General features: G+C 31.7%; 9 protein-coding genes and 4 long non-coding RNA genes across 16 annotated transcripts; 9 read left to right on the top strand and 4 right to left on the bottom strand.

The window, feature by feature from the left end:
* Window positions 1–5,537: 5,537 nt before the first annotated feature.
* LOC139514323 (uncharacterized) lies at window positions 5,538–15,370 on the bottom strand. The gene is made up of 4 exons (XR_011662595.1): window positions 15,263–15,370; window positions 14,408–14,442; window positions 9,303–9,398; window positions 5,538–8,472 (listed from the first exon to the last, which is right to left on the bottom strand). It is a non-coding gene; the product is annotated as an uncharacterized lncRNA (long non-coding RNA).
* Window positions 15,371–22,956: 7,586 nt separating this feature from the next.
* Window positions 22,957–35,383, bottom strand: LOC139514317 (uncharacterized). The gene is made up of 18 exons (XM_071303410.1): window positions 35,282–35,383; window positions 34,425–34,568; window positions 33,711–33,806; window positions 33,008–33,208; window positions 32,514–32,720; window positions 31,389–31,526; window positions 30,983–31,051; window positions 30,494–30,607; window positions 29,903–30,013; window positions 29,112–29,234; window positions 28,704–28,799; window positions 27,943–28,056; window positions 27,533–27,652; window positions 26,883–27,005; window positions 26,002–26,031; window positions 25,276–25,293; window positions 24,542–24,568; window positions 22,957–24,214 (listed from the first exon to the last, which is right to left on the bottom strand). The coding sequence occupies exons 1-18, from the start codon at window positions 35,325–35,327 to the stop codon at window positions 23,112–23,114; spliced, it is 2,880 nt and encodes a 959-aa protein (XP_071159511.1). The 5' UTR covers window positions 35,328–35,383; the 3' UTR covers window positions 22,957–23,111.
* Window positions 35,384–40,658: 5,275 nt separating this feature from the next.
* LOC139515293 (uncharacterized) lies at window positions 40,659–141,821 on the bottom strand. The gene is made up of 9 exons (XM_071304861.1): window positions 141,721–141,821; window positions 140,864–141,007; window positions 140,150–140,245; window positions 139,446–139,646; window positions 138,952–139,158; window positions 42,156–42,293; window positions 41,750–41,818; window positions 41,261–41,374; window positions 40,659–40,780 (listed from the first exon to the last, which is right to left on the bottom strand). Exons 1-9 carry the CDS (start codon window positions 141,764–141,766, stop codon window positions 40,659–40,661), a joined length of 1,137 nt encoding a protein of 378 aa, XP_071160962.1. The 5' UTR covers window positions 141,767–141,821.
* On the top strand, window positions 67,127–83,316 carry LOC139518164 (uncharacterized). The gene is made up of 17 exons (XM_071309857.1): window positions 67,127–67,136; window positions 67,503–67,628; window positions 67,946–68,065; window positions 68,468–68,593; window positions 69,106–69,234; window positions 71,313–71,435; window positions 72,510–72,638; window positions 73,477–73,602; window positions 74,057–74,179; window positions 74,995–75,120; window positions 76,638–76,766; window positions 79,095–79,220; window positions 80,736–80,864; window positions 81,452–81,577; window positions 82,037–82,159; window positions 82,747–82,872; window positions 83,155–83,316. The coding sequence occupies exons 1-17, from the start codon at window positions 67,127–67,129 to the stop codon at window positions 83,193–83,195; spliced, it is 1,938 nt and encodes a 645-aa protein (XP_071165958.1). The 3' UTR covers window positions 83,196–83,316.
* Window positions 86,713–89,127, top strand: LOC139514325 (uncharacterized). The gene is made up of 3 exons (XR_011662598.1): window positions 86,713–86,851; window positions 87,894–88,462; window positions 89,014–89,127. It is a non-coding gene; the product is annotated as an uncharacterized lncRNA (long non-coding RNA).
* LOC139514322 (E3 ubiquitin-protein ligase RNF13-like) lies at window positions 93,743–103,745 on the top strand. 3 transcript variants are annotated; one of them, XM_071303418.1, is made up of 8 exons: window positions 93,743–93,876; window positions 96,769–96,892; window positions 98,281–98,361; window positions 98,682–98,810; window positions 99,796–99,889; window positions 100,243–100,336; window positions 102,450–102,608; window positions 103,612–103,745. In XM_071303418.1, exons 2-7 carry the CDS (start codon window positions 96,824–96,826, stop codon window positions 102,601–102,603), a joined length of 621 nt encoding a protein of 206 aa, XP_071159519.1. In that variant the 5' UTR covers window positions 93,743–93,876; window positions 96,769–96,823; the 3' UTR covers window positions 102,604–102,608; window positions 103,612–103,745. The 3 variants fall into 3 exon arrangements, with proteins under 3 accessions (XP_071159519.1, XP_071159517.1, XP_071159520.1); XM_071303416.1 differs by having other exon boundaries at window positions 103,606–103,742; XM_071303419.1 differs by lacking the exon at window positions 98,682–98,810 and having other exon boundaries at window positions 103,606–103,742.
* Window positions 128,761–138,528, bottom strand: LOC139518163 (uncharacterized). The gene is made up of 15 exons (XM_071309856.1): window positions 138,516–138,528; window positions 138,304–138,369; window positions 137,815–137,928; window positions 137,224–137,334; window positions 136,433–136,555; window positions 136,025–136,120; window positions 135,263–135,376; window positions 134,856–134,972; window positions 134,203–134,328; window positions 133,318–133,347; window positions 132,592–132,609; window positions 131,857–131,874; window positions 131,119–131,148; window positions 130,385–130,411; window positions 128,761–130,057 (listed from the first exon to the last, which is right to left on the bottom strand). Exons 1-15 carry the CDS (start codon window positions 138,526–138,528, stop codon window positions 128,916–128,918), a joined length of 2,145 nt encoding a protein of 714 aa, XP_071165957.1. The 3' UTR covers window positions 128,761–128,915.
* A 21,312-nt stretch (window positions 141,822–163,133) lies between the features above and the next one.
* On the top strand, window positions 163,134–165,018 carry LOC139514327 (uncharacterized). Its single transcript, XR_011662600.1, has 3 exons — window positions 163,134–163,191; window positions 164,295–164,396; window positions 164,892–165,018. It is a non-coding gene; the product is annotated as an uncharacterized lncRNA (long non-coding RNA).
* A 3,197-nt stretch (window positions 165,019–168,215) lies between these two features.
* Window positions 168,216–169,431, top strand: LOC139514326 (uncharacterized). The gene is made up of 3 exons (XR_011662599.1): window positions 168,216–168,486; window positions 168,930–169,055; window positions 169,373–169,431. It is a non-coding gene; the product is annotated as an uncharacterized lncRNA (long non-coding RNA).
* A 456-nt stretch (window positions 169,432–169,887) lies between these two features.
* On the top strand, window positions 169,888–173,450 carry LOC139515292 (uncharacterized). The gene is made up of 5 exons (XM_071304860.1): window positions 169,888–170,020; window positions 170,531–170,659; window positions 171,229–171,354; window positions 172,584–172,712; window positions 173,324–173,450. Exons 1-5 carry the CDS (start codon window positions 169,888–169,890, stop codon window positions 173,338–173,340), a joined length of 534 nt encoding a protein of 177 aa, XP_071160961.1. The 3' UTR covers window positions 173,341–173,450.
* A 528-nt stretch (window positions 173,451–173,978) lies between these two features.
* Window positions 173,979–179,072, top strand: LOC139515291 (uncharacterized). The gene is made up of 6 exons (XM_071304859.1): window positions 173,979–174,096; window positions 174,934–175,059; window positions 175,514–175,642; window positions 176,458–176,583; window positions 177,787–177,915; window positions 178,503–179,072. The coding sequence occupies exons 1-6, from the start codon at window positions 173,979–173,981 to the stop codon at window positions 178,685–178,687; spliced, it is 813 nt and encodes a 270-aa protein (XP_071160960.1). The 3' UTR covers window positions 178,688–179,072.
* Window positions 179,073–182,633: 3,561 nt separating this feature from the next.
* On the top strand, window positions 182,634–185,118 carry LOC139514321 (collagen alpha-1(XII) chain-like). Its single transcript, XM_071303415.1, has 3 exons — window positions 182,634–182,751; window positions 183,802–184,371; window positions 185,000–185,118. Exons 1-3 carry the CDS (start codon window positions 182,691–182,693, stop codon window positions 185,035–185,037), a joined length of 669 nt encoding a protein of 222 aa, XP_071159516.1. The 5' UTR covers window positions 182,634–182,690; the 3' UTR covers window positions 185,038–185,118.
* A 7,027-nt stretch (window positions 185,119–192,145) lies between these two features.
* Window positions 192,146–207,305, top strand: LOC139514319 (E3 ubiquitin-protein ligase RNF13-like). 2 transcript variants are annotated; one of them, XM_071303413.1, is made up of 10 exons: window positions 192,146–192,228; window positions 194,317–194,440; window positions 195,826–195,906; window positions 198,572–198,700; window positions 199,679–199,772; window positions 200,126–200,219; window positions 202,930–203,086; window positions 204,077–204,212; window positions 204,622–204,702; window positions 206,863–207,305. In XM_071303413.1, exons 2-10 carry the CDS (start codon window positions 194,372–194,374, stop codon window positions 206,952–206,954), a joined length of 933 nt encoding a protein of 310 aa, XP_071159514.1. In that variant the 5' UTR covers window positions 192,146–192,228; window positions 194,317–194,371; the 3' UTR covers window positions 206,955–207,305. The 2 variants fall into 2 exon arrangements, with proteins under 2 accessions (XP_071159514.1, XP_071159515.1); XM_071303414.1 differs by lacking the exon at window positions 195,826–195,906.
* The last annotated feature ends 5,317 nt before the right edge of the window (window positions 207,306–212,622 follow it).

Below are 212,622 nucleotides of genomic sequence, written 5' to 3'. Positions count from 1 at the left end.
ACATTGTCGATGAAGGAAACTTCTTACCCATGGTACAAATCTAACACGACTAAAATTGTTAACCTGCTTCTTATGCGAGTTTTCCCTCCTGTGTAATGATTTATTTTTACCTATTTTCAATTCAGTTCGGTAATTTTGAATTTTTATAACGTGTGTCTTACAAAGGAATCATTTACACCCAAAAATGTAGTCATATTTGATTCCATTCTGTTGTTGTAAGTAACCCATCAATTATGAAATAATAAAGATTTACAGAAACAATATAAAATAAACCGATCCTTGAAAAAATACATATGATCGAACACTTGAAAGACTCTTCCAATTTTCTGTTGATCAGACGTTTATTTTTTTTCATTTACATTCTTTTTCAGTTTAAAATATATATATTTGAACGGTTAACAAATTGTGCTTGAAAGTCTAATGTTTTTTCTGATGTCTGTTTCGTTATGCTATACCCCCGTTTACATGTACTAGTAAGCAATGCGCACATGAATACTATCTTAGGCTCTGTGAAACATGAAATACGGTTTATTCGATCTGGATTTTCATTCATACGGAATCATTTTTTTCAAAAGGTGCATACGTATGGTTGTATGTCGACAAATATTTTAAATCTGATTGTTGAGGGGAAGAGAAAAAACCTTTAAACCCCGTTTTATCATTTGACTTTATTGAAACCAACTTATATGTATCAAAAGCTAAATTATGATATGCACCATTTGCTACTGTGGATAGTAATTTTTCTAGGAATTCAAACCGGAACAAAAAATATAAGGAAGATTTGTTAATAACAGAATAAAGATCAATGATAAGGAAATGTACCCAGTTTACACCATAGTTTTAACTTTCATAACTTTCACACTATTATTTTGATCAGATCTTATTAGAAAAATGAACAATAGAATGAAAGGTAAGTTGCTTCAAAATATGTTATTCATATTAATAAAGAAATATACGTTTATGTATACCATCGAAATATCACATGCATACAAAATGCTTAACACACCAGATGGAATATTTTAATTTAAACGTATAAGAAGAACATTTTTAGCCAAATTTATTCACTCTCTTATTCTCAATTTTCAAAAGATGTTCTTTGTTACTTCACGACATCCCCCCCCCCCCCCCCCCCCGAGTGAAACATAAACAAGTCAAATAGTCTCTTCTATCTTTTTGTAAGAAACGGATACGCTAATTGGGATATCAGAGTGCCAAACTAGACACATATTCTACTCGCGCCTACCGGTCAGTTATTTATTTTTATTTGTTAACCCTTATGCTAGAACTCCGGCGCATAAATCATATCCGTTCCGTTCAATATTTCATAACACTACACTTGATATGACATTCATTTGATTAAGAAATAATTGAAGCAAGCTACTCTTTATTGTAGTTTTAACATGGGTAGGCATTATATTCGTGATTGTTTTTGCCTGAGCAATAGTGAGGGCTAAAATAACACGAATATAATACCTACCCATGTTTAAACTACAATAAAGTATAGCTTGCATCAATTATTTCGATTCTGATTAGGACAATTAAGGTAATTTCTATGTCCGATGTGTATAAAGGTAAAGCGATTGTGAAGGCTCTTCCATGAACTCCCCCCCTTTTTGTTTTGTGAAAAAGCAAGCAGCTGGCACTGTGATTTTTCAGAGGAAGGATTTTTTTAACAGCCAGCATGAACGGTTGTTGTATCTTAGTCAAATATGTCAATTTCGGAATGCAACACATGACAGTCATAATAAATGAATTTGTAACAACATGTGCATCATTTAAGAGTTTGAAAGTGTTTTAACTTAATGAAATATATTAAATGCATGCCAATTTGATAAAATGCATTATTCTGTAGTAGTCAATATACGCATGTGCAAAACAAATTATTGGATTTAGAGCATTGGTTTATTTATAAAGCGAAAGAAGCAAGTCATATTAGAATAAACAATAAAACCAAAGCACGTGGAAAGCATGACAGATAAATGGATTGAAATAGCCATGATATTTTATTTTCATATTTTCTATATGTTCCCATTTATTATTCAAACTATTCATTAACGATTGTTAAATGATTTGTTGTATTTAATTTGTTTTTAAATGAATCTTAGTATACTTATATTTTTATTTACCTTCAAGAGTATGTGTGTTTATATTCTTTCATCACGGTTTCTCCCTTGCACTTTCACTATGAGGTGGCATAAGTTATAACGAGATGTCTTGTAATTATAGGGTCACTGCTTTCGGAGAAAAGTGGGCGAAATAGTGTCTGGCAAGCCAATAATTCAATATCGGTTCATTTATGAAAATTTTGATAATAAAATAGACTTTCTTATAAAAAAGTTCTTCACTAAGCCATTCAAGAATTCAAAACATATCCAGCTTACTAAACGTTTCACTTGACTTTAAAATTAGAAACTTGTAATAAACCTTAATTGTTAAAATAAAAAAAAAAAAAAAAATACTGAAAATTCAAAAAAGAAAGTCCCTATTCAAATGACAAAACCAAAAGCTCAAACATATCAAACGAATGGATAATAACTGTCATATTTCTGACTTTTTACAGGCATTTTCTTATGTAGAAAATGGTGGATTGAATCTGGTTGTATAGCTAGCTTAACCTCTTGCTTGAATGACAGTCGCATCAATTCCATTAAATTGACAACGATGATTGAACAAAACAAACAGACAAAATAGATAAAAAGGTCTGAATAGGAGTACAGCAGTCAACATAGAATTATCATCGTAATCACTTTAAAAACAAACCAATGTAACTAAGAAGCACAAAAAGGCATACATCAAATTAAACAACCTCATTTTGATTTTTTATTATACGATTTTACTTATATGTAAAGTCAACCCATAAAGGTTGAACAATTTTCAATACTGGGTCCAAATCCTTACCCTGGTATACACTTGTTTCATTGTTTACAGTTTACAATTAAAATACAACCTTTTTAGAAACATATTTTGTTTCCAACTTGATTTTTACACTGGTCTAAAGGTTTGTCGATAAATTTGTATTCGATATAGATTGGCAGTGTTTTTTTTATTTCAAAATAAAAAGTAAAATTGGACATGGATTGAACATTTATGTAGATAGACATAGACAAAACTTTGTTTTTCTAGTTATATTTGTTACTCTCTAAATCATACAGCAACAAAACAAAAAGACACAATTAAAAAAAAATCGTCTGAATCATCGAAAGGTCAACAAGCAGTGTCCTATACCATATATAAAGCTCTACTATATTGTATTTTATTCCCCAGGTGGTGACTTTTTACAATCAGAATGAATAAAGCAAAATACTGGTGTAAAGCGATATTAGTTCTTCCTCTGACAGCTGGGAACTGCAATAGGAAAAGACACCAGAATAACATTTCCCATGATGGCAGTATTGCGGGACTGATTATGCTAACCAGTTTAGTAGTCATGTTAGCAGAAATAATATATATTTGCAATTCGTTTCAGCATACAAACAAAACGGCACCTGATATCTCTCGTCCACTTCTTATTGTACTGAAATGCATAGGAATTTTGTCCTGTATCTCAGTTGGAATTCGAGAACAAACAAGAAAGAGATATATTTTAGACACTAAATCTCATGATAAAAGTAAATCCCTCAAATTAAAATATGTTTGTTTTGTCTGGGATGTGTATTATATCGTATCGTGAAGATCACTGTTCATGTTAAATGCAAGGTATAAGTAAGTACTAGTAAGTAAATTATTTATTATAGTGACATGTTTTTTTTCTTCACAAAATATTATATAATACAGTGAGATATAAAAACAATAATGAGAACACCCGACCCTTTGGGTCTATAAGTCACTTTATACATATATGTATATGTCCGTATCAACGATAGTCTTGGAACAATCATTTTATATGATACTTCGTGTGTTTCATTTTATCTGGTGCAGACATGCTTTATCTTTTATTTCGTTAGTTCTTTGTTTACCTTTTATGGTTTGATAATAATTGTATTGATAAATATGTCCCGTGGACGTACGATGCTACTGAAGAGTTCGATTTTTCGAGAACATGGAGAAGGTCTAATTAAAACACCTCAGATTAGTTTATGACGAGTAACTGGTCTTTTCCCGTAATCTACCAAATGTATTGTAATACACGACTAAAACTCGATACTTTGCCTTGTGTTACTTTTATGCTCAAAAATCTATATCGAAGGCGCCCATACAAAGGTACAAAATAACGTCATAAACATAAGACGTAAATACAGAACCCATGCTCGCAGAGAACCCACTCCTGTGTTATATATTTTTGTCTGGAAAATGGCCATGGACATTGAATAAACCTTGCAATAAGGAAGATGATAGCAATGAATCGTATGAAGCGTCATAAATGACACATTGTTACAATGCTAACATAGCTTATCGAGTAGAGCTGTAACTGTTCCACTAAAACCGATTGGTGAACCGATTGGAACACCTCGGCTGTTTTCTGCTCTTTGACCAGTTGATAAAATTGAGAATGGAAATGGGGAATGTGTCAAAAAACTAAATAACAGCAGAAGGTCACCAACAGGTCTTCAATGTGGCGAGAAATTCCCGCACCCGGACGCGTCCTTCAGCTGACCCCTTAACAAATATATACTAGTTCAGTGATAATAAACGCCATACTAATTTCAAAATTGTACACAAGAAACTAAAATTAAAAAAATACAAGACTAATAAAGGCCAGAGGCTCCTGACTTGGGACAGGCGCAAAAATGCGGCGGGGTTAAACATGTTTTTCTAAGCTTCATATTTGTTTTCTGTTTGTGAATTATATTCGAATGATGTCTCTTTGATATACTCCACATTTCCGTTCTCAATTTTATTGGTACATTGGTAATAAGGTGGGAGAATTTGATAATTTCCAAATTGAAATGGATTCGTTTGTCATGATTTCTGGTAGTGAGATGACCTCTCGATGTATAAGTATAAACGATGATGCTGAAGAAGCCGGTGTTTCGTAAATCTTTCGTTCTGGAGGATATATTAATAAGAAATGTTTTGGTTGTAAATGGAAAAAACATCATTAATATACCTGCATGTGAAATAAATGAAATTTGAACAGGTTTGTTCGAGTCTGATTTATTTTCAACTATTATTTTCAATCCCTTTACATTTCGATATTTTACCATAACATTAATATCTTAAGTTTTTCAATTGCCTATCAGAATCCCTCTTTCTTGGAATTTGTCCATGGTGCATTTATTCAACTTACGGATTTTCCGTCTTGGACTTTTGAGAGACTGGTATTTTTGTTATTTAACTTTTTACCGAATTATATATATTAACGGGTTTGTACTTACACGAGCAAAATGTCGGTTTGCATATATAATTCAGAATATGTCTACCGTCCATGAGCACCAGATATCTCCCACATAATGTTCCTGTTGTTCACTTGGTCTGTCTTTTTTCTATTTGGTGTTTTCTTTTCTGTATTTTGTATTTTGATGTTTGTTTTACATAACTGCAAAGACAATGCCAGTTTGTTTTTGACTTGTGAATTTGAATACCCGTAGCTTACAGTATTTTTTTTTTATAATGAACTTTCTTTATTGTAACAAATACACTAGCACAACATGTATGAAAAAAGGTATACAGAATGGCATTTTCACACAAAAGAAGTATTAAATAATAAAACAACAATTTGGTGCAATAATAGGTTGAAAATAAATAAATATCTTATAACATTGAAATCGTATGTGTTCTTGCAATATACATAAGTGGTGTTTCAATCAAATCAAATTTTAACATTTACTATTTATTCTATGATAGGGGCCCAGGGTCTCCAGTATTTGTTATATTCCTCTACAGAGAGGTGTTTAAGTGAAATGTATTTTTCTAAGTTCAAGTGTTCCTTTAAATAGTTTTTAAAGCATTTAAATTTGGCAAAACTTCTTGTAGTTTTGTTCGGTAAATGTAGTATTTTGAAAGTAGAATAATCTTATTTTTAACAAAATTCAATTTAACATTTTCGTAGATACCAAATAAAATAATCATAATATTCAAAGGCAGTTTAATATTTGTCATTTCAAAAATCCAGATGTTTAGTGCATACCAGAGACTGACGATCATCGGACAGCTCCAAAATAAATGTTCTATGTCTCTGGTCCTTCTTTACAAAATGTACATATGTTGTTACTATTTATTTTCATCTTGTAAAGTAGTGAATTAGTTCCCAAAATTCTATGGATAATTCTATATTGGAACCAGCAAAGCTTAGTGCTTTTACTCTATTTTGTACACGAAGTGTGTATTTTTTTCCAGTTAATAACAGTCATATAAAGATGGTTCTCCCATTTTTCCTTTGCAGCAAATGTAACATATTTTTCATTCAATATTTTGTACATTTCCTTTGAACCTTTTTTTGATTTAAAAAAGATTCTTATGTTAAAAGGTAGTATTGCATGATTTTTTTTCTCCTTTACTTCAATATTGATCGTTTTTAACCACTCATTAAGCGACTGTGCTATTCCATAATAATATAAAATTATTGTCTATACATTTTAAGTTCTGTTTTTTTCTGATCAATCTCTTCCAGATTTTCTTCTGTTAGAGCATTTTCTTCTAATTGTTTTAATTTTGAAATAATTTCATTTTCAATTTTTATACACGCCTTTTTTTTATAAGAGGCATATGAAATAGTTTTACCGTGTATTTCTGTGAATAGAGTTTCGAAAACTAACTGGTCATCAACAGTAAATTCAATTTCAGAGTTGTCAATTATTTGTAAATTTTCATCTGTATATATCTTGACGGCATTTTGTTCTTTTACTCTACTTATGAGGTTATTTTTTTTTTTATCTTTTTAACATAGTCAGTATTATGAAGAATGGAATTATTAAACTTCCTAAGGCCTCTGCCTTTTATAAATTCATTAATCTTGAAAGAAAAGACCACAGGTGAATGATCAGACCTGTAACTATTATCAATTTTAACATCACTAACAAAGTGAAAAATATTATCAGAAATCAGAAAAAAATCTATATAAACGAGATTGTTTAAAGGTTTTTTTTCCCTCCAAGTAAATCTTTTCAGATTGGGGTATAATTCTCTGAATGGATCAACTAGATCAAAGTCTTCCATTAGCTGTAATACTTTTTCTCTAGACTTTGGGTTGTTGGTATTAACATAATTATGGGTGTCAAGATTAAAACTTTGAATGAGGTTAAAATCACCACAAAGAATACAAGATTGGTTATCAAATTCCTCAATAATTTCTACCACCTTTTGATAAAAGCAAGGAGTGTCTACATTTGGCCAATACATATTTACTAATGTAATTCTTTGTTCTTCAATTGTAATGTCCAATCCAAGAAGATTTCCACCCTCATCTTTTTTAACTTTGTGAATTTGAAGATCAAAGTTTTCATTTAAAAAGATGGCTACACCTCTCTGATTGGATGTAAATGAATTGAAAAGGCATTCTCCCTTCCACTGATTTTTAATGTTTAATTCATCTTGTTCTGTAAAATGTGTGTCCTGAAGACAGTATATATTAAAATTCTTTGACTTTAAATAGTTCAAATCAATTCTCCGTTTCTCTTTTGTATACAGACCTTGACAATTATAAGAAATTATTTTAAGAATATCACCCTTCATGCATGCGTTTAGCTTTATCAATATCTATGATGAGCGAATAAACATGAATATACCATGAAATTTGTGAAATCAAGGGACTTTTAGAATTCTTTTCCTTTAAAACTGTATAGTTTTTCCAGATCTGTGAAACCTTAAGACATATTTGTAAGTTACAATAAATACATATATAAGAAAACATAAAATACAATAGTAAGACAGAGTCCAACATTAAAATCAAATACTAAATTTGCACTCTGAGACATTCACTGTTGTTGTATAGGATATTCACTCTAAATGGTCTAAGGGAGATAACTCAGAAGAAATTTCAATAAATACATTGGATTCAGATGGAAATTTAATTTGAGCAAACCCAACAGTGAATATCTGTATAGTTCATGTTATGTACATATTTTGAAAGATTATTTCATTCCTATAATTTCATATTACATTTAATTTCCTTACTGTTATTCTTTCCAACACACAAAGAAACTTTTCCATTATATGTGGTTATGGCAAAAGAGAAAAGATCACACAAGAAGCACAAGTATACAAATGTCCATTGTACAGTATTTTTAAGTAGACCTTCATGGACGAATGAATCATATAATTCATCTCACGTGATATATTGGTTAACACCTCCTTATATTGATTTGATGATATAACTCCAAAGCAGCCTGGTAGTACGAATTAACTTTAATTTAGACTTTCTTTTAAAAACAATTTATCAGACATTCGCAAAGTAGTTCAAAGCGTGGAAAAACAAGTGAAAATCCTGGAACGTTACTACATCCAATTTGGGGGTCTCAGTGGATGATTATACATCCAGATTCTCCCATTTGCAATTTCCATTATTCGTTCCTGAGGAGGCGGATACCTAAATTCCTAAAAAAAATAAACAAAAGTAGTTTCTTTAATGTAAACAAAAAATCAGAACTAAACTATACTTCGCAGTCAGATTTTGCTTTGACGAAACGCCATTGACAAGGTCTTAACAACATCTTTAGTTGTCAGATGAGAGAATTAAACTAATTTATTTCGCATGTGAAATTGTCGGATTTTATTTCACTGGAAATTAACGTTAAAAATGTGTGACAAATGTAATAATACATTTTTATCATTTAACCATGATCATGATTATGACTGCGCGCATCCAATGTCATATGGTCCATTTCAGACAAACGTATGCACCTTAACCCTCTTGCTGCCAAAGGGACATCTATGGCTTCTACACAAAAATCTTATTGATTCAAAGGTCTATGGTAACGTCACAATACTCAAGGGCACTGAAAACGTCAAAAGATGATATCGAAAGGACGATTTTGGCTGGAATTAAGCGAACTGAACAAAATACATGTTTTTTTATACTACAAATGTAAGTAAACAAATGAAAAAAGATCTTATGCTTAATATAATTTAAACTTATTTTACGTGTTTACTAATTATTTAGTGCGTCTTATTCATGTAAAATGTTGCAAAGTTTCGAGAAATTTTAAACAAAATAAACATATCCCGTTCGTGGCGGGATACTTATACTTCCTAACAAAAATAAAGACGTCAAGTAATGATATGAGAATACTAGTAGTTACTAACAGTTCATTACAGGAAACGAATAGTTTTATTGATGATTTGTATATTGATTTCTATTTTTTATTCATTTTTTTCTGCTTTCAGGAGTACTTCATTTATTATAACCAACTTAAAATGCAACTCACCGGCCTTGCAACATTTTCCCTCAAGACATAAGGGATGTCCATTGGTGGCTGGTATCCAAAACGCCTTATTCTTCTTCCAGGTACCACTGCTGGAACCTGAAATAAAACTTGTTAATATGAAGTATGTTCTACCTGTTGAGCTTTCCAAGGTTATTGATGTGCATTCATTTAACGTTTAATCATAATTATCGGTAATCCGATAAATTTTATGGCAAATTACAATGCTTTTCAGATACAAAGGAGTAGATCCGGTAAGGGCCGATTTTGGCCTCAAATTTCAGGTTCATCTAACTAAAGATTTGGGACACTTTTTAAACACTTAAGTGTCTGTTTTAGTTGATTCAGTTAGTTATTATGTGGAAGATTTTAACTGATTTAGTCATTAAAATCGCTCCGATTCAAGCTGAAATATGAAAAATCTATCAAAAATGACAAAAATGTCACTTTTCCGATGGTTTTTGTCAAATATGTGGCCTCATCCGTGTTCATTCTCAACCTTTATATATGGTATGTATTATCATCAAATACAACTTACATTTCAATATTAAGAATGAACACGAATGTGGCCAGTTTCATTTAAGACGGAAACCGTTTAAAATTTAAGTAAAATGCTAAAATTGTGAAGATTTCAGTATTTAGCATGACTTACTGTTGCTAGTATCCGATAAAAGTGCAGTGTATTGTAAATAATCAGCCCATATTTATGTAGCAGAAGCATTCTACTTTCTAATAAATAATTAAAAGTTTACATTTTTAAAATTTTGTAAAACTGCTATATTTTGGGGCCAAAAGGGGTCTTACTGGACCTACTCCTTTGATGGATTCATATGCCTTTATAATGTTTTATATAAAACCCACAATAAAAGACTTTAAAAAATTTAAAACATGAAAAATTAAATATTCCGAGTAACAATTGTTTTTTATATTAAAAAAATGTTTTGTTATCATTTGACTTCTAAACTTCCTTAACAAAATAAAAATCTTATCATCCTAAAACTTCTAATACTTTATTAGTCTGGACATAGCTGCCATCGTGTTCTGATGTCATTACATCAAGTGACGACATGCATAGGTCATCTTTCAAGAAAACATAGATCAGATATGTGCATGCGTAACATTGTTTCACATTTTCGAATTTGCTTACTTTTCCGGAGCACCCGAATCAACTCCTGATTTTCGTTTCAGCTGTTTTAGTTGCTTATTACAGTCATCGCATTTCTGTTTTCTACTCCAACTTGTGTTTGAGGAGGGAATGGTGGTACGGGAAGGTAATATTGCTTCTACTTTAAGATTGGTTATTGAAGCTGCTGCTGTTTTTGAAGGACAGGTAAATAAACTCATCATAGAAACCAGGATTGCAATTTTGTATTTGCTCTTTATCTTCTGGCCTTCTTAAACGTCTTGTTTGTTACGTTGAACATGTAGTAAAATCATGTTTTGATATATCTGTTTCCAAACATTGGCTTATAACTTGTTTCAATAACAGGAAGAGCGTGTGCTGTCATTACCATATGAAACGAGGTTTGACATGTTTGTTGTTGTTCCAAACTACTAGCGTTATTTGTCGAGATGGACCAACCTTCTCCTAATACTTTAAGTAACTCAAGGCTAATCCAGATAATTTTTCGAGATGCCCCAAGTTGCACCTCATATATATATATATATTAATATCTATAATACTAAAATAACGAGGTTCAATTTGTCAGCCGTCATCGGGTAAAAACGACAATTCAAAGAATTCAATTTTATATATAGCCAATATAGGATAATGATGTTGATTAATAATTACACCACTCCAGACCCTTTAGTTTTCCACATAATTAATAGTGGCAATAATTAGCGAGTTCCGAGTCGAATCCGATACCGATACCAATAGTATATTCACCTGTTACCTATTACATTATCTGTACGTTCCGCATCTGACAGGCGCACCACCAAACAGTGTATTTCGTATTTTGTATATACACGGGTCATAATTACAGGGTTGCAGTACTAATTCAATCATTTCCAAATTGTTCCCTATTGTAGTATTTAATCAGTAAGACTTTCTAAGATGACAATACGAATACTAATATTCTGGACTTAAAATAAGGCGTATAAGCAGTTTTCAATTTGTTAGCGGGCATGACGTAAAACAGCTAATCAAAGGATTCAACTTTATCTATAACTAATATAGGGCAATGCTGTTGATAAACAAATACTCTCTTTCAGGACCTTTTGTTTTCCAAATAATTAATATTACCAATAATTGAAAAGTTCCAGGTCGACGGGTTCAACTCATAGTTATATACTTTATTAATTCAATCACGGACCCGCGATATCACGGGTGTGTTCTACTTCTAGTATATATATATAAAATGACTGGATTCATCTATTTTCGTGGGTACCAAAGTTCGTGGTTTGAGTAGAATTTACATATTCGTGGATATTTAATTTCGTGGTTTTGGCAAGGTCTGTATACATTCCTTCAGAAAATTGGCAATTCGTTGAATATTTAAATTCGTGGTTCCCCTGTACCTATGAAATCCACTAAAACTGGTATCCAACGAATATTATTGAATCCACAGTATTCAAACTGAGACGCTATCAAAATCTTGAAATTTATACAATTTAAGAGAACATCACAGACGCTGGTACAATTTTAAAAGTTCCAAAACACGGCGCAATGACTACAAAATTATGCCAAAATAAAAAGAGTTATTTGCGATGTGAACTGACTCAACTCCAAACTTCCAAAGGTGGTGGCAGTTGATATGTGACAACTACTGCATGGATAGCAGTCCTTAAATAAAAAACCCAAAAATACCTTTACTGATCCAAGTTTGTATAATATTTCATATTTAACAACGGTATGGCAATTGCAACAGAAACTACATATTTAAGCCTCCCAAACGAATAGCAGTTTAATAATGTGGCAAAATAAAGTTAAACTTTATTTATTAAGGTAAAATAATTGAATGTGGCTACGTACTTATACACCCGTCCCAAATGGATGGAAACCTGTAATTTAAACTGGTATGATTTTTAAAATTTAAACTGTAAATCCAGTGCGGAAGCCGGAGTTACTGGAAACAAGTGATTGTAGGTAAACAATTTTTGAAAAAAAAGTGATGACAGGAAAATAAAATAAAATAAAGCTTTGGTGAGAAAGGTACTGATGTTTATCTGTAGGTTTACAGTAGAGGTCTGTTGATATGACACCGTCCTTTATAGATGTAGTGGTGTCTAAGAAAGACATTTTAGAGTCGGAAATTTCATAAGTAAATTTAATTGACTGATGGGCGTTGTTTGCATGTCTGATAAAATCATCCAGTTTATGTTGGGATTCAGTCCATTTCATGTCAACATCATCAACGAAAGACAGAGGTTTGGATAAAGATGTTGAAATAATTTGTTTTTCTGATTTGCCAATGCAAATATTGGCGTAAGACGGTGCCATTTTCGTCCCCATCGCTGTCCCATTTATTTGGAGGTAATGATCACCATTAAAGGTGAAATTGTTGCATTTAAGGACCAGAGGTGGAAAAAAAATGCGTTACTATAGTATGTCTTTCTTCTGTTCGTATTATTTGTCATCACGTATGAATAGAACACTTGTTCTTTGATTGATGACGTCAAATATCACGTCATTTCCGGTTTGATGACATCAAAGCCTATACCAGTTAAGTGAAGATTTGTCATCTTTGACGCGTAACGGTTAATAAAACGCACTTTATTAAACTCATATGAAACGAGTTTCTTGAGTTTTTAATATTATCAAAATTAGTGAACCAATGTATGCTTACATACTGCACAAAGTTTTGCATGCACGTTTTTGTCTAATGTATTGTACATCTATAACGTATAATTGACAGTATTATTGATCATTCAGTGGTTGTGAATTGCAACTTTTACTTGACTTTTACAAACAATAGAAAACAGAGTGCGTGGAAAGTGTGACAGATAAGAGAATTGAAAGAGCCATGCCATTTGTTTTTTTCTTCATATTTTCAATGTGTTCTCATTTGTTAATCAAACTATTCCCTAGTAGTTTCAAAACATTTGTATTGATTTCAAGAATCTGTTATTTCAATTGCCTTCAAGAGCATGTATAGAATGTGTACGCTTCTCAAGTCAGGAATAGGACAGTTTTTATCCGTTCGATTAACGTGTTTTCCCTTCAAGCGTACACAGTCTGGGTAGGTGCCGAAATTATAACGTGAGGTCTTGTAGTTAAGGTCATTGCATTCGGGAAAAAATATCTGCGAATTTGTGTCTGGGAAGTTAATAATTATATATCGATACATTAAGAAGATTTTTAAAATATAAAGGGTTTTCTTTTTTCAAAAAATTCACGGTCACTTCTTTTAAAGTAAAACATTCAAGTATATAAAAAGTGTAACCTTACTTTTTTATTTCAAATAATCACGCTAATATCATTATACTTGGGATTGGCCTTTCGCTGATTAAATTGGGGAATCAAAGTCCAATTATATGGACAAACCGAACTTTTTGTCTTCTGATTTATATATATGAAATTCAAAACGGAAAGTTCTTAATCATACAGCAAAATCAAAAGCTGAAACACATCAAACGAATGGATAACAACTGCCATATTTCTGACTTGATACAGACATTTTCTTATTTAGAAAATGGTGGATTGAACCTAAATATTGTAGTTAGCTATTATCACTTGTATGAATTCAAACTGGAACTGGAAAGATAAGTGTCCCTTCGACTGTAAATATTACCCTCCGATTCGGGTCGGGAGATATTTGTGCCTCGGGGACAACACAATTGTTAGTGTCGTTATCGCCAGTGTATACTATAGTAAAATATCCGAAAATCAAACGTAATCGTGAAAACTTAATCATGAAATGAAGGCAACTGCACGCGATTATTGTGTGACTTTTTTTTTTTGCAATGAATAAGTTTACATACCAATAAATCTGTCATGCTATTCGTAATAGCTTAAAAAGTCGTTTAAAACATTAATATATAATAGTTTAATTATCAAGGTAACTTATTTTCGTTATATATAGCTTTATACGAATAGTTTATGCTGTTATGCCATACATAGCTCTTTGTCTAGAATTTAGCAGAAGAGAAAGCAAAAAAACACTTACACGGTAACCATTGTTCATGCTTGATGTGAAAAGTTCTGAAAAAAAATTACATTTATTTATTAAATATCTATTTTCTTGTGAACGTCATCATACATTGTCATTTGGTTTATTAGAATACAAATATATCATCTCAGACATAACTCGCGCTTGTAAAACATATCAACCGTTAAAAGAAACTTTTTTTTTTTTTTTTTATGTAAGTCTGATTTCAATTTGCCTATAACCTGTTTATACTAATACAGATACATTAATGCCCGATTGATATATAGTAAGGTCAATAGAGGTCCTTTGAAAAGCTATGAGTTAAGCAATAATGAGTAATTAAATTGAGAATAGAAATGGGGATTATGTCTATGAGACAACAACTCGACCGAAGGCAGCAATAAGAAAGAAAATTGATAAAACGAAAAATAGAAAAATGCAACATTAATATTGTCGACTTACCTGTTATTACTTCTGAACTGAGACATTTAGACGTTTCGTGTACGTTCGCTATATATTACAGAAAAATGACACGTGAGCTATATTTGCTTTAGCGATTTTCCATGAAAGCGAGGAGGGTAAAATAGACGATTTATTGTTGATAGATATTTAAAGTAATACAATTGTATAATGAGCTGTAAATAAAATCAATACCTCAATGAAATTTTCCTTCCAAATGAAGCGAATGCATTAATTTTATCAAATTAAAATAGTGTTTTGAAAACTGTTTTCTTTTTGTAGTTTTAATTCACAATCCGTCCCTCTGGTATCTTTCGTACCTCTCTTACATAACATTTGTTGGCATACAGCTTAGCAACCCGACGTCTTTTCAATTTAAAAAAAAACAAAACAATGTTAAGGTTTCAGTCTTACCTGCTACTTCTGGTTTCAATTGAAGAGTGTAACGCTGACTGCCAAATATCAAGTCTTTTTATCTCTAACTAACTGTTAACTGAAAAAAAGTTCAAATTATCAGTCAAATGCACACAGAAAAATAAAGCAAACAAAACATTTTTTTCCATATGGCGTCTTGCGATCATGTAAATGATTCGGTCAAAGTTTGATAATATCATATAAAGATTTACCAAATATACTGACGTTCAAAAATATGTACTATATAATTTAACTGCATAACTGTACACCTGATATTCGATAACTTAAAATAATACGATAAATATAGACAATGTAAATAGTATGCTAAGGTCAATTATCGGCCTATTTTCATTTTTATCTTTTTTTTACAAAATCTCAAATTAGTTTTAAAGAACAAATCCGCTCACTATGAAGGCAGAACATAACTTATATAAGTTTGAAAGATTACTTGAACTGCTAATTACAGAGTGTTTTACATTTGAATCGCATAAACAGATATTAGTTGCTAAATTTATTTTATTCATGTGACTGTATTTTCTTAAAATGCAAAAAAAAAAAAAAAAAATGAAATTTTTAGCACTTTCGTAAAATTATAATCATGCATGTATTTATATTCAACTTCAAGTTATAATTCCTGACACATGATGCATCGAATAAACCCTACAATCTACAACAAAAGCAATTAAACTGAACGCATTATGTCTATTGAATGGGATGATCAGGCTAATTTAGGATATTAATGTATATTTAATGATAGTAACAAAGGAATGGTTAAGCAACCAATTAGAATACACAAATAAAACTCAACTTAAAAGAGGTGTCATATGCTTTAGATTACCTCGTCCAATATTTTCTTTCAATGATTGTGTCTGTCTATTTGCTGTTGTACTTTCAATGTGGTACATGCAGAAAAATAGTATTATTAGCAACAAATTGTTGATATGATATAGATATGCGAATCCATCTAGGATATGCCTACTGACAGATGTAACGTTCTGTCACACGTTATCAGTTTATGTTGTGATTTTTAGAATATTGCCTGTAGAGTTGTTCGTAGATCTAACACTCATCACCACTAGCAGCCGGTTTAATATTGAAAATCGAATTATGAATAATGAACTTGTCAATAACTTCACGTACATCATGCAGATTGGGTATATTCAAGGATTTTCTTTCATTTCTTCAGCTCTCCTAATTATACCTTCCTTAGTTACGAGATACAATGTACTTCAAATTGAACACAAAAGTTGAATAAGTTTTATATCCTTGATTGGCTATGTTTTACGGTAAAGCTAGCGCACATAAACTTTCTTTTAAAAGTAAATATTTGCTTTGATTAAAACCAGATGCTCCGCAGGGCACAGCTTTATACGACCGCAGATGTTGAAACCTGAACAATTGGGGCAAGTATGGAAACAACATTCAAGCTGGATTCAGCTCTAAATTTGGATTGTGATTAAATAGTTGACACAGCATAGGTTTCTGACACAGAATGAATGTGGTCTAATGAACTTAAATTTTTTTTTTGCCTTTGGGCAATTCACTATTCTGTTGAATATTAATCCTCTCAAAAAATGTTTGAAGAATTTTTTTTTCACATCCCCCTTTTCCTTATTCCAAAACTGATCTCAATTCAAATTTTTAATGGAGTTTGAAACAATAACTACTCATTTAAATACATCATAAAATATTAAAATGTAAAATAAAGTGCTTGTTATCACTGAATGGTAAAGATTGTTTTAATTTATCAGTTGGTAGTTAAAGTGAATATACATCGTATATTGTATAAAACAATGATTTAAGTTGATTCAACTACTATTCTGGACAAAGAAAGATAACTCCAATTGAAAATTTCTTGCTATTGCACAATATTGTGCATTTAGATATTTCTTGCTAATGCACAATACTGTTGCTATTGAAAATATTTGCTATTGCACAATACTGTGCAATTGAAGATTTTTTGCTATTGCGCAATACTGTGCAATTGAAAATTTCTTGCTATTGCACAAAACTGTGCAATTGAAGATTTCTTGCTGTTGCTGAAAACTGTGCAATTGAAAATTTCATGCTATAGCATAATACTTAATATAAAAATTTTGGATCCTGATTTGAACCAACTTGAAAACTGGGCCCATAATCAAAGATCTAAGTACATGTTTAGATTCAGCATATCAAAAAAGCCCAAGAATTCAATTTTTGTTAAAATCAAACTAAGTTTAATTTTGGACCCTTTGGACCTTAATGTAGACCAATTTGAAAACGGGACCAAAAATTAAGAATCTACCTACACAGTTAGATTTGGCATATCAAAGAACCCCAATTATTCAATTTTTGATGAAATCAAACAAAGTTCAATTTTGGACCCTATGGGCCCCTTATTCCTAAACTGTTGGGACCAAAATTCCCAAAATCAAACCCAAACTTCCTTTTATGGTCATAAACCTTGTATTTAAATTTCATAGATTTCTATTTACTTAAACTAAAGTTATGGTGCGAAAACAAAGAATAATGCTTATTTGGGCCCCTTTTTGGCCCCTAATTCCTAAACTGTTGGGACCTCAACTCCCAAAATCAATCCCAACCTTTTTTTTGTGGTCATAAACCTTGTGTCAAAATTTCACAGATTTCTATTTACTTATAGAGAACAATAATGAGGGTCTCATAGGGTATGACGATAACGCTTTTGTAGCGGAGCAACAGGCGCATCTTTTGCGCAAGGTTTCTAGTGGTGCTATGTTAAAAAAATCAGAAAGAAGGGGCGAAAATTGAAACAAAAAAGAAACTGTAGGGGGTTGGCTTATTCTATGGCTTCTAGAAAAAAAATTATGAGGAGTGTCATGGGGTATTACTATAAAGGTCGAAATCTAGATCTGGTGTACAAAAAAAATATTGACACCTTATGTTTGTGGCATAACATCTCGGCCACAAGTTTATTGTTTTCTGTTTAGTATTAAATTTATATTAAGATCCTTTTTGTTACATCTCTTGATCAATTTTATTTGGCAATCGCCAATGGCACCGGCAGGGATAAAGAACATCAGTTGTTCAACCTGTTAGTCAAATGTGTTTTGTTTAAATATACTCACTTTTTTGGTCTTTTGGAAAATGTTGTTTATGCTGTATTTAGACCCTTGTACAACGAAATTTGTTTTACATGCACACTTTTAAAAATTGCGGTTTTTATCCAACGCAATCATAGGTTTGAACGTAGTTTTCAATTTAGACTTGTTTATATATATAGATTGCCTAACAATGTAATTTTAACACACTATTTAGTATGTAAATATATGAATGTTTAAAATATTTACAAAATAATGAAAATAAACGCAATATTTCCGTAGACCAACTAGCTTTATCAAGCGTGCATCTATCCAGGTGAAATCGGATGTAGATGATAAGAAACTTTTGCACCTCAATGTATATGTTGCACTTAGCTGCCTGGAAAATAAGAAACATTTGCAGCTCAATGTCTATGTTGCACTTGAATTTAGCTGCCTTGAAAATAAGAAAAAATCAATTTGGACACGGAAAAGTAGCGTTCCATGAGGGAGATACGTTCCTAAATGTCAATAACATCTAAATTTTATAATTGCAAATTACAATAATTCATATGTATATTAATGCTATTACAGAGACAGTGGTCTGATGGACTGATAATCATATCAGTACTTATAGTCCACCAGGGAATGCATGACACTCAGTAGCCTTCAACTATACAACAATAAATTTTACTTAATATACAACTTCAGACCAACTATAGTCGATCAAACTCCATTTACAATTTCTAGTCTATCATCTATATCTGATAAGAGTTCATTGTATATCAATGATGCATCTAGATACGATATTTTGGTAACCAATATACTAGTGACAAGATACTTCAGTTGTATGGAGATAATCAAATTCATGTATTAACCGTTTAACCAAACGCAGTTAAAACTACATAAGATAGAAGGCGAAATTCACAATGTTTGCGAATAACGCAAATTATGCGAATAAAAAAAAAAATGTTGTTGTGCTTTATTTTTGAATTTTGTTATCAATAACAGTTGCTAAAATGTAAGTTCTGGTATAATTTATATACATGTATCTCCCGTCCAATACGTTTGATATTAAAAGAATTTTTATTAAGTTCTCATTTAGTATATTTTAAATAGGTTTGTTGTGCGTTAGTTGATCGATGCGAATGCTCGCCAGTTCTCATGTTTTGATTTTCAATTATGTACATATATGTTGACTTCAAATTAGCTTTACTTATTCACTCACTTACAAAATGTTTCTATTTTGTATGTAAAAAGTAAAATCACAAAAATACTGAATTTCAAGAAAAATTCAAAACGTGAAGTCCCTAATCAAATGGCAAAATCAAATGATAAAACACATTAAACGAATAGACAACAACTGTCGTATTCCTGACTTGGTACAGGCATTGTCAACTGCAGAAAGTGGTGGACTGAACCTGGTTTTAAAGCGCTAAACCTCTTACTTGTACGACAGTCGCATCAAAATTCCTTATATTGACAACGATGCGTGAACAAAATGTCACAAATAGGAGAACAACAACAACACAACCCCAACAAAACTGGGGGTGATTTCAGGTGCTCCGGAATGGTAAGCAGATCCTGTTTCACATGCGGCACATGTCGTGTTGCTCATGCTATTACAAAACTAGTAAATAGACTAATTCAGTTGGTCACATCTGAATGGGTCTATCAATGCCCATGCTACGTCAATCTTTAAAGACCCAAATGTTGCAAAACACCTATCCTACCTCCATGACAAATATGTTGTTGTCCCCGCAGATAAAGCCCCAAACAACATCGTTTTTGTATGTAAAACTCATTACATTAACTGCTTGATAAACGAATTAGGTATTGACAATTCACTTGGAAACTCAACATATACACTCACGACACTTACCAAAGAGGAAATCCTGGATAATCATAGGTCTGTTCTGTGTTCCTTTGGAATTTCAACCAAAGATGAAGAACTGGATCTGCCATCACTGTATTGGATACCTAAACTACATAAGTGTCCTTACAAACAACGGTATATTGCTGGGTCTTCCAAGTGCTCCACGAAACCTCTTTCTAAATTATTAACATCTATTTTATCAGCAATCAAAGACGGGCTTCAAAGTTATTGTGAAACTGTCTATTCTAGAGGGGGCGTGAATCAGATGTGGATACTTTAAAATTCCAAAGATCTTTTAGAGTACATACAATCTAACTTTCTTTCATCTTGTAACAGTATTAAAACATTTGACTTTTCTACTCTGTACACTAGTATTCCACATTCCAAACTAAAAGACAAATTGAAAGAGTTGGTATTGCTTTGCTTCGTAAAAAAGAATGGCCAACGTAGATACAAGTATCTTGTCTTAGGGAGGGATAAATCCTACTTTGTAAAGGATCACTCTGATTCCAACAAAAAATTCTCTGAAAATGATATTATCAAGAGGCTTGATTTCTTGATTGACAACATATTTGTTACGTTCGGAGGACGTGTTTTTCAACAGACTGTCGGCATTCCAATGGGAACAAACTGTGCCCCTCTACTTGCCGACTTGTTTCTTTATTATTATGAGGCTGACTTCATGCAGGAACTTCTTAGGAAGAAAGAGAAGAAGTTAGCACTATCCTTTAACTCTACGTTTCGCTATATAGATGATGTTCTTTCACTAAATAATTCAAAATTTGGTGACTATGTGGAACGCATCTATCCAATCGAGCTAGAGTTAAAGGATACTACAGATACAGTTAAGTCGGCCTCATATCTTGACTAACATCTAGAAATTGACAATGAGGGTCGGTTGAAAACAAAACTTTACGACAAAAGAGATGATTTCAGCTTTCCAATTGTGAACTTTCCATTTCTAAGTAGCAACATTCCAGCAGCACCTGCATACGGGGTATATATCTCTCAATTGATACGATATTCCCGTGCTTGCATTTCCTATCATGATTTTCTTGATAGAGGGTTGCTGCTCACAAGGAAGCTATTAAACCAAGAGTTCCAAATGGTGAAGTTGAAATCATCCCTTCGTAAATTTTACGGACGCCATCACGAGTTGGTTGACCGTTATGGAATAACCGTATCACAAATGATATCGGATATGTTCCTTACGTCGTAACTACAATCACCTTCCCTTTCCTGAATGTGACCTACCGAATTAGACTATTTACCGGATTTGTTATCACATAAGCAACACGACGGGTGCCGCATGTGGAGCAGGATCTGCTTACCCTTCCGGAGCACCTGAGATCACCCCTAGTTTTTGGTGAGGTTCGTGTTGTTTATTCTTTAGTTTTCTATGTTGTGTCATGTGTACTATTGTTTTTCTGTTTGTCTTTTTCATTTTTAGCCATGGCGTTGTCAGTTTGTTTTAGATTTATGAGTTTGACTGTCCCTTTGGTACCTTTCGTCCCCCTTTGTGAAAAGGGAAGGGGAGGGTATTTACGACATAATGAATATAACCGATATCATCTGTATTTATAACGAATATTTTATAATGGTCGACCAACTAGTGATGGCGTTCGTAAAATTAACGAAATGATGACTTCAACTTCACAATTTGAAACTCTTGATTTAAAAATAAAATGGTCCTAATTGGGAAGCTGAAATCATCTGTTTTGTCGTAAAGTTTTGTTTTCAACCGACCCTCATAGTCAGTTTCTAGATGTAAGTCCTAATCAAATGGCAAAATCAAAAGCTCAAACAAATCAAACGAATGGATAACAGATGTCAATTCCTGACTTGGTACAGACATTTTCTTAATATGTAGAAAATGGTGGATTGAACCTGGTTTTATAGCGCTAAACCTCTCATTTGTATGACAGTCGCATCAAATTCAATTATATTTATAGCGATGCTTGAACAAAACAGACATATTAGGTAAAATTGTCAAAATAGGGATACTGCCATCATCACCTAGTCACATCTCAATATGGATTCTATAGATTTACATATATTTTTTAAGTCAATCAAATTTGTGTTTTATAAACTTTTTTACTATACTTCATTTATTCTTCAAACTAAGAAAGAAACCACGGTCCCGAATAAAAACGACGAAATTACAAAACAAATCAAAACACAACATAGAAAGCGAAATATCGCGCTACACGAAAACCAAAAAAAAACAGGATGAACATAAGTGCTATTGAAGGGTAAGCAGTTTGCGGTCCACACTTAAAACCGTCTTGTAGCTTATACTGTTAATCAACTTTGTTGATATTTTCATTAGTTTGCTAAATGTATGGTTTTGTAGTAGAATGATTGTACATAAGCATATTAGCATTTAACATTATAACAACTCCATGAAGGAAGTGACGCAAACTTCTACTGCGATCGAAAACCTTTGACAATGAATTATTTTGAACAATATTTGTAAAACAAGAGCGATGATACATTCAGACTTTAAAAATAAACAATTTGATTCTTTGTTGAAAGTAGAATTATTACGTAGTTTACTTAGAGGTAAAGTTTGACTTTCAAAAGTGACATCTGATAACTTACTTTTTTTCGTGAGATTACAACTTGATTGACAATATAAAGACAATTAGCACATTCATTGTAAACTCGCTTATTTTTGTATTGGTTTTTTACTCATTTTGAAGCTATATCCAAATAATGGGTATTTCATCCTACACAAAATCATCATGTTCGGTAAAAGAAAAAAAATGAATATTCAAAAGTTTGTTCAGACATTTATTGACAACTTTTAAAAAAAAGTATGAATGTCCATTATGTCAGATTTTCTTCAATTTCGACGTGGATTAACGTAGATAGGCTTAGTATATCTTCACTTTCTAGCCTCCGTATCTTCTACCCCAACGTCTGAATCCAAATCTCATGGTCGTATATATACTGGTCGTCGATATACTGGTCGTCGATATACTGGTCGTTGATATACTGGTCGTCGATATACTGGTCGTCGATATACTGGTCGTCGATAAACTGGTCGTCGATATACTGGTCGTGTATATACTGGTTTGTGTACATATACTGGTTTGTGTACATATACGGGTTTGTGTACATATACTGGTTTGTGTACATATGCTGGTTTGTGTACATATACTGGTTTGTGTACATATACTGGTTTGTGTACATATGCTGGTTTGTGTACATATACTGGTTTGTGTACATGTACTGGTTTGTGTACATATGCTGGTTTGTGTACATATACTGGTTTGGTGTTGACATATGCTGGTTTGTGTACATATACTGGTTTGTGTACATATACTGGTTTGTGTACATATACTGGTTTGTGTACATATGCTGGTTTGTGTACATATACTGGTTTGTGTACATATACTGGTTTGTGTACATATACTGGTTTGGTGTTGACATATACTGGTTTGTGTACATATACTGGTTTGTGTACATATGCTGGTTTGTGTACATATACTGGTTTGTGTACATGTACTGGTTTGTGTACATATGCTGGTTTGTGTACATATACTGGTTTGTGTACATATACTGGTTTGTGTACATATGCTGGTTTGTGTACATATACTGGTTTGTGTACATGTACTGGTTTGTGTACATATGCTGGTTTGTGTACATATACTGGTTTGGTGTTGACATATGCTGGTTTGTGTACATATACTGGTTTGTGTACATATACTGGTTTGTGTACATATACTGGTTTGTGTACATATGCTGGTTTGTGTACATATACTGGTTTGTGTACATATACTGGTTTGTGTACATATACTGGTTTGGTGTTGACATATACTGGTTTGTGTACATATACTGGTTTGTGTACATATGCTGGTTTGTGTACATATACTGGTTTGTGTACATGTACTGGTTTGTGTACATATGCTGGTTTGTGTACATATACTGGTTTGTGTACATATGCTGGTTTGTGTACATGTACTGGTTTGTGTACATATGCTGGTTTGTGTACATATACTGGTTTGGTGTTGACATAAGTTTTTGGATGAGGTGCTTAAAAACAAATTCAAAGAAACATTTTTAAAGGATACTTAACTGGTCAAATGGATGATTGAATAGCAGTACATTTATTAGGATTTTTATAATGAAAAGTGTTTTCTTATACGTGTAAATTCTATTTAGCCATTCTAATATATAAATCATATTGAATTTGAAGTTGAATGTCACGTTAATAGTGATAGCTTTTTAATATTTAAATGAATGAGATTTCACTATTCCGTTGTGTAACATGTTAATAGGTTTTCTTGCGAATATAGAAAAATATTAAAATAATATTTAAGTTTGAATTTATGTACAAAAATAACTGATAACAATATTTACCTGTAGTAGTAGTAGAAGTAGGAGTTGCTAAAAACAAAATCAAAGACATAAATAAAGGCAACAGTAGTATACCGCTGTTGGAAACTCATAAATCGATAGAGAAAAAACAAATCCAGTTTACAAACTAAAACTGAGGGAAACGTATCAAATATGAGAGAACTACGATACAACAGAAACACATCACCAAAATGTAACACACACAGGTAAGCAGTTTGCAGTCCACACTATAAACCGTCTTGTAGCTTATACTGTTAATAAACTTTGTTGATATTTTCATTATTTTGCTAAATGTATGGTTTTGTAGTAGAATGATTGTACATAAGCATATTAGCATTTAACATTTTAACAAATCCATGAAGGAAGTGACGAAAACTTCTACTGCGATCGAAAACCTTTGACAATACATTATTTTGAACAATATCTGTAAAACAAGAGCGATGATACATTCAGACTTTAAAAATAAACAATTTGATTCTTTGTTGAAAGTAGAATTATTACGTAGTTTACTTAGAGGTAAAGTTTGACTTTCAAAAGTGACATCTGATAACTTACTTTTTTTCGTGAGATTACAACTTGATTGACAATATAAAGACCATTAGCACATTCATTGTAAACTCGCTTATTTTTGTATTGGTTTTTTCCTCATTTTGAAGTTATATCCAAATAATGTTTAATTATTAAAATAATATTTAAGTTTGAATTTATGTAAAAAAATAACTGATGACAATATTTACCTGTAGTAGTAGGAGGTTCTAAAAAACAAAATCAAAGACATAAATAAAGGCAACAGTAGTATACCGCTGTTCGAAACTCATAAATCGATAGAGAAAAAACAAATCCAGTTTACAAACTAAAACTGAGGGAAACGTATCAAATATGAGAGAACTACGACACAACAGAAACACATAACCAAAATGTAACACACACAGGTAAGCAGTTTGCGGTCCACACTTAAAACCGTCTTGTAGCTTATACTGTTAATCAACTTTGTTGATATTTTCATTATTTTGCTAAATGTATGGTTTGTAGTAGAATGATTGTACATAAGTATATTAGCATTTAACATTATAACAACTCCATGAAGGAAGTGACGAAAACTTCTACTGCGATCGAAAACCTTTGACAATACATTATTTTGAACAATATTTGTAAAACAAGAGCGATGATACATTCAGACTTTAAAAATAAACAATTTGATTCTTTGTTGAAAGTAGAATTATTACGTAGTTTACTTAGAGGTAAAGTTTGACTTTCAAAAGTGACATCTGATAACTTACTTTTTTTCGTGAGATTACAACTTGATTGACAATATAAAGACCATTAGCACATTCATTGTAAACTCGCTTATTTTTGTATTGGTTTTTTCCTCATTTTGAAGTTATATCCAAATAATGTTTAATTATTAAAATAATATTTAAATTTGAATTTATGTAAAAAAAATAACTGATGACAATATTTACCTGTAGTAATAGTAGTAGTATTAGGAGTTGCTAAAAAACAAAATCAAAGACATAAATAAAGGCAACAGTAGTATATCGCTGTTCGAAACTCATAAATCGATAGAGAAAAAACAAATCCAGTTTACAAACTAAAACTGAGGGAAACGTATCAAATATGAGAGAACTGCGACACAACAGAAACACATCACCGAAATGTAACACACACAGAAACGAACTATAATGTACCAATGGCCGTTTTTCTGACTTGGTACAGGGCATTTTATGAAAAAGTATATAAAAAAACTACCAATATAAACTGTACATAATAATATAATATATTATAGATGACAACAATATAGCAACACATAAGATAAAATCAGAATGTATACAATACCGAAAACTCCTTACAGTACTTTGTATATACACCCCATAATAAGCTGAATGGTAGTGGTATGTTACTTTGTGTATACAATACCTAACTAGCTTACTGGTACATAAAGATGAAGCATGCAAATGGGACAAAATGATTTCATTTACAAGTGTTATCCATGGTGTTGTCTGTTTATTTTCAACTTAAGAGTTTTAATGTCCCTTTGGTATCTTTAAAAAGATAAACAATATATTTTCAAATCTTGTTTATATTTCATACAACTACGAGATTTCTTTTTAACAAAATTGTAACAAAAACGTTGTTTGATGTATCTAAAGTAAATCCAAATTAAGAATTTCAAAGAAGAAAAATAGCAATATGCTTTATTTTTTGAAATTACTATGGCATCCATGGCATTTAATTCTAAACTGATTTCAAAAATGTAGGAATTAAATTATTGCAATAATATCTTCGTCGAATTACCACTTGCTAAATTATATTATTTACAGATAAAACCGTCATCTTTACTTACCTAGGGCAACAAAAAGATGGTCGTTTAACAATCGTCCGTAACATACATCTACACTATGATAAGTGCCGTAACATGATCTCCAAGCTTTGTAAAAACGTGTTGTGCTACAACTGAGCTTGTAAGCTGAAAAGCATATGATGAAATGTGATAACTATCAATGTATAGGTAAATGTATTTATATATCAATAGATATAGGAAGATGTGGTGTGAGTGCCAATGAGACAACTCTCCATCCAAATAAAATTTAAAAAAGTAAACCATTATAGGTCAATGTGCGGTCTTCAACACGGAGCCTTGGATCACACCGAGCAACAAGCTATAAAAGGCCCCAACATAACTAGTGTAAAACCATTCAAACGGGAGAACCAACGGTCTAATCTATATTAAAAAAAAACGAGAAACGAGAAACACGAGAAATTAAGCGAGATACTCCAAATTCAAACATACGAAAATCACAAACTAATAAATTATTAACAAATACTAATTTGTATATATGAAAAATTATTGATTTCTCAAAGGTATATTTGTTTTCTCTTGAATCGCTATAAACATGAAACCAATCTATCATTTTTTACTCAAAAGCGATGGATTTATCCAACAATTTTGTGATTTGGTAATACATTGAAATATGATAAAAGAACGAAACTTACCTGCTCCGTTGTAGGAAAATCCTCCGTTTACAATACTGAATCCGTGATGAGCCTTATAATATCCAAAGTCGTCAACGTAGTCACCACCATGCACAATGGAAGATGCGCCATGGTAGTAGCCTATAAAGATTTAAAAAGAAAACATATTTCAAAAGGAAATGATGTAAAGCTTTGTACTATATTAGTGACTGAATTTCAAGGATTAATTAAAGATAATATACAAAACTGGTCTCACAATATGCATTTTATACATTCGTATTATATGAACGATTTGGCTGAAATAATAGTTCAAAAATAAGACGGCTAGTAGGAATTATAATGAAATTATTATTTATTCATTGAATAAGTTTACTTTTATTTTTAAATATTTCAATAAAATAAAATGTGTCATTCCACTGATATTTATTTACCAAAGAAGTGTTGTTTATAGATTTTGTTGAAGCACAGACTTCTACTGTGGTAATGGTTATAACAGTCGTCCCACAAACCATAAAAACGTCTTGTACTACATTTCAGTCTGTATGCTGAAAAGAGAAGTCATTGCAAAAATAAAATATGCAACTTTTCTGCTGAAGATTGAAAAGCCATTTAGTTACATTTTTGTAAAGCGACAGGACAACCTATATTTTCGAAATCATAAATTATACAGGTAAAAAGCACAAGAAACATTTGTAACACACAATCAGTTTGAATTTGACACAAAAAAAAATATAGAACTACCCCTTGCTTCAGACATGATTTGTCGAATACGTTTATAGAATAGTTCAATCTTACAGTATTTAATCACTTTATTGGATTTAACCACTAACTAGAACGACGTGAATCGTATGCGAAAAAGGATGTGCTGTGATTTGTGTTAAACATATATTATTATTAGTTGATTCGTAAAAATAAAATATCTAGTGTTGTTCCTTTTTCTTTAGACTCTTCATACTCAGAGCAAATGGTACCAACTATTAATTCGTGTTGCATAATAACTGCAACAATATACTGTACCAAGTCAGGAATACGACAGCAATTTTCTATTCGTTTGATGTGTTTGAGCTTTTGACTTTTCCATTTGAAAGGGGAACTTCCCGATATGAATGATTGTCTTTTCAATTTTCAATCATTACACATTATCAAAATAAAACTGCTTATAAATGTTGGGAAAAGGTCATGTCATTTTTACCTTTTCCGTGATATGTAAATCTTCTATGATTTACCCTAAATCCAAGATATTTGTATCCATGGTAATTGGTGTGAACAGTATGAACATCTCCATGATCTTAAAAATATAATAAGTTTATTTGAAAGTTGATTACGAAATATACAAACATGACAAATATGAATTAAAGACATAATTTTTAACAATCATTAAACATAAATCTAAAAAACAATTTAGATTTTTAAAAATCCAAATGAAATACAGAAATATGCTTCTTAGTCTTACATGTTTGTGTTAATTGCCGTTCATGTCTCCAATTTTTAGAATCACTAAAATTTCAAATATAGAAGTAATCATTTCATATTGCATATATGAATGCTGTTTTTAAGCTTAATGAACTGAAGAGAAATTTCGAAAATCAAACCAAATTACCTAGAGACACAAACAGATGGCTTTTGTACAATCGTCCAAAACATACATCTACACTGTGGTATGAGTCGTAGCAATCGTGCCATGATCTGTAGAAACGGTCCGTATTGCAGCTCAATTTGTAAGCTAAAAGAAGAAAACTGTCATTACTAATCTCTCCGAATTTCTTAAACATCAGAAGAAAAACATTTCAGAAGTTTTATACATTATTAGCTTCGCCTTGCCTGAACCCTATTTGCTTATGACAACTTTACTATGGACTCTTTTTGGGGTTACTGTCAGCTTTTAATGCATTTATTGGTTGAATAAACAGAGAGCACATGCGTCGCACAAAATAATGTTATGTCAGGGAGTTGAAACACTAATATTTAAATATCTTACAGATTCTACATAATTTCTAATTTTGAAGAATTTACGTTAATTTTTTACTGTTAAACTCATATATTTATATTTTAACCCCAAAGCAACTTTATTTTATTATAGAAAGAACAACCATCAACGATTAAGTGTAAAATAGTTTGAACTATATTTTAATGCAGATACAATTTGGGTCAAGATCGTATTTGTGTTTAAGGGTTAAATGCTTTTTCTGTAACCTATTATGTTTTAAAGGGTTGGACGAATGACCTTTTCACACTAAAAAAGTGAGCACAATCAACGCTTTTTATAAGCCTATGAAATCAAAAAGAACATCCAAATGTTATAATTATATTTACACGTTAAACATATGACATCCATCACTTAATTTCATGGTAGTACTGTTAATATACAAATTCTAAAAAATCAGTCATTACCAATATCCCTGTAAGTGAATCCTCCATGAACTAATGGAAATCCGTGATGACTGTTGTAATAACCAAGGTAATCGATATTACCATGGGCATAGTCACTGTCTATATTGTAACCTTTAACAAATAAATTAGTATTAAGTATATACTATCAAATAATCCTTTTTCTTAAGACTTTTTATATATCTATAAAAACACAGCTGAAATTGACCAGGACAGATCTACATGATCATGTATTAGTTGTGGTTGTCCTCTTCGAATATGTCTTTGGTTATATAACTGAAATTTATACATATTTCAGGAAAAATACATTTGAGAGTAGTTTTAATGGTTGGATACTTACATTCGTGTATTTTTTGTAAATATGTCTCTCTATTATTGAAGACGATACGCTTACTTCTTGGTGTGTTTTTACATTTTTGTATCGTTGGGTTGCTGTTCATTTAAGTATAACCCCATACTATCTTCATTTATTGATATGATTTTGTTATTGAAATGCTTTTGGCAAAATTAAAACCACAACTGTTGCATTGGAATAACTTTACTGATCAATTTTATTTTCAAGTGCATAATTAAAGAAGTAAAAAATATATTTACCGAAGAGACCCTGTTTAAATAGTCTGTCAAAGCACAAACTGCCTTTGTGGTAATGTCCGTAACAATCATCCCATACTTTATAAAATCTGCTCTCACTACATTTCAGTGTGTAAGCTGAAAATTTAAAAAAAATATAGTTATTTCTATCTAATAAAAACAGATTCCTTAATCATAATAGTTATCACAAAGACACAAACTTCACATGGATAATGAACTATTGACATATGGTATGCCATTCTTAATTAATTTTAGATTTTAGAAGAGATGAATGTTAGTAACGAATTACACATAGAAACAAGCTTTTAATATTTCAGTCAAATCGTAAATCATATGCAAAAGAAATTTTCCATGTGATGAATTATTGAAAGCCTCCAAGTATCCCCCAACTTAGTCTTTATTTTCGAAGCCAATAGAGTAGCGATTTAAAAGTGTTGCAACTTAATACGCTTTTCAACAGAGATTTTGTTGATAAATATTTTACAATTTTACCTTTTCCGTGATATGAGAATCCTCCATGAACAATTTTGAATCCAAGTTGATCATATCCATGGTAGCCTACTTTGAAACAAAACAAATAAAATATAAGTATTTCATAAAAAAAATTAAAAAACATTATTTTACAATTATATGCGTTTTACATCAATAAACCTTTGTCGCCTTTTTAAAAGTCCCTTTTACTGAAATTGGCGTTAAACACTTACAACAGTCATTCATAAATAGCTTAATGTTATGAATGTTTACAATATTTGGTTTATTTAAACGGTTAATGAGCAAAATTATTTTGGTATATGATATCACATTTGATTTTTTTTAAATACACAATAATTATAGGTAGGTGATCATTTGAATAAAATAATAGTTTTATATTTTGAAAAGAACAAACAGAAATGATTACCTATTGAGGTGGAGGAATATGAAACAAACAGATGTTTCTGTTGTAGATAGCCGAAGCACCGACCCACACTGTGATAGTGGTTGTAACATTTATTCCACACACTGTAAAAACGAGTTGTACTGCAGCTCAACTTGTACGCTGAAACATAAGTAAATACACTAGGTTCTTCTTCTTATGTAGTGTTGTTATACCACTGTTCAAGGGTTGGAGAGCAATTATCATTTAAAAAATCATTTTTACCCCACTACATATTTTATTTGCAGGTCTCAAGACGACAGTCGATCGTTGTCTTTCATTAAATTTTTATATCATTTATTGTTTGAAACACAAAAAAAAGCCGTTGGTTTCTCGTGTTAAACTTGGTAGTATCGGACCGTTAGTTTAATGCAACGCAGATAGGGTTTCTCGTTTTTGAAGACATCTTTATTCGCAATCATTGATCGTTCGTGAATAGTTTTCTCATAGGCAATCACTTCTCCATATTTTTATATTCATAGCTTTATTATTGATAATTATCAAATAAATGAGAAATAAATTTCACAGAATATATTTAAAGCATTGTTTGCCTCTTTGAATATCTATTTCTAATGGCTAGTGAACACAGATCTAATGTATTCTTTTCCTTCTATTTGTTTAATTTCCACACACAGAAAAATACATAAAGATCAACACAGTAGTACGATATTAATACAAAAATTGATCTGAAGACAACGCATTTCCCTGTTTGGGAATCAAATGTATCACTATATATAAAGTTTGTTAGTTGACGTTATTTCAGTTTCAGTTATTTCCCTTTGTCGTCATTTTTGGCGGAGAAAATGTTTGACTTTATTATTAGAATAACAAAAGTGAGACTTGTGGTACAGAAAGTCAAAATAATTCAGAGATCATAAGGACTGTAGAAATGAACTAATCAAGGCTTAAAGAAAATAAAATTGTTCCGAAAACAGGTTTTATAAAGTACAGCGGTCAATATAACAAGGGTTGGGTTGATTGGTAAGGGAATTTATTCATAAATACATCTTACATGGCGACAAAGGAGAAATAACAATTTCTGAATTTGGATCAATCGAATGCTATCACATTAAACAATTTTATATCATAACATTTTATCTATATTATTACCATGTCCATGGTAGCTGAAACGACCATGTACTATTTTAAAGCCATGGTAACCAGTAGAACGTCCTACATAACCAGTTAAAGGATGGGGTGCTCCGATCAAACCTTGCTTTTGTAGTTTTGGCACACAAATGCTTGCATGATGGAATGAATTATAACAAGATGTCATTGTCCATATAAACTGCAGTGATCTTACATGGTAATGGTAAACTGAAAATTAAACATTAACATTAATGGAAATAGAATTACAAGATATGCTACCAATATTTGTATTAAACAATCCAAGGATAAAAAAAATCGGTTAATGTAAAGGCAGATTTAAGGTACAATAATTATTGATGCACTTTCAGATGATGAAATTACAAGATTATAAATTAAATTTGTCAAATTGTAAAATGAAATATCAGGATGAGGACGACATCTTATTGCAAACACTCAATTCATAAAAACTCCGATACGTATTACATGAATGTTAAAATAATTGTTTTGTTACTGACCGGTTTTATGGTAAATAATGCCTCTTCTCACAAATTTAACCCCGAGTCCATAGCTACGACCATATCTCTGGTAGTGGTGTTGATTTCCAATCAGCCCATCCTTGATAAGACCTGGGAAACAATCTCTTATCCTTCCATATTCATTAAAACATGAACTGAATGCATTGTATAACTTCAGAGGTTCACATTTACGTGCAAAATCTGTGGAAATATTGATTGCAATTAGATTGTTGTGAAAATATAGAGATCTTTATTTTCTTTAGTTTTATAGTCTTGTCTTTTCTAGTTCACATGTTATTCGTATATATCTATTTGTTGGGTGTTTGTGTATTATGTTTTGCGTATAAATTAGATTCCTTGTTCTCTTGTTTATTTATCTACATCTCTTAGTGTGTGATAGAAAAATCAATAATAACATTTTGAATCGGATAACCATATGGGAATTAAATAAATGCATTTCTCATCAGTAGGGTTCGACTTCAAATATAGGTAAAAAAAAATAGGTAAAAAATTATAGGAAGTTATCCAAAAATAAAGTTAGAATTCTTCATTACTTCCTGGCATGATTTTATAGTAAATTAAATTTAGTTCGACATAAAGCAAAATTTTAAATTAGCGTTATATTGAATATTGCATCCACGATAATGTTAATTCCAGTATTCATATTCTGGTAGCCTTATTTAAATACTATATATCTACTTACAGTAGTTTTTGTATCGGAGGCCATTTCCTATCAAATCGATACCGAATTGATGAAAGCGCCTATAGAGACGTCCAACCACTATTTTATGAAAATGTCCTGCAAGAATATAAAGAAATATATATAATAAAATTAAATAAACTAAATAGAAATGTGTTGTCCAACACAAAAGTCTTACATTTAAAGAAAGTATTAATTGAATCCCGAATGAAATAAGCATATTAATATGCAAGTATTGATTAATTGATTTATTAATCTGAATTATATTGGTTAAAGCAAACAAATATTACACGCCTTACTTAAAGTTTGAAGAACTATTGTAGTGAAACTCTTAAGAAAAAGTTTGATGAATCTTGATTTTCTACATTTTCAAAACATCACCTTAAATTCGATATTAATCAAATCAAAGATATTTGTCAACGACTCTGCTAAAGAAGGAATTTCGTTATCTGAGCGTTAATGTATTCTTATATCTACGGATTAATGTTTTTAATGGCTCAAATATACTTATGTCATATTGGCAATCATACCACATCTTCTTTTTTATATTATATGCAAAAATTATATATTTTTATCGGTGACATTAACATCCATATACAGCTACTAGTATCTCATGTATGGTCAAATGTGTAACGCTGTATAAATAGGGGGTCGTTAAAGGATAACTTCTCCGTACATTTTCAGACATTTTATAGAAATTAAGGTTAACATATGTACCGGAGTGGTAAATATGATCTGCAGCGTGATCGTTGCCATATCCAGTTAACAGATCCTTATAACTAGTAAGATGGTTCTTGTATAAACCGGTATGTCCAACATAGCCTCCATGACGATAAGAGCCATAACCTTCAGTGATAGTTGCTGTAATGAAATGTCGACAATGTTATTATTTATGATACACAGCTGATACAATTGGCAGTACAAATTGCGGATTGTATGAACAGACGAAAACGTGTTCACTCCCATCCAGAACAGAGAACAAAGAATGAAAAAATAAATATTTGTATTATACTAGATGAAGACACGACGAGACCCTGCAACCATATTCATTTGTCGTCTTGATAGAATTTACAATTTTATGTTTTGAATGACAGGTCCACATTATGGAATACTAAAAATGGATTATTTTCTCAACTTTAGGGTTCATATCTGGTGTTTCATATGTAAATGCAAACCAAAGCAATTTTTTCCTATCAGTTTTCTTAAATCATTAGATAAATCTGCACTTTTTCGTAGATTTATCGTTTAAGTTACTGTTTCATAAACAAAAACTGCTCAAATAGTTAGATACAGAACAACTGACGTATTTCCCATATATTGGTAAATTCTCCTGCGATAAAACAATTACGAATACATTTGTATGTTTCTTTTTAAAGAGTTATCTTTTTTTGTCAAAAAAGCAGGTTTCCAAGGCTTAGTAAAATATCACGCTATGGAAAACTATTTTGTAGTTAAACCTATGTTATGAAAAGTTGAATTATAAAAAAAAGTACATGTAAAAATACAGACTGAGAAATGTCTAAGAAAAAGAAAATATAACATGAGTATGCATAGCAGTAAGCCAGTAGACTTACCTGTCACACAGACAACCAATAAGAGAGTGAACACTCCTCGAGTCATGTCGATGGTTATGTTGCTTTATCATTATCTAGCTTCTTTATATAGTATTATTTACTACCATGTGTTACATAAAAAGTATCCTGACTTTTGCACATAATCATGTAAAGTGTCTTAGAGGTTATTCCATGCGCAGTATTATCATTTTCATTTCCTCATCAAAGACTTATATTGTTTCCATTTCATTTGAGCTAGATGATCTTTTTCGTATAGCCTTTCTGTTTTTCATCGTTTATTTACAGTTCGTTAAGTTGAAAGGACATATAAAAGTAGCAAGGTCATACTCAAAATTTGTTAGTTTTGCACATTACATACAATTAATGTTACTGTGTAAACGTTTCAGGTTAATCTTTGATGCTGACCTATGCAGCTGAAATTCCTTCGAATAACTTCGCAGAAAACTAAAATAAAAATCGTTAATTGTATGTTTATATACCTTAAATCGACTTATATATTGTCGCTGACAAATCTAATATTGATTTCAATGTACAAGAGTGCAGATGACAAGGAGAAAAAAACAGTACTCATTCAACTCGTTCATATTTCTAAGATTTATTTCAAATCATAAATTCAAAATTCCTCATTAAATTAACTAAATACAACTAAGAGTGTAAAATAATAACTATTATATATTTTTTATGAATTACGACAAAATCTGTGTGATGCCACATATTTATGTGAAAGATCACACCGCTGGACATTTTTTTTAACAACGAAAATCAAATTGATCAGTTATCAGAGATGTACTCGGTGACACGTAAAGTTTAAGTACTGTTAACTTGACACTAGACTTCAAACGTTTCTCAAATGATATATAGAAGTTAGTTTTTTTTTCTGATATGGAAAAAATCCAATTCGTGACTTTAACACCTTAATTTACATAAAATTGAAAATAGACAACAACACGACCAAAGTGCAAAAGCAGATGACTTCTGCACCCGGAGACATGGCCCTTAAACAAAAATGTGTACTATTTCAGTAACGTCATACTTAACTCTAAAATATAAAAGTAAACAAAAACCATACATGACTTAAAAAGCCAGAGGCTCCTGAATTGGAAGATAGAAACAAAAAATGCAGCGGGGTTAAACATTATTTGTGAGATCTCAACCCTCCCCTATACACAAACATCTAGCCAATGCAGAAAATTAACAAACATCGATACGCATAGTAAAACACAGTTTAAAAGAAGCCTGATTCCAATGACAGAATAGTTATCAAATGAGGAAAAACAACATGCTGCATTAATTACCAAGGACTACTAGCAGTTACTGACATGCCAGATCCAGATCTCAATTACACTTTTTAAAGATTATGTTTTCATCATATGCATACCAAGCACAATCCCTCCTGTTAGGGGTTTTGTATCATACCATCATACAATTTATGAGAAGAACATTACCCGTATCATGCCGACAACTGATTTAAGAATAAATGTGTTTATTTCCGATGCAAAGACCCTATAGGTAAATCAATATAATTGTCAAAATATGTCATCTTTAATGACCTCATTACAGTATCGTAACTATATCCCTTCTAATAAATCTTTTCAAAGATTTTGATAGCTTTTGAGGTGAATGCCGACAATTTCATGCTTTGTAAATAAAGGATTTATGGGTAACACGATAATGACACTGCAACATTACAATAGAAAATGAACAAAAGATATCACCTCCATTTGATGTTTAGACATGTTAGACATAATACTGGTATCTCATGTTGCATTGTTAATCTATAAATGAATTAAAGGATATTTGAAGTATACGTAAGTGAAACAGCAACCAATCGGCACAAATAACAGACTACTTCAAGTTAGCATACAAGTTTCAGCAATAGATATGTGAACATACAATAGGTCAAGCTCTTTATTTCCATGTCCTACTTAGCATTAGGAATATATTCAAGGTAGCACAATACAAAGATTTTTTTACTTCAAATCACTAACCTTTAAAATGATGTAACTTTCTTATGAATGCATACAAAATAAAAAAAATAGAGGTATATATAGATTGATAAAAGATTAATCTTTTAAATGGATGCAATATTGTAATTATGCAATAATTATGTAATTAATTATTATGTCTTAGTGGTTAAATCTTGGTCAGTTCACTTGAATGAAATTAGGTCAATCATTTCTTTAACTATACAGAAAATGTTAACGACATCTTGATCAACACATCATGGGCTTCAAAAGGGTGTCTCAAATTGTCCCTATGGTATTCCATTATCTCATTAATCTCTAATTAGTGTAAACATCCTAACCACATAAAAAAAGATAATGTTGAATTAGGTGTAAAATTTGTTCTATGCATTCTATCTGAAATCTGAGACACCTTTTGTAGATAATGGCCATAGGAACAACATATAATAAAATCAACCCTACGGGAATACCGATGTAGAACCTAATTCCAATTGCAAGTAGACCTTTGGTGAAAAATATTTTAGACACAGTTAACATAATAATTGGTTACATAATTGTTGCATAATACTAACATTGCATTAATTTGAAAGAGTAATCTGTTTGCTATCCATAACTACCACTTTTATAAATTTTCAAGCATTATGAAGAAAGTTACAGCTTTTTAAAACTTTGGAGTTTGAGTTATAAAATCTTTGTATTGTGCTACCGTAACAGAAACTATCTGCCATTGACAACAATTTTTCTTCATATAACATACACATGTAAACTATATGACAAAAGAGAACCGATGGCGAATTTATATACTAGTAGGAATACACTTAAATACACAAAACCAAAAAAAATTGGGCGCGAACGTGTAGGGTGCGAAAGTGAAAGGGCGCGAACCTGATTGGATGTGAACGTGAATGGGCGCGAACGGATTCAGATTCTTTATTGACTTGGGACATACCATCGCTGGTTTAAACTTGTTCTTGTAAGCTTATTTGCACCTTGCCTCCTTCAATCGGGGTCAGTTGACTAACATTACAAACCACACAACGTTGTACATAAAACACCTTTGAAGAAAAGAAAAATGTAAACATTTAAATAATGTATAAAATCGTATTAAAGAATTAAAAAAGTTATTGTGAAGGTGTGTCCTGGTGTGGAATTCGGACATAAAGGATTTTAAAAGTCTCTATTTGCTTACCCTTGTACTTTAGTCTGTGTTTCAATATTTTTTTTATATTAATCGAGAAAGAAAGCAAACTGAGGGTGGTATACTCTAAACGGTAAGTACTATCTCCGACAAAAACATTTTTGTTGAGGTTATGGACTGCGCATATGTGGATGAATGGACGTGTGAAATTCTGAGGAGCGCTGAAAGAAAGACTTTTATCCTTTTATATATTGCATTTCGTATTTTTATGGGCTTATTTAATAAACTTTCATGTACATACTCTTGTCTTATCGTTTTAATTGACATATTATTTCTAAATATTGACTTTCTAAGAAATTGCGATTCAAATGTAAAATGTTTTCCCGCCGGTAGCCGCCATCTTAGTAAACCGTGGTCTGTACAACACGAGGTACAATAACAACATAACCATCCAGGTACGACACTATTTGGCTGACAGGTAGAACTGTATATATATTTTTATTTTCCAATCTGTTAATACTCTTGCATTTTCTGATAAATATAACAAAGGAAATTCATGTCATTAAACCGTCTCACAAAATTTCTGGCAAAATACAGGCTGCCTTACGGTAACGTAAAAACCCATACCCCGGAAGTCCTTTCAGATAGCAAGGGGCGCTGGCTGCAGGGTAAGGAAACTCACCAGTCCGAAAGGGAAATTATATGGTGGAGTAAATCTTCTGAAAAAGTCCAGAAACGAGTCCAATATTTGGAAAATATCATTGCAGAAAAAGTTAAAACTCTTGGTAACATTTGGCTCTATGTATGGCTCGGTACTTGTGACCTCACCTCAAAACAAGGAAAATATATTTCAATTACATCAAAAACTGGCGACGAAACCATCGACCACATAATAGAATATTTTAACCAGATAATAAACATCATTAAAAAATATCCTGGTTGTAAAGATGAATGTCGAGTCACTGACTAGAGACTTCTGTTACAAAATACATATCTGCCGATTACAGCTTCTAAAGAACTTAGAAAACAAGTGAAATTCAAATTGAAGTATGTGAATTCTAGGAATGATTAGTATAGACATATAGACATGCAAGCATTTGTGTGCCAAAACTACAAAAGCAAGGTTTGATCGGAGCACCCCATCCTTTAACTGGTTATGTAGGACGTTCTACTGGTTACCATGGCTTTAAAATAGTACATGGTCGTTTCAGCTACCATGGACATGGTAATAATATAGATAAAATGTTATGATATAAAATTGTTTAATGTGATAGCATTCGATTGATCCAAATTCAGAAATTGTTATTTCTCCTAATATGGGTTATGTTATTCTAATATATTTTATGATAGCATAATACTAAATCCTTAACAGGAGGGATTGTACTGTCCATATTAGGACAGCAACTGGTTTAAGAAAAAATATTAGACATATAAAATGTTATTTCTCCTTTGTCGCCATGTAAGATGTATTTTTGCTTTTGTAGTTTTGGCACACAAATGCTTGCATGATGGAATGAATTATAACAAGATGTCATTGTCCATATAAACTGCAGTGATCTTACATGGTAATGGTAAACTGAAAATTAAACATTAACATTAATGGAAATAGAATTACAAGATATGCTACCAATATTTCATTACTAATCTCTCCGAATTTCTTAAACATCAGAAGAAAAACATTTCAGAAGTTTTATACATTATTAGCTTCGCCTTGCCTGAACCCTATTTGCTTATGACAACTTTACTATGGACTCTTTTTGGGGTTACTGTCAGCTTTTAATGCATTTATTGGTTGAATAAACAGAGAGCACATGCGTCGCACAAAATAATGTTATGTCAGGGAGTTGAAACACTAATATTTAAATATCTTACAGATTCTACATAATTTCTAATTTTGAAGAATTTACGTTAATTTTTTTACTGTTAAACTCATATATTTATATTTTAACCCCAAAGCAACTTTATTTTATTATAGAAAGAACAACCATCAACGATTAAGTGTAAAATAGTTTGAACTATATTTTAATGCAGATACAATTTGGGTCAAGATCGTATTTGTGTTTAAGGGTTAAATGCTTTTTCTGTAACCTATTATGTTTTAAAGGGTTGGACGAATGACCTTTTCACACTAAAAAAGTGAGCACAATCAACGCTTTTTATAAGCCTATGAAATCAAAAAGAACATCCAAATGTTATAATTATATTTACACGTTAAACATATGACATCCATCACTTAATTTCATGGTAGTACTGTTAATATACAAATTCTAAAAAATCAGTCATTACCAATATCCCTGTAAGTGAATCCTCCATGAACTAATGGAAATCCGTGATGACTGTTGTAATAACCAAGGTAATCGATATTACCATGGGCATAGTCACTGTCTATATTGTAACCTTTAACAAATAAATTAGTATTAAGTATATACTATCAAATAATCCTTTTTCTTAAGACTTTTTATATATCTATAAAAACACAGCTGAAATTGACCAGGACAGATCTACATGATCATGTATTAGTTGTGGTTGTCCTCTTCGAATATGTCTTTGGTTATATAACTGAAATTTATACATATTTCAGGAAAAATACATTTGAGAGTAGTTTTAATGGTTGGATACTTACATTCGTGTATTTTTTGTAAATATGTCTCTCTATTATTGAAGACGATACGCTTACTTCTTGGTGTGTTTTTACATTTTTGTATCGTTGGGTTGCTGTTCATTTAAGTATAACCCCATACTATCTTCATTTATTGATATGATTTTGTTATTGAAATGCTTTTGGCAAAATTAAAACCACAACTGTTGCATTGGAATAACTTTACTGATCAATTTTATTTTCAAGTGCATAATTAAAGAAGTAAAAAATATATTTACCGAAGAGACCCTGTTTAAATAGTCTGTCAAAGCACAAACTGCCTTTGTGGTAATGTCCGTAACAATCATCCCATACTTTATAAAATCTGCTCTCACTACATTTCAGTGTGTAAGCTGAAAATTTAAAAAAAATATAGTTATTTCTATCTAATAAAAACAGATTCCTTAATCATAATAGTTAACACAAAGACACAAACTTCACATGGATAATGAACTATTGACATATGGTATGCCATTCTTAATTAATTTTAGATTTTAGAAGAGATGAATGTTAGTAACGAATTACACATAGAAACAAGCTTTTAATATTTCAGTCAAATCGTAAATCATATGCAAAAGAAATTTTCCATGTGATGAATTATTGAAAGCCTCCAAGTATCCCCCAACTTAGTCTTTATTTTCGAAGCCAATAGAGTAGCGATTTAAAAGTGTTGCAACTTAATACGCTTTTCAACAGAGATTTTGTTGATAAATATTTTACAATTTTACCTTTTCCGTGATATGAGAATCCTCCATGAACAATTTTGAATCCAAGTTGATCATATCCATGGTAGCCTACTTTGAAACAAAACAAATAAAATATAAGTATTTCATAAAAAAAATTAAAAAACATTATTTTACAATTATATGCGTTTTACATCAATAAACCTTTGTCGCCTTTTTAAAAGTCCCTTTTACTGAAATTGGCGTTAAACACTTACAACAGTCATTCATAAATAGCTTAATGTTATGAATGTTTACAATATTTGGTTTATTTAAACGGTTAATGAGCAAAATTATTTTGGTATATGATATCACATTTGATTTTTTTTAAATACACAATAATTATAGGTAGGTGATCATTTGAATAAAATAATAGTTTTATATTTTGAAAAGAACAAACAGAAATGATTACCTATTGAGGTGGAGGAATATGAAACAAACAGATGTTTCTGTTGTAGATAGCCGAAGCACCGACCCACACTGTGATAGTGGTTGTAACATTTATTCCACACACTGTAAAAACGAGTTGTACTGCAGCTCAACTTGTACGCTGAAACATAAGTAAATACACTAGGTTCTTCTTCTTATGTAGTGTTGTTATACCACTGTTCAAGGGTTGGAGAGCAATTATCATTTAAAAAATCATTTTTACCCCACTACATATTTTATTTGCAGGTCTCAAGACGACAGTCGATCGTTGTCTTTCATTAAATTTTTATATCATTTATTGTTTGAAACACAAAAAAAAGCCGTTGGTTTCTCTTGTTAAACTTGGTAGTATCGGACCGTTAGTTTAATGCAACGCAGATAGGGTTTCTCGTTTTTGAAGACATCTTTATTCGCAATCATTGATCGTTCGTGAATAGTTTTCTCATAGGCAATCACTTCTCCATATTTTTATATTCATAGCTTTATTATTGATAATTATCAAATAAATGAGAAATAAATTTCACAGAATATATTTAAAGCATTGTTTGCCTCTTTGAATATCTATTTCTAATGGCTAGTGAACACAGATCTAATGTATTCTTTTCCTTCTATTTGTTTAATTTCCACACACAGAAAAATACATAAAGATCAACACAGTAGTACGATATTAATACAAAAATTGATCTGAAGACAACGCATTTCCCTGTTTGGGAATCAAATGTATCACTATATATAAAGTTTGTTAGTTGACGTTATTTCAGTTTCAGTTATTTCCCTTTGTCGTCATTTTTGGCGGAAGAAAATGTTTGACTTTATTATTAGAATAACAAAAGTGAGACTTGTGGTACAGAAAGTCAAAATAATTCAGAGATCATAAGGACTGTAGAAATGAACTAATCAAGGCTTAAAGAAAATAAAATTGTTCCGAAAACAGGTTTTATAAAGTACAGCGGTCAATATAACAAGGGTTGGGTTGATTGGTAAGGGAATTTATTCATAAATACATCTTACATGGCGACAAAGGAGAAATAACAATTTCTGAATTTGGATCAATCGAATGCTATCACATTAAACAATTTTATATCATAACATTTTATCTAGTACTTGATATTCGTATAATGCATAATCTTTCAATCAGTTTATTCGAGGCCTAGAGCTGGCATGTCAGTAACTGCTAGTAGTCCTTTGTTCATTTATGTATTATTGTCATCTAGTTTAGTTTCTTTTGTTACTTATTCTGACATTGGACTCATACAGTTTACTGTGCGTTTCGTTGTGTGTTCGTTTTTTCTACAGTGGCTAGAGGTATAGGGGGAGGGTTGAGATCTAAAAAAAAAACCATGTTTAACCCCTCCGCAATGTTGCACCTGTTGCGTTTCAGGAGCCTCTGGCCTTTGTTAGTATGATTTTTAATGTTAGTTGTTAGTGTATATTTCGAAGTTTAGAATGACTTCCATTATCACTAAATTAGTATTATGTTTGTTTAAGGGCTACCTGTACTCATGGCTGTAGCACACTTATGAGTGCATGACATTCTCGCTGCATTGAAGATCCATTGTCAGGTGGCTTTCGGCTGTTGTCTGCTCTTTGGTCGAGGTGTTTTGTCTTTGACACACTCCCCATTTCCATTCTCAATTTGATATTATATTCCCGAATTGTAATGATTAGTAAATGAATGAAAATGAGACTACCACCATTTTGTATATTGAATACAGGAAAACATTTATATATAAGAAGTTACAATAGACGACGAACTGATTGATATGTAACAGACACACATGGTGGTGTTAAAATTTTCTAGTTATTTTCTATCATTTGTCAATTTTCCATTAGAAACATGATTTAAAGTAGTATTATTCAGTCAGAGTCTGCATTTCCTCATGGATAAACAATGACATGTGTAATTCTTTATGATTCGTTAAAAAATAAATGTACTGAAACAAACTGTTGAAGCAATATTGTTGGTTTTGGTATTTTGTCTTATTACTTCCGAGGTTATAGTGCGTATAATCATGCGTAAATAAATCCTGTTGATGTAATATCAGATCCTTTGATATCGTCTGAAATTGCTAGTTCATATTTTTTTTTCATTCACAAAAGTACTTGAAACATGCACTTCTAATTGTTTTTCATAGCAAATTAAATTATCTAAGAAACTCAGGGTATCTCATTTCGTAAAGCATCTTTTTGTTTTCTTATTGTATACCGAACTTATTTATCCGGTGTAGGTGTTTAAGTTAATATTAAATATACTTACAAAAAAACATTTGTCGATGAGCGATACGTCGAGGTTGATGAAAGAGAGCCGAAGAATAGTTGACGCTTCCAATGATGTAAATCTGAACTCCGGCACATTGCTTAACATGATTTTGGAAATAGTTACGGGTATCGACTCTACAATGAGACGAATGGAAACAAGTATGGAGAAGCGCCTTGATGATTTGAAACAAGATTTCTTAACGGTGTCAGCTAGGGTTAGAACATTAGAAAACCAGGCGAGCGATTTCAACAAAAAGCTGTCAGACTGCGAGACTAGCTGCCAAGGTGTTAGCAATCTCTTCGATCAGGTATCTGGACAAGTAAAGACTAACAGACGTAATATAAACAATCATGATACGAGAATTAAGAAACTCGAAGACAACACCATCGTCCGACCGGGTGTTCCACCAGTCATCAATTCAAAGGAAATTGAGTCCTTAAAGGCAGCCATTCTTGACTTGCAATGCAGGTCAATGAAAAACAATCTGATCTTTACGGGATTGCATAGAGTTCCGGGTGAAGATACGGAAGAGCTTTTGCGATCTTTTCTATACGATGAGCTGAGGATCGACTACAGGATCAAATTCGGCAATGTTCATCGATTCCGAACAAAGGGGGACAACAGAAGAGCACCGATAGTTGCAAGATTCCTATATCACCGTGATCTGGAATATGTTTTAGCAAATGCTACCAGACTAAAAGGTAGACCATATGGAATACGGGAACAATTTCCTCATGAAATTGAACAAAAGCGGAAGGAACTTTATCCGGTGTTCAAACAGGCCAAACAGCAAAATAGACAAGCCTCTCTTGTGCGTGATAGGCTATACATAGACAATCAGCTCTACATTCCTGACACGGTACTAGAGGACACTAGAACGGAGCATACTGGCTCTTCATCAACAAACCATGACACGAGCCCAAAAGGGTCTTATTCTAGTGATACCCCTCCTAGCAAAAGACAGAGACAGGGACCGTCTCCTGGCCCACCGCACACAGATGATTCACCAAATTCTGGCAGATAGGGGAATGGTGCAAGAGGACAACCTCAAAAGAAATCGAAAAATTATGAAAGTGTGAATAAGAAATATACAATTAACAATGATAGTTTCAATATTTGTTTCTTAAATGTTTGTGGACTTAAGAAAAGACTATTGTCTCCTGATTTCATTGATATTTTGCTTGAACATGATATCTGTATTTTTGTTGAAAAGATGTTAACTGATTTAGATAATTTAAACTTACCAGACGATTATATTTATGTCACAAAAAATAGAAAAAAAAATAAAAAAGCATCAGGTGGAATAGTTGTTATTTATAAAAAGAGTTTAGAAAAAGAGTTGAATTTCTATAATACTGAGAGTCAATTTGTTTTATGGTTTAAAATTTCGAAATCAATTTTGTCACTTAATTCAGGTGTAATTTTTGGTTGTGTTTATGTACCACCTGAAAATTCTAAGTATTCTACCATAGAAGCTTTTGAAGAATTAGAAAATGAATTAAATATCCTTACAAACACTGAAAATTGTTATGTTGCCCTAATTGGCGATTTTAACTCAAAAACTGGGTCTTTACCCGATTATATTATACCTGATGAGTCAGTTGTTAGTATGTTTGATTTAGATTGTGATGCTGATATATTAGAGTATTTGTATGATTATGAGAATCTGACTCGAAACAAAATCCCCTTACAAAGAGTGTCTCAGTGTACATGTAGACCTAATAAGTATGGTCATAGACTGTTAGAGTTGTGCAGAAAAGATAATTTATATATTGCGAATTCAAAAGTTGGATCAGATAAAGATATTGGGGAGAAAACATGTAACGATTCAAGTGTTGTTGATTATTTAATTATTTCATCAATGCTCTTCCCTTTGATTGTTTATTATGAAATTGCTGACTTTATACCGTTATATTCTGATTGTCATTCTTTTTTGTAAATTTTAGACTTCAGTCCACATTTAGTAAATCAGATTCAATTGTTATCAACAATAGAAATGATAAAACTTTTGTCAGGTGGAAAAGTGAACAGAAATCTGAATACGTTGATCGAATTCACAATGATCCCGAAGGTATTTTGACCACTGTTATGAATAAACTGGACGAATTGTCCGTAAATAATGATGCAACTCAAAATGATATAAACAATATAGTTTTAGATATCAGCAAAAAATATAAAGATGCGGCAGCAGAAACGTTTAGGAAAGTAAATAAACATAAACATTTTTACTAACATGAAAATTCAAAACCATGGTTTAATAGAAAATGCTCGATGAGTAGAAAAAATTTCATAAAGCTCGAAAGAGATATAGTTTTTTGAAAAATGCTGTAAACAGAAGTAAAATGAGACAAGCTAGTAAAGAACATAACATAACATTAAATAAATCTTTTGCAAACTATCAACAGAGAGCTGCTGATGAGTTGCGTAACATTTCTAAAAAGGATACAAAAGCTCTATGGAAAATCCTTAATAATCTAAATGATAGTAAAAAAAAAGATAACTATGACGATATATCTCTAAAAGCATTGTATGATCATTTTAAAATACTAAATGAAACTGTTGAGACAGAAAATGATTTCGAACAAGATTTGGAATTTGATACTCTATCAGACGATGTTGAGTTATTTTTAAACAGTACAGTAACAGAAGATGAAATTAAAAAAGTTGTTTCAAACTTAAAAAATGGCAAAGCTTCAGGTAGTGATGAAATTTTAAATGATAATATAAAGAATACAATTGACGATTTAATGCCAATTTATGTTAAGCTATTCAATTTGATTTTAGATACTGGAATTGTTCCAGACAGTTGGTCTAATGGAATCATGATTACTATATTTAAAAATAAAGGATCAAGATCTGATCCCGAAATGTACAGAGGAATCACTTTGAATTCATGCTTTAGTAAAACTTTTTCTGCTATGTTGAATTACAGGTTAAATAATTATGCAGATCACGTAGACCTGATTTCAAAGTCACAAGCAGGTTTTCGTAGAGGATTCTCTACTGTTGACAATATATTTGTATTGTATTCTTTAATTACTATATATTTTTCATTTGGTAAGAAGCTATTTTGCACTTTTATAGACTTTAAAAGCGCTTTTGACACTGTATGGAGGTCAGGATTGTGGCAAAAAATGCAAAAATCAAACATTAAAGGTAAACTATTTAATGTGATCTATAATATGTATCAAAATATAAAAACATGTGTCAAGAAAGGAAATGAATTTTCCGAATTTTTTATATCTCATACAGGAGTAAAACAAGGTGAAAATCTATCACCTTTTTTATTTTCTTTGTTTCTAAATGATTTAGAAAGTTTTTTTGTGGAAAATAATATAGAAAGTCTAAATAATATTTCAAAGCTGTGCTTGGAATCATTAGAAATGTATGTTAAATTGTTTATTATACTGTACGCAGATGATACTACGCTATTGTCTGAAAGTGCAGAAGGATTACAAAAAACCCTTGTATGTTTTGAAGAATATTGTAAAAAATGGAAGCTTAAGATTAACACAAGCAAAACCAAAGCAGTGATTTTTAGTAAAAGGAAGGGGGAAAAAAATCAGAATTTTATGATATATGGTGAAAAAAATTAAATAGTTGATTCCTACTGCTACCTGGGTGTACTTTTCAATTACAACGGTAGCTTTTGTACAGCACGAAAAAAACTTCTTGTTCAAGCACAGAAGTCTTTGTATGCTCTATACCGAAAAATAAAAAATATATGTATTCCCGTCGATTTGCAGCTAAAACTTTTTGACTCATTGGTTAGTCCTGTTTTATTATATGCTTCAGAGCTATGGGGATTTGAAAATAAAGAAAGCATTGAGAAAATACACCTTCAATTTTGCAAAAACATTTTGAAATTAAGAAGCAGTACACCAAATTATAGGGTGTATGGGGAACTCGGAAGATTCCCTTTGGAAACCATTATTAAACGTAAAATGGTGTTGTTTTGGAATAACTTGTTATCGGAAAATAACAAGTTATCTTCCATTATGTATAAATTAATGCTCAAATTACATTTTCAAAACCCCACAAAATTTAAATGGATTACGTACGTTAAATCCATATTTGACGAAAATGGAATTAGTTTTATTTGGCAAAATCAACTTCCATTTGATAAACTGGGATTAAAGTTTTACCCAAATGCAGTTTTTGGCATATAACTCAAAAACCAAAGCATTTAGAGTAAATCTGACATGGGAAAAAAATGTTCATTAGTTCAACATCTATCGCCCTGAAATTTTCCGATGAATCTGACAACCTGTTGTCGGCTTGCTGCCCCTGCATTGGTAATTTTAAGAAAAGTTTGCCGTTTTTGGTTATTATCTTGAATATTATTATAGATTGAGATAAACTGTAAACAGCAATAATGTTCAGCAGAGTAACATTAACAAATCAGTCGACATGACCGAAATGGTCACTTGACCCCTTTAGGAGTTATTTCCCTTTATAGTCAATTTTTAACCATTTTTCGTAAATCTTAGTAATCTTTTACAAAAATCTTCCCCTCTGAAACAATTTAAAAAATTCGGCCACAATCATTATTGGGGTATCTAGTTAAAAAAATGTGTCCGATGTCCCGGTCAACCAATCAAGATGGCCGCCACAGCTAAAAACAGAACTTAGGGGTAAAATGCCTTTTTTTGGCTCTTAACCCGAAAACCAAAGCATTTAGAGCAAATCTGATAGGGTGTAAAATTGTTCATCAGGTCAAGATCTATCTGCCCTGAATTTTTCAGATAAATCGGACAACCCGTTGTTGGGTTGCTGCCCCTGAACTGGTAATTTTAAGGAAATTTTGCTGTTTTTGGTTATTATCTTGAATATTATTATAGATAGAGATAAACTGTAAAAACAATAAATGTTGGCAAAGTAATTATAAGATCTACAAATAAGTCAACATGACCGAAATGGTCAGTTGACCCCTTTAGGAGTTATTGCCCTTTATAGTCAAGTTTTAACCATTTTTTCGTAAATTATAGTAATCGTTTACAAAAATCTTCTCCTCTGAAACTACTGGGCCAAGTTAATTATAGATAGAGATAATTGTAAGCAGCTGGAATGTTCAATAAATTAAGATGTATAAACGCATCACCATCACCAAAACACAATTTTGTCATGAATCCATCTGCGTCCTTTGTTTAATATTCACATAGAACCAGGTGAGCGACACAGGCTCTTTAGAGACTCTAGTTTATGTTATATAGTCAACCTGTAGCTGTGCTTTATAAAAATGATAGAATATGAAGCGAGATGATGTATCAAATACTCTTGCTATGTACGTTTTCAAGACAAAATATTTATCTCAAACACAACCTAACATAAAAAGGTGCACTTGATTTTCTCTTTTCGATACAATTGTTACCCATTTTTTGATTTTTTTTCTTGAGTCACATAATGGAAGGGCAGACATGGAAATAACAATTACTGAACTTATAGTTTGATATGTTTTTCGTCCGTGGTAAAAAAAAATTAATCGGAGTTTATGCAGGTCAATGTCATAAAAATATTAAATTTAAGTATGATGTATACAGGCTGAAGCCCCGCCTATCTTAATTGCCATGCTTGAGCAAACCTTGATACAAACAAAGCAAGCAAGCCAAACAAAGATTTGTCTTGCTAGCATTAATGTAAAAGCTGTAAACCTTACCGGAAACGATTAATTAGACACGTCCTCTTAGAACCATTGGATTTAAAATAGAATCGGAGGAAACAGCCAGAAGGGAAGCAAAGAGCATTTGATTGATTTGATATACCTGGTTAATAACCATATGGAATTTGAGTGGAAATACAAACCTTTCATTTAATTGTTGCAGCAATATGCATTATTTTACAAACTCAATCCAAATCTCATTTACGTATTGTGTTCGTTATTGATTTTAAACTCATGTCGTTTTGTTTTTGGCATTCGTCTACTGTCGACAAAAAAAGGGGGATTTAGCTTAACTTCCAATTTCAGTAATGGTTCAACTTTATTATTGTAACGTGAAACTGTGTATTTATACAACCGAATAGCCAAACGAACGTAACACTTTAGGAAGGGTATATTGTCAATATAAGAGGTCTAGAGATGTTGATGTTTTTGAACCAAAGAAAATCATTTGGATTTGAAAAAAAGAGATAAAGATATAGTCATTAATGCAACAGCAACCCAAAAGTACACAGATAAATCAAAACATAACAAATGAACATAATCTCAAGTCAAGAGCCTCTGGTTTTTGGTATTCTTGTTTGTTTTCTGTTTGTTTTTGGTTCATTTATACGTTTCTAAGTTTTTTTTTCACTTTTAGTACACATTTTTGTTAAGGGACCAGCATCAAATTCCAGGTAAAGTTTTTTTTGCTGTATTGAAGACTCATTTTTGGCTATGGACTGTTATGGAACAACCCTTTCACAGATAATAATTTTACCTGTTCACGAATGTAAATTAACGAATTAGACTATTTAACGGGTTTGAGCAACACAGGGGTAACACATGTGGAGCAGGATCTGCTTACCCTTCCGAAGCACCTGAGGTATCACCGAGTTTTTAGTGGGGTTCGTGTTGCTTAGTCTTTAGTTTCCTATGTTGTGTCTTGAGTACTATTATTTGTCTGTTTGTCTTTATCTTTGTTAGCCATGGTGTTGTCAGTTAATTTCGATCTATAAGTTTGACTGTCCCTCTGGTACTTTCGCTCTTTTTCAATGTTAGGTAGGGTTGGTGTCTCTCGTTGACACATTCCCTATCTCTATTATCATTTTGTTTGTAATATATAGATGAATAAACAGATAAATAAGCTCAAAACATCCCAATTACTAAACAAATCGGAGTATATTCAAGAACTATTTGTCGGAGATATCACAACAGGCACATATGATTTCATTTTATTTATCGTCACAGGTATCAAAACATGTACAGGAACACGTGTTTCTTTACATTTATCACCTGTCCTATTGTGTGGAAATTAAAGACGTTTTAGCAACTATAAAGTTACTGTAAAATAAATGATGATAATGGATGATGGCCAGTGGCAAATTAAATAAATGCACGCGGAGACGAATTTAAAACGCGTATGTTCACAAATTTGATATATAACTAGCAAAAAGTGATTATTGATAAATATGAGTTATTTGTATCAAAAGGAATTGACAAATTTATAGATAATTTATTTAAAACAGAAATTATATAAAAATATCAACAAACGGCTCATGCTTATAATTTAAAACAAAACAGGTTTTTGGTCGAAAAGGAAAAATACTTCCTTTGGAAAACATAACAGTGGACGAATTCGACACTTTATGCTTTTATAATATACTAGATTATGGAGTGTGTGTCCGAGCGAAAACTGCTCTAGTTCATTACTTTAGGAATATTTATCAAAAAGTAGTATTTCAATATTCAGCCCCATTCTACTATTTAGTCAGCCATCAGTCCTGCCCTGATATACCCTATCTTTTTCGGGTAATAAATACTGATAGCGTTTGACATTTTTAGCCGAACAAATTTATCAATTTTACATAGCTTAAATTATTGTATGCTGGTTCATTGTCTGGACGCCAATCTTTGCTCCTGTATTATATAATTCACTAACAAAACAATTATGAAGCTTATAAATGGAAAAATACTAAATACTAAACTTGTTCAAAGGGGATCTACACGTCTCAATCTTCAAAATCGGTTATCTGAAAATACTACCATCGCTAACATTTTTAACAATAAAAATCGTGGTTACCCTTCAATCGATAAGTGTCATGCCAAAAAAAATGATTTACATGTCCCCGTCTTTCCACCAACAATACGGTAAGGTCCACGTTTAATGGTCGCACATTTTCTTTAAATTTTAAAACTGATATAACTTGAAAAACAAACAGTATTATTTATTTACTCACATGAAACAAACCGGGGTGTGGTATTCAGTACGTAGAAGAAACTGGACGATATTTATCTAAACGCACTCAAGAACATCTGTATCGTTTTAAAAGACCAAATAAATTCAAAAGTATCATTTACCAACACCTTAAGAAGCACAATCATCCTTTTAAATATTTAGCAGTTCAACCTTTAGAAGAAGTAAATAAGCAGCCTGGTGAATCGCATTCAAAGTTTGTACGATCACGGAAAATAATTGAATTATATTGGATTAAAAAATTACAGACAGTTTACCCTCTCGGTCAAAATGATAATATCATGGGAATTGGTAATATATCTAGAACCAATTCCGTTAACATTTTGGATATAGTTTCTAAAACTGTTCGTAAAAACCGTTCTCACGGTCGTAGAACAAATCGCAATAAAAAAAATTTCGGGCCAATCATACCAATATTTCGGACCTAATTTCTATTTCAAAAAACAACGGCAGACATTATCTGTTAACAAAACTCTGTTCGTTATCGGTTAATAAGTTAAATAAAATGTTGGAGGATTGCAACACAATTTCATATAGCAGTCCTAAGTATGAAATTGTTCAAATTATCATGGCATATTGTTATTCTAAATTATTTCCCAAAATTGATCGCCCTGAAGATCATAAAAAACATTTTATTAAAATTAAGTATGTCAATAAAGGCTTTGATTTTGTAAATATTGCCGGTATATTTAACGACCATTCTGTTAAAGAACAAATTCCTGGATATTTTGACAATACTGAGCTACCTCTTATTTTTTATATTTACAAGAAATCTACCCGGTAATTTGTTTTTAATTAAAGTCAATTGTGTAAAGATGTTAATATCAGTGAAAATACACCTACTTCATGTAATTGCAGTAATTCCGAATATATTTATGGACCCATTTCCCATGTTATAACAGGAGATCTTAACATCGTTCAAGACCGAGAGTTAAAATCATTCCTCAGTAAAGGACCAAAGTATCGTCCCCCGTCAATTATTAATTGGAATGGGTGTCGTAATATCATCCACGACTCACTCCACACTTACTGTATGAAATGGATAAAACGGGAAAAAGCTGACAAAAATCTTTGGACTCTTTTTTTAATTCAGTAATGAAGATAGTTGATTTACGTATTCAACATTTTAAAGAACATTTTACTATTAACAATAACCACAATAGACCTATTTCTCGTATCAAACATAAACTAAAAGAACTAGCCAAGGAATTTGTTTTTGCCCCGGCCGATAAAGCTGCTAATAATATTATTATTGTTTGACGTAAATTTTACATTGAGGTTCTGAAAAAGGAGATCACCAATCCAACAAAATTCCAACTGAATTCATTTTCAGAAAACAAACATAAACTTTTAGCTACCGCTTTACAATCAGAGCCAAATACAATGAAAGTCCCAACTATGTATTGGCTTCCGAAGCTACACAAAACCCTTTACAAATATAGATTTATTTCGTCTTCAAGCCATTGTTCAACTACTAAATTGTCTATTCTTCTTACCAGCACACTTGGTACAATTAAAAACCTGATAATAAATTGTTCAAATAAATCCTTCGAAAATAGTGGAATAAATTACTTTTGAAGTGTCAAGAACTCGTTGGAAGTACTTGATAAATTGCATGCTTATATTGGTGATTTTGAATCTGTTCAAAGTTTTGATTTTTCTACCCTGTATACCACACTGCCTCACATTCTCATTAAGAAAATATTCACACACCTAATTATTAAATGGGTATTTAGAAAATCAGAATGTAAATATATATGTTCAAACTCTTTTAGGTCATTTTTTAGTAGCAATAAACAAAAAAACTATGTTAATTGGACATGCTTTGATACTATATATGCCCTTGAATTTTTACTAGATAACTTTTCTGTTCACTTTGGGGATTCCGTATATCGTCAGATTATCGGAATTCCAATGGGGACTAACTGTGCACCACTGATTACGGGCCTGTTTTTATATTGTTATGAGTTACAATTTATGACAAAAATAAGCAAAGACCCATCGAAACAACATCTGATAAACAAATTTAATAATACTTTTTGATATTTGGATGATATTTTGGCTCTCAATAATGACGACTTCAGTATGTATATTAATGAAATTTATCCTGTTGAACTTACTTTAAATAAAGCTAATACTAACAATGACCACTGCCCTTTCTTCGATATTGATATCTATATCACTAACGGAAAGCTGAATACTAAAATTTATGATAAAAGGGATGATTTTTCATTTCCTATCGTTAATAATCCATTTTTAGATGGTGACGTTCCCTTGTCACCATCTTACGGTGTTTATGTATCTCAACTTGTGCGATTCGCTCGTGTATGTAACAATGTTTAAGATTTTAACGAGAGAAATTTATGTATTACTGAAAAATTATTACACCAGGGTTTTCAATATCACAAACTAGTCAAAACATTTACTAAATTTTATCATCGGTATAAGGACATCATTCGTAAATAAAGCTCAACATGCAGACTTCTTATACGTTCAGGTATTTCACATCCAATTTGTTATGGAAATATTCTTTATAAAGCACAACGGTGTCAGTATTCACCTCAGAAACTAACAAAACCTTTGAATAGACTTATCAAGAAGGGATATAATTACGATACTGTTGTCAAGTCATTAAAGATTGCATATTTTGGCGATAATATTGAGTCACTTATAAGGTCTTTGCATCGGAACTAAACACATTTATTCTAAAAACAGTTATTGGCATGACACGGGTTATGTTCTTCTCATATATGTTATGATGGTATAATACTAAACCTCTAACGTGAAGGATTGTGCCTGATGTTCATATGATGAAATCATAATCTTTCAGTCAGTTTAATTGAAGTCTGGAGCTGGCATATCAGTTAACTGCTAGTAGTCTGTTGTTATTTATTTATTATTGTCATTTTGTTTATTGGTTACATCTTCTGACATCAGACTCGGACTTCTCTTGAACTGAATTTTAATGTGCGTATTGTTATGCGTTTACTTTTCTACATTGGTTAGAGGTATAGGGGGAGGGCTTAGATCTCACAAACATGTTTAACCCCGCCACATTTTTGCGCCTGTCCTAAGTCAGGAGCCTCTGGCCTTTTTTAGTCTTGTATTATTTCAATTTTAGTTTCTTGTGTACAATTTGGAAATTAGTATGGCGTTCATTATCACTGAACTAGTATATATTTGTTTAGGGGCCAGCTGAAGGACGCCTCGGGGTGCGGGAATTTTCTCGCTACATTGAAGACCTGTAGGTGACCTTCTGCTGTTGTTTTTGTATTTGGTCGGGTTGTTGTCTCTTTGACACATTCCCAATTTCCATTCTCAATTTTATTTAACTGCTTTATAATGTATATTCCTTTATGTTACTATTACATTTTTGGTATTTAGAAACACGTTTAAATGCATATGGGATTAACATGTCCGAACTCATTTTTGGTATTCAGGAGCTTATAACTGCTACTCAGGTTTTATGAAACATCAACAGAGTCTGAGCAGAAAGTTTATAAACTAGGTTTACGTCAACGTCCTTTTTGTGAAAAAAGAATAAGGTCAGCGGAAACTACCATGACTTTGATGATTTTAAGAGTGTCATAGTGTTATTGTTTTTTTATTGTATATTTTTTACCTTTATTGTTTAGTTCATTGTTTTTGTAATGTCCTTTTGACGTGGCTCGGTATTTATACATCCTGCTATTGTGCTGTAGTAATTATGTTTTTGGGGTATTTTTGTCTTTTTTAGTTTCATTTTTGCAGATGCCATTTGCCCATAGAATGTCAATTGTCAGTTTTGTTTTTCATAATTGACATAGTTGTTTTTAAAGGCATCACTATTATAGCACAATATGAACTGCTGTACCAATAAAGTGTTACCTATTATGTCTGTTTGATTTACTCACACGTTGTTAAAATCGTATACGACTGCCATACAAATCATTGGTTTTTAAAATAAAACAGGGTTGAATCTACGCTTCTTTAAATATTGAAATAAAATTGTGAATGGAAATGGGGAATGTGCCAAAGAGACAACAATCCGACTATAGAGCAGACAACAGCAGAAGGTCACCAACAGGTCTTCAATGCAACGAGAAATTCCGGCACCCGGAGGCGTCCTTCAGCTGGCCCCTAAACAAATATATACTAGTTCAGTGATAATGAAATGATAGTGATATGCAATTGCATGTACCAATTCAAGAATAAGACAGTTGTTTTTCATTCCATGGGTGTGTTTGAGCATTTGATTTAGCATTTAATGGAGGACTTTCCGTTTTCATAGGAGTTCAGTATTTTTCCTACTTGACTTTCTATGCATAATCAAAGGTATTGAGTTTATCGGTATTGAGTGTATCGACTTATCTTGTTGGTTCATATTTTTTGTTCGTTTAAATCATTATACCGCATGAGCATTAGTTGTAGAACATTTTTAAAACTAATGTCTATACAAAAAAGTAAAAATCACAAAAATACTGAACTTAGAGGAAAATCTAATCGGAAAGTCGATAATCACATGGCAAAATCAAATAACAAAACACATAAAAAAACGAATGAACAAGAACTGTTATGACTTGGTACAGGCATTTTCAAATGTAGAAAATGGTGGATTAAACCTGGTTTTATAGCGCTAACTCTCTCACTTTGATGACAGTCTCATCAAATTCCGTTATATTTGGGCGATTTTCAATAAAAGCGTTCCTTTCAGACCTAAACAAAATTGAAAAATCAACTTGTCTACTATTAAATTTCTAGAGGTTTTTTGAATACCTCTAATATAGGCCTGGACGTAAACAAAAAGTGCAATCTAAAATACTCTTTAAAATGATATTATTTTCATAATTTGTGTATTGTTTCGTAGGGGACTTTTAAAAATTTTAAGCAAAGATTTTTTTTTTTTTAGAGAGATTGATAAAAGAACCAAAAATGGCATGTCCCTAGACCGCCTGTTCAACATTCATACTCTAAAATATGGTAAAAAAATGAAAAAATAAATATTATTTGTACCTAATATAAGTTCTTTAATAATTCAAAAGTACTTTTTTCCCCTACGAAACTGCTTCTAAACACACATATTTTTGCAATTTTAAATGTTTTCTATTGACATTCCAGTTTGTTTACCTTATATTTTAGAAAAAAAATATTTTTTTCTTAATTGGAGAACCATTTTTTATCTAAAAAGATAAGACAGTACTTCACATATGAAGGTACAACTCATGTTACGTAGTGGAAATTTTTATGCGTTTCATAGTTGACAAAACCGTGTCCTCTACGAAACGTTTTTCTCCCATACTTGTTTCGAAGGTGACCGTTTCGTAGGGGACATATTCACATGTGTTATTTTTCCCCCAAAACCCCTATATTGCAAAAGTAACATGACTGACTGTATTCATCAAAGCATGTATTAAGCTGTACACTGATATTTTTTTCATAGTTTTAAGACCAGATGGAAGCATCTCCTCTTTTGTAAGACCCTAATGTTTATATCTCTTGCAAACAAAAATTACATTGATTTATTAGCAAATTTTAATGACATCGTAGTGGACATTTTGTCAGGGACACACCTTCTGAAATTAAAAATCCTATGTTAAAAGCTGTTTATTAAAATATGTTGACTCTAAGCATACTTTTGAATTATTAAAGAACTTATATTAAGTAAAAAAGTAATTCATTTTCTTACGATATTTTACAGTATGAATGTTGAACAGGCGGTCTAGGGACATGCCCTTTTGGTTGTTTTGGACCATTCACGAATCAATATTTTATCAATCTGTCTATAAAAACTGTTTCTTTGCTTTAAAATGTTAAATATAACTCAATGTACTGACTGCACAAAAACATTACTTGCAAAAATCAAACTCATTGTTTTAAAAGTGGCTGGGACAAGAAAGTACTTTTTTTTTTATTGAAAAACGCCTATTTACAATGATGCGGGAACTAAACAGACATAATAAATAAAATAGTCAAAATATGGGTACAGCAGTCATCATTGTGTAACAATTTTAAAAGGAACAATTTAACAGGACATACAAACTACAAACACATTCATTGATTCGCGTGTCTGACGTCAGAAAATTTTAAACGTCACATATATTTGTCGTTCAATGTTTATACAAACATTTTTAAAATTTTACATAGGCAATGTTAGCATACAGGGTTAAAAATCAAAAGTATGTAAGAAATAATTTCAGAAATAGACCGAGATTTAAAATAGTCCAAAAGTTATATTCAATTTATGAGAATCCTCAAATAGTTCATTCCACTACGCGATTGAATAATTTTTACGTTTGAAGTTCAACGTATTTTGTAACTCATAAAAGAAATATATCATAATTTAAAAGTAGAGAATCACGTTATGAGAACCAAAGAAATACAAAATGTCGCATATTTAAAACACATCAGCAAAAAATGAAAGACAATACAAACACATTGACGGGATGTTTAAGTACTGAGCCACGTTGAATGGATATCACATAAAACAATCCAACAGTTCTCAACGGAATAACAATAGATAAGATGGTACCTAACACTACAGGGAGATAACTCTGTAAAGTCAGCGAAATGTTTTAATTACGTTGTGTTGTAAAGGGAATATTAAAAGCTTCTCAATGATCAAAATTGGTGTTTGCCAAACTGCTATATAACCAGTGTAATTTTTCTGACAAAACGGTTGGTTCAAAATTTTTGAAATTTTTATAGGGTCAAAGTAATTACATTGTCCAAATTTTATGAAGGTTAAACAAGCCAAATTAATGTTAGTTAAAGTGTTGGGTACCTCCTCAAACAAGTAAAAAATAAGCAATAAGAGCATTACCCAAAACGGGCTGATATTAGGTACTCCGATAGAGTAAGCAGATCCTGCTCCACGTGTGGTACCCGTCGTGTTGCTCGTGTTGGTAAAACCTCGGTAATAAGTGACAATTCGGTAAGGCATATTTATTTACGTCGTTTTATCATAACTTTAGTCAACACGGAGTAAAAGTTTACTATTCAGTGGGGCTTTTGGTTATTATCATATATAAAGGTCATACAATTATCTAACTCAACTTTATTTTTAATTTTGTGAATATTGTCATCATACACAAATATTATTTCACCTTCTTATGTCAATACTGTCAGCAAAATAGATGAAAGAAAAAAAGTATGAGAAAAAAGTATGCATTCTTTAGAATTTATATACCACTACAATCACCTACATATGTTAAAACGATTTTTGACGCAGACAAGAGCATGTAACTTTTTTTTATCCGGTTTGATTTTCATGTTGAATTTACAGAACACGGAAGTTTACTCGTGCAGTTACATATGTTATAACACAATAAGTAGAAATGAACACAAAAACAAAGCATTTTGTGTCAATATTATAATGTAACACATGGCAAAGTTAACACAGTATAAAATAATTAATCTTCTTCTCATAATCGCATTCAACATCATGGCTCACGGGATACGTCTTCTTCTGGCTATTGCACTTGCAGGTAGTTAATTATATTTCTTGAATTTCTATCATAATGACGCACATATAAATTAAAGAATTAGACAACAATTTGGTCGTTCTCAAAAGGTATATTCTTAAATATCGATAATTCATTTAGATATAGAAGACATCATTTGGCCAACCGCTTTTCATATGTAACCATTAATGTTTCGTATGTCATGTAAAGTAATTTCTTCCAATGTATGATGCATCTCGACAATGCATTCTGGCCTATATATTATTCTAGACCCGTTTCAATGTTAGGATCCGACATAATTTTCACATGAAGATTCACAGGATTGACTGTCCCTTTGGTATCTTTCGCCCTTCTTTTACAGTGCAATTTCATGTCCAGTTTATTGACATTTATTTACACAATTATTCATCAATTACAAGATTAGCTTAAAGAAATATTCAAGTAGAGGCGGCTATAAAATGCGAAGAGCTGTTAATTGTTATCAATGGTAACATGCTTATAAAACATCAATGACATGAATAATATCGAATAGTAACGAATGATTAAGGATCCTGCATTGAACCCAAGATGTTTGATTTATAAAACGTTCAGGATAACGCGAATGTCGTGATTAAACTATGATACAACTTACTGTCTTTTAATGAGGTAAACATGTTGAATTTGAAAAACTTAAATTCACGGAGTCGATGGACTGTGGCCTAGGCGAATATACGAGTTTCAAGAGTCTTAACCACATATGTACAGAAACAGAAGATAGCAATTGATTGATTCCATAATCCGAGTATCGTGCCCGAGAAATGTAATTAGTTACAATTATCTACCAAAACCAATTGTGCATTAAACGATTGTATCATACTTTTACACATTAAATCACGCGACGTTAGCGCGCGAAGATAGCACATAACAGCCAGTATCACATTTATAGACATATTATGATTAATTTCGGAAAATATATAAGAAGGATGTCATTAACCTAAACGAAAATCTTCTAGAACATGTGGAAGTAACTATGTATTGCTTTTTGCAAACAAATAGTTACGTTTTGAAACGATTGGCATCCTACGATTTAAACTATAATTTTTGCATTTACATAATCCGGGTTACAAACTAAAACTGAAGGAAACACATCAAATATAGGAGGAGAAGAATGACACAACAGAAACACTTTAATGCAACACACACAGAAACGAACTTTACAATAACAACTGTCATTTCCCTGATTTGGTACAGGACATTTTGAACATGGTTTTGCGGCTAACCAAACCTCGCGCTTTAATGACAATGTTCAATATTACACTAAAAAAAAAAATTAAATGACAGGACAACAGTACAAATAAAAACGTTAAATAGTAAAAATTGGAATGATTCTTTAAATGCTTTTTTAAAAATATTTGATTTCTGTAGGGTTTGTTTAACACTTTTCCGTGTGAGTTTTAAAATATAATCCAATTGTCCGTCGAGATTATCGTCAAACATTCAGTAAGTGACTTGATGCTAATATAGTTATGGATATAACTTCACAGAAAAGCATATGCATTCGTATAACGACAATATTTCCAGTCTGTTTGACCTTATTTCATAGAATAAAAATATGTAAACTGCTTCCCATGGATTTGAATGTTTTCCGTGTTCAAAGTTAGTGCATAAAAGATACCTTAATTGTGTCTTAGTTATCACATACCAGTTAAGATGTTTACTGAAGTCCTAATAAAATCGTATTTAAATGACTTTGTGTTCAATTATTGTAAATTTGACAAGAAAGTCAATAACACACCATTGATGTATTCGTTTTTAGTTGTAATATTGAACCAAAACGGACTGCTCATAGCGAAATAATATTTCACAATTCCTTTTTATAAACGGTTGAATCATATTCAGAGTTACTAAAAAACTTCGTAGCTAAGACATTTTACGTTTCCTATAATAGTATTTGTTTTGTAATCTTAATTGGATTTTTTTTTTCTTCATCTTCAGTGGCGATATGTGAGGTGTCAAGTTATGGTAAGTACATGTAGCACACATCGTCAGCGATAATGTGGTGAGACATAAATCCTGAAAAATTAATGTGTTGTAATAAAACTCTATTTATGTATCGATGTGCTAAAGCCAAAAATGTAAGTTTTTTGTTTCCGTTAACATCACACAGTCAATGATATTGCCCTCTGTAAGTTTTTTTTAAAAATCAACATAAACAGCTGGTATGTATGAGTAAGTGTTATTTATATCATTCGTTCAATTTGTTAGTATCATTCATACCGAAATTTGCCGGTTACTGGTATGAAATTTTAAAATATTTTCAAATCTTCTATAAATTTTATCTGTGTTATGCTCGAATAAAAAAAATGGCAATGTTAGTATCTAGTTATCATAAAAGATATTAGAATTTGTAATTGTGTACACTGCAGTTACTTTTCATAAAACAGATCAGAAGCATTCGTTTGAAAACAACTTGGTGACCAATTAAATTACTTAACTTTGAATCCTTGGCTATTTTGACTTTTAGGATTATAAACTGTTCTGTCGAATTTTAAGTGTTGAAATTTGAAAAATAATTGCATCAATGCAAGTATCAATAAAAATACAATTATCACAGGGTAGGGAGTTAATATGGTCTTATCATATAAATCAATAAATGACTTACATTGTATCAGCTATTAATTGCATGTGATTGTATTTTGTAATTTACCTCTTGTTTCAAATGTCAATGTGATGGAGTGTTTTTGAAATAAAGCACATTGTATTGTATTAAACAAAATTTTCGTCACAAGCAGAAACTGATACACGATACCTTAATAAAGCATGTCGTCCTTGTTCGTAACAAGCCATAACCATATTCAGTAATATTTGTTTTTTTAAGAAATAAATACGAATTATTCTTAACGCTTTCCCTTAATGTTGAAAAGCTAGCATTGGTACTTAACAAAAACCAGTGTTTCAGCATCGGCACATGTTCAATTATATACATTTTAGTCTGATATCTACGGAAGCTTTTATAACTTGATAATCAAGACAAATGCCATTACTTGATATCTTATCCATTTTAATATTGTTACTATATAACAATGTTACATTCAGTCTAATATGTAGTTTATCTTTTCAAAAAGGATCTGTTCACCATGTTCACCACGGACACATCCAAACATTCAGTTGTAGATTTCAAGGAGGATACAGAATCGTCAATAGTAGATTCACTTACCATGGAAATCGTAAGTGACTTAGTAATCAGATTAATGTAAAAGAAAATGAAAAGGGGCAGAAAATCCAATAGCAAAACGTGTATCCATTGTATTTAATTTAACGACAAAGTGACGAAGCCATAGCAAATAGATGAAAGTCGACTAAACCACAACAATCACAACATCTTCTGCAAAAGACAACACAACAAACATATATTGACATTCAAGTGTAGGCAGGAAAAGCCGATAAATGAACAACGACGTAGTCACGTTATATTTCACAAATGAGCTATATTTAAAACTAAACTTTGACATTTATTGGGTTTTTTTCACAGAAATTAATCTTTACCTTTCTGATTGTAATTGATTCTTATAAGAAAAAAATGCATGTACCAAGTCAGGAATACTAAAGTTATCTTCCATTTGTTTGGTCTGCTCGAGATTTTGATTTTGCCATTTACTTAGGAACTTTCTGTTTAGAATTTTCATCAGAGATCGGGTATTATTGTTATCTTTTTTTTTCAGAATTCTTAGTGACATGCAGTAGAAGACGACTCTTCAGTCTTTGGAATAACTGTTTGCATAGACACAATACTGTAATACAATGCTTCAGAGAGATGAGGAAACGAAATGTTTTTAGGCTGGTTGGAGGTAACTTTTGTCTAATACTTAGAAATGAAACACTCACGAGGGACATTCAAACTAATAGATAAAAAATAAACAGACAAAGTCATGGCTAAAAACAAAAAAAGACAAAAAGACAATTAATTAACGCCAGAGCATGGGCTAAGCGAGAAGAAGTTCAACTGGACACTTTGTCAGAATGGGTCAAAACAATCTGGTATCTGATAAAACGTCGCATTCATAAGTTGAAAAAACTGTGTGTATGATCGACCTAAGTCCATTTTCAGTGACAAAGAGGCTGTAAAATGACTATCATCTCTTCAAGATAGGTGTGTTGTTGTTCCTGCGGACAAAGCTTCAAATAATATTGTCTTTGTATGTAAATCGTATTACTACGATTGTCTTATAAAAGATTTACGAATAAATGAGCACTCAGGTAATCCCACATACAAAAACACATCATTTGGCAAGGATGAGATATTGGCGAATCATAAGTCCTTCATGGCCTCTATGAACATTGCATCGAACATCAAATCAGAGGACTTACCTTGTTTGTATTGGATACCTAAATTTCACAAAATTCCGTACAAACAACGGTACATTGCTCATCTGCTTGTTCTACTAAAGAATTGTCTATTAGATTGACTAAAATTCTGTCCGCAGTTAAAGAGGGTCTTCAGATATACTGTGAAACTGTTTACTCACGTTGTGGTATTAACCATATGTGGATTCTGAAAAACTCTAAAGAACTTCTGGATAATCTTAAATCTCGGTCTTTTTCTGAAATTATTCTATTAAAACTTTTGATTTTTCAACCTTGTATACAACCATTCCTCATGTGAAATTGAAAAACCGTCTAAAAGAAATAATCCACAATGATTTTCATCATAAAAATGGTAGCATACGCTATAAATTTATCACTTTGGGATATCATTAGGCATATTTTGTTAATAAGGAACAAAAGGGTAAGACATACTACACAGAGGAACCAGTGATCAGTGTGCTGGAGTTTTTTATTGACAACATATTTGTTGAATTTGGAGGTAGACTTTTTCAACAAATTGTAGGCATTCCTATTGGAACGGAATGTGCGCCTCTCCTTGTCGACCTATTCTTATTTTCATATGAATCGAAGTTCCTTCAGACACTTGTCAAAAACAAGGAGATCAAAGAAGCCCGGTTATTTAATTTCACTTTCAGATATATTGATGATGTTCTTTCCATTAACAATCCGAACTTTTCTGATTGGGTTCCATTTATATACCCACCAGAACTAGAAATTAAAGAGACCACAGACACGGCTTCCTCCGCTTCATTTTTAGACTTATACCTCAAATTTGACATACACAGTCATCTCAGTACCAGAATCTATGACAAACGAGACGATTTTAATTTTGAAATTATCAATTTTCCCCATCTTAGTAGTAATATACCAACTTCACCTGCATATGGAATATACATTTCCATACTTATTAGGTATTCCAGAGCTTGCAGTTCCTATCCAGACTTTGTAAAACGTCACCAGTGTCTGAGCAGAAAGTTGATGAACCAGGGGTATGTCAAAGAACGTCTCATCCTTTTTCTAAAAAAGTTCATCGGAAGATACCCAGAACTTGTTGATAAATATTCCGTATCAACTTCACAAATAATACAAGATGGTCTTGAAGTATATATTTTGCGTACTGACGTTGGGTTATCATCTTAATAACGTGTTAAAGTATTCTTTTATTTGTCTTTATTAATATTACTTGTACTGTTAAGTCAGGTTTTTTTTTATATTCTTTTGAAGTGACTCTGTGGTTATGTAAAACATCATACTTTGAACGTCAAAATTATTTCATTTACTAATAATACTTTTACGTATGGATATTGAATACTATGAATGACAAAACTGTATTATTTAATAATACTACCTTTTCTGTTAAGTCTGTTTTTTATGATATACATTTAACGTGAAACTGTACCTATGTATCCCGTCAAACTTTGAACCACACAATTATCTTATTTATTATTATTACTTTTACTGTTAAATCTGTTTTTGTTATATCTACTTTACGTGACTCTTCATTTATGTATGCCGTCATACTTTGAACAACAAAATTATTTTTATGTCTACCTGTGCGAATTATAAACGCGCAATTTTACACCAGTACTGAAAACCTTCTATCCTTTACGGGTAGACTTTGCATACATAAATTAAGTTGTATAAGAATAACAAAATTAGTATGTTAAATTTGATGTATGCCTTTTTGTGCTTCTTCGTTACATTTGTTGTTTTTACAGTGATATTAAGATGATAACACATTATTGACTGATGTACCCCTATTTTTGACATTTTTACTCTTTGAGTATATTTTTGTTTTGTACATTTATCGTTGAAAATGTAATGGAATTTGATGCGACTGTCATAAAAGTGAGAGGTTTAGCTAGCTATAAAACCAGGTTAATTCAATCCACCATTTTCTACATTAGGAAATGCCTGTACCAAGTCAGGAATATGACAGTTGTTATCCATTAGTTTGATGTGTTTGCACTTTTGATTTTGCCTTTTGATTTCGATTTTCCTTTTTGAATATTCCTCGGAGTTTAGTATTTTTGTGTTTTTACTTTTAATAGTACACAAATTTCAACATTGCAAGCTATCCTCCGGAGGGTAATTAAATCCTGTTCTACCTGTGGCACCCGTCATATTGTTCATGTTAGTACATAGATTGTACGAAGTCTAATTCGGTAGATCACATTGTCTTATACTTAGTTGTATACACAATTCTAGATAGTAATTAGAAATAGATACGTATTCTTTCAAAAATATTTCGATCCAGGAAAATAAGGCAATTGTTATTATACGTATGAGTATTCTGTTCAGGAATATTTGAATAATTGCACCTTCAATGTTGGGTGAGGAATTAATGCAAATGTATTTCTATTTGTTTTGTATGCCTGAAACAGATGATAGAAAAAAAATGTTCTCAAGACATAACTAGCTTCATATGGGACTGAATATAAGATGAGTTATTGTCTTTTTAAATACTTTAAAGCTTATTTTCAAGCATACTATACTGTAATGGATTTTTTTTAACATCGTATGCGGGATTGTTTTCTTACTATTGAAAACTCATATCTCGAAAAAACGGAACGCGTTTGATAACTTATATATTGATGTTATGTGATTAAGATATTATCTAGATAACAAAGTGAGCTATTTTTTCTCTTGTAGAACACAGTTCATGCAGTAAATTGTTAGGTCACACTTCTAGAGGGCATATACTTCACCATGCCCTTATCCATGGACACCATCCCATTATCCATGGACACCATATAAGTCACCATCCTATAATCCATGGCCACCATATAAGTCACCACCCCATTATCCATGGACACCATTTAAGCCACAATTCCAGATTTATCAATGGACACCATCTAAGTTACATCGATTACTACAACCGTTACCATGGATTCAGAATTGTTGATAGTAGATTCCATTACAATGGACTAAGTAAGTCAACTGTTTGTTTATTAGTTTAATGACATTAATGGTATGTTAGGGAAACAGGCCATTAAACATGAATACTTGTAAGATGTGTCATAGAAATGAGAGCTTTCTACAGTAACAGCTATATTTTTTCACAGTTAATTAGGACAAACAAACGTATTGCTTAACCTAATGTTGAAATACACGAATATTTTAAAATGAATTATTATAGTCATATAATTCTTGAGAAAAATGGTAAAGAGCTAATATTTGGGTGCTAATGTGTTGTTGGGATGCTGACTTATTGAAATCTACTGCGGATATGTTTTGCATCATATGAAAAGAAAGAAATCTGTAACTAAACGCATGATTACACTTGTATGAACAAATATTTAGCTTTTATTAACTGGTTATTTGTTAGTTATGTAGATACATTACTAATGTTTTAAACATTTACTTTATTTCAGCATATCAACTGACATGTAGTAGTAGTCAGTTCTACAGTCTTTGGGGAGAATGTTATACAAGATACCATAGTAGAAGTAGATGCTTTGAATATCTAAGGACACAAGCGTTATTTGCACCGTTTGGAGGTAATATTGTCCTTAATAGTACAGTGTCATATATACTGTTATAATCTTAAAACATTTTTTTAGCGAAGATATAAAGCAATATTATTACGTATTACAATTGTTCAAGAATCTAACAAATTACGTTCATTGATACGTGTACGCGAAGTAAAACCCCGTTTATTGTTTTGTATGAATTATAATCCATTAGATAACAAAACGTATTTAACTCATAAATTGTTTCTTTGCCCAGTTAAAGAAATAGTATTCCTTTATATTTTGTGAGAAAAAAAATATAATATGTGAACAAGTTTTTTGTGAAGATTTTTTATTTTGTTTAGGACATGGTATTGGAATCGGTAGAAGATTTATTAATGGACCACAAATAAGTTACAACGACTATTACAACAGATATCATGGATTTAGAATTGTCGATAGTAGATTTTATTACAACGGTTTAGGTAAGTCAACTGTTTTTATTTATTAAATGTAACAAACAATAATAAATCAAGATAAACATTGATGAAACAAACAAATATAGAAGTTGTATAACAGACAAGAGAGCTCTATATAGATAGTTCAAAGTTCACACAATTTCGCAATCAGGATTCTTTAAAAAATATATTTTCAAAAGATTATGGTTAGGACATTACTGCCACTTGTAATAAATTACACCTCATGAATATTTTCAAGAGTGAATATCATATACCCTAACGACCGTTTGTCATACAAACTATGTATGAAGAAGATGTCAATAAGATCGAGACTACATTTAAGCATGCTTATGTAACAGTGTAGCATCCAATAATGAAACTTTTGTCATGCAGTTTATTACTGATTGTTAACCTTAACTTTTATGACAGCGTATCGATTGTCATGTAGTAGTCAACGTTTCTACAGCCTTTGGGGTGACTGTTTTACTAGATACCATAGTAGAAGTAGATGCTTTGGATATCTGAGGACACAGGGTCTTTTTGCACCATTTGGAGGTAATATTGTCTTAAACCAAGTTATTGAATACTCGGAACAGCACAATGAAAGAGCTAATATAATCAATTAAACTATTTCGATCAAATATATATTGCAATATTAATAACTGTGACTAATACATTATATCTATAAACATATGTATATATATATATATATATATTGTGTGCGCGTTTTATGCATCATATTATTGTATTTGTGGTTGGTGTGCATAAAAAGATAAGGGAGGTAAAAAGTTATTATGAAAAAAAAGTTTATTGTAAAACACAATGTCAGGTCCGTTGATAATTTAGTTGATACATTTTAAAAGCTACTGTCGAAACATCATATACTTTGTTTTTCTAAATTCCTGTTTAAAGTTGTATTTGGGATGTTCTTCTTACTTAAAAATGTTTTAAATATCCCTATTCAAGAAAGTTTAATTTGTACTGATATCTTTTCATCAATTGTGTTCTAAGAAAATATATATAATATAAAAATGTTTTTTTAAAGAAATATTTTTCGCTTTATACAGAACAAAGCGGAGGATTTACCAGATTCAATAATAGATTTGCCAGTGGACAACATATTAGTTACAACGATTACTACAATAGATTCCACGGATTTAGAATCGCAGATAGAGGATTCCATTACAATGGTTTAGGTGAGTTAACCTATCTGTTATATATTTGTTTAGTTGAATAAATAAAAAAAAATCAAGTCATGAAACAAAGATATTTAAATGCAATAGACATGAAAGCTCTACATTAACGATTCAAAACTCACCTAGAATTACATTAAGGGTACTTTATAAGAGAACAATCGTGATTGTGACTAAAACAGATATGGGTTAGTCGAAAACTATCAGCTTTGTAAGACTAATCCTAATAAATATTTAATCGAGGGAAGATCATGCATAACGAGCGTTTGCCATACAAAGTACTTATGCAGATGATATAACACCATTTTTATATGTTTTTCTCATTCTAGAAAGAAAATGAAATAAAGGACATATGTGGAATGTATATGCTGATGAGTTGCTTTCGACGTAATGCCCCTTTCATAATTTTTCTATCAAACCAAAAAATCAATTACAAAATTTCATGTCAGTTGACGATTTAAATAACGTCGAGACTAAATTAGACCTCAGTTATGATAACAATAATACATACAATGATGGCATTTTTGTCATGTAGTTTATTACTGATTGTTCACTTTAACTTTCATCACAGCGTACCGATTGTCATGTAGTAGTCAACGTTTCTACAGTCTTTGGGGTGACTGTTATACTAGATACCATAGTAGAAATAGATGCTTTGAATATATGAGAACACAAGGACTATTTGCACCATATGGAGGTAATATTGTCTTGGACCAAGTTATTGTAGTAGTTATCAAAGGCACCACGCTTATAATTCAATACACCAGACGCGTGTTTCGTCTACATAAGACTCATCAGTGATGCCCAGATCAACATAGTAAGAAAGCCAAACATGTACAAAGTTGAAGAGCATTGATGATTGTATTGAATACGTATTATAACGTTTGAAAATTATGCACAAGAACTTACAAATAATATGTATAACTATATCTGATTTAGCGTTTAAGGATTATGGAAATGTATTTGTTTTTCCTATGTTTAAAACAGATCAAAGGAAAAAGGAAGATGTTTAGTCTGTTGTAAAACTGAAACTAAGATCCGTAGGTATTTTGTTGATATATTTGAAAGCTACAATATATAGAATAATACATGGCAAAATCCGTTTCATATGTCGTGTCATCCCTAGACACCAATATCAGCCCGAGGGATGATATTGGTCGAGGGTGATACGGCATGTGATACGGATTTTGCCATCTTTTATACGCTTTATCATATATTTCAACAGGGGAGTTATATTATATGAACTGTTCACTGGATTACCTTCAGTTCTACTTTTGTCTTGTTTTAAAAGCCTTAAAAGAACTGTTCAATTACTTATCCAAAGCACCTGGATTACCTTACAATTTGCGTGTTGTTGTTTTAAAAATAGTTTGTTTATTATTGCATTTTTTCGTGTGTTTTGTATTTTTTTTACACTTGCATTTAGTGTGCCAAAAAATATGAAAACTGGACGTTTTTGACGTCACATGTACATACCAAACAATGACGTCATTCAATAAATTGCGTCACACCCGAATGACCGTACCTAATTTGAGGAAAAATATTTCTTATGCAAAAAAAAAAAAAAAAGAAAAAAGTAGGGGTGTGATAAAGGGTAAAGGTGTGATAAAGGGTATGCGATAAAAGGTAGGGGTGTGATAAAGGGTTAAACAGCAGGCTATTTATCAAATATTCAAAACTACTGTATTTACTACTAAACGAATGATAAAATAGCATTATATACTCTTTTTACATTCCTGGCTGATATTGTGTTTGATATGGTTTTCTGACTGTTAAAAAATTGTCATATTTGTTTTCGAGAAAGATAAATAAGTATTCACATTGTGTTCTAAACAATATATATGATATGAAAATATTTTTGGAAGACTTTTTATTTGTTTCATAAAGGACATGGCATTGGAATTAACAGGTTCAATACCAGATCGATCAGCGGACATCCTATAAGTTACAACGAATACTACAACAGATATCATGGGTTTAGAATCGTAGATAGAGGATTCCGTTACAATGGGTTAGGTCAGTTAACCTATCTGTTATATGTTTGTTTAATTGAATAAATAATAAAATTTCTAAATTTTAAGTCATGAAACACAGATACTCAAACGTAATAGACATTAAAGATCTACATAGACGATTCACAACTCACCTAGAAAAACATCAAGGGTACTTTATTTTAAACAATAGTGTTACTGAAACGGGTATGGGTAAGTCCAAAATTACCACGTTTGTAATATTAATCATAATAAATATTTAACCGATGGAAGATTATGCATAACGAGCGTTTCCCATACAAAGTACAAATCTAGATTATATAACACACTTTTCATATCATTCAAGACACAAAAACATAAAGGACATATGTTGCATGCATGTGTTGATGTGTTGCTTTCGACGCAATGCCGTCTTGATAATTTTTCTATCAAATCAAAAAATAAATTACAAAATTTCATGTCAGTTACCGATATAGATAATAACGTGACTAAACTAAAGCATGATTACGATAAAACTGAATCATTCAATTATATAATTATTGTAGATAATAACTGTGTACTCACCTTTACTTTTATGACAGCGTATCGATTGTCATGTAGTTTATTACTGATTGTTCATCTAAATTTCCATTACAGGGTATCGATTGTCATGAAGTAGTCAACGTTTCTACAGCCTTTGGGGTGACTGTTATACTAGATACCATAGTAGAACTAGATGTTTTGCATATCTGAGGACACAAGGTCTTTTTGCATCATTTGGAGGTAACATTGTCATGAAACAAGTTATCAAATTCTCGCGACAGTAATTTGAAGTAAATACTATAATCTTAGAAACACTTGGATCAAAGATACATTACCATTCTATTACATTTGAAAATTCTACACAAAAACTACCTCATTATAGTTATAACTATATATGTGTGCACGCTTTGTGGATTATTTTATTGTATTTTTTTTTTTGTGTTTTGTATGTTTGAAAAAGATTAAAGGAAGTAACACGATTTTGATGTTATGTAAAAAAAATGTTTCTTGTAAAACTGAAACTAAGATCCGTAATTATTTTTGTCGATACATTAAAAAAAAACACAATTGAAGCATCTTATACTTTGATTTTCTACATTATTGATCATTGTTTTATTTAAGATGTTTTGCTAAATAAAAAATGTTTTAAATATTCATACTCAAGACAGTTAAATTTATTCTGATATTAGTTATTCATATTGTGTTCTAAGAAAATATATGATATGAAAATGTTTTTTATGAAATATTTTTGTTTGTGTCATAAAGGACATGGTATTGGAGTTAGCAGGTTCAATACCAGATCGATCAGTGGACATCCTATAAGTTACAACGATTACTACAACAGATATCATGGATTTAGAATAGCGAATAGTCAATTTTATTACAATGGTTTAGGTTAGTTGATATATTTGTTTAAGGTGGTACCTAACACTACAGGGAGATAACTCTGTAAAATCAGCTAAACGTTTTTATTACGTCGAGTTATTAAGGGAATACTAAGCTTCTCAATGATCAAAATTAGTGTTTGTCAAACTGCTATGTAACCAGTGTATTTTTTCTGATAAATTGGTTGGTTCAAATATTTAGAATTTTTTATATTTTTGTCAAAGGGTCAAAGTAAATACTTTGTCAAAGTTTCATGAAAATTAAACCGAGCCTAATTAATTTTAGTGAAAGTGTTGGGTACCACCTTAATTGAATAAATGATAAAAATTCAGAATTCAAATCATGAAACAAATATATTAGAAGTAATATACATGAGAGCTTTACATAGAGGATTCAAACTTACAAAGGCGGGGCGAAAGATACCAAAGGGACAGTCAAACTCATCGAAAATAAACTGACAGCGCCATGGCTATTTAAGAAAGGCAAACAGTTAAATAACAAGACACAACATAGAGTCACATACAGGGTGGTTTTTAAGAGAAAAAAAAACGTGTTACTAAACGAGTATGGCTTAGTCTGAAACTACCACTTTCGTAAAAATTAAGCATAATTAATATTTCAAACGAGGGAAGATCATGCATGCATGTGTTGCTAGGTTGCTGTCGTTATAATATACTTGGTAATCTTCTACCAGATCTAAAAGAAAATTACAAAATTTCATGTCAGTTAACAATATAAATAAGATCGAGACTAGATTACAGTATCATTATAATAACAGTGTTGCAAACAATAATTGAATTTATGTGATGTAGTTAGTAATTGATTGTTCATATTACCTTCATCACAGCGTACCGATTGGCATGTAATAGTCAACGTTTCTACAGACTTTGGGGTGACTGTTATACTAGATACCATAGTAGAAGTAGATGCTTTGGATATCTGAGGACACTAGGTCTTTTTACACCATTTGGAGGTAAACGTTGTGTTATTCTACGTATATTGAAGAACATGACAATTCTTAAAATCAACTAGATTGAAGAATATGAATCGCAATAGATTTCAATATTTTGCTCCGGAAAAAAAAGTCCTTCATAAATGCGGGTGTGTGTGTATGTGTGCATGACAGGGTTGATATGACTGTATCTGTAAATTAAATTACATAAGTAACAAGTTATCAGACTCATATGTAGTTCATGCAGCTCTGAGATTCGTGTCTTGTCGTCAGTTATTTTGAGAGCAAATGATACCGCATCTTATAATGTTTCCATAGACTCTGCCCTTTATCATAGTAATGTTGCTTGTCTTTTTAATATTCAAATATCAGAAAATGAATTACCATAGATAGCATTTCCTGGATATTTTATGCTCAGAATATTTTCTATATATGAATATGTTTTAGTGATGATATACTTTATAATTTCGTTAAGGACATGGTATTGGAGTCAACAGGTTTAGTACTAGATCGATCAGTGGACATCCTATAAGTTACAACGATTACTACAACAGATATCATGGATTTAGAATCGTAAACAGTCAATTTGCTTACATAGGTAAGTGAACTATATATTTAATGATTATATTGAATAAATAAAAGATACGAGATGGTAAAATTCACGAATAAAACATTGATTGGAATTATATTATAGAAATGAGAGCTCTACATAGACAGTACATTTTTTTTACGAATCGCATACAGACTGTTTCAGTTGACAAAAGTCATTCTTCCAAATACGCAAGACCATCCCTTTTCTTGTCACTTGTGGGACACTTGAACAAATGAACATGTAAACAAGAGTTTCGAGCCGAGTACAAGTGTTTCGTTATTAGTCATTTTCATTAAAATTGTCAAGGTAAGTTTACTATTTATTCAATATTTATCTTTAATAAATGATAGATATTAAAAGACAATAACATTAACGGTACCAACTTTTCTGCACCAGATGCGCATTTCGACAAAAGACTTTAACAAATGAATATTTTAATGAGAGAGAAGGCGACTAACGCGTATTTCTCGTATTCTCGTACAAAGAATGGATGCAAATGATAAGCTCAATATTTTACAAATGCGTTAGTTTACTTTCATATCGATAAAGACAAAAAGAAATAAATATCCATAGTGATGTCAATATGATGTTGTGGCAATAAAATTGAGAATGGAAATGGGGTGTATACTTGACTTTTCCACTTTTTTTCTTTTTTATTCTATAAAAATAAAATAGAAGATATCAACATGTTATACCAATTTAAGATATATGTTAAACTAGTCTAAATTAAGTCATGATTATGAATAACACCTTAGCATCAAATAATGAAATGTATGTGATATAGATAATTGCTAATGTTTCACCTTGTACTTTCATCACAGCTTATCGATTGTCATGTAGTAGTCAACGTTTCTACAGTCTATGGGGTAACTGTTATACTAGATACCATAGTAGAAGTAGATGCTTTAGATATCTGAGGACACAAGGGCTATTTGCACCATATGGAGGTAACAGTTGTGTTATTCTAAGTATATTGAAGAACATGGCATTTCTTAAAATCAACTAGATTGAATAATATGAATCGCAATAGATTTCAATATTTTGCTCCGGAAAAAACAATTCCTTCATAAATGTTGGTGTGTGTGTGTGTGCATGGCAGTGTTGGTATGACTGTATCTGTAAAATAAATTACATAAGTAACAAGTTATCAGACTCATATGGAGTTCATGCAGTACTGAGATTCATGTTTTTTCGTCAGTTATTTTGAGAGCAAATGATACAGCATTTTATAATGTGTTAAAAGGTCATTAAAAATTGCATATTGTGGCGTTTATATTGATTCACTTATAGGGTCTTTGCATCGGAACTAAACACTTTTATTCAAAAACCAGTAATTGGCATGACACGGGTTATGTTGTTCTCATACATGTTATGGTGGTATGATACTAAAACCCTAACGGGAAGGATTGTGCCTGATGTTCATATGATGAAATCATAATCTTTCAGTCAGGTTAATTGAAGTCTGGAGCTGGCATGTCAGTTAACTGCTAGTAGTCTGTTGTTATTTATGTATTGTTGTCATTTTGTTTATTTTCTTTGATTACATCTTCTGACATCAGACTCGGACTTCTCTTGAACTGAATTTTAATGTGCGTATTGTTATGCGTTTACTTTTCTACATTGGCTAGAGGTATATTGTTATGCGTTTACTTTTCTACATTGGTTAGAGGTATAGGGGAGGGTTGAGATCTCACAAACATGTTTAACCCCGCCGCATTTGTGCGCCTGTCCCAAGTCAGGAGCCTCTGGCCTTTTTTAGTCTTGTATTATTTTAATTTTAGTTTCTTGTGTACAATTTGGAAATTAGTATGGCGTTCATGATCACTGGACTAGTATATATTTGTTTAGGGGCCAGCTGAAGGACGCCTCCGGGTGCGGGAATTTCTCGCTACATTGAAGACCTGTTGGTGACCCTCTGCTGTTGTTTTTTATTTGGTCGGGTTGTTGTCTCTTTGACACATTCCCCATTTCCATTCTCAATTTTATAGGGGGACGGTTGAGATCTCACAAACATGTTTAACCCCGCCGCATTTTTGCGCCTGTCCCAAGTCAGGAGCCTCTGGCCTTTGTTAGTCTTGTATTGTTTTAATTTTATTTTCTTGTGTAAAATTTGGAAATTAGAATGGCATTCATTATCACTGAACTAGTATATATTTGTGTAGGGGCCAGCGGAAGGACGCCTCCGGGTGCGGGAATTTCTCGCCACATTGAAGACCTGTTGGTGACCTTCTGCCGTTGTTTTTTCTATGGTCGGGTTGTTGTCTCTTTGGCACATTCCCCATTTCCATTCTCAATTTTATTCCATAGACTCTGCCTTTTATCATAGTAATGTTGCTTGTCTTTTTAATATTCAAATATCAGAAAATGAATTACCATAGATAGCATTTCCTGGATATTTTATGCTCAGAATATTTTCTATAGATGAATATGTTTTAGTGATGATATACTTTATAATTTCGTTAAGGACATGGTATTGGAGTCAACAGGTTTAGTACTAGATCGATCAGTGGACATCCTATAAGTTACAACGATTACTACAACAGATATCATGGATTTAGAATCGCAAACAGTCAATTTGCTTACAACGGCATAGGTAAGTGAACTATATATTTAATGATTATATTGAATAAATGAAAGATATGAGATGGTAAAATTCACAAATAAAACATTGATTGGAATTATATTATAGAAATGAGAGCTCTACATAGACAATACAATTTTTTTACGAATCGCATACAGACTGTTTCAGTAGACAAAAGTCATTCTTCCAAATACGCAAGACCATCCCTTTTCCTGTCACTTGTGGGACACTTGAACAAATGAACATGTAAACAAGAGTTTCGAGCCGAGTACAAGTGTTTCGTTATTAGTCATTTTCATTAAAATTGTCAAGGTAAGTTTACTATTTATTCAATAGTTTTCTTTAATAAATGATAGATATTAAAAGACAATAACATTAACGATACCATTTTTCTGTACCAGATGCGCATTTCGACAATACATGTCTCTTCAGTGATGCTCGTGGACAAAATACTTGAACTCCAAAACTTTTATAAAAGGTGAAGATCTATCATCAAATAGGGTTAAAAAGTAAAGCCAAATCCGTGAAAGGAATTACAGCTTTGCATAAGGGAGATACATTCCTTAATTTTTAATAATTTCTAACATTTTGTAACTGTAAATTTTAACAACACAAAAAATCCGTATTTTCATGCCAACAAAATTCACGGTATACCATTAATAGAAACTAAATTATAAAAATGAGAGCTCTATATAGACAGCTGAAATCTATTACGGAACTCATTCAGACTGTTTCATTTGATAAAAGACATTCTTCAAAAAAGCAAAGACTATCCCCTTAATTTCCACTTGTTGAAGACTTTAACAAATGAATATTTTAATGAGAGAGAAGGCGACTAACGCGTATTTCTCGTATTCTCGTACAAAGAATGGATGCAAATGATAAGCTCAATATTTTACAAATGCGTTAGTTTACTTTCATATCGATAAAGACAAAAATAAATAAATATCCATAGTGATGTCAATATGTTGTTGTGGCAATGTATACTTGACTTTTCCACTTTTTTTTTTTTTATTCTATAAAATAAAATAGAAGATATCAACATGTTATACCAATTTAAGATACAGTGAAACCTGGGTAAACCGAACCCTGATAAAACCGAATTTCAGTTTAAACCGAACAATTTTCAAAGTCCCGAAAAATTTCCCTATCAATTAACGTTAATCTAACCTGACAGAACCGAACCCTGTCAACACCGAATTCCGAACGCTTTTTGAAGTCTAGTTAGTAAATTTGTCTTTAAAAATTACCTGTCAAAATCGATCAATAGCAATCAAAACCAAAAAAGCATTTTTAATTATTTGCATGATTTAATTAAACAAACACAGGAAGACAGAGTATCCCCGAGGGTATTTGAGGTTAATTAACTGGTGAGTTGTTATTACAAACTAATTAGCATGTTTGTGTCCATGTCTAAAGTGATTTTTTTTGTAAAGAAACGTTAAACTGGTCAGCTACCCCCATGGCCGATAATGACAAGGAAGGAACTTTCAGATCAATTAAATGCACGTTACTCAAATAATTACGACCACAAAATCGCAACTGCCATTTTGTAGCTAAACTGTTTAATTAAATAATAGTTTTAAAGCTTTTCACTGGATTAAGAAGTCGTGCAACACAACAAGGTCAATGGCTTTCGATTGTCGGATTCCCGTTAGAGGCCCTATATATTTGATACGGATGCTCCCAAAGACTTCCGTTAGCAATTCAGCAACGATAAACTCCGAGAATAAACTGGACCCCTGCTTTTGTTTCACTCTTATCGTGTGCCGAAGTATCAATCAGCAGGTGATCAGTTTAGTCCGAGAACTCGTGTGTACCGTGTGTACAATGACGTTCCCGATTCAACTACGGAATCGTCATTTGACAGCGACTGCGAACCTGAATTAGTCAGTGAATTATAGATGAGAAAATAATTATCAGTCGAGGCAAAATCTCTCTGTGTCGGACATCTCACAACGACGAGCGTGATTGACGGAGTATTGTTTGATTTATTAACAAAAATGAAGCGAAACGTTGATCATCATCTACTTATATTTTTTACATTTACATCTAAATCAACACAAACATAAATTGTCGTCTATTGTGTCACCTATAATCCCTTGTCAGTAAGTGCCAAAATTATTTTGGTGTCGACTTCCGTTTACCTCTATAATCCGAACACCTGTGAAAACCGAACAAAACGCAAAGTCCCGTGGGTGTTCGGTTTGGACAGGTTTCACTGTATATGTTAAACTAGTCTAAATTAAGTCAGGATTATGAATAGCACCTTAGCATCAAATAATGAAATGTTTGTGATATAGCTAATTGCTAATGTTTCACCTTGTACTTTCATCACAGCTTACCGATTGTCATGTAGTAGTCAACGTTTCTACAGTCTATGGGGTAACTGTTATACTAGATACCATAGTAGAAGTAGATGCTTTAGATATCTGAGGACACAAGGGCTATTTGCACCATATGGAGGTAACAGTTGTGTTATTCTAAGTATATTGAAGAACATGGCATTTCTTAAAATCAACTAGATTGAATAATATGAATCGCAATAGATTTCAATATTTTGCTCCGGAAAAAACAATTCCTTCATAAATGTTGGTGTGTGTGTGTGCATGGCAGTGTTGATATGACTGTATCTGTAAAATAAATTACATAAGTAACAAGTTATCAGACTCATATGGAGTTCATGCAGTGCTGAAATTCATGTTTTTTCGTTAGTTATTTTGAGAGCAAATGATACAGCATCTTATAATGTGTTAAAATGTCATTAAAGATTGCATATTGTGGCGTTAATATTTATTCACTTATAGGGTCTTTGCATTGGAACTAAACACATTTATTCAAAAACCAGTTATTGGCATGACACGGGTTATGTTGTTCTCATACATGTTATGGCGGTATGATACTAAAACCCTAACGGGAAGGATTGTGCCTGATGTTCATATGATGAAATCATAATCTTTCAGTCAGGTTAATTGAAGTCTGGAGCTGGCATGTCAGTTAACTGCTAGTAGTCTGTTGTTATTTATGTATTATTGTCATTTTGTTTATTTTCTTTGGTTACATCTTCTGACATCAGACTCGGACTTCTCTTGAACTGAATTTTAATGTGCGTATTGTTATGCGTTTACTTTTCTACATTGGCTAGAGGTATATTGTTATGCGTTTACTTTTCTACATTGGTTAGAGGTATAGGGGGAGGGTTGATATCTCACAAACATGTTTAACCCCGCCGCATTTGTGCGCCTGTCCCAAGTCAGGAGCCTCTGGCCTTTTTTAGTCTTGTATTATTTTAATTTTAGTTTCTTGTGTACAATTTGGAAATTAGTATGGCGTTCATTATCACTGGACTAGTATATATTTGTTTAGGGGCCAGCTGAAGGACGCCTCCGGGTGCGGGAATTTCTCGCTACATTGAAGACCTGTTGGTGACCTTCTGCTGTTGTTTTTTATTTGGTCGGGTTGTTGTCTCTTTGACACATTCCCCATTTCCATTCTCAATTTTATAGGGGGAGGGTTGAGATCTCATAAACATGTTTAACCCCGCCGCATTTTTGCGCCTGTCCCAAGTCAGGAGCCTCTGGCCTTTGTTAGTCTTGTATTATTTTAATTTTAGTTTCTTGTGTACAATTTGGAAATTAGTATGGCGTTCATTATCACTGAACTAGTATATATTTGTGTAGTGGCCAGCGGAAGGTTGCCTCCGGGTACGGGAATTTCTCGCTACATTGAAGACCTGTTGGTGACCTTCTGCCGTTGTTTTTTCTATGGTCGGGTTGTTGTCTCTTAGGCACATTTCCCATTTCCATTCTCAATTTAATTCCATAGACTCTGCCTTTTATCATAGTAATGTTGCTTGTCTTTTTAATATTCAAATATCAGAAAATGAATTACCATAGATAGCATTTCCTGGATATTTTATGCTCAGAATATTTTTTATATATGAATATGTTTTAGTGATGATATACTTATAATTTCGTTAAGGACATGGTATTGGAGTCAACAGATTGAGTACTAGATCGATCAGTGGACATCCTATAAGTTACAACGATTACTACAACAGATATCATGGATTTAGAATCGCAAACAGTCAATTTGCTTACAACGGCATAGGTAAGTGAACTATATATTTAATGATTATATTGAATAAATGAAAGATATGAGATGATAAAATTCACGAATAAAACATTGATTGAAATTATATTATAGAAATGAGAGCTCTACCTAGACAGTACAAATTTTTTAGGAATCGCTTACAGACTGTTTCAGTAGACAAAAGTTATTCTTCCAAATACGCAAGACTATGCCTTTTTATTGTCACTTGTGGGAGACTTGAACAAATGAACATTAAAACAAGAGAAGAGTGCGATCAACGGGTATTTTTCGTACAAAGAATGTATTTGAATGACAAACTTAATATTTTGCAAATGCTTAAGTTAAGTGGTATCAATAAAGGCAAAAAAGATATGAAAGATATCTTGTGATGTCAGTATGCTGTTGTGACAATGCCTACTTGAAGTTTCCGCTATTTTTACTTGATTCTAATAAAATAAAAGATATGAACATGTCATACCAATTTAATGATATATGTTAAACAAGAGTAATTGTAGTCATGATTATTAACAGCGGCGTCACATATAATAATAAACTGTGTGTCATGTAGGTATTTGCTAATGTCAGACCTTAAACTTTCATTACAGTGTATCGATTGTCATGTAGTAGTCAACGTTTCTACAGTCTTTGGGGTAACTGTTATACTAGATACCATAGTAGAAGTAGATGCTTTGGATATCTGAGGACACAAGGACTATTTGCAGCATTAGGAGGTAAAAGTTGTGTTATTCTTAGTATATTGAAGAACATGACATTTCTTAAAATCAACTAGATTGAAGAATATGAATCCCAATAGATTTCAATATTTTGCTCCGGAAAGAAAACATTTCCTTCAGAAATGTGTGTGTGTGTGTGTGTGTGCATGGCAGGGTTGATATGACTGTATCTGTAAAATTAGTTATACAAGTAACAAAATATCAGACTAATATGTAGTTCATGCAGCGCTGAGATTTATGTTTTTTCGTCAGTTTTTTAAAGGGCAAAAATTACATCCTCTTATGATTTATTTCATAGATTCCGACTTTTATCGTATTTAGGTTGCTGGTCTTTTTAAATTAATATATCAGAAAATCAATTTACGAATCGACAGTATTGTCTGCATATGTCATGCTCAGAACATTTTGTAAATATCAAAATGTTTTAGTGATGATATATTTTATCATGATTTATAGGACATGTCATTGGAGCAATCAATACTGGATTGATCAGTGGACATCCTATAAGTTACAACGATTACTACAAAAGATATCATGGATTTAGAATCGCAAACAGTCAATTTGCTTACAACGGCATAGGTAATTGAACTATATATTTAACTATTATATTGAATAAATGAAAGATATGAGATGATAAAATGCACGAATAAAACATTGATTGAAATTATATTATAGAAATGAGAGCTCTACCTAGACAGTACCATTTTTCTACGAATCGCATACAGACTGTTTCAGTAGACAAAAGTTATTCTTCCAAATACACAAGACTATCCCTTTTATTGTCACTTGTGGGAGACTTGAACAAATGAACATTTAAACAAGAGAAGAGTGTGATCAACGAGTATTTTTCGTACAAAGAATGTATTTAAATGACAAACTCAATATTTTGCAAATGCTTAAGTTAAGTGATATCAATAAAGGAAAACAAATAATATAAAAGATATCTTCTGATGTCAGTTTGCTGTTGTGACAATGCCTACTTGAAGTTTCCGCTATTTTTACTTGATTCTAATAAAATAAAAGATATCAATATGTCATACCAATTTAAGATATATGTTAAACAAGAGTAATTGTAGTCATGAGTATTAATAGCGGCGTCACATATAATAATAAACTGTGTGTCATGTAGGTATTTGCTAATGTCAGACCTTAAACTTTCATTACAGTGTATCGATTGTCATGTAGTAGTCAACGTTTCTACAGTCTTTGGGGTAACTGTTATACTAGATACCATAGTAGAAGTAGATGCTTTGGATATCTGAGGACACAAGGACTATTTGCGGCATTAGGAGGTAAAAGTTGTGTTATTCTTAGTATTTTGAAGAACATGGCATTTCTTAAAATCAACTAGATTGAAGAATATGAATCCCAATAGATTTCAATATTTTGCTCCGGAAAGATTATATTTCCTTCAGAAATGTGGGTGTGTGTGTATGTGCATGGCAGGGTTGATATGAATGTATCAGAGTGCAATTTTAACATACTGCAGCTGTATGCAAAATCTTATCAGAACCATTTACTTTAACTGTACATTAACACAAATAATCACGCATTTCTCATATTCTAAATTTCAGCAATTACGACACCTTCCCTTCAATGGATGATCGGATATTAAGTCAAACCAAACAATGAAGTATACAGAACTAAATGAGTGACTAGAACGATGACAGAACACATAGCTAAAACTATTGATTAGTAGTTATATAATAAATCAAAATATTTATGGCAATTTTGAACGCATCATTCCAATATTTATTTATATCCAGAAATTGACAATGAGGGTCGGTTGATAAAAGTATTTCACGACAAAAGACATGATTCCAGCTACCAAATTGTAACCTTTCGATTTCTATTCATCAGCATTTTGGTAAATGGAAAATACATCTCCCATTTGATACAATATTCTAGAACTTATTAACACTATTTCATATTGTGATTTCTTTGATAGAGAGTTGCTGTTTACAAGAAAGTTATTCAATAAACTCATCATAGATAACAACCAGGCGTTCTAAGAGGTGAAGTTGGACAATTTAACGGACACCAGAACAAGATGGTTGGCCGATATGGAATATCTGTTTCAAAGATGACGACGAATATGTTCTAATTGTCGTAACCACAACCCCGTTGTCTTTTCCCCGAACGAGACATACTGAATTAGACATATTATTGAATTTGTACGTACATGAGGAACACAACGGGTGTCACTTGTGGAGCAATTTCTGCTTACTCTTCCCGATGACAAGAGATCAAACATGGTTTTTTGTTCTGATTCGTGTTGATCGTCTTTTGTGTTCTATGTTGTGTTTTGTGTATTGCTGTTTGTCTTTTCACCGTTAATCGTTTTTTTGCCATCCCATTCTCAGTTTGATATAGATTTTTGAGTTTGATTTTATCCCTAAGGGATCTTTCGCCTCTTACAATATTTTGTTTTGAATCTCAGGTATTGTATATGTTAGTATATTTTTGATCTGAGATTGTCGAGCCACTTGTCTAAGTAAAATTTTTGAGCGCCTTTTTACTGGCACCCCAATTTTAGAGCAAAGTGCTTACTGAATCATGAACGGGCTGCCCTTTTGAAAACAAGTATCCTGTTTCCACAACGGTATATGCATGACATATTTTCTAAGTACTGTATTTTCACTCCTATATGGTGACATATATAGATAGAAAATATTTTTTCTGCACGTGAAGCCATAGAAGTATATATGGATTAATGCAGTAATAGATATTAGAAAATTTTCAGAATAATATTGATACTACGGTAGTCTTTAATTTTTAATGTGTGCAAAGGTTGAGTTACTTAAATTCGGCTTATTACAAACGTAGGTTTCACTCGAAGGATAAAAACTCGTCAACGGAAAAAAAGTAAAATCCAAAAATACTGAACTCCGAGGAAAATTCAAAACGGAAAGTCCCTAATCAAATGGCAAAATGAAAATCTCAAACACATTAAACGAATGGATAACAACTGTCATATTCCTGACTTGGTACAAATTGAATAAATGAATAAATATACATACCCCTTTTCGGACAGGATTTCCTAACCTTACTTTTTAAGGATTTAATTATTATTAAGTAAGATGAATGTTTTAAAGAAGAAAAGTTACTTTGACTATTTGACCGTAGTTAAATCGAGAAATATGAGCCTTAGAAGCAGTTTAATGAACGTTAGGAAAGGATGTCAATTGATAGAGAAAAGACAACTTACAAGAGAAAAGGAATTACTAGTACGAGAAAAATTAAATTAGAGATAACCAAGAACAATAATGGAATCCTGGTTTGAAAATAAAAGGAAAGATCTGGAAGAAGTTTGAGACCGACAAATTATCCTAATCATGGCATGCAAATGACGAGGCATTGACTGCTTCCTTTTCAGGAACATAAGATCATAGGGTATGGATGCATGGAAAGATTTCGAGGTTGATACAGTCAGAGATGGATTAAAAGAATAGGATTGCTTAGTTTTTTGATTAGATAGATAGAGGGTTGCTGCTCACAAGGAGGCAGTTAAACCAAGAGAATGGTTAATTAGAAATCATCCCGTCTTAAATTTTACGGACGCCATCACGAGTTAGTTGACCGTTATGGAATAACCGTTTCACAGATGTTATCGTCGTAACTACAACCCCCTTCCCTTTTCACGAATGTGACCTACCAAATTAGACTATTTACCAGGTATGTAATATCATAAGCAACACGACGGGTGCCACATGTGGAGCAGGATCTGCTTACCCTTCCAGATTACCTGAGACTACCCCAAATTTTGATGGGGTTCGTGTTGCCCAGTCTTTAGTTTTCGATGTTGTTTCTTGTTTACAATTATTTGTCTGTTTATCTTTTTCATTTTAGCCATGGCTTTATCAGTTTATTTTTGATTTATCACTGTTCCTCTTTTAAATTCATAGTTGACAAAAACTGAAACTACAAAAAGTTGTAAAAGGCTCTTTAAGAAATATCAGACAACAGAAGCGGATTCATAACTAAATTGAGAATAGTTAAAACCACAAGATATAAAAATGCCTATTTAGTATCAGCCATGCTGAATTTTGAAAGATGGACCAACTGGATTAAAATAGACTAGCAAAAGATTAACAGATTTCTGCTGTTTAATCGGGTTGTTTGTAGTCTCTTTGACACATTACCCGTTTGCATTCTCAATTCTTTTATGATGACTTAAGTTACATGACTTTTGTGCGGTATTAGGAGACACAATTTGACATGTTTTAGTAAGCAAGAGAACTGATTCTAACCAATAGTGAATGAATTTCAAAGAAACTATAAAATACCTGCCGTTAAATCAAATAATCCCTGGAAGGAAGCATTTGTTTATTTATAAAATCCTATTTTTTGTTAGGATATCTCAGACAGAAAGATGACAACATCTGATAGACAACTTACAATTTTAGATTTAGTAATTCATCACCTGGACGTAAAAAGAGTATGATTGGGAGACTGGAAGTAACTACGATTTAGAAAAGGAAGAAAGTAACCGTTTATCAACCAAAAGAGGACAAAAAAAGCTCTGAAATTATACGTACAGGATGGAGATTAATATCAACATTTAAGAATACATGTGCTATGACAATTGATGAGAGAACGTCACTTCAGCAGTTGAAGGTAAAAGAACGATGAGAATATTGCTTAATGTGGATGAAGCAATTCCAAAAATAGTAGCCTACACTGGTACCTTATTACCAATTAACTAAAAAAGCGTGGTCTTGTGGTGAAGTTAGATATCTACACATCGCATTGTAGGCTATACGGTCGATGTGTAATTCTGAAATTGCCGGCAGTACACTACTGTACCCTTAATGTGATGTATCACACTTTTTCGAGCAAACTACAAAATCCAAAAAGCGGATTAACTCAAAGTCAGTTTCCATTTCGGCCGATGAATTATTTTCTAATGTGATTTTTAACACTAACATCAAAAAGAATTAAAATGAAACGTTTCTTTAAAATATTTTCAGATAAAAATACGATTCGTTTTACCTGGGTATGTAATTTTTTTCTAAAAATTAGATTATGACATTTTGAGTGTTTTTCTGCTTTATAAGACATTTGAAAATTTTGACCACAGTCAGTTTGCACAATCGGATTTTAAGATTGTTTTCTAGTATTTGTAGATTGACTGTTTGACACAAAGGTTAACTTCTAGGTCACATAGATAAGACCCTAGATTGGCGAGATCAATTGTCATATCAATAACTATGAAGTTACTTATTGTTGCTTTCATTTTTTCCACAGTTAATACACTAATTGTAGTTCAAGGTGAGTAGATTAATTTTTATATAAAATTTTTAGAAAAAGTACCTATATGATGGTTGGAGAGATTGATACTAACACAAAAAGTAACAGTCCATAGGAAAACATATTACAATTCTGACTTCAAACTGGTGCGTGCGTGTTTGAGAACCAGAAAAATAAAAATATTAAACTTGTGCGTTAAGAGTGTATTTGTAAGCAAGAACAATGTTTATATTACACCTGTTAGCAGATCTTTTAATTTTTGTTTTTATTTATTTCATTCACATTTGGTTTAGAATCGAGACGATTAAAAGGTTGACTTCTCGTGTACACACCTGTCTGCTATTAAAGACTGAACTCCCACTTAAGATGTTTTCTGTCTATCTATTTTGTTGCATTTCTGTCTCATCATCGTATACAAAAGATCTCCTCTTAATCGAAATAGTTTTGATATCACGATTTCAAACGTAACTGCTAAAAAGATGCAGAAACTATCAAAGAGACATTAGAACCTCAAAAGTAAAAGAAAACAGAACACCATGGCAAAAACAAAAACAAAAACAAAACATGAGAAGACGAACAAATAAGCAGCAAACTACATAGAAAAGCTAAAGATTAAACACCACGAACCTATCACAAAGTGGGTGTAATCTCGGGCATTCTGGAAGGGTTATTAGTTCTTAGCACCCGTTGTATTGGTCATGCAGAAACAAATCCTAAAAAAGTAATATTTTACCAATGGTTAACATGTACGATGCAAATTTCTATATTTAGTAAATTAAACAGTGATACATGATGCCAATAGGATTTTTTTCTCCCTATCGACCAACATGACATTATGGACAGATTTTTTTCGGATCAAGAATTACCAATCAAGGTAACACGTTTGTAAAGTTTGCTCGATTGTTTTTTTTTCTGACACCCATATCACCAGAGCTACCAACTGGTATTTATGATTTTTGATTTTCATATCATTGCGATTTTTCGATTACTTTTTACTTTAATATGCCAAAATCCATACTATACCACATAATCGACAAAATTAAAACTAAAAGAATACTTGTAGCTATAGGATGTGTAGAAAAAGCAGACATTGTTTTTCTCGTTGATGCATCTGGTAGCGTGGGCGCAACAAACTTCAAGAAAGAACTGGAGTTTGTTTCAACAATATTGTCCAACTTTACCATAGATCCAGACCACGTACAAGTAGGAGTTGTAACGTTCGACAGCAAAACGTATCTAAGAATAAAACTAAACCAGTATAATGATACAAAGTCTATACAAAATGCCGTGAAAGGAATACCATACACTGGTCAACTGACAAAAACTGACATAGCCCTTCAGTTCATACTCAGTAAAGTGTTTGTTCCAAGTGCCGGGGATCGATCAGATGCAAAAGATGTATTGGTTATTTTGACAGATGGCGTGTCAGGAAATCCTTTAAATACCGCAAAACAGGCATTATTTATAAAGAAAAGCATATTCAAGTTATAAGCGTTGGCATTGGCAGAGGCGCTAACAAAGAGGAACTCACAAACATGGCATCCGTTCCAGGATATGTTTTTCAAGTCACAGATTTTAGCAAACTTCTAGGCATACAAAAAACCATCCATGCATTGTCCTGCAATAATGACGGTAAATTGTAACGTATTATAAACGAGACGGTTGTATCTATCGCTCCTCTTTTATAAAACATTTGTTGTCGAAACACATTTTACCGTACATTGTTTCGTAGCCAGCGATCAAGGTAAATACTATATAATTCTATTTCAGGTTCACATAAACAAAAAAAGCTTCAATGTGTAAAACCACGTAAAGCGAAATAAAATCTGATCATGTTACGTGTGGAGGATATCATCTTCAGTTTAATAAAATATAAAATGACAATATTCAAACGAGAATTTTCCATCTATATAGTAAAAAAAATGTCTATAATTCCATTTTACCGAATGGAGACTATTTTTTTTTGAAAATTAGGTAAACGATTATATCAATTTGTTTGAGGTTAAATTAGAATTGTTTTTTTTTTACTTCACACTATATTAAAATATATATTCTGAAATTGTTACACTGTATCAAACTTTGAATAACGTCAACGCAATGTGTTGGAAATACCAAAAACTATAAGGAAAAAATACACCTCTGCTATTTTATACTAAAATCATGTATAAAAATCTGAATTGTAGTTATCACAACACCGTCACTGCAGTGGATGTTTGGATGAATAAACCATTAGGACGGTAGCAGTAAATGGAAAAGACTACTGCAAAGTTTTTGTAAATGGTTTAGATTAAATAAAAAAAAACACTTTTAGTTAAGTGTTGTTATAAAACCTGATCAAAAGGATTGAGCAATATATCTGCTGCGTGTATTTAGTCAAAAATAGTGCACAAACATAATATTTAACTTGCATTAGTATCACGACGGGTGTCACAAGCTAGGCAGGAACCTGTTTATTATTTTGGAGCTATAGGTTTACCCCCCAGTTTTGGTGGAATATTTTTCTTTATGACAGGCATTCTTGACTTTTGTTATTATTGTAGAAGAAAAAAGAAAGAGAACTATTTAATTGTGAATAAACAATTTACTTATAATGACTGACTACTGACACCATCATTTGCATTGACCGAGCGATTGTAAAAAAAAAACCAAAAATGAAAAGTTTATAATTTGCTAAACCAGTCGAGCGTTTTGTCTACTCGAGACGTATGAGTGACGCTCGAATCAAAACAGTTAGAAAGGTTAATAAAATATGAAGGAAAAAATAAAATAAATAAATAAATCCGAAAAGTTGTGCAAAATCTACGGTTAATGACATCTATGTTAAGGGTAAAGACAAAACTAAGAGTTTGAATAATTAAAGCAGAAAATCTTCTGAAAGTAACCACATTGTTGATACTTTATACTACCTACTTCGATGGTGGTACCTTCTAAACCAATAGTTGCATCGACCCAGTGATTGTAATCAAACTTCATAATAGACAATCACGCTGATAGTTTGTTATTGTAACACCAGACGCGTGTTTCGGCTAAATAAGGTGCATCAGTTGTTCTCGAATCAAAACAATGAAAAAAACATTGCAAATCGATTAAAAGCATTGAAAGACACAAATAAGTGTAGAAAAATGCGTTCCGAATAATTAAAGAATATATCATATGAACAGAAAATGAACTGAAAATGACCATAGCATTAATATGTTATGTTGACTACAGGGCACATATATTCTGAAAATATGATGTCAGATCTGAAGTACATAACAAAATGAAACATTAGAATATTCTTTATGATAGCCAATAAAATGACAAGCCCAGTTTACGTTTATGTAGGTCATCTTTATAGTTGTTATATATTCTGACTTGATCCCAGAGACTGAGCAAGATATGTGTTTTACTCTGGACAGACACATGCTGTCAAGGTTTGAAAAGAAAGATGCATGATATCAGAGCGCAGTTTACAACTAATTGATATCACTGCAAACACTTATACACAATTTACATTGATTTGAAGAAAACAAGTAGAAACTAACTTCTAATTGGAAAGAAGGAGGAATGCTGCAATCAATTGATTAGTCACTGAAATTTACTGAAAAAAGTAAACTTATTCAATCCTTTCAAAACTATGTCAAATGTATTGATAAACGAACTAACTGCTTATATGTGGACACTTAAGTGCAGAAAAGTACTTTATGATGTCACTTTGACGTCTCAAACATAACGAAATATATGTATCTAACCTAAAATTACTATTTCCTGCATAGTGAAAAAAATAAAAATACATAAGAACAAGTGTTGTATCTAACATATTTTTTCTTTAAATCTTTGTAAAATACTTTTTGTAGCAGTTATTTTTTACAAAGTACGAATCACTTTGTGACTATCTTGATAATCAACGTAGATAAATGACACCCTTATAGTGTTAGACATTTGACCCACAAAAGTGACAACATTTACAATCAATGGGAAAGCGTCTAATCACATTGAATTGAGGAGTGCTCTTCAGCAGGCTACACAATGAGATATCCGATAGAATTTGATAGCTCGTCTCAAGCTATGGCTATATAGGACAGAGACATTGTTATGTATTTAAGAACCATTTTTTCCTGCATAATTATTGTTTCGATGCATTTTTCCAACGCTTTTTTTGAACAATAACAAATAGAACAAATAAGACTACTAGTTATCAGTTCGAATATTTTATCAAATTAGTAAACTTGTTTTCGTGGAAATGATTTAATCAATCGATGTATTCTGGTTTCATTTTGATTATGATGATTTGTAAACAGTTAAATTCATGTGAACTGGTGTACACCGTTTGTTATAAAGATGAACAAGTCATTATGATTTGAATTATATTAACTCAGAAGGAGACGATATCGAACTTATTTTATTAAAAGCTGACTACACAAATAGAAATCTAGATGACGGAAAACTAACCAGATATATCTGGCTTTTGAAAAGGTGTCCCAATCTTTAACTTTAATGTTAAAGATTAAGAATCGCATACACAATTTCTGCCCTTTCCCTTCTGCATTCACAAGAACATATCTATCTGGTCTATTTTTTTAGACAATATTTTGGTAAAGATATGTTATTTTTGTTCCATGAGTCTTTTTATGAATGATTAACTTAACCGATCACCCACAAGTTAAAGTCATAATCATGAAAACAATTTGGCCACGTGTGATGTTCTGATACCCATAAAATCCTTTTTCGGACATTATTGACTAAGAAATGTACAGTTAATTTAAAAAGTAAATTACTTTCATACAAATGGAAAGCTAATGTTGCTGTAAATGATCAGATCATCTTTGATCATTTTTGATCATCGTATCCCAGGCATAGATTACCTTAGCCGTATTTGGCACAACTTTTTGGAATTTTGGATCCTCAATGCTCTTCAATTTTGTACTTGTTTGGCTTTATAAATATTTTGATATGAGCGTCAATGATGAGTCGTATGAAGACGAAACGCGCGTCCTGCGTACTAAATTATAATCCTGGTACCTTTGATAACTATTTACACCACTGGGTCGATGTCACTGCTGGTGGACGTTTCGTCCCGAGGGTATCACCAGCCCAGTAGTCAACACTTCGGTGTTGACATGAATATCAATAATGTGGTCATTTTAATAAATTTCCTGTTACAACACTTTGATTTTTTCGAAAAACTAAGGATTTTCTTATTCCAGGCATAGATTACCTTAGCCGTATTTGGCACAACTTTTTGGAATTTTGGATTCTCAATGCTCTTCAACTTTGTACTTGTTTGGCTTTATAAATATTTTGATATGAGCGTCACTGATGAGTCTTATGAAGACGAAACGCGCGTCTGGCGTACTAAATTATAATCCTGGTATCTTTTGTAACTATTGATTCATAAGTATTATATATCGTCAGTCCTATTACAGATTATCCAGACATCACCATAGTCGTAAGACAATTTTATTAACCAACCATGAGCCCTTGTCGGCAATATACACAAAATGTAATTATACAATAAGGATTATAAAACATGCGAGAATAATAATTTTCAGTAAAAATACACAAACAACTAAAAAAGATAAGAATATGAGAAATATAGGATATAATAATCAACTGTCAAGATGTCTTTAAAAGCAAAACTTAATCGTTACGGTAAATATATTGTTATTTGTAGTTTTAATTAAAACTAGAACACACCCGCGAAATCGCGGGCATTCAGAGCGTAGTTTAAAGTATGTAAAGTGTTGTTGAAAGAATTTTGTAAAATATCGAATGACTGGAGAATTTCAGCAAAAGTATCATAAGTCATATATAGGTTATTTGGGACAGGAAAATGCTTTTTTTTTTTTTTTATCCCTCCTCCTTTATTTCCAAAATTCCCAATTTTTGGTTTTCTATCAATTTCAATATGAACATAGTTTTCATTTAGTATGTTATGAACATTTAAGTAAGGAGCTTGTAATTCAGTGGTTGTCGTTTGTTTATGTGTTACATCATTTGTTTTTCGTTCACTTTTTGTACATAAATAAGGCCGCTAGTTTTTTGGTTTGAATTGTTTTACATTGTCAGTTCGGGGCCTTTTGAAGCTGAGTATCCGGTATGGGCTTTGCTCGTTGTTGAAGGTCGTACGGTGACCTGTAGTTGTTAATTTCTGTGTCATATTGGTCTCTTGTGGAGAGTTGTCTCAACATGGCAATCATACCACATCTTCTTTTTTTTTGTAATCAATGAATTTTGTAAAAGATTTAATGACTGGAGAATTTCAGAAAAGGTATCAAAAGTTCACATGAATATTTTTAGCGCTTATCTGTATATTATGAACATTCATTACTATATAAATATAGTGTATTTACTTTCAATTCTAAGTTTACTAATCGATCCCTGGTGGTCATTGATATAGTATACAGACCCTCTCTATTTCATAAACTCTGTGACCGCCGTGGATAGTAAACTTGAAAATGATAGCAGATAGAATTCTGAAAATACACTTTATTCTTTGTATATGTATGTTCAAAGTATACAGAAAAACGCAAACCGGAAGTCTAATCTGACTTGAAATTTTGTCCAATGACGGGACAATATCCGGATGCCTTTTTTCTCGTTTTTCTGCCAAAATAACTCAATCTGAATAATCATATGAGTGGATGACAAATGCGACTATGCACTGTACCTATAGGACACAGAGGCGTGTTGATTAATTTATTGTAAAAAGGAGAGAAGCGACACCAAAAATGAGGTCTTCTCGTTTAATAGTATAGATGAAAACAATATTTTCATGATTTTAGCGTCTTACATCATTTTTGGTAAATGTAAAATAGATTTCATAATTTTAATATAAAGATAAATGGACCGTGTAAAATATATTATATAGCAATTCAACAACTTATTTCATATAAAGTACAATTTAATATAATTAAAAAAAGGTCCTGAAATATAGGGTGATGATCAGGAAGTAACGACAAACACTTACGCATAAAAGCAATAGAGCATATGATACATGTAAAGAAAACATAAAGGATGTGTATTCATAAGTACTGTGTGTTTGTCTAGAAGAAATACTACACCAGGTAAGTTGCCGTTGATTTAATTTTTTCTTAAAATATTCTGTGCGAAGACAGGATTATGGCATTTGTTATCAAGTATCCAGTTTCAATATATGTTGGCGTTTGTTTTTGTAGCAGTTCAGAGTTTCTGTTGTTCTGTTGGTTGTTTTCCTCTTATAGTTGATGTGTTTCCCTCGATTTTGGTTTGTGACCCGGATTTTTTTTCGCTTAATCGAATTATATCTATTGAACAGCAGTTTACTACTGTTGCTTTACTCAGTCAACAAACGAAAAATCATGAACGGATTTTGCAATTATCAAATTTGACTGAATTCAAAGTCTGATCCTGCTAGCCGTACGTTACTTGCATAACATTATACCTTTAAGTTTAAGATAATTATTTTTGTTCTGCCATCTATATGATCGGATTGATCAATAACTTTTTGTGCAATATTTTTATTTCTCGTTCATCCTTTATTCAGTTGACATCCGGATATATCGTAAATTTTATAATTCCCACAAATGTTAAAAACCGTTCAAACTTATAGCATGTTATTACACTTTTTATAGAAAAAAATATTTGTGCGCGTGTAATTTTTGTTTTAAACATGTTTTTCATGAAATGGTTCGTATATTTCAAATTCAGTAATTATTTAAAGTGTCTATTGATTTAACATTTATAAACCATACAGCTCGTTTGTACGAAGCAGTAAACTAAATTTTCTCAGATTTAAATCAACATGGTGGCTATTACCAGTCAGCAGCAGGAACACTTAATAATTATTTCCATTTAGCAAAAAATAAGATTGATAAAAATTAAGTTATTTATTTTTATCAACGACACTATATTCATTTCGAAACTATCCACAATTTCAATCAATTTATTGTTCTCTTCAGCCACAATTTGTAAATTCTACACACAGAGAAACAAGTGATCAGCATGCTGGAGTTTCTTATCGACAACATATTTGGTGAATTTGGAGGTAGACTTTTGCAACACATAGTCGATATTCATATGGGAACGAACTGTATTTTCATATGAATTGGAGTTCCATCAGACACTTGTCAAAAACAAGAAGATAAAAAAAGCCAGATTATTAAATTTCACTTTCTGATATATTGATGATGTTCTTTCCATTAGAATTGACCCAATGGTTATAATTAAACTCATAAAAACCAGGAGTAAAAATTTGCACGCACTATATAAATAACACATAGCTGAGAGGGTGATAGAGCAGATTGTTACCGGGAGAAAACATCGTCTACCGCAGTGAATCCAATGTTGACAATGTTTTTTTCTAGGGGTACCAATTCATTTATTCATTCAATTTATAATACTGAATATCCTATCATTATTATCTTTGACAGATACATTTTATTCTAAAAGTATTTTCTTGCCGTCACGTACATAACAACGTCACGGGTATTAGATAAAAACAACAAAAGTTAGGCAAGATGTGTTTTTTTTATTTTGACTTTCAAATAATAAAATCTAAGCCAAATCTTAGAACTTATTAATAAGCATTTTAATTTTAAAATTACTTTGATGTAAGCTATTCAAGATTATTATGTACCCTTGTGTTGATTCAATGCTAAGCATATGGAAATTTCATAGAAAATCCACAGCTTTTATCCTTGTACTCTCATATTTGGCAATTTGATGACTGATAGATATAGGATTATTGCATGCAGTGCTAGCATTGCTTTTCTAAGAACAAGTTTATTAATGTAGTTATTGGTGAAAACAAATACAAATATGGACCAAATCAAGTAATGAAACAGAAAATAATAATGTTTTGCATCAAGTTTCCCCTTGGTATATCTACAAAATGGCATATCTCTATTATTCATTATATCTGTAGTTTTGATACAATTGAAGTTTGAAAAGTTCGTACAAAAATGGCTACAGAAGGAATCAAAACCTTAAACCAAGAGTTCAAGTGGTGAAGTTGAAATCACCCCTTCGTAAATTTTACGGACGCCATCACGAGTTGGTTGACCGTCATGGAATAACGTTGTAACTACAATACATATAAGCCAATCAAATATGGCATTTTAATGTGAACATTATTATACCCTACCTCTAAATAGAAAAATGTTAATACTGCAGACGATAATTTTTTTCTATCAGCAACTAAATCAAATATCGAAACCACAATTTAGAATATGATGCCTTATTTGACACAAAAAAAAACCCTCGGTAAACCAGTAAACCTTCTAAGATAACATTTATTGAGTTTAATCAAACCTTGTTGAATACCATCTTTTCTCATTACTCTTCGTTCTTAGTACATTTCAATATGATAAAAACCGTAAAGTGTTACGAAACCCAGAGATTTTTAAAACGTTTTTCAGTTGACCAGTTTCATTCGTCCTGTACTCTTGAAACTAAATTTATTTCCCTTTCAACTATCATACTAACGTCCTGTTACACACTTTAAAATTACAAAAAAACTATGAAGATACTAAGATGAAACCTGAAGGCAAAGAAGAGACGAAATGAGAGATAACATATAAACTAAACCCTAAATCACCTACATTTACTAGCTCATGTTAAACAAGCTGCTATTTATAACACAACGTTGACTGCTGTACAGGTATTTTTGATAACCTAATATGTCTGTTTGCTTGATCACACATCGTTGTCAATATAATGAAAGTTTATACAATTGTCATACAAGTGGGATGTTTAGCTAGCTATAAAACCAGATTTAATCTTCCATTTTATACATAAGAAAATACCTATACCAAGTCAGGAATATGGCAGTTGTTGTCCGTTTCTTCTGATGAGATTGAACTTTTTGCCATTTGATTAGGTACTTTCCGTTTTGAATTTTCCTCGGAGTTCTGTAGTTTGTTATTTCCATTTTAACTGTACTGTGTATTCTGTATAATCAATTAAATTTCCGTTTACAGAGCTTTATATTCATAAAAACCTGTATACTAAGAACAAACAATGCCCGCCTGAAAAATGGTAACAGTACGTCATACCATAATATTCATTGAACTGATAATCAGTGTAATTGCCGAAGTAGATGTAGTGAGTATTATTTATTTAAAATATATTGCATAATTTGGTACTGAACATTAAAATGGGTTTTTTATAACTAGATGTACTTTTGTCAATAAAAATACAACATCCTGTTCGAATTTACGCTTAGATATTCATTAAACTATAGATATTAAAACGATTGTATATATAATTATAAACAAGTCATGTGCTTCCAGCTGAGAACTGTCTACATTGTCTAGTGTAGCATTAGATTTTTTAACTAAGCGTATATATTCAGATCATTTATCCTGTTTTATTTTTGTAAATTCTAAATATCTACAGATTTTTATCAAATTTGTATCTAAGCTTTATATATGAGCAATGCCTCGAAAAGTTAAAAAATCTGTGCCTATCTTTATTTTGTTTTAAAAAGTTATGCCCCTTGAATATATCAACTATATGAAATATAGCATTGTAAACGTGTACCATGCTCGCCTAATTGTTATCGAATTTATTTCAAAGGTTTATTTAAGCAATTTGTCGGGCCGCTTTAAGAATTCAATGCATATCAACTTTTCTCGAAATAGAAATGCCACTTGGAAATATTAATCATATCGAATATCGCATTGTACCTTCTTACATGTACAATGTTTGCCAGATTTTTTTTTATCAAAATTTTATATCAGCAACGTCTCCGACAATTTCAATCACCAATGCCAGTCAACCACTTTCAAAAGAGATACATCTTTTAGAAATATTTATCATATGCTAAATGGCACTGTAAAGTCTCTCATGCTTTCATGTTATAACTTATTAAAAATACATCTTTTTGTTATTGCCAATTAACAGATAAAATATGTTCAACGCGGGGGGATACTGGACTATTATTTAGATTTAGTCATGTGACATTTTAGCACTGGGATACGAAACATACTGATCTTGTAATTTGTTAGCAAACATCAGCATTTCAGCCTTTAAACGGTAAATGAAGGATGCTATAAAGATTTTTTGTATGTTTATTTCTAGTTGATAAATCCTGTCATTTTATTTTATATAAATCTATATTTACTATCTCATTCCATCCTTTTTTTTTTTTTTTATATCTGAACAGCAACCCCGTGATTTGAAAAAAAATAGTTAATAAAGCTTTTATTCTTTGGGAGATATTTACTAAACAGACAAGGAAGACTAAACGAAACCTAAAAGGAAAAAAGTAGCTCTCAAGGGGGCTGTCCAAATGTGTAAATCAAAGGCACATTTAAAATAAAAATAGCACTTTATCTATGTTAAGCGTCCGGCGGATTTTCTAGATTTACTACCTTCATCACGAACGCTCAAAGCAAAATATATAAAAGCCAAGGTTGTAAAAGTATTATATAGAAAGCAAATTTTCAACAGACCATGCAAATGCGTGTAGATGATGTCTAATTTTTCAGATAAAAGGTGAACTAGTTGTTTATTCATTTAAAGACAAAAAGGCAGTATTTGGACCCAGTATACCAAAAAGTGGAATCAAGGTACTCGATTATGCTTTGTTGAAGTCAAAATAAAATAAAATAAAATATGTTCTAATAGTTGTATCATTTTTTGCATTTCTTAAGAAAGATAAAGATAATAAGCAAGACAGTGATTCTGAACAATCACCGGACATACTAATCACCTGAAAATTTAAAATGTCAAGTTAAAATGATAATTGATCAAATTTGATTAAAATGAATTTTATGCACTCATTTGCTTAATTATGAAAACATATAAAGGAACAAAAAAAAAATAACTTGTTATTTTCTTAAACGTTATTAAAAAAAACTTAACATCACAATATTTTATTTCATTTTAGGGGATGCTTGTTTATTTAAAGACAAACAAAACATGCCATGACTATGTACCAAATCGTCCGACAGAGAAGGAAAATGAGACTTTAATTGCTTTGATGGAAACTAATAGTGATTGCACATTTCTTTACATGGTAATCAGCATTACACTCAATACAAAAACAAAACAATCGTCTTTCGTCTGTAGTAATATAAGCTAATTAACAGATTAGCTACAGTTGGTGTTAACAAACAAACAGAATAGAAATAGAAGTTTAAATGTCATAACAAAAGAAAAACAAAACAAAAAAAAGAGTACAGACAACACATAAAAAATCTAAAACTACTTCTAAAGTCAAATCAATTTATAGCAATGTTTTAAAGGAGGTCAAAACGGCACATGTATCGTCAGAAGCGGAACTTATGTTTCAATTTGTATGCAATTAGTAGATATGAGAAGATGTGGTATGAGTACCAATGAAACAACTCTCTAGCGAAGTAACAATGTGGTAAGGTACAGATTCAATGGAGTGAATAAGACATTTAGTATGTGTAGTAATTATCTGAATCTGTACTATTCGTAAAGACATATTGCATTTATTTAGTAGTATGAAAATAAATAATAACACTCTATGGTGTTGTGGGACATTATGTTTTTCTGTTTGTCTGCCCGTCCTGTTTCGGGTTTAAACGGTAGTTTAAGGCTGTCAACGTTGTGGTCAAATTAAACTTACTTAAACTTACAGTTTAGATAGAAATAAAGGCAACAGTATACAGATTTTAAACGTCATAAATTGATTAAGAGAAAAAAATACAGGTAACGATCGAAAACAACAAAAACAAACGCCAACATGCATAACAACAGACTATTTCATAACAACTGCCGTATTCCTGACTTGGTACAGAAATGGTGGATTTAATGGCTGTCCAAAACCTCTTGCTCATATGGCATTGACAAAATATCGTTAAAATGACAACACCTAGTATATACTTACTTCATTCTAATGTGATATTTTAAAAGTATATACCAAATTAAGATTTTGACCCAAATCTAGGTATTCATCGAACATGCAAATGTGATAGTGTAAGCGAGGAATGGTGTCCAATGGAAACATATTTTTTAAAACGCATTTGTTTCAGGTACTTGCTGCACAACGTATGAAATTTGATGCAGTTATCGTGCATAATGATTTTCAAACTGGAGAGGATTTGAGGAGAATGGTTGAACCTGCAGGTAAAATTGTTGATAAATCATACTTCGTGGAGCCAATTATAGTGATATAAATGATAATCATACATAGTAAAAATAATAGTGTATATATTTGAATTTAGTTTATTAATGTCAATCCCATTTTCACTACGAAAAGTGAAGGCGCAATATATATTTTACAAATACACACACTATATTTTATTAACAATTATTAATGTTTATAATCAAAATGATAGATCATACTTCATCTCTGTAGAAACAAAAGTTGGTCACTGATACTGGAATCAAATGAACGAGATTTTCTCAATTAAGAAACTTTTAAATATTTCCAGTGGGTTTGCGTTTTACTTTAATCTGCCTAACCTTTTCAATTGCAGATTCAAAGATGGAAGATGTCATGATCTCATCAGTATTGGTAGGATATCGTGCTGGTAAACTGTTAAGCAACTATGACATCGAATACGAAGCAGCGTACGTATAACCATTTCCAGTCGTTTAAAAAATTGTGATCCACGTATTGGGAAATTTCATGCCTTATTGGTCATTGCTATCTATATGAAAATTATTGTTTATTCTTTCTTTCCTCTGATATTTTGCTTGTAAATTATTGACATACTTAATCTGTTTATTTTTAATTAACTCTTAATGTTTTTTTTATCTCGTATTTGAAATCATTTAAATATATACGTCCCACATTACATTAATGTTGACATTTCATTTTCACTTGTATAAATCAACTCATAAAACTAAAATGTAGAACAGCATAAAGAAGGAAGAAAGAAAAAATATGTGATGTAGCATTAATTTTTGGCTACTTGGCTAGACATAATGAAAGTAAAGAGGAAAACATAATGTTTTACACAGTTACTGAGTTCTGAATTAACTAAACGAGATGTAATGATAATATAAACAAATAATTCAATTTCACGACAATTAGGTCAACTTAAACATTTATCTCCAGTTCGATTGGATAGATTCGTTCAACATAGTCACCAAGTTTTGTATTATTTAGTGAGAGAACATCATCTATATAGCGGAACGTAAAGTTAAAGGATATTGATAACTTCTTATCTTTCTTCTTTAAAAGTTCCTGTGTGAAGTCAGCCTCATAATAATATTGAAACAAGTCGACAAGAAGAGGGGCACAATTGGTTCCCATTAGAATTACGACAGTCTGTCGGAAACACGTCCTCCAAACGTAACGAATATGTTGTCAATCACGAAATCAAGCATTTCAATCCGCCATCATGAGTTTTTTTGACAGTTATTGAATATTTGTGGCACATATATGTTTCTATAGTCGTAAATACAATCCCGCCCTCTTTTCCTTGAATATAAAAATTATTGAATCAAACATATCATATAATTTGTATTAACAAGAATACATCATACCGGGTGTAACAAATTGACCATGATCTGCTCACAGCACCTTAGATTATGCCGTTTGGTGGCGGAGTTCGTGCTGCTCAGCATTTGTTATATTATATAATGTTTTGTAGACTTTCACTGAATTGTATGTTTATGTTGTGATACCGTTTATTTTTTCACATAATTGCAAAAAAAAATCATGTTATATCACTTAAAGTATGTGCATACTGAGGATGTACTTGAATAGGTCAATAATAGTATTCAAATATCCTTTAAGGATATATTTATCAAAAGTACCAATGACTTTATGTGTATCGTATTATAAGCATCTATGCAATATCTAGTTTTTAATAAGAATTATACAAGTATAGCCAAACATTTTTGTGTCTATGAAATAATTTAGTAAACGTTGCACTTCAGTGGTACTGTTGTTAGTTTGTTTTCCTCTTTTAGTTGATGTGTTTCCCTTGGTTTTAGTTTTTGTAAACCTGATATGTTTTCTTCCAAACGATTTATGAATTTTAAATACTTGTTAATAAACACATCATAGATACCAGGATTAGATTTTTATATTTACGCCAGACGCGCGTTTCGTCTACAAAAGACTCATTAGTGACGCTCGAATCAAAACATGTTTAAAAGGCAAAATAGAGTAGGAAGGTGAAGACCGTTGAGGACCAAATGTTCCTAAAAATTTTGCCTAATACAGCTAAGGTAATGTTTTCCTGAGGTAGAAAAGCCTTAGTTTTACAAAAATGCAACAGTTAATTTATAATTATGAACATATCAATAATAATTCAAGTCAAAACAGAAGTACTGACTGCTGGGCTGGTGATAACCTCGGGGAAATAAATCTCCACCAGCAGTGGCATCGAACCGAGTGGTTGCAAATAAACTCATCATAGATACCAGGATTAAAATTTTGTATTTACGCCAGACGCCCGTTTTGTCTGCAAACGACTATCAGTGACGCTCGAATAAAAAAAATATGTTTAAAATGACAAATAGGGTACGAAGTTGAAGAGCCTTCAGGACCAAATATTCCTAAAAGTTTTGCCAAATACTTAAACATATCAATGATTTGTAAACTACGGTTGCCTTTATTTAAAGTAATTTATGGTAACAAAATCCCTGGTTTAATAATTTACCAGTTATACATAGATTACTATCATTGAATTACCTAATATATTATTGAAACAACAAGTTTACATTACAGTAACAAGTACAACCATTGGTCCATAAACATATGTGCTGATGTTCAAGAACCAATACAATATAAAACAACCTCCAAGATCTTGATTAGAACTGCGTTTAGTATAACAATGTTATGTTTATGTCCTCTAATAATTGGAGTTTTTGCTGTTGTATAAAACATGTAAGTACAACAGTTTTATTAACTAAAACCAGCTTGCGAACCGTACATACTTTGCCTCAAAATACTTCTGAAATTCTAAAAGCTAAAAAACAATTATTCAAGTTACAAGCAAATATTTTTGTATAGAAATTGCCAAAAAGAAATATGCAAAGTAAAGAACAGTATTGAAATGTTCGCTTTGGTCATTATAGTAAACATCAACTGATAACTATGAGCGCAAAAACTCAAAATAAATATTGTAGATAATGTTTAAATATGAACAAAATAAATTATGGCGTATACGTTATTGAAACCTCTAAGGTACGCGTCGTATGTTCCCGTCGTTACAAATATAAAAAAGAAAATGTGGTATGATTGCCAATGTAACAACCTATCACAGGATACCAAAAATGACACAGAAAATAACAACAGTAGATCACCGTACGGCCTTCAACAATGAGCAAAAACAATACCAAATAGTCTCCTATAAAAGGCCTCGAAATGACAATGTAAAACAATTCAGACGAGAAAACGAACGGCCTTAGTTATGTGCAAAATATTGAACGAAAAAAATGTAACATATTAACAAACGACAACCACTGAATTACAATTCCATTGACCATAAATCTGTGAAACATGATCATCTCAATCGAAATGCAAAATGCCATCTTTGAAATGCTTAGCTCAATATTAAACACATATATATCTACAAAAGCACCTACCAATAACAGGCATAACTTAAAAAGTCAGAATGACTTAGATTTGGAAGATAGAAAATGATGCACATAGCATAAAGAAGGTAATATCTGGTCTGACAACAGTAGACACATATCTAGACCAAATCGAGAAATGATAGCCACGAAGAGGTTGAGTTTAGTCTTGCGTAAATTTTATTGCAGAAATGTATTGATTATTTAACGTTTTCAATTCAAAAGCATCAATACACAAGAAGTAAATTCTTTTAAGTAATTTTCTTAACAAACTGCGAAATTTGTATATTTTGTATATTTTCACATAGTTGCAGTATAGAAATAAAACGTCAGTCAACAGATACCTTGAGAGGGCAATGACAAGAAGGTGGTCTTTACCATTTCAATTGTCTTATATACAGGCGTTGAAAAGTTGTACTCCTCAAATTCATGCTGCAAAGTTTAAGAAAGGTAAATGGATTGCAGTAATTAAGAAAATATTGCATTTCAAGTTCAGACAGTACCAAGGGTTTATTCCAAATAAAATTAACTTTTTTAAATTTAATTCTCGTCTAGTTCTAGGATAAATATCCATGAGCGACAACTATTAAAAAGTGTATTATCGCTCATCCTTTATGCTGTTATACATGCAAATATAAAATCTCAAAGCATACACAGTAAGTATCGATACTCTCATAAAATTAAATATTGTTTCCTAACTTCAACTAGCACATGCAATTAGATTTTACTCTGCTACCATAATTTTCAATAGTCTTTAATTTCCTACTATAGAGGTATGTAAAATCGATCACAATAAGAAGACAAAGTGACAGGTCAATAGTCTTCTATCTTAATATATATCTCTTGACATGTCTTGTAGGTCATCGATACGACACGTGTCCCATATGTCTAGAGGAGTTTGTTGAAAATGAACAGTTATGGATTTTACCATGTAAACATGGTATGTTTTTGAAAACCTATCTCTATTAAGATTATAATTATTAGTAGAAATTTGAAACTACAATACTTGCTCAATATGTTTATACATAGGACAGAACCGGTGACGTCATTGTATGTTGCCATGCCTAAGTAATTTTTTCATCAAAGAAGTGCGGGTATTTTAATCCTTAAAGAAATTCTAATGACTTCTGGAAGTCAATGTTTATTGTAATATTTAATCTCTCTCCCGTCAGCAAAATAGCGGAAATTACATATTATCCTCGAATAATATTAAAGTAATCTAACAAAAATACTGAAATTACAAACGGAAAGTCCGTAATCAAATTTAAAGACAAAATTAAAAGCAAACAAATCACAAGAATGGGTAACATCTGTCATATTTCTGACTTGGTACAGGCATGTTCTCATGTAGGAGATTGGGTTTATAGCTAGCTGAACCGCTATCCTATACGATGTGTGAACAAAACAAACAGACATTAAGGTAAAAACGTAAAAATAAATTGGGGTACAATACATGAATAAATATCATCAAAGATATCAGGCCTATGATTGTGTACGCTAGATGAGCTTGGAATTGGTTAAAACCTTAGGAACATTCAGACAATGGATATCAACGTTTGATTTTATTATTTAGTACGTTCGCATTGTACCATCAATATGTATGATTAAAAACACAAAACTGACACAAAACTTCTTTTTTTATGGTAAGTATATTTCGAGAGCGTTTGAAATATTGTAGATATTAAATAAGTACATTTTTAAAAGAATGCAATCCTGGTAATGGAATACATGTTATACAAAAGAATTAGAAATCATATAGGATTAGTCTACTGGAATGGTTTCAATCTAGATTAACTTATATGATATATTTCGTTTGCCTTTCAGAGTTTCACATTAGTTGTATTAAGTCATGGTTAGAAGAAAGTAAATACAGTTGTCCTATGTGCAAAGGAATGGTTATTACTATCCCTGATTGAACATTTGTATACCCTTCCCTAAAATAAACAAATTGAATTTACTCTATATATCAGCTGTTATTTTTTTTTGGTTATATTGATATGTTTTGCAGTACACTTTTCACTTGATATGATTTCAATAAAATCTATGACCGAGCATTTTTTTTTTGCACCTTAGCTTCATGGTTTAGCTTTAAAATTATTTTCCTAAATTGCTAATGGGATAATTGAGTTAAAAAAAACAAAAACGAAAGAAATATTCCATTTAAAAATAACAAAATATAACTTCTCTTTAAATCTGTCTTGCATGAATATACTTATTTGAAAGATAAGCGGTTAGTTCCGTTTTTGTGTTTAAAAATGTGTTTAGATGAAGAAAAAAAAAGAGAATACATATATATATATTTCCCCTACCTCGATATTACTTAGTTAGACAAAATGTCGCTTCGCGATTCATCTGTTTAAGATTACTTACAACTTGAATTGTTGTCTCAGAGGGAAAAGATATACATGCATAGTGATACAAGACTGCAAATGTATAAAATGTAAGCAAGAAGTATCTACCACTGAATTCCTCAAACAGTTCATAAATTTCCTTTTCTGAATCTCTACGAGACTTCAGAGTTCCGTTTTAACAACTGTTATGTATTTGTTGTGTTTTCTGTTTTTTTATTATTTCATTATTCGTTAATTAATTTGTATCTTCATTTATCATATATATATATCTTTCTATACCTTTTTGGAGAAGAAACTATATTGAGTGTATGAACATAGATATGTTCGACTACATTTTAGTGTAAGAAGTTGTTATTTATCTTAATTTGTAGTGCTCATTCATGTATTGTCTTTGTAGACATTTTTCTTCGTCATCAGTAAAATAAAGGAATACAATATGTCCATATCTATTTATTGTCATGAAAGTTATTTAACCTGCAAATTTAATCCTTCCAGATGCTATGTATGCTGTGCAATCAGTAATTACTGGCAATTAACAAATACAAGTTTTGAACTTATACGCAGGTTCTAATATGATATGGAATAGACTGTCTCCTGTTGCACAGTGTAAGCGAAAACTTCAAACAAACAAGATGTTTGTCGATTTGTAAAAAACCCACACAAATAAATGATTGGTAGATTTCTGAACAGTACGGAATTTGCCTAAGGTTAACTTGATCGAAAACCTCAACAAATAAATGAAGATTGTAACTGCAAAAGTGAAAATGAAAAATAAATGCTTTACTGTTTAGTTTTTTTTCTAGGTCAAAATGACTGTGTCAGATCACACTGGTTTGCTATGGGAGTATTTGCTTTTGTAAGATGATTGTTCACCTCTGATATTCAAATAAAAGACACAATAAAAACTAAACCGAGCATTTAGAAAAAAAATAATTTGTGAAGTTTCTTTTGATCCAAAACCTCTACAAATAAAATTAAGTTATGAAATTCATCTGAAATAATGATTTACTAATCAGCCTTATATTTAAAAGTCAGAATGATCGTTCATTGATTTGCTGGTGGGAGTAATAACTTTTGGGAGATGATTTTTATAACTTTTTAAATTTAATATGAAAACTATAGTAGATTACAAAAGTAGTTAAAATATTCAGAAAATTATATGTGCCAATAATAAATCATGTATGCAACATGAACCCTTGAAGGATTATTATCCTTGAAAAAGAACTAGCTACTGTGAAAAGTGTGAAGCAAAATCTACAAATAAGTCATGCATGGTCAACTGAGCCCTCATAGCAGACATTGTCGATGAAGGAAACTTCTTACCCATGGTACAAATCTAACACGACTAAAATTGTTAACCTGCTTCTTATGCGAGTTTTCCCTCATGTGTGATGATTTTTTTTTACCTATTTACCTAGCATAGGTTATAACGAGATGTCTTGAAATTATAGGGTCACTGCTTTCGGAGAAAAGTGGGCGAAATAGTGTCTGGCAAGCCAATAATGCAATATCGGTTCATTTATGAAAATTTTTATAATAAAATAGACTTTCATATAAAAAAGGTTCACTTCACTTCTTTTAGAGAAAAACTAAGCCATTCAAGTATTCAAAACATATCCAGCTTACTAAACGTTTCACTTGACTTTAAAATTAGAAACTTGTAATAAACCTTAATTGTTAAAAAAAAATAACAAAAATACTGAAAATTCAAAAAAGAAAGTCCCTATTCAAATGACAAAACCAAAAGCTCAAACATATCAAACGAATGGATAATAACTGTCATATTTCTGACTTGGTACAGGCATTTTCTTATGTAGAAAATGGTGGATTGAATCTGGTTGTATAGCTAGCTTAACCTCTTACTTTTATTTGTACTCGCATCAAATTCCATTATATTGACAACGATGATTGAACAAAACAAACAGACAAAATAGATAAAAAGGTACAGCAGTCATCATAGAATTATCATCGTAATCACTTTAAAAACAAACAAATGTAACTGAGAAGCACAAAAAGGCATACATCAAATTAAACAACCTCATTTTGATTGTTTATTATACGATTTTATTTATATTTGTAAAGTTAACCCATAAAGGTTGAACAATTTTCAGTACTGGGTCCGAATCCTTACCCTGGTGTACACTTGTTTCATTGTTTACAGTTTACAATTTAAATACAACCTTTTTAGAAACGTATTTTGTTTCCAACTTGAATTTTACACTGGTCTACAGTTTTGTCGATAAATACACCCTTTAACTTTAAGTTTTAACAATTTTTTTAAAAAAGCTAATGTTAACAATTCAGACTGGCAATGAAAAATACATTACTTGTCCCGCGACCGATTTGTGTTTGATATAGATTGGCAGTGTTTTTTTACTTCAAAATAAAAAGTAAAATTGGACATGGATTGAACATTTATGTAGATAGACATAGACAAAACTTTGTTTTTTTTAGTTTTATTTGTTACTCTCTAAATCATACAGCAACAAAACAAAAAGACGCAATTAAAAAAAAATTGTCTGAATCATCGAAATGTCAACAAGCGGTGTCCTATACCATATATAAAGCTCTACTATATTGTATTTATTTTCCCAGGTGGTGACTTTTTACAATCAGAATGAATAAGGGAGCTACCATTTGATTATTATAGGGGGGGGGGGGGGGGCTAGGATGAACCTTGAAAAAAAGGGAGGATGAGACACTTGCAAAAATAATAGTCAGGACGACAATTTAGGTAAAATAAAGTCAGGATAAACTAAAAAAAAAAAAAAGGCAGGACCGAACAGAGTGAAATAAAATGGCAGGACAGAGATTACAGCTAAAAAAATGCAGGACAAAATTTTTCATCCTAGCCCCCCCCCCCCCCCTCCCCCCCATAAAAATCAAATGGTATCTCCCTAAAGCAAAATACTGGTGTAAAGCGATATTAGTTCTTCCTCTGACAGCTGGGAACTGCAATAGGAAAAGACACCAGAAAAGCATTTCCCATGATGGCAGTATTGCGGGACTGATTATGCTAATCAGTTCAGTAGTCATGTTAGCATACGCGGTATATATCTCCCAATTGATACGATATTCCCGTGCTTGCATTTCTTATCATGATTTTCTTGATAGAGGGTTACTGCTCACAAGGAAGCTATTAAACCAAGAGTTCCAAATGGTGAAGTTGAAATCATCCCTTCGTAAATTTTACGGACGCCATCACGAGTTGGTTGACCGTTATGGAATAACCGTTTCACAAATGATATCGGATATGTTCCTTACGTCGTAACTACAATCCCCTTCCCTTTCATGAATGTGACCTACCGAATTAGACTATTTACCGGATTTGTAATCACATAAGCAACACGACGGGTGCCACATGTGGAGCAGGATCTGCTAACCATTCCGGAGTACCTGCTGAGATCACCCCAATTTTTGGTGGGGTTCGTGTTGCTTAGTCTTTAGTTTCTATGTTGTGTCTTCTGTACTATTTTTGTCTGTTTGTCTTTTTCATTTTTAGCAATGGCGTTGTCAGTTTGTTTTAGATTTATGAGTTTGACTGTCCCTTTGGTATCTTTCGTCCCTCTTTTAGCAGAAATAATATATATTTGCAATTCGTTTCAGCATAAAAAGAAAACGGCACCTGATATCTCTCGACCACTTCTTATTGTACTGAAATGCATAGGAATTTTGTCCTGTATCTCAGTTGGAATTCTAGAACAAACAAAAAAGAGATATATTTTAGACACTAAATCTCATGATAAAAGTAAATCCTTCAAATTAAAATATGTTTGTTTTGTCTGGGATGTGTATTATATCGTATCGTGAAGATCCCTGTTCATGTTAAATGCAAGGTATAAGTAAGTACTAGTAAGTAAATTATTTATTATAGTGACATGTTTTTTTCACAAAATATTATATAATACAGTGAGATATAAAAACAATAATTAGAACACCCGACCCTTTGGGTCTATAAGTCACTTTATACAGATATGTATATGTCCGTATCAACGATAGTCTTGGAACAACCATTTTATATGATACTTCGTGTGTTTCATTTTATCTGGTGCAGACATGCTTTATCTTTTATTTCGTTAGTTCTTTGTTTACCTTTTATGGTTTGATAATAATTGTATTGATAAATATGTCCCGTGGACGTACGATGCTACTGTAGAGTTCGATTTTTCGAGAACATGGAGAAGGTCTAATTAAAACACCTCAGATTAGTTTATGACAAGTAACTGGTCTTTTTCCGTAACCTACCAAATGTATTGTAATAAACGACTAAAACTCGATACTTTGCCTTGTGTTACTTTTATGCTCAAAAATCTATATCGAAGGCGCCCATACAAAGGTACAAAATAACGTCATAATCATAAGACGTAAATACAGAACACATGCGACTGTGTTATATATTTTTGTCTGGAAAATGGCCAAGGACATTGAATAAACCTTGCAATAAGGAAGATGATAGCAATGAATCGTATGAAGCGTCATAAATGACACATTGTTACAATGCTAACATAGCTTATCGAGTAGACCTGTAACTGTTCCACTAAAACCGATTGGTGAACCGATTGGAACACCTCGGCTGTTTTCTGCTTTTTGACCAGTTGATAAAATTGAGAATGGAAATGAGGAATGTGTCAAAGAGACAACAACCCGACCATAGAAAAAACAAAATAACAGCAGAAGGTCACCAACAGGTCTTCAGTGTAGCGAGAAATTCCCGCACCCGGACGCGTCCTTCAGCTGGCCCCTTAACAAATATATACTAGTTCAGTGATAACGCCATACTAATTTCCAAATTATACACAATAAACTAAAATTAAAAAAAATACAAGACTAACAAAGGCCAGAGGCTCCTGACTTGGAAGGGGCAAAAATGCGGCGGGGTTAAACATGTTTTTCTAAGCTTCATATTTGTTTTCTGTTTGTGAATTATATTCGAAAGATGTCTCTTTGATATACTCCACATTTCCGTTCTCAATTTTATTGGTACATTGGTAATAAGGTGGGAGAATTTGATAATTTCCAAATTGAAATGGTTTCGTTTGTCATGATTTCTGGTAGTGAGATGACCTCTCGATGTATAAGTATAAACGATGATGCTGAAGAAGCCGGTGTTTCGTAAATCTTTCGTTCTGGAGGATATATTAATTAGAAATGTTTTGGTTGTAAATGGAAAAAACATCAATTAATATACCTGAATGTGAAATAAATGAAATTTGAACAGGTTTGTTCGAGTCTGATTTATTTTCAACTATCATTTTCATTCCCTTTACATTTCGATAGTTTACCATAACATTAATATCTTAAGTTTTTCAATTGCCTATCAGAATCCCTCTTTCTTGGAATTTGTCCATGGTGCATTTATTCAACTTACGGATTTTCCGTCTTGGACTTTTGAGATACTGGTATTTTTGTTATTTTACTTTTTACTGAATTATATATATTAACGGGTTTGTACTTACACGAGCAAAATGTCGGTTTGCATATATAATTCAGAATATGTCTACCGTCCATGAGCACCAGATATCTCCCACATAATGTTCCTGTTGTTCACTTGGTCTGTCTTTTTTTCTATTTGGTGTTTTCTTTTCTGTATTTTGTATTTTGATGTTTGTTTTACATAACTGCAAAGACAATGCCAGTTTGTTTTTGACTTGTGAATTTGAATACCCGTAGCTTACAGTATTTTTTTTTATAATGAGCTTTCTTTATTGTAACAAATAGACTAGCACAACATGTATGAAAAAAGGTATACAGAATGGCATTTTCACACAAAAGAAGTATTAAATAATAAAACAACAATTTGGTGCAATAATAGGTTGAAAATAAATAAATATCTTATAACATTGAAATCGTATGTGTTCTTGCAATATACATAAGTGGTGTTTCAATCAAATTTTAACATTTACTATTTATTCTATGATAGGGGCCCAGGGTCTCCAGTATTTGTTATATTCCTCTACAGAGAGGTGTTTAAGTGAAATGTATTTTTCTAAGTTCAAGTGTTCCTTTAAATAGTTTTTAAAGCATTTAAATTTGGCAAAACTTCTTGTAGTTTTGTTCGGTAAATGTAGTATTTTGAAAGTAGAATAATCTTATTTTTAACAAAATTCAATTTAACATTTTCGTAGATACCAAATACAATAATCATAATATTCAAAGGCAGTTTAATATTTGTCATTTCAAAAATCCAGATGTTTAGTGCATACCAGAGACTGACGATCATCGGACAGCTCCAAAATAAATGTTCTATGTCTCTGGTCCTTCTTTACAAAATGTACATATGTTGTTACTATTTATTTTCATCTTGTAAAGTAGTGAATTAGTTTCCAAAATTCTATGGATAATTCTATATTGGAACCAGCAAAGCTTAGTGCTTTTACTCTATTTTGTACACGAAGTGTGTATTTTTTTCCAGTTAATAACAGTCATATTAAGATGGTTCTCCCATTTTTCCTTTGCAGCAAATGTAACATATTTTTCATTCAATATTTTGTACATTTCCTTTGAACCTTTTTTTGATCTAAAAAAGATTCTTATGTTAAAAGGTAGTATTGCATGATTTTTTTTCTCCTTTACTTCAATATTGATCGTTTTTAACCACTCATTAAGCGACTGCGCTATTCCATAATAATATAAAATTATTGTCTATACATTTTAAGTTCTGCTTTTTTCTGATCAATCTCTTCCAGATTTTCTTCTGTTAGAGCATTTTCTTCTAATTGTTTTAATTTTGAAATAATTTCATTTTCAATTTTTATACACGCCTTTTTTTTTATAAGAGGCATATGAAATAGTTTTACCGTGTATTTCTGAGAATAGAGTTTCGAAAAATAACTGGTCATCAACAGTAAATTCAATTTCAGAGTTGTCAATATTTTGTAAATTTTCATTTGTATATATCTTGACGGCATTTTGTTCTTTTACTCTACTTATGAGGTTATTTTTTTTATCTTTTTAACATAGTCAGTATTATGAAGAATGGAATTATTAAACTTCCTAAGGCCTCTGCCTTTTATAAATTCATTAATCTTGAAAGAAAAGACCACAGGTGAATGATCAGACCTGTAACTATTATCAATTTTAACATCACTAACAAAGTGAAAAACATTATCAGAAATCAGAAAAAAATCTATATAAACGAGATTGTTTAAAGGTTTTTTTCCCTCCAAGTAAATCTTTTCAGATTGGGGTATAATTCTCTGAATGGATCAACTAGATTAAAGTCTTCCATTAGCTGTAATACTTTTTCTCTAGACTTTGAGTTGTTGATATTAACATAATTATGGGTGTCAAGATTAAAACTTTGAATGAGGTTAAAATCACCACAAAGAATACAAGATTGGTTATCAAATTCCTCAATAATTTCTACCACCTTTTGATAAAAGCAAGGAGTGTCTACATTTGGCCAATACATATTTACTAAGGTAATTCTTTGTTCTTCAATTGTAATGTCCAATCCAAGAAGATTTCCACCCTCATCTTTTTTAACTTTGTGAATTTGAAGATCAAAGTTTTCATTAAAAAAGATGGCTACACCTCTCTGATTGGATGTAAATGAATTGAAAAGGCATTCTCCCTTCCACTGATTTTTAATGTTTAATTCATCTTGTTCTGTAAAATGTGTGTCCTGAAGACAGTATATATTAAAATTCTTTGACTTTAAATAGTTCAAATCAATTCTCCGTTTCTCCTTTGTATACAGACCTTGACAATTATAAGAAATTATTTTAAGAATATCACCCTTCATGCATGCGTTTAGCTTTATCAATATCTATGACGAGTGAATAAACATGAATATACCATGAAATTTGTGAAATCAAGGGACTTTTAGAATTCATTTCCTTTAAAACTGTATAGTTTTTCCAGATCTGTGAAACCTTAAGACATATTTGTAAGTTACAATAAATACATATATAAGAAAACATAAAATACAATAGTAAGACAGAGTCGAACATTAAAATCAAATACTAAATTTGCACTCTGAGACATTCACTGTTGTTGTATAGGATATTCACTCTAAATGGTCTAAGGGAGATAACTCAGAAGAAATTTCAATAAATACATTGGATTCAGATGGAAATTTAATTTGAGCAAACCCAACAGTGAATATCTGTATAGTTCATGTTATGTACATATTTTGAAAGATTATTTCATTCCTATAATTTCATATTACATTTAATTTCCTTACTGTTATTCTTTCCAACACACAAAGAAACTTTTCCATTATATGTGGTTATGGCAAAAGAGAAAAGATCACACAAGAAGCACAAGTATACAAATGTCCATTGTACAGTATTTTTAAGTAGACCTTCATGGACGAATGAATCAAATAATTCATCTCACGTGATATATTGGTTAACACCTCCTTATATTGATTTGATGATATAACTCCAAAGCAGCCTGGTAGTACGAATTAACTTTAATTTAGACTTTCTTTTAAAAAAAAATTATCAGACATTCGCAAAGTAGTTCAAAGCGTGGAAAAACAAGTGAAAATCCTGGAACGTTACTACATCCAATTTGGGGGTCTCAGTGGATGATTATACATCCAGATTCTCCCATTTGCAATTTCCATTATTCGTTCCTGAGGAGGCGGATACCTAAATTCCTAAAAAAAATAAACAAAAGTAGTTTCTTTAATGTAAACAAAAAATCAGAACTAAACTATACTTCGCAGTCAGATTTTGACGAAACGCCATTGACAAGGTCTTAACAACATCTTTAGTTGTCAGATGAGAGAATTAAACTAATTTATTTCGCATGTGAAATTGTCGGATTTTATTTCACTGGAAATTAACGTTAAAAATGTGTGACAAATGTAATAATACATTTTTATCATTTAGCCATGATCATGATTATGACTGCGCGCATCCAATGTCATATGGTCCATTTCAGACAAACGTATGCACCTTAACCCTCTTGCTGCCAAAGGGACATCTATGGCTTCTACACAAAAATCTTATTGATTAAATAGAACGTCAAAGGTCTATGGTAACGTCACAATACTCAAGGGCACTGAAAACGTCAAAAGATGATATCGAAAGGACGATTTTGGCTGGAATTAAGCGAACTGAACAACATACATGTTTTTTTATACTACAAATGTAATTAAACAAATGAAAAAAGATCTTATGCTTAATATAATTTAAACTTATTTTACGTGTTTACTAATTATTTAGTGCGTCTTATTCATGTAAAATGTTGCAAAGTTTCGAGAAATTTTAAACAAAATAAACATATCCCGTTCGTGGCGGGATACTTATACTTCCTAACAAAAATAAAGACGTCAAGTAATGATATGAGAATACTAGTAGTTACTAACAGTTCATTACAGGAAACGAATAGTTTTATTGATGATTTGTATATTGATTTCTATTTTTTATTCATTTTTTTCTGCTTTCAGGAGTACTTCATTTATTATAACCAACTTAAAATGCAACTCACCGGCCTTGCAACATTTTCCCTCAAGACATAAGGGATGTCCATTGGTGGCTGGTATCCAAAACGCCTTATTCTTCTTCCAGGTACCACTGCTGAAACCTGAAATAAAACTTGTTAATATAAAGTATGTTCTACCTGTTGAGCTTTCCAAGGTTATTGATGTGCATTCATTTAACGTTTAATCATAATTATCGGTAATCCGATAAATTTTATGGCAAATTACAATGCTTTTCAGATACAAAGGAGTAGGTCCGGTAAGGGCCGATTTTGGCCTCAAATTTCAGGTTCATCTAACTAAAGATTTGGGACACTTTTTAAACACTTAAGTGTCTGTTTTAGTTGATTCAGTTAGTTATTATGTGGAAGATTTTAACTGATTTAGTCATTAAAATTGCTCCGATTCAAGCTGAAATATGAAAAATCTATCAAAAATGACAAAAATGTCACTTTTCCGATGGTTTTTGTCAAATATGTGGCCTCATCCGTGTTCATTCTCAACCTTTATATATGGTATGTATTATCATCAAATACAACTTACATTTCAATATTAAGAATGAACACGAATGTGGCCAGTTTCATTTAAGACGGAAACCGTTTAAAATTTAAGTAAAATGCTAAAATTGTGAAGATTTCAGTATTTAGCATGACTTACTGTTGCTAATATCCGATAAAAGTGCAGTGTATTGTAAATAATCAGCCCATATTTATGTAGCAGAAGCATTCTACTTTCTAATAAATAATTAAAAGTTTACATTTTTAAAATTTTGTAAAACTGCTATATTTTGGGGCCAAAAGGGGTCTTACTGGACCTACTCCTTTGATGGATTCATATGCCTTTATAATGTTTTATATAAAACCCACAATAAAAGACTTTACAAAATTTAAAACATGAAAAATTAAATATTCCGAGTAACAATTGTTTTTTATATTAAAAAAATGTTTTGTTATCATTTGACTTCTAAACTTCCTTAACAAAATAAAAATCTTATCATCCTAAAACTTCAGGATGCACGAAACGCCTAATACTTTATTAGTCTGGACATAGCTGCCATCGTGTTCTGATGTCATTACATCAAGTGACGACATGCATAGGTCATCTTTCAAGAAAACATAGATCAGATATGTGCATGCGTAACATTGTTTCACATTTTCGAATTTGCTTACTTTTCCGGAGCACCCGAATCAACTCCTGATTTTCGTTTCAGCTGTTTTAGTTGCTTATTACAGTCATCGCACTTCTGTTTTCTACTCCAACTTGTGTTTGAGGAGGGAATGGTGGTACGGGAAGGTGATATTGCTTCTACTTTAAGATTGGTTATTGAAGCTGCTGCTGTTTTTGAAGGACAGGTAAATAAACTCATCATAGAAACCAGGATTGCAATTTTGTATTTGCTCTTTATCTTCTGGCCTTCTTAAACGTCTTGTTTGTTACGTTGAACATGTAGTAAAATCATGTTTTGATATATTTGTTTCCAAACATTGGCTTATAACTTGTTTCATTAACAGGAAAAGCGTGTGCTGTCATTACCATATGAAACGAGGTTTGACATGTTTGTAGTTGCTCCAAACTACTAACGTTATTTGTCGAGATGGACCAACCTTCTCCTAATATTTTAAGTAACTCAAGGCTAATCCAGATAATTTTTCAAGATGCCCCAAGTTGCACCTCATATATATATATATATTAATATCTATAATACTAAAATAACGAGGTTCAATTTGTCAGCCGTCATCGGGTAAAAACGACAATTCAAAGAATTCAATTTTATATATAGCCAATATAGGATAATGGTGTTGATTAAAAATTACACCACTCCAGACCCTTTAGTTTTCCACATAATTAATAGTGGCAATAATTAGCGAGTTCCGAGTTGAATCTGATACCGATACCAATAGTATATTCACCTGTTACCTATTACATTATCTGTACGTTCCTCATCTGACAGGCGCACCACCAAACAGTGTATTTCGGATTTTGTATATACACGGGTCATAATTACAGGGTTGCAGTACTAATTCAATCATTTCCAAATTGTTCCCTATTGTAGTATTTAATCAGTAAGACTTTCTAAGATGACAATACGAATACTAAAATTCTGGACTTAAAATAAGGCGTATAAGCAGTTTTCAATTTGTTAGCGGGCATGACGTAAAACAGCTAATCAAAGGATTCAACTTTATCTATAACTAATATAGGGCAATGCTGTTGATAAACAAATACTCCCTTCCAGGACCTTTTGTTTTCCAAATAATTAATATTACCAATAATTGAAAAGTTCCAGGTCGACGGGTTCAACTCATAGTTATATACTTTATTAATTCAATCACGGACCCGCGATATCACGGGTGTGTTCTACTTCTAGTATATATATATAAAATGACTGGATTCATCTATTTTCGTTGGTACCAAAGTTCGTGGTTTGAGTAGAATTTACATATTCGTGGATATTTAATTTCGTGGTTTTGGCAAGGTCTGTATACATTCCTTCAGAAAATTGGCAATTCGTTGAATATTTAAATTCGTGGTTCCCCTGTACCTATGAAATCCACTAAAACTGGTATCCAACGAATATTATTGAATCCACAGTATTCAAACTGAGACGCTATCAAAATCTTGAAATTTATACAATTTAAGAGAACATCACAGACGCTGGTACAATTTTAAAAGTTCCAAAACACGGCGCAATGACTACAAAATTATGCCAAAATAAAAAGAGTTATTTGCGATGTGAACTGACTGAACTCCAAACTTCCAAAGGTGGTGGCAGTTGATATGTTACAACTACTGCATGGATAGCAGTCCTTAAATAAAAAACCCAAAAATACCTTTACTGATCCAAGTTTGTATAATATTTCATATTTAACAACGGTATGGCAATTGCAACAGAAACTACATATTTAAGCCTCCCAAACGAATAGCAGTTTAATAATGTGGCAAAATAAAGTTAAACTTTATTCATTAAGGTAAAATAATTGAATGTGGCTACGTACTTATACACCCGTCCCAAATGGATGGAAACCTGTAATTAAAACTGGTATGATTTTTTAAATTTAAACTGTAAATCTAGTGCGGAAGCCGGAGTTACTGGAAACAAGTGATTGTAGGTAAACAATTTTTGAAAAAAAAGTGATGACAGGAAAATAAAATAAAATAAAGCTTTGGTGAGAAAGGTACTGATGTTTATCTGTAGGTTTACAGTAGAGGTCTGTTGATATGACACCGTCCTTTATAGATGTAGTGGTGTCTAAGAAAGACATTTTAGAGTCGGAAATTTCATAAGTAAATTTAATTGACTGATGGGCGTTGTTTGCATGTCTGATAAAAACATCCAGTTTATGTTGGGATTCAGTCCATTTCATGTCAACATCATCAACGAAAGACAGAGGTTTGGATAAAGATGTTGAAATAATTTGTTTTTCTGATTTGCCAATGCAAATATTGGCGTAAGACGGTGCCATTTTCGTCCCCATCGCTGTCCCATTTATTTGGAGGTAATGATCACCATTAAAGGTGAAATTGTTGCATTTAAGGACCAGAGGTGGAAAAAAATGCGTTACTATAGTATGTCTTTCTTCTGTTCGTATTATTTGTCATCACGTATGAATAGAACACTTTTTCTTTGATTGATGACGTCAAATATCACGTCATTTCCGATTTGATGACATCAAAGCCTATGCCAGTTAAGTGAAGATTTTTCATCTTTGACGCGTAACGGTTAATAAAACGCACTTTATTAAACTCATATGAAACGAGTTTCTTGAGTTTTTAATATTATCAAAATTAGTGAACCAATGTATGCTTACATACTGCACAAAGTTTTGCATGCACGTTTTTGTCTAATGTATTGTACATCTATAACGTATAATTGACAGTATTATTGATCATTCAGTGGTTGTGAATTGCAACTTTTACTTGACTTTTACAAACAATAGAAAACAGAGTGCGTGGAAAGTGTGACAGATAAGAGAATTGAAAGAGCCATGCCATTTGTTTTTTTCTTCATATTTTCAATGTGTTCTCATTTGTTAATCAAACTATTCCCTAGTAGTTTCAAAACATTTGTTTGTATTGATTTCAAGAATCTGTTATTTCAATTGCCTTCAAGAGCATGTATAGAATGTGTACGCTTCTCAAGTCAGGAATAGGACAGTTTTTATCCGTTCGATTAACGTGTTTTCCCTTCAAGCGTACACAGTCTGGGTAGGTGCCGAAATTATAACGTGAGGTCTTGTAGTTAAGGTCATTGCATTCGGGAAAAAATATCTGCGAATTTGTGTCTGGGAAGTTAATAATTATATATCGATACATTAAGAAGATTTTTAAAATATAAAGGGTTTTCTTTTTTCAAAAAATTCACGGTCACTTCTTTTAAAGTAAAACATTCAAGTATATAAAAAGTGTAACCTTACTTTTTTATTTCAAATAATCACGCTAATATCATTATACTTGGGATTGGCCTTTCGCTGATTAAATTGGGGAATCAAAGTCCAATTATATGGACAAACCGAACTTTTTGTCTTCTGATTTATATATATGAAATTCAAAACGGAAAGTTCTTAATCATACAGCAAAATCAAAAGCTGAAACACATCAAACGAATGGATAACAACTGCCATATTTCTGACTTGATACAGACATTTTCTTATTTAGAAAATGGTGGATTGAACCTAAATATTGTAGTTAGCTATTATCACTTGTATGAATTCAAACTGGAACTGGAAAGATAAGTGTCCCTTCGACTGTAAATATTACCCTCCGATTCGGGTCGGGAGATATTTGTGCCTCGGGGACAACACAATTGTTAGTGTCGTTATCGCCAGTGTATACTATAGTAAAATATCCGAAAATCAAACGTAATCGTGAAAACTTAATCATGAAATGAAGGCAACTGCACGCGATTATTGTGTGACTTTTTTTTTTTGCAATGAATAAGTTTACATACCAATAAATCTGTCATGCTATTCGTAATAGCTTAAAAAGTCGTTTAAAACATTAATATATAATAGTTTAATTATCAAGGTAACTTATTTTCGTTATATATAGCTTTATACGAATAGTTTATGCTGTTATGCCATACATAGCTCTTTGTCTAGAATTTAGCAGAAGAGAAAGCAAAAAAACACTTACACGGTAACCATTGTTCATGCTTGATGTGAAAAGTTCTGAAAAAAAATTACATTTATTTATTAAATATCTATTTCTTGTGAACGTCATCATACATTGTCATTTGGTTTATTAGAATACAAATATATCATCTCAGACATAACTCGCGCTTGTAAAACATATCAACCGTTAAAAGAAACTTTTTTTTTTTTTTTTTTATGTAAGTCTGATTTCAATTTGCCTATAACCTGTTTATACTAATACAGATACATTAATGCCCGATTGATATATAGTAAGGTCAATAGAGGTCCTTTGAAAAGCTATGAGTTAAGCAATAATGAGTAATTAAATTGAGAATAGAAATGGGGATTATGTCTATGAGACAACAACTCGACCGAAGGCAGCAATAAGAAAGAAAACTGATAAAACGAAAAATAGAAAAATGCAACATTAATATTGTCGACTTACCTGTTATTACTTCTGAACTGAGACATTTAGACGTTTCGTGTACGTTCGCTATATATTACAGAAAAATGACACGTGAGCTATATTTGCTTTAGCGATTTTCCATGAAAGCGAGGAGGGTAAAATAGACGATTTATTGTTGATAGATATTTAAAGTAATACAATTGTATAATGAGCTGTAAATAAAATCAATACCTCAATGAAATTTTCCTTCCAAATGAAGCGAATGCATTAATTTTATCAAATTAAAATAGTGTTTTGAAAACTGTTTTCTTTTTGTAGTTTAAATTCACAATCCGTCCCTCTGGTATCTTTCGTACCTCTCTTACATAACATTTGTTGGCATACAGCTTAGCAACCCGACGTCTTTTCAATTTAAAAAAAAACAAAACAATGTTAAGGTTTCAGTCTTACCTGCTACTTCTGGTTTCAATTGAAGAGTGTAACGCTGACTGCCAAATATCAAGTCTTTTTATCTCTAACTAACTGTTAACTGAAAAAAAGTTCAAATTATCAGTCAAATGCACACAGAAAAATAAAGCAAACAAAACATTTGTTTCCATATGGCGTCTTGCGATCATGTAAATGATTCGGTCAAAGTTTGATAATATCATATAAAGATTTACCAAATATACTGACGTTCAAAAATATGTACTATATAATTTAACTGCATAACTGTACACCTGATATTCGATAACTTAAAATAATACGATAAATATAGACAATGAAAATAGTATGCTAAGGTCAATTATCGGCCTATTTTCATTTTTATTTTTTTTTTACAAAATCTCAAATTAGTTTTAAAGAACAAATCCGCTCACTATGAAGGCAGAACATAACTTATATAAGTTTGAAAGATTACTTGAACTGCTAATTACAGAGTGTTTTACATTTGAATCGCATAAACAGATATTAGTTGCTAAATTTATTTTATTCATGTGACTGTATTTTCTTAAAATGCAAAAAAAAAAAAAAATGAAATTTTTAGCACTTTCGTAAAATTATAATCATGCATGTATTTATATTCAACTTCAAGTTATAATTCCTGACACATGATGCATCGAATAAACCCTACAATCTACAACAAAAGCAATTAAACTGAACGCATTATGTCTATTGAATGGGATGATCAGGCTAATTTAGGATATTAATGTATATTTAATGATAGTAACAAAGGAATGGTTAAGCAACCAATTAGAATACACAAATAAAACTCAACTTAAAAGAGGTGTCATATGCTTTAGATTACCTCGTCCAATATTTTCTTTCAATGATTGTGTCTGTCTATTTGCTGTTGTACTTTCAATGTGGTACATGCAGAAAAATAGTATTATTAGCAACAAATTGTTGATATGATATAGATATGCGAATCCATCTAGGATATGCCTACTGACAGATGTAACGTTCTGTCACACGTTATCAGTTTATGTTGTGATTTTTAGAATATTGCCTGTAGAGTTGTTCGTAGATCTAACACTCATCACCACTAGCAGCCGGTTAAATATTGAAAATCGAATTATGAATAATGAACTTGTCAATAACTTCACGTACATCATGCAGATTGGGTATATTCAAGGATTTTCTTTCATTTCTTCAGCTCTCCTAATTATACCTTCCTTAGTTATGAGATACAATGTACTTCAAATTGAACACAAAAGTTGAATAAGTTTTATATCCTTGATTGGCTATGTTTTACGGTAAAGCTAGCGCACATAAACTTTCTTTTATAGTAAATATTTGCTTTGATTAAAACCAGATGCTCCGCAGGGCACAGCTTTATACGACCGCAGATGTTGAAACCTGAACAATTGGGGCAAGTATGGAAACAACATTCAAGCTGGATTCAGCTCTAAATTTGGATTGTGATTAAATAGTTGACACAGCATAGGTTTCTGACACAGAATGAATGTGGTCTAATGAACTTAAATTTTTTTTTTGCCTTTGGGCAATTCACTATTCTGTTGAATATTAATCCTCTCAAAAAATGTTTGAAGAAATTTTTTTTCACATCCCCCTTTTCCTTATTCCAAAACTGATCTCAATTCAAATTTTTAATGGAGTTTGAAACAATAACTACTCATTTAAATACATCATAAAATATTAAAATGTAAAATAAAGTGCTTGTTATCACTGAATGGTAAAGATTGTTTTAATTTATCAGTTGGTAGTTAAAGTGAATATACATCGTATATTGTATAAAACAATGATTTAAGTTGATTCAACTACTATTCTGGACAAAGAAAGATAACTCCAATTGAAAATTTCTTGCTATTGCACAATATTGTGCATTTAGATATTTCTTGCTAATGCACAATACTGTTGCTATTGAAAATATTTGCTATTGCACAATACTGTGCAATTGAAGATTTTTTGCTATTGCGCAATACTGTGCAATTGAAAATTTCTTGCTATTGCACAAAACTGTGCAATTGAAGATTTCTTGCTGTTGCTGAAAACTGTGCAATTGAAAATTTCATGCTATAGCATAATACTTAATATAAAAATTTTGGATCCTGATTTGAACCAACTTGAAAACTGGGCCCATAATCAAAGATCTAAGTACATGTTTAGATTCAGCATATCAAAAAAGCCCAAGAATTCAATTTTTGTTAAAATCAAACTAAGTTTAATTTTGGACCCTTTGGACCTTAATGTAGACCAATTTGAAAACGGGACCAAAAATTAAGAATCTACCTACACAGTTAGATTTGGCATATCAAAGAACCCCAATTATTCAATTTTTGATGAAATCAAACAAAGTTCAATTTTGGACCCTATGGGCCCCTTATTCCTAAACTGTTGGGACCAAAATTCCCAAAATCAAACCCAAACTTCCTTTTATGGTCATAAACCTTGTATTTAAATTTCATAGATTTCTATTTACTTAAACTAAAGTTATGGTGCGAAAACAAAGAATAATGCTTATTTGGGCCCCTTTTTGGCCCCTAATTCCTAAACTGTTGGGACCTCAACTCCCAAAATCAATCCCAACCTTTTTTTTGTGGTCATAAACCTTGTGTCAAAATTTCACAGATTTCTATTTACTTATAGAGAACAATAATGAGGGTCTCATAGGGTATGACGATAACGCTTTTGTAGCGGAGCAACAGGCGCATCTTTTGCGCAAGGTTTCTAGTGGTGCTATGTTAAAAAAATCAGAAAGAAGGGGCGAAAATTGAAACAAAAAAGAAACTGTAGGGGGTTGGCATATTCTATGGCTTCTAGAAAAAAAATTATGAGGAGTGTCATGGGGTATTACTATAAAGGTCGAAATCTAGATCTGGTGTACAAAAAAAATATTGACACCTTATGTTTGTGGCATAACATCTCGGCCACAAGTTTATTGTTTTCTGTTTAGTATTAAATTTATATTAAGATCCTTTTTGTTACATCTCTTGATCAATTTTATTTGGCAATCGCCAATGGCACCGGCAGGGATAAAGAACATCAGTTGTTCAACCTGTTAGTCAAATGTGTTTTGTTTAAATATACTCACTTTTTTGGTCTTTTGGAAAATGTTGTTTATGCTGTATTTAGACCCTTGTACAACGAAATTTGTTTTACATGCACACTTTTAAAAATTGCGGTTTTTATCCAACGCAATCATAGGTTTGAACGTAGTTTTCAATTTAGACTTGTTTATATATATAGATTGCCTAACAATGTAATTTTAACACACTATTTAGTATGTAAATATATGAATGTTTAAAATATTTACAAAATAATGAAAATAAACGCAATATTTCCGTAGACCAACTAGCTTTATCAAGCGTGCATCTATCCAGGTGAAATCGGATGTAGATGATAAGAAACTTTTGCACCTCAATGTATATGTTGCACTTAGCTGCCTGGAAAATAAGAAACATTTGCAGCTCAATGTCTATGTTGCACTTGAATTTAGCTGCCTTGAAAATAAGAAAAAATCAATTTGGACACGGAAAAGTAGCGTTCCATGAGGGAGATACGTTCCTAAATGTCAATAACATCTAAATTTTATAATTGCAAATTACAATAATTCATATGTATATTAATGCTATTACAGAGACAGTGGTCTGATGGACTGATAATCATATCAGTACTTATAGTCCACCAGGGAATGCATGACACTCAGTAGCCTTCAACTATACAACAATAAATTTTACTTAATATACAACTTCAGACCAACTATAGTCGATCAAACTCCATTTACAATTTCTAGTCTATCATCTATATCTGATAAGAGTTCATTGTATATCAATGATGCATCTAGATACGATATTTTGGTAACCAATATACTAGTGACAAGATACTTCAGTTGTATGGAGATAATCAAATTCATGTATTAACCGTTTAACCAAACGCAGTTAAAACTACATAAGATAGAAGGCGAAATTCACAATGTTTGCGAATAACGCAAATTATGCGAATAAAAAAAAAAATGTTGTTGCGCTTTATTTTTGAATTTTGTTATCAATAACAGTTGCTAAAATGTAAGTTCTGGTATAATTTATATACATGTATCTCCCGTCCAATACGTTTGATATTAAAAGAATTTTTATTAAGTTCTCATTTAGTATATTTTAAATAGGTTTGTTGTGCGTTAGTTGATCGATGCGAATGCTCGCCAGTTCTCATGTTTTGATTTTCAATTATGTACATATATGTTGACTTCAAATTAGCTTTACTTATTCACTCACTTACAAAATGTTTCTATTTTGTATGTAAAAAGTAAAATCACAAAAATACTGAACTCCAAGAAAAATTCAAAACGTGAAGTCCCTAATCAAATGGCAAAATCAAATGATAAAACACATTAAACGAATAGACAACAACTGTCGTATTCCTGACTTGGTACAGGCATTGTCAACTGCAGAAAGTGGTGGACTGAACCTGGTTTTAAAGCGCTAAACCTCTTACTTGTACGACAGTCGCATCAAAATTCCTTATATTGACAACGATGCGTGAACAAAATGTCACAAATAGGAGAACAACAACAACACAACCCCAACAAAACTGGGGGTGATTTCAGGTGCTCCGGAATGGTAAGCAGATCCTGTTTCACATGCGGCACATGTCGTGTTGCTCATGCTATTACAAAACTAGTAAATAGTCTAATTCAGTTGGTCACATCTGAATGGGTCTATCAATGCCCATGCTACGTCAATCTTTAAAGACCCAAATGTTGCAAAACACCTATCCTACCTCCATGACAAATATGTTGTTGTCCCCGCAGATAAAGCCCCAAACAACATCGTTTTTGTATGTAAAACTCATTACATTAACTGCTTGATAAACGAATTAGGTATTGACAATTCACTTGGAAACTCAACATATACACTCACGACACTTACCAAAGAGGAAATCCTGGATAATCATAGGTCTGTTCTGTGTTCCTTTGGAATTTCAACCAAAGATGAAGAACTGGATCTGCCATCACTGTATTGGATACCTAAACTACATAAGTGTCCTTACAAACAACGGTATATTGCTGGGTCTTCCAAGTGCTCCACGAAACCTCTTTCTAAATTATTAACATCTATTTTATCAGCAATCAAAGACGGGCTTCAAAGTTATTGTGAAACTGTCTATTCTAGAGGGGGCGTGAATCAGATGTGGATACTTTAAAATTCCAAAGATCTTTTAGAGTACATACAATCTAACTTTCTTTCATCTTGTAACAGTATTAAAACATTTGACTTTTCTACTCTGTACACTAGTATTCCACATTCCAAACTAAAAGACAAATTGAAAGAGTTGGTATTGCTTTGCTTCGTAAAAAAGAATGGCCAACGTAGATACAAGTATCTTGTCTTAGGGAGGGATAAATCCTACTTTGTAAAGGATCACTCTGATTCCAACAAAAAATTCTCTGAAAATGATATTATCAAGAGGCTTGATTTCTTGATTGACAACATATTTGTTACGTTCGGAGGACGTGTTTTTCAACAGACTGTCGGCATTCCAATGGGAACAAACTGTGCCCCTCTACTTGCCGACTTGTTTCTTTATTATTATGAGGCTGACTTCATGCAGGAACTTCTTAGGAAGAAAGAGAAGAAGTTAGCACTATCCTTTAACTCTACGTTTCGCTATATAGATGATGTTCTTTCACTAAATAATTCAAAATTTGGTGACTATGTGGAACGCATCTATCCAATCGAGCTAGAGTTAAAGGATACTACAGATACAGTTAAGTCGGCCTCATATCTTGACTAACATCTAGAAATTGACAATGAGGGTCGGTTGAAAACAAAACTTTACGACAAAAGAGATGATTTCAGCTTTCCAATTGTGAACTTTCCATTTCTAAGTAGCAACATTCCAGCAGCACCTGCATACGGGGTATATATCTCTCAATTGATACGATATTCCCGTGCTTGCATTTCCTATCATGATTTTCTTGATAGAGGGTTGCTGCTCACAAGGAAGCTATTAAACCAAGAGTTCCAAATGGTGAAGTTGAAATCATCCCTTCGTAAATTTTACGGACGCCATCACGAGTTGGTTGACCGTTATGGAATAACCGTATCACAAATGATATCGGATATGTTCCTTACGTCGTAACTACAATCACCTTCCCTTTCCTGAATGTGACCTACCGAATTAGACTATTTACCGGATTTGTTATCACATAAGCAACACGACGGATGCCGCATGTGGAGCAGGATCTGCTTACCCTTCCGGAGCACCTGAGATCACCCCTAGTTTTTGGTGAGGTTCGTGTTGTTTATTCTTTAGTTTTCTATGTTGTGTCATGTGTACTATTGTTTTTCTGTTTGTCTTTTTCATTTTTAGCCATGGCGTTGTCAGTTTGTTTTAGATTTATGAGTTTGACTGTCCCTTTGGTATCTTTCGTCCCCCTTTGTGAAAAGGGAAGGGGAGGGTATTTACGACATAATGAATATAACCGATATCATCTGTATTTATAACGAATATTTTATAATGGTCGACCAACTAGTGATGGCGTTCGTAAAATTAACGAAATGATGACTTCAACTTCACAATTTGAAACTCTTGATTTAAAAATAAAATGGTCCTAATTGGGAAGCTGAAATCATCTGTTTTGTCGTAAAGTTTTGTTTTCAACCGACCCTCATAGTCAGTTTCTAGATGTAAGTCCTAATCAAATGGCAAAATCAAAAGCTCAAACAAATCAAACGAATGGATAACAGATGTCAATTCCTGACTTGGTACAGACATTTTCTTAATATGTAGAAAATGGTGGATTGAACCTGGTTTTATAGCGCTAAACCTCTCATTTGTATGACAGTCGCATCAAATTCAATTATATTTATAGCGATGCTTGAACAAAACAGACATATTAGGTAAAATTGTCAAAATAGGGATACTGCCATCATCACCTAGTCACATCTCAATATGGATTCTATAGATTTACATATATTTTTTAAGTCAATCAAATTTGTGTTTTATAAACTTTTTTACTATACTTCATTTATTCTTCAAACTAAGAAAGAAACCACGGTCCCGAATAAAAACGACGAAATTACAAAACAAATCAAAACACAACATAGAAAGCGAAATATCGCGCTACACGAAAACCAAAAAAAAACCAGGATGAACATAAGTGCTATTGAAGGGTAAGCAGTTTGCGGTCCACACTTAAAACCGTCTTGTAGCTTATACTGTTAATCAACTTTGTTGATATTTTCATTAGTTTGCTAAATGTATGGTTTTGTAGTAGAATGATTGTACATAAGCATATTAGCATTTAACATTATAACAACTCCATGAAGGAAGTGACGCAAACTTCTACTGCGATCGAAAACCTTTGACAATGAATTATTTTGAACAATATTTGTAAAACAAGAGCGATGATACATTCAGACTTTAAAAATAAACAATTTGATTCTTTGTTGAAAGTAGAATTATTACGTAGTTTACTTAGAGGTAAAGTTTGACTTTCAAAAGTGACATCTGATAACTTACTTTTTTTCGTGAGATTACAACTTGATTGACAATATAAAGACAATTAGCACATTCATTGTAAACTCGCTTATTTTTGTATTGGTTTTTTACTCATTTTGAAGCTATATCCAAATAATGGGTATTTCATCCTACACAAAATCATCATGTTCGGTAAAAGAAAAAAAATGAATATTCAAAAGTTTGTTCAGACATTTATTGACAACTTTTAAAAAAAAGTATGAATGTCCATTATGTCAGATTTTCTTCAATTTCGACGTGGATTAACGTAGATAGGCTTAGTATATCTTCACTTTCTAGCCTCCGTATCTTCTACCCCAACGTCTGAATCCAAATCTCATGGTCGTATATATACTGGTCGTCGATATACTGGTCGTCGATATACTGGTCGTTGATATACTGGTCGTCGATATACTGGTCGTCGATATACTGGTCGTCGATAAACTGGTCGTCGATATACTGGTCGTGTATATACTGGTTTGTGTACATATACTGGTTTGTGTACATATACTGGTTTGTGTACATATGCTGGTTTGTGTACATATACTGGTTTGTGTACATATACTGGTTTGTGTACATATACTGGTTTGTGTACATATACTGGTTTGTGTACATATACTGGTTTGTGTACATATGCTGGTTTGTGTACATATACTGGTTTGTGTACATATACTGGTTTGTGTACATGTACTGGTTTGTGTACATATGCTGGTTTGTGTACATATACTGGTTTGGTGTTGACATATGCTGGTTTGTGTACATATACTGGTTTGTGTACATATACTGGTTTGTGTACATATACTGGTTTGTGTACATATGCTGGTTTGTGTACATATACTGGTTTGTGTACATATACTGGTTTGTGTACATATACTGGTTTGGTGTTGACATATACTGGTTTGTGTACATATACTGGTTTGTGTACATATGCTGGTTTGTGTACATATACTGGTTTGTGTACATATACTGGTTTGTGTACATATACTGGTTTGGTGTTGACATATACTGGTTTGTGTACATATACTGGTTTGTGTACATATACTGGTTTGTGTACATATACTGGTTTGTGTACATGTACTGGTTTGTGTACATATGCTGGTTTGTGTACATATACTGGTTTGGTGTTGACATATGCTGGTTTGTGTACATATACTGGTTTGTGTACATATACTGGTTTGTGTACATATACTGGTTTGTGTACATATGCTGGTTTGTGTACATATACTGGTTTGTGTACATATACTGGTTTGTGTACATATACTGGTTTGGTGTTGACATATACTGGTTTGTGTACATATACTGGTTTGTGTACATATGCTGGTTTGTGTACATATACTGGTTTGTGTACATATGCTGGTTTGTGTACATATACTGGTTTGTGTACATATGCTGGTTTGTGTACATGTACTGGTTTGTGTACATATGCTGGTTTGTGTACATATACTGGTTTGGTGTTGACATAAGTTTTTGGATGAGGTGCTTAAAAACAAATTCAAAGAAACATTTTTAAAGGATACTTAACTGGTCAAATGGATGATTGAATAGCAGTACATTTATTAGGATTTTTATAATGAAAAGTGTTTTCTTATACGTGTAAATTCTATTTAGCCATTCTAACATATAAATCATATTGAATTTGAAGTTGAATGTCACGTTAATAGTGATAGCTTTTTAATATTTAAATGAATGAGATTTCACTATTCCGTTGTGTAACATGTTAATAGGTTTTCTTGCGAATATAGAAAAATATTAAAATAATATTTAAGTTTGAATTTATGTACAAAAATAACTGATAACAATATTTACCTGTAGTAGTAGTAGAAGTAGGAGTTGCTAAAAACAAAATCAAAGACATAAATAAAGGCAACAGTAGTATACCGCTGTTGGAAACTCATAAATCGATAGAGAAAAAACAAATCCAGTTTACAAACTAAAACTGAGGGAAACGTATCAAATATGAGAGAACTACGATACAACAGAAACACATCACCAAAATGTAACACACACAGGTAAGCAGTTTGCAGTCCACACTATAAACCGTCTTGTAGCTTATACTGTTAATAAACTTTGTTGATATTTTCATTATTTTGCTAAATGTATGGTTTTGTAGTAGAATGATTGTACATAAGCATATTAGCATTTAACATTTTAACAAATCCATGAAGGAAGTGACGAAAACTTCTACTGCGATCGAAAACCTTTGACAATACATTATTTTGAACAATATCTGTAAAACAAGAGCGATGATACATTCAGACTTTAAAAATAAACAATTTGATTCTTTGTTGAAAGTAGAATTATTACGTAGTTTACTTAGAGGTAAAGTTTGACTTTCAAAAGTGACATCTGATAACTTACTTTTTTTCGTGAGATTACAACTTGATTGACAATATAAAGACCATTAGCACATTCATTGTAAACTCGCTTATTTTTGTATTGGTTTTTTCCTCATTTTGAAGTTATATCCAAATAATGTTTAATTATTAAAATAATATTTAAATTTGAATTTATGTAAAAAAATAACTGATGACAATATTTACCTGTAGTAATAGTAGTAGTATTAGGAGTTGCTAAAAAACAAAATCAAAGACATAAATAAAGGCAACAGTAGTATACCGCTGTTCGAAACTCATAAATCGATAGAGAAAAAACAAATCCAGTTTACAAACTAAAACTGAGGGAAACGTATCAAATATGAGAGAACTACGACACAACAGAAACACTTCACCAAAATGTAACACACACAGGTAAGCAGTTTGCGGTCCACACTTAAAACCGTCTTGTAGCTTATACTGTTAATCAACTTTGTTGATATTTTCATTATTTTGCTAAATGTATGGTTTTGTAGTAGAATGATTGTACATAAGTATATTAGCATTTAACATTATAACAACTCCATGAAGGAAGTGACGAAAACTTCTACTGCGATCGAAAACCTTTGACAATACATTATTTTGAACAATATTTGTAAAACAAGAGCGATGATACATTCAGACTTTAAAAATAAACAATTTGATTCTTTGTTGAAAGTAGAATTATTACGTAGTTTACTTAGAGGTAAAGTTTGACTTTCAAAAGTGACATCTGATAACTTACTTTTTTTCGTGAGATTACAACTTGATTGACAATATAAAGACCATTAGCACATTCATTGTAAACTCGCTTATTTTTGTATTGGTTTTTTCCTCATTTTGAAGTTATATCCAAATAATGTTTAATTATTAAAATAATATTTAAGTTTGAATTTATGTAAAAAAATAACTGATGACAATATTTACCTGTAGTAGTAGGAGGTTCTAAAAAACAAAATCAAAGACATAAATAAAGGCAACAGTAGTATACCGCTGTTCGAAACTCATAAATCGATAGAGAAAAAACAAATCCAGTTTACAAACTAAAACTGAGGGAAACGTATCAAATATGAGAGAACTACGACACAACAGAAACACTTCACCAAAATGTAACACACACAGGTAAGCAGTTTGCGGTCCACACTTAAAACCGTCTTGTAGCTTATACTGTTAATCAACTTTGTTGATATTTTCATTATTTTGCTAAATGTATGGTTTTGTAGTAGAATGATTGTACATAAGTATATTAGCATTTAACATTATAACAACTCCATGAAGGAAGTGACGAAAACTTCTACTGCGATCGAAAACCTTTGACAATACATTATTTTGAACAATATTTGTAAAACAAGAGCGATGATACATTCAGACTTTAAAAATAAACAATTTGATTCTTTGTTGAAAGTAGAATTATTACGTAGTTTACTTAGAGGTAAAGTTTGACTTTCAAAAGTGACATCTGATAACTTACTTTTTTTCGTGAGATTACAACTTGATTGACAATATAAAGACCATTAGCACATTCATTGTAAACTCGCTTATTTTTGTATTGGTTTTTTCCTCATTTTGAAGTTATATCCAAATAATGTTTAATTATTAAAATAATATTTAAGTTTGAATTTATCATGTTTATGTAAAAAAATAACTGATGACAATATTTACCTGTAGTAGTAGGAGGTTCTAAAAAACAAAATCAAAGACATAAATAAAGGCAACAGTAGTATACCGCTGTTCGAAACTCATAAATCGATAGAGAAAAAACAAATCCAGTTTACAAACTAAAACTGAGGGAAACGTATCAAATATGAGAGAACTACGACACAACAGAAACACATAACCAAAATGTAACACACACAGGTAAGCAGTTTGCGGTCCACACTTAAAACCGTCTTGTAGCTTATACTGTTAATCAACTTTGTTGATATTTTCATTATTTTGCTAAATGTATGGTTTTGTAGTAGAATGATTGTACATAAGTATATTAGCATTTAACATTATAACAACTCCATGAAGGAAGTGACGAAAACTTCTACTGCGATCGAAAACCTTTGACAATACATTATTTTGAACAATATTTGTAAAACAAGAGCGATGATACATTCAGACTTTAAAAATAAACAATTTGATTCTTTGTTGAAAGTAGAATTATTACGTAGTTTACTTAGAGGTAAAGTTTGACTTTCAAAAGTGACATCTGATAACTTACTTTTTTTCGTGAGATTACAACTTGATTGACAATATAAAGACCATTAGCACATTCATTGTAAACTCGCTTATTTTTGTATTGGTTTTTTCCTCATTTTGAAGTTATATCCAAATAATGTTTAATTATTAAAATAATATTTAAATTTGAATTTATGTAAAAAAATAACTGATGACAATATTTACCTGTAGTAATAGTAGTAGTATTAGGAGTTGCTAAAAAACAAAATCAAAGACATAAATAAAGGCAACAGTAGTATATCGCTGTTCGAAACTCATAAATCGATAGAGAAAAAACAAATCCAGTTTACAAACTAAAACTGAGGGAAACGTATCAAATATGAGAGAACTGCGACACAACAGAAACACATCACCGAAATGTAACACACACAGAAACGAACTATAATGTACCAATGGCCGTTTTTCTGACTTGGTACAGGGCATTTTATGAAAAAGTATATAAAAAAACTACCAATATAAACTGTACATAATAATATATTATAGATGACAACAATATAGCAACACATAAGATAAAATCAGAATGTATACAATACCGAAAACTCCTTACAGTACTTTGTATATACACCCCATAATAAGCTGAATGGTAGTGGTATGTTACTTTGTGTATACAATACCTAACTAGCTTACTGGTACATAAAGATGAAGCATGCAAATGGGACAAAATGATTTCATTTACAAGTGTTATCCATGGTGTTGTCTGTTTATTTTCAACTTAAGAGTTTTAATGTCCCTTTGGTATCTTTGGTATCTTTAAAAAGATAAACAATATATTTTCAAATCTTGTTTATATTTCATACAACTACGAGATTTCTTTTTAACAAAATTGTAACAAAAACGTTGTTTGATGTATCTAAAGTAAATCCAAATTAAGAATTTCAAAGAAGAAAAATAGCAATATGCTTTATTTTTTGAAATTACTATGGCATCCATGGCATTTAATTCTAAACTGATTTCAAAAATGTAGGAATTAAATTATTGCAATAATATCTTCGTCGAATTACCACTTGCTAAATTATATTATTTACAGATAAAACCGTCATCTTTACTTACCTAGGGCAACAAAAAGATGGTCGTTTAACAATCGTCCGTAACATACATCTACACTATGATAAGTGCCGTAACATGATCTCCAAGCTTTGTAAAAACGTGTTGTGCTACAACTGAGCTTGTAAGCTGAAAAGCATATGATGAAATGTGATAACTATCAATGTATAGGTAAATGTATTTATATATCAATAGATATAGGAAGATGTGGTGTGAGTGCCAATGAGACAACTCTCCATCCAAATAAAATTTAAAAAAGTAAACCATTATAGGTCAATGTGCGGTCTTCAACACGGAGCCTTGGATCACACCGAGCAACAAGCTATAAAAGGCCCCAACATAACTAGTGTAAAACCATTCAAACGGGAGAACCAACGGTCTAATCTATATTAAAAAAAAACGAGAAACGAGAAACACGAGAAATTAAGCGAGATACTCCAAATTCAAACATACGAAAATCACAAACTAATAAAGTATTAACAAATACTAATTTGTATATATGAAAAATTATTGATTTCTCAAAGGTATATTTGTTTTCTCTTGAATCGCTATAAACATGAAACCAATCTATCATTTTTTACTCAAAAGCGATGGATTTATCCAACAATTTTGTGATTTGGTAATACATTGAAATATGATAAAAGAACGAAACTTCCCTGCTCCGTTGTAGGAAAATCCTCCGTTTACAATACTGAATCCGTGATGAGCCTTATAATATCCAAAGTCGTCAACGTAGTCACCACCATGCACAATGGAAGATGCGCCATGGTAGTAGCCTATAAAGATTTAAAAAGAAAACATATTTCAAAAGGAAATGATGTAAAGCTTTGTACTATATTAGTGACTGAATTTCAAGGATTAATTAAAGATAATATACAAAACTGGTCTCACAATATGCATTTTATACATTCGTATTATATGAACGATTTGGCTGAAATAATAGTTCAAAAATAAGACGGCTAGTAGGAATTATAATGAAATTATTATTTATTCATTGAATAAGTTTACTTTTATTTTTAAATATTTCAATAAAATAAAATGTGTCATTCCACTGATATTTATTTACCAAAGAAGTGTTGTTTATAGATTTTGTTGAAGCACAGACTTCTACTGTGGCAATGGTTATAACAGTCGTCCCACAAACCATAAAAACGTCTTGTACTACATTTCAGTCTGTATGCTGAAAAGAGAAGTCATTGCAAAAATAAAATATGCAACTTTTCTGCTGAAGATTGAAAAGCCATTTAGTTACATTTTTGTAAAGCGACAGGACAACCTATATTTTCGAAATCATAAATTATACAGGTAAAAAGCACAAGAAACATTTGTAACACACAATCAGTTTGAATTTGACACAAAAAAAAAATATAGAACTACCCCTTGCTTCAGACATGATTTGTCGAATACGTTTATAGAATAGTTCAATCTTACAGTATTTAATCACTTTATTGGATTTAACCACTGACTAGAACGACGTGAATCGTATGCGAAAAAGGATGTGCTGTGATTTGTGTTAAACATATATTATTATTAGTTGATTCGTAAAAATAAAATATCTAGTGTTGTTCCTTTTTCTTTAGACTCTTCATACTCAGAGCAAATGGTACCAACTATTAATTCGTGTTGCATAATAACTGCAACAATATACTGTACCAAGTCAGGAATACGACAGCAATTTTCTATTCGTTTGATGTGTTTGAGCTTTTGACTTTTCCATTTGAAAGGGGAACTTCCCGATATGAATGATTGTCTTTTCAATTTTCAATCATTACACATTATCAAAATAAAACTGCTTATAAATGTTGGGAAAAGGTCATGTCATTTTTACCTTTTCCGTGATATGTAAATCTTCTATGATTTACCCTAAATCCAAGATATTTGTATCCATGGTAATTGGTGTGAACAGTATGAACATCTCCATGATCTTAAAAATATAATAAGTTTATTTGAAAGTTGATTACGAAATATACAAACATGACAAATATGAATTAAAGACATAATTTTTAACAATCATTAAACATAAATCTAAAAAACAATTTAGATTTTTAAAAATCCAAATGAAATACAGAAATATGCTTCTTAGTCTTACATGTTTGTGTTAATTGCCGTTCATGTCTCCAATTTTTAGAATCACTAAAATTTCAAATATAGAAGTAATCATTTCATATTGCATATATGAATGCTGTTTTTAAGCTTAATGAACTGAAGAGAAATTTCGAAAATCAAACCAAATTACCTAGAGACACAAACAGATGGCTTTTGTACAATCGTCCAAAACATACATCTACACTGTGGTATGAGTCGTAGCAATCGTGCCATGATCTGTAGAAACGGTCCGTATTGCAGCTCAATTTGTAAGCTAAAAGAAGAAAACTGTCATTACTAATCTCTCCGAATTTCTTAAACATCAGAAGAAAAACATTTCAGAAGTTTTATACATTATTAGCTTCGCCTTGCCTGAACCCTATTTGCTTATGACAACTTTACTATGGACTCTTTTTGGGGTTACTGTCAGCTTTTAATGCATTTATTGGTTGAATAAACAGAGAGCACATGCGTCGCACAAAATAATGTTATGTCAGGGAGTTGAAACACTAATATTTAAATATCTTACAGATTCTACATAATTTCTAATTTTGAAGAATTTACGTTAATTTTTTACTGTTAAACTCATATATTTATATTTTAACCCCAAAGCAACTTTATTTTATTATAGAAAGAACAACCATCAACGATTAAGTGTAAAATAGTTTGAACTATATTTTAATGCAGATACAATTTGGGTCAAGATCGTATTTGTGTTTAAGGGTTAAATGCTTTTTCTGTAACCTATTATGTTTTAAAGGGTTGGACGAATGACCTTTTCACACTAAAAAAGTGAGCACAATCAACGCTTTTTATAAGCCTATTAAATCAAAAAGAACATCCAAATGTTATAATTATATTTACACGTTAAACATATGACATCCATCACTTAATTTCATGGTAGTACTGTTAATATACAAATTCTAAAAAATCAGTCATTACCAATATCCCTGTAAGTGAATCCTCCATGAACTAATGGAAATCCGTGATGACTGTTGTAATAACCAAGGTAATCGATATTACCATGGGCATAGTCACTGTCTATATTGTAACCTTTAACAAATAAATTAGTATTAAGTATATACTATCAAATAATCCTTTTTCTTAAGACTTTTTATATATCTATAAAAACACAGCTGAAATTGACCAGGACAGATCTACATGATCATGTATTAGTTGTGGTTGTCCTCTTCGAATATGTCTTTGGTTATATAACTGAAATTTATACATATTTCAGGAAAAATACATTTGAGAGTAGTTTTAATGGTTGGATACTTACATTCGTGTATTTTTTGTAAATATGTCTCTCTATTATTGAAGACGATACGCTTACTTCTTGGTGTGTTTTTACATTTTTGTATCGTTGGGTTGCTGTTCATTTAAGTATAACCCCATACTATCTTCATTTATTGATATGATTTTGTTATTGAAATGCTTTTGGCAAAATTAAAACCACAACTGTTGCATTGGAATAACTTTACTGATCAATTTTATTTTCAAGTGCATAATTAAAGAAGTAAAAAATATATTTACCGAAGAGACCCTGTTTAAATAGTCTGTCAAAGCACAAACTGCCTTTGTGGTAATGTCCGTAACAATCATCCCATACTTTATAAAATCTGCTCTCACTACATTTCAGTGTGTAAGCTGAAAATTTAAAAAAAATATAGTTATTTCTATCTAATAAAAACAGATTCCTTAATCATAATAGTTATCACAAAGACACAAACTTCACATGGATAATGAACTATTGACATATGGTATGCCATTCTTAATTAATTTTAGATTTTAGAAGAGATGAATGTTAGTAACGAATTACACATAGAAACAAGCTTTTAATATTTCAGTCAAATCGTAAATCATATGCAAAAGAAATTTTCCATGTGATGAATTATTGAAAGCCTCCAAGTATCCCCCAACTTAGTCTTTATTTTCGAAGCCAATAGAGTAGCGATTTAAAAGTGTTGCAACTTAATACGCTTTTCAACAGAGATTTTGTTGATAAATATTTTACAATTTTACCTTTTCCGTGATATGAGAATCCTCCATGAACAATTTTGAATCCAAGTTGATCATATCCATGGTAGCCTACTTTGAAACAAAACAAATAAAATATAAGTATTTCATAAAAAAAATTAAAAAACATTATTTTACAATTATATGCGTTTTACATCAATAAACCTTTGTCGCCTTTTTAAAAGTCCCTTTTACTGAAATTGGCGTTAAACACTTACAACAGTCATTCATAAATAGCTTAATGTTATGAATGTTTACAATATTTGGTTTATTTAAACGGTTAATGAGCAAAATTATTTTGGTATATGATATCACATTTGATTTTTTTTAAATACACAATAATTATAGGTAGGTGATCATTTGAATAAAATAATAGTTTTATATTTTGAAAAGAACAAACAGAAATGATTCAGAGATCATAAGGACTGTAGAAATGAACTAATCAAGGCTTAAAGAAAATAAAATTGTTCCGAAAACAGGTTTTATAAAGTACAGCGGTCAATATAACAAGGGTTGGGTTGATTGGTAAGGGAATTTATTCATAAATACATCTTACATGGCGACAAAGGAGAAATAACAATTTCTGAATTTGGATCAATCGAATGCTATCACATTAAACAATTTTATATCATAACATTTTATCTATATTATTACCATGTCCATGGTAGCTGAAACGACCATGTACTATTTTAAAGCCATGGTAACCAGTAGAACGTCCTACATAACCAGTTAAAGGATGGGGTGCTCCGATCAAACCTTGCTTTTGTAGTTTTGGCACACAAATGCTTGCATGATGGAATGAATTATAACAAGATGTCATTGTCCATATAAACTGCAGTGATCTTACATGGTAATGGTAAACTGAAAATTAAACATTAACATTAATGGAAATAGAATTACAAGATATGCTACCAATATTTGTATTAAACAATCCAAGGATAAAAAAAATCGGTTAATGTAAAGGCAGATTTAAGGTACAATAATTATTGATGCACTTTCAGATGATGAAATTACAAGATTATAAATTAAATTTGTCAAATTGTAAAATGAAATATCAGGATGAGGACGACATCTTATTGCAAACACTCAATTCATAAAAACTCCGATACGTATTACATGAATGTTAAAATAATTGTTTTGTTACTGACCGGTTTTATGGTAAATAATGCCTCTTCTCACAAATTTAACCCCGAGTCCATAGCTACGACCATATCTCTGGTAGTGGTGTTGATTTCCAATCAGCCCATCCTTGATAAGACCTGGGAAACAATCTCTTATCCTTCCATATTCATTAAAACATGAACTGAATGCATTGTATAACTTCAGAGGTTCACATTTACGTGCAAAATCTGTGGAAATATTGATTGCAATTAGATTGTTGTGAAAATATAGAGATCTTTATTTTCTTTAGTTTTATAGTCTTGTCTTTTCTAGTTCACATGTTATTCGTATATATCTATTTGTTGGGTGTTTGTGTATTATGTTTTGCGTATAAATTAGATTCCTTGTTCTCTTGTTTATTTATCTACATCTCTTAGTGTGTGATAGAAAAATCAATAATAACATTTTGAATCGGATAACCATATGGGAATTAAATAAATGCATTTCTCATCAGTAGGGTTCGACTTCAAATATAGGTAAAAAAAAAATAGGTAAAAAATTATAGGAAGTAATCCAAAAATAAAGTTAGAATTCTTCATTACTTCCTGGCATGATTTTATAGTAAATTAAATTTAGTTCGACATAAAGCAAAATTTTAAATTAGCGTTATATTGAATATTGCATCCACGATAATGTTAATTCCAGTATTCATATTCTGGTAGCCTTATTTAAATACTATATATCTACTTACAGTAGTTTTTGTATCGGAGGCCATTTCCTATCAAATCGATACCGAATTGATGAAAGCGCCTATAGAGACGTCCAACCACTATTTTATGAAAATGTCCTGCAAGAATATAAAGAAATATATATAATAAAATTAAATAAACTAAATAGAAATGTGTTGTCCAACACAAAAGTCTTTCATTTAAAGAAAGTATTAATTGAATCCCGAATGAAATAAGCATATTAATATGCAAGTATTGATTAATTGATTTATTAATCTGAATTATATTGGTTAAAGCAAACAAATATTACACGCCTTACTTAAAGTTTGAAGAACTATTGTAGTGAAACTCTTAAGAAAAAGTTTGATGAATCTTGATTTTCTACATTTTCAAAACATCACCTTAAATTCGATATTAATCAAATCAAAGATATTTGTCAACGACTCTGCTAAAGAAGGAATTTCGTTATCTGAGCGTTAATGTATTCTTATATCTACGGATTAATGTTTTTAATGGCTCAAATATACTTATGTCATATTGGCAATCATACCACATCTTCTTTTTTATATTATATGCAAAAATTATATATTTTTATCGGTGACATTAACATCCATATACAGCTACTAGTATCTCATGTATGGTCAAATGTGTAACGCTGTATAAATAGGGGGTCGTTAAAGGATAACTTCTCCGTACATTTTCAGACATTTTATAGAAATTAAGGTTAACATATGTACCGGAGTGGTAAATATGATCTGCAGCGTGATCGTTGCCATATCCAGTTAACAGATCCTTATAACTAGTAAGATGGTTCTTGTATAAACCGGTATGTCCAACATAGCCTCCATGACGATAAGAGCCATAACCTTCAGTGATAGTTGCTGTAATGAAATGTCGACAATGTTATTATTTATGATACACAGCTGATACAATTGGCAGTACAAATTGCGGATTGTATGAACAGACGAAAACGTGTTCACTCCCATCCAGAACAGAGAACAAAGAATGAAAAAATAAATATTTGTATTATACTAGATGAAGACACGACGAGACCCTGCAACCATATTCATTTGTCGTCTTGATAGAATTTACAATTTTATGTTTTGAATGACAGGTCCACATTATGGAATACTAAAAATGGATTATTTTCTCAACTTTAGGGTTCATATCTGGTGTTTCATATGTAAATGCAAACCAAAGCAATTTTTTCCTATCAGTTTTCTTAAATCATTAGATAAATCTGCACTTTTTCGTAGATTTATCGTTTAAGTTACTGTTTCATAAACAAAAACTGCTCAAATAGTTAGATACAGAACAACTGACGTATTTCCCATATATTGGTAAATTCTCCTGCGATAAAACAATTACGAATACATTTGTATGTTTCTTTTTAAAGAGTTATCTTTTTTTGTCAAAAAAGCAGGTTTCCAAGGCTTAGTAAAATATCACGCTATGGAAAACTATTTTGTAGTTAAACCTATGTTATGAAAAGTTGAATTATAAAAAAAAGTACATGTAAAAATACAGACTGAGAAATGTCTAAGAAAAAGAAAATATAACATGAGTATGCATAGCAGTAAGCCAGTAGACTTACCTGTCACACAGACAACCAATAAGAGAGTGAACACTCCTCGAGTCATGTCGATGGTTATGTTGCTTTATCATTATCTAGCTTCTTTATATAGTATTATTTACTACCATGTGTTACATAAAAAGTATCCTGACTTTTGCACATAATCATGTAAAGTGTCTTAGAGGTTATTCCATGCGCAGTATTATCATTTTCATTTCCTCATCAAAGACTTATATTGTTTCCATTTCATTTGAGCTAGATGATCTTTTTCGTATAGCCTTTCTGTTTTTCATCGTTTATTTACAGTTCGTTAAGTTGAAAGGACATATAAAAGTAGCAAGGTCATACTCAAAATTTGTTAGTTTTGCACATTACATACAATTAATGTTACTGTGTAAACGTTTCAGGTTAATCTTTGATGCTGACCTATGCAGCTGAAATTCCTTCGAATAACTTCGCAGAAAACTAAAATAAAAATCGTTAATTGTATGTTTATATACCTTAAATCGACTTATATATTGTCGCTGACAAATCTAATATTGATTTCAATGTACAAGAGTGCAGATGACAAGGAGAAAAAAACAGTACTCATTCAACTCGTTCATATTTCTAAGATTTATTTCAAATCATAAATTCAAAATTCCTCATTAAATTAACTAAATACAACTAAGAGTGTAAAATAATAACTATTATATATTTTTTATGAATTACGACAAAATCTGTGTGATGCCACATATTTATGTGAAAGATCACACCGCTGGACATTTTTTTTAACAACGAAAATCAAATTGATCAGTTATCAGAGATGTACTCGGTGACACGTAAAGTTTAAGTACTGTTAACTTGACACTAGACTTCAAACGTTTCTCAAATGATATATAGAAGTTAGTTTTTTTTTCTGATATGGAAAAAATCCAATTCGTGACTTTAACACCTTAATTTACATAAAATTGAAAATAGACAACAACACGACCAAAGTGCAAAAGCAGATGACTTCTGCACCCGGAGACATGGCCCTTAAACAAAAATGTGTACTATTTCAGTAACGGCATACTTAACTCTAAAATATAAAAGTAAACAAAAACCATACATGACTTAAAAAGCCAGAGGCTCCTGAATTGGAAGATAGAAACAAAAAATGCAGCGGGGTTAAACATTATTTGTGAGATCTCAACCCTCCCCTATACACAAACATCTAGCCAATGCAGAAAAATTAACAAACATCGATACGCACAGTAAAACACAGTTTAAAAGAAGCCTGATTCCAATGACAGAATAGTTATCAAATGAGGAAAAACAACATGCTGCATTAATTACCAAGGACTACTAGCAGTTACTGACATGCCAGATCCAGATCTCAATTACACTTTTTAAAGATTATGTTTTCATCATATGCATACCAAGCACAATCCCTCCTGTTAGGGGTTTTGTATCATACCATCATACAATTTATGAGAAGAACATTACCCGTATCATGCCGACAACTGATTTAAGAATAAATGTGTTTATTTCCGATGCAAAGACCCTATAGGTAAATCAATATAATTGTCAAAATATGTCATCTTTAATGACCTCATTACAGTATCGTAGCTATATCCCTTCTAATAAATCTTTTCAAAGATTTTGATAGCTTTTGAGGTGAATGCCGACAATTTCATGCTTTGTAAATAAAGGATTTATGGGTAACACGATAATGACACTGCAACATTACAATAGAAAATGAACAAAAGATATCACCTCCATTTGATGTTTAGACATGTTAGACATAATACTGGTATCTCATGTTGCATTGTTAATCTATAAATGAATTAAAGGATATTTGAAGTATACGTAAGTGAAACAGCAACCAATCGGCACAAATAACAGACTACTTCAAGTTAGCATACAAGTTTCAGCAATAGATATGTGAACATACAATAGGTCAAGCTCTTTATTTCCATGTCCTACTTAGCATTAGGAATATATTCAAGGTAGCACAATACAAAGATTTTTTTACTTCAAATCACTAACCTTTAAAATGATGTAACTTTCTTATGAATGCATACAAAATAAAAAAAAATAGAGGTATATATAGATTGATAAAAGATTAATCTTTTAAATGGATGCAATATTGTAATTATGCAATAATTATGTAATTAATTATTATGTCTTAGTGGTTAAATCTTGGTCAGTTCACTTGAATGAAATTAGGTCAATCATTTCTTTAACTATACAGAAAATGTTAACGACATCTTGATCAACACATCATGGGCTTCAAAAGGGTGTCTCAAATTGTCCCTATGGTATTCCATTATCTCATTAATCTCTAATTAGTGTAAACATCCTAACCACATAAAAAAAGATAATGTTGAATTAGGTGTAAAATTTGTTCTATGCATTCTATCTGAAATCTGAGACACCTTTTGTAGATAATGGCCATAGGAACAACATATAATAAAATCAACCCTACGGGAATACCGATGTAGAACCTAATTCCAATTGCAAGTAGACCTTTGGTGAAAAATATTTTAGACACAGTTAACATAATAATTGGTTACATAATTGTTGCATAATACTAACATTGCATTAATTTGAAAGAGTAATCTGTTTGCTATCCATAACTACCACTTTTATAAATTTTCAAGCATTATGAAGAAAGTTACAGCTTTTTAAAACTTTGGAGTTTGAGTTATAAAATCTTTGTATTGTGCTACCGTAACAGAAACTATCTGCCATTGACAACAATTTTTCTTCATATAACATACACATGTAAACTATATGACAAAAGAGAACCGATGGCGAATTTATATACTAGTAGGAATACACTTAAATACACAAAACCAAAAAAAATTGGGCGCGAACGTGTAGGGTGCGAAAGTGAAAGGGCGCGAACCTGATTGGATGTGAACGTGAATGGGCGCGAACGGATTCAGATTCTTTATTGACTTGGGACATACCATCGCTGGTTTAAACTTGTTCTTGTAAGCTTATTTGCACCTTGCCTCCTTCAATCGGGGTCAGTTGACTAACATTACAAACCACACAACGTTGTACATAAAACACCTTTGAAGAAAAGAAAAATGTAAACATTTAAATAATGTATAAAATCGTATTAAAGAATTAAAAAAGTTATTGTGAAGGTGTGTCCTGGTGTGGAATTCGGACATAAAGGATTTTAAAAGTCTCTATTTGCTTACCCTTGTACTTTAGTCTGTGTTTCAATATTTTTTTTATATTAATCGAGAAAGAAAGCAAACTGAGGGTGGTATACTCTAAACGGTAAGTACTATCTCCGACAAAAACATTTTTGTTGAGGTTATGGACTGCGCATATGTGGATGAATGGACGTGTGAAATTCTGAGGAGCGCTGAAAGAAAGACTTTTATCCTTTTATATATTGCATTTCGTATTTTTATGGGCTTATTTAATAAACTTTCATGTACATACTCTTGTCTTATCGTTTTAATTGACATATTATTTCTAAATATTGACTTTCTAAGAAATTGCGATTCAAATGTAAAATGTTTTCCCGCCGGTAGCCGCCATCTTAGTAAACCGTGGTCTGTACAACACGAGGTACAATAACAACATAACCATCCAGGTACGACACTATTTGGCTGACAGGTAGAACTGTATATATATTTTTATTTTCCAATCTGTTAATACTCTTGCATTTTCTGATAAATATAACAAAGGAAATTCATGTCATTAAACCGTCTCACAAAATTTCTGGCAAAATACAGGCTGCCTTACGGTAACGTAAAAACCCATACCCCGGAAGTCCTTTCAGATAGCAAGGGGCGCTAATTCTAAGTATTCTACCATAGAAGCTTTTGAAGAATTAGAAAATGAATTAAATATCCTTACAAACACTGAAAATTGTTATGTTGCCCTAATTGACGATTTTAACTCAAAAACTGGGTCTTTACCCGATTATATTATACCTGATGAGTCAGTTGTTAGTATGTTTGATTTAGATTGTGATGCTGATATATTAGAGTATTTGTATGATTATGAGAATCTGACTCGAAACAAAATCCCCTTACAAAGAGTGTCTCAGTGTACATGTAGACCTAATAAGTATGGTCATAGACTGTTAGAGTTGTGCAGAAAAGATAATTTATATATTGCGAATTCAAAAGTTGGATCAGATACAGATATTGGGGAGAAAACATGTAACGATTCAAGTGTTGTTGATTATTTAATTATTTCATCAATGCTCTTCCCTTTGATTGTTTATTATGAAATTGCTGACTTTATACCGTTATATTCTGATTGTCATTCTTTTTTGTAAATTTTAGACTTCAGTCCACATTTAGTAAATCAGATTCAATTGTTATCAACAATAGAAATGATAAAACTTTTGTCAGGTGGAAAAGTGAACAGAAATCTGAATACGTTGATCGAATTCACAATGATCCCGAAGGTATTTTGACCACTGTTATGAATAAACTGGACGAATTGTCCGTAAATAATGATGCAACTCAAAATGATATAAACAATATAGTTTTAGATATCAGCAAAAATTTTAAAGATGCGGCAGCAGAAACGTTTAGGAAAGTAAATAAACATAAACATTTTTACAAACATGAAAATTCAAAACCATGGTTTAATAGAAAATGCTCGATGAGTAGAAAAAATTTCATAAAGCTCGAAAGAGATATAGTTTTTTGAAAAATGCTGTAAACAGAAGTAAAATGAGACAAGCTAGTAAAGAACATAACATAACATTAAATAAATCTTTTGCAAACTATCAACAGAGAGCTGCTGATGAGTTGCGTAACATTTCTAAAAAGGATACAAAAGCTCTATGGAAAATCCTTAATAATCTAAATGATAGTAAAAAAAAAGATAACTATGACGATATATCTCTAAAAGCATTGTATGATCATTTTAAAATACTAAATGAAACTGTTGAGACAGAAAATGATTTCGAACAAGATTTGGAATTTGATACTCTATCAGACGATGTTGAGTTATTTTTAAACAGTACAGTAACAGAAGATGAAATTAAAAAAGTTGTTTCAAACTTAAAAAATGGCAAAGCTTCAGGTAGTGATGAAATTTTAAATGATAATATAAAGAATACAATTGACGATTTAATGCCAATTTATGTTAAGCTATTCAATTTGATTTTAGATACTGGAATTGTTCCAGACAGTTGGTCTAATGGAATCATGATTACTATATTTAAAAATAAAGGATCAAGATCTGATCCCGAAATGTACAGAGGAATCACTTTGAATTCATGCTTTAGTAAAACTTTTTCTGCTATGTTGAATTACAGGTTAAATAATTATGCAGATCACGTAGACCTGATTTCAAAGTCACAAGCAGGTTTTCGTAGAGGATTCTCTACTGTTGACAATATATTTGTATTGTATTCTTTAATTACTATATATTTTTCATTTGGTAAGAAGCTATTTTGCACTTTTATAGACTTTAAAAGCGCTTTTGACACTGTATGGAGGTCAGGATTGTAAAAATCAAACATTAAAGGTAAACTATTTAATGTGATCTATAATATGTATCAAAATATAAAAACATGTGTCAAGAAAGGAAATGAATTTTCCGAATTTTTTATATCTCATACAGGAGTAAAACAAGGTGAAAATCTATCACCTTTTTTATTTTCTTTGTTTCTAAATGATTTAGAAAGTTTTTTTGTGGAAAATAATATAGAAAGTCTAAATAATATTTCAAAGCTGTGCTTGGAATCATTAGAAATGTATGTTAAATTGTTTATTATACTGTACGCAGATGATACTGCGCTATTGTCTGAAAGTGCAGAAGGATTACAAAAAACCCTTGTATGTTTTGAAGAATATTGTAAAAAATGGAAGCTTAAGATTAACACAAGCAAAACCAAAGCAGTGATTTTTAGTAAAAGGAAGGGGAAAAAAAATCAGAATTTTATGATATATGGTGAAAAAAATTAAATAGTTGATTCCTACTGCTACCTGGGTGTACTTTTCAATTACAACGGTAGCTTTTGTACAGCACGAAAAAAACTTCTTGTTCAAGCACAGAAGTCTTTGTATGCTCTATACCGAAAAATAAAAAATATATGTATTCCCGTCGATTTGCAGCTAAAACTTTTTGACTCATTGGTTAGTCCTGTTTTATTATATGCTTCAGAGCTATGGGGATTTGAAAATAAAGAAAGCATTGAGAAAATACACCTTCAATTTTGCAAAAACATTTTGAAATTAAGAAGCAGTACACCAAATTATAGGGTGTATGGGGAACTCGGAAGATTCCCTTTGGAAACCATTATTAAACGTAAAATGGTGTTGTTTTGGAATAACTTGTTATCGGAAAATAACAAGTTATCTTCCATTATGTATAAATTAATGCTCAAATTACATTTTCAAAACCCCACAAAATTTAAATGGATTACGTACGTTAAATCCATATTTGACGAAAATGGAATTAGTTTTATTTGGCAAAATCAACTTCCATTGGATAAACTGGGATTAAAGTTTTACCCAAATGCAGTTTTTGGCATATAACTCAAAAACCAAAGCATTTAGAGTAAATCTGACATGGGAAAAAAATGTTCATTAGTTCAACATCTATCGCCCTGAAATTTTCCGATGAATCTGACAACCTGTTGTCGGCTTGCTGCCCCTGCATTGGTAATTTTAAGAAAAGTTTGCCGTTTTTGGTTATTATCTTGAATATTATTATAGATTGAGATAAACTGTAAACAGCAATAATGTTCAGCAGAGTAACATTAACAAATCAGTCGACATGACCGAAATGGTCACTTGACCCCTTTAGGAGTTATTTCCCTTTATAGTCAATTTTTAACCATTTTTCGTAAATCTTAGTAATCTTTTACAAAAATCTTCCCCTCTGAAACAATTTAAAAAATTCGGCCACAATCATTATTGGGGTATCTAGTTAAAAAAATGTGTCCGATGTCCCGGTCAACCAATCAAGATGGCCGCCACAGCTAAAAACAGAACTTAGGGGTAAAATGCCTTTTTTTGGCTCTTAACCCGAAAACCAAAGCATTTAGAGCAAATCTGATAGGGTGTAAAATTGTTCATCAGGTCAAGATCTATCTGCCCTGAATTTTTCAGATGAATCGGACAACCCGTTGTTGGGTTGCAGCCCCTGAGCTGTTTTTGGTTATTATCTTGAATATTATTATAGATAGAGATAAACTGTAAAAACAATAAATGTTGGCAAAGTAATTATAAGATCTACAAATAAGTCAACATGACCGAAATGGTCAGTTGATCCCTTTAGGAGTTATTGACCTTTATAGTCAAGTTTTAACCATTTTTTCGTAAATTATAGTAATCGTTTACAAAAATCTTCTCCTCTGAAACTACTGGGCCAAGTTAATTATAGATAGAGATAATTGTAAGCAGCTGGAATGTTCAATAAATTAAGATGTATAAACGCATCACCATCACCAAAACACAATTTTGTCATGAATCCATCTGCGTCCTTTGTTTAATATTCACATAGACCCAGGTGAGCGACACAGGCTCTTTAGAGACTCTAGTTTATGTTATATAGTCAACCTGTAGCTGTGCTTTATAAAAATGATAGAATATGAAGCGAGATGATGTATCAAATACTCTTGCTATGTACGTTTTCAAGACAAAATATTTATCTCAAACACAACCTAACATAAAAAGGTGCACTTGATTTTCTCTTTTCGATACAATTGTTACCCATTTTTTGATTTTTTTTCTTGAGTCACATAATGGAAGGGCAGACATGGAAATAACAATTACTGAACTTAAAGTTTGATATGTTTTTCGTCCGTGGTAAAAAAAAATTAATCGGAGTTTATGCAGGTCAATGTCATAAAAATATTAAATTTAAGTATGATGTATACAGGCTGAAGCCCCGCCTATCTTAATTGCCATGCTTGAGCAAACATTGATACAAACAAAGCAAGCAAGCCAAACAAAGATTTGTCTTGCTAGCATTAATGTAAAAGCTGTAAACCTTACCGGAAACGATTAATTAGACACGTCCTCTTAGAACCATTGGATTTAAAATAGAATCGGAGGAAACAGCCAGAAGGGAAGCAAAGAGCATTTGATTGATTTGATATACCTGGTTAATAACCATATGGAATTTGAGTGGAAATACAAACCTTTCATTTAATTGTTGCAGCAATATGCATTATTTTACAAACTCAATCCAAATCTCATTTACGTATTGTGTTCGTTATTGATTTTAAACTCATGTCGTTTTGTTTTTGGCATTCGTCTACTGTCGACAAAAAAAGGGGGATTTAGCTTAACTTCCAATTTCAGTAATAGTTCAACTTTATTATTGTAACGTGAAACTGTGTATTTATACAACCGAATAGCCAAACGAACGTAACACTTTAGGAAGGGTATATTGTCAATATAAGAGGTCTAGAGATGTTGATGTTTTTGAACCAAAGAAAATCATTTGGATTTGAAAAACTAGAGGCTCTAAAGAGCCTGTGTCGCTCACCTTGGTCTATGTGCATATTAAACAAAGGACACAAATGGATTCATGACAAAATTGTATTTTGGTGATGGTGATGTGTTTGAAGTTCTTACTTTACTGAACATTCTTGCTTCTGACAATTATATCTATAATGAACTTTGCCCATTAGTAACAGAGAAAAATATTTGGTAAAAATTTACATAAATTTACCAAATTAATGAAAATTGTTAAAAATTGACTATAAAGGGCAATAACTCCTTAAGGGGTCAATTGACCATTTAGGTCATGTGGACTTATTTGTAGATCTTACTTTGATGAACATTATCGCTGTTTACAGTTTATCGCTATCTATAATAGTATTCAAGATAATAACCAAAAACAGCAAAATTTCTTTAAAAATTACCAATTGGAGGGAAGCAACCCAACAACCGGTTGTCCAATTCATTTGAATATTTCAGGGCAGATATATATTGACTTGATTAACAATTTAACTCCTTGTCAGATTTCCTCTAAATGATTTGGGTTTCAGAGTTATAAGCAAAAAACTACTTGTTACCCCTGTTCTATTTTTAGCCGTGGTGGCCATCTTGGTTGGATGGCCAGGTCATCGGACACATTTTTCAAACAAGGTACCTCAAAGATGATTGTGGCCAAGTTTGAATTAATTTGGCCCAGTAGTTTCAGAGGAGAAGATTTTTGTAAAAGATAACTAAGATTTACGAAAAATGGTTAAAAATTGACTATAAAGGGCAATAACTCCTAAAGGGGTCAACTGACCATTTCGGTCATGTTGACTTATTTGTAAATCTTACTTTGATGAACATTATTGCTGTTTACAGTTTATCTCTATCTATAATAATATTCAAGATAATAACCAAAAACAGCAAAATTTCCTCAAAATTACCAATTCAGGGGCAGCAACCCAACAACAGGTTGACCGATTCATCTGAAAATTTCAGGGCAGATAGATCTTGACCTGATAAACATTTTTACTGCTGTCAGATTTCCTCTAAATGTTTTGGTTTTTGAGTTATAAGCCAAAAACTGCATTTTACCCCTATGTTCTATTTTTAGCTGTGGCGGCCATCTTGGTTGGTTGACCGGGTCACGCCACACATTTTTTAAACTAGATACCCCAAAGATGGTTGTGGCCAAGTTTGGATTAATTTGGCCCAGTAGTTTCAGAGGAGAAGATTTTTGTAAAAGATTACTTATATTTATGAAAAATGGTTAAAAATTGACTATAAAGGGCAATAACTCCTAAAGGGGTCAACTGACCATTTCGGTCATGTTGACTTATTTGTAAATCTAACTTTGCCGAACATTATTGCTGTTTACAATTTATCTCTATCTATAATAATATTCAAGATAATAACCAAAAACAGCAAAATTTCCTGAAAATGACCAATTCAGGGGCAGCAACCCAACAACGGGTTGACCGATTCATCTGAAAATTTCAGGGCAGATAGATCTTGACCTGATAAACATATTTACCCCGCGTCAGATTTCCTCTAAATGCTTTGGTTTTTGAGTTATAAGCCAAAAACTGCATTTTACCCCTATGTTCTATTTTTAGCCGTGGCGGCCATCTTGGTTGGTTGACCGGGTCACGCCACACATTTTTTAAACTAGATACCCCAATGATGATTGTGGCCAAGTTTGGTTCAATTTGGCCCAGTAGTTTCAGAGGAGAAGATTTTTGTAAAAGTTAACGACGCCGGACGACGGACGACAGACGACGGACGACGGACGCCGGACGCAAAGTGAAGGAAAAGCTCACTTGGCCCTTCGGGCCAGGTGAGCTAAAAAGAGATAAAGATATAGTCATTAATGCAACAGCAACCCAAAAGTACACAGATAAATCAAAACATAACAAATGAACATAATCTCAAGTCAAGAGCCTCTGGTTTTTGGTATTCTTGTTTGTTTTCTGTTTGTTTTTGGTTCATTTATACGTTTCTAAGTTTTTTTTTCACTTTTAGTACACATTTTTGTTAAGGGACCAGCATCAAATTCCAGGTAAAGTTTTTTTTGCTGTATTGAAGACTCATTTTTGGCTATGGACTGTTATGGAACAACCCTTTCACAGATAATAATTTTACCTGTTCACGAATGTAAATTAACGAATTAGACTATTTAACGGGTTTGAGCAACACAGGGGTAACACATGTGGAGCAGGATCTGCTTACCCTTCCGAAGCACCTGAGGTATCACCGAGTTTTTAGTGGGGTTCGTGTTGCTTAGTCTTTAGTTTCCTATGTTGTGTCTTGAGTACTATTATTTGTCTGTTTGTCTTTATCTTTGTTAGCCATGGTGTTGTCAGTTAATTTCGATCTATAAGTTTGACTGTCCCTCTGGTACTTTCGCTCTTTTTCAATGTTAGGTAGGGTTGGTGTCTCTCGTTGACACATTCCCTATCTCTATTATCATTTTGTTTGTAATATATAGATGAATAAACAGATAAATAAGCTCAAAACATCCCAATTACTAAACAAATCGGAGTATATTCAAGAACTATTTGTCGGAGATATCACAACAGGCACATATGATTTCATTTTATTTATCGTCACAGGTATCAAAACATGTACAGGAACACGTGTTTCTTTACATTTATCACCTGTCCTATTGTGTGGAAATTAAAGACGTTTTAGCAACTATAAAGTTACTGTAAAATAAATGATGATAATGGATGATGGCCAGTGGCAAATTAAATAAATGCACGCGGAGACGAATTTAAAACGCGTATGTTCACAAATTTGATATATAACTAGCAAAAAGTGATTATTGATAAATATGAGTTATTTGTATCAAAAGGAATTGACAAATTTATAGATAATTTATTTAAAACAGAAATTATATAAAAATATCAACAAACGGCTCATGCTTATAATTTAAAACAAAACAGGTTTTTGGTCGAAAAGGAAAAATACTTCCTTTGGAAAACATAACAGTGGACGAATTCGACACTTTATGCTTTTATAATATACTAGATTATGGAGTGTGTGTCCGAGCGAAAACTGCTCTAGTTCATTACTTTAGGAATATTTATCAAAAAGTAGTATTTCAATATTCAGCCCCATTCTACTATTTAGTCAGCCATCAGTCCTGCCCTGATATACCCTATCTTTTTCGGGTAATAAATACTGATAGCGTTTGACATTTTTAGCCGAACAAATTTATCAATTTTACATAGCTTAAATTATTGTATGCTGGTTCATTGTCTGGACGCCAATCTTTGCTCCTGTATTATATAATTCACTAACAAAACAATTATGAAGCTTATAAATGGAAAAATACTAAATACTAAACTTGTTCAAAGGGGATCTACACGTCTCAATCTTCAAAATCGGTTATCTGAAAATACTACCATCGCTAACATTTTTAACAATAAAAATCGTGGTTACCCTTCAATCGATAAGTGTCATGCCAAAAAAAATGATTTACATGTCCCCGTCTTTCCACCAACAATACGGTAAGGTCCACGTTTAATGGTCGCACATTTTCTTTAAATTTTAAAACTGATATAACTTGAAAAACAAACAGTATTATTTATTTACTCACATGAAACAAACCGGGGTGTGGTATTCAGTACGTAGAAGAAACTGGACGATATTTATCTAAACGCACTCAAGAACATCTGTATCGTTTTAAAAGACCAAATAAATTCAAAAGTATCATTTACCAACACCTTAAGAAGCACAATCATCCTTTTAAATATTTAGCAGTTCAACCTTTAGAAGAAGTAAATAAGCAGCCTGGTGAATCGCATTCAAAGTTTGTACGATCACGGAAAATAATTGAATTATATTGGATTAAAAAATTACAGACAGTTTACCCTCTCGGTCTTAATGATAATATCATGGGAATTGGTAATATATCTAGAACCAATTCCGTTAACATTTTGGATATAGTTTCTAAAACTGTTCGTAAAAACCGTTCTCACGGTCGTAGAACAAATCGCAATAAAAAAAATTTCGGGCCAATCATACCAATATTTCGGACCTAATTTCTATTTCAAAAAACAACGGCAGACATTATCTGTTAACAAAACTCTGTTCGTTATCGGTTAATAAGTTAAATAAAATGTTGGAGGATTGCAACACAATTTCATATAGCAGTCCTAAGTATGAAATTGTTCAAATTATCATGGCATATTGTTATTCTAAATTATTTCCCAAAATTGATCGCCCTGAAGATCATAAAAAACATTTTATTAAAATTAAGTATGTCAATAAAGGCTTTGATTTTGTAAATATTGCCGGTATATTTAACGACCATTCTGTTAAAGAACAAATTCCTGGATATTTTGACAATACTGAGCTACCTCTTATTTTTTATATTTACAAGAAATCTACCCGGTAATTTGTTTTTAATTAAAGTCAATTGTGTAAAGATGTTAATATCAGTGAAAATACACCTACTTCATGTAATTGCAGTAATTCCGAATATATTTATGGACCCATTTCCCATGTTATAACAGGAGATCTTAACATCGTTCAAGACCGAGAGTTAAAATCATTCCTCAGTAAAGGACCAAAGTATCGTCCCCCGTCAATTATTAATTGGAATGAGTGTCGTAATATCATCCACGACTCACTCCACACTTACTGTATGAAATGGATAAAACGGGAAAAAGCTGACAAAAATCTTTGGACTCTTATTTTAATTCAGTAATGAAGATAGTTGATTTACGTATTCAACATTTTAAAGAACATTTTACTATTAACAATAACCACAATAAACCTATTTCTCGTATCAAACATAAACTAAAAGAACTAGCCAAGGAATTTGTTTTTGCCCCGGCCGATAAAGCTGCTAATAATATTATTATTGTTTGACGTAAATTTTACATTGAGGTTCTGAAAAAGGAGATCACCAATCCAACAAAATTCCAACTGAATTCATTTTCAGAAAACAAACATAAACTTTTAGCTACCGCTTTACAATCAGAGCCAAATACAATGAAAGTCCCAACTATGTATTGGCTTCCGAAGCTACACAAAACCCTTTACAAATATAGATTTATTTCGTCTTCAAGCCATTGTTCAACTACTAAATTGTCTATTCTTCTTACCAGCACACTTGGTACAATTAAAAACCTGATAATAAATTGTTCAAATAAATCCTTCGAAAATAGTGGAATAAATTACTTTTGAAGTGTCAAGAACTCGTTGGAAGTACTTGATAAATTGCATGCTTATATTGGTGATTTTGAATCTGTTCAAAGTTTTGATTTTTCTACCCTGTATACCACACTGCCTCACATTCTCATTAAGAAAATATTCACACACCTAATTATTAAATGGGTATTTAGAAAATCAGAATGTAAATATATATGTTCAAACTCTTTTAGGTCATTTTTTAGTAGCAATAAACAAAAAAACTATGTTAATTGGACATGCTTTGATACTATATATGCCCTTGAATTTTTACTAGATAACTTTTCTGTTCACTTTGGGGATTCCGTATATCGTCAGATTATCGGAATTCCAATGGGGACTAACTGTGCACCACTGATTACGGGCCTGTTTTTATATTGTTATGAGTTACAATTTATGACAAAAATAAGCAAAGACCCATCGAAACAACATCTGATAAACAAATTTAATAATACTTTTTGATATTTGGATGATATTTTGGCTCTCAATAATGACGACTTCAGTATGTATATTAATGAAATTTATCCTGTTGAACTTACTTTAAATAAAGCTAATACTAACAATGGCCACTGCCCTTTCTTCGATATTGATATCTATATCACTAACGGAAAGCTGAATACTAAAATTTATGATAAAAGGGATGATTTTTCATTTCCTATCGTTAATAATCCATTTTTAGATGGTGACGTTCCCTTGTCACCATCTTATGGTGTTTATGTATCTCAACTTGTGCGATTCGCTCGTGTATGTAACAATGTTTAAGATTTTAACGAGAGAAATTTATGTATTACTGAAAAATTATTACACCAGGGTTTTCAATATCACAAACTAGTCAAAACATTTACTAAATTTTATCATCGGTATAAGGACATCATTCGTAAATAAAGCTCAACATGCAGACTTCTTATACGTTCAGGTATTTCACATCCAATTTGTTATGGAAATATTCTTTATAAAGCACAACGGTGTCAGTATTCACCTCAGAAACTAACAAAACCTTTGAATAGACTTATCAAGAAGGGATATAATTACGATACTGTTGTCAAGTCATTAAAGATTGCATATTTTGGCGATAATATTGAGTCACTTATAAGGTCTTTGCATCGGAACTAAACACATTTATTCTAAAAACAGTTATTGGCATGACACGGGTTATGTTCTTCTCATATATGTTATGATGGTATAATACTAAACCTCTAACGGGAAGGATTGTGCCTGATGTTCATATGATGAAATCATAATCTTTCAGTCAGTTTAATTGAAGTCTGGAGCTGGCATATCAGTTAACTGCTAGTAGTCTGTTGTTATTTATTTATTATTGTCATTTTGTTTATTGGTTACATCTTCTGACATCAGACTCGGACTTCTCTTGAACTGAATTTTAATGTGCGTATTGTTATGCGTTTACTTTTCTACATTGGTTAGAGGTATAGGGGGAGGGCTTAGATCTCACAAACATGTTTAACCCCGCCACATTTTTGCGCCTGTCCTAAGTCAGGAGCCTCTGGCCTTTTTTAGTCATTTTTGCGCCTGTCCTAAGTCAGGAGCCTCTGGCCTTTTTTAGTCTTGTATTATTTCAATTTTAGTTTCTTGTGTACAATTTGGAAATTAGTATGGCGTTCATTATCACTGAACTAGTATATATTTGTTTAGGGGCCAGCTGAAGGACGCCTCGGGGTGCGGGAATTTTCTCGCTACATTGAAGACCTGTAGGTGACCTTCTGCTGTTGTTTTTGTATTTGGTCGGGTTGTTGTCTCTTTGACACATTCCCAATTTCCATTCTCAATTTTATTTAACTGCTTTATAATGTATATTCCTTTATGTTACTATTACATTTTTGGTATTTAGAAACACGTTTAAATGCATATGGGATTAACATGTCCGAACTCATTTTTGGTATTCAGGAGCTTATAACTGCTACTCAGGTTTTATGAAACATCAACAGAGTCTGAGCAGAAAGTTTATAAACTAGGTTTACGTCAACGTCCTTTTTGTGAAAAAAGAATAAGGTCAGCGGAAACTACCATGACTTTGATGATTTTAAGAGTGTCATAGTGTTATTGTTTTTTTATTGTATATTTTTTACCTTTATTGTTTAGTTCATTGTTTTTGTAATGTCCTTTTGACGTGGCTCGGTATTTATACATCCTGCTATTGTGCTGTAGTAATTATGTTTTTGGGGTATTTTTGTCTTTTTTAGTTTCATTTTTGCAGATGCCATTTGCCCATAGAATGTCAATTGTCAGTTTTGTTTTTCATAATTGACATACTTGTTTTTAAAGGCATCACTATTATAGCACAATATGAACTGCTGTACCAATAAAGTGTTACCTATTATGTCTGTTTGATTTACTCACACGTTGTTAAAATCGTATACGACTGCCATACAAATCATTGGTTTTTAAAATAAAACAGGGTTGAATCTACGCTTCTTTAAATATTGAAATAAAATTGTGAATGGAAATGGGGAATGTGCCAAAGAGACAACAATCCGACTATAGAGCAGACAACAGCAGAAGGTCACCAACAGGTCTTCAATGCAACGAGAAATTCCGGCACCCGGAGGCGTCCTTCAGCTGGCCCCTAAACAAATATATACTAGTTCAGTGATAATGAAATGATAGTGATATGCAATTGCATGTACCAATTCAAGAATAAGACAGTTGTTTTTCATTCCATGGGTGTGTTTGAGCATTTTATTTAGCATTTAATGGAGGACTTTCCGTTTTCATAGGAGTTCAGTATTTTTCCTACTTGACTTTCTATGCATAATCAAAGGTATTGAGTTTATCGGTATTGAGTGTATCGACTTATCTTGTTGGTTCATATTTTTTGTTCGTTTAAATCATTATACCGCATGAGCATTAGTTGTAGAAAATTTTTAAAACTAATGTCTATACAAAAAAGTAAAAATCACAAAAATACTGAACTTAGAGGAAAATCTAATCGGAAAGTCGATAATCACATGGCAAAATCAAATAACAAAACACATAAAAAAACGAATGAACAAGAACTGTTATGACTTGGTACAGGCATTTTCAAATGTAGAAAATGGTGGATTAAACCTGGTTTATAGCGCTAACTCTCTCACTTTGATGACAGTCTCATCAAATTCCGTTATATTTGGGCGATTTTCAATAAAAGCGTTCCTTTCAGACCTAAACAAAATTGAAAAATCAACTTGTCTACTATTAAATTTCTAGAGTTATTTTGAATACCTCTAATATAGGCCTGGACGTAAACAAAAAGTGCAATATAAAATACTCTTTAAAATGATATTATTTTCATAATTTGTGTATTGTTTCGTAGGGGACTTTTAAAAATTTTAAGCAAAGATTTTTTTTTTTTAGAGAGATTGATAAAAGAACCAAAAATGGCATGTCCCTAGACCGCCTGTTCAACATTCATACTCTAAAATATGGTAAAAAAATGAAAAAATAAATATTATTTGTACCTAATATAAGTTCTTTAATAATTCAAAAGTACTTTTTTCCCCTACGAAACTGCTTCTAAACACACATATTTTTGCAATTTTAAATGTTTTCTATTGACATTCCAGTTTGTTTACCTTATATTTTAGAAAAAAAATATTTTTTTCTTAATTGGAGAACCATTTTTTATCTAAAAAGATAAGACAGTACTTCACATATGAAGGTACAACTCATGTTACGTAGTGGAAATTTTTATGCGTTTCATAGTTGACAAAACCGTGTCCTCTACGAAACGTTTTTCTCCCATACTTGTTTCGAAGGTGACCGTTTCGTAGGGGACATATTCACATGTGTTATTTTTCCCCCAAAACCCCTATATTGCAAAAGTAACATGACTGACTGTATTCATCAAAGCATGTATTAAGCTGTACACTGATATTTTTTTCATAGTTTTAAGACCAGATGAAAGCATCTCCTCTTTTGTAAGACCCTAATGTTTATATCTCTTGCAAACAAAAATTACATTGATTTATTAGCAAATTTTAATGACATCGTAGTGGACATTTTGTCAGGGACACACCTTCTGAAATTAAAAATCCTATGTTAAAAGCTGTTTATTAAAATATGTTGACTCTAAGCATACTTTTGAATTATTAAAGAACTTATATTAAGTAAAAAAGTAATTCATTTTCTTACGATATTTTACAGTATGAATGTTGAACAGGCGGTCTAGGGACATGCCCTTTTGGTTGTTTTGGACCATTCACGAATCAATATCTTATCAATCTGTCTATAAAAACTGTTTCTTTGCTTTAAAATGTTAAATCTAACTCAATGTACTGACTGCACAAAAACATTACTTGCAAAAATCAAACTCATTGTTTTAAAAGTGGCTGGGACAAGAAAGTACGTTTTTTTTTTTTTATTGAAAAACGCCTATTTACAATGATGCGGGAACTAAACAGACATAATAAATAAAATAGTCAAAATATGGGTACAGCAGTCATCATTGTGTAACAATTTTAAAAGGAACAATTTAACAGGACATACAAACTACAAACACATTCATTGATTCGCGTGTCTGACGTCAGAAAATTTTAAACGTCACATATATTTGTCGTTCAATGTTTATACAAACATTTTTAAAATTTTCCATAGGCAATGTTAGCATACAGGGTTAAAAATCAAAAGTATGTAAGAAATAATTTCAGAAATAGACCGAGATTTAAAATAGTCCAAAAGTTATATTCAATTTATGAGAATCCTCAAATAGTTCATTCCACTACGCGATTGAATAATTTTTACGTTTGAAGTTCAACGTATTTTGTAACTCATAAAAGAAATATATCATAATTTAAAAGTAGAGAATCACGTTATGAGAACCAAAGAAATACAAAATGTCGCATATTTAAAACACATCAGCAAAAAATGAAAGACAATACAAACACATTGACGGGATGTTTAAGTACTGAGCCACGTTGAATGGATATCACATAAAACAATCCATCAGTTCTCAACGGAATAACAATAGATAAGATGGTACCTAACACTACAGGGAGATAACTCTGTAAAGTCAGCGAAATGTTTTAATTACGTTGTGTTGTAAAGGGAATATTAAAAGCTTCTCAATGATCAAAATTGGTGTTTGCCAAACTGCTATATAACCAGTGTAATTTTTCTGACAAAACGGTTGGTTCAAAATTTTTGAAATTTTTATAGGGTCAAAGTAATTACATTGTCCAAATTTTATGAAGGTTAAACAAGCCAAATTAATGTTAGTTAAAGTGTTGGGTACCTCCTCAAACAAGTAAAAAATAAGCAATAAGAGCATTACCCAAAACGGGCTGATATTAGGTACTCCGATAGAGTAAGCAGATCCTGCTCCACGTGTGGTACCCGTCGTGTTGCTCGTGTTGGTAAAACCTCGGTAATAAGTGACAATTCGGTAAGGCATATATATTTACGTCGTTTTATCATAACTTTAGTCAACACGGAGTAAAAGTTTACTATTCAGTGGGGCTTTTGGTTATTATCATATATAAAGGTCATACAATTATCTAACTCAACTTTATTTTTAATTTTGTGAATATTGTCATCATACACAAATATTATTTCACCTTCTTATGTCAATACTGTCAGCAAAATAGATGAAAGAAAAAAGTATGAGAAAAAAGTATGCATTCTTTAGAATTTGTATACCACTACAATCACCTACATATGTTAAAACGATTTTTGACGCAGACAAGAGCATGTAACTTTTTTTTATCCGGTTTGATTTTCATGTTGAATTTACAGAACACGGAAGTTTACTCGTGCAGTTACATATGTTATAACACAATAAGTAGAAATGAACACAAAAACAAAGCATTTTGTGTCAATATTATAATGTAACACATGGCAAAGTTAACACAGTATAAAATTATCTTCTTCTCATAATCGCATTCAACATCATGGCTCACGGGATACGTCTTCTTCTGGCTATTGCACTTGCAGGTAGTTAATTATATTTCTTGAATTTCTATCATAATGACGCACATATAAATTAAAGAATTAGACAACAATTTGGTCGTTCTCAAAAGGTATATTCTTAAATATCGATAATTCATTTAGATATAGAAGACATCATTTGGCCAACCGCTTTTCATATGTAACCATTAATGTTTCGTATGTCATGTAAAGTAATTTCTTCCAATGTATGATTCAGCTAGACAATGCATTCTGGCCTATATATTATTCTAGACCCGTTTCAATGTTAGGATCCGACATAATTTTCACATGAAGATTCACAGGATTGACTGTCCCTTTGGTATCTTTCGCCCTTCTTTTACAGTGCAATTTCATGTCCAGTTTATTGACATTTATTTACACAATTATTCATCAATTACAAGATTAGCTTAAAGAAATATTCAAGTAGAGGCGGCTATAAAATGCGAAGAGCTGTTAATTATTATCAATGGTAACATGCTTATAAAACATCAATGACATGAATAATATCGAATAGTAACGAATGATTAAGGATCCTGCATTGAACCCAAGATGTTTGATTTATAAAACGTTCAGGATAACGCGAATGTCGTGATTAAACTATGATACAACTTACTGTCTTTTAATGAGGTAAACATGTTGAATTTGAAAAACTTAAATTCACGGAGTCGATGGACTGTGGCCTAGGCGAATATACGAGTTTCAAGAGTCTTAACCACATATGTACAGAAACAGAAGATAGCAATTGATTTGATTCCATAATCCGAGTATCGTGCCCGAGAAATGTAATTAGTTACAATTATCTACCAAAACCAATTGTGCATTAAACGATTGTATCATACTTTTACACATTAAATCACGCGACGTTAGCGCGCGAAGATAGCACATAACAGCCAGTATCACATTTATAGACATATTATGATTAATTTCGGAAAATATATAAGAAGGATGTCATTAACCTAAACGAAAATCTTCTAGAACATGTGGAAGTAACTATGTATTGCTTTTTGCAAACAAATAGTTACGTTTTGAAACGATTGGCATCCTACGATTTAAACTATAATTTTTGCATTTACATAATCCGGGTTACAAACTAAAACTGAAGGAAACACATCAAATATAGGAGGAGAAGAATGACACAACAGAAACACTTTAATGCAACACACACAGAAACGAACTTTACAATAACAACTGTCATTTCCCTGATTTGGTACAGGACATTTTGAACATGGTTTTGCGGCTAACCAAACCTCGCGCTTTAATGACAATGTTCAATATTACACTAAAAAAAAAAATTAAATGACAGGACAACAGTACAAATAAAAACGTTAAATAGTAAAAATTGGAATGATTCTTTAAATGCTTTTTTAAAAATATTTGATTTCTGTAGGGTTTGTTTAACACTTTTCCGTGTGAGTTTTAAAATATAATCCAATTGTCCGTCGAGATTATCGTCAAACATTCAGTAAGTGACTTGATGCTAATATAGTTATGGATATAACTTCACAGAAAAGCATATGCATTCGTATAACGACAATATTTCCAGTCTGTTTGACCTTATTTCATAGAATAAAAATATGTAAACTGCTAGCTTCCCATGGATTTGAATGTTTTCCGTGTTCAAAGTTAGTGTATAAAAGATACCTTAATTGTGTCTTAGTTATCACATACCAGTTAAGATGTTTACTGAAGTCCTAATAAAATCGTATTTAAATGACTTTGTGTTCAATTATTGTAAATTTGACAAGAAAGTCAATAACACACCATTGATGTATTCGTTTTTAGTTGTAATATTGAACCAAAACGGACTGCTCATAGCGAAATAATATTTCACAATTCCTTTTTATAAACGGTTGAATCATATTCAGAGTTACTAAAAAACTTCGTAGCTAAGACATTTTACGTTTCCTATAATAGTATTTGTTTTGTAATCTTAATTGGATTTTTTTTTCTTCATCTTCAGTGGCGATATGTGAGGTGTCAAGTTATGGTAAGTACATGTAGCACACATCGTCAGCGATAATGTGGTGAGACATAAATCCTGAAAAATTAATGTGTTGTAATAAAACTCTATTTATGTATCGATGTGCTAAAGCCAAAAATGTAAGTTTTTTGTTTCCGTTAACATCACACAGTCAATGATATTGCCCTCTGTAAGTTTTTTTTAAAAATCAACATAAACAGCTGGTATGTATGAGTAAGTGTTATTTATATCATTCGTTCAATTTGTTAGTATCATTCATACCGAAATTTGCCGGTTACTGGTATGAAATTTTAAAATATTTTCAAATCTTCTATAAATTTTATCTGTGTTATGCTCGAATAAAAAAAATGGCAATGTTAGTATCTAGTTATCATAAAAGATATTAGAATTTGTAATTGTGTACACTGCAGTTACTTTTCATAAAACATATCAGAAGCATTCGTTTGAAAACAACTTGGTGACCAATTAAATTACTTAACTTTGAATCCTTGGCTATTTTGACTTTTAGGATTATAAACTGTTCTGTCGAATTTTAAGTGTTGAAATTTGAAAAATAATTGCATCAATGCAAGTATCAATAAAAATACAATTATCACAGGGTAGGGAGTTAATATGGTCTTATCATATAAATCAATAAATGACTTACATTGTATCAGCTATTAATTGCATGTGATTGTATTTTGTAATTTACCTCTTGTTTCAAATGTCAATTTGATGGAGTGTTTTTGAAATAAAGCACATTGTATTGTATTAAACAAAATTTTCGTCACAAGCAGAAACTGATACACGATACCTTAATAAAGCATGTCGTCCTTGTTCGTAACAAGCCATAACCATATTCAGTAATATTTGTTTTTTTAAGAAATAAATACGAATTATTCTTAACGCTTTCCCTTAATGTTGAATAGCTAGCATTGGTACTTAACAAAAACCAGTGTTTCAGCATCGGCACATGTTCAATTATATACATTTTAGTCTGATATCTACGGAAGCTTTTATAACTTGATAATCAAGACAAACGCCATTACTTGATATCTTATCCATTTTAATATTGTTACTATATAACAATGTTACATTCAGTCTAATATGTAGTTTATCTTTTCAAAAAGGATCTGTTCACCATGTTCACCACGGACACATCCAAACATTCAGTTGTAGATTTCAAGGAGGATACAGAATCGTCAATAGTAGATTCACTTACCATGGAAATCGTAAGTGACTTAGTAATCAGATTAATGTAAAAGAAAATGAAAAGGGGCAGAAAATCCAATAGCAAAACGTGTATCCATTGTATTTAATTTAACGACAAAGTGACGAAGCCATAGCAAATAGATGAAAGTCGACTAAACCACAACAATCACAATATCTTCTGCAAAAGACAACACAACAAACATATATTGACATTCAAGTGTAGGCAGGAAAAGCCGATAAATGAACAACGACGTAGTCACGTTATATTTCACAAATGAGCTATATTTAAAACTAAACTTTGACATTTATTGGGTTTTTTTCACAGAAATTAATCTTTACCTTTCTGATTGTAATTGATTCTTATAAGAAAAAAATGCATGTACCAAGTCAGGAATACTAAAGTTATCTTCCATTTGTTTGGTCTGCTCGAGATTTTGATTTTGCCATTTACTTAGGAACTTTCTGTTTAGAATTTTCATCAGAGATCGGGTATTATTGTTATCTTTTTTTTTCAGAATTCTTAGTGACATGCAGTAGAAGACGACTCTTCAGTCTTTGGAATAACTGTTTGCATAGACACAATACTGTAATACAATGCTTCAGAGAGATGAGGAAACGAAATGTTTTTAGGCTGGTTGGAGGTAACTTTTGTCTAATACTTAGAAATGAAACACTCACGAGGGACATTCAAACTAATAGATAAAAAATAAACAGACAAAGTCATGGCTAAAAACAAAAAAAGACAAAAAGACAATTAATTAACGCCAGAGCATGGGCTAAGCGAGAAGAAGTTCAACTGGACACTTTGTCAGAATGGGTCAAAACAATCTGGTATCTGATAAAACGTCGCATTCATAAGTTGAAAAAACTGTGTGTATGATCGACCTAAGTCCATTTTCAGTGACAAAGAGGCTGTAAAATGACTATCATCTCTTCAAGATAGGTGTGTTGTTGTTCCTGCGGACAAAGCTTCAAATAATATTGTCTTTGTATGTAAATCGTATTACTACGATTGTCTTATAAAAGATTTACGAATAAATGAGCACTCAGGTAATCCCACATACAAAAACATATCATTTGGCAAGGATGAGATTTTGGCGAATCATAAGTCCTTCATGGCCTCTATGAACATTGCATCGAACATCAAATCAGAGGACTTACCTTGTTTGTATTGGATACCTAAATTTCACAAAATTCCGTACAAACAACGGTACATTGCTCATCTGCTTGTTCTACTAAAGAATTGTCTATTAGATTGACTAAAATTCTGTCCGCAGTTAAAGAGGGTCTTCAGATATACTGTGAAACTGTTTACTCACGTTGTGGTATTAACCATATGTGGATTCTGAAAAACTCTAAAGAACTTCTGGATAATTTTAAATCTCGGTCTTTTTCTGAAATTATTCTATTAAAACTTTTGATTTTTCAACCTTGTATACAACCATTCCTCATGTGAAATTGAAAAACCGTCTAAAAGAAATAATCAACAATGATTTTCATCATAAAAATGGTAGCATACGCTATAAATTTATCACTTTGGGATATCATTAGGCATATTTTGTTAATAAGGAACAAAAGGGTAAGACATACTACACAGAGGAACCAGTGATCAGTGTGCTGGAGTTTTTTATTGACAACATATTTGTTGAATTTGGAGGTAGACTTTTTCAACAAATTGTAGGCATTCCTATTGGAACGGAATGTGCGCCTCTCCTTGTCGACCTATTCTTATTTTCATATGAATCGAAGTTCCTTCAGACACTTGTCAAAAACAAGGAGATCAAAGAAGCCCGGTTATTTAATTTCACTTTCAGATATATTGATGATGTTCTTTCCATTAACAATCCGAACTTTTCTGATTGGGTTCCATTTATATACCCACCAGAACTAGAAATTAAAGAGACCACAGACACGGCTTCCTCCGCTTCATTTTTAGACTTATACCTCAAATTTGACATACACAGTCATCTCAGTACCAGAATCTATGACAAACGAGACGATTTTAATTTTGAAATTATCAATTTTCCCCATCTTAGTAGTAATATACCAACTTCACCTGCATATGGAATATACATTTCCATACTTATTAGGTATTCCAGAGCTTGCAGTTCCTATCCAGACTTTGTAAAACGTCACCAGTGTCTGAGCAGAAAGTTGATGAACCAGGGGTATGTCAAAGAACGTCTCATCCTTTTTCTAAAAAAGTTCATCGGAAGATACCCAGAACTTGTTGATAAATATTCCGTATCAACTTCACAAATAATACAAGATGGTCTTGAAGTATATATTTTGCGTACTGACGTTGGGTTATCATCTTAATAACGTGTTAAAGTATTCTTTTATTTGTCTTTATTAATATTACTTGTACTGTTAAGTCAGGTTTTTTTTTATATTCTTTTGAAGTGACTCTGTGGTTATGTAAAACATCATACTTTGAACGTCAAAATTATTTCATTTACTAATAATACTTTTACGTATGGATATTGAATACTATGAATGACAAAACTGTATTATTTAATAATACTACCTTTTCTGTTAAGTCTGTTTTTTATGATATACATTTAACATGAAACTGTACCTATGTATCCCGTCAAACTTTGAACCACACAATTATCTTATTTATTATTATTACTTTTACTGTTAAATCTGTTTTTGTTATATCTACTTTACGTGACTCTTCATTTATGTATGCCGTCATACTTTGAACAACAAAATTATTTTTATGTCTACCTGTGCGAATTATAAACGCGCAATTTTACACCAGTACTGAAAACCTTCTATCCTTTACGGGTAGACTTTGCATACATAAATTAAGTTGTATAAGAATAACAAAATTAGTATGTTAAATTTGATGTATGCCTTTTTGTGCTTCTTCGTTACATTTGTTGTTTTTACAGTGATATTAAGATGATAACACATTATTGACTGATGTACCCCTATTTTTGACATTTTTACTCTTTGAGTATATTTTTGTTTTGTACATTTATCGTTGAAAATGTAATGGAATTTGATGCGACTGTCATAAAAGTGAGAGGTTTAGCTAGCTATAAAACCAGGTTAATTCAATCCACCATTTTCTACATTAGGAAATGCCTGTACCAAGTCAGGAATATGACAGTTGTTATCCATTAGTTTGATGTGTTTGCACTTTTGATTTTGCCTTTTGATTTCGATTTTCCTTTTTGAATATTCCTCGGAGTTTAGTATTTTTGTGTTTTTACTTTTAATAGTACACAAATTTCAACATTGCAAGCTATCCTCCGGAGGGTAATTAAATCCTGTTCTACCTGTGGCACCCGTCATATTGTTCATGTTAGTACATAGATTGTACGAAGTCTAATTCGGTAGATCACATTGTCTTATACTTAGTTGTATACACAATTCTAGATAGTAATTAGAAATAGATACGTATTCTTTCAAAAATATTTCGATCCAGGAAAATAAGGCAATTGTTATTATACGTATGAGTATTCTGTTCAGGAATATTTGAATAATTGCACCTTCAATGTTGGGTGAGGAATTAATGCAAATGTATTTCTATTTGTTTTGTATGCCTGAAACAGATGATAGAAAAAAAAATGTTCTCAAGACATAACTAGCTTCATATGGGACTGAATATAAGATGAGTTATTGTCTTTTTAAATACTTTAAAGCTTATTTTCAAGCATACTATACTGTAATGGATTTTTTTAACATCGTATGCGGGATTGTTTTCTTACTATTGAAAACTCATATCTCGAAAAAACGGAACGCGTTTGATAACTTATATATTGATGTTATGTGATTAAGATATTATCTAGATAACAAAGTGAGCTATTTTTTCTCTTGTAGAACACAGTTCATGCAGTAAATTGTTAGGTCACACTTCTAGAGGGCATATACTTCACCATGCCCTTATCCATGGACACCATCCCATTATCCATGGACACCATATAAGTCACCATCCTATAATCCATGGCCACCATATAAGTCACCACCCCATTATCCATGGACACCATTTAAGCCACAATTCCAGATTTATCAATGGACACCATCTAAGTTACATCGATTACTACAACCGTTACCATGGATTCAGAATTGTTGATAGTAGATTCCATTACAATGGACTAAGTAAGTCAACTGTTTGTTTATTAGTTTAATGACATTAATGGTATGTTAGGGAAACAGGCCATTAAACATGAATACTTGTAAGATGTGTCATAGAAATGAGAGCTTTCTACAGTAACAGCTATATTTTTTCACAGTTAATTAGGACAAACAAACATATTGCTTAACCTAATGTTGAAATACACGAATATTTTAAAATGAATTATTATAGTCATATAATTCTTGAGAAAAATGGTAAAGAGCTAATATTTGGGTGCTGATGTGTTGTTGGGATGCTGACTTATTGAAATCTACTGCGGATATGTTTTGCATCATATGAAAAGAAAGAAATCTGTAACTAAACGCATGATTACACTTGTATGAACAAATATTTAGCTTTTATTAACTGGTTATTTGTTAGTTATGTAGATACATTACTAATGTTTTAAACATTTACTTTATTTCAGCATATCAACTGACATGTAGTAGTAGTCAGTTCTACAGTCTTTGGGGAGAATGTTATACAAGATACCATAGTAGAAGTAGATGCTTTGAATATCTAAGGACACAAGCGTTATTTGCACCGTTTGGAGGTAATATTGTCCTTAATAGTACAGTGTCATATATACTGTTATAATCTTAAAACATTTTTTTAGCGAAGATATAAAGCAATATTATTACGTATTACAATTGTTCAAGAATCTAACAAATTACGTTCATTGATACGTGTACGCGAAGTAAAACCCCGTTTATTGTTTTGTATGAATTATAATCCATTAGATAACAAAACGTATTTAACTCATAAATTGTTTCTTTGCCCAGTTAAAGAAATAGTATTCCTTTATATTTTGTGAGAAAAAAAATATAATATGTGAACAAGTTTTTTGTGAAGATTTTTTATTTTGTTTAGGACATGGTATTGGAATCGGTAGAAGATTTATTAATGGACCACAAATAAGTTACAACGACTATTATTACAGATATCATGGATTTAGAATTGTCGATAGTAGATTTTATTACAACGGTTTAGGTAAGTCAACTGTTTTTATTTATTAAATGTAACAAACAATAATAAATCAAGATAAACATTGATGAAACAAACAAATATAGAAGTTGTATAACAGACAAGAGAGCTCTATATAGATAGTTCAAAGTTCACACAATTTCGCAATCAGGATTCTTTAAAAAATATATTTTCAAAAGATTATGGTTAGGACATTACTGCCACTTGTAATAAATTACACCTCATGAATATTTTCAAGAGTGAATATCATATACCCTAACGACCGTTTGTCATACAAACTATGTATGAAGAAGATGTCAATAAGATCGAGACTACATTTAAGCATGCTTATGTAACAGTGTAGCATCCAATAATGAAACTTTTGTCATGCAGTTTATTACTGATTGTTAACCTTAACTTTTATGACAGCGTATCGATTGTCATGTAGTAGTCAACGTTTCTACAGCCTTTGGGGTGACTGTTTTACTAGATACCATAGTAGAAGTAGATGCTTTGGATATCTGAGGACACAGGGTCTTTTTGCACCATTTGGAGGTAATATTGTCTTAAACCAAGTTATTGAATACTCGGAACAGCACAATGAAAGAGCTAATATAATCAATTAAACTATTTCGATCAAATATATATTGCAATATTAATAACTGTGACTAATACATTATATCTATAAACATATGTATATATATATATATATATTGTGTGCGCGTTTTATGCATCATATTATTGTATTTGTGGTTGGTGTGCATAAAAAGATAAGGGAGGTAAAAAGTTATTATGAAAAAAAAGTTTATTGTAAAACACAATGTCAGGTCCGTTGATAATTTAGTTGATACATTTTAAAAGCTACTGTCGAAACATCATATACTTTGTTTTTCTAAATTCCTGTTTAAAGTTGTATTTGGGATGTTCTTCTTACTTAAAAATGTTTTAAATATCCCTATTCAAGAAAGTTTAATTTGTACTGATATCTTTTCATCAATTGTGTTCTAAGAAAATATATATAATATAAAAATGTTTTTTTAAAGAAATATTTTTCGCTTTATACAGAACAAAGCGGAGGATTTACCAGATTCAATAATAGATTTGCCAGTGGACAACATATTAGTTACAACGATTACTACAATAGATTCCACGGATTTAGAATCGCAGATAGAGGATTCCATTACAATGGTTTAGGTGAGTTAACCTATCTGTTATATATTTGTTTAGTTGAATAAATTAAAAAAAAATCAAGTCATGAAACAAAGATATTTAAAGGCAATAGACATGAAAGCTCTACATTAACGATTCAAAACTCACCTAGAATTACATTAAGGGTACTTTATAAGAGAACAATCGTGATTGTGACTAAAACAGATATGGGTTAGTCGAAAACTATCAGCTTTGTAAGACTAATCCTAATAAATATTTAATCGAGGGAAGATCATGCATAACGAGCGTTTGCCATACAAAGTACTTATGCAGATGATATAACACCATTTTTATATGTTTTTCTCATTCTAGAAAGAAAATGAAATAAAGGACATATGTGGAATGTATATGCTGATGAGTTGCTTTCGACGTAATGCCCCTTTCATAATTTTTCTATCAAACCAAAAAATCAATTACAAAATTTCATGTCAGTTGACGATTTAAATAACGTCGAGACTAAATTAGACCTCAGTTATGATAACAATAATACATACAATGATGGCATTTTTGTCATGTAGTTTATTACTGATTGTTCACTTTAACTTTCATCACAGCGTACCGATTGTCATGTAGTAGTCAACGTTTCTACAGTCTTTGGGGTGACTGTTATACTAGATACCATAGTAGAAATAGATGCTTTGAATATATGAGAACACAAGGACTATTTGCACCATATGGAGGTAATATTGTCTTGGACCAAGTTATTGTAGTAGTTATCAAAGGCACCACGCTTATAATTCAATACACCAGACGCGTGTTTCGTCTACATAAGACTCATCAGTGATGCCCAGATCAACATAGTAAGAAAGCCAAACATGTACAAAGTTGAAGAGCATTGATGATTGTATTGAATACGTATTATAACGTTTGAAAATTATGCACAAGAACTTACAAATAATATGTATAACTATATCTGATTGAGCGTTTAAGGATTATGGAAATGTATTTGTTTTTCCTATGTTTAAAACAGATCAAAGGAAAAAGGAAGATGTTTAGTCTGTTGTAAAACTGAAACTAAGATCCGTAGGTATTTTGTTGATATATTTGAAAGCTACAATATATAGAATAATACATGGCAAAATCCGTTTCATATGTCGTGTCATCCCTAGACACCAATATCAGCCCGAGGGATGATATTGGTCGAGGGTGATACGGCATTTGATACGGATTTTGCCATCTTTTATACGCTTTATCATATATTTCAACAGGGGAGTTATATTATATGAACTGTTCACTGGATTACCTTCAGTTCTACTTTTGTCTTGTTTTAAAAGCCTTAAAAGAACTGTTCAATTACTTATCCAAAGCACCTGGATTACCTTACAATTTGCGTGTTGTTGTTTTAAAAATAGTTTGTTTATTATTGCATTTTTTCGTGTGTTTTGTATTTTTTTTACACTTGCATTTAGTGTGCCAAAAAATATGAAAACTGGACGTTTTTGACGTCACATGTACATACCAAACAATGACGTCATTCAATAAATTGCGTCACACCCGAATGACCGTACCTAATTTGAGGAAAAATATTTCTTATGCAAAAAAAAAAAAAAAGAAAAAAGTAGGGGTGTGATAAAGGGTAAAGGTGTGATAAAGGGTATGCGATAAAAGGTAGGGGTGTGATAAAGGGTATGCGATAAAGGGTGCGCATCAAAGTTGCGCGATATGGATTAAACAGCAGGCTATTTATCAAATATTCAAAACTACTGTATTTACTACTAAACGAATGATAAAATAGCATTATATACTCTTTTTACATTCCTGGCTGATATTGTGTTTGATATGGTTTTCTGACTGTTAAAAAATTGTCATATTTGTTTTCGAGAAAGATAAATAAGTATTCACATTGTGTTCTAAACAATATATATGATATGAAAATTTTTTTGGAAGACTTTTTATTTGTTTCATAAAGGACATGGCATTGGAATTAACAGGTTCAATACCAGATCGATCAGCGGACATCCTATAAGTTACAACGAATACTACAACAGATATCATGGGTTTAGAATCGTAGATAGAGGATTCCGTTACAATGGGTTAGGTCAGTTAACCTATCTGTTATATGTTTGTTTAATTGAATAAATAATAAAATTTCTAAATTTTAAGTCATGAAACACAGATACTCAAACGTAATAGACATTAAAGATCTACATAGACGATTCACAACTCACCTAGAAAAACATCAAGGGTACTTTATTTTAAACAATAGTGTTACTGAAACGGGTATGGGTAAGTCCAAAATTACCACGTTTGTAATATTAATCATAATAAATATTTAACCGATGGAAGATTATGCATAACGAGCGTTTCCCATACAAAGTACAAATCTAGATTATATAACACACTTTTCATATCATTCAAGACACACAAACATAAAGGACATATGTTGCATGCATGTGTTGATGGGTTGCTTTCGACGCAATGCCGTCTTGATAATTTTTCTATCAAATCAAAAAATAAATTACAAAATTTCATGTCAGTTACCGATATAGATAATAACGTGACTAAACTAAAGCATGATTACGATAAAACTGAATCATTCAATTATATAATTATTGTAGATAATAACTGTGTACTCACCTTTACTTTTATGACAGCGTATCGATTGTCATGTAGTTTATTACTGATTGTTCATCTAAATTTCCATTACAGGGTATCGATTGTCATGAAGTAGTCAACGTTTCTACAGCCTTTGGGGTGACTGTTATACTAGATACCATAGTAGAACTAGATGTTTTGCATATCTGAGGACACAAGGTCTTTTTGCATCATTTGGAGGTAACATTGTCATGAAACAAGTTATCAAATTCTCGCGACAGTAATTTGAAGTAAATACTATAATCTTAGAAACACTTGGATCAAAGATACATTACCATTCTATTACATTTGAAAATTCTACACAAAAACTACCTCATTATAGTTATAACTATATATGTGTGCACGCTTTGTGGATTATTTTATTGTATTTTTTTTTTTTGTGTTTTGTATGTTTGAAAAAGATTAAAGGAAGTAACACGATTTTGATGTTATGTAAAAAAAATGTTTCTTGTAAAACTGAAACTAAGATCCGTAATTATTTTTGTCGATACATTAAAAAAAAACACAATTGAAGCATCTTATACTTTGATTTTCTACATTATTGATCATTGTTTTATTTAAGATGTTTTGCTAAATAAAAAATGTTTTAAATATTCATACTCAAGACAGTTAAATTTATTCTGATATTAGTTATTCATATTGTGTTCTAAGAAAATATATGATATGAAAATGTTTTTTATGAAATATTTTTGTTTGTGTCATAAAGGACATGGTATTGGAGTTCAATACCAGATCGATCAGTGGACATCCTATAAGTTACAACGATTACTACAACAGATATCATAAATTTAGAATAGCGAATAGTCAATTTTATTACAATGGTTTAGGTTAGTTGATATATTTGTTTAAGGTGGTACCTAACACTACAGGGAGATAACTCTGTAAAATCAGCTAAACGTTTTTATTACGTCGAGTTATTAAGGGAATACTAAGCTTCTCAATGATCAAAATTAGTGTTTGTCAAACTGCTATGTAACCAGTGTATTTTTTCTGATAAATTGGTTGGTTCAAATATTTAGAATTTTTTATATTTTTGTCAAAGGGTCAAAGTAAATACTTTGTCAAAGTTTCATGAAAATTAAACCGAGCCTAATTAATTTTAGTGAAAGTGTTGGGTACCACCTTAATTGAATAAATAATAAAAATTCAGAATTCAAATCATGAAACAAATATATTAGAAGTAATATACATGAGAGCTTTACATAGAGGATTCAAACTTACAAAGGCGGGGCGAAAGATACCAAAGGGACAGTCAAACTCATCGAAAATAAACTGACAGCGCCATGGCTATTTAAGAAAGGCAAACAGTTAAATAACAAGACACAACATAGAGTCACATACAGGGTGGTTTTTAAGAGAAAAAAAACGTGTTACTAAACGAGTATGGCTTAGTCTGAAACTACCACTTTCGTAAAAATTAAGCATAATTAATATTTCAAACGAGGGAAGATCATGCATGCATGTGTTGCTAGGTTGCTGTCGTTATAATATACTTGGTAATCTTCTACCAGATCTAAAAGAAAATTACAAAATTTCATGTCAGTTAACAATATAAATAAGATCGAGACTAGATTACAGTATCATTATAATAACAGTGTTGCAAACAATAATTGAATTTATGTGATGTAGTTAGTAATTGATTGTTCATATTACCTTCATCACAGCGTACCGATTGGCATGTAATAGTCAACGTTTCTACAGACTTTGGGGTGACTGTTATACTAGATACCATAGTAGAAGTAGATGCTTTGGATATCTGAGGACACTAGGTCTTTTTACACCATTTGGAGGTAAACGTTGTGTTATTCTACGTATATTGAAGAACATGACAATTCTTAAAATCAACTAGATTGAAGAATATGAATCGCAATAGATTTCAATATTTTGCTCCGAAAAAAAAAGTCCTTCATAAATGCGGGTGTGTGTGTATGTGTGCATGACAGGGTTGATATGACTGTATCTGTAAATTAAATTACATAAGTAACAAGTTATCAGACTCATATGTAGTTCATGCAGCTCTGAGATTCGTGTCTTGTCGTCAGTTATTTTGAGAGCAAATGATACAGCATCTTATAATGTTTCCATAGACTCTGCCCTTTATCATAGTAATGTTGCTTGTCTTTTTAATATTCAAATATCAGAAAATGAATTACCATAGATAGCATTTCCTGGATATTTTATGCTCAGAATATTTTCTATATATGAATATGTTTTAGTGATGATATACTTTATAATTTCGTTAAGGACATGGTGTTGGAGTCAACAGGTTTAGTACTAGATCGATCAGTGGACATCCTATAAGTTACAACGATTACTACAACAGATATCATGGATTTAGAATCGTAAACAGTCAATTTGCTTACAACGGCATAGGTAAGTGAACTATATATTTAATGATTATATTGAATAAATAAAAGATACGAGATGGTAAAATTCACGAATAAAACATTGATTGGAATTATATTATAGAAATGAGAGCTCTACATAGACAGTACATTTTTTTTACGAATCGCATACAGACTGTTTCAGTTGACAAAAGTCATTCTTCCAAATACGCAAGACCATTCCTTTTCTTGTCACTTGTGGGACACTTGAACAAATGAACATGTAAACAAGAGTTTCGAGCCGAGTACAAGTGTTTCGTTATTAGTCATTTTCATTAAAATTGTCAAGGTAAGTTTACTATTTATTCAATATTTATCTTTAATAAATGATAGATATTAAAAGACAATAACATTAACGGTACCAACTTTTCTGCACCAGATGCGCATTTCGACAAAAGACTTTAACAAATGAATATTTTAATGAGAGAGAAGGCGACTAACGCGTATTTCTCGTATTCTCGTACAAAGAATGGATGCAAATGATAAGCTCAATATTTTACAAATGCGTTAGTTTACTTTCATATCGATAAAGACAAAAAGAAATAAATATCCATAGTGATGTCAATATGATGTTGTGGCAATAAAATTGAGAATGGAAATGGGGTGTATACTTGACTTTTCCACTTTTTTTCTTTTTTATTCTATAAAAATAAAATAGAAGATATCAACATGTTATACCAATTTAAGATATATGTTAAACTAGTCTAAATTAAGTCATGATTATGAATAACACCTTAGCATCAAATAATGAAATGTATGTGATATAGATAATTGCTAATGTTTCACCTTGTACTTTCATCACAGCTTATCGATTGTCATGTAGTAGTCAACGTTTCTACAGTCTATGGGGTAACTGTTATACTAGATACCATAGTAGAAGTAGATGCTTTAGATATCTGAGGACACAAGGGCTATTTGCACCATATGGAGGTAACAGTTGTGTTATTCTAAGTATATTGAAGAACATGGCAATTCTTAAAATCAACTAGATTGAATAATATGAATCGCAATAGATTTCAATATTTTGCTCCGGAAAAAACAATTCCTTCATAAATGTTGGTGTGTGTGTGTGTGCATGGCAGTGTTGGTATGACTGTATCTGTAAAATAAATTACATAAGTAACAAGTTATCAGACTCATATGGAGTTCATGCAGTACTGAGATTCATGTTTTTTCGTCAGTTATTTTGAGAGCAAATGATACAGCATTTTATAATGTGTTAAAAGGTCATTAAAAATTGCATATTGTGGCGTTTATATTGATTCACTTATAGGGTCTTTGCATCGGAACTAAACACTTTTATTCAAAAACCAGTAATTGGCATGACACGGGTTATGTTGTTCTCATACATGTTATGGCGGTATGATACTAAAACCCTAACGGGAAGGATTGTGCCTGATGTTCATATGATGAAATCATAATCTTTCAGTCAGGTTAATTGAAGTCTGGAGCTGGCATGTCAGTTAACTGCTAGTAGTCTGTTGTTATTTATGTATTGTTGTCATTTTGTTTATTTTCTTTGATTACATCTTCTGACATCAGACTCGGACTTCTCTTGAACTGAATTTTAATGTGCGTATTGTTATGCGTTTACTTTTCTACATTGGCTAGAGGTATATTGTTATGCGTTTACTTTTTCTACATTGGTTAGAGGTATAGGGGAGGGTTGAGATCTCATAAACATGTTTAACCCCGCCGCATTTTTGCGCCTGTCCCAAGTCAGGAGCCTCTGGCCTTTGTTAGTCTTGTATTATTTTAATTTTAGTTTCTTGTGTACAATTTGGAAATTAGTATGGCGTTCATTATCACTGAACTAGTATATATTTGTGTAGTGGCCAGCGGAAGGACGCCTCCGGGTACGGGAATTTCTCGCTACATTGAAGACCTGTTGGTGACCTTCTGCCGTTGTTTTTTCTATGGTCGGGTTGTTGTCTCTTAGGCACATTCCCCATTTCCATTCTCAATTTAATTCCATAGACTCTGCCTTTTATCATAGTAATGTTGCTTGTCTTTTTAATATTCAAATATCAGAAAATGAATTACCATAGATAGCATTTCCTGGATATTTTATGCTCAGAATATTTTTTATATATGAATATGTTTTAGTGATGATATACTTATAATTTCGTTAAGGACATGGTATTGAAGTCAACAGATTGAGTACTAGATCGATCAGTGGACATCCTATAAGTTACAACGATTACTACAACAGATATCATGGATTTAGAATCGCAAACAGTCAATTTGCTTACAACGGCATAGGTAAGTGAACTATATATTTAATGATTATATTGAATAAATGAAAGATATGAGATGATAAAATTCACGAATAAAACATTGATTGAAATTATATTATAGAAATGAGAGCTCTACCTAGACAGTACAAATTTTTTAGGAATCGCTTACAGACTGTTTCAGTAGACAAAAGTTATTCTTCCAAATACGCAAGACTATGCCTTTTTATTGTCACTTGTGGGAGACTTGAACAAATGAACATTAAAACAAGAGAAGAGTGCGATCAACGGGTATTTTTCGTACAAAGAATGTATTTGAATGACAAACTTAATGTTTTGCAAATGCTTAAGTTAAGTGGTATCAATAAAGGCAAAAAAGATATGAAAGATATCTTGTGATGTCAGTATGCTGTTGTGACAATGCCTACTTGAAGTTTCCGCTATTTTTACTTGATTCTAATAAAATAAAAGATATGAACATGTCATACCAATTTAATGATATATGTTAAACAAGAGTAATTGTAGTCATGAGTATTAATAGCGGCGTCACATATAATAATAAACTGTGTGTCATGTAGGTAATTGCTAATGCTAGACCTTAAACTTTCATTACAGTGTATCGATTGTCATGTAGTAGTCAACGTTTCTACAGTCTTTGGGGTAACTGTTATACTAGATACCATAGTAGAAGTAGATGCTTTGGATATCTGAGGACACAAGGACTATTTGCGGCATTAGGAGGTAAAAGTTGTGTTATTCTTAGTATTTTGAAGAACATGGCATTTCTTAAAATCAACTAGATTGAAGAATATGAATCCCAATAGATTTCAATATTTTGCTCCGGAAAGATTATATTTCCTTCAGAAATGTGGGTGTGTGTGTATGTGCATGGCAGGGTTGATATGAATGTATCAGAGTGCAATTTTAACATACTGCAGCTGTATGCAAAATCTTATCAGAACCATTTACTTTAACTGTACATTAACACAAATAATCACGCATTTCTCATATTCTAAATTTCAGCAATTACGACACCTTCCCTTCAATGGATGATCGGATATTAAGTCAAACCAAACAATGAAGTATACAGAACTAAATGAGTGACTAGAACGATGACAGAACACATAGCTAAAACTATTGATTAGTAGTTATATAATAAATCAAAATATTTATGGCAATTTTGAACGCATCATTCCAATATTTATTTATATCCAGAAATTGACAATGAGGGTCGGTTGATAAAAGTATTTCACGACAAAAGACATGATTCCAGCTACCAAATTGTAACCTTTCGATTTCTATTCATCAGCATTTTGGTAAATGGAAAATACATCTCCCATTTGATACAATATTCTAGAACTTATTAACACTATTTCATATTGTGATTTCTTTGATAGAGAGTTGCTGTTTACAAGAAAGTTATTCAATAAACTCATCATAGATAACAACCAGGCGTTCTAAGAGGTGAAGTTGGACAATTTAACGGACACCAGAACAAGATGGTTGGCCGATATGGAATATCTGTTTCATAGATGACGACGAATATGTTCTAATTGTCGTAACCACAACCCCGTTGTCTTTTCCCCGAACGAGACATACTGAATTAGACATATTATTGAATTTGTACGTACATGAGGAACACAACGGGTGTCACTTGTGGAGCAATTTCTGCTTACTCTTCCCGATGACAAGAGATCAAACATGGTTTTTTGTTCTGATTCGTGTTGATCGTCTTTTGTGTTCTATGTTGTGTTTTGTGTATTGCTGTTTGTCTTTTCACCGTTAATCGTTTTTTTGCCATCCCATTCTCAGTTTGATATAGATTTTTGAGTTTGATTTTATCCCTAAGGGATCTTTCGCCTCTTACAATATTTTGTTTTGAATCTCAGGTATTGTATATGTTAGTATATTTTTGATCTGAGATTGTCGAGCCACTTGTCTAAGTAAAATTTTTGAGCGCCTTTTTACTGGCACCCCAATTTTAGAGCAAAGTGCTTACTGAATCATGAACGGGCTGCCCTTTTGAAAACAAGTATCCTGTTTCCACAACGGTATATGCATGACATATTTTCTAAGTACTGTATTTTCACTCCTATATGGTGACATATATAGATAGAAAATATTTTTTCTGCACGTGAAGCCATAGAAGTATATATGGATTAATGCAGTAATAGATATTAGAAAATTTTCAGAATAATATTGATACTACGGTAGTCTTTAATTTTTAATGTGTGCAAAGGTTGAGTTACTTAAATTCGGCTTATTACAAACGTAGGTTTCACTCGAAGGATAAAAACTCGTCAACGGAAAAAAAGTAAAATCCAAAAATACTGAACTCCGAGGAAAATTCAAAACGGAAAGTCCCTAATCAAATGGCAAAATAAAAATCTCAAACACATTAAACGAATGGATAACAACTATCATATTCCTGACTTGGTACATATTTTCTCATGTAGAAAATGGTGGATTGACATATGCTCGAATCGTTAAGTTTAGATGAAAAAGTGAAGAAGAAGAAAAACGACAGATATCTAATGTCCGAGTAAAGTAAATAGATTTTTTAGGTTGTGATTTGTAAAATTGACTACGATGAATAAATATACATACCCCTTTTCGGACAGGATTTCCTAACCTGTCTTTTTAAGGATTTAATTATTATTAAGTAAGATGAATGTTTTAAAGAAGAAAAGTTACTTTGACTATTTGACCGTAGTTAAATCGAGAAGTATGAGCCTTAGAAGCAGTTTAATGAACGTTAGGAAAGGATGTCATTTGATAGAGAAAAAACAACTTACAAGAGAAAAGAAATTACTAGTACGAGAAAAATTGAATTAGAGATAACCAAGAACGATAATGAAATCCTGGTTTGAAAATAAAAGGAAAGATCTGGAAGAAGTTTGAGACCGAAAAATTATCCTAATCATGGCATGCAAATGACGAGGCATTGACTGCTTCCTTTTAAGGAACATAAGATCATAGGGTATGGATGCATGGAAAGATTTCGAGGTTGATACAGTCAGAGATGGATTAAAAAAATAGGATTGCTAAGTTTTTTGATTAGATAGATAGAGGGTTGCTGCTCACAAGGAGGCAGTTAAACCAAGAGAATGGTTAATTAGAAATCATCCCGTCTTAAATTTTACGGACGCCATCACGAGTTAGTTGACCGTTATGGAATAACCGTTTCACAGATGCTATCGTCGTAACTACAACCCCCTTCCCTTTTCACCAATGTGACCTACCAAATTAGACTATTTACCAGGTATATAATATCATAAGCAACACGACGGGTGCCACATGTGGAGCAGGATCTGCTTACCCGTCCAGATTACCTGAGACTACCCCAAATTTTGATGGGGTTCGTGTTGCCCAGTCTTTAGTTTTCGATGTTGTTTCTTGTTTACAATTATTTGTCTGTTTATCTTTTTCATTTTAGCCATGGCTTTATCAGTTTATTTTTGATTTATCACTGTTCCTCTTTTAAATTCATAGTTGACAAAAACTGAAACTACAGAAAGTTGTAAAAGGCTCTTTAAGAAATATCAGACAACAGAAGCGGATTCATATTAACTAAATTGAGAATAGTTAAAATCACAAGATATAAAAATGCCTATTTAGTATCAGCCATGCTGAATTTTGAAAGATGGACCAACTGGATTAAAATAGACTAGCAAAAGATTAACAGATTTCTGCTGTTTAATCGGGTTGTTTGTAGTCTCTTTGACACATTACCCGTTTGCATTCTCAATTCTTTTATGATGACTTAAGTTACATGACTTTTGTGCGGTATTAGGAGACACAATTTGACATGTTTTAGTAAGCAAGAGAACTGATTCTAACCAATAGTGAATGAATTTCAAAGAAACTATAAAATACCTGCCGTTAAATCAAATAATCCCTGGAAGGAAGCATTTGTTTATTCATAAAATCCTATTTTTTGTTAGGATATCTCAGACAGAAAGATGACAACATCTGATAGACAACTTACAATTTTAGATTTAGTAATTCATCACCTGGACGTAAAAAGAGTATGATTGGGAGACTGGAAGTAACTACGATTTAGAAAAGGAAGAAAGTAACCGTTTATCAACCAAAAGAGGACAAAAAAAAAAGCTTTGAAATTATACGTACAGGATGGAGATTAATATCAACATGTAAGAATACATGTGCTATGACAATTGATGAGAGAACGTCACTTCAGCAGTTGAAGGTAAAAGAACGATGAGAATATTGCTTAATGTGGATGAAGCAATTCCAAAAATAGTAGCCTACACTGGTACCTTATTACCAATTAACTAAAAAAGCGTGGTCTTGTGGTGAAGTTAGATATCAACACATCGCATTGTAGGCTATACGCTCGATGTGTAATTCTGAAATTGCCGGCAGTACACTACTATACCCTTAATATGATGTATCACACTTTTTCGAGCAAACTACAAAATCCAAAAAGCGGATTAACTCAAAGTCAGTTTCCAGTTCGGCCGATGAATTATTTTCTAATGTGATTTTTAACACTAACATCAAAAAGAATTAAAATGAAACGTTTCTTTAAAATATTTTCAGATAAAAATACGATTCGTTTTACCTGGGTATGTAATTTTTTTCTAAAAATTAGATTATGACATTTTGAGTGTTTTTCTGCTTTATAAGACATTTGAAAATTGTGACCACAGTCAGTTTGCACAATCGGATTTTAAGATTGTTTTCTAGTATTTGTAGATTGACTGTTTGACACAAAGGTTAACTTCTAGGTCACATAGATAAGACCCTAGATTGGCGAGATCAATTGTCATATCAATAACTATGAAGTTACTTATTGTTGCTTTCATTTTTTCCACAGTTAATACACTAATTGTAGTTCAAGGTGAGTAGATTAATTTTTATATAAATTTTTTAGAAAAAGTACCTATATGATGGCTGGAGAGATTGATGAATGGATACTAACACAAAAAGTAACAGTCCATAGGAAAACATATTACAATTCTGACTTCAAACTGGTGCGTGCGTGTTTGAGAACCAGAAAAATAAAAATATTAAACTTGTGCGTTAAGAGTGTATTTGTAAGCAAGAACAATGTTTATATTACACCTGTTAGCAGATCTTTTAATTTTTGTTTTTATTTATTTCATTCACATTTGGTTTAGAATCGAGACGATTAAAAGATTGACTTCTCGTGTACACACCTGTCTGCTATTAAAGACTGAACTCCCACTTAAGATGTTTTCTGTCTATCTATTTTGTTGCATTTCTGTCTCATCATCGTATACAAAAGATCTCCTCTTAATCGAAATAGTTTTGATATCACGATTTCAAACGTAACTGCTAAAAAGATGCAGAAACTATCAAAGAGACATTAGAACCTCAAAAGTAAAAGAAAACAGAACACCATGGCAAAAACAAAAACAAAAACAAAACATGAGAAGACGAACAAATAAGCAGCAAACTACATAGAAAAGCTAAAGATTAAACACCACGAACCTATCACAAAGTGGGTGTAATCTCGGGCATTCTGGAAGGGTTATTAGTTCTTAGCACCCGTTGTATTGGTCATGCAGAAACAAATCCTAAAAAAGTAATATTTTACCAATGGTTAACATGTACGATGCAAATTTCTATATTTAGTAAATTAAACAGTGATACATGATGCCAATAGGATTTTTTTTCTCCCTATCGACCAACATGACATTATGGACAGATTTTTTTCGGATCAAGAATTACCAATCAAGGTAACACGTTTGTAAAGTTTGCTCGATTGTTTTTTTTCTGACACCCATATCACCAGAGCTACCAACTGGTATTTATGATTTTTGATTTTCATATCATTGCGATTTTTCGATTACTTTTTACTTTAATATGCCAAAATCTATACTATACCACATAATCGACAAAATTAAAAATAAAAGAATACTTGTAGCTATAGGATGTGTTGAAAAAGCAGACATTGTTTTTCTCGTTGATGCATCTGGTAGCGTGGGCGCAACAAACTTCAAGAAAGAACTAGAGTTTGTTTCAACAATATTGTCCAACTTTACCATAGATCCAGACCACGTACAAGTAGGAGTTGTAACGTTCGACAGCAAAACGTATCTAAGAATAAAACTAAACCAGTATAATGATACAAAGTCTATACAAAATGCCGTGAAAGGAATACCATACACTGGTCAGCTGACAAAAACTGATATAGCCCTTCAGTTCATACTCAGTAAAGTGTTTGTTCCAAGTGCCGGGGATCGGTCAGATGCAAAAGATGTATTGGTTATTTTGACAGATGGCGTGTCAGGAAATCCTTTAAATACCGCAAAACAGGCATACATTTATAAAGAAAAGCATATTCAAGTTATAAGCGTTGGCATTGGCAGAGGCGCTAACAAAGAGGAACTCACAAATATGGCATCCGTTCCAGGATATGTTTTTCAAGTCACAGATTTTAGCAAACTTCTAGGCATACAAAAAACCATCCATGCATTGTCCTGCAATAATGACGGTAAATTGTAACGTATTATAAACGAGACGGTTGTATCTATCGCTCCTCTTTTATAAGACATTTGTTGTTAAAATACACACAATTTGTCGAAATTCAGTTACCTCTTGAGCATGTTTCAAATCGTCTTAAAAGTTAAATTTGATATATCAGGCCATTTTACCTTACGTTGTTTCGTAGCCAGCGATCAAAGTAAATAGTATATAATTCTATTTTAGGTTCACATAAACAAAAAAAGCTTCAATGTGTAAAACCACGTAAAGCGAGTTAAAATCTGATCATGTTACGTGTGGAGGATATCATCTTCAATTTCATAAAATATAAAATGACAATATTCAAACGAGAATTTTCCATCTATATAGTGAATTTTTTTTTCTATAATTCCAGTTTACCGAATAGAGACTATTTGTTTTAAAAATTAGGTAAACGATTATATCAATTTGTTTGAGGTTAAATTAGAATTGGGTATTTTTGACTTCACACTATATTAAAATATATATTCTGTAATTGTTACGTATCAAACTTTGAATAACGTCAACGCGATGTGTTGGAAATACCATGAACTATAAGAGAAAAAAAATACACCTCTGCTATTCTATACTAAAATTATGTATACAAATCTGAATTGCAGTTATCACAACACCGTCACTGCAGTGGATGTTTGGATGAATAAACCATTAGGACGGTAGCAGTAAATGGAAAAGATTACTGCACAGTTTTTTTAAATGGTTTAGATTAAATAGAAAAAAAACTTAAAGTGTTGTTATAAAACCTGACCAAAAGGATTGAGCAATATATCTGCTGCATGTATTTAGTCAAAAATAGTGTACAAACATAATATTTAACTTGCACTAGTACCACGACGGGTGTCACAAGTTAGGCAGGAAACTGTTTACTATTTTGGAGCTATAAGTTTACCCCCAGTTTTGGTTGGATTTTCTTTTTTTATGACAAGCATTCTTGACTTTTGTTATTATTGTAGAGGAAAAAAAGAAGGAGAACTCTTTAATTGTGAATAAACAATTTACTTATAATGACTGACTACTGACACCATCATTGGCATCGACCCAGCGATTGTAAAAAATTCCCAAAAATGCAAAGCTTATAATTTGCTAAACCAGTCGAGCGTTTTGTCTACTCGAGACGTATGAGGGACGCTCGAATCAAAACAGTTAGAAAGGTTAATAAAATATGAAGGAAAAAATAAAATAAATAAATAAATCCGAAAATTGTGCAAAATCTACGGCTAATGACATCTATGTTAAGGGTAAAGACAAAACTAAGAGTTTGAATAATTAAAGCAGAAAATCTTGTTGATATTTTATACTACCTACTTCGATGGTGGTACCTTTTAAACCAATAGTTGCATCGACCCAGTGATTGTAATCAAACTTCATAATAGACAATCACGCTGATAGTTTGTTATTGTAACACCAGACGCGTGTTTCGGCTAAATAAGGTGCATCAGTTGTTCTCGAATCAAAACAATGAAAAAAACATTGCAAAGCGATTAAAAGCATTGAAAGACACAAATAAGTGTAGAAAAATGCGTTCCGAATAATTAAAGAATATATCATATGAACAGAAAATGAACTGAAAATGACTATAGCATTAATATATAATGTCAACACAAAAGCGTTGACTACAGGGCACATATATTCTGAAAATATGATGTCGGATCTGAAATACATAACCAAATGAAACATAAGAATATTCTTTATGATAGCCAATAAAATGACAAGCCCAGTCTACGTTTATGTAGGTCATCTTTATAGTTGTTATATATTCTGACTTGATCACAGAGACTGAGCAAGATATGTGTTTTACTCTGGACAGACACATGCTGTCAAGGTTTGAAAAGAAAGATGCATGATATCAGAGCGCAGTTTACAACTAATTGATATCACTGCAAACACTTATACACAATTTACATTGATTTGAAGAAAACAAGTAGAAACTAACTTCTAATTGGAAAGAAGGAGGAATGCTGCCATCAATTGATTAGTCACTGAAATTTACTGAAAAAAGTAAACTTATTCAATCCTTTCAAAACTATGTCAAATGTATTGATAAACGAACTAACTGCTTATATGTGGACACTTAAGTGCAGAAAAGTACTTTATGATGTCACTTTGACATCTCAAACATAACGACATATATGTTTCTAACCTGAAATTACTATTTCCTGCATAGTGTAAAATACTTTTTGTAGCAGTTATTTTTTACAAACTACGAACTTTGTGACTATCTTGATAATCAACGTAGATAAATGACACCCTTATAGTGTTAGACATTTGACCCACAAAAGTGACAACATTTACAATCAATGGGAAAGCGTCCAATCACATTGAATTGAGGAGTGCTCTTCAGCAGGCTACACAATGAGATATCCGATAGAATTTGATAGCTCGTCTCAAGCTATGGCTATATAGGACAGATACATTGTTATGTATTTAAGAACCATTTTTTCCTGCATAATTATTGTTTCGATGTATTTTTCCAACGCTTTTTTTTAACAATAACATATAGAACAAATAAGACTAATAGTTATCAGTTCGAATATTTTATCAAATTAGTGAACTTGTTTTCGTGGAAATGATTTAATCAATCGATGTATTCTGGTTTCATTTAGATTATGATGATTTGTAAACAATTAAATTCATGTGAACTGGTGTACACCGTTTGTTATAAAGAATACAAGTCATTATGATTTGAATTAAATTAACTCAGAAGGAGACGATATCGAACTTATTTTATAAAAAGCTGACTACACAAATAGAAATCTAGATGACGGAAAACTAACCAGATATATCTGGCTTTTGAAAAGGTGTCCCAATCTTTAACTTTAATGTTAAAGATTAAGAATCGCATACACAATTTCTGTCCTTTCCCTTCTGCATTCACAAGAACATATCTATCTGGTATATTTTTTTAGACAATATTTTGGTAAAGATATGTTATTTTTGTTCCATGAGTTTTTTTTATGAATGATTAACTTAACCGATCACCCACAAGTTAAAGTCATAATCATGAAAACAATTTGGCCACGTGTGATGTTCTGATACCCATAAAATCTTTTTTCGGACATTATTGACTAAGAAATGTACAGTTAATTTAAAAAGGAAATTACTTTCATACAAATGGAAAGCTAATGTTGCTGTAAATGATCAGATCATCTTTGATCATTTTTGATTATCTTATCCCAGGCATAGATAAGCTTATAGCCGTATTTGGCACAACTTTTTGGAATTTTGGATCCTCAATGCTCTTCAATTTTGTACTTGTTTGGCTTTATAAATATTTTGATATGAGCGTCAATGATCAGTCTTATGAAGACGAAACGCGCGTCTGGCGTACTAAATTATAATCCTGGTACCTTTGATAACTATTTACACCACTGGGTCGATGCCACTACTGGTGGACGTTTCGTCCCCGAGGGTATCACCAGCCCAGTAGTCAACACTTCGGTGTTGACATGAATATCAATAATGTGGTCATTTTAATAAATTTCCTGTTACAACACTTTGATTTTTTCGAAAAACTAAGGATTTTCTTATTCCAGGCATAGATTACCTTAACCGTATTTGGCACAACTTTTTGAAAGTTTGGATTCTCAATGCTCTTCAACTTTGTACTTGTTTGGCTTTATAAATATTTTGATATGAGCGTCACTGATGAGTCTTATGAAGACGAAACGCGCGTCTGGCGTACTAAATTATAATCCTGGTACCTCTTGTAACTATTGATTCATAAGTATTATATATCGTCAATCCTCTTACAGATTATCCAGACATCACCATAGTCGTAAGACAATTTTATTAACCAACCATGAGCCCTTGTCGGCAATATACACAAAATGTAATTATACAATAAGGATTATAAAACATGCGAGAATAATAATTTTCAGTAAAAATACACAAACAACTGAAAAAGATAAAAATATGAGAAATATAGGATATACCCAGTCAACAGACTAACAGTGGGCCAACGCTGGCAAATTGTCGGCCCGTTGGTCGACCGTTGGTGTTGGCTACACAACATTGGCCCAACGTTGGCAAATTGTCGGTCCGTTGGTCGCAAGTTTATGTTGGCTGCACAACATTGGCCAAACGATTGGATCGCACGTTGGTGTTGGCTGCATAACATTTGCCCAACGTTGGTCTTTTGTTTTAAATCCATATTATATTCTCATGCTGGTTATAAAAAAATCGGGCAAATGTTGGCATTATGTTAGTAGCAACATAGGGCCGATATGAAATTTTGTTAATAAAAATTGATTATGAAATATTTTTCGCTTTATTTCTCTTGGGAGACGGATAATTTCGATTGCTGCATGCTTTATGAAAAGTAAATGGTATACCGAAAGTGTTTATCAACTGAAATTGCATTTACAACTCTATGTTGAGCCAATGCTGGGCCAACGTTGATCATATATTATACTCTATATATAAGCCTGGTAAAAATTATACTGGAATATCATTACTGTAATAAAAAAAATGTATATCGTAAACATAGATTGCCTGGTTAAAAGTTTAAATTTATTGCAATCATTATTTATAACATAGATGTTATACCCATTACATCTATGTTTATAATAACTTTATTCATTAAACTTTGTAAAACATAATAATTTAGCATTATATGCAGAGTGATATTTGGTACAGCCAGTCTGAAATCAAGCACATTCTGATAAGATTGACCATATGTTCGACTTTCAAAGATAGTTGCTATGGTAATTAAGTTTATAAGAAATCTTAATGTAATTTGGTAATGGGATGGTCACTTTTGTGGCTATTTCCTGTTGTGTATTTGTAAGAAATTTGTAAAACGAAGAAAACAATTATAGAGAAAATCATATCATCTGATGTTCAAAGAGAAAGAAAGAACATGTAAGTTGTAACTTTAAAAAATCTAATAAATTGTAAATTACCAATATTTTAGTAGTTTTTTTTCTAAAATCTATAACGATAACATTTATACCCATTAGGGAGCTACCATTTTATTTTTATGGGGGGGGGGGGGGGGGGGTGGGGGGGTGGGGGCTAGGATGAAAAATTTTGTCCTGCATTTTTTTTAGTTGTAATCTCTGTCCTGCCTTTTTATTTTTCCCTCTATTCGGTCCTGCCTTTCTTTTTTTTTTAGTTTATTCTGACTTTTTTACATAAATTGTCATCCTGACTTTTTTTTTGCAAGTGTCTCATCCTGCCTTCTTTTTTTACTCAAAATTCCTGTCCTGCCTATTTTTTTCAAATTTCATCCTAGCCCCCCCCCCCCCCCCCCCCCCCCCCCCCCCCCCCCCCATAAAAATCAAATGACAGCTCCCTTACTGAAGTTAATGGAAAAAACCTGTCTTAAGATGTAACCTATTCCGTAATGTTTCAGAAATAAGGTATAATGATTTCTGCTTCATTGAAATATAAATGAATTTGTTAGTTCTATTGTATTTATAAATCGCATGCAAACATATACGATATATTTGTGAAACCTAATCATATACACACTTGCATGTGTATTAGATATCAAATAGAGTATTTATTTCTTAATCTTATTTAAAAATCTTATCTAAATTCATTGCAAGAATATGTTGTTATTTGTATAAAATTATACTGACTTGGCTGAATTTAGTTTTTGTCCTCGGCAAAACTTTTGCAAAACAAAACCAATATTTGAATAGTTTGTAGGAGTAAATATCAGTCACAAAAAAGCTGACGCTTGAAATATATAAAATAGGGCGAGCGGGGGGAACACACAGACGGATATTTATAAAAGAAAAAAGACTATAAATTAGTGTCTGAATTACTTGGAGTAGCTTTTCTTTTTAATATACAATTTTACATTTTGATATTAATTTATAGGTCAGGTATTTGAGTACAACAGAAGACAAAATAAATCAGAGTGCAAAAGGAAAAAAGAGAATTAGGAATAATAAGAATTATTGACAACATCCTGGCTAGAAAATGCATGGTAATGGAGATGGGAAAAAATGCATTCTACCATTTGATACCCCAGAACTAATAATTTTAAGAAGTCAAAGTAAGTTAACATAATAGCCATCCTTTATGCTACATCGGATTCGAATTTCATAGACATATGTGCATAACATGTTTAATACTACCGTTAACATGGTTAATGCTAGTGTATTTAGATTTTACTTTGTATTTTTTTTCAACTAGTTTTATTTATTTACTTAGAACATTTTTTTGACAAAGTTTCCTGTAACCATTTCTACACTCAATTGTCCTGCTTAACCTACCTAGCTTGGTAATGTCTAACCATTATGGTAAAGCATGCAATATGCTTTTTGCCTTGCTGGGCTTGTATAGGCCAAGAAAAATATAAAAAAAGAGGATTTTTTCTTACTTTTGTACAAAAATGTAATGTGCCGGAACACCAGAAACAATGTATTTTTTATTTTTTTTAAAAATCTTTTAGGAGGATTTATATAATCAAAATATACATACATTGAGTACTCATTTATTTATTACTTTATTACAGAGTCAGTGAAATAACTTTTATGACGATATGCTTAATTGGATAAAGGATTTAACGTTAGACGGAGCCAGAAATTATTGACAAAACAAAGTGTAGCAAAAAACAAAAGGAAGACTCTTGTGAATAAAAACCATGTTGGAATACAGAACTAGAAAAATAGCTGTATGAAATGAATTATCAAAGCCTTCATACAGTGCTTGGCTACATAAACTGTAAGGATATTATGCAAACGGGATAAATGAATTATCTGTTTTCATTCTAGATCTGATTTAGCAACGCATAGATACAAAACAGATTTTTTTTTAAAAATTTGCTGGTTGTCTAGCTAATAATATAAATAAATTATATTTAATCACACCTTTGTATTTACATTATTTAAGAAAATTGGGTAACATGGATATGTTGGTTGCATTCATTAAAATTTGGGTATAATTCAGAAGTATAATTCTTGGAGAGAATTGGTTGTGTGTTACTGAAACGTCCATTGGCAAATATTTCATGCATGTTCAGGAAGATGGAGAGAAAATGGCAAAATACAAAATTTTCGGGATAGTATGTAAGACACAACATGGTATAGTGGATATGAAAAACGCAATAATTGCAACATCTAAAAAAGTAATAGTTTCGCCATTTTGAACTCATGTTAGAACCAGGAGTTATTGCAGTTGTTGCCTGGAAGGGATTTTAGTATCCTTCATATGGATAAAAAGGTTTATAGATTGAACCAACGGAGTTCCAACGTTTGCTAACAGTTTGTAATACTACGTTGGCCTAACGTTTGTTCAACATCAGCAAGTATTATTCCATCATTGGACCAACGTTGGGCCAATGTATTGTATAAAACCTTACAACGTTGGGCCAACATAGGGCCACTTTGCACTTATACATTGGGCCAACGTTTAAAAATAAACGTTAGGCCAATGCATGTAGATACGTTGGACCAACGTTGTGTCAACGTACCAATGTTGTCTGGGTAATAATCAACTGTCAAGATGTCTTTAAAAGCAAAACTGAATCGTTACGGTAAATATATTATTATTTGTAGTTTTAATTAAAATGAAAACAATATTTTCATGATTTTAGCGTCTTACATCATTTTTGGTAAATGTAAAATAGATTTCATAATTCATTTTAATATAAAGAGAAATGGACCGTGTAAAATATATTATATAGCAATTCAACAACTTATTTCATATAAAGTACAATTTAATATAATTAAAAAAGGTCCTGAAATTTAGGGTGATGATCAGGAAGTAACGACAAACACTTACGCATAAAAGCAATAGAGCATATGATACATGTAAAGAAAACATAAAGGATGTGTATTCATAAGAACTGTGTGTTTGTCTAGAAGAAATACTACACCAGGTAAGTTGCCGTTGATTTAATTTTTTCTTAAAATATTCTGTGCGAAGACAGGATTATGGCATTTGTTATCAAGTATCCAGTTTCAATATATGTTGGCGTTTGTTTTTGTAGCAGTTCAGAGTTTCTGTTGTTCTGTTGGTTGTTTTCCTCTTAGAGTTGATGTGTTTTCCTCGATTTTGGTTTGTGACTCGGATTTTATTTCGCTTAATCGAATTATATCTATTGAACAGCAGTTTACTACTGTTGCTTTACTCAGTCAACAAACGAAAAATCATGAACGGATTTTGCAATTATCAAATTTTACTGAATGCAAAGTCTGAACCTGCTAACCGTACGTTACTTGCATAACATTATACCCTTAAGTTTAAGATGATTATTTTTAATCTGCCATCTATATGATCGGATTGATCAATAACTATTTGTGCAATATTTTTATTTCTCGTTCATCCTTTATTCAGTTGACATCCGGATATATCGTAAATTTTATAATTCCCTCAAATGTTAAAAACCGTTCAAACTTATAGCATGTTATTACACTTTTTATAAAAAAAATATTTGTGCGCGTGTAATTTTTGTTTTAAACATGTTTTTCATGAAATGGTTCGTATATTTCAAATTCAGTAATTATTTAAAGTGTCTATTGATTTAACATTTATAAACCATACAGGACGTTTGTACGAAGCAGTAAACTAAATTTTCTCAGATTTAAATCAACATGGTGGCTATTACCAGTCAGCAGCAGGAACACTTAATAATTATTTCCATTTAGCAAAAAATAAGTTATTTATTTTTATCAACGACACTATATTCATTTCGAAACTATCCACAATTTCAATCAATTTATTGTTCTCTTCAGCCACAATTTGTAAATTCTACACACAGAGAAACAAGTGATCAGCATGCTGGAGTTTCTTATCGACAACATATTTGTTGAATTTGGAGGTAGACTTTTGCAACACATTGTCAATATTCATATGGGAACGAACTGTATTTTCATATGAATTGGAGTTTATTATTCATTATATCTGTAGTTTTGATACAATTGAAGTTTGAAAAGTTCGTACAAAAATGGCTACAGAAGGGATCAAAACTTTAAACCAAGAGTTCCAAGTGGTGAAGTTGAAATCACCCCTTCGTAAATTTTACGGACGCCATCACGAGTTGGTTGACCGTCATGGAATAACGTCGTAACTACAATACATATAAGCCAATCAAATATGGCATTTTAATATGAACATTATTATACCCTACCTCTAAATAGAAAAATGTTAATACTGCAAACGATAATTTTTTTTCTATCAGCAACTAAATCAAATATCGAAACCGCAATTTAGAATATGATGCCTTTTTTTGACACAAAAAAACCCTCGGTAAACCAGTAAACCTTCTAAGATAACATTTATTGAGTTTAATCAAACCTTGTTGAATACCATCTTTTCTCATTACTATTCGTTCTTAGTACATTTCAATATGATAAAAACCGTCAAGTGCTACGAAACCCAGAGATTTTTTAAACGTTTTGCAGTTGACCAGTTTCATTCGTCCAGTGCTCTTGAAACTAAATCTATTTTCCTTTCAACTATCATACTAACGTCCTGTTACACACTTTAAAATTACAAAAAAAACTAGGAAGATACTAAGATGAAACCTGAAGGCAAAGAAGAGACGAAATGAGAGATAACATATAAACTAAACCCTAAATCACCTACATTTACTAGCTCATGTTAACCAAGCTGCTATTTATAACACAACGTTGACTGCTGTACAGGTATTTTTGATTACCTAATATGTCTGTTTGCTTGATCACACATCGTTGTCAATATGATGAAAGTTCATACAACTGTCATACAAGTGGGAGGTTTAGCTAGCTATAAAACCAGATTTAATCTACCATTTTATACATAAGAAAATACCTATACCAAGTCAGAAATATAGCAGTTGTTGTCCGTTTCTTCTGATGAGATTGAACTTTTTGCCATTTGATTAGGTACTTTCCGTTTTGAATTTGCCTCGGAGTTCTGTAGTTTTGTTATTTTCATTTTAACTGTACTGTGTATTCTGTATAATCAATTAAATTTCCGTTTACAGAGCTTTATATTCATAAAAACCTGTATACTAAGAACAAACAATGCCCGCCTGAAAAATGGTAACAGTACGTCATACCATAATATTCATTGAACTGATAATCAGTGTAATTGCCGACGTAGATGTAGTGAGTATTATGTATTTAAAATATATTGCATAATTTGGTACTGAACATTAAAATGGTTTTTTTTTATAACTAGATGTACTTTTGTCAATAAAAATACAACATCCTGTTCGAATTTACGCTTTGATATTCATTAAACTATAGATATTAAAACGATTGTATATATAATTATAAACAAGTCATGTGCTTCCAGCTGAGAACTGTCTACATTGTCTAGTGTAGCATTAGATTTTTAACTAAGCGTATATATTCAGATCATTTATCCTGTTTTATTTTTGTAAATTCTAAATATCTACAGATTTTTATCAAATTTGTATCTAAGCTTTATATATGAGCAATGCCTCGAAAAGTTAAAAAATCTGTGCCTATCTTTATTTTGTTTTAAAAAGTTATGCCCCTTGAATATATCAACTATATGAAATATAGCATTGTAAACGTGTACCATGCTCGCCTAATTGTTATCGAATTTATTTCAAAGGTTTATTTAAGCAATTTGTCGGGCCGCTTTAAGAATTCAATGCATATCAACTTTTCTCGAAATAGAAATGCCACTTGGAAATATTAATCATATCCAATATCGCATTGTACCTTCTTACATGTACAATGTTTGCCAGATTTTTTTTTATCAAAATTTTTATATCAGCAACGTCTCCGACAATTTCAATCACCAATGCCAGTCAACCACTTTCAAAAGAGATACATCTTTTAGAAATATTTATCATATGCTAAATGGCACTGTAAAGTCTCTCATGCTTTCATGTTATAACTTATTAAAAATACATCTTTTTGTTATTGCCAATTAACAGATAAAATATGTTCAACGCGGGGGGATACTGGACTATTATTTAGATTTAGTCATGTGACATTTTAGCACTGGGATACGAAACATACTGATCTTGTAATTTGTTAGCAAACATCAGCATTTCAGCCTTTAAACGGTAAATGAAGGATGCTATAAAGATTTTTTGTATGTTTACTTCTAGTTGATAAATCCTGTCATTTTATTTTATATAAATCTATATTTACTATCTCATTCCATCCTTTTTTTTTTATATCTGAACAGCAACCCCGTGATTTGAAAAAAAATAGTTAATACAGCTTTTATTCTTTGGGAGATATTTACTAAACAGACAAGGAAGACTAAACGAAACCTAAAAGGAAAAAAGTAGCTCTCAAGGGGGCTGTCCAAATGTGTAAATCAAAGGCACATTTAAAATAAAAATAGCACTTTATCTATGTTAAGCGTCCGGCGGGTTTTCTAGATTTACTACCTTCATCACGAACGCTCAAAGCAAAATATATAAAAGCCAAGGTTGTAAAAGTATTATATAGAAAGCAAATTTTCAACAGACCATGCAAATGCGTGTAGATGATGTCTAATTTTTCAGATAAAAGGTGAACTAGTTGTTTATTCATTTAAAGACAAAAAGGCAGTATTTGGACCCAGTATATCAAAAAGTGGAATCAAGGTACTCGATTATGCTTTGTTGAAGTCAAAATAAAATAAAATAAAATATGTTCTAATAGTTGTATCATTTTTTGCATTTCTTAAGAAAGATAAAGATAATTAAAAACCAATTGTTCAGAGAACAATTGAAGGTCTTTCCACCAAAACAATGTATTTTAATATGAAAGGTGTAAAAATAGGTTTAAAATGTCATTTCAGTCGTCAAATGATAGCTTATTGTACGCTGATTCCAAAAATATATGGTTTCTAAACAATATTTTTTTAGCTAGATAAGGGAGATAATTTCTTACTTCCGGTTTGATAAAACTCTATTTCCGAAAATATTTGACTATTTACTTGACACTGATTCCAAAAATATCGTGTTTTTTATACTTTTATGTAATAAAGTACAATAAATAGCTACTTCCGGTTTACACAAGGTCACTTCCGGTTGTTTTTTTAAGTTTAAATGGTTTGATACCGTTTGTCAAAAAGTCTCATGACTTTATTATGTATACAGATGGGATAAAAGCAAAGGTCAAAATCTAGAACGTCAAATTAATCTATGACCTTGTGATCAATTTCAAGGTCATTAACCAAGAACCTCAAATCAAAAGACCATAGGTCTTAATTATGTTTAGTTAATGAGTTATATCACCATACGCGTATTTTTAAATACCAAAGGGGAGAAAGCTCACTTTCACATTCAACGTACCCTTGCAATCAAAATTTACGTGTTACGACATGTCACAACAAACGATTTAGAAAAAATAATTTGTCGATATCTTAAACGTTTTTTGGAAATGAGTGGAAATGAGCCATATTCAAAAATTAGAATATGACCTTGACCTTTGACCTTGACCTAATTTTCATTTTTTTGGACCAAGGACCTCAAATCAAAAGATCCTAGGTCTCTATCAATTATGGTTTATCAGTTATAAATGCAATTCACTTATATCAAATGAATAAGGGGAAATAACTCTCGTATGGAGCATTCATATCACTTCGGTCAAAATAGGACAAATCATGCAAAGGATATAACGAGCAATTTTGTAAAATAAATTTGTCATAATATTTTACGTTTGCGAAGGAGTTGCACTCACAAGGAAAACAGTGTTTGGGGAGATTACTCCTACAAAGAAAAGTTTTCGGTTACGCAGGGTAAATTTCAAAAGCGCATCAATTGTTCGATATCATATACCAAATATCTAAGCGACATATTGCAAAACAAATGTTTATCGCAAGAACAAAATTAGGCGGAAGAAAAAAAAAATAAAATCAGAGAACAATTGAAGGTCTTTCCATCCTTTTTGATATGAAAAGTTGTGAAACTAAGTTTAAAATGTCATTTCAATTGTCAAATGATAGCTCCTAGTAAGCTGATTCAAAAAATATATTGTTTCCATACATTTTTTTTTAAATAAGGGAGATAATTTGTTACTTCCGGTTTGAAAAATGTTACTTCCGATTATATTTAAATATTTACTTGAAACCGATTCCAAAAATATCTGGTTCTATATACTTTTATATTAATAAAGTACAAAAAATAGCTACTTCCGGTTTATAAAAGGTCACTTCCGGTTGTTTTTTTTCAAGGTTAAATGGCTTGATACCTTTTTCTAAAAGTTGTATATCTTTATCATGTATACATATAGAATAAAAGCAAAGGTCAAAATATAGAACGTCAAATTAAGCTATGACCTTGAGATCAATTTCAAGGTCATAAACCAAGGACCTCAAATCAAAAGACCATAGGTCTTAATTATATTTAGTTAATGAGTTATATCACCAAACGCGTATTTTTTAATACAAGAGGGGAGAAAACTCCCTTTCACGTTCAACGTACGCTTGCAATCAAAATTTACATCTTACGACATGTCGCAACTAACAATTTAGTAAAAATAATTTGTTGATATCTTATACAGTCTTTGGATATAAGTGAAAATAAGCCAAATTCAAATATAAAAATATGACCTTGACCTTTGACCTTGACCTAATTTTCATTTTTTGGGACCAAGGACCTCAAATCAAAAGATCCTAGGTCTCTATCACTTATGGTTTATAAGATAGAAATTCATATCACTTATATCAGATGCATAAGGGGAAATAACTCTCATATGGAGCGGTCATATCGCTTCGGTCAAAATAGGACAAATCATGCGAAGGATATAACGAGCAATTTTGTAAAATAAATTTGTCATAATCTTTTACGGTTGCGAAGGAGATGCGCTAACAAGGAAAACAGTGTTTGGGGAGATAACTCCTACAAAGAAAAGTATTTGTTTACGCAGGGTAAATTTCAAAAGCGCATAAACTGTTCGATATCATATACAAAATATCTAAGCGACATATTGCGAAACAAATGTTTATCGCAAGAACAAAATTAGGCGGAAGAAAAAAAAAAAAAAAAAAATAATCAGAAGAAAAACAATAGGTCTTTCCACAGAAAAGTGGAAAGACCTAATAAGCAAGACAGTGATTCTGAACAATCACCGGACATACTAATCACCTGAAAATTTAAAATGTCAAGTTAAAATGATAATTGATCAAATTTGATTAAAATGAATTTTATGCACTCATTTGCTTAATTATGAAAACATATAAAGGAACAAAAAAAAAAATAACTTGTTATTTTCTTAAACGTTAATAAAAAAAACTTAACATCACAATATTTTATTTTATTTTAGGGGAAGCTTGTTTATTTAAAGACAAACAAAACATGCCATGACTATGTACCAAATCGTCCGACAGAGAAGGAAAACGAGACTTTAATTGCTTTAATGGAAACTAATAGTGATTGCACATTTCTTTACATGGTAATCAGCATTACACTCAATACAAAAACAAAACAATCGTCTTTCGTCTGTAGTAATATAAGCTAATTAATAGATTAGCTACAGTTGGTGTTAACAAACAAACAGAATAGAAATAGAAGTTTAAATGTCATAACAAAAGAAAAACAAAACTGAGTACAGACAACACATAAAAAATCTAAAACTACTTCTAAAGTCAAATCAATTTATAGCAATGTTTTAAAGGAGGTCAAAACGGCACATGTATCGTCAGAAGCGGAACTTATGTTTCAATTTGTATGCAATTAGTAGATATGAGAAGATGTGGTATGAGTACCAATGAAACAACTCTCTAGCGAAGTAACAATTTGGTAAGGTACAGATTCAATGGAGTGAATAAGACATTTAGTATGTGTAGTAATTATCTGAATCTGTACTATTCGTAAAGACATATTGCATTTATTTAGTAGTATGAAAATAAATAATAACACTCTATGGTGTTGTGGGACATTATGTTTTTCTGTTTGTCTGCCCGTCCTGTTTCGGGTTTAAACGGTAGTTTAATGCTGTCAACGTTGTGGTCAAATTAAACTTACTTAAACTTACAGTTTAGATAGAAATAAAGGCAACAGTATACAGATTTTAAACGTCATAAATTGATTAAGAGAAAAAAATACAGGTAACGATCGAAAACAACAAAAACAAACGCCAACATGCATAACAACAGACTATTTCATAACAACTGCCGTATTCCTGACTTGGTACAGAAATGGTGGATTTAATGGCTGTCCAAAACCTCTTGCTCATATGGCATTGACAAAATATCGTTAAAATGACAACACCTAGTATATACTTACTTCATTCTAATGTGATATTTTAAAAGTATATACCAAATTAAGATTTTGACCCAAATCTAGGTATTCATCGAACATGCAAATGTGATAGTGTAAGCGAGGAATGGTGTCCAATGGAAACATATTTTTCAAAACGCATTTGTTTCAGGTACTTGCTGCACAACGTATGAAATTTGATGCAGTTATCGTGCATAATGATTTTCAAACTGGAGAGGATTTGAGGAGAATGGTTGAACCTGCAGGTAAAATTGTTGATAAATCATACTTCGTGGAGCCAATTATAGTGATATAAATGATAATCATACATAGTAAAAATAATAGTGTATATATTTGAATTTAGTTTATTAATGTCAATCCCATTTTCACTACGAAAAGTGAAGGCGCAATATATATTTTACAAATACACACACTATATTTTATTAACAATTATTAATGTTTATAATCAAAATGATAGATCATACTTCATCTCTGTAGAAACAAAAGTTGGTCACTGATACTGGAATCAAATGAACGAGATTTTCTCAATTAAGAAACTTTTAAATATTTCCAGTGGGTTTGCGTTTTACTTTAATCTGCCTAACCTTTTCAATTGCAGATTCAAAGATGGAAGATGTCATGATCTCATCAGTATTGGTAGGATATCGTGCTGGTAAACTGTTAAGCAACTATGACATCGAATACAAAGCAGCGTACGTATAACCATTTCCAGTCGTTTAAAAAATTGTGATCCACGTATTGGGAAATTTCATGCCTTATTGGTCATTGCTATCTATATAAAAAGTATTGTTTATTCTTTCTTTCCTCTGATATTTTGCTTGTAAATTATTGACATACTTAATCTGTTTTTAATTAACTCTTAATGTTTTTTTTTATCTCGTATTTGAAATCATTTAAATATATACGTCCCACATTACATTAATGTTGACATTTCATTTTCACTTGTATAAATCAACTCATAAAACCAAAATGTAAAACAGCATAAAGAAGGAAGGAAGAAAAAATATGCGGTGTAGCATTAATTTTTGGCTAGTTGGCTAGACATAATGAAAGTAAAGAGGAAATCATAATTTTTTACACAGTTACTGAGTTCTGAATTAACTAAACGAGATGTAATGATAATATAAACAAACAATTCAATTTCACGACAATTTGGTCAACTTAAACATTTATCAAAGGTACCAGGCTTATAATTAAATACGCCAGACGCATCAGTGACGCTCAGATCAAAATATTATAAAGTCAAACAAGAACAAAGTTGAAAAGCATTCAGGACCTAAAATTTCAAAAAAGTTGTGTCAAATACGGCTACTGTTATCTATGCCATGCATTAGAAAATCACAAACATTCGTGAAAAGAGAAAGCGTATTGTAGTTACGACATAAGGAACATATCCGATATCATCTGTGAAACGGTTATTCCATAACGGTCAACCAACTCGTGATGGGGTCTGTAACATTTACGAAGAGATGATTTTAATTTCACCATTTGGAAACTCTTGGTTTGATAGATTTCTTGTGAGTAGCAATCCTCTATCAAGGAAATTATGATAGGAAATGCAAACCCGGGAATATTTTATCAATTGGGAGATATATACTCCGTAGGCAGGCGCTGCTGGAATGTTGCTACATAGAAAAGGAACACAATTTGGAAGCTGAAATCCTCTCTTTTGTCGTAAAGTTTTATTTTCAACCAACCCTCATTATCAATTCCTAGATGTAAGTCAAAATATGAGGCAGACTTAGCTGTATCTGTAGAATCCTTTATCTCCAGTTCGATCGGATAGATTCGTTCAACATAGTCACTAAGTTTTGTATTATTTAGTGAGAGAACATCATCTATATAGCGGAACGTAAAGTTAAAGGATATTGATAACTTCTTATCTTTCTTCTTAAAATGTTCCTGTGTGAAGTCAGCCTCATAATAATATTGAAACAAGTCGACAAGAAGAGGGGCACAATTGGTTCCCATTAGAATTACGACAGTCTGTCGGAAACACGTCCTCCAAACGTAACGAATATGTTGTCAATCACGAAATCAAGCATTTCAAACCGCCATCATGAGTTTTTTTGACAGTTATTGAATATTTGTGGCACATATATGTTTCTTTAGTCGTAAATACAATCCCGCCCTCTTTTCCTTGAATATAAAAATTATTGAATCAAACATATCATATAATTTGTATCAACAAGAATACATCATACCGGGTGTAACAAATTGACCAGGATCTGCCCACAGCACCTTAGATTATGCCGTTTTTTGGCGGAGTTCGTACTGCTCAGCATTTGTTATATTATATAATGTTTTGTAGACTTTCACTGAATTGTATGTTTATGTTGTGATACCGTTTATTTTTTCACATAATTGCTAAAAAATCATATTTTATCACTTAAAGTATGTGCATACTGAGGATGTACTTGAATAGGTCAATAATAGTATTCAAATATCCTTTAAGGATATATTTATCAAAAGTACCAATGACTTTATGTGTATCGTATTATAAGCATCTATGCAATATCTAGTTTTTAATAAGAATTATACATGTATAGCCAAACATTTTTGTGTCTATGAAATAATTTAGTAAACGATGCACTTCAGTGGTACTGTTGTTCCTTTGTTTTCCTCTTTAAGTTGATGTGTTTCCCTTAGTTTTAGTTTGTAAACCTGATACGTTTTCTTCCAATCGATTTATGCATTTAAAAAAATACTTGTTAATAAACGCACCATAGACACCAGGATTTAAATTTTATATTTACGCCAGACGTGCGTTTCGTCTACAAAAGACTCATTAGTGACGCTCGAATCAAAACATGTTTTAAAGGCAAAATAGAGTAGGAAGTTGAAGAACGTTGAGGACCAAATACTCCTAAATATTTTGCCTAATACAGCTAAGGTTATGTTTTCCTGAGGTAGAAAAGCCTTAGTTTTACAAAAATGCAAAGTTTTGTTAACAGTTAATTAATAATTATGAACATATCAATGATAATTCAAGTCAGCACAGAATTACTGTCTACTGGGCTGGTGATACTCTCGGGGAAATAAATCTCCAACAGCAGTGGCATCGAACCCAGTGGTTGCAAATAAACTCATCATAGATACCAGGATTACAATTTTGTATTTACGCCAGACGCCCGTTTTGTCTGCAAACGAATATCAGTGACGCTCGAATAAAAAATGTTTAAAAGGCAAAATAGGGTACGAAGTTGAAGAGCCTTCAGGACCAAATAGTCCTAAAAGCTTTGCCAAATACTTAAACATATCAATGATATGTAAACTACGGTTGCCTTTATTTAAAGTAATTTATTGTAACAAAATCCCTGGTTTAATCATTTACCAGTTATACATAGATTACGTTCATTGAATTACTTAATATATTATTGAAACAACAAGTTTACATTACAGTAACAAGTACAACCATTGGTTCATAAACATATGCGCTGATGTTCAAGAACCAATACAATATAAAACAACCTCCAAGATCTTGTTTAGAACTGTGTTTAGTATAACAATGTTATGTTTGTGTCCTCTAATAATTGGAGTTTGCTGTTGTATAAAACATGTAAGTACAGCATTTGTATTAACTAAAAACCAGCTAGCGAACCGTACATACTTTGCCTCAAAATACTTCTGAAATACTAGAAGCTAAAAACAAATATTCGAGTTACAAGCAAATATTTTTGTATAGAAATTGCCAAAAAGAAATATGCAAAGTAAAGAACAGTATTTAAATGTTTGCTTTTGTCATTATAGTAGACATCAACTGATAACTATGAACGCAAAAACTCAAAATAAATATTGTAGATAATGTTTAAATATGAACAAAATAAATTATGGCGTATACGTTATTGAAACCTCTAAGGTACGCGTCGTATGTTCCCGTCGTTGTTACAAATATAAAAAAGAAGATGTGGTATGATTGCCAATGCAACAACCTATCACAGGATACCAACATGACACAGAAAATAACAACAGTAGATCACCGTACAGCCTTCAACAATGAGCAAAAACAATACCACATAGTCTCCTATAAAAGGCCTCGAAATGACGATGTAAAACAATTCAAACAAGAAAACGAACGGCCTTAGTTTTGTGCAAAAAAATGAACGAAAAAAAATGTAACATATTAACAAGCGACAACCACTGAATTACAAGTCCATTGACCGTAAATCTGTGAAAAATGATCATCTCAATCTAAATGCAAAATGCCATCTTTGAAATGCTTAACTCAATATTAAACACATATATATCTACAAAAGCACCTACCAATAACAGGCATAACTTTAAAAGTCAGAATGACTTAGATTTGATAGATAGAAAATGATGCACATAGCATATAGAAGGTAATATCTGGTCTGATAACATATCTAGACCAAATCGAGAAATGATAGCCACGAAGAGGTTGAGTTTGGCCTTGCATAAATTCTATTGCAGAAATGTATTGATTATTTTCAATTCAAAAGCTTCAATACACAAGAAGTAAATTCTTTTAAGTAATTTTCTTAACAAACTGCGAAATTTGTATATTTTGTATATTTTCACATATTTGCAGTATAGAAATAAAACGTCAGTCAACATATACCTTGAGAGGGCAAGGACTAGAAGGTGGTCTTTACCATTTCAATTGTCTAATATACAGGCGTTGAAAAGTTGTACTCCTCAAATTCATGCTGCAAAGTTTAAGAAAGGTAAATGGATTGCAGTAGTTAAGAAAGTATTGCATTTCAAGTTCAGTCAGTACCAAGGGTTTATTCCAAATAAAATTAACTTTTATTTTAAATTTAATTCTCGTCTAGTTCTAGGATAAATATCCATGAGCGACAACTATTAAAAAGTGTATTATCGCTCATTCTTTATGCTGTTATACATGCGAATAGAAAATCTCAAAGCAAACACAGTAAGCACCGATACTTTCATAAAATTAAATATTGTTTCACAAGTTCAACTAGCACATGCAATATTGTTTTAATCTGGTACCATATTCTTCAATAGTCTTTAAGTTCCTACTATGAAGGTATGTAAAATCGATCACAAAAACAATGCAAAGTAAAAGCCAAAAGCCTTCTATCTGAATATGTCTCTTGACATTTTTTGCAGGTCATCGATACGACACATGCCCCATATGTCTAGAGGAGTTTGTTGAAAATGAACAGTTATGGATTTTACCATGCAAACATGGTATGTTTTTGTAAACCTATCTCTTTTAAGATTATAATTATTAGTAGAAATTTGAAACTACAATACTTGGTCAATATGTTTATACATAGGAAAGAACCAGTGACGTCATTGTAAGATGCCATGCCCAGGTAATGTTTTTATCAAAGAAGTGCTGGCGTTTAATCTTTAAAGATAATCTGATGACTTCTGGAATATTTAAGCTCTCTCCCGTCAGCAAAATAGTTAAAATTACATATTGTCCTCGAATAGTAATAAAGTAATATAACAAAAATACTTAAATTTCAAATGGAAAGTCCGTAATCAAAAGACAAAATTAAAAGCAAACAAATCACACGAATGGGTAACATCTGTCATATTTCTGACTTGGTAGAGGCATGTTCTCAATTAGAAAATGATGGATAAAACCAGGTTTTATAGCTAGCTGAACCGCTCAGCTATACGATGTGTGAATAAAACAAACAGACATAACAGGTTAAAAAAGTAGGTTACAATGCAGGAATAAGTTTTTCGTTCATTTTTTTACATAAATAAGGCTGTTAGTTTTCTCGTTTGAATTGTTTTACATTGTCTTATCGGGGTCTTTTATAGCTGACTATGCGGTATGGGTTTGCTCATTGTTGAAGGTCGTACGGTGACCTATAGTTGTAAATGTCTGTGTCATTTTGGCTTTTTGTGGATAGTTGTCTCATTGGCAATCATATCACATCATCTTTTTTATATCATTAAAGATATCATGCCTATGATTTTGTACGCAAGACGAGCTTGAAATTGGTTAAAACTGGTATTGTCAACGGTTAACCGGTCGAACGACCGAATACCGAATACCAAAATCGCTAACCGGTTAACCGGACTTTTTTCAATTTTGGTAGATTTTATATAAATTTGTGTTGAAATCATTAAATAGTTATGTTTTATTTTAAAATTGTCGTCGTGGTAATTAATAAGACAAATCAATTGTCCAGTGTATTGATTGCTATTGTTAATCCTAAAAAAACATAAAATTAATTAGAACTTGTCTCTCAGCTCGGGGGAGGATTTTAAAGAAACATAATTAGTATACTTGTTTTTTTAACAGTAACTTTAAATCAGTAATGCGATTAAATTTTACGATTTTTACTTCATTAGTTCGTTTTTTATCTATTTTTGTGTAGACCTACATCTAAATGTGCAACCTCCGTCTTGATCTTAGTCTTACTTTAAACGAAAGGCCAACTAAAAAAATGTGAAATGCAAACCAATGTGAATGTATACGTGATAGTACGAGTAACGAGCTTAAAGAAACAAGCAAACAAAACAAAGAAACAGAACAGGTCGTACGGTGACATATAGTTGTTTATTTCTGTGTCATTTTGGTCTCTTGTGGAGAATTGTCTCATTTGCAATCATACTACATCTTGCTTTTTTATAATTAATAATTTCAAATTGAAACAATCCACACTATTTTCGGAGACAACAAGAGAAAATCCCCAGACTAGAGAAAAGGACAGAATAATCGGTTTCAGACATGTTCAATTCTTCGAGACCAAGAAGTTTTTTTTATTTTTTCAATCTGAAATTGGTACAGACGCTATAGTTGATACGGTGTATTTGATTATAAAAAGTCAAACTTCGCCAGGAATCCTCACAGACAAGCCTTATAATGCCTAAGGACAATATTAAAATCTAAAAGCGTAAATTTATGACTTGGATGAAAGGTTGTCAAATTGACACACATACCACATCTTATATCTATGTGTAGGGTACTAATGATAAGGCTTTCAAACCCCAATTTACACTATACCGGTTAACCGATTAATCGGTCGAACGATTATCCGAGTAACCGGTTAGGCAAATGTGTACGATTTGACAATACTAGTTAAAACCATAGGAATATTCACAATGAATATCGACGTTTGATTTTATTATTTACACTTTTCGCATTGTACCAACAATATGTTTAATAAACAACACAAAACTGACACAAAACACCTTTTTTTATGGTAAGTATATTTCGAGAGCGTTTGAAATATTGAAGATATTAGATAAGTACATTTTTAAAAGAATGCAATCCTGGTAATGAAATACATGTTATACACAACAATTAGAAATCATATTAGGATAGTCTACTGGAATGGTTTCAATCTAGATTAACTTATATGATATATTTCGTTTGCCTTTCAGAGTTTCACATTAGTTGTATTAAGTCATGGTTAGAAGAAAGCAAATACAGTTGTCCTATGTGCAAAGGAAAGGTTATTACTATCCCTGATTGAACATTTCAGTATACTCTTCCCTAAAATAACAAAAATGTATTTACACTATATATCAGCTGTTAAAAGTTTTTGTAATATTGATATGTTTTGCAGTACACGTTTTACTTGATTTGATCTAAATGAAATCTATAACCGAGCACGGTTAATGCACACTTAGCTTAATGGTTTAGCCTTAAAATTCATGTTCAACTATAGGAAATTTCTAATGGGATAATTGAGTTGAAAAACCTAAAAAACGAAAGAAATGTACGATTTAGAATTAACAAAATATCTCTCTTGCATGAATATACCTATTTGAAAGATTACCGGTTAGTTCCGTATAAAAATATGTTTGAATAAAAAATGAATACATATATATATATATATATATCTTCATGCCTTATATATCATGTACTGCAGTACGCCGCTAGATTAAAACTGACGTGGAAAGGTAACACATGCCCACCGAAAGCTCTTTATTTTGAGAGCCCAGGTTTTTTTCCTTAAAAAAAGAGCTTTCGCTGGCCGTGTGTTACCTTTCCACGTCCACGGCGTACTACAGTACATGATATATAAGGCATGAAGATGTTATTGTTACAGATCAGCTAAATTATCTATAGTAAAGGATCCTACAAATTAATGTAAGATACAGTCACAGAAAATAATTATATTCATAAGTACGTCTGAGTCAGTGACAACCCTACAACAGATGTATCCATCGGATCGCCATCAATGATGGTGATACATGGCTGTGTACATAATGTATATACAACTCGTCTAAACATCAACCCAACAATGTTAGATCTGTAAATTTGCTTTCGCAAATTTTTGGTTCTTCCCTCGCCGGGATTCGAACCCATGCTACTGTGATATCGTGACACCAAATCGCCTGCACTGCAGCCGTCTCGCTAGACCACACGACCACCTGGGCTCTCAAAATAAAGAGCTTTCGATGGGCATGTGTTACCTTTCCACGTCAGTTTTAATCTAGCGGCGTACTACAGTACATGATATATAAGGCATGAAGATGTTATTGTTACAGATCAGCTAAATTATCTATAGTAAAGGATCCTACAAATTAATGTAAGATACAGTCACAGAAAATAATTATATTCATAAGTACGTCTGAGTCAGTGACAACCCTACAACATATATATATATGTCCCCTATCTCGATATTACTTAGTTAGAAAAAATATCGCTTCGCAATTATTCTGTTTAAGATAACTTAGAACTGGAATTGTTTTCTCAGAAGGGAATAATTTAGAAAGATGTATATGACTATTGATACAAGACTACAATGGACTGCAATAAGTATATGAAACTAAAATCCTCAAACAGTTTCTAAATGTTCTTTTCTAAATATCTACGAGACTTCAGCCGAATGTTGAGTTCTATTTTAAACAACTGTTATGTATATTTTGTGTTTTCTCGCGATGTTTACAATCTTTAAACGATGTTGTGTCAACATCGCATACATTGTTTGAAGCCTTATATATTGTTTATATCGTTGACATCGTTAACATCGCGATATCTACAATGTTAAGACGATGCGGGGTCAACTTTGTTTACCTTGTTTGAACCTTTATATATTCTTTACATTGTTGAATCGTTTACATCGCGATGTATACGATGTTGAAAAGATTTCGTGTTTACATTGTTTACTTCGCGACGTTCACAATGTTAACACGATGTCGTGTTAACATTGTTTACATAGCGATGCTCAAAATTTTAACACGATGTCGTGTCAAAATCGTTTACATTGTTCAAACTCTTGCATAGTGTTTACATCGTTGACATCGTTAACATAGATGTATACAATGTTAAAATAGTTTGTGTTTACATTGTTAACCTTGCCATATTAACAATATTAACACTTGTTTTTGTGTCAAGTTAGAGTTATAACATCACATTTTTTTTTAAAGATTTGTTGTTGTTAAACAAAACACCATAAAATTGCAAACTGTATACATGTAACTTACAGATTTTATTGATTAATATTAATGAACAATAAACAGCTGCGCAATGAGCGCATGATACGCCCGACGTCTTGTGTGGAAGTTTTATGCAATAATCATAAATAGTTTCTGAGAAAGTTTTAAGCAATAACTTTATATTGTTTTTGAGACACGGTGGGACATGTAAAACCCCCAACCCTGTTTTGTTTTTTACAAAAAACTAAATATTACCAAAATAAAGTTTTGAATCATCACTAAAAAGTATATAAATCTTTAGATTAATATAACAAAGAAGTGTGTAAAGCTTTTAGCAATAATCATAAATTGTTTTTGAGATACGGCACAACATATAAATAAAACCTCCCCCTTTTTTACAAAATACTCAATAACTCAAAAATGAAATTTTGAATCATCACCAAAAAGTATACAGATCTTTAGATTAATTAATATAACAAAGCCATATGTAAAGTTTTATGCAATAATCATAAATAGTTTCTGAGAAAGTTTTAAGCAATAACTTTATATTATTTTTGAGACACGGTGGGACATGTAAAACCCCCAACCCTGTTTTTTTTTTTACAAAAAACTAAATATTACCAAAATAAAGTTTTGAATCATCACTAAAAAGTATACAAATCTTTAGATTAATATAACAAAGAAGTGTGTAAAGCTTTTAGCAATAATCATAAATTGTTTTTGAGATATGGTGCGACATGTGAAAAAACCCTCCCCCTTTTTTACAAAATACTCAATAACTCAAAAACAAACTTTTGAATCATCACTAAAAAGTATACAGATCATTTGACCATCATAAGAAATAACTATATTAAGTTTCATGAAATTTGGATAAGTCGTTCTCAAGTTACGGTACGACATGTTTACGCCGGACAGACGGACGGAAACCGGACATTTGTATACCATAATACGTCCCGTCAAAATTTTGACGGGCGTATAAAAATGAAATTGCCAACATTGTTTACATTGTTTGATTTGAACGATGTAAATACAAAGTTATAGACTTGGTACACAATATTTATACAGTGTTGAAGATGAAAATGAGATAAAAGTAATATTGTCAACATCACGATGTAAACGATTTTAACGATGTAAACAAAAAGTTATAAAGTTGATATACAACATGAACACGATGTTGACACGATATTGTTAACATTGTGATGTATACGATGTGATCGATGTAAACAGAAAGGTATGGACTCTGTATACAATATAAACACGATGTTGACACGATATTGTCAACATCACGATGTATACGATGTGAACGATGTAAACACAAAGCTAAAGACTTGGTTCACAACATCTATACGATGTTGACGATGTAGAAACAATATTATCACGATGTAAACACAAAGCTAAAGACTTGGTTCACAACATCTATACGATGTTGACGATGTAGAAACGATATTATCACGATTTTGATTTTAAACATATTTTATTCATTAAGATATGAAAAGGATTGAGCAACAAGCACAGCCTATAAAAGCTCTCTCCATATTACATGTACAAGGTATAATTCAATCACAACAACTATTTAAAATAATGCAATATAGTGGAACATGCATGCTACTTGTGAGCACACACGAGCAAATATATGTTAACAGTGTTACTTACTGAATGCAAAATATATTTAAATATATAGGCAATTAATCATCAGTTATTTAAAGTACCTTGAAACATGCAAATATCCTTTATAAGTCATTAGAAATATATATATGGCTTGAAAGAGACACTAAGCTTGCTTAGTGGAATAAATGAATTAATGTTGGAGTGTAGAAAAAAATAAAAAATAAAAATAGATGAAACAAAAATTAAAGTAAGTTTCAAACAAAACGTTGAGTGTCACTGATATATTGCTGAACAGATTTAAAAATAGCAATATTCATATCATATGAAAATAATCTGTTTCCAAAAAGTAGTAATTCAATATTTATGTCAACATTATCAACAATGGAATAAATGGAATCAAGAAGGATCTGTCTAACATCATTATACTTAGGGCAAATAAAAAAAGAAATGTTGGTTATCCTCAACAGGATGGTTACAGTTTGTGCAAAAAGTGTTCTCGGATAAGAACTGATTAAACAAATGAGATTTAAGGTTGCTAGCATTATTTCTGAGTTGACAATGACTTATATTTAGTTTCCTTATCCCATAGTTGAAAGGTTTAAATATATCATCAGTCCTATAAAACTTATCTAGTCCACTTCTAAATATACCCAAACTTGGTGATTTTTGTAAACTCAAAGGAAGACTATTCCAAAGTCTTATAGTGGAAGGAATGAAACTATTAAAATAAGAGCTAGTTCTAGCAAGAGGCGGGTGAAAAGTGTTATTTTCATTCCTCAAAGTATAAGGGGTTTGTCTGGGAAGATATGGCTGAACTAACTCATATAAGTATGCAGGTGTCATCCCATTTAATATTTTGTAGAATAGTATAAGCTTATGCTTATTACGTCTATTCTCCAGAGTTTCTAAACCTAATTCAATATAAAGTTTTTGTCTGGAGGAATTACGTCGTAATCCTGTAATAATTATAGCAGCTTCTATCTGAATATTTCCAAGAAGCTCAGTCTCAGAGCAATTGCCCCAAATAACATCACCATATTCTAATATAGGTCTAATAAAAGCATAATAAATACGTATAAGTGAACTCCTATCTAATAAGTGTTTAACTTGACGAAGATCAGAAAGACGAGAGCATGCTTTTTTATAAATAATATCAATATGCGTGTGCCATGAAGCTGATGACTGAAATGTTATCCCAAGATGACAGTGAATATTTATTTGCTCAACCTCTTCACCATTTATCCCAAAAAATACAGGTGGATGCACCCTTTCCCTTCTAGTAAATACAATATTTTTAGTTTTCTTATTATCACGATGTATACATTGTTAACGATGTTAACAGAAAGGTATGGACTTTGTTTACAATATAAACACGATGTTGCCACGATATTTTCAACAACACGAATATACGATGTGAACGATGTAACCACAAATCTATAGAACATATAGATAGGATACAATGTAATAACAATAACAACACTATAAAGTTGATATTGCGATGATGACAAAATCGACAAAACATCGTGCACTGGACATACTTCACTTTTTTGGAGAAGAAACTATATTGAGCGTCTGGACATACATGTAGATATGTTAGACTATATTTTAAGTTGTAATTCATTTTTATTTCTAGTGCTCATTCATGTATTGTCTTTGTAGATGTTTTTCTTCGTCATCAGTAAAATAAAGGAATACAATATGTCCATATCTATTTATTGTCATCAAAGTTATTTAACCTGCAAAGATAACCCTTCCAGATCGATTGTATGCTGTGCAATCAGTAATTACTGACAATTAACAAATACAAGTTTTGAACTAATACGCAGGTTCTTATATGATGTGGAATAGACTGTCTCCTGTTGCCCAGTGTAAGAGGGAACTTCAAATGAATAAAATTGTAACTGCAAAAGTGAAAATGAAAAAAAATAATGATTTACTGTTCAGTCTTTTTCTAGGTCAAAATGACTGTTATAGATCACACTGGTTTGCTATGGGAGTATTTGCTTTTGCAAGATGGTTTTTTATTTGTGTATTTCTTTGTCCTCAATATTCTTGCATTTATTTGTACAGTAGTCCTGTCATGTAATGTTGTCATTATAATGTTAGCCAAAAAAAAAAAAACAGGTTCAACCCACCATTTTTTCTTTA

Source organism: Mytilus edulis, chromosome 3, assembly GCF_963676685.1.
Source record: "Mytilus edulis chromosome 3, xbMytEdul2.2, whole genome shotgun sequence".
Classification (NCBI taxonomy): Eukaryota; Metazoa; Mollusca; class Bivalvia; order Mytilida; family Mytilidae; genus Mytilus; species Mytilus edulis.
Note: the sequence above shows the minus strand (reverse complement) of the source record. Positions and strands in the feature narration are given on the sequence as shown.

Coding starts and splice junctions, on each gene's coding strand:
- LOC139518163 (XM_071309856.1), bottom strand. Junction 137,335..137,814: donor ATTTAAACAGGGTCTCTTCG/GTAAATATATTT, acceptor TATTTGTTAAAG/GTTACAATATAGACAGTGAC. Junction 134,329..134,855: donor AGGATTTTCCTACAACGGAG/CAGGGAAGTTTC, acceptor TCATATGCTTTT/CAGCTTACAAGCTCAGTTGT.
- LOC139515291 (XM_071304859.1), top strand. CDS start 173,979: ATGGTATTGGAGTTCAATACCAGATCGATCAGTGGACATCCTATAAGT. Junction 175,060..175,513: donor TCTTTTTACACCATTTGGAG/GTAAACGTTGTG, acceptor AATTTCGTTAAG/GACATGGTGTTGGAGTCAAC. Junction 176,584..177,786: donor GCTATTTGCACCATATGGAG/GTAACAGTTGTG, acceptor AATTTCGTTAAG/GACATGGTATTGAAGTCAAC.
- LOC139515293 (XM_071304861.1), bottom strand. CDS start 141,766: ATGACTCGAGGAGTGTTCACTCTCTTATTGGTTGTCTGTGTGACAG. Junction 139,647..140,149: donor CCTCCGATACAAAAACTACT/GTAAGTAGATAT, acceptor ATATTTCCACAG/ATTTTGCACGTAAATGTGAA. Junction 42,294..138,951: donor TTTCAGCTACCATGGACATG/GTAATAATATAG, acceptor CTTATGTTTCAG/CGTACAAGTTGAGCTGCAGT.
- LOC139514319 (XM_071303413.1), top strand. CDS start 194,372: ATGGTAACAGTACGTCATACCATAATATTCATTGAACTGATAATCAGT. Junction 200,220..202,929: donor GACATCGAATACAAAGCAGC/GTACGTATAACC, acceptor TTTACATTACAG/TAACAAGTACAACCATTGGT. Junction 203,087..204,076: donor TTTGCTGTTGTATAAAACAT/GTAAGTACAGCA, acceptor ACATATTTGCAG/TATAGAAATAAAACGTCAGT.
- LOC139518164 (XM_071309857.1), top strand. Junction 73,603..74,056: donor TCTTTTTACACCATTTGGAG/GTAAACGTTGTG, acceptor AATTTCGTTAAG/GACATGGTATTGGAGTCAAC. Junction 75,121..76,637: donor GCTATTTGCACCATATGGAG/GTAACAGTTGTG, acceptor AATTTCGTTAAG/GACATGGTATTGGAGTCAAC.
- LOC139515292 (XM_071304860.1), top strand. CDS start 169,888: ATGACAGCGTATCGATTGTCATGTAGTAGTCAACGTTTCTACAGCCTT. Junction 170,660..171,228: donor ATTCCATTACAATGGTTTAG/GTGAGTTAACCT, acceptor CTTTCATCACAG/CGTACCGATTGTCATGTAGT. Junction 171,355..172,583: donor ACTATTTGCACCATATGGAG/GTAATATTGTCT, acceptor TGTTTCATAAAG/GACATGGCATTGGAATTAAC.
- LOC139514317 (XM_071303410.1), bottom strand. CDS start 35,327: ATGACTCGAGGAGTGTTCACTCTCTTATTGGTTGTCTGTGTGACAG. Junction 32,721..33,007: donor CATTATTTACCATAAAACCG/GTCAGTAACAAA, acceptor TTTAATTTTCAG/TTTACCATTACCATGTAAGA. Junction 28,800..29,111: donor CCATCTGTTTGTGTCTCTAG/GTAATTTGGTTT, acceptor TATATTTTTAAG/ATCATGGAGATGTTCATACT.
- LOC139514322 (XM_071303418.1), top strand. CDS start 96,824: ATGGTAACAGTACGTCATACCATAATATTCATTGAACTGATAATCAGT. Junction 98,362..98,681: donor TACCAAAAAGTGGAATCAAG/GTACTCGATTAT, acceptor ATTTCATTTTAG/GGGATGCTTGTTTATTTAAA. Junction 100,337..102,449: donor GACATCGAATACGAAGCAGC/GTACGTATAACC, acceptor TTTACATTACAG/TAACAAGTACAACCATTGGT.
- LOC139514321 (XM_071303415.1), top strand. CDS start 182,691: ATGAAGTTACTTATTGTTGCTTTCATTTTTTCCACAGTTAATACACTA. Junction 182,752..183,801: donor TACACTAATTGTAGTTCAAG/GTGAGTAGATTA, acceptor GAATACTTGTAG/CTATAGGATGTGTTGAAAAA. Junction 184,372..184,999: donor ATTGTCCTGCAATAATGACG/GTAAATTGTAAC, acceptor TCTGAATTGCAG/TTATCACAACACCGTCACTG.